This window comes from Typopeltis vanoorti, chromosome 6 (assembly GCF_054136105.1).
Source record: "Typopeltis vanoorti isolate ZY-2024b chromosome 6, IOZ_Tvanoo_1.0, whole genome shotgun sequence".
Taxonomy (NCBI): Eukaryota; Metazoa; Arthropoda; class Arachnida; order Uropygi; family Thelyphonidae; genus Typopeltis; species Typopeltis vanoorti.
In genome coordinates, this window is record NC_143554.1 from 45,760,001 (window position 1) to 45,997,500 (window position 237,500).

A 237,500-nucleotide genomic window follows, 5' to 3' on the forward strand; every position below is an offset into this window, starting at 1 on the left:
GCGCCTACAGCGCCCAACACCCCGTGTTCCAGACTGGTAGGCTGGTTCTCCTTTAATTCTGATGACTCGAATTTTGAAAACTCGAAAGGGGGTTCTTCCCCCCCCCCCTGGCGACTAGGGTAGTCCCTGAGTGTCGAGTCTTCAAAAGGGGGCCTCTCTCCCTGGCGCCACAGTGCCCAACACCTCGAGTTCAGGACTGGCAGGCTGGTTCTCCTTGAATTCTGATGACTCGAATTTTGAAGACTCGACACTGAGGGTAGCCCCTGAGTTTCAAAACGTTTCAAAAAACGTGACATAAAAAGGCTTATCATTTTATATATATATATATAGGGTAGATATAGGCTCCAGGGTTGGCTTGAGAAGCCAATAACCACTCCGCTCATCGACAGGAAACCAGAATCTCAGACTGTACTCACAGTTTGGCTGATATTTATCCCTGGAACAAGCTGAGGAACAACACAGGTTCTGCAAAGAAAATATCATTAAACAAACATCATGAAGCGAAACTGTAACCCCCCCCCCCCATGGAAGCAAAAATAAACCAATAAGGAAAGAAACATTGGCCGAAAGTGGCTATGGCCCTTAAAAACTACAAAATAAATTTTATGAAAGCTAACATGGATGAGGAAGGGGAGAGGTCTGAATACAGCCAGATACTGTAGATAGCTACTGTGCACGTGCTAAACGTTTAGACGATAAAAACGTTCGATATCATGCTTTTGCTTTAAAAAGTGCAAAAATAAAAAAAAAACTTTTGAGGTGGTACTGCACAGTAAGAATCCGTCACCGCTGAAGTAATCAAAAGCGGCCTCCAAAACTACAGACTAAACTGTATTAAAGCTAGTCTTATGCTCCGAGAAAAACGGCCAATACTTCTTGTCCTACCAGAAATCATCAAGTGGAAATGGATAGGCTATCACTAATTATAAGAGGCAACCTACAAACATATGCGAAAAGGAGTGCTGCCATCTCTCTCTTGGTACCTAATCCTAACAGAATGTATTACTGTCTGAAATTTCTACAGTCTATTTTCTTGGGACAAAATAATCCGAGATTATAGGAGAAAAATCCGCTTGCCCATGTTAGAGATGGACTGAATGAGAAAACGGTTCAAAAGGTATAGAAAACGTTCCTACGGTGGGGGAAACTAGACTTGAACGTAAATTTATCTTAGGATGGCTTAGTACAGAGGATGCAAGTATCACTTCCACTAAGCTACACAGGCCTGCATGTGATTCTTGATCAATCTCTCATTTTAGAACGTGTGATTTCCCACACATTTATTTCAACATAGTTATTTTCTCAGATTTAGTACCGATGTCTGTTATTCAAGTTTATTACTGCGGCACTAAAGTGAGTTGAGAAGTACTAAAACTGAATTTTTTACGCATTACATTGGATCTTTTATCTATGGATTTTCTAATATAACATACTATACATAATCAGTTTTACCTAATGTGATTATGTAGCCATAAACTGTTGGGAGAGTAAATAAAATTTAAGTTTGATGAGGAATAGGAATTCAAGGTCACATTTGTGAAAATGAGTGTGTGCTATTTCAAAAAAAAAAAAAAAAGAAAAGAAAAAAGTGTGAATGTGTATATATATAGGGTGTTCGGGATAAATTTGACAGTTTCGTAAGGAAAAAGAAAATCTTCTTTGTATCTATTAAATTTAATGAATTGACAAAAAAACATTACAGGCAGAGTTAATTACAATACTATCAACAAGATTTACTCAAAATAACCACCATTAGCATCGATCACAGCTTCAATTCTGCTTCGGAACCTCGAACAAGCTGATGCTACAGTCTCCCTGGGAAGGGCCGCAAAAACTGTTTTAATTTTATCCATTAACTGGGCTTTTGTATTACTGGAAGTGCGATTGGTGTCTTTTTCAACTGCGCCCCATACAAAATAATCCATGGGGTTAAGGTCTGGGGAGTTTGGAGGCCAAACATTTGGACTGGTGAAGTCGTAGAAATTTTCAGACAACCATTTTTGACTTTTCCCAGAGGTGTGGCAAGGGGCCGAATCCTGCTGCCATACATACGGCCTACCATTGGCTACCCTTGTTATCCAGGGCTTGACTACAGTTAGCAACTCCACGAACAAAGCCCGAATTCCAATGCCAGGGTTCTTCAACACCTGTTCCTGCAGATTTGCGAGGAATTCTGCTGTACGAACGCAATCAGATCGTCTGCTAGGGATCTTTCTTCTTGCTACATCCTCGTAGTCACCATTGCAAGTCTCTAGTTCATGCCTGATTGTTTTTACTGTATTCAGGGAGCATTGGGCAGCAGTCGTAATATCCTTATTTTGATGGCGGGCACGAATCATCATGATACAAGTTATTCTCTTCCATGATTCAGGTGGGTTCCAGCTATCCATCCTTTCTGACATCTTGTATATGAATGAAGAAGGGTCCAAACTTTTAAATGAAGAGAAGTGTGTGTTAATACATGTAACTTACGGAAAAATATAATTAATTATAAATATGTCAAATTTATCCCGAACACCCTGTATATATATATCGACTGGTAGAACCTCTGCCACTAATGGCTCACGCAAAAAGTTAGGTATGTTTGAGCGCGGTTAGTAGTTGGTAGTTCGATGTTGTTGGCACACTCTACCTTGATGAATCTTTGGACTCCCTGGAGGTGTCACATATTACAATAATTTTTATATATATATATTTGGTAAGCATATTTTCAACAATTCCAATACTGCATTTAAAATTACCTCTGTTTTCCAATGTAGACATATTTTGTAATTTATATTATTATTATTATCTGAGACCTCTAGGGAGTCAAGGACTCATCGAGGGAGGCTGTAAAATACCCGCCCCAGCTATCATACCTTCCCATAAATTCATTTACACTAGATGCACTCATTACCCCTAAGGGCAAATCATTCCACTCACTCACTGTTCTCTGAGAGAAAAACCTAGCTCTTACCCCTTTCTTTCTTGACTGAGAACAACCTTAACTTCCATGGATTCCCCCGTGTTCTTTCCCCGCCTTCCATACAACGAAAAATTTCATCATTTGAAATGCTATAACACCCATTCAAAAGTTTATAGACCTCTATCATATCACCACTCTTTCTCCTGTTAACCAGAGTCTGTAATCCACATACTCGCAATCTGTCCTCTTAATCTGAATCCCATATCCCAGATAATTAGCAAAAAGTGTTTTTAATAAAACTTAGACAAGATAAGAAAAAGGATCAGAACAAGAAGAGGACAGGAAAACACTGAACTTAGTAACATAATAACCACAACAAGGTAGATTAATTAAAATTTAAGAAAAAGAGGCGATATTGTACAGTGATTCAATCATACAATTTGCGTTGCTGAGGAAGACCACTTCTAGTTTCCCAGGGATGAAATTTAAAGATATTAAAGATATGACAAACGTAATCGAAAAATAGAAAAGAAAAGTAAAGTATGAAAAAGGATATGAAAGGTCTGTTGGAAGAAGCAAGAAAAAAATGTGAGAGAGTAAAAATTGTAGGTTTGCTACCCAGATACGACAGTACCCAGCTAAGAAGGAGGACAATGATAGCAAATGATTCCATACACAAGCTGTGTAGAAGAAACGAATACACGTTTTTAGATGTGTGAAGTGTGCTTGAATGCAGAAAAGACTTATATAAAAGGGATGGGCTTCACTTGAATTCATTTGGCATCAGGAGTCTGGTAAAATTACTTATTGGGATGACAACTAATGACACCTAAGTCAGGGAAAATCAATCGCAAGGGAAGAAAGGGGGGGATGTATGTGTGTGTGTGTGTGTGTGTGAATGTTTAGCTATGGTACGCAAAAGTGATAAAGATGTGAATAGATTCGAACATGGCTATGCATCTGGCAAAAGGGCGAAAATATATACTTTGGGTTCGGACCTTTTGCGTAGGTCTGGAGAGAAAACAGAAAGTTCTACAATACGGTCAAATAGATTGAATATCTAATTATAAAAATAGGTGATAGGTGACAAGTGATGACTGTGGAATTGCTCACAGACTAGTCTTAATGAAGGAACATTTGGCAGAAAACAAAAATTAAAAGAAGTCATCCCCTGAAATGAGATCAGCAAATGGTACAAAATACAATAGTAAAATCAAAATTTAATGAAAATGTTTCAGAACTGCTGTTTGCACAGTTGCAAAACGAAAATGAACCCTCTCAGTGGAATAGTCTACAAACTGCTATCATAACATCTGCTAAAAACCACATCAATAAAAAGAAAAGAAGAAAAACCCATGGATAACACAAGAAGTAATCCATGGTTACTTCTTGTAACCATTTTCTTCTCTTTTCCAATGGTGCCATGGAAAAGAGGAGAAAATGAAGACGAAAGATTAAGATATAAAACATTGGATAAAATAATCAAGCAGAAGATTGAAAGAAAACTGTATAAATAGATAGGTAGTGCACCGAGATAGAATAATAAAATAAGAACAAAACCAGAAAAGCATTCCTGAAAGTGGAAGAACTAAATTGAAAACCAAAACGTAAATAGTCTAATAACATCAAGGACAAAGATGGAAACATACTCATTGATAAGGAAAAGATAGATGGAAGATGAGTGGAGATCCACAAGAAGAAGATGATTTGGAAAAAGTGATATAAGAATAAGAGTGAGACGAGTTATGAAATATATAAAGTGCAGGCCAGAAAAGTAAGGAGTGTGCGGGCGGAAAGCAAAATCGGAATGTGAAGAGAAATTGGATGTGCAAGCTAAAGGTGATCCAAAAGAATTTTATCGTCATGCCGCAAGCAAAAGAAAGACTGAATGTGGAAAAATAACTTTACTCAATGCAGATGGCACTTTAATGTTAGAAGATATCGTTCAGTTAAGGAGGTCTCACGTTGGTAAGATATATCAACCAGGTGTATGTGACATGGTGTATAATGCTACTGTTATATTGGATGATGAGTTGTAGGTGGATGAAAATGAAGGGCTATTGCATGACCTGGATAAAAATTTGTCAATAGGGACAGATGGAATATCAGCACGTTTGCTGAAGGAATTTCAACCGAATTGACTATGCCTTTCACATATTTGTATAACTCGATTATCAGCTCGATTATTTGCGTAAACGAAAAGGGTTGACAGCCTAATGTTATTAATTGTAAAGTTATGCACTTTGTCGTGATGGGATTTCCATCAGGTATACTATATTATTTTCATATTATATTAATGGGGTTATGCTAAAAGGAACTGAGAAAATTATGGATCTTGACGTAATAGTGGAAATGAATTTGCAGTTCAATGGTCACGTCACTTAGCAAAAATTGCAAACACAACTCAGAGGATAATTTCAGTTTTGAAGGGAATCGTGACATCTAAATATAAGGATGTCGTGCCTCTTTATAAATCCTTGATAGGACAGCATCTATGTGGATTATTGCATGCAGATTTGGACTCCCAGGTTCCAAGGGGATAATGAAACTGTAGAAATGGTGTAAAGAAGAGTTACAAAGATTATATCCGAATTATGGGATTTAGATTATGAGAAAAGTTTGCAAGTATGTGGATTACAAATTCTGGTTAACAGAGGAAAGATAGGTGATACGATAACGAAAATTTTCATTATTATGGTAAGCGAGGAGAGAGCATATAGGGGCATCCATTGAAGGTAAGAGTGTGCAGTTAAGAAAGCAAGAGTTCCATTTTTCTTTCACAGAGCAGTGGGTGAGTGGAATAGTGATGGCATCTAGTGTGAGTGAATTTAATGGAAGGTATGACAGATGGTTTGGATGATTTATAGCCTCCTTCCATGAGCCCTTTGGAAGTCCTAAATAATAATAATAATAATAATAATAATATAGCATATAATTTAGGATTCATTTTAAACAAATGGCGCAGCGTACGCTACGTGATATGATTTTCAACTTACACAATTTATTGAAATATCAAGAGTACATCGTGATGTGAAGGTATTCTTGTTCACTATAAAAATCATACAAAATACATATTTCTGCAATTTCAGTTTATTCTAATGATAACTAACGTTTTTCCAATAGGTCTATCACTGTGGAAAAAAGAAACAAAAATAAGGCACTTAAAAAAACAAAAATATATATTTATAAAAGAAGATAATCCCCTAGAAAACCAATATGGATAAATGGAAGGAATTGTATTTTTTCATATGAATAAATAAATCCTGTAAATCCTTTTATTCCACAAAAGGTGGAGGATGAGGATGAGATCCATTTAGCCCTAAATTTTGAATATAAGTATGCAGCTGGTCTGTACCCTTAGACAATAATAAAACGACTCGATATTAGTGAATTTTTATTAGCACCTGAGAAGGAGAGTGCAGCAGACTACTGTTGCCATCTTGTAGTGCCTAATTTAAGTAATGCATATTACTGTCTGAAATACTTTGAATTTCACTGTCGATTTTCTTCAGTTTGTAGAATAAAAACTTTCTTGCCTGAGGAGGAGATTGACTAACTTGGGAAACAATCGATTAAAGGCATAGAATAAGTCTTTCTCGTTACCGGTATTCTTCTCCCATTACATCCAATATGCTACAGATAATATTACACGCATGCTAAGAAAATATGGAATAAAAATAGCATGTATCAGTTTAAGGCAAGATCTACATTATCTGCTTTATTAGCTACGATATCCAGTAACTGTTTTAATAGAAGGTCAAGAAAGATAATGCATCGTTGGGGAACTGCTGATGCTGAATTGGGTTAATAGTAAGAGATCTTTAATTTGCCGGGATCCTTTGATGCACTCACTTTTATATTGCCTCGAGGTATATAAAGTGGAGGGGATTACAAAATCTTAATGCGAATGTTCGTGTGGGATAAGACGAGATTTTGTCCAGGCTATTTATGTTACGAAAATATATACGAATTTGCACAATTTTTGTCTCAGCTATTTTAAGTTTGAACACTGGCAATGTCTCAGAAGTGTGGAAGGAGGCTGATATAGATTTGAGGGAGACTTGGTACAAGCCAGAATTTAGCAATTGGCATACAGGAACATGGTTTATGTGATTGCTGATTTGCGAAGGGAAGATCTTACCTTAGCAATATACTCTGTACGTTGTCTCCGTAACAGATTGAAAATCGATTTCGAGAAATAAAATAATTACACTGTATTGTTGTTTTGAATTTGCAAAGGTATTTGACAGAATTTTGATAGCATCTGATCAGTAAAGTGGAACAAAATGGAAATGGATGTGACTATGGTTGAGAGACAGACCTCATATAGACTGGTGATCAGTCAGAGCCAAAATGTTTTGTATTTGGTCCATTGCTATTTATTTTTTTTTTACTAATGATACTGTAGATGACTTTATGAAGTGATATACTGATTCTGAGTTAAGCAGGGAATGAGTAAATAAAAGTGATATAGAGATATTGCAGAATAACTCGAATAAATTAGCATTGCGGACAATTGATAATATTTACCACTTCATTGTGAGAAAGTGTAAGTTATGCATTTTGGGATAAAATACTTGCAAGCATTTTATTACATTGATGCGGTTTTTCTACTAGAAATGGATGTGCCATGGATTTAGTCATGGTAGCGGACAAGAAATTGAAGTGCAGATGATATATTGCAAAAGTGGTCAAAATAGCTCAGCAGGTCTTTTGTCAAATAATTGAGAAATAAGCAGAATATTGTATTCAATTCTCTGCATTATATTTCGATAAGTCTTTTACTGTTTAGTGACAGGAACATATCGTATTCTTCTTTCCTGTCCTAACTCTATAAATTATTGTCTAAAATAGTGTGAGTTCTATTGTCCATATTCTTGAGTTTTGTGTAAAATCGAGTTTCCTGGAGATAAACCCTTCTTCTCTGTGCCAGAGATCGACTAACTCGGGAACCAGCTGTGAGCAGGCATTGAAATATTTCATCTAGTCAATAACCAGAATCGAACTTGATAACAGTCTTTATTCTGGAAGTCTAGCTCCATGGAAGCAAATGCCATTTCCACAGGACTACATAGGTACAATTAGATGATTAATTAAATATATCTATTCTCAGAGTGCATTTTGCTTTTTGATTTACTTACCACTTACTATTTTTTACTAGTTGAAATGCTTTACTCTGATGCTTCAGATTATTGGATGCATTGTAATAGTAATTGATGATGTAGGACAATGACTAAACAAATTAACTACAAACTAATTTGGAAGGTGCTTGTGTGGCTCTTTGGAAATGGCAACTGCATGTAATGTAGATTGCCAGTCAAATGATTATGGATTCGATTCTAGTCTGATTAGAGGATATCGCTGACTAGATGAATATGTAGGCTTTTTTTTTTTTTTTTTTAATCCAGTTTCTGAGTTATAGCACTTTGGCACAGACATGTAGATATTTTCTCCAGTAAACTTTTATTTCACAATTTCTTTCAGAAAACAGCATACCAGTTAGAATTCAGACTACAATACAGTGGCAGTTATCTGCCATATTCTCTTTCTCTCTCGCTCGTGATAACTTGAACTCACTGGTAGCCTTGAGCTCAATTAACAGTTATGACTAAGGCAGAACCGGCTGCCAGCGATCTTTCAAAAAGTTAATGTTTAATGAGCTTCCCCTATTACCTTTGGGAATGAAAAGCGTTAGAGGATTTATTTATTTATATTTAATTTGGATTCGCTGTTTTTTTAGGGCTGTTGCAATAAGTACTGCATTTAGTCCATTATATTTCTCATAAAACATTGAATATATTTGCATGGTGGTGTTGTGATCGTCCAGCAAACATGTGCGTAATATTGCTGAGCATGCGTTGAAAGTCTTTCCGATTTCTAGCTGAATAGTTAGTTTTGGGTGGTGTTTAATTTCGATAAATTTATTGTTATATTCCTCCTTTTAATCAAGTAATTTAAAAGGTAAGGTATTTCAGCATGTTAATGCGTTATTAATTAAGTATCAAAATACATTTTAAGAATCAGTATGTTTCTTGTAGTACAAGACTCATTTTTATTAAGGATGCCGGTTTGCTGAAGGTGAAAGCAATGTTATTCTCGCTGTGATATATATATATATATATATATATGTATATTTTTTTAACAGTATGGTTGCATCATTCACTTTCGATTCGTTGTGCTGTGTTTCAGTTTCTTCATCTTTGTGTTATCTTGTGATCTAGGAAAGAAACATTTTAAAATCGTAGAGAAGTTTTATTTCATGAAAACAAACAAAAAAAAAAAAGCAATCTACATTAGTTGAGTTATTTTAGAGGATCTTGCAATTACCGGCTCGCAAAGTGCCCTCTCATGACCCAGTAATGGATATCTTGCAAACAGAAAAACCCAAAAACCCAATTATGTTTGAATTATAAGTTATGAATACATAATTATAGAATAATAATAGAATACATAATACAAGACTCATTTTTATTAAGGATGCCGGTTTGTTGAAGGTGAAAGCAATGTTCTCGCTGTGTATGCGTGATTTTTTTTTTTTTAAACAGTATGGTTGCATCATTCACTTTCGATTCGTTGTGCAATGTTTCAGTTTCTTCACCTTTGTGTTATCATGTGATCGAAAAAAGAAACATTTTAAAATCGTAGAGAAGTTTTATTTCATGAAAACAAAACAAAAAAAAAAAAAGAGCAATCTACATTAGTTGAGTTATTTTAGAGCATTTTGCAATTACCGGCTTGCGAAGTGCCCTCTCATGACCCAATAATGGATATCTTGCAAACGGAAAAACCTAATTATGTTTGAATTATAAGTTATGAATACATAATTACTATTTTTTAACTTTAAAAATTAGTGTATTTTTTAATTAAATTTTGCATTACCATAAAATGTTTTTTAATCCATTGTAAATTTGAACGGTGTAGTACAGAAAACAGCATACTCATTTTAGATATTTGCACCTGCACAAAACGTGCTGCAATGCTTCATACCGCTTTTCTGGGCAGGAGGAGTATGTTCTATCAAATTTTATATCTAAGATACATCTACGATCTCATTACATATTTTTCTTTTCATGATGATATTTATTGTATCCAGCCAAAAACTAATTGATCATTTCTTATTTCATCTCTTTTCTTCTATTTTGCCCTAAATCATAGTGAAAGTAGACATCTCCAATAATATAGTCGGTAAGACTTCTTATTTCTTGTATATGCTTTTCACACGAATATGTGCAGAAATTTATGTTGGGACATTGTATTATTATTTTTTGTTTTTGTCCAGCTGCCAGCTTTCTTCTCTCATGACTCAAAAATTGCTAAACTTAGTATAGCCTTTTGTGGGACCATAAGCTGAAGTTAGTCTCATCTCATTATATACTTTCCCATTTTGATGTTTGCCACTTGCTGTTGTTTTTTGTTAAGAAGATTATCGTCATGTTTAGTATTGAATACTGTAGTGACTCCTTCCTTTCCTTGATCATTATTATTGAATATAACATCCTTTGTTTCTTTGTCAAAGGATGTTTATTTGAAAAGAAACTAGCAGTATAAAAAAAAAGTTCTTAAAGCAGAACATGTGTAGTATAGATCGGATGTTCGTGGGAAATTTTAGAAAGTTAGAACATAAAAGAAAGGTTGGCCCTAAGTGAACATGTGAGGTCTTGTAGTTATACTGAGCATTCACTAATACTCTTTTTGCACTAATGAAAGCTTTTGTTGCCCAAAAACAAGTTATGCTCAGGACTTGTTTATTTCAACTGGAGTGATAGAACAGTTACAAATGGTATTTGGATTGTATCATCCATAATTAAGGAATCTATAATAAAGAATACAATTGAATTCTTTATTATATTATAGGCATATGGTGATATACATTTGTATTACTGCTGAGGTATGACTGAAAGGAAGGGTTGGGGTTGGAAATGTGAAGATAGAGAGATGTGGAGGAATTGCTGGTGAGGCAAGAGGTCTGTGAATTTTAAAACCCTGGGTTTTAAAATTCACCGTACGGCAGATGCTGCTGAATAAGAAGACAACTAGGAATATCCTACAAAGGTATGTCCAAAATTATTCTTCCAATATATATTCTTCATGTATCTGTCTTTAAAGCATCAATAATGTCCTAAAAACTGAGTAAAAATCCAATGATATTATAAAAAGGGGTGCTCCTAAACAAAAATAGCCATAAAAATTAATATTTATTTAGAGGAGTAACATGGAAATTTTTCCAGAAATAATACCTGTGCTAGCAAATTTTCAAGAGGAATCCAAAGAGGAGTACATATCAATGCTTGAGGTAGAAAAAGCCATTTAAAACATGAAATGTGGAAAGGCAGCTGGAGTAGATGATATTTGACCAGAAATATGAAGGTATAAAAGTCTTCCAGTGGCTTCACCACATAGTTCAGAAGGCCTGGGCAGATGGAAGAGTTCCAGATGATTAGAGTAGAGTAGAGCTCTCATAGTATTTGTATATAAAAAAGGGGGAAAACAATGTCAGAATTACCCTCCTTGGCAAGATTTATGCAAGTATACTTGAGAAATGGTTGAAAAGGGTTGTGGAAGACAAGCTCAGTGAAGAACAAATGGCCAAATATAGGCTATCAGGATCAGATTTTCACTTTACGAGAAATAGTTGAGAAATCATGGGAATATAACAGAAATCTGTATTTAAGTTTTGTAAAACAGGAAAAAGCATATGACAAGGTGCCAAGAGAGAAGCTAGTCAAAACACTACAGTTATATGGTGTCAGTGAGGCATTATATCAAGCAATACTTAATCTTTATTTGATTTGTAAGTCAGCAGTTAGAATTGAAGGAAGTACAGGAAGACGGACTTGGTGTATATTATCCCCCTCTGTTATTCATTATCTGTATAGATCACATTATGAAAGAAAGTGGTATTAAACCTGCTATCAAAATTGGAGATGTTAATGTCAACCCTTGCTTAAAATAAATCTGCTAGATTCCCTGACTAAATTGAATAACTGTTGTAATAGATATGGTATGAAGGTCAGCAATAACAATACAAATTAATTATTATATATGTGACACCTCCAGAGAGTCCAAAGACTCATAGAGGGAGAGTGTGCCAACAGCATCAAATGATTGACCCCTTCCAACTGAGCTCAAACTTGCTTTACTTTTTGCGTGAGCCATTAGTAGCAGAGGCTCTACTAATCGACCAACCTTTGCTGGCAAAGACAATGAAAATAGGCAGAAGCATTGAAAATGTTAATTGCATTGTGAATGGAGAACCTATAAGAACAAGTAAAACGTTTCAGCTACTTAAGCATGATATTTAGTGAAAATGTAAATTAAATATGGAAATAGATAATAGAATCAACAAAGTTGGTATGGTAGGAAGTCAACTGAATAAATTTGTATGGAATAAGAGAGAAATTAGTCAAAACACTAAATAAATTAAAATTCATTTGAACAGTACAGTGTTCAAATGAATTTTAACTTATGGATTTTAGAGCTGGGTTGGAAATAAAACACTTGACCAAAGACTAGAGACCACATATATGAGAGTCCTGAGAAAGATTATGGGCATGAAGAGATGACATTAGTGGAATATCATATTAAAAATGAGGATGTTAGGAAAGAAACTGACATTGTTAGCATCCAGGAATGTGTCAGCAGAGCCAATCTCAGGTCCGATGGTCACTTACACAGAATGGGAGAAGAAAGATTAGCAAAACAAGTGTTCTCTACCAGGTTGGCAGGAAAAAGACCCAGATGAAGACCAAGATATAGGCGGATTGATGCAGTTAAAGGTGCCTTAGAAGAAAGAAATATAAGATCTGATAATGTTGGAATTTTGACAAATAACAGATTGATTTGGAGGAAAATTATTGATAGAAAGTTAGTAATGATGTTTTCATGTAGTACTATCATAATATCCTGTACACCCTTTGAGGGTACATATTAGAAATTTGATGATGATGAGAAATGAAAACCTGCATTCCAACAATAATAATCTCTATAACAAGATCACAATAAGTTTCTGGATCTGAAGAATGAAAACAGTAGTCTTACGGAGTAAAAGTGACAATGATATTTCTGCTCAGTTGTAATGCAAACCACATAAGATTTGAATAGCTGAGAGGAGGAGGATGTTTCACAAGAGATAACTTGGATGACATTATGATCTGAATTATTATTATTTCACACACCTCCATGGAGTCCAAAGACTCATTGAGGAAGGACTCGTCTACAACCCTCAATCCACTAACTGACTGCAACTACACTAAAATGCTGTTACTTATGATTTATTAATAGATTTTATTTCTGTTGTTAGCCTAAATGTCTCATGGCAGGGCAAAGGCCTCTCCCACTCTTATCCTATCTTGGGCCACTCTTGTCAGTGTGACACTGAGCTGTTTTTCAGTGTTGTCCCTCCATCTTTTTCTCTTTCTTCCAGGTTTTCTGATTTCTCTTGTCACCCACTCTGTTGCTCTCTTTGACCAGCTATCATATCATCTTGATATCTTGCCAAGTCATCATCATCATCAAATTCCTGCCATGTACCCTCAAGGGGTGTACAGGATATGATAGTACCACATGAAAAAAATGACATCATTACTAACTTCCTATCTACAATTTTCCTCCAAATCAGTCTATTACTTGTCAAGACTCCAACATTATCATATCTTATATTTCTATCGTCTAAGGCACATTGTACCGTATCAATCCACCTATATCTTGGCCTTCCTCTGGGTCGTTTTCCTGCCAACCTGGCAGAGAACACTTGTTTTGCTAATCTTTCCTCACCCATTCTGTTTAAGTGACCATACCACCTGAGATTAGCATTGCTAACGCATTCCTGGATGCTGACAATATCAAGTTCTTTCCTAATATCCTCATTTTTAATATGATATTGCCATTGATGCCATCTGTTCATGTCCCCTAATCTTTCTCAGGATTCTCATATATGTGGTCTCTAGTCTTTGGTGAAGTGTTTTATTTCCAACCCAGCTCTCAGATCCATAAGTTAAAATTGATTTGAACACTGTCAATACAGCTAATTTAGTGTTTTGACTAATTTCTCTTATTCCACATAAATTTATTCAATTGACTTCCTACCATACCAGCTTTGTTGATTCTGTTGTCTATTTCCATATTTAATTTACCATTTTCACTAAAAAATTGTGCCTAAGTAGCTGAAATGTTTTACTTTTTCTATAGGTTCTCCATTCACAATGTAGCTTATATTCTCAATGCTTCTGCCTATTTTCATTGTCATTGTCTTGTACTAGCTGATTTCTATACCATATCTATTACAACAGTTATTCAATTTAGTCAGGGAATCTTGCAGACTTGTAGCGGATTTATTTAGAACTATAACATCATCTACATAAAGCAAAGAGCAGAGATTAATATCTCCAATTTTGATATCAGGTTTAATACCACTTTCCTTCATATTCTGATCCATATAGATAATGAATAACAGAGGGAATAATGTACATCCTTGTTTGACACCAGATTTAACATTAAACCATCTTCCTGTACTTCAATTCTGACTGTTAGCTTACAAATTAAATAAAGACTAAGTATTGCTTGATATAATGCCCCCAGTGACACCATATAACTGTAGCATTTTGAATAGCTTCTCTCTCTTGGCACTTTTTCATATGCCTTTTCTAGATCTACAAAACTTACAGATCTTTGTTATATTCCCATGATTTCTCAACTATTTGTCATAAAGTGAAAATCAGATCCTGGCAGCCTGTATTTGTTCTGCCAAGCTTTTATTTCACAATCCCTCTCAACCATTTCTCAACTATAGTTACATAAATCTTACCAGGAAGAACACTCAGTAGAGAAATACTTCTGTAATTCTCACATTCAGTTATACTTCCCTTTTTATATATGGGTGCTATGAGAGCTCTACTCCAATCACCTGGAATTCTTACCTCTGTCCAGGCCTTCTGAACTATGCAGTGTAGCCACTTTAAGACATTTATACCTCCATGCTTGAGCGTTTCCTGCCCTTTCACATTTCAGGCCTTTGGTGGCTTTTTCTACTTCAAGTATGGGTATGTATTCCTGACTGCATCCCTGTTGGGTGTTTTTTACTGTGCTATCACTGCTTCATTTAGCAATTTTTCGAAGTAATTACTCCATACTTGAAGGATATCTTTTTCTCCAGTTTTTCATGTCACCTTTGTCATCTCTAATTCCTTTTACAGCACTCTTTCTGCTATTTCTGAGCTTTTTTTGACAACCTCCAGAATATTTTGCCACCTTCTTGATATTTATTTTCTGTGTTCTTACCAAAGTCTTCCCATGACTCTTATTTAGCTTGTTTTACACAGTGTTTAGCTTTCTTATATTTGTCTCTGTATACTTTAAGAGCACAAGCTGACTTATTTTCCAGGAACTTTTGATATGCTTTCTTCTTTTCCTTCACTGCCTCTTTAATTTCCTGTGTCCACCATGGAGTTCTGATTTTTCTATCCTTGCAGACAACCTCACCACTTTTCTCTCTGGCTGAATCAATCAGAGTTTTCTTTAAGGCTTGCTAATGAATCTCCAAGGTTTGGTTCCTGTTCTCAAACTCTTTCATTTTTTCTTGAATAATGTTAGTGTATTTTAGTCTACAGTTCACATCTGAGAGCTGCTCAACTTTTATTTGCTTTAAAACTTTTTTACGTGTTCTTTTTAATTTGAAAATCAGTTTTATCATGTTGAATGCTAAATTGGGATCACTTCCAATTTCAAATCCTCTGTACACACCGGTGTCCTGCACCAGGGAGAAAACATCACTATCAACAATAGCATAGTCAATGAAACTTTTCTTATAATAGATTAATTGGGTGAAAATTTGCTGATAAGAAGTTAATTAGAAATGCATACATATAATCATGTAGTAGATCCAATACACTCTTTTCGTTTGCATATCAGGAAGTTCACGATAATGTTTTTGCTCGAGAATATTGGATTGTTAATTTTGTATGTTGAAAATAATGCGTCATAAAGCGAATACCTTTATGTGCAATGCTTGGCTCTTAAAATTTCAGAAAATGGCACTTATGAAATAAATGAAAACTACCCATGATTTCATGGGTAGCTTTCAAAAGAATAAATCTAATCAAATCAAATTTTAATGTTTTATTAAAAGCATGCCAGATATTTCCTATACAGTACTTACCCGAACATACATGGTTGGCAAATCTGCAAGAGCAGTTTCTCTTCTTGCCTGTGATGTTTCTTTTACCTGAATTTTTTGTGAACCTCACGCCCTGCAAAATATTGTAAACCTACAGTATGTTAGTTGTATGGGTGAGCAAAGATATTTAAATTTTATTTCTTTTTTTTTTTAATTTTTTATATAATCCAGAAACCGTGCTCTAGTGGAACAGTTTCAAACTTCATGTCTGTAATAGCAAGGCAGTGGTGTCTGTACTAGGTGCAGTGAATTTCATCTCTAATATAATAATATTTGTATGCCTGTGGTGGAATTCAAACATACAGGCTGTTTTTTTTTTTTTTTTTGGATGGTGAGTACAATAACCACTCAGCCAGCCAGGTTAGCATACTTTAATTTTCAGAATAAAGTCCAAGCATAAATCAAAATAAAATGCTGGCATAAGACATAAACTGAAATATCACTATTTTTTTTGGGAATGAACTGTTTTCTGTTACCATACCCCCCTCCCACCCCACTAGGAATAAACTCAGATCCTTCCAAACAATTAACAGTATCGTCAGGAATGATAATGTCAATTATTTGGAAGGATCTGAGTATGAATCATGTCTGAAATGAAGAATTTTTTATAATGGCTTTTCAGTTTAAAGCACTTCAATTGCCCTAGTTATAGCTGTTGCAGACATGTTCGAAGTTTCTGGTAATTTTTTTTTTTACCTAACAGAACATCATTGCTCTGTGTTTTTGCAGTTTAAAGCATTTTGAAAGAACAAAATGTTTTAATTAAAAAAGGCTCCTTATCTGATGTCTGACATGTGAAGATTTCTAAAGCAATTTTTCTAACCATTAAATCCTAAGAAATAATTGTTCCATTTTCATTTAAGGAAGTTAACAACATAGACTTGATAATAATTCAAAATATTTACTTTATTATTACTTCCTATATTTCGCCGAAGGGTGTTTAGGCTTACATCTTGATTCACCAGCATCGTATATTGTTAAAGGAAATGAAGAGCGTAGACTTGATTTCATTAAACAATATGAAGGTGAGTTAGCCGCTCTCATACGGAGGTAGCAGGGTTTTTCATCCCGCATACAGACAAATTGGCCCTTCAGAACACACACAATTTACAGACATAGAATACCAGTTGTGGTGGTGGAGGTGGGCAGTAGATGGCGTTGATGGAGATGATTCGTAGTAGAGGTTTGGTGTAGTGGTTGAGACAGTTGTAGGTGTCCTCCCGCGATAAGTCTTCGGACTCCTTGGAGGTGTCAGGAATAATAATAATAATAATAATAATATAAAATGCTGGAGAATCAACATATAGACCTAAACACCAGAATTTTTCCATTTATATTCATCAACAGCAAAGCAAAGAATGAAATCTTCATTAATATGCAAATATACTAAAATTATATATACAATAAGCTCCATTTGATTTATACAAATTTTAAATTATGCAGTCTGCTATTTAGCCTTTTTCATTTTATTAGTGTACCCAAAGTTATTGCTTAGAAACATTAAAGAATTTTGTTTGTTATTGGTCTCATTCTGAACTGATGTCAAACTTAATGCCCATGTTTGATTTATTGTGACTGTAATTGGATAGTTCAGTATTTCAGATGAATTTTATTAATAGAGATTTATAATTGTGCACATTTCATTGTGGATCACTATTAATAGTGAATTTTTAATAATTATTAGTGTAGTGTTATGCAGTAATGTGCTGATTACAACTTGGTCATCACTACTTAATGTAATTGATAATACTGTAATAAATTTTTATTAATGTAAAGTAAATTTAATGAACTAATAATGGCTTCCAAGCATGAAGTGATATTGTTGCTGGCAATGCAGTGAAGAAAAACATGCCTTGAAGTCATTGTTGTATGCCAAATGCATGCATAGAGGAATTCTAATTCAGTGCATGCACTCTGCTTCTTTTGTTCATATTCTTTGCTCACGCTGATGTCTTACAATATGTAAAATAAAATAATTGTACAATAAATACTTTTCTACTGTGATACACATGAATTTTCACATCATTGTTATGTCTCAACTTAAATTTATTCACATTTGCTTGATATAAATACTGATGTTTGAAATGGGAAAAGAAAATGGCTACACCTTGATATTTCTGGACTTGTCAAAGGCATTTGACAAGATGTTGGTGCTTGAATAATTGGGTGGCTGATAGTTGAGTAGTGGAATACAGTGGAGTTGAATCAAAAAAGGTGAGTAATGTGGCATGTCACAGGACTGTGTTTGAACTTTTACTTTTTAACTTATATATTGATCTCAAGAATGATTTGAAGAGGAATGTCCAGTTATTTACTAATGATACTAAACTGGAAAAGATCATAGTTAATAAATGTGATGTAGAGATCTTGCAGTGTGATTGGCAGTGGAGCAAAGCCATAAGGTTATAAATGTACACTTTAGGATGAAAAGAATTAGACAGCTGAGTATTACATTTATGGAACTGGACTGCAAGAGATTGATCAGGCTTGAGGATTTTGGGATAATTGTGTACAGAGCATAACAGTGATGGAACTGGACTGCACAAAATAGATGAAGTTTTAGATGGTCATATAGGTGAGGGTGAATGTAGAATAAAAGTTCAGACATGGAAGCCATATTACAGAAGTGGACAAAATAGTATTCATTCACTTGGATGTTGGAGAGACAAATTTATTATGCCTCTTTATAAGGCTCTTATATGACAAATCTGGACTGCAGTGCAGGTATTTGGTTGTCTAGATTTCTTGGGAATAAGGAATCACTTAGTGGAGAAGATTCACAAGCAAGTGACAGATAATGATGGGTCACTTTGATAGGCAGGAAAAGAGATATGATAGAAATGTTAGTTATTGAGGGAGTTTTATAAAACAGATGGGAAAAGAAGGTGCATGACAGGAGGACAGAATTGGTGTCACCTCTGAAAGTTGTGTATGAGTGTGATTAGCAAGGACATTAGGACTCGATTTATTTATTGCTTTGGTAGTTTGCTGGAAATAGTTCAGTAAATAAATTCAAGGAAGCTATAATGAATAATGGTTGAGGACCTTCTGCAGTTTATTTTTTGGACTCAATGAAGTTCCTCAAATAACCATAAACACATTGTGAATTATAAAAACAGAAGTTATAACAACAAGTCACATTAGACTTTTTTAAAAAGTTTTTAGGTTCCATGAAAATTTAGCTAGTTTTACAGCTTTTCTTTATAATTTTAGAAAATGGTTAGTGAAGAAATCCCCCCTGGAGACCCAGAGAAAGGAAAGAAATCATTTATTCAGCGATGTGCCCAATGTCATACAGTTGAAGCAGGAGGCAAGCATAAGACAGGACCAAATTTGCATGGCTTAATTGGACGGAAAACAGGACAGTCTCCAGGTTTTTCATATACAGATGCCAATAAAAACAAAGGTAATACATATGCTTTTTTGTATTAATATAAATATTCGGCATATATTTATTGCGCCTTTACTCGATGCCCAGTATACACACACATACCATATTTAAAAAAAAAATTCTCTTTTTTTAAGATTCCAAGAATAAAGCATAGAAGTAAGTTATTGATAACATTCATTGCATGAAATCATCATACAATGTTTAAGATAGTTTCTTTGTTTTCTGGGCACTCATACTTGAGTAACTTGATGTACTAGAACACAATGGAGTGTTCTAGAAAATTTAATTTATTATATTAAATTAAACATGTCAAGAAATTATATTCTTGTCCAAATCCTTTATCCTTTATCCAAATTGTTTACCCTTGTCCTTTATCCAAATGTAAGTAAACAAAGTTTGCTTGTGAAATTTCTTCATGACTAGGCTACTTATATATAGAAGCCAGTGGCTTTAGATTAATTGCTGTGGTATCCCACAATGCAAAGCTCACATCCTTCTGGGCATGTGTAATGATGCTATGCATTATGGGAAGGCCCACTATCCAAACTAATTTTGACCTTTATTGAGGTCTCAGTGGGAGTCAGACCAAGAGGAGATACCAAGGTTGATATAGTGCTGAACTAATGCAGAAGTCATACTGTATATATCCCATTTGCAAGTAATGAAAACATGTCACATCTTATAATCAAAATACTCTGGATTAGAAGTAGCTGTTGAAAGTTTTTTTCACTTGGTTATAAATTAAATTAAACTTATTTGTTTAATCCTTTATCCAAGTGCAAGCAAACTTTGTTTGCTTACAGATTGCAGAGTTTTTATTCTGTAAAACAGGCAAGCTGGCCAGAAGATCAGCATGTAATTAATAGATATGATATATCTTGTAGCTTTAATTGCTTCAGCTGTAATTCAGACCTTTTGTTCTCTTTCACCTTACTCTGTGAATCTCCTTGCCCCATATCAAATAAGTTCTTTTTACTATTTTTACTGAGATACTAGTTATTAGTTACGAAATGTATAAAATTTTCAACCCACTTCAGGTCTCCATATGAAGCCTTGTGTTTGTGGAGCTGTTTGTCACATTGGTGGCATCACACTGAATCTACTTTCCCACAGCCAGAGGACAATGTCCAAGGCTCATTCATGGATAATAATTCTGCATATATACTAAACAGTGGGGGACTCATGCAATAGGAGTCATGGCTGAGCATTTCAATTCTTCACTTTCCTTGGGTATCCTAATAGAATCTCGGCTATGTAACTGAAACAAATCTTAACAAAAATAAGAAAGGGAAAAAAATCTGGTTCACTTCTTTCTAAACATATACTATGTTCAATTATTTACCCAAGAGAATTCCCACAAGAAACGCTGTCACTCCTCTTCCTCCTGAAAGATTGGCAGATCCTCCTAAATCATTTTAAAAGCTAAGATCTGATGTTCCAGTCAGCTACTGGAACAAATCTGAAAATAAACCCCAACTCAACATCACCAGAGTTAAAGATTGGTACTATCAACGTAAGAAGCCTGAATTGCAAAGAAATGGAGCTAGCTGAGGAATTAGATAAGTACCAGATCGACATAATAGGGATGACTCAAACAAAAAAGACCAAAACTGGTGAGATCTTTCTGAGCAATAAATACAAAATGTTATATTCAGGCAATGACAATCAAGGAAAAGAAGGAGTAGCCATAGTATTCAACACAAAATACAAGGCTAATCTTCTTGAATAGCAGTCAGTCTCAAGTAGAGTAATGTGGGCAAATATGAGAATGGGGAATTGGACAATGAGACTTATTTGTGCCTATGGTCCCACAGAAGGTTCTACTAAGATAGAAGTGGAGGAATTTTTTGAGGGTTTAGAAAAAGCAACTGACACAATGAAAAATGAAAAGTTGGTCCTTGTTGGGGATCTAAATAGCAGAGTAGGAAATGATTGTGAGACATACAAAAATATTTTGGGAAAATTTGGAGAAAAGAGCAAAGCTAATAATAATGGCAAATACCTGTTGGATTTCTGCTCAGGACATGGACTGGTTATTACTAACACCATGTTCCAACATAAAAATGTGCACAAATTCACGTGGAGAGAAGAGGCTAGGAATAAGAAAAGTCTCATTGACTATGTTATTGTTGATAGTGATGTTTTCTCCCTGGTGCAGGACACCAGAGTGTACAGAGGATTTGAAATTGGAAGTGATCACTATTTAGTCTTGAGCAGTATAAAATTGAATTTCATATTGAAAAGAATAACATGTAAGAAAGTTTTAAAGCGAATAAAAGTTGAGCAGCTCTCAGATGTGAGCTGTAGACTAAAATACACAAAGATTATTGAAAAAAAAATGAAAGAGTTTGAGAACATGAATCAAACCTTGGAGATTCAGTGGCAAACTCTGAAGAAAACATTGATTGATTGATTCTGCCAGAGAGGCATGTGGTGAGGTTGTCTGTAAGGATAAAAAAAATCAGAACTCCCTGGTGGACACAGGAAGTTAAAGAGGCAGTGAAGGAAAAGAAGAAAGCATACCAAAAGTTCCTGTCAAATAAGTCAGCTTGTGCTCTTAGAGAATATAGAGACAAATGCAAGAATGCTAAGCACTGTGTAAAACTAGCTAAACAAAAGTCATGGGAGGACTTTGGCAAGAACATAGAAAATAAATATCAAGAAGGTGGTAAAATATTCTGGAGGTTGTTGAAGAAACTTAGAAATGGAGGAAAAAGTGCTGTAAAAGGAATTAGAGATGATAAAGGTGACATGAAAATGGGAGAAAAAGATATCCTTGAAGTATGGAGTAATTACTTTGAAAAACTGCTAAATGAAACAAGCAGTGATGACAGCACAGTGGTAAAAAACACTGACCAGGCATGCAGTCAGGAATACATATCCATACTTGAAGTAGAAAAAGCCATCAAAAGCTTAAAATGTGGAAAGGCAGCAGGAGTAGATGATATTCAACCAGAAATGCTGAAGTATGGTGGTATGAGAGTCTTACAGTGGCTGCACTGCATAGTTCAGAAAGCCTGGACAGAGGGATGAATTCCCGATGATTGGAGTAGAGCTCTCATAGTACCCATATATAAAAAGGGAAATAAAACTGCATGTGAGAATTACAGAGGTATTTCCCTACTGAGTGTTCCTGGCAAGATCTATGCAAGTATACTTGAGAAACGGTTGAGAAGAATTGTGGAAGAAAAGCTTGGTGAAGAACAAGCTGGATTCAGGCCAAATAGAGGCTGTCAGGATCAGATCTTCACTTTACAACAAATAGACGAGAAAGCATGGGAATATAACAAAGATCTGTATTTAAGTTTTGTCGATCTGGAAAAGGCATATGACAAGGTGCCAAGAGAGAAGCTATTCAATACGCTGCAGTTATATGGTGTCAATGGGACATTATATCAAGCAATACTTAGTCTTTATTTGACTTGTAAGTCAGCAGTTAGAATTGAAGGAAGTACAGGAAGATGGTTTAATGTTAAATCTGGTGTGAGACAAGGATGTACATTATCCCCTCTGTTATTCATAATCTATATGGATCACATTATGAAGGAAAGTGGTATTAAACATGATATCAAAATTGGAGATGTTAATGTCAGCTCTTTGCTTTATGCGGATGATGTTATACTTCTAAATAAATCCGCTACAAGTCTGCAAGATTCTCTGACTAAATTGAATAGCTGTTGTAATAGATATGGTATGAAGGTCAGCAATAAAAAGACAAAGACAATGAAAATAGGCAGAATCATTGAAAATGTCAACTGTGTTGTGAATGGAGAACCTGTGGAACAAGTAAAACATTTCAGCTATTTAGGCACGATTTTTACTGAAGATGGTAAATTAAATATAGAAATAGACAACAGAATCAGCAAAGCTGGTATGGTGGGAAGTCAATTGAATAAATTCGTATGGAATAAGAGAGAAATTAGTCGAAACACTAAATTAGCTGTATACAAGACAGTGTTCAAACCAGTTTTAACTTATGGATCTGAGAGCTGGGTCAGAAGTAAAACATTTAACCAAAGACTAGAGACCGCAGATATGAGGGTCCTGAGAAAGATTATAGGCATGAACAGATGGCATCAATGGCAATATCATATTAAAAACGAGGATATTAGGAAAGAACTTGACATTGTCAGCATCCAGGAATGCATTAGCAGAGCTAATCTCAGGTGGTATGGTCACTTAAACAGAATGGGCGAGGAAAGATTAGCAAAACAAGTGTTCTCTGCCAGGTTGGCAGCAAAACGACCCAGAGGAAGATATAGGTGGATTGATACGGCACAAAGTGCTTTAGACGATAGAAATATAAGATCTGATAATGTTGGAGTGTTGACAAGTAACAGACTGATTTGGTGGAAAATTGTAGATAGGAAGTTAGTAATGATGTAATTTTTTTTTCATGTAGTACTATCATATCCTGTACACCCCTTGAGGGTACATGCAGGAATTTGATTATGATGATGAGATCTGATGACATCTCGATCCAAACATCATTTGAAACTATAAGACCGGTCGGTCCTCATATGTAGGAACAGTTTGTGCAGACTCCTTATGCTTAACACACCAATATCTCCATCTGTTAAAGCTAATGCAGTATGCAACTCTAAAAAGAATGCCTAGTAAGATTATGAAATCTGATGTTTCAAAACATAAACATATAGATATGCTCAAATTGTCTATCATGCTTCTGTCATCTACAGCTGAAGCACTGAAACAGCAAATGGTATAAGAAAAATTGTCTGGGAGAGGGGGGGGAATTCTGGTCCACAAACATAACATGTAAACAATATTTTAAATTAAGGGGATATGAAATCCACATTGTTTCAAAACCGAATAAGAAACTCAAAGATTGGAATCAGAGAGTTTCATGCCGAATATAGTAAACTATAAAGTATCGGCGATCACTAGCATGAGATAATGCAAGTGACCCCAGTACGTAGTACGATACCGGACAACTCGTTGCAAAGGTGGGGAAAGTTCAGATCGCTATTCTTAGGTATTTTCCATAATGTAAAAACACATTTCCTAGGAAATGTATGCTGTTATTACATTATGGAGGGAGGTCACTACCCAGACCAGTTTCAGTCTTTTTTGAGGCTTCATCAGTGAGTAGCTAGACTGTAATACCAAAGTGTATAGCGAAAAGAACTTATATACTCTGTTATATGAGTTCCCAAAGAGGTGCAACCATTAAGTTACTTAAATATAAAGAGCTAATGAGCTTCATTTCGGTGATATTTTAAACAATATTTTAAATTAAGGGGATATAAAATCCACATTGTTTCAAAACCGAATAAGAAACTCAAAGATTGGAATTAGAGAGTTTCATGCCGAATATAGTAAACTATAAAGTATCGGCGATCACTAGCGTGAGCTAATGCAAGTGACCCTAGTATGCAACGAGTTGTCCGGTATTGTACTACGTACTAGGGTCATTTGCATTAGCTCACACTAGTGATTGCCGATACTTTATAGTTTACTATATTCTGTTTTGAAACAATGTGGATTTTATATCCCCTTAATTTAAAATATTGTTTACAATATCGCCGAAATGAAGCTTATTAGCTCTTTATATTTAAATAACATCTAAAACTTCTAGCATGTCAGTGTTGAGTGGGGAAAGGATGAAAAGAAGAAATTTAATATTTTTAAATAGTTGAAGGTTGTAATCTTTGGATGTGATGAAGGCTATTCTAGAGACCTGAGGTAGATGGAATAAAAGAGGAGGCTGAGAAATTGGTTTGATAAGTTTAGAGGTGGACTTGTATGCAGTACCCCAGATGTGAGGGCAAGGATGGGAGATTCATTTGTTTCCTGATGATGCAAAGTTGGGTAGGGTAATATTAATCAAGTTGACATAGAGAGCTTGCAGAATGAGTTGAAAAGGCAGACGGTATGGGCAAAACATGGATGTCAATTTAAGAGAAGTAAAGTTATGCATTTTGGGATACAAAGATTGCAAGCTGTATACCACATGGAGGGAACTGTACTCCAGGAAATTTATGAAACCAGGGATTTGAGAGTAGTAATAATAAACAGAGTTGAAGTTTATAGGGCACATTGTTGAAGTAGCCAGGGTAGCTCACAAGATTACTTGATTATTGAAGAACATACTAACAAGCAGAGATAAGGGAGTTATCATTCCTTTTTATAAAGCCTTAATATGACTACATCTGGATTAATGTGTTCAGGTCTGGTACTCTGGGTATCTTGTGGTTGAGGAAGTGGTGGAGAGGATCCAGAGGCAATTGAGGGTAGTTGATAGATTGAGGGTTTGTGGATTGCAAATGTTGGTATGCATAAAAGGGTGGGGGATATGAGAAACATTTAAGTTACTTAAAAGGTTTTTATAGAATTGATGCAGAGAAAATGTTTCAACACTTGGCTGGGGGAGGACAGAACAAGAAGTCTTCCCTGGAAGTTGGGTAAGGACATGAAGACTAAATTTTTCACTTGGAGAGTGATGAATGAATGGAATGGGTTGCCTGTCAGTTGTAAGTGCTTTGTCTGTTAATGGTTTCAAGGAAAGATATGATAGATATTGTATTGATAGTTTGGGCCTCCCACAACGAGAATTAGGACTCCATGGTGCGTGTGCAATAATAATATTCTAAGATTGGGCCAATTTGGAATTTATAAAGTGCTAGGAGTTGAACAGAAGAGAATTAATGTTTAGAGCAAAGTGGAATACCAGTCTTTTTGGAGTAAAAATAGGAAACTGGTTGGTGAGTTGAGCATGAAGGAAAAGTGAGGCATGGTCTTCTTTCAGGGAAATAAGGTAGGATTGTTTTGGTAGCATAAAAATACTAAATTATCTTCATTCCACTTGAGAATGACTAGATCAGTATCAAAGCATTAGCCATAGAAGATCTTGAAGCTTGAGTTATCACTTGAATGAATACCACATGATTTGTGGATGACAAAGAGGTATGGAATCTACTGTCATCAGCAAAGGTATGAATAGGACTGGATGTTAGTAAGAGAAGTTCACTGACTTCCTCACTAACATTACCCATCTTTGTGTCCACAGATTGGTAAGATGGTCAAGGTTAGTGAGCAAGGCGGCTGTAGAAAGAATGTCAGAATCCATATTGTGAACACTAATTAACCTATGTGGTCACTCTATGGGTATGGAAGAAGATAGTTGTTAATTATCTTCTCCTTTTACAAACATGATGGATAAAACCTTGCTTCATTGCTGTTAGGATAAGTGTCATATTATTATTATTATTTGACACCTCCAGGAAGTCCAAAGACTCATCGAGAGAGGTTACCTGCTCTACAAACTCTGTCTCCACAAATCAATTCACCAACTGACTGTAGCTACACCAACGACATCTAACGCCGACCACCACCACCACTACTAGTATTTCCACACACGATCACAAACATCCATGCCCACGGCAGGATTCGAACCTGCAGCCTTTTGGTTGGAGAGTGGATACTCTTAACCACTTGACTGGCCATATATGAACAGCATAGTTCAAGAATGCATTACAGGATGGGTGTTAATTCTGGAGCACAAGTACAACTGAAGAGATACCATTGTGGCAGTAATTATTATTATTAGTAGTAGTAGTATCAAGGTTATTAAATTTTTTTGTGATATTCTTCTAATGAAAGATTAAAAAAGGTACTTGGAGTGGTTTGAAATAGTAGGGGGAAATTTGCCTTGGTCATCTAAGAGGATTGTCTTAAGCCTGTCTTAGGTTTAAGGGATACTGCCATTGTTCTTTTGATTAGGATGAGAGATAGGGCAGAAATTTTTTTCATGCAAAAGAAATATGGAGGTTACGGTCTGAATTGCTAAGAGACCGTAGCTACCTAGCTGGAATTCAGATAGGTAGAATAATTTGCATTAGATCATTACCAAAGAATTTGACTTCTCTTCTACCTTGGTCTGTGAAGTTTAAGAAGAGGAGTTGGTGTGAATTGTGGATGTTGGAATCTCAGAGGAAAATTTACTGACTATTTAGGTGATTAGACTGTATGAGATCAACTTTCAGCGATAGATAATCAAAGGAAGCGGATATAGTCATTAAAATTAGAGTGGTAAAGTCAACAGAGTTAGGCAAGGAAATCTTGTTACAGTAGATCAGTTAAAGGAGATGACCAGTTCTTCTAACCTTTGGCATGGGATAACACACTGACAAAGGCACGTCCTCCGTCCCTTTCTTGTGGAAGGGGAGCATGCATGATGTAATGTGGAAAGTTCAGATGCTGTAGTTGTAGAGGATGCCATGTGAAATTCAGTAATGATTAACAAGTTCGCTATGGATGTCAATTAGTTTTGGTGCACATTGTTGATGTTGGTATTAAACCTTTGGATGTTGGATTTATTTTTTTATTTATGCTGTCAATTAATGGATTTATTGAGCTTGAGCAGGGTCATGCAATAGAAGTGAAGGACTTTTGGACAAAACTCCAATATGGCAGGGGGGATGTACCCAGATTCCAAGCGTGCATGGCCTTGACAATGTCCCTGAAAGCTGCTTTACTTGGATTCCCTGCAGGCACAGCTTCGCAGCATAAACAGCAGCAGGATTATTCACCAGCTTCTTGAATTTTTATCAGCAGATGGAACCTGCTGATAATAATTTTGCCTCCACCTGCACCACATGAGAGAAGGGAGTAGATAGACGAACTTGAGACTCTTCTCTAGAGACAAAACATGGCAGTGGCCACTTTGCTAATAGCAGGATGGTGATGTTTCACTGGGTAATGAAAGTCATCTACCAGCTAGACGTCTAGTTAGCATTTTCTCCCTAAGGAATGTATGCAAAAGACATATTGCTTTATTTATTTATTTATTTATTTTTTATGTCCATGTTAAGTTGATTAACTGAAATTATAAACTGAAACTGTAATTGTATAATTTTTAAAATTTTAATAATTTTAGATTTCATTGTAAATTGAAATAAATTGTATAAAGATGTTTGACCCATATTGCTAATGCTTTTAATGGCCAGCATCTAATGAATGAAATAAAAGACTGTTTTTACTCTTTACAATATAGGCATCGTCTGGACTAGAGAAACCTTATGGATATATCTGGAAAACCCCAAAAAGTACATTCCTGGAACCAAAATGGTCTTTGCTGGAATTAAAAAGAAACCTGAGCGTGCTGATGTGATTGCATACCTTGAACAATCTACTAAATGACAAGTGTGGTGTGTAGCTTTTTCAATAATCATCATGATGACCAGCATCCATAGCTAATTTTAATTCACTCGGTCATTAAGGTACATTTGCTAGATACTAGATATGTGATAGATGTGACAAGAAAAATATTTGTGGACATTTTAGCTGTTATTTAAAACTCATAGTTGACCAAATGCAATATATTCAAGACAGTGTAAGTTCTGAAAAAATGGTGAAATCCATTTGTCAAATAAATTAACATTCTTAAATGTGCCTTTTTACTGTAGAGAAGTGGCATGCACTACTTTATCAAATGAATAGCAACTAGAAATTGTTTGGCTTAATAGTTTGGTGAAAAACCAGTTTGCTAGTTATATTTGACAAATTTGATCGTTTGTTAGGTGTGGCAGCATGTGAGGAAATTTGTTTTAGTAACATTAAGGATTAATTTTTCTCCTTTTTCCATGCATGTGTGCACTCACACATACTGTATTTACTCGAATATAGTTCGCCCTCACATATATTTCACACCCCTGATTTTACTTTGCAAAAAAAGAAATTAAAAAGTTTTGCATATATACCTCACACACAAAAGAAAAGTTTAGAACTTTAAGACATAGACAGTGAATGTTGTTGTGGCAATTTCAGATATTTTCGAATTCAGTTGAAGAAACTCAGCATTTAAACTCAACACTTGTCGGTTTGCCTTTGTCTTTGAGCTCCTTTCACTTCTCATTAGCCATTCGTGAAGGATTGTTCATAACATATCTCAAGTGTTGTAAATTACTGGTAATTTTTACTTAAAATATTAAAAAATGTTCAAGTCACAGTGCTGGTTTTAAACTCAAAGTTATTGATTTTGCAGAAAAACATGGCAGTCGAGCAGCAGGGCATGAGTTTACAGTCATCATCATCATCAAATTCCTGGCATGTACTCTCAAGGGGGTGTACAGGATATGATAGTACTACATGAAAAATTTACATCATTACTTCCTATCTACAATTTTCCTCCAAATCAGTATTACTTGTCAAGACTCCAATATTATCATTATCAGATCTTATATTTCTATCGTCTAAGGCACATTGTGTACCGTATCAATCCACCTATATCTTGGTCTTCCTCTGGGTCATTTTCCTGCCAACCTGGCAGAGAGCACTTGTTTTGCTAATCTTTCCTCACCCATTCTGTTTAAGTGACCATACCACCTGAGATTAGCTCTGCTAACGCACTCCTGGATGCTGACAATGTCATGTTCTTTCTTAAATATCCTCGTTTTTAATATGATATTACATTCATGCCATCTGTTCATGTCTCTAATCTTTCTCAGGACTCTCATATCTGCGGTCTCTAGTCTTTGGTCAAGTGTTTTACTTCTGACCCAGTTCTCAGATCCATAAGTTAAAACTGGTTTGAACACTGCTTGTATACAACTAATTTAGTGTTCCGACTAATTTTTCTCTTATTCCATATGAATTTATTCAACTGACTTCTTACCATAACAGCTTTGTTGATTCTGTTGTCTATTTCCATATTTAATTTACCATCTTCACTAAAAATCGTGCCTAAGTAGCTAAAATGTTTTACTTGTTCCACAGGTTCCCCGTTTACAACACAGTTGACATTTTCGACAATTCTGCCTATTTTCGTTGTCTTTGTCTTTTTAATTCTGAACTTCATACCATATCTATTACAACAGTTATTCAATTTAGTGAGGGAATCTTGCAAACTTGTAGATTTATTCAGAAGTATAACATCGCCCGCATAAAGCAAAGAGCTGACATTAACATCTCCAATTCTGATATCATGTTTAATACCACTTTCCTTCAGAATGTGATCCATATAGATAATGAATAACAGAGGGGATAATGTACATCCTTCAAATCTAACTGCCGACTTACAACTCAAATACAGACTAAGTATTCCTTGATATAATGCCCCATTGACACCATATAACTGTAGCGTATTGAATAGCTTCTCTCTTGGCACCTTATCATATGCCTTTTCCAGATCGACAAAACTTAAATACAGATCTTTGTTATATTCCCATGCTTTCTCGTCTATTTGTTGTAAAGTGAAGATCTGATCCTGACAGCCTCTATTTGGCCTGAATCCAGCTTGTTCTTCACCAAGATTTTCTTCCACAATTCTTCTCAACTGTTTCTCAAGTATACTTGCATAGATCTTGCCAGGAACACTCAGTAGGGAAATACCTCTGTAATTCTCACATGCAGTTTTATTTCCCTTTTTATATATGGGTACTATGAGAGCTCTACTCCAATCATCTGGAATTCGTCCCCTCTGTCCAGGCTTTCTGAACTATGTAATGCAGCCACTGTAAGACTTTTATACCACCATAGTCCAGCATTTCTGGTCAAATATCATCTACTCCTGCTGCCTTTCATTTCAAGCCTTTGATGGCTTTTTCTACAAGTATGGATATGTATTCCTGACTGTATACCTGTTGAGTGTTTTTTACCACTGTGCTATCACTGCTTGTTTCATTTAGCAATTTTTTGAAGTAATTACTCTTACTTCAAGGATATCTTTTTCTCCCATTTTCATGTCACCTTTATCATCTCTAACTCCTTTTACAGCACTTTTTCCTCCATTTCTAAGTTTCTTCAACAACCTCCAGAATATTTTACCACCTTCTTGATATTTATTTTCTATGTTCTTGCCAAAGTCCTCCCATGAGTTTTGTTTAGCTAGTTTTACACAATGTTTCGCTTTTTTTCTTACATTTGTCTCTGTATTCTCTAAGAGCAAATGCTGATTTATTTGCCAGGAACTTTTGATATGATTTCTTCTTGAGAGATGTTCAAAACATTTATTCGCTTTAAAATTTTCTTACATGTTATTCTTTTCAATATGAAATTCGATTTTATCCTGCTCAAGACTAAATAGTGATCGCTTCCAATTTCAAATCCTCCGTACACTCTGGTGTCCTGCACCAGGGAGAAAACATCACTATCAACAATAACATAGTCAATGAGACTTTTCTTATTCCTTGCCTCTCTCCATGTGAATTTGTGCACATTTTTATGTTGGAACATGGTGTTAGTAATAACCAGTCTGTCCTGAGCAGAAATCCAACAGGTATTTGCCTTTATTATTAGCTTTGCTCTTTTCTCCAAATTTTCCCAAAATATTTTTGTATATCTGACAATCATTTCCTACTCTGCTATTCAGATCCCCAACAAGGATCAACTTTTCCTTTTTCATTGTGTCAGTTGCTTTTTCTAAAGCATCAAAAAATTCCTCCACTTCTACCTTAGTAGAACCTTCTGTGGGACCATAGGCACAAATAAGTCTCATTGTCCAGTTCCCCATTCTCATATTTGCCCACATCACTCGACTTGAGACTTCCTGCCATTCAAGATTAGCCTCGTATTTTGTGTTGAATACTATGGCTACTCCTTCCTTTCCTTGATTGTCATTGCCTGAATATAACATTTTGTATTTATTGCTCAGAAAGATCTCACCAGTTTTGGTCTTTTTTGTTTCAGTCACCCCTATTATGTCGATCTGGTACTTATCTAATTCCTCAGCTAGCTCCATTTCTTTGCCACTCAGGCCTCTTATGCTGTTATTACTGATCTTTAACTCTGATGATGTTGATTTTACAGTGACTGAGCTTAATGTGCATTATTGGCATAAACAGAAACTTGCATTACAAAGCACCAATAAATGAAGAAAAACATTCAGAGTACCTAAAAGTGGAAAGTCCTACATTGGATGATGAGTTATTTGAATATGTGTAAATGCCAATTTAGTTTTTTCCTGAAAAACTAGTTTCCAAAATTCCCCGCATATATCTTGCACCATAGTTTTTTAACTTTAATTTTGTGGAAAATGTACGAGTTATTCGAGTAAATATGGTACATCATGTGCGTGCATCTTTTAAAGAATTTATCCCTTATCTTTTCATGGGATTTTTTGGATAGATCACTCACTCCTACATTTAAATTTATTATTATTATTATTATTTCGGTCTACTCCAGGGAGTCCTTAGACTCATCGAGGGAGGCCCTTAGCATCATGTCCACACAACTATTCGACATTCTCACAGTATCTATCATACCTTGCCTTGAACTCGCTCACTGTCATAGCACCCACAACAGACTCTGGCAGCTTATTCCACTCATTTACCACTCTAAAAGTAAAGAACCCAGTCTAACCACACTCTTGCCCAGCTTCCATAGGTGTCCCCTAGTTCTACCATCACCAGTCCTGATCTCTAAAATATCCTCTGAATTAATCCTATAGAATCCTTTTAGCAATTTGAGTGTCTCAATCATATCTCCCCTTTTCTGCCTATCAACTAGTTTCTGCAACCCACAAATCTTCAGCCTGTTCTCATATGGTTCATTCCATAGACCTGCTATCATCTTAGTCAAATCACAATCTTATATATATATATGTATATATATATGTATATATATATGTATATATATAAATTTGCCACCCATCCTGCATCATCTCTGCAATCTTCTATACATATCTGGCACTTATCTCAGTGCATGGAAGCAATCTCATATCCATCCTATTCCAAAAAAGGGTGACAGAAGTCAACAATCAAACTACCAACTTCCCATCATCCGCGTCCTCTCCGAAATAATGGAGAAAGTCATCAGTAGCCAATTCCTCCACTACTTAGAGGCCCACCAATTAGTTAGTGACCACCAATACAGATTCCACCATTCAAAATCCACAGCTGACTTCATAGTTTACGTCACCAACAACTGGACATGCCATGGAAAGGTTCGGAGAAATCTGTGCTGTTGTTCTTGATATTTTCAAAGCCTTCAACTGTTTGTGGCATCATGGTCTGCTTAACAAATTACCATCCTTTGGTTTCCCTGCCACCCTCTGTAACTGGGTAGCCAACTGTCTCTCTAGTTGTTCTCTGCAAGGCATGGTAGATGACTCGCTTTCAAGCTTTACCATCAATGCTGTGGTGTATCCAAACTGTCCTATCACTGCTCTTTCTCTTGTTCATAAATGAACTACTCACAATCGCCAATCCTATCCACAGCTTTGCTGATTATAGTACTATCCACTCATCCTACTCATTCGACAAACCATGCATGACTCTGACATCCCAGGCTACAAGATTATCTACAACCAGTGCTTTAAACATTGATCTTCATACTATCTTTTAGTGGAGTGAAGACAACCTTGTCATATTCAATGCCGCCAAAACACAGTCCTTCCTTTTTTCCTCACAAAAGAGATCTCGGTTCACCTACCTTTATCCTCAGCAACATACAAATCACCAGACAAGATCAGATCTTTCTGCTTGGACTAGCTTTTACCTGCAGTCTCACCTGGCATAAACACATCACATCAGTAGCCTCCTCAGCATCCAAGAAACTAGGCATTCTCTTTCATTCAAAAAGTTATTTTACATCCAACCAACTCCTAACTATATACAAATCCGCCCATGCTTAGAATACTGCTCACATTTGGGGTAGTGCACTTAAAACTTCCCTTGAAATCCTTGATGCTGTTCAGAGGCAAGCAACATTAAACTTCCTCAGTCCTTATCTGCGCCCCATATATGGTATTGATAAGCTATAGGTCTCTTGACCTCACATGTATGGGATCAGCATATATATAAAATAAATAAATAAAAAATCCCTGAAAGTTACAATGTGTTCGTTTTTTTTTTTTTTTTTTCCACCAGGGAAAGGTTGTAAATTTATTGGTCTCCAATTTACCTTGGAGATAGCCATAGCTTGTTGGCTGGAGAGCAAATAATGCTGTCTGCTCATCCAGAAAAGGTGTTGGAATTCAAGCTCACATCCTATTAATTGAGGTATGAAAGCACTATTTTAATCAACCAACCAGTTCAGGTCTGATTACTGTTCATAGATTTGTGCATGTGTTGGGGGGGGGGGGGAGCACTGGGTAGGTCACACTATATTGAAGCAAGCATTGGGATATCCCATTTCAGAATTAAACAGACATGCAATTTTTTTGTTGTTGTTGTTAGATTATATCAGGCAAACAAATCTATCCCTAGAGATGACTTTACATCTGTACACTGCCAGTGACATCTCGATTCATCCAAAAATGCTAAAAATCCAAGAAAGTTGCTAAAAGGTGCTTGGAAGTGCATTCTGACAATGAAAATCAGCAAACATGCAAAAAAAAAAAAAAAACCTATCTAAAATATGCATTACAGAAATCAGTTGGTTTCTTAGTGAAGTATTTTTGTACATTTAGTGAAATTCCAATTTTATAATTAGAGAAATTGTATGATCACAAAGGCAACACAAAAAACAAAGATAATCAATAATTTTTTTCTTTTCCATAATAAAAAGTTGCTTTCAGAAAAGGAGGGACACTTACTCCGTTGAAAGAAAAATTTGTCCATGTGTAATTTTGTTGTGTCCCAATTTATGATTATTATTCCAATTAGAGAAATTCTGCTTATCTATATTCAACTTTTATATATGTACGAGATATCACCCCAGAATACAAATATTTAAACAATTTCTCCCCTTAGTGTTCCTAATATTTATATTATGCTGCGCCTTTTGGGAACATTTAGTTTGAGATATTAAATACAAAAACAAGGAGCAATTACTAAAATATGTCTGAATGTGAAACAATATTGCAGTCGTGACACTTTATCTCGTTTCTTAACACATTAATTTCCTGTGTGATTAGGTTCGTACGTTTTTCAAGTGGTGCATTGGGCAGCAATTTCAGACAACTGTTTTATCAATGAACAAAGGTTTATTAAACTCATTAGTATGGTACAGTTCAATTTCTAATATAATTCAATTCAATACTAAGAAAATATTTACAAAATAACATTAGCTTATCACAAGTAATTTGGCTATGATCCTATATGGGTATCACGATCATGCCGCCATAAAATTCAACACATAAAATCATATGTATAATCCTAGATCCAATTAACACCATAGTTAACCTTATATTACTCGGAATATACGCTATATGCTGTAGCACATGGACATATATGATCAATTCACTCTATTTAACTATCCAAAACTATGTAGATTAAATTATCCTTTCACTGTACTAACACATAACTTTGACATTTAAAACTTTCCTATATGTTACAATACACATGCATAATTCTCAGGACACATGAATTACTTATATATATAATATTAATATTAACAAGTATATTTTCATTATAATCAGTCATGTACTAAAGTCCTAGTATAAATTTCCTTAGTCTCTTCAACAGTTCAGTAATAGAATAATGATAACAATTACAGACGATTTTCAGTTAACACGAGATTTTTACAGTACCTTTTTCTCTTGAGTTTTCGATATTGGCCTGTACTTTTTTTTTCGATTGAACTATCCTGGTATGATCTCTCCTATAATCGGTCACTCCTAAGTTCTTTTTGGCATTAAACTGTGCTTATGTGATCTTTACTTTTCGTACTTAAAAATTAAGAACACGCTTTAGAATCATCTATACCGTGGCTGTGAAACTCACCACGTGGACACCGACTTCTTTACAATTTCCTTTTTTCGTAGTTGTCACTGGATTATGAAATGCATATATAATACCTTCTTTCCTTCAGCTAAATGGCATTCCTCGTTTCTTACCATAGGAAATACGGAATCGAAATCCTGCTCACTATTGTTTCCTTGTTGTGATGATGGAGATTAACTCCAATCCCACCACTCAGGAAAACCACGTGAAACCTATACGAAGGAGCTCGTGAAGAAACTCTCCGGGAAAAAGCCCCTCTGGGGGGGGGGGGTTTCTAACCCTTTTATACCCTGACTCTTAACGGCACCTTTTTAATTTCTTTTCTCCGCCCCTTACTTGATTCGACTTCACCGACCAATTAGGGTGGTGTTTTTCTGCCAAACATCCTTTGGTCGGCGAGCCAGTGACGATGTCTCAAATCCGGGAATTGACCCTGAGCGATAGTCTATTGTTTTTCTTTTGCTAGCCTCTAAATTAATCCCCTTTCCAAAATTTTAAGAATCTACTTAATATTTTAATCTCTAGCCTCTCACAATTTCTTATTACTAATCTTTTCTGTTTTACTTAGCTAATTGTTTTATATCACAACTGTAATTCTTTTATTATTTAGTTCTTCAAACACTTTTTGTTATATATTTTACTTGGATGCAAGAATATTTTTCTTTCTTCTAAATAATTCATCTATTAGCTTTTATACAGGGGTTTTACTTTATTTTCTCTTCATGTTACACATGATAGCTGGGAATTCTACATTCTTAAGGTATCAGGGTGTAACAATTTTTGCTCTGAAGATGCTGGGCTAGGAATCCAGTGAAATATTAGTTCAAATTGCTTTCTTCTAGAACCCATTCTTCCATTTCTGTCTACAGTGATGAAATTTTAAGGGGACCTTTAGTAGTGTAAAATAATTCCATATCTGACTGAAACTGGCTGTGTTGTGCAAACTGGGTGTTTGTTTCCGTAGAAAGAAGAAAAACGATTTTGTCTTCCTAACTTTCTGCTACTAGTTGAAGCTACAACTTTTATATAACTACTATCTAGCAACTGCACTGTTTACTTTTATCTGTAGTATCCTAAGGGAGTAAAGAAACTGACTCCTCATAGTTCCTAAGTCTGCTGTTTGTTTAAAACAATGCATTAATTTAAAATCGATTAAAGGACTTGGGCTATGTTTGCATTTTATTCCCACTATCTATTTAGCAATAACACAACATCAAGACGGCTCCACGTGCATGCAAGGTGATATTGCTCTGCACGTAGTATTGATGCTAGGAGTTGTGCAGTTGTCTTTATCATGGTAAGTAAACCTCTTGATAGGCTTACCATGTATGTGATGATTAACTCCTATGATAAGATTATTATGATTAAACGAGGAGGAGAAGTTATGGTAATACAGTCAAACTCTCCCTCAGGGCCATCACCAGATTAGAAAGCGCCCTGAGGCAAACAATTAAATATCTCCCCTGATGGATTATAAGACAAAAATATAAGAAAATCTCCAATTGCTATTTTGTTTTTATTACAAGAGAAACATTGATGCAAAATGATTACATAATAATATTAGTTAAATGTTTGCTCTACAGGGATATTGCACAATAAAGTTGTTTATAAGCTCTTCTAAATTTAAATTAAAATCTATGTCTGCCTCTATCGATATAGTTGCTAGACCAGCCAATCTTTCTTGGTAATTACTGTTTGCAAATAATTTTTAATCAGTTTAAGCTTGGAAAATTTCTTTCCTCACTTGCTATGCTAACAGGAATCGTTAGGTTAGCGACGGCGCCTACTGCAATATGGCTGAACTAGCGCCGTGAGGCAGGCTGCCTCTATGCTACACCCTGTCGACAGTACTGCTCTCACTATACTAAACTTAGGCCACCACAAGAATTGTGTGGTGTAATGTATAAATGAATATAGTGAAATTTCTTTAGAACAGCATTATTCCTTTGGAGTTTTAGTTGAGACTTTTTGGTCATTTGTTATAGTGGATATTGAATGCAATGCCAGCCTCTCCAATGAAGATGCTGCAAGTTCAAATACTATGGCAACACACACACACACACTACAAGTCTTTAGGTAGTGGACAATTTATGTCAGGCAGTGTGAAACCATCATCTATGGAGGCTTAAAAAATGTAGTGCCAAAGGCAGGACTCCCAAATTATCAAACTCTTAGCCCATGATGATAATGTACCATAAATTTAAGTCTTTCATGAGGGATTCACACACACCACTGTCTTCATCAATTTTCTGATATATACTTTTGAGGGGTGTACAGTTGACTATAATTTTTTCTGATATCATTTTTAATGATTCCACCATTGAGGTTATCTGTTCACTCTCCTAATTTCCTATGTAATTATCAAATCTGTGGTCTAGTTCAGCGGTCGCCAATCTTTTGGACATCACGGACCACTACACTCGCAACTTTGAATCCCGCGGCCCACTAACATGAATTTTTTTAAAAGTTACAAACGTATGAAATAATGATCATAAAAGTTGCATATTATTAATATGAAATGCACTTGTTTAATTAAAACAAAATTATTAGTGTGATATATGTTGCTGCTCATTTGAAATAAGTTTATTGATTCTTGGCTCCAATGATGTCACTGCAACACGAAGAGCCGTTTCTATTTCAAGCCGACAGTGGTACTTGTTTTTAATTGCTGTAACAGATGAGAATGTCTTTTCACACAAATCGGTTGTTGTAAATGGAATCAAAATTTTGATTGCTTTTTCACTCAGCACTGGGTATTCACTTTTTATGGAGAGCCAACAATGATGTCTTGATGAGGACGAGTGGAATTTAGTTCTGAGACTGTCGTTGGATGATAGATCGATTAGGCTTTCTTTTTCTTTGATGCTCAAATTGCTATCTTCGGTGTTCGCCGAAAATGGATCCATTATCCACATATTGCCACATCTGGGGTCCTCTTCCTTTGGGTAATAACAGCCAAAAGATTCTGTGAGCGACCATAAGTGCTGTTGAACAATAGTTATTAGCTGTCCATTGACATCCTCTTCTTTCATATACTCATCAAGATTCGGGAACATTTGCAGATCTTCAGCCAACTGCGTTTGCCACAGCAATATTTTCTTTTGAAATGCATCAATTTTACCTTGCAGTGTGAACACGTCCGTAAGCTGTCCTTGCAAGGACGTATTTAGCTCGTTTAACAGTGAAAAATATCTCCAGGTATGCAAACTTGGCTAGTCGGACAAGAGATCTAGTAATTTCGATTTATTTTGTTGCTAAAAAATAACTCGACTTCTTGGCACAAGTTGAACAATCGGGTTAGTATTTTGCCTCTTGACAACCATCTCACCTCAGCATGAAGGAGATGAGTATATTGAGAGCCTATTTCTTCAAGTGCCGCAAATATTCGAGAATTGAGCACATTGTGCCGAATTTCGTTTACAATTTTAATTACATCAGAGAGTGCAGTTCTAGAACATTCTTTTCGCTGCAACTTGCTCATCATGTAAAATACAATAGTAAACAAGATGTCTGGGTGTCCAACATCTTTCACTTTTGTAACAACTGAAAGATGCTCAGTCATGCATCATCTGTGCATATACCAACACATTTCCTCCATTCAATACGTGTCTCAGTAAATAACCATTAAGTGCATCGAAAATGCTTATTTGCTTTTTGCATTCTTTCACGCATCCTTTGAAAATGTTCAACTGGCATCTTAGCTGAATCTGAGTGTTTTGGCTGCAAGTGCATGGCGAATTTCGAAGGTTTCATGGCATTATTGCATAAACTCTCAGAACACACGACGCAAAGCGGTCATGGATCCAGCTCACTTCCGGGTTCTTGAATAAATCCAAACTTCAAGTAGTCCCCATCATATTTTCTTCTCTCCACCTCCAGTTGTAATGTCCTTCCTGGTGGGGGCTGTGGAGGCTCTGATTTATTGATCAACTCATGGTTACGTGAACTATTACCAAAGAAATGCAAAATACTTGGTTGCTTTTTCTCACTCATTGTGGGTTTATTTTATTCGAATCTTAAACCAAACAAGAAATGACAGTTATCAGACTACTTCGATATATAACACTGTGCACAGTTAAAATAAAAACATCACTGGTCACTTACCTAAGAAAAGTATCGTGAGGGATAAACACCAGTCAACAAAACAATCGGACGAGAATCGGTATTCATGGGGGGTTGATTGTTGTGACGGTACGCATGCGCCACCGAAGCCTGGCGCATGCGTACTAGCGTTCACAAGCTGCGCCGTCGATGGTGGCCCGACAACAAAAGCTCCTAGACGAAAATTGTCAGCGATCCTGTGTCGGTGTCCAAATCTTCGGACCACAGATTGGCATCCTCTATGCCAGCGCTTCCCAAACTGGGACGCGGCCCCCTTGGGGGCCGTGAAATAATGAAAACAAATTTAAAATGTTTTAAGACGAAGTATATTTTTTTTATTTTAAAAGAAACGTATTTAACTTTTATTATTTCTTTTTTGTTATTTTTTATATTTTAATGGAAAAATTCACACATTGGTGTTGATTCACAAACTTTGCTTCCTGCATATTTCGCCGTTAACGAATATTAGTAAATATTGCTTATTCATATATTTCATTTCAAAGCAGTGGTTAATTGTATTTACATCGAATGCTCTCCAGGGAAGTTCCAAATCTTTCTGTCCCTTTCATAACGCGTTCGTAATCAGGGACTGTTGATATCGACTTTATATACATATCAAACTCGTTTTATATTATCACTGTCATCCGAGCTAGTTTTCTGTTACTAATAAAAGTTTCGCATATACTTCACACATGAATAAAATCTTAAACAAGTTCATGTGGGGATTAGTAACTCGCTTGCAGTGGTAAACAACACGCCCTCCCTAAAAGCCACTATACTGCAGAGGCAATAAAAATAAGTACTTTTATTATGCCAGTGAATAAGGTATGAGGAGTCTGTGTAATATATTTCTCAACAAATAGTGCAATTAGAGACAACTGGGATAAAAACACTAATTAATGAATCACATGTCCCCTCATACAGAAACTATGCTGTATAGACTGAAACAAAACCATACGTTGCATGAGCAAACACAGTATCTAACTAAAAACTATTGTTATTAATTAGATGTGTGTGTGAGTTCGATTTCCCAAGGCAGCAATAAAATTCAACCGAACGTGTTAAAATTCATAAAAGTGTTAAAACTAATTAATATATATATATATATATATATATATATATAATGAATGTTATGGCAGTTTCACATATGGAATTCGGTTGAAGAGAGTTAGCAATTCAACTCAATTGTCAGCGATGCTTTTATCTTTCGGTTGCGCGATCTTTTGTTAATACCGCACCAATCATATGCACGTTTTAATAAACAGACTGCCTTTGCTGTCTGTTTCGCGTTAGGCTTAATTACCGTAAAAGGAGAAAAGTCACAAAAGAGAAAAATGTTCCTGGTCCGGGGATTCCCTTATTCAGGTAATATTCACCAATTTCATGTTATCAGTCTGTGGTGTGCCAGTATCGGTAAGCGGTGATATTATTTGATCTATTCTACGTTAAAAAATTTAACCCTGAGATGGATAAGTGGTTGATAAAAAATAAAAAAAAAATCCCGCGAACAATCAGAAGAAGCAGAAACAGACTAAAAAAAAAAAGGACAGTTTCATATTTTACCAGAACAGCCCGCATCTTCTTCAGAACCAAACGGTAAGAGGCAAAAAATGTAATATATGCATTTGATTTTTGCAATATTCGTTGTGCATGTTTTGTATTGAATATAAATATAATAAATATTATAATAATATATCTCTTACGATTTTTTTTTTCGAGGGGGGCCGTGAAATATTTTAATTTTTGCAGAGGGGGCCCTGACATCCAGAAGTTTGGGAAGCACTGCTCTATGCTATTATATTGCGAGCAGTGAAGTTGTCCTGCATGTAGTGGTGCCTATAAGGGGCTCTCTTCAGTCCTTTGTTAAATTTTTCTCAAATTTGCGAGTCCCTTGTTCTTTACTTTTTTATTTTTCAAAAAAAACAAACATAATTTTTTGAAATATATTAAGCAACAAACTCATACAGTAACTTAAGAAAGTGATTTTATTAAATAAAATATAGTTACTGTTACCACCATTTTACAAATAAGAATTCACTTTTGGTAATCACATATAAATAAATGGGACTATAAAATAATGCTCCTTGATTGGTACCGTTGATTATCACTTGAAGTATAAAAACAAAAGGGAAATATAACGTTTTTCAATATTATTGTGTTTAGATAATTATTTATTATTTATAGATTGTTTGTCGAAAACTAATAGCGCAAACAAAATTTATTTTGTTTATAAAAAATGCGGACTATTTCATATGTGCGATTATAAAAGGTTTTATTCTTATTATATTTTGATAGTTAAAAAATGGTTTTCTTATGTAAGATAAATTGACACATGATTGTGTGCAAATATTTCATGTTTAGATCATGAAATATTTGTTTAAAAATGATAGCCTTTACAGGTTGATTGTCCCCTCATACTTTTTTGATTAATGAGTACACAAGCTGTATTAATAAAAGTTTTTGTGTGAAATACGGTTATTTTTCGCTCTACGATGCGAGCCTTTTGTTAAAATTTCCATAGCTCACCATTGCCTGTATGTGAGGCATGGTGCTCTTATCCCATTCAGTGTTATGATATGCATGGGAAAAATGAATACTCAACTTTAACTGTCTTCTCAGTTAGTGACGTCTCCAATATGAACTTTTGGTCTAATTTCCAAACTTCTTGATGCCTACCCTGTGTAAGAAAGGCCACAAAAACATGAATTATTATAAATCCCAAGATGTTTGTTGAAAAGGTTGTAGTCTTTAGGCAAAAATAATAAACCTCGTATAGTCAAAATGGGCTTTGAAAGCTACTCATGTCGAGATTTGATGGGGCTAGTGATCTTAAGAAAAAATTCTCAATATAATGGAAAACAAGTTGTTTAGAGAATGTTGGGATTTTGTTGTGTAGCAGGAGTAGAGAATAATTATTTTTTGTATAATTTTTTAGGTATGTATATTTGTAAATTGGTCATTTGATCTTTTCATACGCCACTTTTTCGGCCAATTATTGTGCACACAGCACTGAACAATAGCTGACCCGTGCCAGCTTCCATGTGATTTCGTTTTAAACTTATATTTGAATGGTTCCCGAATGTTTCTGTAATTCAGTAATATTATGGTTCATGTCAGCAATTTATTGTAATTTTTGTTCGTTCTAACCGAGAAGAAGCCACAAGTATATGCGGTTATGTATAAAACAAACTAATCAGTTTGTTTTATTTGTATTAATATAGGCAAATAAATCCAATGTATTCCTTTGCCAGCCTGGCTGGCCGAGTGGTTAGCATATCCGCTCTCCATCCCAAAGGCTGTGGGTTCGAATCCCGCCCTGGGCATGGATGTTTTGGTTGTTTGTGGAAATACTAGTGGTGGTCGACGGTAGATGGCGGATTGAGTGGTGGAGACAGAGTTGTAGAGAAGGTGCCCTCCCTAGATGAGTCTTTGGACTCCCTGGAGGTGTTAAATAATAATAATTTGATTTTACTTATTGAAAATATACATAATCAGCATAGAATTGTCCAGAATGTCATTATAGGCTGCAGTTTTAAGATTCTAGTTACTGAAACTAAGGGCCCAGTCCATGATGCCTCCACCACCAAATTGCACAGTTGGCAGAACACAATGGGCAGATAGTGTTCTCTTAGCATCCAGAGAACGCATTTCCTGAGTCCATTGGTGGCAGAGCTTTTCACCACTAAATCCAATGATTGACATTGCCCTTGTTGATATTAGGCATGTGTGTGTCTCTATGCAGCCATGGAAATCAAGATTCTTCATCTCCTAACAGTTGTGGTACTGGCTTTGCTTGCAAAGGCATTTCGGAATTTCAGGAGTGAGTGTTTCAACCGATGACGTGAGTTTTAAATGCCATGTGTTGCAGCACTCAGCGGCAATTTTGTATAGCCTACTAAGTCACGATTGTGTTGTTGTTTCTCCTGGATATTTCCACTTCACAATCACATCACTTACAGTTAATTGAAGCAGATGCAGTAAGACAGAATTTCCCAAACTCATTTGTTACAAAGTGGGATCCTGTGATAATGCCATTTCGAAAGTCACTGAGTTCTTCGGTACAGTTCGTTTTACTGTTAATTTATAATGCTTTCTTTCATACCTGTATGAGTCATGGTTGTGATGTATATAATAGCCATATCGCTACTACAAAAGGGTATCTGGATATTTTTGATCCACTAGTATATTTTTATTATTAATATGCTTCACACAATTTTATATCAAATCATCCAACTCCTTCCGTATCTTCAGTTTTGCTTGTAGAAATTTTTTTCTATCGCTTGTTTAGCAAAATAATTTTGTTCCACAAGAAATTATATTCTTATTAAAACCTTTATCCAAAGGATAAAGCAAACTTTATATATATATATATATATATATATATATGTAGAGGTTGATGCAGAGTACACCTTTTATTAGTTGTATATGAATATGTTACTAATGCATTAATTCAGCGTTGGTATATTCCTGGATCTGGCTGCCACTGATGAGACTTCAATAAATGTGATGTTTTAAGGATACTTGTGACAAAGACTGAATAATATATGCACGTATACACAAGAAAGATATTTAATTAACCAAATATTTCGGTCTTTAAATAGCAGACCATCTTCAGTGGCACTACAAGAGCAGTTTTTTTAAAAAAAAATACAAGGTGGAATACTAACAATAGATCACTTAAAAATAGAACAAGCCACGTGATGTTATATCACTAAGTATTAAAGGGAATATTTTAAAGCAGAGACATGATTGAAATAAAGATATTAATAATATTAAATAACATAAAATTAATATGAATTAATGAGTTATCCTGATTATAGTCATCCCGATTCAGGTTAGGACGATGGAGCAAGGCCTCTATGCTTTCTTTGAATAAACATTCAAATTTATAACGGGATCTATGTAAGAGGCGAGTTTTTGATCAAAGGATGTGGTTAGTTTCAATCCCGTGCTGAGCCAATCCAGATTTTTCAGGTTTGTTGTGATGAACGGAGGATTGATTTTCTTGGATTCTTTTTTTCAAGAGAAAAAATTTCAAAAGAGCCCAAACTAATTGTTCTACTTCTAATTTTCTACAGAAAGAACTTTCTACTATCTAACAACACATGAAACTCAATGGCTTTTCCGAAAAGAGTACTCAACATCTTATAATCCACCACAAAACAACGAAGATTCAATACGTTGAGTTTCAATTCCTTACATCTCCGGGATTTCAGAACCTATCGCAAGAATTCTGAAGAAATATGAGTTAAAAGCTACGTATTCGCCTGTTAACAATCTTCTCATTTTCCTTCTCCTAAAGACAAACGCTCAACTATATCTCTACCTGGAGTTTATCAAATTCCCTGCAACTGATCTCTCCTATTTTGGACAAACTGGACGTTCTCTTGAAAAAAGAATCCAAGAACATCAATCCTCCGTTCATCACAACAAACCTGAAAAATCTGGATTTGCTCAGCACGGGATTGAAACTAACCACAACATCCTTTGATCAAAAACTCGCTTCTTACATAGATCCCGTTATAAATTCGAACGTTTATTGAAAGAAAGCATAGAGGCCTTACTCCATCGTCCTAACCTGAATCGGAATGACTGTATATCTATATCAAAAATCTGGGAAAGTCTAATCAGGATAACTCATTAATTCATATTAATTTTACGTTAAGGGGATAAAAATCCCTATTGTTTTTCAGCCAGTAAGCGAAACTAAGATCGAAAACTACGATCTGTAACGTTTCATGCCGACGAACTGTCAGCGTATCCAAGCGTAAGTGACCACTTGGTAGTGCCACACCACGGCAACTCGTTGCAAAGGTGGAGCAAGATCCCTCACTGTCTTGATATTTTCTCATAATGTAAAACACACAGCTCTTAAGAGATGTAGAACTGTTTTACATTATGAGGAGAGGTCACTACCCAGACCGGTTTCAACCTTTTTTGAGGTCTCATCAGTGAGTAGCTAGACCTAGAATATCAGAGTTTAAGTGAAGAAAACTTACTTTTGCTATACGATTGCCCGAAAGGTGTGTCACTATATTCTATTATAACATAGTATAACTAAGATGAAAAGCCAAACGGCTATTTTTTTCTGGCGAGGTTGATATACGTTAAGGGGATAAAAATCCCTATTGTTTTTCAGCCAGTAAGCCAAACTAAGATCGAAAACTACGATCTGTAACGTTTCATGACAGTTCGTCGGCATGAAACGTTACAGATCGTAGTTTTCGATCTTAGTTTGGCTTACTGGCTGAAAAACAATAGGGATTTTTATCCCCTTAACGTATATCAACCTCGCCAGAAAAAAATAGCCGTTTGGCTTTTCATCTCATTAATTTTGTTATTTAATATTATTAATTAATATCTTTATTTCAATCATGTCTCTGCTTAAAAATATTCCCTTTAATACTTAGCGATATAACATCACGCAGCTTGTTCTATTTTTAAATGATCTATTGTTAGTATTCTGCCTTGTATTTTTTTTTTTTTTATAACTGTTCTTGTAGTGCCACTGAAGATGGTCTGATATTTCCAGACCGAAATATTTGGTTAATTAAATATCTTTCTTGTATATTATTTCTGGGAAAACTCCCATGTTACTCCTCTTTATAAACTATTATGATTACAGCTATTTTGCCTGCTTCAGTTTAGTACCCCTGTTTAAATGTCATTGGCTATTTACTCATGGATTCTTAGGGCATTATGAGTGTAGATGTACTAAAAAGTATATGTAGCCTAAGGAATAGAAAATTGCACATACCTTTTCCTGGTTGTTGTGGCTTTTCCTCAGTCTGCGATGTCGAAAACTGCAGTGTGTGTGTGTGGGGGGGGGGGAGGTAGGCAGTATGGTAGAATAAGTTAGAAAAACCCGGGTTTTTTTCGTAACATATAGAAACATATACTTTTATATAGGGTGGGGAAAAAATGAAAGGGTTAATTTTTTTAAATTAGGGAGGGGGAAGGGGAAAGGTGGTTGACGGGGTGTGGACCGTTTCGACTATTCGTGGTCGTCATCTGAATGTCCCAATGTCTTTCCCAATGTGTTCAGATGACGACCACGAATAGTCGAAACGGTCCACACCCCGTCAACCACCTTTCCCCTTCCCCCTCCCTAATTTAAAAAAATTAACCCTTTCATTTTTTCCCCACCCTATATAAAAGTATATGTTTCTATATGTTACGAAAAAAACCCGGGTTTTTCTAACTTATTCTACCATACTGCCTACCCCCCCCCCACACACACTCTGCAGTTTTCGACATCGCAGACTGAGGAAAAGCCACAACAACCAGGAAAAGGTATGTGCAATTTTCTATTCCTTAGGCTACATATACTTTTTAGTACATCTACACTCATAATGCCCTAAGAATCCATGAGTAAATAGCCAATGACATTTAAACAGGGGTACTCCTAAACTGAAGCAGGCAAAATAGCTGTAATCATAATAATAATATCTTTCTTGTGTTTACATGTATATATTATTCAATAAATGTCAAAACTTGTCTGAGTAGCAACTCTTCCCATAATGTATAGCAATAAACATTCAAAAGGAAGCGTGCTGTGCATTATATTGTGCGTATACGAGGTTTGTCCTGGAAATTAAGCGCAACTGGAAGAACGACGGTACGTTCCCCCTTCGAAAATGCTGAAGTTCGATTCTCTCGTGACGAGAAGAATCTGTTTTTTTTTTTTTCAATTGAAGGTGAGTTAGCTTATCTCATACGGGGGTGGCAGGGTTTTTACTCCCGGAAGCTTGGGTTTTTCATTCAACATACCGAGTTGAATGAAAAACATCGGCGTTGAGTACACACTTAATTTACAGACAAGATCTAGTGATAGTGGCGTAGATGATGGTAGTGGCTGCTCGCTGTATTCGGTGGATTTAGTGGAAGAGTTGTAGATTAGGTGCCTTCCCTCGATGAATCTTTGGACTCCTTGAAGGCGTCATGTCACATAATAATAATAAAATTTCCGAACTTTTGACTTATCGCGCCAACAAGCACTATTAACTGTGTGCTTCATATGCTGCAATCTAGTGGCAACATTGGGAAATAGCCTATCCGAAACTGCAACGTAATATTTTGTTTAGCGGTATTATTTGCATTATACTACGTCTGTTTGTGCCAACACTTTGTATTGTTGTCTTGGCTGCACGAGTGATGGGCTATCCTGACAGCTCACTGCCGCACTTGCGAAGCGTCTCGGAGCCATCAGGATAGCCCATCACTCGTGCAGCCAAGCCAACAATATAAAGTGTTGGCACAAACAGACGTAGTATAATACAAATAATACCGCTAAACAAAATATTACGTTGCAGTTTCGGCTAGGCTATTTTCCAATGTTGCCACTAGATTGCAGCATATGAAGTACATAGTGCTTGTTGGCGCGATAAGTCAAAAGTTCGGAAATTTTATTATTATTATGTGACATGACGCCTTCAAGGAGTCCAAAGATTCATCGAGGGAAGGCACCTAATCTACAACTCTACCACTAAATCCACCAAATCGGCCTCGTGGCGTTTCCTGGACACCTTTAGGTGACTAAGTGGCTCATTAGGTTATTCCTCCCTTCCAGGGCTGGCACCCTTGTTTCCTGCTCACAAAAATACTATAGATGAAGATGGGTCTGGCTCTGACAATGCATCGGTTGTGGATATTCAATACCTACTAGTCAGAGACATCATTGCTCCAACGGTTCGTCGGTGTCGGCATTAAGGCACCTCGTCTGTACTGTAATCGTGCGTGTTCCACCAAGATAGACCTAGGAGTGCATCCAAACATCCTGTAGAGGCCAACGCCGCTATACGCACTGATCGTACGAAAGCGCATTGGAGTGCTGAAGAAGAGAGGATACTCGCCGCCCATGAAGTTCAACTAATGATGAAAGGAATTAAAAACATCAATGAGGCCTTGGTTGAGGTGCTTCCACATAGCTCGATGGATGTCATCAAACGCCACAGAAGAATGCTAGCTACAAGTTAATCGTCCAGTTCAGGATTGAACATCCACCCGAGAAAGGGATGGGTAATATCTACGCATCTTCTGGCCCTTCCTCTCCTATCTCTGTCCATCACTCTCCTAGCCATCACCTTTAGCTGAGGAGGCTCTGATCACTAGACTGGCATCACATCTAGATCAACCTCCTCTCCGACTACAGTCATAATTATCTCAAAGATCTTATTCAAGCTCATTTGTTGGCTCAGGATGTTACGTATGGGCTGGATCTCTATAAAGAATTCTATCAACACCAGATGCCTCGTCGACATCGGCCTAACCCTCACTCACCTATGTCGACTTCCAAGAGGAAGAGGGCTTATGCAGTAATGCAGGCCCTCTACAATAACAGATTGATGTGCGCCATGACGATCTTAGATGGTGCTTCTCCACCTATAGATGATCAGCATAATGACTGTGAAGTACTGGAGCCCAATATTTTCTGCTCCGCCTCCATATCTTCCTGAAATGGACTGACCCTTGGAACTGCATTCCATCTCTGTATCACAGCTATATAGTCCTGTTTCTTTCCAAGAACTAAAATCAGCTTTTCCTGCAGATTCATCGGCCTCCGGACCTGATGGTTTTCTAGCATCGAGATTTCACAGTGTCTCTTCCTATCCTGCAAGATTTAATAGACATTCTCCTTTACACCAGTTATTCCACCATATCTTCATGCATCTAGAACTATCTTCATACCTAAGAAGGAAACATCCAGATTTGCAGCTGATTATAGGCCTATTACTATCTCACCAGTGATTCTAAGACTTCCATAAAATGTTGGTCAGGAGACATCAGCAATGTGTCCAGCATAACTACCGGCTGAAAGCCTTTGTCCTTTCGGATATCTCTGCTGAGAACACAAAGCTATCTTCTTTCCTTCTCTTTTTTCTAATTCCCGACGCCACCTTAGGCCTCTATACATAGCGTCTCCAGAAGGCCTTTGATAGTGTCTCCCTTCCTACTATTCTTTGAGCGCTAACCATTGCGAGATGTCCAGAACCCTTATGTTATGGAGCTATATTTAGGTAGCTCCATTTCTATAAAAACAGGGCCGTGTAACCAACATACCCGCAGTGCGGGGTGTACGACAGGGTGACCCTCTATTCATCAATTGCATCATAGATGAGTTTCTTCGCTCTCTTCCTAACCATATTGGTTACTCTCTAGGTGCTTCTTTCTTTAATGCCATGGCCTTTGTTGACGACTTTATTTTATTCTCGTAGCCTCGACTAAAGTAGGTCTCCTTGACCGGGCAGTTGACTTCTTTCATGTTTGAGGCCTTACTATTAATGTAGTGAAGTTGCTCATTAGCCCTTGTCCCTTCTGGACATGACAAGAAGCTAAAGGTGGGAAGTGTTGAGTTTCCCTGTACGCTAGGCCATTATTCTTTTACCATCCTGGAAGAGTGGAGATACCTTGGGGGTTATTCTCGTTCCGAAGAGTATCCCCTTCTGCCCTGGAGTCTGTGCTTACTTCTTTGAGGAGAGCTCCTATTAAGCTCCAGCAAAGGGCTCTTTATTCTGTACTGTTATTTTCTACCCCGTTACTATCATAAGTTGATCCTTTGTAAGACATATGCCTCGGTATTGTCCCGAATGCGCAGGGCTGTCCGCTCGGTTGTTAGATCGTGGCTCCGACTTCCGCCAGACACTCCAATTGCGTACTTCCATGCGAGGGTGAAGGACGGCGGGCTTGGAGTTCCATCACTAAGGTGGCTAATTCCACGACTTCGTTTATCTAAAATATCAAAGCTTCAAACATCATCTTAGGGAGGCCTTTCTTAGCCCTATCATTCAAGAGGACTATAGACATGCCAAAAGCTGGTCTCAATATCAGGGCTCCCAGATTGATACTGGGTCAGCATAGCATAAGAGATGGGCGTTGTTACTTCATGTCCCTGTAGATGGCGCTCGCTTAAAAGAATCACATCTGGTGCCTCCCTAGCATCAATGGGTATGGGATGGCACCAGACTACTCCTGGGCTATGAATACATTGATTTAATTAGAACAAGAATAAATGCCCTGCCCACTATGGCCCGTGCAGCCAGATGGGGCAGAGATGATGTAAGCTGTAGGGCAGGCTGCCACTATAGTGAGACTTTGTCTCATATAGATATCTCAGTATTGCTTTTACACTCATGGTGTTCGAGTGCAGAGACATGATGCCATGGTCTCCATATTGAATAATCGTTTTAAGAACAAAGGTTGGGAGGCCATGGTTGAACCTCATTACAGAACCAATACTTACGTTAGAAAGCCAGATATTATAATGAGACAATATGGTGACGTCTGGGTAATTGATGCTCAGGTAGTGGGTACTGTGCGCTCACTTACCTATTGCCATAAAAAAAACAGGTTCAATACTATGAGCAGAATTCAGGCCTTGTAACGCAGATAAAAGCTCGCTGCTTTACAAGCGCCACCATCTCTCTATGCGGCGTATGGAGTGCCGCTAGTTACAAGGATTTATATCCATTAGGCTTATCCAAGAAAGACTTTCAACTGATTTCCTCGAGGGGCCCTGCAAGGCACACTGGTGGCGTGGCCTTACCACCACCGTATGACTAATATGGTAACACGAACTGGCGTCAGGTAATACCCTTGAAAATTATTTTGTACAGGACTAATGTAAAAGTAGTACTGCTCGTTCAGTACGAGGTTAAATAAATAAATTGTTTGCATGGCACCACGTCTGTTTGTGTCAACACGTGTTCGGTGCGTCTGGCAATTTTTTGATCCTAGATATGTGTTTAAAATGAGCGATTTTCATGATCAACGAATTTGTGTAAAGTTTTGCGTTAAATTGGGAAAATCTATCACGGAAATATCTGAAATGTTAAAAGTAGAATTTGGAAATGAGGCTTTAGGCCGGACTCAAACGTACGAGTGGTGGAAACTTCTCAAAGATGGCGAAACGTCGGTCGGCGATGATCCTCGTTCACGCCAACTGTCAACATTAAAATTTACAACGTTGAAAAAGTTTGTGAAGGCAACCGCTCTAACCGCCCTTTAACTGTTCATGAGGTTGCTGAAGATGAGATTCTTACGCATATGCATGCATCGCATTGCAGCCAATTTTGTGTCTCGCCTTTTGACTGATGATCAAAAACAAATTTGAGTTGTCAAGCAAAAGCTTTTCAGCAGAGCTTACGAGGATGAAAACGTTTTAAAAAAAAAACATGACGAAACATCTAAACAAAAGCTCCATTGTCACAGTGGATGTCGTTAAAAAAGGGTTATCACCACCAAAAAAGGGAGATAAGTAGTCAAACGTCAAAGTGACGATAATGATTATCAGAGGAGGATCAAGCGGGTCAGACTTTGCATCTGCCAGGGGCTGCGAACTCGACGGAAAAAAAATTGAAGCATGCTATCATTAAAATTGGTTAGAACCACATAAACGAGGCCTTATCCGACATCTGTCTGCGCTTTAGATTCAGAAAAAAAAACATGTAATGGAGCTACAGTTATTTTTAGGGCCCTCGAGCAGGCTTAATACGTCACTGATGATGATGACCATATTTTTTTTATTCTGAAGGCATTGTTCACCATGAATTTCTTCCACTAGGCAAGACAGTGAACAAGGAATATTATCTTGATATAATGCAATGTCTTCGTGAGGCTATCAGGGGAAAAAAATCCTGATGTTTGGAGAGAAAACCGATGGATGCTTCATCATGATAATACGCCCGCATATACATCATTACTAATCCGTCAGTTTTTGGTGACAACGGTCATTCTACAGCCTGCTTACTCGCCTGACCTTCTGCCAGCAGACTTTTTTAATTCCTGAAATTGACGTTGAAAGTCCGACGATTTGAGTCGATTGATTGGATAAAGAAAAATATTGCAGCAGAACTGCACAGTTTCGAAAGAAGCGTTCCACAAATGTTTCAAAGAATGTCGGAAGCGCTGGCAGCGGTGTATAAAAAAGTGGAGGAGGGCTTCTAAACTAGACAGGAAATTTTATTTAAAAAGTGCGGTTATTTCCCATGCAAACCTTACAAGTAGCCTTGGTATGAAGCTACTTTCTGTGCAAACTCTGTTTGCTTAAACTTATATAAACACACATATAATTTCTAGCCAAGTATAATTAATTTATTTTTGATTATTCTTCTTTATGAACAACTGCAGGTCAGGCAGATCAAAATTCTCCATTTCTTCCGATTCTTTCTCCATGAATGCTGTTCCAGCCCAAGTTTGTGTTTTCTAAATTTTATCATCTGGTCTCTCTGCTTTTTCTTAGTATTCTTCTTGGTCTTTATTTCGGAAATTTTCATTTCATACATTCTTGGTATTCTTTCTAAATTCATTCTAATTATATATCCAAACATCTTTGGGCAAGAGTTCACAAGCATTTCTTCAACACTATCCTAGTCTCAAAACATTTCTAATGTCCTACGGAATATAAAAAACAGCAACAGAAAAGATCCATTGAATTGAGAATATGGGTAGAATAGAAAATAAGGGAGGTTTTTGTATAATTTATTATTATTATTATTACGGGCAACTCCAAGGATTCCTTAGACTCATAGAGAGAGGTCCTAAACATCATGTCAAGAACAACTGTTGACATTCACACATAATCACATAATACAGTATCTATCATAATTTGCCTTGAACTCATTCAGAGTCATGGCACCCACAACAGACTCTGGCAGCTTATTCCACTCATTTACCACTCTCCAAGCGAAAAACTTAGCTCTCACACCCTTGCTAACCACACTACTACCAAACTTCCATGGATGGCCCCTAGTCCTCCCACTACCAGTTCTATTCTCAAAAATATCTTCTGAATTAATCTTATAGAAACCCTTCAGTGATTATAATGTCTCAGTCATATCACCCATTTTCCGCCTATCAACCAATTTCTCCAACCCACAAATATTCAACCTGTTCTCATAAGGGTCATTCCATAGACCTGCTTTCATCTTGGTCACTCGTCTCTGAATCCTCTCCACCTCCTCCCCATCAAGAAGAAACCCTGGCGCCCATATCTGGGTACAGTAGTCAAGATGGGGTCTTATCAATGCTCGATACAGAGGAACAATAACTTACTTGTATCTGCTCGTCAAAGTATTCTTCAGTAACCAAGTGATTTGATGAGCTGATTTAGCCACTTTTACAATATGCCGCCTAAACTTCAACTCCCTATCCACCAACACTTCCAAATCCCTGGCCTCGTCAATCTCCTGGAGTAACGTTCCACCAATGTGGTATACTGCTGCTAATATTTTCACCCCTAAATTCATAACCTTGCACTTTGCCACATAAAATTGACATCCATTCTCCTTAGCCCAGTCCTCCAATCTATTCAAATCATCGTGCAAAATTTCGACATCATATGCAGTCACGATTGCTCTACCCAACAAATGAAAAGTTCCTCTCAGATCCTTTCCTATATCGTTAATGAACAAATTAAAGTAGTCCAAGAACAGAACCCCGAGGCACATCACTAGTCACAGGTCGTCTTTTGGACTCTACCCTTGAATAAACTACTCTCTGATATCTCTCCATCAACCACCCTCCTATCCATCTCACCAACCCTATATCCATTTTCATATGCTGCAGTTTACTGATTAGAATTCCATGTGGTATCCTGTCAAAGTCCATTACCCTTATGGGTCTCCTGTATACCCATTATCCTTATCCAGTTCAGTTGTAACTGTGTTATAAAATGTGAGAAAACTAGTGAGGCATGATCTACACTTTACAAAACGACGCTGTCCCCCATACAGTATCCCATTTTCATCTATCCATTCTTGTATTTTTCTCTTAAATACTTTCTCCAAAACCTTGACAACGACTCCTGATATGATTGGTCGGTAATTTGCAACAGCAGTCTTGGAACCTCCTTTACACAGTGGAATTATTTTCCCCTCTTTCCACACCCTCGGGACTAACTCAGACCCGAGACCCAAATTAAATAAAATGGTCAAGAGCACTGACAGTTCTTTAGCCGCTTCACGTAAGACCCGAACTGGTATACCATTCAATCCCACTGATGTATTTACATTAAGGTTTTGTAATATACTATTCACCTCCATCCTCAATTCCCGTATAAGCTACTCACCTCAATTCCTATATATTGGTTCCTTCATTCCTGCAATATCACCACCTAGATGATATACGCTTGCAAAGTGCTCACTCAGTAATTCCACTATGTCAACTGATTGAGTTACCTCCCTACCATTGGCATTTCTTAAAATCATTCTGCCGTATATATTTTTTCTTTTACTTGCAGCATATCGAAAAAACTGTTTGGGATTCTCTTTAGCTTGCGTGGCTAATTTCCTTTCATAATCCGCTTTTGCTTTTCTTACTACACTTGTTACCCTTCTGGCCTGTGCTTTATACTGTTCATGGGCCTGCAGGTCTCCTTAAATTCCCACCACAGTTGTTTCTTTTTTTTGCAGCTCAAGCTTAATGATGTGATTCATCCATTTAATCCCTACTTGATTTATAATCCGGACTCTAGACAGTCAACATTACCGCTTTCAAATGGTCCTTTACCGCTTCCCATGCACTATCAACCTCCAGCCCTTGCAGTTTTACATGCCATGGCATTGAACCAAGTAATCTCCTAAGCTTGTCATACTTACCAGCCCCGTAATTCATATGCACCCTGTCTTAATTGAAAATTCCACACATTTAGCCACCTCCCAGGCAAGACCTTATGATCACTTTCACCGATTGGTGGCAACGTGGTCATATTGATTACAGTCAAATTCTCAGATGCAATTACTAGGTAAAGCACTCTCAAACACGTATATTCCATTACATGGTGTGTCTCAGATAGTTATCCCTTAATAACTGCATAAAATCCAATTCCTTCCTCCCATGTGTCCTCTCTTCTTTCCAATTAATGTTACCATAGTTGAAATCTCCCATAATAATTACCCTCCTTCCACTCATTGCGTCTATTTGTCTATGCATGCTATCTCCACCATATATTCCATCACCTGATCTATAGCAGCACCGAACTGTATATTTTCTCCACTAGTCTCACTCTCACACCAAATAGCCTCAAATGTGCTCTCTTCACTATCTTGCAGTTCAACTTCAATTCTCCTTGGCTGCAGTTCATCAGCTATCATAAATAACATTCCTCCCCCATTCTTTTCTCTCTGTCCCTCCTAAACACACTATTCCATTCACATTCTATCCAGCTAGCTGTATCATCTTCTGACAGCCATGTCTCACTAATGCCAATAACCTGTGGCCAGGAAGAGCCAACCCGAGGCCAAAAATTCTTCCTTCTTGTTCCTAATACTCCTGGCATTAGCATACATGGGATTAACAGTGCAGAAGACTGTTAGTCCCACCCCTATCTTGATGCCTTATATTAACTATCCCATTCTGATTTGTTGTCCTTCGTACTAGCTTAGGCACGATATACGCATTCTTACACTCAACTGCTTCACTGATATCTATATATCCACTCCCGCCCCCCTTCCCCCAATAGCTCTAGTTTCCCTGATTCTGCATACTTACTTTCACTTAATTCAGCAACACTTTTCTCAGTCTCCGCACACCAAATCCTTCTTCTTCTTATTGTGTTATCTTCTATCGAAGGTCAGCGACCATCTTGGCGAACAAACTGCGGTCTTGTGCTAATCTGAGCAGTTGTGCACTGCTCTTTCCTGTCCACACCAAATCCATTCAGATGCAAATCCATCTTGTATAAGTCCTTTCGCCCATCGCATATTTCTTTCCAACTTCGTAGCTTAGTAGATATCGACGATTCCTTTTGTTTGGAGAGACTTGAGTGTGTTTGTCTCCTAGTTTGCGAGTTGTATCAGATTTCTATATTGAAATCTAAGCACACAAAAGGATATCCTGGATATCTGTCAAATTTGCTATGAGAGTTCACTATCACTTCTCAAAATTCAATCTTAAACTTCAACAATAATTAAGTTAAATTGAATCTCCATACCTTTAAATATAAAAAAATGAAGGACAGTTTAATAATACTAAAACACCTTAAAAGAAATTCGCCATATTCTGAACTCTAAACCAGAACTTAAAATACGAACAGATAACTTACTAGACGTATTTTTCGGCTGAAAATATACTAAAAAGAACATTATATCTCTTAACTGAGTTTGGACCTCTCTTAAAAAAAAAAAAAATCCTAATCTCAGTTAGATAGATATACGGAAAGTTAATTCACCGTTTGTAATAAAGTTCTCAAATTCGAACAATGTCTAGCGTTCCTCCTTCAATGCCTTCCAGAAAAATCCCACAAGAACATTTCTTCTTTATACTTGCAGCTTTAAGACTCACAATCTTTTATCTCTATCTGTACGAAGGATTTTTCGAAAGAAAGTTCGCATAACTTTCTTCATCAACTGTTATTCCAGCTACTTTTGTAACATAACAGCTAAATACGGCTCTCTCGAACTGTTTACTGTACTCTGTTCTTTTCCCTAGCACACGTGACTTCCGGTTCCGCGTTAGTCGCGAAGTAAACGAAAACTGTCTCTATTGTTAATAGACAGAATATTAATACACATATAATAGACTATAATAGACAAAATTCGAGAAAGAAGACTGCGATGGTTTGGCCATGTGACCAGAATGCGAACAGAAAGATTACCATCTAAAGCCCTGAATACAATGATGGAAGGTAAAAGATCCAAATGACGGCCTAGAATTAGACGGATAGACAAAATAAAAGAGGACCTGAAAACTAAATCACAACGAGCGACACCAAACTGAACAGAATTGTTCGTACTCTCCAGGGACAGACAGAAGTAGAAAAAGGTCATTCGGCATCATCATCATTCACATAGATAATGGAAGAGAGAAGAAGAAGTTACTTGTTATCTTTACAGTGCTTCGCTTGAAAGTGGTAAAAACTCACATTTTCTGTCAACTAAATAAGTCTTTTCAACATATATTTTAACCATACAGAAACATTAAACATGAAACGTTGAAGTGAATACATTCATTTTTTTGAATATATTCACTTCATAAAATGTTAGCTGTATACATAAATAATATATATATTCACTACACGATTACTTATAAATAAACAATGTACAACTATATCTTGTTTCTCTCTCTCTCTCTCTCTCTCACACTCACTCCACTCCACTCACTCACTCACTCACTCACTCACTCACAAGCTTCCATATGAAATTGCAATTCATTCTATCAAGCAGTTTGTTTCCTACAACTGTCGGAAGCAAAAATTTTATCTGTACCCCATGAAAATGGATAAAATGGAGTATCGGGAGTTTATAAAAAAATCTTTGTAAAAGGTTTAACGCCAACAGAAATTCATTCGAAGTTCATAAAAGTTTATGCGCACCCTTCTTCGTTTTCGACAATTAAGAAATGGGCTGCCGAGTTTAAACGTGGCCGTACTAGCCTTGAAGATGATCTACGTGAAGGACATCCAAAAAGTGTAACAATACCAGAAATCATTGATCAAGTGCACGATGTGGTATTGGATGACCGGCAAGTCAAAGTGTGTGGAATTGCTGAGATTATAGGCATTTCAAAAGAACGTGTAGGATATATTTTGCATGAAGAATTGCAAATGAAAAAGCTTTGCGCAAGTTGGGTGCCTCGCTTGCTCACAGCAGATCAAAAACACACTCGCATGAAAATCTGTGAACAGTGCTTGCAACGTTTTAACAAGAATAAAACTGATTTTGTGCATCGATGTTTTACTATTGATGAGACTTGGATTCACCATTACACACCAGAATCCAAACAGAAGTCAAAACAGTGGACAGAAGCCGATTGTTCAGCGCCAAAGAAGACAAGGTTAGTTCCATCAGCAGGAAAGGTCATGGCATCGGAGTTTTACGATGCTAAAGGCGTTTTGTTTATTAATTATCTTGAAAAGGGTAAAACAATGACCGGGAATATTATTTCGATCTTTTAACCAGACTAGACGAAAAAATTGACGAAAAGACGAAAAGATGCAACCCAGCGAGTGCTTAAAATTCTGACAATTTTAAGAGGTTGAAGTTCTAGAGTCGCTGCACATTCCTGTAGTTCCTTGGCATTCTTAGGTGAAGCACAGTAAGTCATAAAGTTTGTCCATGAAAGTCTTAAAGCAATTCACTCCTGTCACAGTGTTCACTGTGTCACAAACAGACAATTCAAATCGATGACTAGCACAATGCCAGAAAATAACAGTAGGAAACTTCCCTTGCGTTAACCTCCTTACAACATTACGCACAACAAACAACACGTCTGCACCATCACAAGTTACAGAAAATAAATATTGCTTTAAGTAATCTTCAGATAATCCTAAACATTCAAGATGACTAATGAGAGAGATTAGAATTCCTCTAGCAGTTACATCTGATAATTCTGTCAAATCTAGGAGAAAGACTCACAGGAATTCGGGAAGAACTTCTTCTTCTGCAGCTTTTCCCACTTAAGTAGAATCGCTGTTTGTGGTGAGTCTCCTCCACAAACACTTGTCTTGTGCTGTAGCCACATCCAAGTTCTTCATCCTCAAGTCCTCCTCCACCATCACCCGTCCATATCTTCTTTGGCCGTCCGCGCTTCCTCCGTCCATGCACATCCATCGCCATGACCTTTCTTCCCACATACTCTTCCTCCCTCCTCATCACATGACCCAGCCTTCTCAACCTTTCCCCTCCCTGTATCTTTGCTCCTAAGTTCGTAACTTTCACTGTTCCCGTCATAGTCATTTCTCAGACAATCCTTTCTGGTCACACCGCACATCCACCTAAGCATTCTCATCTCCGCTACCTCCATCTTGCTATTATTATTTTTCCTCAGGGCCATAGTTTCCATAGCATACGTCATAACTGGTCTCTATACTGTCCTGTAGATTTTGCCATTTAGATTGATCTGCACCCTCTTATTGCGTAGCACTCCAGCCATCTCTCTCTCTCTTTCTCTCTCTCTCTCTCTCTCTCTCTCTCTCTCTCTCTCTCCAGTTCCTCTATCCTGCATCCCACTTCCTTCTCAACCTCACCATCCTCTTTCATTGTTGAACCAAAGTATCTAAAGTCACTGACCTTCCTGATGATATTTGCTCCCAACTCAAGATCTGTCTCCTGGCTGCCTTCCACTTTGCAACACATATATTCTGTCTTACGTCTACTCAGTTTCATACCCCCCTCTCTCTCTCTTCCAGTACTTTCCTCCAACTTTCCAGTTTAGCTGTCACTTCTCTCGATTCCGCACAAAGCACGATGCCATCTGCATGCAACATAATCCAAGGCGCGTCTTCTCTCACTTCCTCCGTCACCACCTTCATCACAATATTAAACAGGAACAGACTTAATGCTGACCCTTGATGCAAGGCAAGCCAACTGTCACTGGAAAACTTTCTCTCTCTCAGGAAGGTTCGCACTCTTGTCTTCACATTTCTTACTTCTCCTGCACCAACCTGACATATTTCTCCGGTACCTTCTCCCTCAAACACTTCCAAACTGCTTGCTTTGGCAATCTATCATATGCTTTCTCCAGATCAATAAATACCAGATGTAGCTCCCGTAGATTCTCTCGAAACTTTTCCATCATCTGTCGTCGTCGTCGACCAGGGTGGAAGCCAAATTGCTCTTTTGCAAGCTCCACCTCTTTCGTCACAGTCTTCCATCAAGAATTCTTTCTAGGATTTTCATTGTGCAGGACATCAACTTTATTCCTCTGTAATTCTTACAGTCTTGGGCATCCCCTTTACTCTTGTAGATCAGGTATATTTTCCTGTTGACAAACGTTTATGAACAGGTCCCATAGCAGGTCAATTTCCTCTTCCCCCTAGTGCCTTCCAAGCCTCCACTGGAACCCTGTCAGGGCCTACCTATTTTCCATTCTTCATCCACTTTATGGCTTCCTTCACTTCCACTCTACTAATGTTCTGCACCATCCCCTCATTAGGCTCCCCATCTTCTCTGAGTCCTTGCATTTTCTTCATTAAAAAGTCCTGCAAAGTATATTCTCCATCTGTTTCTTATATCCACCTCCCTCCTTAATACCCTTCCACCAGAGTCTTTTATTTGCCTCACATGTATGATATCCTTTGATGCCTTATTTCTACATTTTGCCAATCAATAAAGCTTTCTCTGTCCTTCCTTTCTTTCTAATTGATCATTGTGCAACAATTCTTTTGGCTTCTCGCTTTTTCTCTTTTGGCTTCTTTCTTTTTCTGTATTTCCTCTCTGTCCTCTACCACTCTGGACTTGTCCCACTTCTACTTTGCCTTCCCCTTAGCCGTCACTGCATCTTGTACATTATCATTCCACCACCAACCCTTCTTCTGTTCTAATCTTTCCGGATGTTTACCAAGCCCCTCAATTGCACAGCTTAGAATTACATTTGAATTATGTCTCCACCAGTCTTGTGCACTTTCTAGTACAATCGAAATCCTTTCCAATACCTTCTCCCTAAAACGGTTCCTCACACCCTCTTCTTTTAAGCAAAACCACTTAATTTTCTTCCTCCCATGGCTTCCAAAGGTTCGTATCTTTGACTTTATTGTAAAGTCTGCACACAGCAGCCAGTGTTGCTGTGCCATCTGATCTGTTGGGATTACCTTACAATTTGTTACTGCCTTAAGATGTTTTCTTCTAGTCAAATTGTAGTCAATCTGTGAACTACTGTTTCCACTTCTGAATGTTATCAAATGCTCTTCCCTCTTACAGAAAAAGGAGTTCACAATTGCCAGATCAAACGCCATTGCAAAGTCCAAAATCCTCTCTCCTTCCTGGTTCATCATTTCCACTCCATGGCCAACGTGCACCCTTTTACAGTCCCTATTCTGTCTCCCTATGTGTCCGTTCAAGTCTCCTCCGACAATCACCATCTCGTTTTCTTCTAGTTCCCTCATTCCTTCATCTTTCACGTTCCAGAATTCATCTTTCTCTTCTGCTGTACAGCCAACTTCTGGGGCGTATACACATAAGATGACCACTTGCTCTTCTCCAAGACCCAGTATCATTTGCATGATCCTGTCGTTCCTCCTACCCACTTCCAGTACTTCACCCTTTATTCTGCCACACACTCCACAATTTCGACAACATTTCTTCCCTCTTTATTCGCTCCAGAGTAGAACAATTTATATCTCTCTCCTAGTTCCTTCGCCTTTTCCCCCTTCCACCTTGTCTCCTGCACTCATAAAATGTCCATCTTCCTCTTACTCATCATGTCTTCCACCTCTCTTCCCTTTCCAGTCATGCTTCCAACATTCAACGGTCCCACTCGCAACATTCTCTCCACTTGCTAGGCTCACTTCTTTAACCGCATCCGTCCTGGATGCGGTAGCCCTCGTCCACTTCTCGCAGCTGTAGGGCGATGTGGCTTCACGTCGCTTAAGGGGTACGCCCTAGCCCTTGTATCACTTTCTTTTCGACTCGTCGAAAGCTCTTCCTTCCTAACTTGCCCTTCCTAACGTCAATCCTTCCTATCTTACCATTTATCCGGGCTTGTGACCGCCACCTATTGGGGCTAGGTTGCCCCACTACAGTGGCTGCAATAGGCGAAATGACATAGCAAGACAGGAAAGATTCACCTCTAGCCCTGGAATATTCTAATAGCATTGGGGTAAGGAGCAAGAAGAGAAGAAAGAAGGAGAGAGGACCAGTCTACAGATAATATAACACATGTATATTACATGAAGTAAGGCATGGTCCAGCATCAGGTACCTCGGGTTTGCCATGCCCGTTCTCACTAAAGTGAGCTGATGAGGAGAACGTTCAGGATGAACTACACGAACAATAACAATCAATGTTGTTGTGTTACTCATAGTTGTCGATTCATCAACAAGTAACGATATTGTTCTTGGAGTTCACTGTATTGTCTATTAATGTTTTTTAATAATATATGGGTACACCGGTCTGGCAATTCGTTAGTAGGGGTATATATATTTAAGTTCGGTTCACTTAAACCTTGATATTCCAGGTCTACCTACTCACTGATGAGACCTCAATAAAGGTCGAAACCGGTCTGGGTAGTGACCTCTCCTCTTAATGTAAAACAGTAATACATCTCCTAGGAGCTCCATTTTACATTATGAGAAAATATTAAGGATAGTGACGGAGCTTGCTCCACCTTTGACACAAGTTGCCATAGTGTTGTACTACCCAAGTGATGACTTACGCTTGGACTCGCCGATAGTTCTTCGGCATTAAACTCTTAGATTTCGATCTCCGAGTTTCGTATCCGGTTTTAAAATAATGAGGGATTTATTATCCCCTTAACTTAATTTACGCCGCCGGAAAAAAATAGCTTCTTGGCTCTTTATCGTATTAACGTTTTTCTCATTTCATTTTGATCATCTGATCAAACACTTCAATGGGATCTACCATATCGCACAAGAGCCATCAAACCTGTCGCAGATATTCAGTGGAGAATGTGGCATAATATATTACCCACTCCTACTATATTACGAAAATTTAACTCAAACGTCTCAGATAACTGCCTCTTCTGCTACCAATTAGGAACGGTCCCGCATATCTACTTGGAATGCCCAGTCAACACTAAATTAATCCGTTTGACTCGGGAAACGGCAGCTCTTACCTGTGGTAGTCTTCATACAGAAGAGGAATATTTCAATCTCATCCATGTGGAGTCAAATAACCATTCATTCTGTAATTACCTTTTCATCACCACGAAAGCGGTAATATACAACTTCTACCTGAGACATACAAGACCAGATAGCACAGCAACTTCACAGAGAGAGGCAACTGACCAACTCACTGCAGCCTTCCAATAAAAGGTGAGAAGTCGGATCCTACACCAGCATCACCACCATAGGCAAAACAACACCTTAGATCTTTTCCACCAAGAATGGAATCCACGGAATCAACTCCTGATTGAGCAGGCGACTGCATTATAATCCACTTTCCAGCATAGAAGTGACACCTTTACCCCCCCCCCCCCCCCAAAGAAAGGGGGAATAAGAAGGATTGTTGTGCTTAACAGTGCGAAAATTAATCAGCTGGCACTCTCATGTAAATAGATAATATTGTGCAATAGTAACTTCTATGTTCTTCCACATTTATGTTCTTATACAGTATCATGTTAAAATAACTCTTAATGGCTTTAATTTAATTAAAAAATAAAAAATAAAAATAAATGTAATTAGCCTTATAAGTGACTTCGATGTAACATACCTCAACAAGAGTATGAGCATGTAACCTCTCTGTCTGACTGCAGAGAACCAAAAACCGGTTAACACTGTATATAAGATTGTTATGTTTACAATAAAAAAAAAAAAATCTATGTAAAAAAAAAAAAAAAAATATTACCGAGAAAGCTCGAAAGCCGTTAATGTGCACATTACCTAGCTAATCTGCAGATTAATTGATTTGCTCCGTTAACGTGCGGAATCAAGAGTTTTCCGCATTTTACCTAGGTAATGTGCACATTAATTAACGGCTTCCGTATCGTTAAAGTTCAAAAGTTTGTTTTTCTCATTTCCTTTCCCTACTCCTTCCCCTCCTCTCCTCCTCTTTTAGTTTGGTTTTTTAATAAGTAAACATAATTTTATCATATGTTTTGCAAATTCATTTCCTTAATTGTAATAATATTTTAAAACATTTGATTCTTTGTATTATAGCTTTTTAATTGATTGATGATTGATTCTATCAACTAATTTGTTGATTGTTTGATTGTATTTACTTGATTCTTTAGATATCGAAAAAATAAATAAATATTATGATGTTAATTTAAGCGTACAGAAACGTTGCTGTTGTTCCAGCAAAGATCTTATTTTCACTTCAACGAGTTCCTAGTAGGTAATGTACAGATTATCTAGGTAATTTGCAGATTACCTAGGTAATTTGAGAAACGGAACAGTTTTCTGCACGTTGTCATACTTCTTAAATTCATTCCCAACCACTTCTGGAAACGCATTCCACCCATTCACAACCCTTCAAGCAAAATATCTAGTCCTAAAACCCTTGTTAACCACACTCTTACACAATCTCCAGGGATGGCCCCTCATTCTCTCCCTTCCTGCACTGGTCTTAAAAAAGTGAACAGTATCAATCCTATAAATCCCTTTTAATAATTTATATGCCTCTCTCATATCTCCTCTCCTACATCTATCAGCTAGTTTTTGGAGCCAAGCCACAGATCTTCGGTCTATTTTCGTAGGAAACACCCCACAGACCTGCAACAATCTTTGTAACTCGCCTCTGAATCCTCTCCACTATTTCTTCATTTCCAACCAAAAGACCGTCTATCGCGACCACTGGCGTAGCTAGAGCTTTTCCGTCCGGGGCGGTTCCTGAGTTTGCCGCCTCTCTCAATACGCACCAAAAATACTACAAAAAGTCAAAACAACGTATAGGGAAATAAATGAAAACACTATGTTTGGATTTATTTTAGTTGTAAGTATAGTTGTTAAAAACTAATTATTAATTAAGTAATAAAAATTACTAAGTTGACATAAATAAAAGAATCGTCGAAAAATAAAATTGTGTCTCACGTGAAAAGTGCCGCCCGGGGCGGAACTCTCCCCCCCCCCCCTTAGCTACGCCACTGATCCCGACTGAAATCTTTCAAGTAAACTTATTTTTTCTTCGTCTTGATACAATTAGCGAAGTGTCTTTCCAACATTTGTTCAGCTACGGGTATGTTAATATATTCATGTAATTCAGATTTCGGTTCCAATTAATTTCCATATTTGCATTTTTGTGCCGTAAAAGTAATGTTCGAACTCTTTTGAATATTTATTGCAGAATTCTCTTTATATTTCCCAAATTTTGTTACTAGTACCATTCCATATATTAGATTCATCTTGTTGATATGCTAAAAAAGCTTATTTTTTCCTGTTGTGCCAATAGTTTAACGTCTTCTGAATACTATGGAGTCATCCCCCCCTTTTTTTTATTTCCAACTATGCTTTCCTAAGTAATTTTTTTAACTTCTTTTCTTCATTGATATAGCATTTTAAAACTTACTTCCTGTAATAATTCTAACTAAACTTTTTTTTTTACTTTGGTCTTATTAATCTGTGTTATTTTTTATTCTCCCACCAGAATTTTAGTTTTCCAATTAGTAATGCGTGGTCAGTTCCTATCAACTGATGCTAGAACTTGGATAACAATTATTTCTTCAAGTGTGTTTCTTTTTTGTTATTATATAGCATAGTCTATTTTTGTGAAGAAAAATAGACTATACTATATAATAACTTATTCTATATAATATATATCTTCTATATAAATATATACCAGGAAAAAGCGCCCCAGACTATAATAACATCTCCATCGGCCTCTTGAACCTCCAACTGTGCAACCAGGGATAGGGCTTCATGTTGATTACATCAAATGCGAACCTGGCCATCAGCAAGGTGCAGCAAGAAATGGGACTCATCACTCCAGACGACCTTGTTCCATCTGTCGAGGATCCATTGCTGATTCCTTGGCCCCTGCGAGACGTTGTTTGCGATGCCTGGCCGTCTTCATGGGTACCCTTGTTGGTCTCTGACTGTGAAACCTCAGCAAGATACAGCACATGATGCATGTGGAGATGGGTCGTATTACTGTGCTATTGTACTGGTGGGTGAGCTGTGTGACTGTAGCACGTCATTGCTAAGATACCAGTGGCGAGACCCGACGCTCACCTTTAGGATCAACCACCCGTGGCTCTCCAATTCGAGCATTTTTTTTGGATGTCTGTTCATGGTTATGGGAAATTCATAACTAGAAACTCGTAAACGGAACTGACAACAATAACAACAATAAACTCAAAGAAATCTTAAGTTTACTTAAATAGCTATTTAAAGCGCTCAACAAATGAATAATCCGGTTATTCTGAATCTTCCTTAAAAACTAAGAACAGCAGAAACTAGGCTTTTAAGTACCCTTGGCGCATAGTGTGATAATTTCGATAACTTCTAAAATATCCTGTCACTACTGGAATTTCCCCTTGGTAGCTTCCCAGGTGCCAAAGCTCTTCCTACCTCTCTAATTAAACTAAATTTTTATTTATTTATTTATTTTAAAATACAAGAAAATGCATTTAATAGGCTAGGATTCTGAGTAAGGACATTCAGCATGATTGGAAAATATGGAACATAGAAAGATTACTGAAGTGTAGCTCTTGTTATATTATCGTTATTTATTTATGTCGAAATCCATGAACTGATATTTGCGTGCGTTTTATCTTTCTAAAATTTTTTTATTAAAGAATCTTATCCTTTGTTAAGTTGCATGAAGCGAAATAAAGTACAAATTTAAGCAAGAATAAACTGCTGCACACTCAGAAGGCTTAAGGATATTTATCTTTCTTAACATTATTAACATAAAAAGAACAAGAAACTTCTTTAAATCAACTCTAATTGAATGTTTTGACATGGTTAGTAGTTGGAAGGGGGTCAATCGTTCGATGCTGTTGGCACACTCTCCCTCGATGAGTCTTTGGACTCCCTGGAGGTGTAACATAATAATAATGTGTGTAAATTATGAGGTAGGATAAAAATCTCTTAATGAATGATACCATTTTAACTCTATTGCAAGCATTAATTAAATCAGCAAATTTGCTATCTCCTAGAGGTCGTCATTTCTAAGTAGCTTGTAATGCCATCTGTAATTAATTTTTCTTTCAAATGACCAGTGTACAATGAATGTAGATGGCGTGTGTGTGACAGCAGTAGTGTTTATTATTAAGTACTTATGTCAGCACCAACTGCATGTGTATGTATGTATATTATTAAGTACTTATGTCAGCACCAACTGCATGTGTATGTATGTATACATCTCGGTGTCGTAATGGTTATGTTTGTAACGTAAATATGTAGTAGGTAAAATTCAGTTTCAGTGATGTATAGTAAAAGGAAGGAGTATTACAGCGACTTGAAGAAACACCTTTCTTTCCATTCAGATGAATACGAGGATTATTTCCCGAAGAAAAACAAGGATTCGCGAAATTATGGCTATCTGTGGTTTATAGCGTTGTTCTGTTTAGTTGCAGCAATTTATTGGAAAATACCAAAAAGAGGTAAAATCGGCATTCTATTACTCAAATCTTAGTCGAGCATTTACTTTTTCACATTTCAATTACAAGCGAGTGAATAATTTTATTTATTAACTTATTAGTGAAGTAGATGAAGGATATATTGAAAGATAGGATAGATCCTTGTAAGACAAGTTAATGATATTTCCCAATTTTTTAGTTCATTTTGAAGCCTTGATATATATTACGAAGTCGATTTTCTTAAATTATGACTATTATTTATAGATGATTTGACATCTTTATTACACAGCAGATTTGGTGAAATGCAGGAAAATATACTTGCACTGGTTTACGAAAGTAAGTTCATTTTTTATCGGCACCAGTCATTGATATTTTAATGTAGTTTCAGAAATCTTGTAGCAAATTGTTAGTTTTTTCATAATTGTAATATAAGAAGTGTTCCATCTTCCTTTGAAAATTTATTATTGTTATTATTATTGGAGGTGTCACTTAATAATATTACATTAACTTTCTTGGAGTCAGTCATTGAGGGAAGAGAGAGGTTTATACCATGAACAATTAATATTATACAACATACATTATATAAGAATTATACAAATATTACAAAATGTCCACAGACTTATAATGGAGCTTCCTGTCTGAAACATATCTGTTATTGTTATCATTATAATCATCATAGTGTAAATTCGGTGGCGAGAGATCCGAGATTCATGCTTGAGGTTGTACAAAAGAAAATACAGAGAGGAAAGTTGTGTGTGTGTGTGTGTTGCCCAGGTATGATCAGGACAAGTTGAGCAGATGAGCAGTAATAATGAGTAGCATAATAGCCAGAATGTGTCAGAAGAGAAGATTAGAATATGTGGATGCTTGGAGAGCATTTGAGGACAGAAAGGCACTATATTTGAGAGACTGCTTGAATTTGAATGAGGAAAGACACAGGCATCTGGAGAGATTGTTGTTTTCTGAATGACTTGGTGTGTCAATGCTGTGAAACTAGAATTTCCAGGGTGGATGGTAGCAGGGGTGGCCTCTTGTGGGAATGGGTGCTTGGGGGATGGAGAACATCAGGTAATGCTAAGTTCAGTGGAGTCCGGAGAGGATAATGATAGGTATAGAAACAATGACATTTTTATTCTTTATATTAATGCTAAGAGTATCCGGAATAAAGGAGTTGAATTGGTGGTGCTGATCGCATCAGCCTGGCCAAAGATAATTGGGATCTCTGAGATCCCAATAATCTTTGGTTGATGGAAAATGATATAATAACAGGAATAAAAGTAGCAGGGTACAGCATTTTTCGGCAGGATAGGAAGGGAAAATGCAATGGTGGAGTACTGCTTATGATAAGTGATGACTTATGTCCTCTAAGAGTGGAGGCTTTGGAAGGCAGTGACATGCATTTAGTGGGATATTTAGTGGGGCTGTTGCTACAAGCCAAGGAACACAGAGGGTGGGGAGCAGGAGATGTTTAGGCAGTTGAGCTTGGCAAGTGCAAGAAGAATGATTGTTAGGAGATTTTAACTACAGCAGTACAACATGTAATAGAGGGAAGAAGAGGTTCAAGAGTTTTGGATTTAGTCATAGCATCAGAAGAGCTGATAATAACTGAGATAACATTCCTCCCCCCCCCAGTTGGAGAGAGTGACCATGTGGTTTTGACTTGGAAGATGAATAGACATGCAGGAGTATCAAATAAAAGGGAACATATGTGGAATTATAAGGCGGGTGATTATAATAGTAGTTTTAGATATCAACTTAAGGCAGTTCCATGGAGGACAGAATTGGAAGGCTGTGATATCATTAGTGATAGGGAAATTCTGAAGGAATATTTGTTAGCAGCAATAGTAAGCTGTATTCCACGAGTGAAGAAGAGGACAATTTGGTGTAAAGTGGATTACAAACAATATCAAACAGGAACTTCAGATGAAAAAAAGATTATGGAAGGGATATAAGGAGAGGGGTGTAGAGCAGACACAAATTAAGAATATAAGACTCAGGCCAGGAGAGTGACTAGTATGGTAAGGAAGGCAAAACTGGAATATGAGAAGTGATTGTCACTTAGATCCAAAGAAAATCCTAGGGAATTTTTTAGCTGTGTGGACATTAGGAGAAGAAATGATTGTGGAAGAATGACATTGTGGGATAAAAATGGGAATAGTGACTGATGCAGAGGACATAGTGGAGTTAAAAAAAACACTTTATTGGAATATTTCATTCTGGGGAAGTACTCGTAAGTTTTAATACTAGAGGAATAGGGCAGGTTCGAGGTTTAGAGGTGCAAGAGGAGAGTGTTTTCGAAATACTGAGTATTCTGGATGCCAGTAAAGCTGTGGGACTGGATGGTATTTCACCACTGGTTTTGAGAGAATGTGCTAAAGAACTGATAGCTCCATTGACTTGGCTTTTCAATGAAAGTCTGGCTACGGGAAAGGTACCCAGGGATTGGAAGGAAGGCAAGATAGTGCTATTACATAAGGGCAGTAGCAGACTGGATGTGTCTAACTCTAGGCCAGTTTGTGTTTCATCAGTAGTTGTAAAGATCTTGGAGAAATTACTGAGGGACCATATACAGCATTGGGCAGATGAGGGTAATGTTATCTGTGAGAGTCAACATTGATTTGTTAAGGGGGTGCTCTTGCTTTAGTAATATGATTGCCTTTTATAATAAAGTAACAAGAGCAGTTGATGAGGGAAAGGCACATATTGCTATTTTTTTGGATTGTGCAAAGGCATTTGACAGGGTGCCACATGATAAGCTGCTAATTAAGTTGCAACACATGTGTTTAGATGTAGGGTTACTCAACTGAATATAGGATTGGCTATTTGATAAGTATCAGAGTTGTGTATGGTGGGGCAATATCAAGGAGTTAGAAGGTTACAAGTGGGGTCCCACAGGGCTCAGTACTAGGACCTGTATTGTTTAACCTTCATATCAATGAAATTTTCAATGGATTGCAGGGGGATATTCAGTTGTTTGCAGATGATGTGAAGCTGGGAAGAGTTGTTAGTAACAGTGCAGATGTGGCAGCCCTGCAAGAGGATTTGAATAAACTAGACAGATGGGCAAATGAAAGGGGGGGGGGTCAGTTTAATGCAGCAAAATGTAAAGTCTTGAAGTTTTAGATTCATCGATGGGACAGCTGTACTGGTGGAAGTAGGGGAGACAAGAGATCTGGAGATGATGAACGATAGAAACCCGAAATTCAGGGAACATATTGGAAAGGTGGTTCCTTCGTATAAGACCCTGATCAGGCCACACTTAGACTATTGTTCTCAAATTTGGTCTCCAGGATTTCAAGGGGATAAATTAACTGATATAGGTTCAGACCATAACAAAGATGGTTTGTTTCAGGACTACAATGTTAGTTATGAGGATCAGCTGAGGGGATGTAGACCTCAGAGTTTGGTAGATAGAAGGAGAGGTGATATGATTTGTGACTTTTAAACTATTGAGAGGTAGTTACAGGGTTGACACTAGGGAGTTCTTTCGTTTGGTGATGACCTTCATAATTTTGGAGAGAACAGAGGTGAGAGCAATTGGGTGGTAGTTTGTTGGTTGACATTTATCACCTTTCTTTTGGATGGGCAGGATGTGGGCTAGTTTACATGCTGCAGGATAGATGCCAGTTGAATAGCATAGATTGAAGAGGCAATACAGGACAGGTGTTAAAGTTCTGGGGCACAAATTTTTAACACAAGAGATACCACCAGGACCAGATACCTCATTTGTGTTCAGGTTATTAAGGATTCTTCAAATTTCTTTCTGGCAGAACACTATGGGTGACATGGAAAGAGCAGTTCTGGTGGAGTGGAGAGAATTTTTGCCCATGTCATCAATGCAGGAATTGAAAGAGAAGAGTGATGTCAGTAAATTAGCATCGTCTTTAGGTGAGGTGACTACAGTACCATCAAAATGTGAGAGTGGTGGAAACCTGGGTGGGCAAAAGTAGTGCCCAATGGCTTTGGCCAAAGACCAGAAGGAGTGACTGCAATTTAGACAGGAGGCAAGTTTGCAGTATTTGGCCCTTTCAAAGTCTGATTTGGATGTGGTGATGATTCTTTTATAGCTGTTGTGAGCTGCAGAGTAAGCAACTTGAGTTTTGGTCTTGAATCATTTGTGGTATGCAGAGAGTTTTTTCTTTTACTGCATTGGCACACTTTTTTGCAAACCAAGGCTTGTGACCTAGTGACCAAACATGACTACAGCCACTTCAGGCCTCTAATAAGAAGGTAGTGGTATTTCACAGGACAGTGAAGTCTCTTGTCTTTTTGAAAATCTGATCTGATTGTCTTCTATTTCTACTGAGAAAGTGCTTTTTATTCTTTCTAGGATTATTCTCGGTAGTAATTTTGTAACATGGCTTGTTAAACTTAATTGGTCTATATTCTGAACATTCAAAAGTTCTTGGAATTTTGGGAATAGTGACAACGATGGATTTCCTTAGATCATCATGGATGTATCCTCTATCATAGATGTTATTAAAAATTACCTTTAGGTCATTAAGTGCGTTTTCATTTACTTTCTTTAACAATTCGATAGGGATCTGGTCAGGGCCTCGTGTTTTACCTGTTTTCATTTGACTTAGAGCGTATTCTATTTCTTCATATGTAATTGGTTCACCATCCATAGTTTGTATATCTGGTGTGTCTGTGCGCTCAGTCAAACAATTCTTTTCCATATTCTTTCCATCTTTTTTATGATATCTTGTGTCTCTAGTAGCATTTTTCCATTTTGATCTTTTATATAAAAGATTATGGTTGAAATTTTTCTTTTTATTTGTCAGAGCTTGGATTGACTTATGCATTTCTTTACTGTTGTGTTTCTTGTCCAATTCCTCTATTTCTTTACATTTTTCATTTAGTCACTTGTCTTTAGCCTTCCTGCATTCATTTTTTATAATTTTACTGAGTATTCTGTACTGTTGTGTACTTTTCTTTTTCGTCTTTCATTCACAAGTTCTAGTATTGATTCAGTCATCCAGGGTTTTTTCTTATTGTATTTAATTTTTAGAATAACCTCTTAGCTGTCTCATATATTGCACTTCTAAAATATGACCACCTGTTTTCAATTTCCTCTGTGTTACAAAGTATATTGTCTTCTGTTTTATATCCTGCGTGATCTAATTTTTTCTTAATTTCTGAGTTAAACACCATTATGTTTTCAGGTATATTCCAGCAAATGTTGTCAATTGGTAGAGCTACTAATGGCTCATGCAAAAAGTTAAGCAAGTTTAAGCATGGTTAGTAGTAGTTGGAAGGGGATCAACCCTGGATGAGTCTTTGGACTCCCTGGAGGTGTCACATAATAATAATAATAATATTCAGAGCTGTCAAGTCTTTCAGGATGATTGTTTTTAGAAATGTTTTTTTAGTTTAATTTTTAAACTAAAAAAATTAAAAAAATTTCATCAACAGGGTTATGGTCTGAACCTATATCAGTACCCGGGTATGCTTTTATGTTGGTTATATTATTTTTGTATCTATTATTTATTATTATGAAATCTATTTGGTTTCTGGATTTGTCCAAGTATATAGTCTGTGCTTTGGATGTTGACAGAAAGTATTCATTATGCAGATGTTGTTTTGAATGCAGAATTGTATCAATTTCTCACCTCTTTCATTTCTTTCGCTAATCCAAATTTTCTAACAACATGATTTTCTTCCTCCTCCTCCAACCTTTGCATTCAAGTCACCCATCACTATGAGTATCTCATTTGATTTTACATATTCTATAGATTTTTGTTGTTATAAAAATCTTCTATTTCTTCATCATTGTGAGTCATCATGGGGGGGGGGGACATAAACCTGGATAATTATGATGTTCAAAGGCTTTGTGGCTAATTTAATAAGTATTATTCTTTCATTTATGGGCCACAGCTCCATTACAGATTTAAAGATGTCTTTCTTAATCATGAAACCCACTCCATATTCATGCTTCTCTCCACCAGAATATACAAATGTAAAGCCATCTTTTTCTAGTTTTCCCATGTTAGGCCATCTTGTTTCACTAATTCCCATCACATCAACTTTAAGTCTTTTCATTTCCTGTATAAGGTTGTCAAAATTCCCTAGTTTATATAATCTCACATTCCAAGTTCCAATTTTGGAAAATGAGGAACATCAGATGCTGACCTTCCTTTTGGATTTAAGTTGACATCATCATGGAGTGCATTTGCAGTGCCCATTTTACTCACAGTTTCAGTGTCTCCTTCCCTGTAACTATTTACAGCTTGGACTTGCAGAGGTTCCAACTTCCAAAGCATAAGCATAGCTTGTAAGATATTTCCGTTTCTCCATGGTCAACTATAGGGTAGAGTATAGTAACGTGGTTAGGCCCCGATCTCTTCCCCATCTGCAATAGCCAGCTAACTTGGCTCACTCTGCCAGCCGTTGATCTGTATTCAGATTTTTCTGCCTGCCAGTTGTTTCACATTGCCTTTGATATATGAATTCTTCCACCAATGATGAAACAGCAGATGTCATTTCAGTCCTAACATCTTCGCTGGAGCCCCTTTAGTCAGCCATTTTTCAAGGTTCTCTGTATGCCTTCATGGCTACCGTATCAGCCTGAGGCACACAAAGTCCCCACCTTGCTTCACCATACAAAACAATCCTCTACTTTATGCTGCTTCCACCCTCCACGACGTGGACATGTGGTTGGGCTTTGGAGGGCACTGCAAACCTACATACAGAAAAATTCATACCACCATCCAACACAAAAACTAGGAGTCATCAGCACCCTCAAACACAGAGCCCTAACACTTTTCTCTAATGAACAATCTCTGAACCAAGAATTTGAAATTATTAACCAAATGTTGGTAAAAAATGGCTGCAATAAAAAAAAGCAAAAAACAGTTCACAGGATCCTCCATAAAAATGCCATTAAAAGCAAAAAAAGACAAGAATGCCATAACCATACCATACATTAGTGGCATTTCAAAAAATAGACAGAAAACTACTTAAATACAATATTAAGACAACCTTCAAACCCCTTGCAAAATTAAGAAATTTACTTAGCTCTTCCAAAGATCCTCTTCCATACTTTGCCCACTCGGGATCTAAAAAATTCAATTTACTTTGTAACCCATCTTACATAGGGGAAAACCACATTAAATATCTCCACTATGGTAAAACAGGCTTGTCAGACTGCACACTCCAAACATCTCACAGAATTGACTTGAAAGGCACCAAGTCCCTACACCACACTAAAACCTGGTTTGAAAGAAAATTGAAAGCCTGTGAAATGCTGAAACAACATCCAAATCTGAACAAGAGTAATGGATTATTCCAAGAATTTGGATTTGAAGGACCCATCTTCAACCGTATAGCATCAGAACAACTGCAAACAGAAGAAAATCTTGATACGAGAGGACTTCAGAAATTGGTTAATGTTTTTTTTTTTTACACTAGCGGTCAGGCTAGTGTATAGAAGGATTTTTATACAAAAATACCTTATATACCGATTTTACTTGTAAACAAAATTCCAGTCAATATACTTGTGATTAATTTGCGATTTTCTTATGTTTAGTAATATGAAAATAAAGTTTTGTAAAATACTAAATAATGTAACTGCCAAAAGTTATTGTAAAAGAACAAAGAAAGTTAAATGTGAAATTATTTGTGTCAAAAGAAACTTCCAGACAAAGATATTTCCAGACAGATTATCTTATTAACTTATGACCTAGGGCGATTACAATCACGAAGGTCAAATATGTATGGGGGTTTCCCGTCTTAATGCAACGATGAAAAAGGTGACTGGTGCAGAACCACGTAATACCCATGGGATTAATACGTAGCAGAACCCAAGGTCAATGGAGCCAGATAAAAAGGGGTTGCTACGATGACAAAAAATGGAGGGAACGTTTTTGCGAGGTCAGAGCGGTCAGCAAGAAGTTACAAGGTCACGGAGTCAAACGAGATCGCAAAGTCGAGGTGACGTGGAGTTACGGAGGTTACGATGATGTAAGTTACGGCTATGGAAGTGAATGGCTACATAGTCACAACTGAGCTTTGCAAATCGTCTTAAGGCGGAAGGCCACACAGCAGGAGAGGCAGATTTAGATGTGCATGGCAGAATAAGTTCGTATTCGTTTCTCTTTTGGATCCAGGTTCGGGAAAGTGGCCCCAGTTCAAGATCGGAGCCATGCATTCCAGCCAGTATAATAAGTTTAGTTTAATTCTTTATCCAAGTGTGAGCAAACAAAGTTTGCGCCTGAAAGTATCTTCAGGATTGAGCTAGGGTGGTGCAACACCAAGGCAACTCGTGTCGAAGATGGAGAAAGCTATCATCACATCTCCTTGCGGGCAACACATATCTGCAAGGAGATGTGCTTTGCATTATGGGAGATACTGAGATAGGAGTGATGATAGCCTTCTCCACCTTTGACACGAGTTGCCTTGGTGTTGCACCACCTTAGCTCAGTCCTGAAGATACTTTCAGGCGCAAACTTTGTTTGCTCACACTTGGATAAAGGATTAAACTAAACTTATTATAGTCTAACCAAGTGAAAAATAAACTCTCAACATTCCAGCCAGAAGTGCAAGACAACTAATTTGAGTTGTTTTCAGAAGGAAGTAGATACCAGATTTTCATGCCGCCAAGTTCCTGACGCTTTCTCTAATAGTAAGAGGAAATCCCACGAATCCCGGATAAGGTACCCATATGCCTTGCTAAGTTCTGAAGGTAATGGAAGAAAGTGATTTCAAGAAGCATTTCAGAGAGAACCAGACAACTGATTCAAAGTAAGATCTATCTGTTGTTTTGCTAGAGACAGAATTATGACGGTGATTTATTTAAAGTTTTTGCTTGTAACGATACATAAGGACTATAGGCATTTAGCTAATCTTGAATTGTCTTGTTCGTTTATTGTGAGAGAAAACTTAGCAGGATTTAAAGTGATATATTGGGTGATTGATGTTGTTATTAGCTAAGCCTGCATATGTTTATGTGAGATTGCTCTGAGTGTGACTAAAGGTTAACAAAGGTATTATCATATACATGTGGTCTTACAAGAATTGTTTACATAAGAGAAGTAATTGTAGTTGTATTTATGAGTAGCTATCGAAGTATAGAACCTGATTTACTTGAAGTTTTAGTATTGATTTTTTGTACATTTCTTGGATTATGAATAAATTATTTTCTTGTTTAAATAATTTTGCCTGATTCCTGTTACCAATGCACTGCTCATTAAATTCGAATCTGTGTGTCCTTGAATAGCCACGACAGTAGAAAAGAAGTTTTACGTTGCTAGATTTAGTTATAAGTAAGAGAGGAAAGTTCTGTGTTTTATTGAGTGATTTTTCTTTGGGATACTCATCTCCTATCCACGAATTTTGGTGGCGCAGCTAGAAATCAAATAAATTTTCCAAAATTCAGTTTAGAAAAACACTAGTTGTTCAGACAAAGAGATTGGCTCCAGCCTGAAGCATTGTCTTAGTTTTGAAAGTTTTGCACACGAGAACAATAACATTTGCAGCCTTGAGACAAAATTGAATTAAGTTGAGTGAGAGGATTGTGAGCTAAGAGATTGAATCAAGCAACGGATTATGAACTCGGAGTTACAACTGTTAAAGTAAAATTAAGATTAAAGATAATATAAATTAAGTAAAGTGAAAGTTTCAGGATAAGTTTTGAATAGCATAATATCGTAGTTTTTACAATGGTATAGACGACAAGATTTAATAAGATTTAAATAAAACAGTTGTAATAAGATTTTAAACAAATTTACAATATTTTAACACTAGGTAAATAATTAACCAACATTTAGATTCATCTTACCTTTTGTATAATGTAGTGTCATGTAGCTTGTATTCTGTGCATATGTATGTTTTCTTGATGATGACCTCAATACAGAGGTTGAAACATTGAATGCTACTTTCTTAATGATGATAAGTAAAGTAATTATTCTAACATGTGTATTGTCTCCATGAATTCTTCACTATGAATGCTGACCACTGTGTAACATAAAAGAATTCCTTTTGCTAATTTTACTGACAAAAGCTAGAAGAGAAGCTGAGGTATTTGCTATAAGCAATGACCTAAAGCAAAGTATGTCATGTATTCAACCAATCAGAATACATGACAACCTCTCCACTCACCCAACACTTTCTTGACAATCTTTTCTTGACTTGTTCTCCTTCAAGTACTGTTGAGGTGACCTCAATGCTCTTGGTAGTTCACATACTCTTATGTGAGTTTCACTTCTAGTGAGATGCCTTTCCCTTAGCCATTCACAGCCTCGTATCTTTTGACACTACAATGCAATGTTGGAAGATCTCTGAGACTTTTATTCCTTTCTATGATCAGACTGCTTTACATTCTCTAGATCATTCTTGTGATCATGTTTCAGTGATCCATGTTGAAATGAGCACCTTCATTCCCTATTCAGAATTCTGGCACAGTATCCAAACCATGTTTTTCCAATAAGTGTTCTTGAACAGTCAAAGGAAAAAATACAAATAACAGTATCTTATAAAGCGGCATAAGCAACTCCAGTTTCATTCACAGTCTACAACAAAACTCGCAGCACTTTCAAAACAGTCATTAATAAGGCTAAGTCCGATTCAAAAAGGGATAAATGTAGAATTTTTTTGCCTACACCAGTAGTGGTTATGCCTTCTGGTTCCTTGCAAAGGATATTGGGGTGCAATTTCTATTCGTCTATGCTTTTGCTTCTTATCCAGATGGATTTTGCAGGGTCAGCTAAAGTTGACCTGATGTATCATTCTTCTCATTTAAGTCGTTTATGCAGGACCAAAGCAAATCACATCCAACTTTACATGAAATATCCCATTGCATGCCTCCTGTGGCCTTCCACCAAAAAATATGAGAAGAATTCTGAACAACCTAGATACCAAAAAAAGCTTCTGGACCTGACAGTATCCCACCAGTTTTGCTCAAGAGATGTGCTCCTGAACTAACAACTATCCTTTATCATCTCTACACTGTTTATATTCAACTGACATCTACCTCACAGCATGGAAGTTAGCCAAAAAGGAGGGATAAGTGTCTCTCATCAGCCTATCAACCTGCTACTCTCACTTTGATGTTGTCCAAAGTAAAGGAGAAGCTAATAAAATTTCAACTTCTTCAAAACCTGCAGAACTGTCAACTGATTAGTGACCACCAAGGGTTCAAGATCTGCATCTAATCTTAACTGCATCACCCACCTTTGTGTGTGTGTGTGTTCGGAGAAACCTGTGCTGTTGCGCCCAACATTTCCAAGCCATTTGATAGGGTTTGGCATTGAAGGCTTCTTGCCATTGTAATTGGATTGCCAGTTGTATCCCAAGTTCATTCTGTGTAACTGTAGAGGGCATTAAGAAACTCTTGATTTTCCTAATTTCCTCAAGACCATGTTATTTCACCCATCATCCTCATATCTTACTCATTTTAACAGCCAAATTGTTTATTTTCTTGGGCTGACACTTATCTATCACATTTTCTGGCACATCTTCACATTTGTAGCATCCTTTTTTTTTTTTTTTTCTTCCCCCTACTGAAATGTTACTCTTCATTCTATCCAGCTACTAATCCTGTACAAATCTGATTCTGTCCAACCTTAGAATACTGCTTTCACATTTGATGAATTTAGTGAACCTAAAACTTCTTAAAAGTTCATGAAGAATTTCAGAAGAGGAAAGATTGACTAATTAATGATCTCTTATACACTGTACTAACAGTGTCTTATACACTTACTAACAGTTTCTATGTTCACTTCTACAGATTTTTCCATGGGTACTGCTCAGCAGAATTAGTGTCCATCATCATCATTATTATTATTATTACTTGATGCTTCCAAGAAGTCAGAGACCTCATCGCAAGAGGACACTCTACTTGACTAAACACACATCTCATGTGCTACTTAATTCTCCTCTACTATCTACCACCAACAACAGTCGTATATTTTGTCTGTAAATTGTGTGTTTTCATGGCTGATTTGCTTGTATCCAGAATGAAAAACCAGAGTTTCCAAGGGGGGAACCCTGCTACCTTTTTTATGAAATGGCTAACTCACCTTCAGTTGATAAAGCCCATATGAAGTTACTTCTCATCAAGATAAGCATCAAACTCATGTCTTTTCCTATCAAAAGATGCAATGTTCCATCATCATCATCAAATTCTTGATATGTACCCTCAAGGGATGTACAGGATATGATAGTAATACATGAAAAATTTACATCATTCCTAACTTCCTATCTACAAATTTCCTCCAAATCAGTCTGTTACCTGTCAAGACTCCAGCATTACCAGATCTTGTATTTCTATCTTCTGAGGCACTTTTTACTGTATCAATCCACCTATATCTTGATCTACTTCTAGGTCTGCCAACCTGGTAGAGAACACTTGTTTTCCTAATCTTTCCTTTTCCATTCTGTTTAAGTGACCCATACCACCTGAGATTAGCTCTTCTAACACATTCCTGGCTGCTAGCAATGTTAAGTTCTTTCCTAATATCCTCATTTTTAATATAATATTGCCACTGATGCCATCTGTTCATGCCTCTAATCTTTCTAGAACTCTCATATCTGTGGTCTTTGATCAAGTGTTTTATTTCTAACCCAGTTCTCAGATCCATAAGTTAAAATTGGTTTGAACACTGTCTTGTATAGCTAATTTAGTGTTCTGACTAATTTCTCTCTTATTCCATATAAATTTATTCAGTTGCAGGGGCAGCTTGTGCATAGGCACTGCGGAACTGCAGCATACCCAATTTTTCTCGATATATAAATATATTTATTAATTTATTTATATTTGCTTGTAATATTTAATTTTATCATCAACAATCCTATACAATTCTCTTATTTTGTATAAAAAATAATAAAAATCCATCTCGTATCACTTAGGAGGGTGAAGGATGCTAACAGCACTGTGTTTACCAAGTGTCATATTGCTAGTATTTGCTACACGCGCAAGCATATGCACATCATAGTGAGATGCGAGCTATTAGTGTAATGCGGCACTATCCATTGCACAGTTCCACTGTTGTTTAGTTTATGCCAGTGGTAGGGGTGTTCGTAGTGCTTATCGTGTTTACTCCATCTCTTTAAATATTTGGACATTAGAATTAGAGACACCATTCATTATATATATAATAAGTCAGTCAGTTATATATATAATATAATATAATAATATATATATAATAATATTATATATATATATAATAAGTTATATAATAAGTCAGCTTGTGCTCTTAGAGAATACAGAGACAAACGTGAGAAAGCTAAACACTGTTAAACAGAAGTCATGGGAGGACTTTGGCAAGAACTTAGAAAATAAATATCAAGAAGGTGGCAAATATTCTGGAGGTTGTAGAAGCAGCTTAGAAATGGAGGAAAGAGTGCTGTAAAAGGAGTTAGAGATGATAAAGGTGACATGAAAACGGGAGAAAAAGATATCCTTGAAGTATGGAGTAATTACTTCGAGAAATTGCTAAATGAAACAAGCAGTGGTGACAGCACAGTGGTAAAAAACACTCAACGGGGATGCAGTCAGGAATACATATCCATACTTGAAGTAGAAAAAGCCATCAAAGGCTAGAAATGTGGAAAGGCAGCGAGAGTAGATGATATTCGACCAGAAATGCTGAAGTATGGTGGTATAAAAGTCTTGCTGTTGCTGCACTGCATAGTTCAGAAGGCCTGGACAGAGGGACGAATTCCAGATGATTGGAGCAGAGCTATCATAGTACCCATATATAAAATGGGAAATAAAACTGAATGTGAGAATTACAGAGGTATTTCCCTACTGAGTATTCCTGATAAGATATATGCAAGTATACTTGAGAAATGGTTGAGAAGAATTGTGGAAGAAAAGCTTGGTGAAGAACAAGCTGGATTCAAGCCATATAGAGGCTGTCAGGATCTGACCTTCACTTTACGATAAATAATTGAGAGGTCATAGGAATATAACAAGGATCTTTATTTAAGTTTTGTAGATCTGGAAAAGGCATCTGACAAGGTGCCAAGAGAGAAGTTATTCAATACACTACAGTTATATGGTGTCAATGGGGCATTATATCAAGCAATACTTAGTCTTTATTTGAGTTGTAAGTCAGCAGTTAGAATTGAAGGAAGTACAGGAAGATGGTTTAATGTTAAATCTGGTGTGAGACAAGGATATACATTATCCTCTCTGTTATTCATTATCTATATGGATCACATTATGAAGGAAAGTGGTATTAAACATGATATCAAAATTGGAGATGTTAATGTCAGCTCTTTGCTTTATGCTGACAATGTTATACTTATTAATAAATCTGCTACAAGTCTGCAAGATTCCCTGACTAAATTGAATAACTGTTGTAATAGATATGGTATGAAGGTCAGCAATAAAAAGACAAAGACAATGAAAATAGGCAGAATCGTTGAAAATGTCAACTGCGTTGTGAACGGAGAACCTGTGGATCAAGTAAAACATTTCACCTACTTAGGCACGATGTTTAGTGAAGATGATAAATTAAATATGGACATAGACAAACAGAATCAATAAAGCTGGTATGGTGGGAAGTCAATTGAATAAATTCATATGGAATAAAAGAGAAATTAGTCTGAACACTAAATTAGCTGCATACAAGACAGTGTTCAAACCAGTTTTACCTTATGGATCTGAGAGCTGGGTTAGAAATAAAACACTTGACCAAAGACTAGAGACTGCAGATATGAGAATCCTGAGAAAGATTAGAGGCGTGAACAGATGGCATCAATGGCAATATCATATTAAAAACGAGGATATTAGGAAAGAACTTGACATTGTCAGCATCCAGAAATGCATTAGCAGAGCTAATCTCAAATATTATGGTCATTTAAACAGAATGGGCGAGGAAAGATTAGCAAAACAAGTGTTCACTGCCAGGTTGATAAGGTACAAAGTGCCTTAGACGACAGAAATATAAGATCTGATAATATTGGAGTCTTGATAAGTAACAGACTGATTTGGAGGAAAATTGTAGATAGGAAGTTAGTCATGATGTAAATTTTTCATGTAGTACTATCATATCCTATACACCCTTTGAGGGTACATGGCAGGAATTTGATGATGATTATGATGACATTTGTTATAGTTTTTATTTTAAAACATAATTGGGGTTATGATAATGGATTTTATTTTTAAGTAATTTTGAATTATACCAAATTGTATAATTTTATCGATAATAAACAATATTTTTTCATGTTTAATTTTTTCTTAAATTTTTACCAAAATTTTGATATTTTATCCAAACACGTATACACTGTACTAATAGTGTGTATGTATATTTCGAAAGTTGCAGCACCCTCACGATTTCAAGCCACAAGCCGCCACTGTTCAGTTGACTTCCTACCATATCAACTTTATTGATTCTTTTGCCTATTGCCATATTTAATTTCCCATTTTCACTAAAAAATTGATTAAATAACTGAAATGTTTTACTTGTTCTATAGGTTGCCCATTCACAATGCAGTTGATATTTTCGATGCTTCTACCTATTTTTATTGTCTTAGCCTTGTTATTACTGACCTTTTTACGAAATGTATTACAACAGTTATTCAGTTTAGTCAGGAAATCTTGCAGACTTGTACTGGATTTATTTAGAAGTATAACATCATTTGCATAAAGAACTTAGATTAACATCTCCAATTTTGATAGCAGGTTTAATACCACTTTCCTTCATCATGATCTATATAGATAATAAATAACCGAGGGGATAATGTACATCCTTATCTGATACCAGATTTAACATAAAACCAACTTCCTGTACTTACTTACTTCGATTCTAACTGCTGACTTACAACTCAAATAAAGACTAAGCATTGCTTGATATAATGCTACATTGACACCATACGACTGTAGAGTTTTGAATAGTTTTCTCTTGATACCTTGTCAGATGCCTTTTCCAAATCTATAAAACTAAATACAGATCTTTGTTATATTCTCATGATTTCTCAGCTATTTGTCGTAAAGTGAAAATCTGATTATGACAGCCTCTCAATGGCCTGAATCCAGCTTGTACTTCATGAAGCTTCCTTTCCACAATCCTTCTCAAATATTTTCAAGTATACTTACATAAATCTTACCAGGAAGAACACTGTAATTCTCACATTCAGTTTTATTTCCCTTTTTATATATATGTGGGTACTATGAGAGCTCTTCTCCAATCATCTGGAATCCGTCCTTCTGTCCAGCCTTCTGAACTATGCAGATTTGCCACTGAAGACTTTTATACCTCCATACTTGAGTCGAGTATTATTTACACCCATTGCCTTTCCACATTTCAGGCTTTTGATGGCTTTTTCTATTTCAAGTATGGATACGTATTCCTGATTGCATGTCTGTTGCATGTTTTTTAATACTGTGCTGCACTGATTGTTTCATTTAGCAATTTTTTGAAATAATTACTCCATGCATCAAGAAATATCTTTTTTCACCAGTTTTCCTGTCACCTTTATCATCTCTAATTCCTTTTGCGGCACTCTTTCCTCCATTTCTGAGCTTTTTCAACAACATCCAGAATACTTTGCCAGCTTCTTGATATTTATTTTCTATGTTTTTACCAAAATCTTCCCATAACTATTGTTTAGCTAGTTTTACACAGTGTTTAGCTTTTTTTAAATTTGTCTCTGTATTCTCCAAGAACACAAGCTGACTTACTTGCCAGGAACTTTTGATATGCTTTCTTCTTTTCCTTCACTGCCTCTAACTTCCTGTGTTAACCATGGAGTTCTGATTTTTCTATCCTTGCATACAACATCACCACATGCCTCTCTGGCTGAATCAGTCATTGTTGTCTTCAGGATTTGCCACTGAATCTCCAAGGTTCTTGTTCTCAAACTATTTCATTTTTTCTTGAATAATGTTTGTGTATTTTAGTTTACAGTTCACATCTGAGAGCTACTCAACTTTTATTATTCGCTTTAAAACTTTCTTACATGTTCTTCTTTTAAATCATCATCATTATGCACATCAAGGATTTAGGCCTAGCACGGCCTGTTTCAGCCTTAGAAGTCATCGTTGAATCGTTTAAGAGGACGTCCTGGTTTTCTTTTTCCTAATGGCTTGTAGTTTCAGGCTTGTTTTGATAATCCTACTATTTTCATTCTTTGAACGTGCTCCATCCATTTATGTTTATATATTTTAATTTTTTCTATTACTGATTCTTCGTTTAATTCTTTCATAATTTCTTCAATTCTTTTGTGATCAAGTAGAGTATATTTTGCAGTTTTTCTCATAAACTTCATTTCTGCTGTTATTAATCTCTGTCTTTTTGTTTTATTGTCCAGATTCCACTTCCATACAATAAGACTGGTAGGGCTAATGTATTGTATACTTTTAATCTGGTTTGTTTTTGATCTAGGTTTGGTTTAAATATAGAGTTAATTATACCTATTATTTTTAAATATTTTACAATTTTTACGTTTATATCTCTTTCATTTTCATATGTGATGATACATCCTAGGTAGTTAAATGAATTCACCTGTTCTAAGATCTTGTTATCTATTACTATCTTAGTTCTTGCTGGATCTTGTCCTTTAAAGGCCATAGTTTTTGATTTTTCTGTTGATATTATCATACTTTGGATATCTCATTTAGATCTAAAATAGCTTTCTGTAGTTTATCTTCAGAATTTGTAATTATTATTTGGTCATCGGCAAAAAGGAGAGTGTTTAAGTTCACAGTAGGAGAAAGTTTAATACCTTGATGGAAATTTTTATTCCATTTTATTATTATTTCATTTAGGTAAATATTAAAAAGAATTGCTGAGCGGGGACATCCCTGTCAGACCCCTTGGTTTATCTCTCTTGTATATAAGCTCATGATTTAATCTTATTTGTATTTGATTCTTTTAAATATGAATTTCAATTTTATCCTGGTCAAGACTAAATGGCAATCACTTCCAATTTCAAATCCTCTGTACACTCTAGTGTCCTGCACCAATGAGAAAACATCACTACTTACAATAGCATAGTTAATGAGACTTTTCCTATTCCTTGACTCTTGTCTCCATGTGAATTTGTGCACATCTTTATGTTGGATCATTGTGTTAGTAATAATCATTTCATGTCCTGAGCAGAAATCCAAAAGGTATTTGCCATTATTATTAGCTTTACTCTTTTCTCCAAATTTTCCCAAAATATTTTTGTATGTCTAACAATCATTTCCTACTCTGCTATTTAGATTCTCAACAAGGACCAGCTTTTAATTTTTCATTGTGCCAGGTGCTTTCTCTAAAGCCTCAAAAAATTCCTTCACATCTATCTTAGTAGAGCCTTCTGTGGGACCATAGGCATAAATAAATCTCATTGTCCAGTTCCCCATTCTGATATTTTCCCTTATCACTCTACTTGATATTGCTTGTCATTCAAGATTAGTCTCGTATTTTGTGTTCATTAATATAGCTACACCTTCTTTTCCCCTGATTGTCTTTTTCCTTAATATAACATTTTGTATTTATTGCTAGAAAAATCTCACCAGATTTTGTCTTTTTTTTTTTTCTCCAGTCATCCCTATTATGTTGATCTGGTACTTATCCAATTCAATTCCTCAGCCAGCTCCATTTCTCTGCCATTCAGGCTTCTTATGTTGATTAGTACTGATATCTGGAACTGGTGATGTTGAGTTGGGGTGTGTTTCAGTATTTGTTCCAGTAATTGACTTTTCGCAGTTGACCCTGGTTCCCTGGCAAAAACAACAGGCGACCTTGTTTAACCGGGCATTTCCCTTGCGGGCGTGAAATTCTGTCATGTAGCCTTTATTTTATATTTTAGTTTAAGCCATTGAGAATATGGTTTGTTCGGCTGAATCCTAAATTGCCAGCCCATCCTCCTTCATTCGGTATCCAAGTACATAGATACCTAACAGGGTGAATCACAAGAAGGTGAGGATTGGACATTATGTCGGAAGCACTGGTTGGTTCTCTGCATTCCTCTAAAGGCTATGTGGAGGTTTTCTCTCAGTTATACAGCTTTGATCCTTAAGTATACCCTGAACAATGGAACAACGTTCCATTGTTCTTCTAATTGTGGTACAGAAGCACTTTTACTGACTAGGATGAGATTCAAATCCCTGTAGGGAATCCCAATGGAATTTCAATCGGTTACCTTGTCATCTTGCCCTCATTTCAGCTAAACTTGCAATAACAACATGCTACCCAACATAATTTTCACAGTTGAATTGCTCATTCATCAAACCTGCTACTCCCATTCATCCTTCATTCCATCTACTTCAGTTCTGTGTAACAACCTTCTCTATGAAGTATTCTCTAAAGACAACTTCCAGCTCTTCAAAAAAAAAAAAAAATAAATAAAATAAACAAAATAAAATAAAATTAACAGTACTTTTCTCTTGACACCTGCCCACCCACCCACGCACTACATTGTTTTTTTCAGAGGCTTTGCAACCTCTTGTTCATGGGAGCGATAACAAAAATCAGTCTATATTTTCCTTTATAGCTAGAACTAGTATTTTGAAACTTTGTCAGTGACGATAAAGAACTTATCTTCAAAATGCTAAACTATACTCTACTTCTGAAATGTTATTTTTAAGAATGAAAAATTCTTAAAATTTTTCATTTCAAAATTACGAAAGCATGAGCAAACAAGTTTGTATATGCAGAATCTTTTGAATTAGGATGCTTGTAAAGAGAGGCAGTTGCAAATTCCTCTTGTATCCCATAATGCACAGTGAATTTCTTTGGATGTATATATTGCATGGCATTATGGGAAGAGTCACTACTCAGACTGTTTCCAACTGTTTACTGAGGTTTCACAAGTGGAAGCTAGGTCAGTTAAAGAAATCATAATTCCATATACCCTATTCTCATGCCTTATCCCATAAAGCATTACAGTGCACACTTCTGAAAGGAAACATGCTATGCCTTTATAAGATTTGTAAAATCAGCTATCTCAGTCATCAAGTAGCCTGGTCATCAGGATACTTCATGTGCATAATTCTGTTGTGTATGTTTGGGTAAAGGATCAAAACAAGAAAATTAACATATATATATATATGTTAAAGATACCAAGCAATTTTATAAGTGGTAAAGGTGGAGCAAGTTCCGACCACTTTCCTTAGTATTTCCCTATAATGCAAAACGCATCCCCTTGCGGAGATGTATGATGCTATGCATTAAAGGCAAGGGCCTCTACCCACTGACAAGACCTCAATAAAGGTCGAAACCGGTCTGGGTAGTGGTCCTTGCCTTTAATGCATAGTATCATACATCTCCCCAAGGGGATGTGCTTTGCATTAGGGGAAATACTAAGGAAAGTAATCGGAGCTTGCTTCTCCTTTACCACGAGATGCCTCAAACTTGAACTACGTTCAGACGCAAACTTGACTTATTTGTCTGTTTGCTTCACTTGGTATCTTTAACATAGTATACCCAAGTTAAAAACTTTCTACATATATAATATATTTTTATTTATTTATTTTTGTTAAGTACTGGTCCAGTGAAAAATCTTGTAGTAGCAAGATTTTTGCCACTGTGTGACTCAGAAAGATGGATGTTTAATATCCTTTTTGAATAACTTATGTCAAATTGAAATTTTCTAGATTATTATTTTTTTTTTTTCACTTCAGGTCAGAAGTGAAAGTAGCACAAGCAATAGTATAAAGATTTGTAAAGAGGAAAGAATTGACATTTATGTAGAAATTAAAATTCTTGATAGACTTGGGAGGTAGGAGGATTATAATCATTACTGTTGATCCTTTATGTGACAGATATACAGAAAATTAAATCAAACATTATTGGTTTTCTGAGTGGATGGCATATATACTCCCTTAACAACAGGCTGCTGGTTTGAATCTTGCTGTTGGTATGAACACTATCAAAGCTAATGCAAAATGTGTGCATCTCTTCAAACAGTTTTGTGAGGATAAAACTGCTGACCATGTAAGACTATTGCTTCACACTGAGGTGAGATGGCTGTCACAGGGGAATTGACTGAGAAAATGGATGGAACTATTTGATATTCTTATTGAGTTTTTGAATAATAAATCTGAAATGAAACTACTACAAACATTTGATGGCCAAGCATTTGTGAGTTATTTGACAGATATCTTTGTAAAGCTGAATGTTAAATAAGCAACTGCAAGGAGCAAATAAGACTCTTGTTGATGTAAAGGCTACGATATTTGGCTTTCAGATATTTGCATTTCTGAAATTATGTCAAAAGAATGTTTTGGCCAAAAAATTTGACCAATTTTATTGGCTAAATAAGTGAGGTAACTGATGCTGCTGTACTTGTTATTGCAGATCACCTGAGCAAAATGGCCTGCGATTTAAATGACAGATTTTCTGATTTAAAAGAAATTGTTTTTCCATCTTGGATAACTCAGCCAATGCTAGTGGACTTAATATCAAAGTCCACTAGCATTGGCTGAGTACTAATAACGTTAGTATCACCTCTGGGTTTAGCTCCCACCGATGCGATGAGACTTCAATAAAGGTCGAAATCAGTCTGGGTAGTGACCCTTCCCATTATGCATAGCATTATATCTGCAAGGGGATGTGCTCTACATTATGGGATATTAAGGCAAGTAATGTGAAGTTATTAACTTCCTTATACGAGTTGCCCCAGTCCTGAACATAGTTCAGGCACAAACTTGTTTGCTTACACTTGGATGACGGATTAAACCAAGTATATAATTCCTTGGTATCTTTAATTTATAGACTTAACTGTTGTGGCCGTGGAGTATCAAGAACTCTCAGAGATGCAAAAACGATGAGTCTATTAGAACTTTATATTCAACATAAAAAGAACAATGGCATGACTTTGTGACAAGACCGAAACGAAACACCCAAACTTAACTAGTTTTGCAAGAAAATTACTGTTGCCCTTCCCGTCATCGTATTTAGTTGAATGTGGCTTTAGTTCTGTAAATCTTGTTACTGGCATGGGGATTTGAGATTGAAATTGACTAAATTAGCACCTCAAATAAAAACTCAAGCTCAGTGATCACATTAACTTGGATTTTATTTTTCCGAGTTGAGTTCGATTTATATTTTATAATATACAAAGTGCAATATAAAATTTATATTCATTGAAGAAAGTCAAATTAAAAACAGTTTTACCTATGTCCATTTTTTTTTTATTTGAAGTACCTATTTATATTATACTTTTTCAAAACTTGGTTGACTATTATGCTAGGGGAGGCATCAAAATCTTTGAGGCATTGAGGTGCAGCATGATCCAAAAAAGATTGGGAACTATGGTCTAGATACTTAATCAAAGCAAAAGTTTTGATTCTGCCGTCCATAATTCAAATAAGTTCTCGTTGCTGTACTAAGAAATTAATATTGCCTCAACTTCATGGTTGACCATGAGTACTGCAGCTCTCTTTCTTTCTGATCCTTTGGAAAATATTTTATAATTAGTTGGAATGCCACATATTTTGTTGATGATGTTGTAAGGTTCTTGTATTAATACTAGTTTTTTCTATTTATGAGTTCTGTTAAGTTATTGACAGCCTTGATGGAGTGTTAAAGATTTATTTGAAGTCATACCAGGGAAGTAGTGCTGTTTCTGCAAACTTTTTATTGCTTTCCATAATCTGTTTTGAATTTTGAGCTGTCTATAGTAGTTGTATGTCAGACAGTCTTTGCTTAAAGATTGTCTGACATGCAACAAGCATGCCAAAACCAAAAACGGCTGCAAACAGCCGTTTGCAGTCATTTTTGGTTTTCACATACTTGTTATGATTTTGGCAATGTATACACTTCATCTTGACTCATTTCATGGGCACTTGCTGAACTTGCATTCCTTAGAGCAGAACGGACAGGTGGTTTTTCCCTATAGACTTGTGAATGATGGTGGAACTTATTGCACTTAAAACATCTCAGAATACTTACATAGTTAGCGCAATGACAAATAAATCCTCCACAGCATTTTAACAGCGGTTTTCAACAATTTGGTCCTCATCATTGGATTGAACTTCAATAATTAAGTTTCTCTTATTCGTTTTTTTTTTTTTTTTTTTTTGTCAATGTGATGAATTTCTGTGTCATCTTTGTATCGCCATTGAAGAGCTCTTCTTTCTGCATGCATATTGAGTCAATTGCATTGGTTGTATTGATTTCACTGGGAATATCATATATAATTAGCCTAGAAAGGTGTAATCTTACTGGATTTGCTACTAACGTGTCTTTGCATTCCTTGGAGATTTCATTATGTAGCAAGTCTGTCGGTCTTTTCTTTAGATTCAATTAAGATTCCTTCGTTGTTAATACTTTAAATTTTTGGGATTTTGATTTTTCTTGGGTCTATTTTTTTCTTTTGTGATACTGTTGGCTTCTTCGCTGTTTAGTTGAGCAATCAGTTTCACTGTTAATTTATAGCAAGGATTGTTTCAGATTTGTCTTTGTTTTTAGCATTGTTTTTAGTGACTTGTGAGTGAGTATCTTGCTTATTTGTATAAGACTGTAGTTCTTTTGATACTTTTCTTTAAATTTTCATTTTATTGAATACTTAGTTCACTCATTGCAGTTACTTGTTTTCTGAAATTACTTCTTACTTTGGCAACGTTACACAACAAATGGAGAACTTTTTCAAACTCTAATTTATCCTGTGGCATCATCTTAGTATTAATCAAAGTGCAATATTATAAATTTCATATTGAACTACTAAATTTTCTAAGGTACAAAGTTTAAGAAAATATACTTGCATTTTTTTTTTTTTTTGCTACTTATTTTTATAAGCAACGCTTCCATTGAATTTCTGTTAACTTTTTGTTCCTTGTGACTATATGTGTGTGGGTGTATATGGAAAATTTTGAAAAACAAGCCATAGACTCATTTACTCTAAACCTTCTATCTGGCTAACATATGTAGATGTTGTGTTCTCTATTTGGGCTCATGGCCCAGACACATTAGATTCCTTCATCGGTCATCTCAATAGCGTGCATCCAAGAATCCAGTTTACGATAGAAAAGGAAAATAACAATAGTTTACCCTTCTTAGATATCTTGGTAACACACCTTCTTAATGGTGGCCTTTCCTTCTCGGTATACAGAAAACCTACTCATACAGCAGATACATTCACAAAGTCTCCCACCATCACCCTTCTCAACAGTATGGCATTATTAAAACTAACCAACAGAGCCCACAATTTTTGTTCCGGTGAAACCACCCTTTTAACTGAGCTCAAACACATACACAACACCTTTCTAATGGCTACAGTGATTATAGAATTAAAAAAATAATCAATTCCATCCCTATTCCCAGACTATCTCTTCAGAAGGACTTCAGAAATGCCATCACCATACCCTACGTCTCTGGCACATCAGAAAAAATAGCCAGGTCGTTAAAAAAGTACAACCTTTACACAGCATTTAAGCCCCACCGTACTAACTTTATCCATTCCACCAAAGATCAGCACTATCCTCTCTCACTGCCTGGAATATGTAGGCTGTCTTACTTCGGACAGACAGGCAGATCAGCAACCATCCGGTTACAAGAACACCAATCATACATTTGCAATCATGATTATGGTCAATCTGTTCTTGCAGAACATGTTTTGGATACAACCCCCAGGATTTCCTGGGAAAAAACCACCATGCTCACACATAGTAAATTCAAAAAACAAAGACTGATTTTTGAATCTGCATCTGCACTCAGGAATCAATCGAATTTAAACAAATATGGTTGCATAAAACTTTCCAAAATTTGGGAAACGTTAATTATCAGAGATCCCTCTTTACATCCTAGGCCACCTACAAACACCCATAGAGGGCACACTATCTGGATAGGACTTTAGTTTCACTCACGTGCCTTACTTATCACTGTATTATATTTGTGTGTGTTGTTACAAAAAAAAAGTTATTTGTAATCCCTGAAAATGTCTGTAACTGAGACGAAATATTGGAAGCATTAAAATTAGTTTTAATCCTTTCCCAGTGCTAATAATATTCCATTAAAACTCCAAAATGAATTCTTCACAGCACTTAAGCCTCAACAGATGGATACTAATCATTCATGGTGAAGAAATAGCACGCAAAGCAGAACAATATGGTAAGTCGAAACTATGCTTATCAAATCAATTAAATCGGCTGTCCCTTTTAAAAAGATTTCGGGATTCAAGAGTTATTCCTAACGGGTTAAACTAAAATTCAAACTTCGATCAAAAAAAGCCTCCATATTTATAAACGTGCTAGTGTGGCATTATTATGAGAGCAGATTGCCTTAACTTGCGCCAGCCTATCTACGTCAAACGCCACCATTGGCTTCTTACAATCGGCGTGCTCCACTATACTCAATCCTGAACTTTTGTGCATTCTCTTTGTCATCTCAGAAGCTTCCTCACAGAAAGAATTCCAAAAAATAAAAAATAAGCACATCAAAAAGTTTAACAACCTATGTAAATCAAAACTGCTACCTCAAGTTCAACCGCTCCAGTAGCCAGCCTATCTTCAAAAAGACTCAGCGAAGATGCCATCAGCACCCTAATCCTTGGCCATAATTTTGCCGTCGCCCCTAAAGAAGTGCTGGTGCTAGATATTATGTATAACATCGAATGTGGAATCTGTCACTTAGGGCTGGAAACAGCCAATAACATCAGACTTGATGTAGACAACTTCCTCGCGTAGTCTTCCCCCTTCTAAAAGTAATTTATCTTCCAGACAACTCTCTGCCTTCAGAAAATTACCTAAATAAAAAAGTATCATTATCACCAGAGCTGATAAGGGAAATGCCACAGAATATAATTGAAAAATGGAGATTATTCTCCGAGATCATGCTACCTACATACCACTTGAACATGATCCCACAAAACTCAAGTTAAAAAAATGAAAAAACTTACTTAAAAAAATATCTTCCTGGCCTCCTGACATTACAAACCTTTCAGTTCTCGTCCCCCAAGATATATGGTTTACCAAAAATTCACAAATCTAATTTTCTCCTAAGACCTATAGTAGATGCCACTAATGCACCTTGCTACAAATTGTCAAAGCAATTAGCTAACTCTCTGATCCCCCCCCCCACACACACACTGGTCTTACCACATCTTATGTAAAAAACTACCCACTTTAAAAACTTAATTGAAAATCTTATTTTAAAAAATACAGACATATTGGTAATATCATCTCATTGCTTACCAATATTCCCCTAAATGACACCTTAACACTTAAAAAACGTTTTTTCTTCTGATATCTTAGAGCTCTTTTCCTTTGCCATCAATTCTGGTTATTTTTCTTGGAAGAACAAAATCTACAAACAGAGGGACTGCTATGTGTTCTCCTCCTCTCACCTCCTCTTGCCAATTTTTACATGGACAATTTTGAAAAACGAGCCATAGACTCATCTCCTCTAAAACCTTCTATTTGGTTAAGATATGTAGATGATGTGTTCTCTATTTGGCTTCATGGCCCCCAGACACATTAGACTCCTTCCACAGTCATCTCAATAGCCTCCATCCAAGAATCCAGTTTATGATGGCAAAGGAAGATAACAATAGTTTACCCTTCCTTAGACACCTCGGTAACACGCCTTACTAATTGTGGCCTTTCCTTCTCAGTATATAGAAAACCTACTCATACAGGCAGATACATTCACAAACTCTCCCACCACCACACCTCTCAACAACATGACATTATTAAAACTCTAACCAGTAGAGCCCACAGTTTTTGTTCCAGTGAAACAACCCTTTCAACCGAGCTCAACCACATACACGACACCTTCCTTTCTAATGGCTACAGTGATTACAGAATTAAGAAACATAATCAATTCCTTCTCAATTTCCCTACCATCTCTTCAGAACAACTTCAGAAATGCCATCACCATACCCTACTTCTGTGGCACATCGGAAAAAATAACCAGGTCCTCAAAAAGCTACAACCTCCACACAGCGTTTAAACCCCACTGTAAACTTACTAGCCTTATGCATTCCACCAAAGATCATCTCCATCCTCTCTCTCAGTGCCTGGAGTGTATAGAGTACCTTGTTCCTGTAGGCTGGCTTACTTTGTACAGACAGGCAGATCAGCAACCATCTGGTTAGAAGAAAACAAATCATACATCTGCAATCATGATTATGGTCAATCTGGTCTTGCAGAACATGTTTAGGATACAACCACAGGATTTCCTGGAAAAAACCACCATAGTAAATTCAAAAAAGAAAGACTTTTTTTTGAATCTGCATCTGCATTCAGCAATCAACTGAATTTAAACAAAAGTGTGAAACATTAATTATCAGAGATCCCTCTTTACATCCTAGGCCACCTGCAAATGCCCGTAGAGGCCGCACCACCTAGATGGGGACTTTAGTTTCACCCACATGTTTACTTATTATCATTGTATTGTATTTGTGTGTGTGTTGATACAAAAAGTTATTTGTAATCCCTGAAGATGTCTCTGTGAGACTGAGATGAAATATTGGAAACATTAAAATTAGTTTTAATCCTTTCCCAGTGCTGATAATATTCCATTTAATCCCCAACATGAATAATGTGTGTGTGTGTGTGTGTGTGTGTGTGTGTGTGTGTGTGTGTGTGTGTCTGTGGTGTGTATATATATATATATATATATAGTATGGGGGATGTATATATAACGTGTGTGGCAGGGAGTATATGTAAAATGTGTGTGAGGGGTATATATATAATGTGTTTTTGGGGATGTATGTATAATGTGTGTGTGTGGGGGGGGTATATACACCCCACACATCATTTTTTTTGCTGTAGACTGTCTTCTGTGAACTCTTTAACATCCATAATTGCATCTACTGTTCTTGATTGAGGTCGAAATGCATATTGATTGCTGCTTAATATGTTTCTTGAGTAGGCAAAGTGTATTATTCAGTTTATCATTAGTTTTTCTAGTACCTTACCAGCAACGTTTATGAGACTGATTGGCCTGTATTTTGTTTGTGTGTATATAATGTGTATCAGTGGCATCGTGTGCCCATTCCAGTTGAGTGTGCTGTCATGTGAGTTATGCAACCCGCACTACAAATTTCACATCAATTTGACTGTATGCATGGGCATCGACAAAAAATTTTCCATGGAGGAGGACAAAGCTTGGAGACAAATAATTACATCAATAAACATCTTTTAGCATTTTTTCAAAAACAGCATTGGTTCTTGGACGACAATTTTGTAATCTTTTAGCATTATTTTGATGTAATTATTTGTCGATGTAAACTATAAATACATTATTTTCATTTTACATCGATTTTAATGAACTTTAATTCTTGGAAAAAAATGCATTCGGAATTAATAGTTTTTAGCAAAATTTCATATATAAAAAAAATTTACCTAATTAATTAATCCCCAAATCCTAAATTAAATTATTTCAGTTTAAAAGCAAAAGAATAATAAAACTAACGAGTAAAATACTATTAAATTACATGCACTTACCTTTTAAAAAATGTATTTTTCTGTTTAAATTTATTTCACTATAAAATTACAATTCACACTTCACTCATGACTCACTAGACACAGAGAGGAAATGAACAATTCGCTGTTCACAACAGCAATGAAAATTTCAATCAGAAATCACAAATCAGAAAGAGATGAACCAGAAACAGGAACACTTGCTTCATTGTTGCAATAAAACGCATGTTCTATGGCTACCCCGCCATGGGCTGAAAAAGGCCAACCCATAATAAAATTTTAAGACAGAAAAAGCATCCCATGGTCGAGGGTGTAAGGTTACATATCGCAATCACTTTTCCGATTATAATTTGTGGAATTTTTTACTCGATACCAGGAGGGGACAGGGTGCCCCGTTTGCCACTCTGCAGATGCACATGACCGTATGATTGCATTTTTATCGATGTATGAAAGTTTTGAAAGTGCATAGCATATCAGCGCTCATCTTAATTGGTCCAATGCTATTAATTGCAGGATAACTTTGAATACTTTTGCGTAGAGTAGGGGAACAATCTGTTTGATTTAGGATTTATTAGCAAGCAACAATTAAGGAGAATGCTATATTTGGTTGATATATTTGAAATACTGAAAGATGAAAATATGCGAACCGTCATATATAAGACATGTGAGAATAGAAAATGAAAGAAAAGAATAAGTGTGAGTAGAAATACTTTCATTAATGGTAAATGAATTATTAATAATTGACTTTTGCGATATGTGCAAAAGTCAATAAGTTGCCGGGTAGAGCGAATATCATGATCCTATAAAGTCTAGACATGAATATGTGAATTAATGTGGCCTAATTAAAAAAAAAAAACTTACAAGGAGACAGAGTATGGCAGGAATAAATATGGTTTGATGGAGCAGCAAATCAAATCATTTTGTAAAATTTGTTGCCCATGTTATATGCATTTCTCTGGTTTGTGAATATATTTAACTCCGTTTTCCAAGACTTTTTTTGTTTACTGAGACTCGGTGTTTATAACATCCATTCATTATCGGAATTATCCACACTTTCGGGAATTCTACATTCATTAGTTTTTTTTAGTATCAGCGGTTCGTTTGGCTTATCAATCTCACATATGCTGGTATTTTTTTGTAGATCAACAACATCTTATAATACACAGAATATTCATTTTTATTCAGGAATAGATATTTTTTACTGTCTGTTTGTAAACACTAGAATAAAATGTTGTTTCCGAAGACTAGAATAAAAATGTCTCTATACTGTTAAAAAACTTTGCAACCTCAACATATGCTATACTGCACAATTAAGAGAAACATTTAGGTTTTTTTCTCCTAACATCCACTTTCCATTTTCAGTTCCAGAAAATGTGTGCAACAGCTGTGTGTAATACAGCCATTGGATACAGAAAGCGCTCAAGCTGAATGAGCTGGGTGAGCTCTCATTGTGAGCTCACCCAGCCTCGCCTGAGCAGTTTAGAAATACTAGAATGCTAAGAATTTGACCTGCTGCTCCCTCTTTACATCTTTTCAAAGGGCTCAAAGGTGTATGCATTTTGAAAGTACACCCCGAACTATTAACGCAAATGTGACTCAATGTTTACGTGTCAAAGTGCTCTCTTCATGAAGTATTAATGCTTCATTATCCTCGTGAAGAGAGCAATGAAGCATTAGTATATTGTGTTTAATTTTAGGAATCACGCAAAGTCTGCAAACAATTAGGGGAGACTTTAGCGGGAATAAATGCAAAAATATAATATCAGTGATACTGATATTTCGTGGATGAGCACCGCACACCTAGCACACCCGGAATATTCGCTCCTGGTGTGTATACTGTGTGTGTGTGTACATAGTGCACCCATTAAGTAATGAGACAACAATTATTTTATCAAAACAAAGAATTATATTTGGACATTATCAATTGCACAGATTCAAAATGATCTCCCTCCAACTCCACACAACATTTACGTCTGTCATACTGGTGTTTGAAGGCATAGTGGAAGTCCTGAATGGGAACCTCCTATAGTTTCTGAGTCACACACTGTGTTGGATGTGTTCATTGTCACTGAAGTGCTCTCCCTTTCAAGGAGAGCACTTCATCTTTGGGAAGAAGCAAAAGTCTGCAGGACTGAAATCTTTTGAATAAGGAGGATGTTTGATTACACAGATCAACTTTGAAGCCAGAAACTGCTTCTCATGCAGCGCACAGTGCATGATTGCATTGTTGTGCAACAGAAACCAATTGTGGAACAGTTGTTTCCTGACATGTGGCATACGGGCATACAGACATTGCATTACTCCTAAATAATACTGACCATTCACTGTGGTGCCCTTGGGAACATGTTTGCAGTGGATAATTCCAGCAGTGTCAAAAAAACAATGACCATTGTCTTGACATGTGGTTTTTGCAACTTGAGTTCTGTTGGGGAGAAGATGTTCCATGCTCTGGCATTTTGTTTTGGGATCAAACTAAAAATACTAACTTTCATCACCAATGAGAATTCTTTGTAACACATCGCAAAGCATGGATGAAATTTAAATATGTAACCTGGTGCTCTCTCTGTTCGTGTGTCAACATGTGCAGCTCAAACCTCAAACAAATCTTCCTCTTGTGCAAATCTCTTTCTAAGATTAATTTGGCTGTTTCCTTACTGATACCAAGCTGTGCAGTGAGTAGGCTAGTGGTTATTCGTCTTTCATGGGCAACAATTTCCCTAGCTTTCACATTTTCATTTCCATGCAGAAACTGGTCGTCCAGAGTGTGGTTCATCCTCCAAGGACTCTCTCTCCCCTCTTTCAACTTTGAAAACCAGCAGAACACCTGTGCAGGGCTCAGGCAGTCATCATTATGAAGTATTTTAGGTTTGGGTACAATTGTGTATCCATTCTTCATAATTTACAGTAAAATTTTATCACAGCTCTTTGCTCCATGATGCAACTTCTGACATGCTCTACTCACACACTCTTACTTCAACAGTTGCCACACAAAAACTGCTGTGTCACCTGACTTAAAAGTTGCACCTGCGATTACAACACACTCTAGCAGTCGAAGCTATAAACACGTTTGTTAATTTTATTCAAAAGGGCTCCTGTAAAAAATCATCTCATTACTTAATGGGCACTATAATGTGTGTGTGAGATAATTGATTGTGTGTGCGCACGCGCGCACACACACAGCACTTGTCAAATTATGGAAAATCCTATATTCCCAGCAGAAAATAATCTCACCCAAGACTCCATGTTTGTTTAATGATATATTGCAATAAGAGCAGTAACATAAATTGATTAGTGGTGCTGCACCTATGTTTTAAAATTAAAAAAGGTATTTTAGAAACTTATTTTTATTAAATCTTCAATTATTCTACTTCTTTCTGTCTCGCCAGCTGGAAGTATGTATTTGCCACAGGCAAGTAGGCAAGCATGTTTGTCTAGTCCTGCGTTTACACCCACTATGATTCATACTATGGCAAAGAATGATAATCATCCATATCTATTATTTTCCTAATGTTTGCTTTATTAGGAAAATAATAGATATGGATGATTATCATTCTTTGCCTATAGTATGAATCATAGTGGGTGTAAGCGCAGGACTAGACAAACATGCTTGCCTACTTGCCTGTGGCAAATAGATACTACCAGCTGGCGAGACAGAAATCACTTATCTTTCTTACTTTGAATTTATCGCTGCTGGAATTAACAAATATTTCTTTAATATGTCATGTAAAGGCAGTGTATTATATGATTTGTCTCTGGTAAAATGTGTATATCAGGATTTTTTACTTATATATCCTACACTCACTTAAAATCTTTTCTCCAGCCAATTTAGCTAAGGTAAGCTACTCAGGCATTTCTCTCTATAATTATTAAATATTTTAGTGTTCAGAAGAAAGAGCCTTTGTAATGTAGTTATCACCATGCCTGGTTGGAAAGACCCATCTCATACAAAGTTAGTGGAGTTTCCTTTTCTGGAAACCTGGGTTTTTCATCGTGTAAACTGGGCAGAAGAACACTCAAGTTATAGCAGACAATGCATATAAGATAACTACTCTATCTTAAGCAGTAGTCAGGTTTCTATGAAGTCAATTACTTGGCCACAACAGGCCTTTGAGCTTGACATCAATGGGGAGTTGGATGGGTGGATGGTGAGCAGAAATGCTGATCTAAAAGAACAGCTTTATTAACTTCTGATGTATTCAGAGCAGTGTTATCCACTAGAAAGATCTCACCAAATGTGAATGTTTTGATTTGATATACTTTTTTTTTAATGTAAATTACTCAAAATTTGGTCAATATTGTCATCTAGTTTTATCATAATGATTTTATACTGTATTAACAGGATGTGTAATTTTAGTGTTATGGACACCTGTATTATCTCTTCTTTGTGCTGGATTGTTTGGATTGGGAATAACAGTATTTACTTGGATGATAACGTACTGTGATAGCACTGTACCTGGTATTTATCCTCCTACACCATTATCTCCACAAAAGATAAGGTAAGTCTTCATTTTCTGTGTAATTATCTGCTTATCCAGCAAAGAAAGTAACTGATCTATTATAATAGGCCCAGACTTCTGAAATACTATTGGATGTTATTAGTACATCATTCTGAAATAGTATGTCATTATTCACATAGTCCACACTAATATGCTTGCTGACAAAGTTGAGAAGTTGAAACTTTGAAGTTTTTCAAGCCATTTGAGGCCTCCAGTAAGTGGGTCGGTAGTATCACAACTAACAAAATTCTCTCATCTTTTAAAGATATTCACAAAATGTCCATGTCCATGGTGGGATTCAAAAACCCACAACCTGTTAGTTGGGGAGCAGACATGCAAACTAGGGGTTGAAATAAATATCTGAACAAAACGAATTCGATTTGAGCCTGATATGATTATTCCAGAGCTGAATTAAACATTTTTAAAAATATATATTTATATCCTACTGAAACAATTGTTTAGGTTCTAGGATATCTCTCTTTGAGGATCTATTCCAGAGGAGCATTTTTTTTTTTTCTTGCTCCTGTAAATTGTTCAGAGCAAAAAATTTTATTTAGAAAATAATGCTTTGTCTGAAAAAATATATACACATATTATATTCATTGACTATTCAGGATTAATATAAGAATTACAATAGTGACAAAAATGGCACAAAAATAGTATTTATTTATTTTTACTATTAACAAGGAAAAAGGATATTAATAATTTAAATTTAATGAAATACAACACGAAAAAAAGTTTTATTTATAGAGAAGATATAAACGTTTTCTGTAGTTTTCATGGATTTTAAACATAACTTATGACATGCTGTACAGAACTGAATAGTTTCCTGCTATTATAAATGCTATGAAAAACCATGTACTGCCTACACAGGAAAAAGAAAAATATTCCTTGAACAAAAAAAAAAAAATTCTAAGCATTGCTATAAATTTAAATCTTTTGCCTAACATCAGTGATCATTATTTAATTTATAAATAAAAGGTTGTCCAAAATTTCTTCTGTAGTCTGTAAGAATTAGTTGTAAAGCCAACAAGACCTCTGTATACGCTTACTTGTGTTACAGGAACACCAATACAGCAATCCCTCGATTAATGCGCCTAATGTGTTCTTTAAAACAGGTGCATTAATCGAAAACGCACTAATCGAATATAATGACCTATGGGAAAAAGTATAATTCGTTCCACACTTGGTAGAGCTTCACTTGGTGCCAAGAATAGTCAATTCATGCTGAAGGGGAGAGAAAGAAATTAAGGACCTACGAATTGGTCACCAAGACGTGAAATCACATGCTTTATAGATAAAATTTCCCAGCTGTTATGCAAGCAAAATAGTTACCACTTTAAAAACTACAATTATCATAAAAGAGAAGTTAATTTTCTGACGTGTAATAATAAACAACTCATCCCAGAAGATGGATTGATTACCCTATTATCAGAATGGATTCTCCTTTTTGTGACATGCGCAGAAGTGTCAAAGGGTCTCGAATCTGTGGGTGTACTATAGTAGACGACATAAATTTTGGCGGTAAAAATTTGGAACATACTGTACATGGAAGTGGTGTAGTATACCATTAAAAATAACTTTGTAAAATGTTTTAAATCGGTAAATAAATTATTTCATTCTGGTGAGTGATTTTTTAAAATAGTTAGCCATAAAAATGTATAGATAGAAAATTTTTAAAATCTGTAACATTTATTTTTAAGATGTATATAGGCGCACTAATTGAATTTGGGTATCGAAAAAAAATGACGCACTAATCGTGTTCGCATTAATCGGGGATTACTGTAATTCTTTTCACTATCATGATAAGGTTTTGATAGTCCTGAATGTGTTTTATTCTATCCCAGGCATCCAAAACATTTGTATGTAATGGCATCCTCTTTGTTTCTCTGTAGTTTGTATTTCCTGAAAAAAAAATACAAATGAAGATGAACAGTGGTCCAAGTTCACACTGTGTATCTTCAGATGAAGTTTCACAAAACTCAACAGATAAAAATGATATTTTCAATTGGCATTGATGCAGGAGAACTTCAGTTTTTTGTAGGACCAGGAACACACCATAAAGTGGAGGCAACCAACAAAGCTTCCAGTTCAGTCATTTTTCAAATTTCCTTGGAGTTTCTATGAGCCTGTTTTTTGCTGTCAGTATCAGTGTATTATCTTTTTCAACTGTATTATCACAAAAAAGAGATAATACAGTTGAATCTTGGGTCTAATTATAAGCCAGCCAATTTTTATCTTTCCGACTAAACTTTTTGTCAAGCTGTTATCCTTTCCATGAGTATTAGTTTCAGTTCCATCCAATGTTTATTATTATTATGCGACACCTCCAGGGAGTCCAAAGACTCATCGAGGAAGAGTGTTGCCAACAGCATCGAATGATTGAACCCCTTCCAACAACCGCACTCAAACTTGCTTAATTTTTTGCGTGAGCCATTAGTAGCAGAGGCTCTACCAAACAACCAACCTTTGCTGGCAAAGGTTGGTCGATTTATATAAATCACTGGCTGTCATGTTTGATGTCTTGAGAAGACCTGTAGTATCTCTTACAGGTGTGAAACCCTCTAATGCCTAAAATTGTATAAATTATATGATTTATTCATTGGATAGAACACAATTATCGAAAAATTCTGTATTAAAAAGTCTTATCTCATATTTAATCTAACTCATGTTATACACTAGTTCCATTTCATCCGACCATCTAGTATAGCTTGTTTAGAGCCAAATCTTTTCAAATTGTTTTAGATGGTTGGAGTTCAATGCTTTCTTGTCATTACCAGCAAATTTTGATATTCTCATTGCAGGATTTTAATTTAATTACATCTCTACGACAAGGTTAACCCCTTAACATACCAATTAAAAATCAGAAAGCGGTCGTTTTTCTGCCAATTTTTTGGGCGAGGGCGATTTGCTGGATCAAATTCATCATTATTTTTCAAATAATGATGAATTTGTGCAAACGCAAACGAAATAGCCGATCCATTGGCAACTTTTCTCGGCTGAAAGGAAATAGGCACAAGATTGTTTAGCATCTATATCCAGTTGTATTTATATGTGAAACTAAAATTTAAAATCAATTTTGGTGCAATAAACAAAAGATGTGTCACAGACGTCTTTGTATGTTAAGGGGTTAAGTGTGTTCACTGCACGTTGACACCAATCAGCATTAATGTGTTAAAGCTGAGCAATCTGTAGAGATGCATTCTGATATTTTTTTTTATTTTATTTTATTTCATTATAAAAAAAATTCAGTAAAAGTTAGTAGTAATATAGAAAATGGGAAGAACTTTGTGATTTAGAAATTAGTATTATGGACCTCGGCAATGTTATGTCAAACAGGCGAATACTGAGGAAGAGAGATGACTAGTGTGATCGAGGGTTGGGATAATGAGCAGAATGTGAATGAAAAAATAACAGTAAGGGAGTATAGTAGATTTGAAACAATGAAGTTTTCAAAGATGGTGTTAATTCAGAGGATGAATATAGAATGACAGTAAGTAGCTTGCAGAGAGAAAGAGATGTGTTGAAACAAGAAGTGTTGGGAATGAGCTGAGAAGTGTGAATGACGAGATTAGGTGACTAAACAACAAATGCAAAGTGAATCAGCATAGGAGTGAAATAGTTATAGGAATGATGGAAGGGGAGGGAATAGGAAAACAAAAAGAGGGAATGAGAGAAATGCGAGACAGTGCTGGAACCAGTGATGGATAGATGACAGGACAACAAGTAAGTGGGGGGGAGGGACAAAGAAAGAAAGTGTTAGAGGGGAGAGAGAGAGTGTGTGTGTGTGAGGGTTACAGGTGAGCAAGGAAGAAACAGAATGGTAAGAGGTGTGATGCATGGAGACTTGATGATCCGTGGTGTTCAAGATAGAAGCCATAGGAGTGTTTGACTGGCAATTAAGCGAGGTGAAAGGGTGAATGAGATGATTGTGATGGGATGGGCATGAATGACTTGAGAGGCAATGTGAATCAGGTGGCAAAACATATGAGACTGTAAGGAAGAAGACTGAGAGAGGGAAGATAGTGAGTGTGTTGCCCAGGTATGATAATGCAAAGCTGCAGAGAAGGGCATCAGTAATAAATAGTATAATAGCCAGAACATGTCAAAAAAAGAGGCTTGAAATACATGGATGCTTTGAAGGCATTTGAGGACAGAAAGGAACTGTATGTGAGAGATGGCTTTCATTCGAATGAGGAAGGATGTAGGCATCTTGAGAGAATGCTGTTCTCTGAACAAGTCAGTATGTCAGTGCAGGGAAACTAGAATTATCATATATATAGAAATATATCATATATATAAAAACATAGGTATAGAAATAGTGACAATGCCTTGATTCTTTATAGCAGTGCCAGGAGTATATGGAATAAAGGAGATATATTGGTGGCACTGATAGCATCAACCTGTCCAAAGATTATTGGGATCTCTGAAACATGGTTGATGGAAGATGATATACTGATAGGAATAAAAGTAGCAGGGTATAGCATTTTTTTGACAGGATAAGAAGGAAAAATGCACCGGTGAAGTACTGCTTATGAAAAGTGATGACTTGGAGAGCGATGGCACTAATGGTTTCGAAAGCATATAGTATGAGCTACAGGTGGAAAGGACAGGATATTTAGTGGAGTGGGGTGTTGCTACAAGCCAAGGAACATAGAGGGTGAAGAGCAGGAGATGTTTAGGCAGTTTAGCTTGCTGAGTGCAAAAAGAATGATTGTTATCGGAGATTTTAACTACAGTAGTATAAATTGGAAAGAGGAAACTGCATGTAATAATACGGGAATGAAATTTCTGGAATTTTTGAGGGACAAACGTCTTGGACAACATGTAGTAGAAGGGACATAACGTTCAAGAGTTTTGGATTCGGTCATAACATCAGAAGATCTGATTAAAACTGAGATGGCATCTAGTTGGTGAGAGTGACCATGTGGTTTAACATGAAGGAGTATCAAAGAGAAAGGAATGTATGTGGAATTATAAGGTAGATGATTATAATAGGCTTAGATATTAACTTGGGGAAGTTCCATGGAGGGAGGAATTGGAAGGGCAAGATGTCATCTTGTCCTTCCAATTGCTTGGAAACTTGTGAAGGAATATTTATTAGCAGCAATAGCAAGTTGTATATCACTAGTAAAGAAGAGAACACAATTTGGTGTAAAGTGGATGACAAGCAATAGCAAATGGGAACTGTAGGAAAAGAGGTTATGGAAGAGATATAAGAAGAGGGGATGGAGAGCAGATGCATGAAGAATATAAGACTCAAGCCAGGAGAGTGACTAGTATGGTAAGGAAGAGAAAACTGGAATATGACAAGAGATTTGCGCTAAGATCCAAAGAAAATCCTAGGGAATTTTTTTTAGCTGTGTGGCCAGTAGGAGGAGAAATGATTGTGAAAGAATGACATTGTGGAATAAAAATGGGAATAGAGTGACTGATGCAAAGGATATAGTGGAGTTATTCAATGAACACTTTATTAGGATATTTTATCCTGGAGAAGTAGGTTTTAATATTAGAGAAATAGGGCAGATCAAGGTTTAGAAGTTCAAAATGTCAATGAAGCAACAGGACTGGATGGAATTTTGCCATAGGTTTTGAGAGAAGGTGCTGAAGAAATGACAGCTCTGTTGACCTGGCTTTTCAGTGAAAGTGGCCAATGGAAAGATACCCAAGGAGGGTAAGATAGTGCCATTTCTTAAGGGTGGTTGCAGACTGGAAATGTCAAACTATAGACTAGTTTGTATTTCACCAGTGTTAAGATTTTGGAGAAATTAATGAGCGATCATATATAGCATTGGGCATATGAGGGTAATGTTATCTGCAAGTCAGCATGGATTTGTTAAGGGGGGGTGCTCTTGTTTTAGTAATATGAATAATGCCTTTTATAATAACGTGACAAGAGCGGTTGATGACGGAAAGGCATATTCTGCCATTTTGATTTTACAAAGGCATTTGACAGGGTACCACATGATAAGCTGATATCTAAGTTGCAGTATTTGGGATTGACTGTCTGATAGATATTAGAGAGTTGTGTATGGGGGGGGGGCAGTATCAAGGAGGCAGAAGGTTACAAGTGGGGTCCCACAGGGCTCAGAACTGGGACCTGTGTTGTTTAACATTTATATCAGTGGCATTGTCAATGGATTGCAGGGGGATATTCAGTTGTTTGCAGATGATGTGAAGCTGGGAAGGGTTATTATTAATAGTGCAGATGTGGTAGCCCTGCAAGAGGGTTTGAATAAACTAGACAAATGGGAAAATGAATGAAGGGATCACTTTATTCATTTCTATTCATAAAGAGTGTCATGTTGTTATAACATTGCCTCTTTTTCTTTTCTGTTACAGTTGCAATTGTTTCCATAATTACTTCACCGTTCTATCTTGTGGTCAGTGACGACTAATTTTTTTCTCCAAGGATTATTGATTGAAATCCCAGCCTGTGCAATATCAGTAGCTTAATGACTTACTTAGTTTATCTTGTTTTTATGTGATGTTAGGTAATGGTTGAAAAGAGTTGTTATTGATCTTTGGCACATGGGTAAGTAGGGTTTTTCTACTTCATGAAATAGTTTTTAACATCACAACTCAGGAAAATTGACCCTAGGTTATGCAGTAACACTAATTAAGATTAAGAATACTTTTTTTTCAATATGGCAATACTCCTCAACATGAGAATGCATCAGACAACACAGTTGTTTGTCCTAACTCACCTATCACCTTTCGTCTTAAAGATGTCTCCACTCTTCATCATTGCAACACTCAACTGCTACAGTTATTAAAGTGTGGAGATCCAACCAATTTCCAAATATTGTGCCTAAAAGAGTGTTATCTATTCCTTTTGGGAAATGAAAACAATTAGAATATTTGTTTTATTCTTTTATTGTTTATTTGAACTAAATTCACTATTTTCTTACTTGATGATTGGATGCACTACACAGTTACCTGTTGACATTGTGGCATTGTCAGATTTTCCTGGTCAATGAAAATAACACTGGGTCATAACTGGGATAGTGATTTAGTTATAACTAAATAACTGGGAGGAGACTTCCACATAGTCTTATGATGGAATGCAGAGAACCAATTATTGCAGCATCTGACTTAATTGAACCTTCTGAGTTAAATTCCTGTTTTTTTCTCACTTATGATGCATCCATTAGTAGTATGTATTCATATGAATGCTGAACGAATGAGGATGGGCTAGTTGTTTAAGATTTAACAGAATAAATTGTATTCTGTATTGGCATAAACCAAAAGAGCATACCCCCCCCCCCCCCACACACACACTGTTTTTTACTCAGGGAAACAAATGAAAAGTCAACAACTGGAAATTCACTGTCAGCAGAATTTGAAGTTAGGTGCCATCAACCAAGAAGTATCAATGACAGCAAAGTTTTGAGGTATCGTATTGATATGATTGGTGTTATAGAAATGAAGAAGAGCAGAATAAATGAGATTGTGCTAAATCATAACTATAAAATGCTATATTAGGTAATAGGGATCAGTGAAAGGAAGAAGAAGACATAGTATTGAACACGAAACAACTTGAATGATAGGAAGTTCAAGTAGCGTTGTGGACAAACATCAAACTGGGGAATTGGACACAACTTAATTGTACCTTTGGTCCCATAGAAAATTCTAAAGAAGAAGTGAAGGCAGAATTGCTAAATTCTGGTTGATGAAACTTTTCGTTATAGGGGAGAGGACAAGTGGACATCCAAAGAAGTGTGTGCGTGGTTTAAAAAATAAGAAGGAAAAAAAGGTGGAGTTGGGGTAAATGTTAGATTTTTTTTCTGCAGAGTAGACATTGAGTTAGAACAGTTTTCTTCCTGAAGTGGTAAGTGTATTTAGTGCATATTTGTTTAAGAGAAGGTATGACAACTGGTGTGGGTGATGTATGGCCTCCCTCAACGAGTCATGGACTCATTGAGGAAGGCCATAATGCAAATAGTCATGAAAAGTATTTTATATCTATTATATTTTATTCATTTCATGGGGAACAAATACTTGAATTTGATTATTACTATCAGATTCAAATATTTTGGGAAAATTTGGAGAAAAGAGCAAAGATAATAATAATGGTAAGTACCTGCTGGATTTCTTTTTAGGACATGGACTGGTCATTACCAGTACCATCTTCCAACATCATAAAGATGTAAACAAAGTCATATGGAGAGAAGACATAAGAAATAAAATCTCATTGCCTATGTTATTGGCGATACTTATATGTTCATGCTAATTCAGGCAAAATGGGATTTAATAGAAGACATATCATATTGATAAGAAAAATATGAAAATTTTTTTTAGAAAGTATTAAGTCGAGCAGCTTTCAGATGCAAGCTGTGGACTTTAATATACAAATACAATAATCTCTTAATCATGATGATGTAATCTCTTAATTATCCAACAAAAGAGGGAGAACAATTTTCCAGTCAGATAACAGAAGGGTTGGAAACTGAAGGTATTACATGGTATATCAGTTCATTTGAGCATTGGATAATTAAGAGATCACTGTATTAATCTAGAAAAAAGTGAGAATAATAACTGAGATTTGTAATTGGCAGAATGTAGCTATTTGGCATGATTGCATGATTATTTTCTCGAAGAATAAAATGTGTTACTTTCTTATAGGTCGTAGGAAATTTAATAAGGCTTTAATATTTTTTGTAAACTTAGTGCTGCTCCTCTTCATTATAAAGATAAAAAGACAACAATCATCTCAATGTTTTAATACTAATAAATAAATGCTTGATTTCCTGAAATGAATGAAATATAACAGATATAAAATACTTTTCATGACCACTTGCATTAATCCACAGATTTTATTTCCATATAGTAATGTATAACGATATTATTGTATTAGCTTAAGATGAAAACAAATACAGTCTCTTTTTATGCGGTAGATACGTTCCACAGAAAACCGCACAAAAAAAGGCCTAACTTAAGTTGAAAAATTAGGGATACGTTTCATAATTTTCTAAAACAGCATAAAACCGAAGCAATGAATTAAAATAAACCTAAAATCACATGAAAAAAGTTGATGAAAATTCAGGAAAATAAGAATGTCTAAGTTTGTTTTAAAGCTTTATTCATTTAATTTTATTGAAAAGTAACATTTTTTTTTTTTTTTTTTTACATTTTGTCATCAGAATTATCATCACTATTAGACAGTATTCGGCAACGTTTGCGAACTGGTGCAAAATCACTTTCATCACCAGAAGTCTGTGCATCAGATCTGTATGGTAAAGGCAATGGTTCTTCAAAAACAGAATTAGCTTCACCGTCATTCTGTGCTTATAGTTCTTTATGGTATTTTTTCTTCTGATAATGTAATCAGTGATTAAACTTTGCGATGATGATTTCACTAATTTTTTATACAGCTCGCGATATCCAGACATACAGTTCTTCAGCTCACGTTGGAATTTAAAGGCTCATTCAGAATTTGTGTCATTAACAAGAAAATGATTTTCCAATTTATTGCACAGTTCAGGACCTTCTCGAATTATATTTGCAGTGAGGGGGACAGGTTTTTCTTCCGCTTCACTATCGTTTTCTGGATCTTCGATAACATCTAAAGTTAATCAATATCCTTTGATTGATGATGTTAATAACATCATCACTCAAAGCATTATCCACAAGCAATTCATCTACATCATTCTAGCTAAATGTATCAAAACCTTCTCCACCAATTTCATGTGCCAAAGTAATGATTTTAGCTGATAATGTAGATGTTTGCATGGTTGCACTGTTTACAACACATCCAGATCAAGCTGCTTTCCAGCAGGCATTTAAAGTTTTTGGTCTTATTTCAGCGATAGCAGATGCAACATGATTTAAGCAGTCCAAAATAGAAATTTTTTTAACGACAATTACTGTTAATGATTGATTTTCTAGTTTATCCAATATAAATTGAAAAGTGTGCTTAATGTAATATTTTTTAAAAGTAGCAATTATGCCTTGATCTAATGGCTGAATAATGCTTGTTGCATTCTTCTTCTCTTCCGTCTAAGACGGGTTGAGTCTTCTCTTGAGCAGGCTCTTCTACTCTTCTCTATTCCTTGCTGTTCTAATAAGTTCCATATATGTTTTGCATCCCGAGATGTTCTTTATTAATTTCAGCTAGGTAATTCTTGGTCTTCCAAGTCTTCTTTTTTCAGTTGGAAAAGTATTGAATAGGATGTTAGGAAGTCTATCTGCATCCATGCATACAGTGTGGCCAAACCATCTCAGTTGTTGTTTTCTATTTTTTCTATTATTGTCTTTTTATACAATAATTCTTGTCTGACTGTGCTGTTTGTTTTCTTTTCTATCCAACTTGTTCTATTTATTTTTCTTAAGCATTTCATTTCAAATGTCAGCAGTTTTTTCCCCTCTCTTTTCTTAACTGTCTACGCTTCTGCTCCATAGATGACTGTTGGTATAATTATTGCTTCATATAATTTGATTTTGGCTTGCTTAGATATCTTGTTTTCCAGATTTTCTGTAATTCTCCCATCCTATCGCTATTCTGTGTTTGATTGTTTTGAGTTCAACTATTGTTTCTGTTAGTTTTGATCCAAGTTATCTACTTGTTTGATTTGTTCTCCATTTAGAGTGGCTGAGATGGTAGTTCTGTTCCTCTCTGTTTTCATCACTTTTGTCTTTTGTATATTTATTGTCATGTCATATGTTTTACAGGTTTCGTTTAGCTTGTTTATCAACCTTTGGTTGATAAACAAGCTAAACAAGTTGAGTATATCATCCAGGTGGTGACATTGCAGAAATTGGAGAACCAACAGCTTATACTGGAATTATGATGAATGAAGTAGAGGTAAATAGTCTATTACAGAACCTCAATGTCAATACATCTGCTGTTCTGAAAGATGGAGGGTTTTAATTTCAAGCACATCTGTTCTGAAAATCGACTTCTGCTTGAGCTATCTTTTAGTTTTGATAGGTTGATGTTTTCTTCTTTTCTGATATTGTTTTTCCTGTTGAATTTTATCTTTACTTTGGCAGTTAATATTTCGTGGTCAGTGTCAAAATCAAAGCTTCTTAATGTTTGTGCATTATTTACTGATCTTTTCCATTGTTTATGATGATATAGTCTATGCAGTTCTTTATATTACCATCTTGGGATGTCCATGTATATTTATTATTAGGGCATTGATAGAACAATATGTTTGTAATCATTAGATTGTTTGCTTTACAGAAGTGGAGTAATTGTTCTCCTCTGTTGTTAAGCTCTCCATATCCAAATTTCTCCATCACATCTTTTTTGTCTGCTGTGAACTGTTCTATTTTAGCATTAAAATCTCCCATCACTATCATGAGTTCTCTATTTTTGGAATTATCTATTTCCTGATGTAGTTCTTCATAGAAATTTTCTATTTCTTCCTCTGAATGGTTACTATCTAGTGCATATATTTGGATAATTTTAACTGTTTGACCTTTTTCTTTTGCTTGAAGTTTGGCTTGTTGTATTGGGTGGGAAAAACACTACCTGCACGTTTGGATGTTCTAAATGCAGATGATTTGGGGCATTGTCAACAATTAATAAAACTTTATAAAATTGAGAGCTTTTGCTTCATATATGTTTCCACTTCTGGTACAAAGCAATTATTGAACCATTCAGTAAATACAGCAGTTGTTACCCAGGCCTTTGTATTAGCCATCCAATGTACTGGTAGCTGTTTTAGATCTTTGCCTTTTAGAGCACGTGGTCTTAGAAATCGATTTAGTAGGAGGGAGTTTCAACATTTAATCTCCTGATGCATTGCTACAAAGTAATAACATTACTCGATCTTTGTTTGCTTTAAACCCACTTGCTTTTATCTCAGACTTTGCGATGCAAGTTCAACTAGGCATTTTCTTCCAAAACAATCTTGTTTCGTCAGCGTTAAACACTTGATCTGGACAATATCTACTATCTTCAATAATTTTGGCTAACTTCTCTTGAAAATGTTTGCTGTTTTAGATCTTTGCCTTTTAGAGCATGTGGTCTTAGAAATCGATTTACTAGGAGGGGGTTTCAACATTCAGTCTCCTGATGCATTGCTACAAAGTAATAACGTTACGCGATCTTTGCTTGCTTTAAACCCACTTGCTTTTTTTCTCAGACTTTGCGATGCAAGTTCGACTAGGCATTTTCTTCCAAAACGATCCTGTTTCGTCAGCGTTAAACACTTGATCAGGATAATATCTACCATCTTCAATAATTTTGGCTAACTTCTGTTGAAAATGTTTGGCGGCTGCTTCATCTGCTGCTGCAGCCTCGCCTGTAATCTTCATGTTATGAAGTGCATTCCTTTTTAAAAACCTGGTTAACCATCCTTTGCTAGCCGAAAATTGTTTATCAGCCTGGGAAGCAGAAGTAGACTGCTCTAATTGCTTCATCTGTTCATAAAACTGAAGAGCTTTTTTTTAATTAAATAACCACTTATAGGAATTCTTCTTTGAGTTAATTCTTCAATCCAAATTACGAGCGCTCGTCCCGTGTATTCTAATAAAGCATCTCTTGAGTACGATGATAATTTGGCACTTAGTTTTGTGCCAGAAATGACAGATTTTCTTATTGCGACTTCATTCTTTTTAATTGCCCTCATAGTAGATTCTCCTAAATTAAAATGTTTACCAATCGCCGTAGATCCCTCCCCTTTTGCTAAGCGATCTAAAATTGTAATTTTCATTTTCAAAGAAATTGCCTTTCTTTGGTGTTTTTTTTCTCCATTGGGCCAAATTAAATCTTTAAAATAACAATTAGCAAAATTTAGACTTTCAATAATAAAAAGACAAACACTTACTCGATGAACAAATTGGTCAACAACACACGAAATCATGTGCTGTATAGGTAAAATTTTCCAACTGTTATACAAATAAAATAGTTACCACTTTAAAAACTACAATGATCATAAAAGAGAAGTTAATTTTCTGCCGTGTAATAATAAACAACTCATCCCACAATATGGATTGATTACCCCCAGGGTTTTTCAAAAACTGTGTTCTGCGGAAGGTGAATAAGTGTTCTGCAAGAAGTTCTCCTGGAATTTGTCATTTTAGTTTTCTAAGCATTTTTCATGAATAAATATGTTATAGTGGAAATATTCTGAGGAGAATAACATTCGTGAATATGTCAAAAAGCTCAGACCCAGAACGTCTAAATAACGTCTGTGTAGCAAATGTTAGTTACCAAGCCGTGTATCTTTAAACGTGGAAGTATTCATGAATTATCGTTAATTTTCACACATCGAAACCTTTCAACATTTGAGAAAGGGAATACCGCTGTTTATGACTGGTCATAAAAATTGCCTGCAAGAGGATTATAACAATGGGTGGCATATCCTCTGTTCTCAAAACTGAACGAAATAACATCTGTGTTGCAAATTTTAGTGTCCAATCAGCAAGGAAGTATAAAGAAAATTTTTCACTGAAATTAAAGATCAAGATAGTCTGTATCCGGTTCTCAGATCTAGTAATACTGAATACTTTCTTCACAAGTTCGTATTGTAGGGTGAAAGTGCTTGTTTCGAAACCGTAGTGCTGTGATTTTTTAAAAGTAATAGGCCTACAGATTTAAATTTTAATATGAATAAGAGACAAGGGACTTTGTTTATTTTTGGCATTAAGAAATCTCTTATTGAAGGTGTTTGTAACGCAACAGATAGGAGGGGAAAACTATCAGCAGACAGGAGAAAAAGTCTGCATTCACTCGTAAGTACTTATAATATTATAAATTTTTGTGATCAGAATGAGATATGTCAATGAAAATCAGCACAAATTAATTTAACGATGTTTGTTTAATTGATGTTTAATTAATCAATGATCGATTAATAATTAATTATTAAGTAATACATTACAAAATAACCAAGGTGTTCCATGAAAATTTCAGGATTTGTGAAGTGTTCCATCATAGGAAAAGTTTGGGAAACGCTGGATTCCCCTTTTGTTTGACATGCGCAGAAGTGTCGAAAGGTCTTGTATCTGTTGGCATACTATACATAAGTTTTGAAGTCATGCACCGCATAAATTCAAATCTGCATAAAAAGAGACTCGAGTGTATATATAATATGAATTTGATTTGCATATTAAATGTACTTTTTTCAACTTTTAATGTAGAAATTGTTAGTAGCCACAGTTCTGTTTAAAATAATATAAATCTTTTCTCTGATTATCTGCACTATTAAATGTAAATTATTCTTCCTAGATCACAGTCTGGGCACACTTTTCATACAGGATATGCGTTAGCTGTAATAAATGGAATTCTATGTTCTTTCATGGCTCTCTGGTTGTTGTGAAAAATCATGCTGAAAGAAGTTTTATTTTAGTATAGTGTTCATTTTGCTCAATATCAAAGATCAAGTAAAGTCATTTCTTATTTTATATTTATTTATAGTAGACAGTGTAATACTGATTTCTTTGTTTAGTGAATGTGATGAACATGACATTCATGTGTACATATTTTTTTTTTAAATAGATATTATATTATATTATGCATGACATTTTTATATGGATGGGCAAAAGTTATTTTTTGGATACAAAATGGCAACTTGTTATGTATAGCCCAATACATAACAAATTGCCTAAATGAAATGCAAAATAAGATGACATAGTTCTTTAAGGTTGTTTGATTCTGTATGGAAATCAGACATTAGTTAAATAAATGAAATTCCTCAATAGATTTAAGTTTTTTTTTAATGCATTCATGGCTGTTTAATGATAAACAGAAGTAATGTATTACTCTGAAATTTTAATTTACAGACTATTATAAAGCATTTATGCATTCTGTTTTTTCCAATAATATTGCAAATTATATTTAGATGTACTGCATTTTTCTTCATTTTTTATAAATGACTTATGTATTTATTAGCTCATTATTTATAAATCACATTACTTGTAATTTAAGTCAGGGTAGTAATTTCTTGCCTTTGTTAAAGTTCTTATATTTGAATTCACAAAGGTTGTTTGAAAACTGCATAGTTTTCAAACATAGTTTACGTGTGATATTTCCATTGCCCATAACTTAATTTTTTATAATCTACAAATTAAATTCAGTAGTCAGAAATGAAGGATGCACAAGAATATGGTTTTCATATTAAATCAGAGATAAAAGGCAATTCCTCTATATAGTACATATCTCTGTTATTTATAATTTATATGATTACATTATGAAAGAAACTGATAAACTTGATATCATCATTGGAGATACTAAGCTCAATTTTTCAAGCAGGTGAAGTTATTCTCTTAAGTCTGTGAAAGTACTAGTGGTGGTTGGTGGTAGATGGCGTTGGTGTGGATGATAAAGGTAGTTGATGGAGACGGAGAGTTGTAGAGCAGATACCCTCCCTCGATGAGTCTTTGGACTCCCTGGAAGTATTACATAATAATAATAATAATAATAATCTGCTGCAAGTCTCAGGAGTCCTTGGCCAAATGGTTTTTGACAGATTTGGTATGAAAATTGTCATTAAAAAGACAAACATTTTGAAAATAGGCAGGAAAACATCAACTGCATTCATTCTCAGTATTGAGCCCAAAGAATAGAATTTGTTAAAAAGTATTTAGGCACAATTTTTAATAAAAGGTCAGTATAGAAATAAATAAAAAAATATAAAGTTGGCACCGAAGTTAATAAAGATCTAAAAATTGGCTTAAAAATAAAACATTTGGCAAAGATTACAGGCCATATATATCTTAGTAAGGATATTAGAGGAATTGAACACAAGGCATCAGTAGCAGAACCACGATAAAAATGAAGACGACAATACATAAACAGTTAATCTAAAGTCTCACTTAAATAGAATGAGAGATTATGCAAACATATTTAATATTCAATCAAACATGGCAGAAAAGAGACTCAGAAGACCAAGATTTATGTAAAAATAGGTTGAGGTGTTTTTTTTTTTTTTTTTTCTTTTTCCAGATTAGAACCTGACAAACATTAGACCTATTTAGAAGAATATTGTCAGCATGATTAATAATATATATGGCATGATTAACTAGTAATATCAGATTATTACACTTTATTTCAGAGTGTCATAATAGATGGTATAATTTTTGAGGATATATGAGAAAATGATAGGGCAGGAATGGCAAACTAGTTTGTGATAGTTGCCTTTTGATACAGTGTTGAAATGCAAGAATATTAATTTGTTTAATAGCTTGTTATCCTGGTTTGTAAAAGAAATAGAAGGATTTCTCTAGAAATTTATAGATCAAAAACATGTTTCTAACATGTTATGGAAGAAACTCACATAAACTATGTAAAATTTAATATTTAATTATTTACAAGACATTTTTCTGGTTCAAGCAAGCATTATCAAAGGCATTTGATAATGCTTGCTTGAACTGTGGTTGATGGAGAGATATCAAAGAGTAGTTTATTCAGGAGTAGAGTCCAAAAGACAGCCTGTGACTAGTGGTGTGCCGCAGGGTTCTGTACTTGGACCGCTGCTGTTTAATCTGTTCATTAACGATATAGGGAAGGATCTAAGTGGAACAATTCATTTGTTCGCTGATGATGCAAAGTTGGGTAGGGCAATAGTGAATGCAGAAGATGTCAAAGTCTTGCAGGATGACTTAGATAGATTGGAGTTCTGGGCTAAGGAGAATGGATGTCAATTTAATGTGACAAAATGTAAGGTTATGCATTTTGGGGTGAAAAGATTAGTAGCAGTATACCACATTGGTGGAACTGTACTCCAAGAGAATGATGAGGCCAGGGACTTGGGAGTGTTGGTGGATAGGGAGATGAAGTTTAGGGGGCACATTGCAAAAGTAGCTAAATCAGCTCATCAACTCACTTGGTTGTTGAAAAATACCTTGACGGGCAGAGACAAGCAAGTTATTGTACCTCTGTACCGAGCCTTCATAAGACCTCATCTCGACTACTGTGCCCAGATTTGGTCACCTCGGTTCCTTCTTGATGGGGAGGAGGTGGAGAGGATCCAGAGGCGAGTGACTAAGATAACAGGTCTATGGAATGAACCATATGAGAACAGGTTGAAGATTTGTGGGTTGCAGAAACTAGTTGAAAGTAAATTGTTGGCAGAGGAGGAGAGATATGATTGAGACATTCAAATTGCTAAAGGGATTCTATAGGATTAATTCAGAGGATATTTTTGAGATCAGGACTGGTGGCAGGAGAACTAGGGGACACCTATGGAAACTGGGCAAGAGTGTGGTTAGCAGGGGTGTTAGAGCTGGGTTCTTTACTTTTAGAGTGGTAAATGAGTGGAATAAGCTGCCAGAATCTGTTGTGGGTGCTATGACGGTGAACGAGTTCAAGACAAGGTATGATAGATACTGTGAGAATGTAATCGCATAGCTGTGTGGACATGATGTTTAGGGCCTCCCTCGATGAGTCTAAGGACTCCTGGAGTCGCCCGAAATAATAATAATAATGCCTTATCAAATAATACATTTGATTATGCTAGCTTTAACTGGCAAAACATTTGCAAAATAATTAATTTAATTAATAAATTACTTATTCTCATTTCAGTTTCAGATAGCTGTTATTTCAGAAACATCAAAACACGCATCAGCATTAAAATTAACTCAAAATGGTAGATGATTCCACAAATCTTCTATAATATAGTTGACTCCCCAAGAAATTTCAGGGAGCACATTAATCTGGAAAAGAAATACTAATACAGAGTTACCTTGACTTACAAACCGCTCGAGATACGAACCCTGATGCTTTTCTTTTCAAATACTCTTTTAAACTTTTTTATGCACGTTTAGCTGAGCTCATGCTGAACCGTCTCTAGTGTAACGATTGTTGTTACTAAGTTGTGTTTATTGAAATATAATGAATGCTGCACGTATTTGCATTTTTGTGTATCTATTTCGGTATTTGTGTAAACAAATACACTTTGTGGAGATTTTTTTAGGTTTGTATTTATTACGTGTACTGTGTGTATTTCTTTTTTATAAGTGACGTGCTTTATTGTCACTTCACGTGTATTTTCTGAATAATCTACCAGATAAGCATCATTTCACTGATCAGCGTATTATTTTCAACATGGGACCAAAGCAAACTAAGAAAGAAGAGAAGAAGAAAATCACAATATAAATTAAGAAAGAGATTGTGGAAAATTATGAGAAAGGAGTCAGGCAAAGTGATCTGTGCAAGCAGTATGACTTGTCCAAACCCACCATAGCTACAGTTGTCAAGAAAGCAGATTTTTATAAGTAACTGGATGTGACCAAAGGAATATCTATCGTGTCATCTCGAAGAAATGGAAACTTTACTACTCATCTGGATTAATGACATGCAGCTGAAAGGAGATAGTGTATCTCAAAACACGATCTGTTTACAAGTTCAAACTATTTAGAAAAATCTTTCACAGAACTTGCCATTCACTAGTAGTAGCAAAGACATTGGCAAAAAGTTTAAAGCTAGCAAAGGATGGTTTGAGAAATTCAAGAATAGAATCGGTATCCATAGTGTTGTTAGACATGGAGAAGGTGCTAATGCTGACAAAGAAGCTGTTGAAAGGTTCATGAAGGAATTTCAGAAACTGATGGAGTCAGAAGGTTACAGACCAGAACAAGTTTTCAACTGTGTAACTGGGTATTTTCTTACAGAAAATGCCTAGGAGAATGTTCATCACTGAGGAAATGGCATTGCCAGGACACAAGCCAATGAAAGACAGGCCAACTTTGCTTTTTTGTGCCAATGCCAGTGGTGACCTGAAGATAAAACCATTGTTGATTTACCACTCTGAAAATTCTAGTCTTTAAAAAGCAGAAATGTAACAGGCACAAACTCAGCGTTATGTGGTGAGGTAACAGCAGAGCCTGGGTAACCAGGCAATTCTTCTGTGAGTGGATGACAGATCTTTGCTCCCACAGTGAAACGGTATCTACAAGAAAAGGGTCTGCCTGAGAAAGTTCTTCTTATAATGGACAATGCTCCAGCACATCCACTATAGCTGGAAGAAGATGTGAATGAATGGTTTAATGTCATCAAAATTAAGTTCTTGCCTCCTACTACCACACCACTCCTACAACCAATGGATCAATATGTTATTTCCAACTTCAAAAAGCTTTATACCAAAGCTCTTTTCCAAAGATGTTTCAAAGTTATCACCGACACAGAATTAACCCTCAGGGAATTCTGGAAGAATCATTTCAGTATTCATTGTTTGCATCTTATGGTCAGGCATGGGAAGATGTTTCTGTGAGAACTCTAAAATCAGCCTGGAAAAAGTTATGGCCCAACTGTGTCCAAGGAATTGCATTGGAAGGACTTAAAAGTGAAATTGTAGATACAGTTGTCTCCCTGGGCAAGACCATGCATTTGGAAGTTGATGAAGCAGACATAGAGGAGCACAATGTTGAGCTGACCACTGAAGAGCTACAGGAGTTAAGAAGAGAGCAGGAAAAAGAAAGGGATAAGGAGGAAAAGGAAATGCCTTCAGAGGACGAAGAAGATAGCAACAAAAAGGGAACAATTCCAACAAGTGATGTAAAAAAAATCTTGCAGCACTGGGACGAATTGCAAGAATTGGTTAACAAGTGGCATCCAAATCAAGGTGTTGTTTCTAGAGCCACCAATGTCTTTAATCCCGTTAGGAGGGGTGTTAAGGAAACGACAGATTCAGTCAATGTTGGATAGGTTTTTTAAACCTCCTAAGAGACAAAAAGAAGCAACTGATGACAACAAATCAATAACTCCTGAATGACAAAACCAGCCACAAGATTTTTTTTTTTTTTACATTTAATAGAAGATGATTTTCATGTAAAACCAAAGTTTTCATATATAAAAATTAATATGTAATGGTATACATATTCATTTTTATATATGAAAGGTGTGTTATAAAGTGATAATGCTGCTCAGTATTTATAACATTAAAGTGGCCTTTTTGCCATTATATATAGCCTCAGGTTTTTACATCTACCAAAACCTCCACATCATCTTGTGAAAAAACTAGGCATCTGTAAGATTCATTGCTCTTGGAGCATTTGCTATGTAGACCAAACAGAAATGTCAGGAGGGATTCACATGTCTGAACATGCAAAAGACATCAAAAAAAGAAAATAGCATAAATCAGATTTGGCATCCCATTCAACAAACACAGGCCATCGAGTGGTTAGGCAAGAAACAAAAATGTCATATATTGATCATAATTGTTTTACAAGAAAGTTCAAGGATGCCTCTGAAATACTAGAGATCCCCCCCACAATGTAACAAAAATCAAGGTTTAATGCTACACAAACTCTGGTCTGCTTTCATTAAAAATGTAACTACTGTGGACAACATGTGACAGCAGCAACTGGCCTTGTTCCAGTGCATATAGAGTAATTAATTTAATGTTTTTTTGTACTGGTTACTTGATTGTATGTACCATTTAAGTTCTGTTAACATTTGCTATGAGTAATTAATTGTTTCTAGTCTTTCTTGTTTACAACTTTTCTAGTACCCCTGACGATGTAAATTTGGCAACTTATGAAACCCTTAGGTTATGCTTATTTCATTAAGCTCATGTCTAAAACATGTGGTGTCAATGCTAGAAATGTTCTACAAAATAATTAGTCTCCAGGGTGATCTTAAGTTGTCAGAAAGCCTGGGAGTGCAAAGGGGACGTCATTGTTGAATCTTAGGACATCCTGGTTTCTTTTTCCTAATGGCTTGTTTTGGTACTCTTTCTATTTTCATTCTTTGAACTTGTTCCATCCATTTATGTTTATATTTTTTAATTTTTTCTGTTACTGATTCTTCGTTTAATTCTTTCATAATTTCTTCATTTCGTTTGTGATCAAATAGAGAATAAGTATACCTTGCAGTTTTTCTCATAAATTTCATTTCTACTGTTATTAATCTTTGTCTTTTTGTTTTATTGTCCAGATTTCACTTCAATACAATAAGACTGGTATGGCTAATGTATTGTATACTTTTAGTATGGTTTGTTTTAAATATTTTAAATTACACCTGTTATTTTTAAATATTTTGCAATTTTTACGTTTATATCTTTTTCATATGTGATCATACATCCTAGGTAGTTAAATGAATTCACCTATTCTAAGATCTTGTTATCTATTACTATCTTAGTTCTTGCTGGATCTTGTCTTTTAAAGGCCATAGTTTTTGATTTTTCTGTTGATATTATCATACCATAATCTTTGGCTATCTCATTTAGATCTAAGATAGCTTTCTGTAAGTTATCTTCAGAATTTGTAATTATTATTTGGTTGCCGGCAAAAAGAAGCGTGTTTAATTTTATGTTTTCTTTAGAATCTGCATTTGTGTTTCAAAATCTTATATGCATTGGGTCTTATTTTATATAAATAAAATAAGACCCAATGTTTGAACAAAAGCACAAATTTATTTCTAAATTAGAAACAAATTTGTTCCATGATTCTCTTTTAGCTATTCTTTTATATTCTAATTTTTTGTATTTTAATTTCTGTATTCTCTTATATTCTAATCTTTTACTACTTAACCATTTATTATAAGCTTCTTTTTTCATTTTGATTATATCTTCAGTTTTTTCCTTTAATTCAATTTTTTGGTCTTTCATTTGTTTCTGCATTTAGAATGGCTTAATATAAAAACGATACTATTTCCATATCTTCATTTTGTTTTATTTTATCTAGATATTGGTTAATTCTTTGTTCATATAGCCATTGTATAATCTAGTTTTATAAACAAATGTTTTAAATTTTCTTTGTTCTTGTTACTTGTAGCCATTTAGGTGGTAATCTTAATTTTATTTTAACGAAGAAGTGGTCACTGCTAATTTCATATCTTCTGTGAACTCTAACATCTAACAAAAACTTTGTCTTTTCATTTAAGATAAAATAATCTAATATTGATTTTCATCCTCTTGCTGCCCAAGTATATTTATGTATGTCTTTATGTTTATAGAAAGAATTCATTATTTTAGGTTATTATAAACTACAAATTCAATCAATTTTTTTACCATTCCTGTTTAGAGTATGCTCTCCATATGTTCCTATATTATTATTAATTTTCGTGTTTCAAATTCTTGCATTTAAGTCTCCTGCTAAAATTACATAATCATTTTATATATTTTTTGTAGCTGATTATAAAATTCAATATTGTCTTGTTCTCTTCCTTCTTCTGGGAATAAACCAATTATTGTTAAATAACCTCTATCTATTTTTATTCTAGCTTCTATTATTCTTTCATTCCATAATTTATAGTGTTTTAACTGTTTTGAAAGGGTGTTATAAATCCAAATCATGACTCCTGCTTGTGCTCTTTGGTCTCTGTCAACTCCACTGTATATCACATTAAAATTTTCGGTTCTCATGGTTCCTTTTAATTTTTTTGTTTCAGTGATTACTGCTATTTTAATATTTGGTCTAATTCTATTTCTTTATATGCTATTCCTCTTATATTCCAGAGTGTTACATGTATTATATTTTGTCATTTTCGTTTTACCTTTTCCATAGATTCATTCCGATTACCTTTTCCTGTCAGCTTAAAAGTACAAAGGGTAAGTGAGCTGGTAAAAGAATCTTTTAATAGGTAGTTATTGCTATTGATTTAATTATAATCACCAAGCAAACTAAGGCCTTGCAGGGCACTATCCAGGGATCCAAATGCTGCAAAACTTTGCAGACATACATTGTGCAAAAGGGGAGGGGGAATAGTTCCAAAATTCACCACCAGGGGCATTGTAAATAGCAAATACTCGGAATTTACATATCACACAACTAGGAGGGTTTAAAAAGATGGATGCAAGATTTTTTTTTTCTCCCTTCATTGTGGTTAATACTGTCCACAGTGATGGCACTAACCTTGTCCCAATGTGCTTTGCTCGTGAAGCTATACTACCTAAACAATTGCAATGCTGTTCCTGCACTCCATGAATTTCATCACCTAAAGAATGTTGATGAGGTCCACTATCTTCATGTTCTTTGCAACAAATGATTAATCATTTTGAGGAAACTGGATTTTTGGGTGTTAGACCTAGCAGAGGTCACAAACCAATCAATTCACAGCTGAATGACGTTGCTACTGCTAGTGTAGCAACTTCATTGGTTCCAGCAGTGTATATGCTGTATCAAGACACATTAATGTGCCTTACCACTGTCTGGAAAATTCTATAGAAGATTCTACATTTCTGCTCATTCAAGATAACTTGACCAGGAGCTACATCCACAGGAATTTGAAATTCAACTGACATTCCCAATACTGTTCCTTGCGCGAGTGTCCATGGATGATTTTGTGTGAGGCTCACTTTCACCTGAACAGAGATGTGAATACCCACCATTGCTAGGTATAGCCTATGGAAAACCTGCATGCAATTCAACAAATTCCTTTCCATTCAGCCAAAGTTACTGTCTGGTGCAAGTTTATAGCTCCATTTATCATTGCACCATCGCAATTCTTCATTGAGTCTTCTTCCATTCACCAGTCGGGTCCTGTGACCTGCTCGGTTATTGCAATATGATAAACAATTTTGTTGTGCAACAGCTACAGTAGCTGTGCACAGATGATTTAGTCATTTTCACACAGGATGGGACCCCTCCAAACATTGGTTGATCTGTACAGGAGGTTCTTTGCATGGAAGCCAGAATGATTAGCAATGTGTTTTCCACTGCATGGCCACCTCGTTCACCTGATCTAAATCCCCTGTGACTTCTGGCTCTGGGGATTTCTCAAAATTATCCTGATAACTTAACAGCATAAGGCAGCATGTGCACATCAGTTCCTACAAGCTGCTGAACACACTGTGCAAAGGATGGAGTTTACAGCATACTGGGGATGGCAGCCCCTCGAACAGTACAGCCAGTTAGCTTTTCTCCTCACACACACAGAAAAATTACTACATCTACATATATCAGACAGTACCTGCCCCCGGTGAGGAATTCTGGAACTTTTTTTCTCTCTTGCATGTCACTTCCACATGATGCATAATGTATTTCAGAGCTGAGGCTGATTCAAGGAACAATCTTTGGTACTTGCGGCGGTGTAATTGTTCCTTGAATTCTAGTATACGTTGCCTAATCTCAACAAATTTAGGTAGCTTACATGCTAACATCATAACCTAATGAAAATTTAGCCTGCTAGAGGGCACCTTTAGGACTCTAAGACCTACTTCAGTTGCTTAGTGTGAGTGCCTGAATGCATATATTGTTTTTGTGATCCCTGAAGATGGCAATGTAACATTGCCAAAATATAGGAAGATACTGATTAAAGTTTTTAATTAATATTCTAGTATATGTTGTCATTTCCTGAAAAATTAAAAGCTATGTATAATCAAGCTTATCTACAAGAAGTTATTTTTTTTATGTGACTCCCAAAATCACCATCATAAAAGTGACAGAAATTTGTAAACTACTATTACTCGACGCATGGTTTGAAAGTCTGACCATGTCTCACATGTTTTTGAATTTTTCATTTCTTGAAATTGTTATTGTGATATGTGAAGTAAGAGGCTATAAAACCAGTATGGACTAATTTTGTTAAGTGTATGTTCACTGTAAGTGCTAATCAGCAACACATCACTCAAACTGTAAGGACTGCATCCTTTCACATGTGAAATAAAAAAAATAAGAGGTAGTTTAAAATTTCACTTTTAAATGATTTCTAATTGAAAAGTATGCTGGCCTCATTACTGCAGCCTATCTTGTAAAGTAAATTTGACCACTTCATAGATTCAATAAAAAGGCTAGCATTTGACTTTTGGGATGCCAGTAATCTAGAAAGAGCCAAATTATTATATAATGTATTATTTATATTAAATGAAATGCATCTTACTTTTCTGTGAAAAACACACTGATATGGCAGCATATACATTATAATAGCATCATGTTGTTTCTATTACTTTATATATATCTAGAGCACATAAAAAAAAAAACTTTGTAGAGCTTTCATCTTTTCTCCCCACCGCAAAGATAAATTCTTTCACCTGTGAGTTCTGTGCGTGTGTACACAAAGTTCTTTTCATCCGTGAGCTGCCCTATTATGGACAAAATGGAAGATGCCTATGATATCTTGATGAAAATTCTACAATAATACATTTAAAAATAATAATTTTCAAACTGGAAGCTAACACATTTTGTATTTTTTTACATAATCAAGAAACCTGGGCTACAGATCAAACCTATAACTTTTTAAGCCACTTCAGGTCTCTGTTAAGTAGAGCACTGGTCTGACACCTGGTGATAAAATTCATCTCCCACCTAAAAACATTCACTAAACAAACTAGATGGCTGACCTTTATCAGTTGGCAAATTTCACCACCTTACTGAAGGCACAATAAGGAAGCCTGATCAGGCTCCCTTATTGTAAAAATCTAAGTCTACTGATAACCTCAGTTACCAATCTTAAGTAACCAACAGTGCAAGACTCTAGAAACCTTTGTCAGAATAGTAACAGGATTTAAGGAGAGCTCTTTTTTTCTCCCTTCTCCTCTTTTTGATAAAATACGTCAGTAAAAGTATTCAAATTCTTAAGCTACAATTAACAGATCTTGAAGATTGGACATTTCTTAGGTCTTCCTATATAAATGATGCCATCCTGACATTAAATACATACAATATACAATTATTTTATAACTAATAGTTATGAATGATATATGCACGTAAACACAAGAAAGGTATTTAATTAACCAAATATTTCGGTCTGGAAATAGCAGACCATCTTCAGTGGTACTACAAATATTTGGTTAATTAAATATCTTTCTTGTGTTTACGTGCATATATTATTCAGTCTTTATGTCACAAGTATCCTTAAAACATCAACTAATAGTTGTAACTGCCTCATGTTCTCACAACTTTTATTTTTATTTACTCAAGTGTGACCTGAACCTTATGTTCACCATTAATAAACAACCATGCCTAAGTTGAGATTTGAGCCCACAACTTCTTTGTTATAGAATAAATACACTATCCAACAACTGAAAACAACAGTTGTGATAATTTAATTTAGGATGAAATAACTATCACATTGTTTCCATAAATAAATATTATAAGACAATACAGTACTTTTGCTTATAACAAATTCTTAACTACAATATGTTACTGAAAAGTCCCTTGGGTACAAAGCTGTGTTAAAAAAAAAAAAATTCACTATAACAAACTATTCTTGTTGTCTGAGTTTGTAGTGAGAGTCAACTGTATTTCAAAGTTGATTTTAATAGGAACTATTAATGCTTCCTTCCATTTTGTCTTTTTTTTACTAATGCTCTGTAACCAAACAATGTCTCAATAATCTTGCATGTGTAATATTTATATTTGTACTTTCACATGGACTTGCTTAGTGTGGTCATTGCTAATTACGTGCCATCATGAAGGTCACCTACAACATTATGAGCTCTGTACCCTACCAAAGGATAAAAGTTCATGGGCAGTAACAATCATAAGGTCATCCTTAGTCTTGCTTATGAAAGAAGAGTAACTGGAAAAATCAGTAGGTAACAAAAAGAGTTGTCATTTATATATATAGAAGGTGGGCAAAAGAACAAAGCCTTGTAGGACCCCAGCATTAGTTGTATAGTTAGAAAATCAGGAGCCACCACTTGCAGTGAGTGCCCAGTAAGAAAGCTGACTGACATGTATAATACCTTCAAAACTGATCAGCACTTAATGACAGGCTCTTTTATTATTTTTAGTGGTATAAATGTTAAGAATATTAGACTAAAACCAGAGTTACAAATGACTCACATTTACTGCACTTTCAAAATAAACAGTTTATTAATTTTAGATGTCAGATTCAGTTATATACTAAAGGAGTCAGCCATTCACTACATGATCCACAAGTTGGGCATGCAATACAGTACTAAAATTCAAGTACATTATCACAGTCAACTTGTGCACTAACAATTATCTGCTTATGACAAAGCAGCTCCATTTGATTCACTGCATCTTTTCATGCATTGTTCCTAGCTTATAGTAGAAAGTATATTATTTTTTTTAAAAAAATTGAATACTATTATTCGTTGTATAAAAACTTCCCAGATTTGTAGCTCGGAATTATATGTGAATCCGAAGAAAGTTGAGTCTCTTTTTCAATGAGAAAAAATAACTGCAATGGAATGCTTGAAGGACAAATGTACGTAACGTTTGATACTTCTGACTTGTAAAAAGTAAAGTTTTCTTCACTACTGCTGTATTATACATATGTGTAATAATGTTAATGTCACTTTTAAGAAGATTTTTGTTAAAGCTGTTCTTAAATACCTATACTATATATGTCACCTTAACTCACCACTCATGTATTTTTGACAGCCTACTCTACACTATCCAATATGACCAAGATTGATTATATACAATCTCTGAAATCTATGCATAAATAATTCTACAAATTTCAAGTATAAAGAGCTTTTTAGTGTCATAAAATGGATGTCCTTGAAGAAATCTCTTTCTGAATGTCTGGAAATGAAAATCTGATGAAGTCTACCTCAATATCCACAGAATCTTTTTTATGAGAATGATATGATCTTGGCAAATCAAATTTCAGTTGGGCTAAAAATTCAATATCCACTTCCCACTCTTGTGCCTTTTTCTTAATATGCTATATGAAAAAAAGAAGAAAAATATTAGAAACATTACACCTTTTTAAATTAACTCTGGCATAATAATGTGATGCTGAAGACTGAAAAGTTATAAAAATAACATAAATTCAGAATTTTGAATAATGTATTTCAAGTGCATGTTTAAAAACAGGGACATTTCTTATTTTTTTTTATATATTTTTCTTCGCTTTCCATACATATTTTTTCCTTATCTACGGGAATGCCATGACTGCACTTGATGCAGCAGGTAGATATCATTTAAAGATGTACTTGCATAACTTGGTGAGTTTTTTAATCTCTTTCAATTACACAATTTGATATATGAGAATGTTAATTCTCATAAAAATTAAAACGAATAGAGGTCTCATTCAAGGGAGTGGATTATCACCAATATTATTCAGTGTGTGTGTATATATATGGAAAAAAATTTCAAGAGAGTGGAGGAAATAAAGAATTAACCAGCCTTTTGTATGCTGATATCAATTTATTTTTGCTGAAAATGAAGACCAATTACAGAAAAATCTACACATATTGAACAAAACAATAAAACAGTATGACAAGAAAATTTCAATAAATAAAAAGAAATCAATAATAGCATTTCAAGGTAAACAAAGTAAAAGAACAAGTGAACAAATTTAAATATCTAGGAAATTACATAAGTGACAATGGAGAAACTGACATTGCATATAAAAAAACAAAAATTCCTAGCAGTTATCGGAACTTTGAACAGATGTCTCAAACAACACAAAACTATATAAAGCAATATTCAAACAATTCTGAAATATGGCAGTGAAACATGGACTGGGGGAGAACAAGATAAAAGATGAGCGGAAGCTGCATGGAATGAAATCCTAAGACAGCTCGCAGACTATAAAAGAATAGATATTCACCATTCGAGGGGAAGATCCAGGAGGAGATGGGCAAAAGACTTTAAATCCTTGAAAATGTTACAGACAAACAATTGCCTAATATGAGAAACCAAGAAGTAGAAAAGAATGTTAATTGGGAATACTAATTAGAATTACTACCAAAAAGTTTTATATCATTCAAAAAAAATTCAATTTAATATAGCCCATGGTGATGACATCATCCTATGTGTGGCTTTGATAAGCATATCATTTCCCTTCGGCTAACAAGGAATAATATATTATTCCTTGTTAATTTACATATGTATTTTTATTAGCATAAAAGTTTCTCCCTAGTATCAAGCGTATCTTAAGTATGACTTTCAAATTAAACAAGAACAGAAACTGGTATAATCAACATGTGTGAACTGCATCTACATGATGTAGAGCATCATAGTCTAATTATAGTAAGGTTCTAGTAAAAATAACTTTAACAAGACTTAATAATAAATATACACACACACATACAGTTGAATCTTAAACAACGTGGGGGGTTAGATACCCCCCGCGTTGTTTGAAAATCCACATAACTTTTGACCCCCCCCCCAAAAAAAAACAACTATTAATAGTTAAGTTAAGCCTTACCAATAACAAACAGTCAATTAACAAAACTTTCTACATATTTTATATGTAGAATGTATGAATATCTACTCTATACTATAAAATGATAAACTGAAATTGGAAACGGATGTATGCTGTAACGTTTTTGTCAAGTTATTTGAAACTCAGGGGCTACCCTGAGTGTCGAGTCATTGGAATTCAAGGAGAACCAGCCTACCAGTCTGGAACACTGGGGTTGGGCGCTGTAGGCATCAGAGCCCCCTAGTATAATATATTCTTAAAATAAAGTAAGCTAGAGAAAATAAAATGTTATTGAAGAAAATCATAAGGAAGAGAAAATACATTTCCAGTATTGTACTGTATTTATCGATACCGTAAGTTTACATTGTCTGTTTACAGGATGAATTTCTATGTCAGTTAGTACCTACATCAATATTGTCTTATATGATACAAAACACTGTCGATGTTATATGCATTACTAACACTAGATCAAAAATGAAAAGATAATGTGAAAAAAAAAAAACATTTATTTACAGGTGTAATGATCTATGCAATGATAATAAAGCAGCAGCAATATAATTGCTTTATAGTGGTAATTGTAATCGACAGCCTAGCCTATACGCTAATGAATGAATTGTTATAAAATTATTTTATTCTAATTAAATAAATTTAAATAATTAATTAATAGCTAATTTTACGTAGTGGTGATTTAATACCGCATCTTTATATTTGTTTACATTTCTCGACTGTAAATGGCACCATGAACGGTCTATAAGTGTTTACATGACTAAGTTTTGATAAATCTTAACTTTTTATAATAGATCTGCATATATTTTATGGTAGTAAATGATAAAATAGACTAGTATTTTTTGTAATGTTTTTGCCAAGTTATTTGAAACGTTTTGAAACTCGGGCTACCCTGAGTGTCGAGTCATTAGAATTCAAGGAGAACCGGCCTACCAGTCCAGAAGATGGGGGGGGGGGGGGTTATTATTATTATTATAGTAACAACACTATTATTATTATTATAACACTTGATTTCTATCCAATATACACTTCTGCAATTAAAAGATTCATACTCACTTCCCTCGTAGATGTTTTATGTAAGCTATAAACTGCTTCTTTAGCCATCAGTAATGCTGATTTCAGAAAAACCATATCAATTCCTAGAAAACAAAACACAAGTAAATGAAGTTAAACATTAAGTTTTCAAATAGCTGTCTCTTCCTAATAATAAAAGAAAAGATATAAAAGATAAAGTACTGTATTATCAATGGAGACCTGTAAAGATATAAAGGAACAAGTAAAATACTAATACTTGATTATTTAGTGAAGAATATTGAGCAAAGATAGCAAAATTAAAGATGAAAATATTTTTGGAACAGAATAAGATAGAAGATTGAAGTGAATAGATTTATACAGGATAACAGGGAAATTAGTCAAAACACTTAAGCTAGCATTAAATTTAAGCCAATTTTAATTTATGGATCTGAGAGCTAAGAAATAAAACAGTTTATCAAATATTGGAGACCACATATGAGAGTTCTAAGAAAAATAAAGTAAAGAGATGGCATTAATGACAAAATCATGAAAAATGAAGATGCTAGGAAATAACTTGGCATTGTTAACATTCAAAAATGTATGAGGAGAGTTAATATAAGGTGGTATAGATATTAAAACAGAATGAGAGGAAATGCTAGCAAAACATTTTATTTAATACCATGATGGCAGGAAAAAGACCTAAAACTAGGCTCGGATTGATGTAGTCAGACATGCAAAACTGGAAATATAACATCTAACAATACTGGAGTCCTGAACCAAATAAGATTCATTTGGAAGAAAACTGCTGATAGGGAATTAGTAATAGCAGAAACCTAATCAAGTAGTACTGTCACAATATTCAGTACATCAATCTCCTATGGCATAGGTGGCATATCCAAGAATTTTGATGGCACACCAACGATTTACAGGTGATATCCTTTTATATGCTTATAAATTATTCAACCTTTTTTTTTTTAATTGTTACAATACGTACAAGTTAAATTTTGTTTTACACGAAAGAAACTGACCAACAAACACAAAGCCTACTGTAGGAACAAGGCTTTGCAGCTGAAAATGAAAGCTGATGTAAAGAACCACTAGCCATTGGCTGAGGGACATAATAACATGATTCAGCTGATAGAAAAGAAATGTGTTTAGTCGCTAAAACTTTTCATTATTTAAAAGCTTACTAATTAACTCAAATCTTTAATATTTTTAGCATATGAAAAGTTACAAGCTGCAACTTTGTCAAAACACGTCTTCTAAACATATGATATTAAGAGTAACATGGTGGTCATATCTGCTGGGCATCCTACAGTAGGCTGTGAACAAATACAATTTTTTTTTTGGCTCAGTCGACTCATTATAGATAGGGGTTTCTCAACTGCCTGGCCCTGGCATCAATTATACCTGGCCACGAGAGGTTCTTCTGAAATGTCATTTTTCATGAATAAATATTTTATAGTGGAAATATTCTGAGGAGAATATAATATTAGTGAATGTAACAAAAAGTTCAAAATGTTATATGCAGACCCGAAGCACCTAAATAACATCATGTAGGAAATGTCAGTGACAAAGCAGCGTATTTTTAAACATGGAGGTATTCATGAGTAATCGGAAATTTACAGACATCGAAATCTTTCAACATTCGGAAGTTCATGAGAGGTTATATGAACTCTGAAAGGAAGCTGAGCTATTTCTAATTATTAAGAAAAGTGACATGTCCCATTCTTTTCAGGATAAGAAATGGGTAGTCAGGTTGGCATATCTCAGCGATATATTTTCTTACATAAACGAGTTGAATTAAAACTTCAAGGTCCAGATACAACAAAATTTAATGCCTGGAACAAGGTTGAATCATTCAAAAAGAAACTCAAACTCTGGTTTAATATGATTACAGAAAGAAATAATGAAATGTTTCAGTTGTACTCAGATTATATTATGGAAGCAGATGATTTCTATTTCACAGAATTCAGTTTCAGATATTATTGCAGCCCACTTGAAGATGTCGTTTGAAAAGTTTTATCCCGAACATGAGGATCCCCGGAGGCAAAATATGCGAACCTTTGTTGAACACCAAGAGACAGCCCTTTCCCATGAAGAAATCCTTCCACTTTTGAATTATCATCGGACACAGGACTAGAAAGTACTTTTAATTCTATGAGTAATTCAAAATTCTGGATAAGAATGAAAAATGAATATCCGAATTTATATGAAATATCAATGAGATTTCTTCTTTGTTTTTCCACCAGATATTTGTGAAACTATTTTCTGTCATCACTGTGCTTATTAACAAAACAGACAAACCGCTCCGTTTAACTATGACTTAAATTCATCCAAGAATTAATAAGCTAATAGACAGAAAACAGCAACAAAATTCTCACTACCATAACTAAAACTTTCAAAAACTGTTGTAGTAAAAGAAACTAAGTTTAATTTTTTCAATAAATTTTAATTGTTGGTTTAAAGTGATGTGTTTTTAAATTCAAAATATTAATTAGTGTTTGAACTAGTGATTAAAATTGAGAGATTCATACATTTTTATTTATTAGATTACATACTTTGCATATATAAACTGTCACCCTTTTCCTCAGGTCATGAAGGAGGAAACTTACAATTTTAACCCCCTTGCTCTTCTTTTTTGCTTCTTTGAATAATTCCTTCACATCCTCTCTCATGCAATATTTCTTGCCTCTCAGGTCATTAGTCTAGCTAAAAAAATTAATTCTTTCACCTTACAGCAGCACAACTATTAATTTTCACACCAGGTAAACAATGTTTTGTTAGATGAAGATTTAAAAGACGCATGGAAAGCATTCAACCTGAAAATTTTTCCAATATAGAAAACTACAAGCACAAAACTTTGAAACTTCCACTGAAGATACAAATATAAATTAAAATATAGAAATTGAGACTGATGAAAATTCTAGCAAAACAAAATCTACAGTATATTTTAAAGAATGCATACCTTCACATATCTGCATTAAGTGCAAATTCCCAGTGTATGTATGTAATAAGTGGATTAGATGTATATGATGATGAGAGTGATGGGTTTTGTTCAAACAGAGTGTGTGTGTGTGTGTGTCTTTTGGGCAGTAAAAAAACTATTTTAAAATATCGAGAACAGGCCAAGACAGGTTCAAGTTTACAAGCACAAAAAAAAACTTCTAACGCTTGACACCCTGAAGCTTGTAATGGTTATGAAAATGTTATTGTACTGTAAACAGCATATTATATGTAATATTCCTTCTGTAAATTTCTCATTAGTTGTGCTTTTGAGCTTACTGTAATACAGTTTAAATGGAATACTTGTAATATGGGACTAGAAATTAAAAACAAATCCTGTTTAAAAAAAATGAAGATTTGCAATTATTAATTTCTTTAGAAATAATTAAGTACACTACAAATGAAAAGGTACAATCAAAGTCTAAAGAACTGCACCTTTGGATGCAAAATGTAGAGCTAAAGGTGGCTTTGAGAATTTGCAATTTGAGTTGCTAGCTTAATTGATATTCATATAATGCATAAATCATTAGATGCAAGCAAATGAAAATTTAAACAAATATATATATTAATACCTTTATTATTTTTTGTTCCAAATGGAGGATTCATAATTACTATGTCAATTGATTTGTTCCATCTCTCAGGAAAAGTATGTATCATGTTCATCTGGATAAAATCTATGTTATTAATTTCCAATTCTACACAGTTTCTTCTAGCTGTATTAAGGGCATCTTCATCAATGTCAATACCTAGACACATTCTATGTGGTTATAAAAAAATCAGTTATTTAAAAGGAAGATTAAATAAATAAACAAACCTTCAAGTGTGTCTGAAACAGATTAGCTAATAAAAGAACGCAATTCCATATAGTCATTGTCAACCACCAGGTACCAAACACTGCTGATTTTGTATATGACTGCATCCCCAAATTCTCTCTCTCTTTTTTCAAGTTTTAATTCCATCACAATGACAACTACCATTCTGATATCTTCTGAAGCTTTTTTTTTTTTTTCCAGTTGATATATGGCACATTCAGATATCAATGGTTTTTTTAATCAGCATCCTGATGTGAGGCCAGACATCATGAATATTGTTGAGGTCAAATGTAAGAGAGGAGCCTGATATATAATTCCTTCCTTAAATGTTACTTTCTTGATCTGTTATTCAAAATCAGGCAAGTAGCTGAATTTTCTAACTCACAAGACATTGGAAGCTGTTAAATTATTTCTTACATAGTCAAACTTTTAGTCCTTTTATATAACAGAAGCCGCAAGATGACTATATGGAATGTCATTCTTATTTTAATTAATAAACTTATAACTTTAAAAAATAACAAATGAGAAATTCATTGTTTTTTAAATATGGATAAGCTATATACAAAGTGTCTGATAGAACATTTATTTAAAAGAAAATTTTAAAAAGAATTCAAGTTGAGCAGCTTATACAGATAAACTGTAGACTCAATTATACAAACATTACTGAAGAAAAAAAATAAAACAAATTGAGAGCAAGAACCAAACCTTGGAGTCTCAGTGTAAAAGACACTGATAGGTTAGAGAGGTATGTGGTGAAGTTGTTAGCAAACACCATGGTGAACACAAGGAGTTAAAAAAGTAGTCTTGTCCAGGAAAAAAAGAAAGCATACCAAAAGTTTCTAGCAAATAAGTCGGCATTATTTGCTAGAAAAAATTCATAGGAAGACTATGGTAAGAGTAAGGAAAATAAATATCAACAAGGTAGCAAAATGTTCTGGAAGCTATTGAAGGAGATTAGAAATGGAAGAAAGAATACTATAAAAAGGAATCAAAGATGATATAGGTGACATGAAACCTGAAGACATGGATATCTTAGATGCCTGGAATAATTACTTTGAAAGACTTAAATGAACCAAGCAGTGACAAAACCATACTAAAAATATTTCAAGAGGAATGCAAAGAGGAGTATATATCAAATACTTGAAGTACAAAAAGCCATCAAAAATTTGAAATGTGGAAAGGCAGGCTGAAGTAGATGATATTCAACCAGAAAAGTATGGAGATATAAACCTAAAAATATTTCAAGAGGAATGCAAAGAGGAGTATATATCAATACTTGAAGTACAAAAAGCCATCAAAAATTTGAAATGTGGAAAGGCAGGCTGAAGTAGATGATATTCAACTAGAAAAGTTTGGAGGTATAAACCTAAAAATATTTCAAGAGGAATGCAAAGAGGAGTATATATCAATACTTGAAGTACAAAAAGCCATCAAAAATTTGAAATGTGGAAAGGCAGGCTGAAGTAGATGATATTCAACCAGAAAAGTATGGAGGTATAAAAGGTATAAAAGTATGGAGATATAAACACAAGAATCAAGTTAAACAAGATATTTAATTCTCTCACAAAATTATTCTTACATAAGAAACAAGAACTCTATTAAGATCAATACAATTAGAAAATGATTTATACATTCAATAAAGTATTAAGGTTCTACTCAGCTAAGTGCATCATTTACTGCTAGAACTTATATATAAGGCTTTCACAATTTTCATCCGTTAGGATTTCAACCTAGTTTCACTTTAAACAACATCAATATTCAGCAAAACACTTAAAAGTTAATTTTTTTTAGTCTCAGAGAAATATTCATAAATTTGAATTTATCAAACACTTAACAAGCATCACCAATATTTATCAGAGGATTAAAATAGTTCTTAAAAGACTCGGTCTTGATTTTTACATATACGTAGTGAGATAACACATTCAGACATGAACTAATTCTTCAATGAAGTTTTTCATATTAGTTTCACAAGGAAATGTTTTATATCACTCATTCAAGCTTGACAAGCCGGCTCCAGCTACACGAAATTTGACCAAGTTCTCCCGATACAAGCAACACTATCACATGTTAGTTATAGAATAGATATTCTTACCGGAATGATCGTCATAGCTTGCACATTATGGAAAATTCTTACATCACTTCTAGGCACTCGATAATCTTCCACTATAGACGACACAAAACTTGTAGTATCCTTGAGTTCAACAACTTATTTGCCAAGACTGGAAAAGATATTTTCTTGCTCGTAATAACTTGTCTTATGATAAATCTCAATCATATTATTATTATCCATTCACTCAGGTAAATTCCTTTACAAGGTGACAGGAAACTATAAATAATTATGAGTTCGAAGTAAGATTCATTAAAATTGGAACAAGCTTCCAAATCTTTGTTGTGACGTTCGATCTCAGGTTAGGTCACGTCTCACTACCTATCTACACTCACTCCATTTTCCTCGTGGTTTCTTCTTCCTCTATATCATAAATCCTCTCTCTTTTTCCCGCCCAAACCACGAAATTATCACGTGATCATTGTACAGTTCTCAATGTTAAAGCACACGCTATCGTGAAATAACTTAGTTTTCTGATAGCAGCCAATCAAATCACATTAGCAGAGTCCGTTAGAAATACTTTCACTTTCCGTAACAACAAATAAAATGCATATATTACAGTTCACTTAGGATACATTTACAAGTTATATTAATAATTTATACAAGAAAAAATAACAAAAAAATTCAATTATTATTTCAATGAACAAATAACAGTAAGAGTTTAAATTACAATTTATTTAGGAGCAAACGTAGCTCACGAAATGCAATTCATGTTAAATCATGAATGAAGTATTAATAATCATAAAATTCTTCATTCACAATTTAACTCTTAAACACATCTAATGCCTCCAGGATTCTCTAACTAAATTGAATAACATCTGTAACAAATCTGACATGAAAATCAACAATAAAAAGACTAAAACTATGAAAATAGGCAGGAGCATAAAAAACTTCAGCTGCATTCTTAACAAAGAACCTATAGAACAAGTAAAATATTTTTTCAGATAGTTCTTAGAGATGACAAATAAAATCAGGAAATGAACAACAGAATAAGTAAAGCTGGTATGGTGGGTAGCCAGCTGAATAAATTTATATGGAATAAGAGAGAAATTAGTCAAAACACCAATCTGAGATTTGGGTTAGAAATAAAGCACTTGATAAAAGACTAGAGACCGCAGATATGAGAGTTCTGAGAAAAATTAGGGGAGTGATCCGATGGCATCAATGACGGAATCATATTAAAAATGAAGATATTAGAAAGGAACTCGACATTATTAGCATTCAAGAATGTGTCGGCAGAGCTAATCTAAGGTTGTGTCTGTCTATCTATCTGTATGTTACTTGGGCATCTGCAGATGCCGTATGGTCACTCCGATCTCAGTGATGTGCCACACCAGGCCTTGTCATGTAGTCCTGTTGTTTGCTTTTCTGGAGGCCTCAACTCTCTAAGGATCAGTAGCTCCACACACACACCATCCATCCATCTCATTAATGGTCTATCCCCTTCCTCTTTTCCCAGGAACTTTACCTTCTATTACTGTTCTGAGAAGTCCCCCTTCCATCTTTCCAAAATATTTTAACTTTCTTCTGTCAATATCCTTAAGGAGTCTTAAAGTTCTACTGATCTTTTTTAATGCTCATTCATTTGTATGCCTTTCAGTATAGGATATCCACAACAGCCTTCTGTAACACCATAACACCACATTTCAAAAGCAGATATCCGTTTCTTATCTGCCTCCTTTAGGTTCCAAGTTTCACATCCATAAGTCACTGTTGGAAAAACAACTGCATCCAAAAATCCTCAACTTTGTTCCCATGGAGATATATCCATCCTTCCAGATTTTAGACAAGTCTCTGACTGTTCTTTTAGCCATTCCTAATCTCTTCTGATATCTTCTGAACAGCAATTCTTCACATTAATAATAGATCCCAGGTACTGAAACTTGCTCACTTCCTCAATTCTTTCTCCATTAAGGTACACTTGTTTCTCAAGAGCTTCCCCTGTTTGTATTTCCTTTGAAAACCATAATGTTTGTCTTGATAGGGTTGAGTTGAAATCTTCTGTTATTACTGATCTTATTAACTTTGTCAAGAATTAGTCGTAGTTCTTCCATGTCATTACAAAGGAGTACTGTATCATCAACATACCTCAGATTACTGATCAATCTACCTCCTATCCTAATTCCTGTCTTGAGCTCATCCAATGCTTCACGCATGATGTCCTCCGCATATATACTAAACAAGTGAGGAGAAAGTAAATACCCTGCCTAACTCCTTTTACAACTTGAAGCCAGTCAATCAATCCAATGTTCTTACTATGGCTTCTTGTTCCCTGTACAAGTTGGCTATCAACCTGATAGTGTGTTGAGGAAATCCCATTCTTTTCATTACTTCCCACAGTTTCACATGCTCAACACAGTCAAAAGCCTTACAGCAGTCTAAGAAACACATTACCAGTAGGAGTCTGAATTCTTTATATTTTTCTATGATCTGTCTAAGGGGCAAAGGATCTCTGGTGCCCTTACCTTTCCTAAAACCTGCTTGTTCCTCAGGCATCTCTGCATCAACTTTGGCCTCAATCCTATTTAGCATGATCTTCAATAAAATTTTGCTTGAATGAGATATTAAACTAATAGTTCTACAGTTCTTGCATGCCTTCATATCACCTTTCTTATGCAGTGGTATGAAAACTGACTTCTTCAAGTCTCTAGACCATTATCCTGTCTCCCATATCCTTGCAATCAATCTATGAAACACTCTTATCCCTCTATCCCCTGTGGCCTTAATTAACTCTACTGGGATTTCATCTGCACTTGGGACCTTATTGCTGTTAAGCTGCTTAACTGCTCTTTCAACTTCATGCCTAAGTGGAAGGGGTTCCAAATCAAAATTTTCCTGGTGAGAGGGCCACATATTTTCTTTATCCGCTCTGCTGTACAGTTCCTCACAGTATTCTTTCCATCTGTTTTTGATTTCCAACTCTTCTGTTAGTAATGTTCCATTCCTGTCTTTGATGACATTCAATCTGGGCTTAGACTTTTGCTTTAAGTCACGAACTAAATGAAATATCTTTTTATAATTGTGCCTCCTCATCTGGAACTCTCTCTCTTCACATTTATTAGTATAGAACTTTCCTTGTCCTGCTTGATGACTCTTCTGACTTCTCCATGTAATCTCTTATATTCTTCAGTCCCTGTGTCTCTGTTTTTCCAACCATCTTATTTTGATTAGTTCCCATGTTGAATCTGATACCCATGGGTCTCTCATCATCATCAAATTCCTGCCATGTACCCTCAAAGGGTGTACAGGATATGACAGTACTACATGAAAAAAATTACATCATTACTAACTTCCTATCTACAATTTTCCTCCAAATCAGTCTGTTACTTGTCAAGACTCTGACATTATCAGATCTTATATTTCTATCCTCTAAGGCACTTTGTACCGTATCAATCAACCTATATCTTGGTCTTCCTCTAGGTCGTTTTGCTGCCAATCTGGCAGAGAGCACTTGTTTTGCTAATCTTTCTTCGCCCATTCTGTTTAAGTGACCATACCACCTGAGATTAGCTCTGTTAACGCATTCCTGGATGCTGACAATGTCAAGTTCTTTCCTAATATCCTCATTTTTAATATGATATTGCCATTGATGCCATCTGTTCACGGCTATAATCTTTCTCAGCACTCTCATATCTGCGGTCTCTAGTCTTGGGTCAAGTGTTTTACTTCTGACCCAACTCTCAGATCCATAAGTTAAAACTAGTTTGAACAATGTCTTGTATACAGCTAATTTAGTGTTCTGACTAATTTCTCTCTTATTCCATATAAATTTATTCAATTGACTTCCCACCATACCAGCTTTGCTGATTCTGTTGTCTGTTTCTATATTTAATTTACCATCATCACTAAAAATCGTGCCTAAGTAGCTGAAATGTTTTACTTGTTCCACAAGTTCTCTATTCACAACACATTTGACATTTTCAATGATTCTGCCTATTTTCATTGTCTTTGTCTTTTTAATGCTACCTTCATACCATATCTATTACAACAGTTATTCAATTTAGTCAGAGAATCTTGCAGACTTGTAGCGGATTTATTTAGAAGTGTAACATCATCCGCAAAAGCAAAAGCTGACATTAAAATCTCCAAATTTGATATTATGTTTAATACCACTTTCCTTCATAATGTGATCCATATAGATAATGAATAACAGAGGGAATAATGTACATCCTTGTCTCACACCAGATTTAACATTAAACCATCTTCCTGTATTTCCTTCAATTCTAACTGCTAACTTACAACTCAAATAAAGACTAAGTATTGCTTGATATAATGCCCCATTGACACCATATAACTGCAGTGTATTGAACAGCTTCTCTCTTGGAACCTTGTCATATGCCTTTTCCAAATTGACAAAACTTAAATACAGATCTTTGTTATATTCTCATGCTTTCTCGACTATTTGTCATAAAGTGAAGATCTGATCCTGACAGCCTCTATTTGGCCTGAGTCCAGCTTATTCTTCACCAAGCTTTTCTTCCACAATTCTTCTCAACCGTTTCTCAAGTATACTTGCATAGATCTTGCCAGGAACACTCAGTAGGGAAATAACTTTGTAATCCTCACATTCAGTTTTATTTCCCTTTTTATATATGGGTACTATGAGAGCTCTACTCCAATCATTGGGAATTCTTCCATCTTTCCAGGCTTTTTGAACTATGCAGTGCAGCCACTGTAAAACTCTTATACCATCTATTCGTGCTGCCTTTCCATGGGTCTCTTGGTCTTCTTATTGGGCCGAGATACTTCTTCGCTGTATCCTGTATTATCTTCCTTACCTCGATCCTTCCCGAAGCATTTATGGTGAGTTCTCATTGGTCTCCAAAAAATCATCCAACCGAGTTGATGTTTCTTCTGTGAATCCATTAGGAATTACTCTAACATCCAATCTAGTGGGATGTGCCTGACTTGGAAGTTTTCGGAGTCTTAGTACTCTTTCGGAGACTTTGGCTCTTACTAGCTGTTGGTCTGTACCACAAGCTGCTCCAGGACAAGTATGCACATCAGAGATGCTTGTCTTTCACTTGTAGGAAGACTGTTGGAGAACCAGGATGTAATCAATCTGGTGCCTTGACCTATCAATGTTAGATATCGAAGTATAGGTCCATTGTAGATGTTTCTGGAAGCAGGTATTGGTAATGACTAATCTGTTAGCACTGGAAAATTCCAACAGTCTTTCACCACGGGTGTTACGTTTACCCAGACCAAACATGCCACACTCTGGCCTGACTCTCATACACTTTCCCACTTTTGCATTTAAGTCCCCTAAGATGTAAAGTATGTCTCTCCTTGGTAGGCAGTCCAAAACAGTTTGTAAGTTTTCACAGAATTCCTCACTTCTTCAGGCCTATGTGGGGTGCATAAACTACTATAATTGATACATTGGTAGGCTGAGCCTTAAGTCTAATAGAAAGGATTTTAATGGGGTTATGACCAAGAAGGCTTCTTGCCTGAGCTCTCATCAGTATCACAGTAATCCCATGATGTTTTGAGTCACCACCTGAATAAATAACCATCCTGTCTTTTGAAGTGATCTTCATTCCATCTGGTCTCTGTAATTCCCAGGATGTCAATTTTATACCTATCCATTATTCTTATACCTTCTGTGTTGCTCATTCACAATATCACTGACTTTTGATGGAGACTGTAATTTACTTCTCAGACAGGTCCCTCTGCCTAAGCCCTGAATGCAGCTCTGATTATTCTGCATGACAATTGATGCAGCATGACATTTTATAAGGCACAACCATATTAGCATTTTCTTGGAGTGAAGTGACTGCAAGAAGACAGTGGTAGGGTTGCAGAGGCCCTTTCCACATACACTGAGATGAAATACATGGGTGGTCTGAAAAGTTCTCGACCATAGATGGCAACACCATCAGCACAATTTTTTTTTCTTACTTGGTACATCTGTCATACGCATCCATGTGAAATTGCAAGTCATTCTATCAAGTAGTTTGTTTTATACAGCTGTCTGAAGCAAAAGTGTTGTCTGTATCCCTTGAAATGGATAAAATTGAGTATACCCCTCTACAGCTGCAATCCCCTCTTGATCCGAAGAAAAACGCTGACCAGCAAGGAAGAGTTTTAGTTTTGGGAAGAGATAGAAGTCACAGGGAGCCAAATCTGGGGAATAGGATGGATGTTCCAACAATTCATAGTGCAGATCCCTTAATTTTCCCATTGCCAAAAACAACTTTGTGGGCAGGTGCATTGTCCTGATGAAAGATGATTTTTTTCTTCTGCAAACTGGGTATTTTCTCACAAATATTTTCATATAGTCTGGTTAAAAGATCGGAATAATATTCCCCAGTTATTGTTTTACCCTTTTCAAGATAATTAATAAATAAAATGCCTTTAGCATCCCAAAACATCGATGCCGTGACCTTTCCTGCTGATGAAACCGACTTTGTCTTTGGTGCTGAGCAACCGGCTTCTGTCCACTGTTTTGACTGCTGTTTGGATTCTGGTGTGTAATGGTAAATCCAAGTCTCCTCCATAGTAATAGATCAACGCACAAAATCAGTTTTATTCTTGTTAAAACGTTCTAAGCACTGTTCAAAAATTTTCATGCAAGTGCACTTTTGATCTGCTGTGTGCAGCACCCATCTTGCACAAAGCTTTTTCATTTGCAATTTTTCATGCAAAATATATCCTACACGTTCTTTTGAAATGTCTATAGTCTTAGCAATTTCACACACTTTGATTCGCCAGTCATCCAATACCATATCGTGCACTTGATCAATGATTTCTGGTGTTGTTGTTTTTGGGCATCCTTCACATGGATCATCTTCAAGGCTGGTAGGGCCACATTTAAACTCCGCAGCCCATTTCTTAATTGTCGGAAACGAAGGAAAAGAGTGCCCATAAACTTTTATGAACTACGAATGAATTTCTTTTGGCATTAAACCTTCTTTTACAAAGAATTTTATAACCACACAATACTCAATTTTATCCATTTCAAGGGATACAGACAACACTTTTGCTTCAGAAAGCTGTATAAAACAAACTACTTGACAGAATGACTTGCAATTTCACATGGATGTTTATGACAGATGTATCAACTTAGAAAAAAAAAATCGTGCTGATTGTTACCAGCAATGGTCGAGGCCGAGAACTTTTCAGACCACCCTCGTATATCCAACCTATATATTTATAGTCAGTCATGGAATATAACAATATAATTTTATACATTTTTATTTTAGTTGGTTAGAATGTTTCAGATTTGTATTCATGATGGTGCATTTACTTCACGGATCAACACGTTGTATATAATCAAAGAATGAAGCTCTATTATATAAAAAAAATTAAAATATTTACTGTAACCATATACAAATAAACAAACAGATACAAATTCTTAGTACTTCACTATATCTCTTTCTCTAAGGAGATCTGACATTCTTCATACAACTAAAGTACGACATTAATTTCAAATTACTTAATACATACAATTAATTACATGGTTATTTTAAGAATCACTCGATATAAGCTCAATATTAATTTTTTCATGCTCTCTAAACTCACAAATCTAAGATATGTACAGTATCTAAGATATATTGCGGGCATGTATAATGCATAGCATTATACAGTCTGCAAGAAGATGTGCTTTGCATTATGGGAGATACTAAGTCAAGTGATGAGAGCCACCACGAGTTGCCTCAGTCCTGCCTTTAGGCACAAACTTTGTTTGCTTACACTTGGATAAAGGATTAAACTAAATTTATTATAGTCTAACCAAGAGAGAAAAAACTTCCAAAATCTAAGATATATACATCAAATGATTTACAAACAGATTTTCACAGATTTATTTGAAAATTCTGTAGTTTCACTTGGCCATATAAGAACGTCTTTTGTTGCACTTATTTTATTGTTCTTGTTCATTCATTCACTCTGCCTTATCCGTCAAATTCCTTAGAATACAAAGTTAAAAGGTCTCATTTAACTAATATACTTGCATATGTCTCCTTTCAGGAAGCAAATCTCCTAAATGCATCTTTTCCTCAATTTTCAGCAATAGGTAGGCATGATAAATAATCCATCCCTCAGACAATATGAATATATTTAATTGAGCAGTTCCAATGAACTTTTCAGTATATTCCATATTGTTCCTTGGAATATCACTTGCTTTTCATTAAGCACAAAATATTCTCCCTAATCTATAAAGGCTTGATACATTATATTATCCTTCAATTATTAACTTCAGAGTTCCATATCCTTGGAGAGTAATTAAAGATGCATACAGATTGTATTCTCTGTATGCAACAATACACAACTGTTTCCAGTTCCTATAACCTTCAGTTGTCTTCTTGCATCAACAACCTATCTCTAACTACAAGACTGCTATTGGATGAGTACTGTATGGTTGTTTTGATACAACAGACACTACACTAATTGTATCACGACACACACACACACACACACACACACACACACACACACACACACACACACACACACACACACACTTGGTTTCTGCTTATCCACTTTTTAAACCTAAAACTGTCAGATACGAGATGCTAACCAAAAGTTTGGGGAATTTGAATAGCACACAAACTGGTTGTAGTATGGCCTGTTCCTCTATAAGTTGGCGTGAATTAGTATGCCAACTGCCTAATAATGGTATCTAGGAGCACAATTGGTAATAACCATTGCTCCTGCAAAACTCTTAAGTCCCTCAAACTTTGTGGGAAGGTTGAGAGCAGCAACACATCTCATTAGCACATCCCAGACATGCTCAATAGAATTAAGATCAGAAGACCTAGCTGGCCAGATTTCTTCTTGAATAACTGGTCCATGAGCTTCACTCGAAGAGGATGAACTATTGTCTTGTAGGCTAAATGTCTCCCCTATCACACCAGCATACAGATAAAGATGGGGGTGAAGTACCTTATCTCTATAAGTTGCAGCATTCATATTACTGCTAGGAAGTACATACAGGTCAGTGCATCCACCCAACAAGATACCTATCCAAACCATCACATTACCTCAACTATAAGCGTCCCTTTCATGGATGTTAGAGGGATGATAACGTGTCCTTGTTTATCTCTAGATCAGAGCACTGGTATTGCTTTGTAGAGCAAATCAGGACTCGTTTGTAAACAATACTAACTCCCATTGGTCTTGGGTCCAGTTGAAGTAGAGCCTAGCCCATTTCAAATGTTCTCTCCTTTGGTGTAGGAACAGGAGAAGGCAGGCTACCAGTCAGCCTAGCACAGAGACAACATTTGTGAAGCCTTCCACAAATTGTGGGAGCAGATATTAATGTTCCTGTAGCTAATGCTAAGTCAGATCGTAGGTGATTCAGGGTAGCACTCCTGTTCTGGCAAGCAGATAATTGGAAATACCATTGCCTTCCATCTCCAAGTTGCTGTTTGTAATTGTTGTAAAGTTGCATAGTCTGCAAACCACAAAATGGCTTGCATACATCCATCTGGCCACTTCCAACTTGGCCGACCTCTAGTTCTATGATAGGTTGCCACCTGAATTAATTGGTTAAAATGATGTCTGGCAATCATATTTAAGAATTTTGCTATTACAAATATATCTTGTTCTCACTCCAGATATGAAATGGAACGCCATTCATTTCTATGTGATGACCAGCCTCAGCAGCATTGTCACATAATGTGTCTGACTTGTGTTTTTTTTTTCTTTTCCTCCTGAGTTGTCATTTTTTTTTTCTTGTTTCTCTTAATTTATGGAAACAGGTGTATTTACCAAACTGTGCAGTCTGCATGTCCTCAGTCTATTCTCATAGCTAACATTGTACAGTCCTGATATCATTTTTTTTATCTGTCTTTCTAAGTTTAATTTATCCACTTTAAATCCCAGAAGCCAAACCTGCACACAATAATCCAAACGTGGTCTGATCAGGACTTTATGCAATTGAATCATCATTCTTCTATCATGTTGTCCTTCTCATTATTGCAGAAATCCTTAGGGTTACCTTCATCACCTTTACAGTGTCTCCTAAACTTCAAACATGTCACACTAAACATAAAGGTTAAACAGTACAGGTTCCAATACTGTATTGAGCCCTGAGGGATACTACTCGCTTGTACACAACTTTCTGATATGTATCAGACAGCCAATCTCCAATCCAATTCACTAAAAGTGATATCTAAACCTATATGCAACAACAAATACCAGCTTATCATGTGGTACTCTGCCAAATGTCTTTATAAAATAAATAAATAAATTTAAAACTGGAAGTAAAAAAAAAAAAAAAAGCCTTTGGAACTGTTGTCAGTTCCTTACTGCATTCTCTTAAAACACATGGTGAAATCCCATTGAGTCCCATTGCTTTAGTGACATCCAAGTACTTAGCATTTGTAACACACTGTCCTCTTGCATTTCCAATCTAGATCCCCCCCCCTCCTCATCTCTCGAGTTATAAAACCTTTTTCAGGATGAAATACAACAAAGTAATCATTAAACAATTCTACTGTGTCTTATGTACCAGTCATTCTAACCAATTTTCATCTAACAATGTCATTCTTCCACAATCATTTCTCCTTCTACTGGCCACATAAGAAAAGAATTCCTCTGGATTCTTCCTTGGATATCAAGACTAATCTCTTCTCATATTCAAGTTTTGCCTTCCTTACCATACTAATCAAAATAGGCAGAAGAACTGAAAATATTAACTGCATTGTGAATGGAGAACCTATAGACGATAAATTAGATATGGCAATAGACAGAATGAATAAAGCTGGTATGGTAGGAAATCAACTGAATAAATTTATATGGAATAAGAGAGAAATTAGTCAAAACAATAAAGTAGCTGTATACAAGACAATGTTCAAACCAATTTTAACTTATGGACGTGAGAGATGGGTTAGAAATAAAACACTTGATGAAAGACTAGGGTCCACAGATATGAGAGTCCTGAGAAAGATTAGAGAGGTGAACAGATGGCATCAGTGGCAATGTCATATTAAAAACAAGGATATTAGGAAAGAACTTATTATTGTTAGCATCCGGGAATGTGTTATCAGAGCTATTTGTAGGTAGTATGGTCACTAAAACAGAATGGGAGAGGAAAGATTAGCAAAACAAGTGTTCTTTGCCAGGAAAAAGACCCAGAGGAAGACCAAGGTATAGGTGGATTGATACAGTAAAAAGTGCCTTAGAAGATAGCAATATAAGATCTGATAATGTTGAAGTTTTGACAGGTAACAGATTGATTTGGAGGAGAATTATAGATAAGAAGTTAGTAATGGTGTAAGATTTTCATGCGGTACTATCATATCCTGTATACCTCCTTGAAGGTACATGTCAGGAATTTGATGATGATGACCATACTAATCACTTTCCTGGTCTGAGTCTTATATTTCTCATTCAACTGCTTGCCACTCCTCTCATTGTTAGTCATCAATTTTAAACATTCCAATTCCACCCATGTGATAATCCATTCCACCCATTGTGATAATCGGTCAACTGCCCCAAGTTGACCGATTATCACAATCATCTCATCCACTCTTTTACCTTGCTTAATTGCCATAATCACGCACTCCATTGTTCTTTTAGGCAGCCACTCCTCTAATATTCCTTTTTTCACTCCACGAATCATTGAAACTGACTGATTACCATTATTCATATTGTGATGCTTCCATAGTACCATCTTCCAGATTTTGTGCTTAATCTCTTCATTCATCATTTGACTCTATCTAATTCAGCCTTTTGGCCCTTTGGAATACATTTGCATATGATGTTGTTAAATATCTCCTGGTCAATTTCCAAGCAACATTTATTTCCTTGCTACTTCCTCATGGGCTCACTTTAGTGAGTACGGGCATGGCAAACCCACGGTATCTGATGCTGGACCATGCCTTACTTAAGTAATATACATCTGTTATATTATCTGTAGGCTGGTCCTCTTCCCTTCTTGCTCCTTACTCCCAATGCTATTACAGTATTCGAGGGCTAGGGGTGAATCTTTCCTATCTCACTATGTCATTTTGCCTATTGCAGCCACCAAAGGGGGCATGCTAGCTCCAATAGTTGCCGGTCCCAACTGCCAGCTCTAGCTATGATCAGATGGGTCTAAAAGAAAGTGATACAAGGGCTAGGGCGTACCCCTTAAGCGATGTGCAGCCATATCACCCTACAGCTGCGAGAAGTGGACGAGGGCTACTGCATCGAGGGCAGGTGTGGTTAAAGAAGCAAGCTCGGCAAGTGGAGAGAATGTTGTGAGTGGGAATGTTGAATGTTGGAAGCATGAATGGAAGGGTACGAGAGGTGGCAGACATGATGAGGAAGAGGAAGTTGGACATTTTATGTGTGCAGGAGACAAGGTGGAAGGGGGAAAAGGCGAGGGAACTAGGAGACAGGTATAAATTGTTCTACTCTGGAGCAATAAAGAGGGAAGAAATGGTGTCGGAATGAAGGTGGAAGTGGGTAGGAGGAACAACAGGATCATGCAAATGAAACTGGGTCGTGGAGAAGAACAACTGATCGTCTTATGTGTATACGCCCCACAAGTTAGCTGTACAGCAGAAGAGAAAGAAGAATTCTGGAACATGCTAGATGAAGAAATGAGGGAACTGGAAGAAAACGAGATGATGATTGTCGGAGGGGACTTGAACGGACACACAGGGAGACAGAATAGGGACTGTGAAAGGGTGCATGGTGGCCTTGGAGTGGAAATGATGAACCAGGAAGGAGAGAGGATTTTGGACTTTGCAGTAGCGTTTGATCTGGCAATTATGAACTCCTTTATATGTAAGAGGGAAGAGCATTTGATAACATTCAGAAGTGGAAACAATAGTTCACAGATTGACTACATTTTGACTAGAAGAAAACATCTTAATGCAGTAACAAATTGTAAGGTAATCCCAACAGATCAGGTGGTGCAGCAACACCGGCTGCTGTGTGCAGACTTTAAAATAAAGTCAAAGATAAGAACCTTTGGAAGCCATGGGAGGAAGAAAATTAAGTGGTTTTGCATAAAAGAAGAGGGTGTGAGGAACCATTTTAGGGAGAGGGTATTAGAGAGGATTTTGGATGGACTAGAAAGTGTACAAGACTGGTGGAGACATAATTCAAATGTAATTCTAAGCTGTGCAATTGAGGTGCTTTGTGAAACATCTGGAAAGATTAGAGCAGAAGGAGGGTTGGTGGTGGAATGATAATGTACAAGATGCAGTGACGGCTAAGAGGAAGGCAAAGCAGAATTGGGACAAGTCCAGAGTGGTAGAGGACAGAGAGAAAAAGCGAGAAGCCAAAAGAGTTGTTGCACAGGCGAAGGCTATGGCATATCAAGACCTTTATGATCAATTAGGAACAAAGGAAGGACAGAGAAAGCTTTATCGATTGGCAAAATGTAGAAATAAGGCATCAAAGGACATCGTACATGTGAGGCAAATAAAAGACTCTGGAGGAAGGGTATTAAGGAGGGACGTGGATATAAGAAACAGATGGAGAATATACTTTGCAGGACTTTTGAATGAAGAAAATGCAAGGACTCAGAAAAGATGGAGAGCCTAATGGGGGGATGGTGGAGAACATTAGTAGAGTGGAAGTGAAGGAAGCCATAAAGAGGATGAAGAATGGTAAATCGGTAGGCCCTGACAGGATCCCAGTGGAGGCATGGAAGGCACTAGGGGAAGTAGGAATTGACCTGTTGTGGGACTTGTTCATAAAAATCTGTCAACAGGAAAATATACCTGAGGAATGGAGGGAAAGTACTCTTGTCCCCATCTACAAGAGTAAAGGAGAAGCTGAAGACTGTAAGAATTACAAAGGAGTAAAGTTGATGTCCCACACAATGAAGATCCTAGAGAGGGTTCTTGATGGAAGACTGAGGAAGATGGTGGAGCTTGCAAAGGAGCAATTTGGCTTCATGCCTGGTCGATTGACGACAGATGCTATCTTTGGGTTACGACAGATGATGGAAAAGTTTTGAGAGAAGCAATGGGAGCTACACCTGGTAAGTCCGTTCCTGTTTAATATTGTGATGGGGGTGGTGACGGAGGAGGTGAGAGAAGACGCACTTGGACTATGTTGTATGCAGATGACATCGTGCTGTGTGCAGAATCAAGAGAAGAAGTGGCAGCTAAACTGGAAAGTTCAAGGAAAATACTGGAAGAGAGAGGTATGAGACTGAGCAGAAGTAAGACAGAGTATGTGTTGCAATGTGGATGGCAACCAGGAGACAGATCTAGAGCTGGAAGGAGATGTCATCAGGAAGGTCAGTGATTTTAGATACTTAGGTTCAACAATGAAAGAGGATAGTGAGGCTGAGAAGGAAGTGGGATGCAGGATACAAGCAGGATGAAAGAAATGGAGAGAGTTCTTTCATCCTGCTTGTATCCTGCATCCAACTGGCTGAAATGCTATGCGATAAGTAGATGCCGATCAATCTAAAAGGCAAAATCTACAGGACAGTAGTGAGACAGCTATGATGTATGCTATGGAAATATGTATGTTATATTTCCCTGAGGAAAAATAACATCAGCAGGATGGTGGTAGCGGGGATGAGAATGCTTAGGTGGATGTGCGGTGTGACCAGAAAGGATCGTCTGAGAAATGACTATGTAAGGGGAACGGTGAAAGTTACGAACTTAGGAGGAAAGATACAGGAGGCGAGGTTGAGATGGTTTGGTCATGTGATGAGGCGGGAGGAAGAGTATGTGGGAAGAAAGGTCATGCAGATGGATGTGCAGGGGAGGAGGAAATGCAGATGGCCAAAGACGAGATGGTGGAGGAGGACTTGAGGATGAAGAACTTGGATGTGGCTACAGCCCAAGACAGGAGGTTGTGGAGGAGACTCACCACAAACAGCAACCCTACTTAAGTGGGAAAAGCTGCAGAAGAAGAAGATTTATTTCCTTGCTGCTTAATTCTACATTCCATGCTATAGCTCCAAGCCTCCTAAGCTTCTCATCATCACTGGCCTTGAGGTTCCTCATTATATCCTTTCCTCATAGAAGTCTTTAGAAAGCTGATCACTATCATGTCACTCTCACCAACTGGGGGAAATATGACACCCAATCACATATTCTAATGAAATGATTACACTTAAAACTCTTGATCCTTGCATTCTCTCCCTTACATACTATAATTAAGATAATAAGATAGTCTCTTAAAAAAGTCACTTTCCTTATACCCTAAAGCTATCGCTTCATTCCAATCTATATTATCATAACAATTACTCTTCTCTTCGTCACTAATACAAGTTGCTTATCATTTCTTCCTCACCATCCTCCACATTCCTTGGCCTATAGGAAATATCCAACTAAATATCTCTTTCTGCTAATCTCCACCTCCCACCATCACCACTAGTTTTCTCTTGCACATGTATCTTGTGTAGATATAATTCCCCCGAAATCATCAGTGACAGTTCCCCCCCCCTTTCTATCCTCATGAAAAACATCATACTCTCTCTCTCTCATTTTTATTCCAATTAGAATATCATCCGTATTCAACCATATTTCGCTTATTCCAACAATTTTTGGGCAAATAAACTCAATCGGCAAATCAATTTTACCTCCCTATTTATAAATGTCTCCGGCATTTGTAAATAAACACAGCAATTCATTTCCAGTCTATAACCAGTGATATCCATGCCACTTGTAGGCTGTGATTTCCCCAAACTTGCCCATACCCAATCGTCTTATCTATATATCTCCTCAAACTTAACTAACCTCCCCCCCCCCTACATCCCATTCTTATGCTGATCATCTCCATACCTAGTTACTGCTGCTTTCAACATCCACTGTCCTTACACCATGTCTCTCTGTCCATCTTGCATTCTTGGTTTAGCATCATCTCTCACACTATTATTCTCATTTACAACCACTTCAGTCTCACCAGTTCTTATCTCCTGATCTTTTCACTTCACTTCTTACTTCCTCTGATCTTGTGTTTGTATCACTCATTACAAACATGAGATCAGAGGAAGTAAGATAGTGTTTGTATCATTCATTACAGTTCCTTCTAGCAGCAGTCCCTCCAGTTGACCCATACCAAATCCATTTAAATGCAACCCTATGTATAAATTCATCCTTCCCTCAAATGCATCTCACATTTACAAACTCCATTTCCTTCTCCTCACACGGTTCTGCCAACATGCTATTCACCACCATTCTGCACAAAAATCTTATGTAATATGCACTCTTTTTTTAAACACATTTTAAAAAATCACATAAGGACCTTTCTATCCAATCTAATCAAAATTATTGAACAAATTAATTTGTTAATGTGTAACAGTTCTGCACCAAAATCTAGGTAATATGCACTTTTTTTAAAAAAGGACACTAAAATATTTGCAAAAATATATTTCAAAATACCACAAAAAATGAATGTAATTTCAATATTGCAATAGCCATTCATTGTTATAAAAGATTGGTTGAAAACATTGCATGGATGCTCTGTAAGCACAATATGCAAACTATTTCAAACCTATTGTTTCTCCCCCCCCCACACCACAAAATACTTATATGTATTTAGTTTTCTTCTGCCCTTTAGTTATTGTTACTTTAGTTGTTCCCCCATCAGTAAAGAATAACAAACACATATGCTAAGTGCACATAATGAGTGGATTATATATGAAAAACATCACTAAATCTATCCACAGACACTTCAGTGGTGCAAAAATATATGCAAAAAAAATTGTGCCAGCAGTGCACAAATCATGCACCAACTGCAAGTCACAAACAAGCTGCACACACCCACCCACCTGTATTTAAAAAGAAAAAATTAAACGCTTAATTTTGGTATAAATAATATATTAAAATGGGGGATATTATGGATCCATCCATATTTTATAGCCAAATATATAAAGAAACTTTTGCATTTTACCAGAGAACTTATGAGAATATAACCTTCAGGATCAGAGCTGTCTTAACCACGCTACTGGCCATGATGTTTATAGACGTCAAGATTATCATGGATGCGAAGTGCATATTAAAATTGTAATACCATTGATATTACACTGAAATATATGATGGATACGAAGCGTATGTGGATGCGTATTTGATCTATAATCGGTAAGGTGGTTAATTTGTTAGCTTACACTATTAAAAGTTGCAAACTCTGCCCAAGAGTCTATATGTTCATCGTTCATTACTGTTTAAATTAGGCTGACAGCTCTTTTGAACTGTTTGTTCTCATCAGAGACCAGGCAGGTGTTAGATCGTACTTTGGGGTGTTAATATTACTCAATTCTTAATGTGTCTTATAACTACATTTTCTGTGGTCAGGGATTGTAAGTTTTCCCTGGGTAACAAAACCCTAACAAATTTAGATTTATACTGTGCCAGTTAGAGTTATTATACCTTAGATATGTTCGGGGGCTCTCAAAATGTTGTAGTCGTGGCCCCTTCTCTTTCTTATTTGGTTATATCTTTCTTTCCCCTTTATCACGGTTCGTTGTTTAGTGAGTGGCAAAATGTCAGTCTCAAACACAAATTTAATACCAGGATTTCAAATGACAAACGTAAAGTTTTATTTTACACTAATAAAATTACATTAAACATGAGATTATCAATTCTTCTGCTATCATAATTTGTTTAAACCACATTCAAACAATATCACATGAAAATCTCACATATTAACACATTTGTCATTTTCTAAGAAAGGCATGCACTTGGGAAATTAATACAAATTTATCTAGACAAAATCTCAGGGAAAAGAGCTAAGGTAACATTTACATATTAGATTGGGCAAGAATCGCTTCACATGGCTCTTTGGACTACCAGTCCGATGTTCCTAAAGCTACTCTAACAAATGAATTAGTTTCAGTTTTCCTTTTAGCGACACTGCTTAACGTGTTTTCCTTTAGCACTCTCACTTAACTTTAAAAAGGACAAAATTGCCTTACTGTTTCTGGCTGCTCACTGTTTCACTGAATCACCACCACGTGCGAGTCACGTGTGCATCCTGGTTGGATCCTTGTTCACACTGCAGATTCTTTTCCCTCCCGTCTCATGGATTAATGCGCACTGAAATTTCGCCGTTAGCTGGGAACATCTGAGGTGTTTGTCTGGGATTTTTTTTTGGATCCTTCAAGGGGAAACATCACGGTTCAGGTTTCACTTAGACCTGAGCCTTCCCTTTCTAGTTGGAGATCATCCTCACTTCCTACCTCCTTTTCCTACCCCGTTTTCTCACCTCGTGTCCTTCACTCTCCGTCTCCCACTTTTTTTTCTCTCAGTTTCTTTCGATCATTCGCCTTTTTTCTTTCAAGGAGCTTATATTCATGGTCGCATCAAATTGCTTCAATGCAAACCCATGAGAGAGCTCCTCTCAGAGAATTAGTTAATCCTTGCTTATAAGGTTCCAATGTAGGCTTGTCAAGATCATGCCCTTTAGGCTCTTAGTCATCACGTTTTCTTTGTTTGCCATAACTTACACATACTATTCCTTTATTTCGATTTATACACATTATTTTCCTTCATTAAAATTACACATATTAAATATTTCACAATCTTTCCCTTTCAATGATTAATTGATATACACTTAATAATTAGATACACACTCAATACACAATTATATGATACACTTTACACTCAATATACTATTATATAATACACTTTACTTTACCCCTCCTTCCTTATTTCTTTCCAATACAATTTTGACCAGCAGTACAGGTATTTTCTCTGGTTTAAAGCTCCTTTCATTGTTAGATCACGAATGAGTGTCTGTCTAAAAGTGTAAAGGCAGGCCTTATTCACGATCTACCACAGGAAACTTGAAGTAAAAGCCTTAGTTCAATACCATAGCAATCAGAAAGTTGAATTAATCATCAGTGAACTCTCAGTAGGTGCAAAATTAATACTGAAATATAGAGCTGAAACACTTCAATTCAGCGTAAACTGAAATACAAAAAGAAAATTAAAAATCTGTTTTAAGCACTAATAAAAAGGAAAACATATAGGCTCCAATGCCCAAGGGTATATTGACATAAGTTCTCTGATAAATTCCAAAGTTTTTGTTTTAAGCTTCTTTCTATATTTGGCTAAAAAATATGGATGACACTATAATGTTCTCCATTTAATAACTATTAATATTTATACAAAGAACAAGCTTATTATTATAATTATTATAATTACATCACACCTCCAGGGAGTCCAAAGACTCATCGAGGGATGCTTATTTTATTGGGAGCTGTTCGTTTTGGGAAAGCAATTCATACAGGGAATTCTATATAAAATTATATCCAATTTTTAAGTATACTGAGCAATAAAGAAACACAAAGTTCAAAACTCCATAAGCCAATTTATGTTATTTTTACTTACTTATAATTTTTGTAATATTCGTTAATTTCTAATCATTACAATATTTCTTAGGAGGAGGATTTAAATAGGAAATTACAGATCACTTGCCCACATGGGCAAGTGATCAAGAAGAGAGAGGGAACCTGCTGATATGTTTTTTTTGAACTGGAGGTCGTAGTCCTTAGGGGGAAAACTGTTTCAAAACATAGAGAAGCATTGCAGATCCTTTTTTAGATGGAGAAGGGTATCAAAGCATTGTAGATCATTTTACCAAAAACCTGAGATACCATTTAGTACCAGTTAGGACTGCAAGATCCCACTCTCCACTCTGTTTTCTTTCTGGAGTGTGCCTGCATGTATGGCCTTAGTATATTTAGTGTATCTGTGCACATGAAGAAGACCAAGGCAAAATATTGGCATAATAATTTATTTGCTAAATAAATTTAGTTAGTAATTATTATCTTCAGATGTGTGTTTTCTCCTCTAAACACCAATATGTATGTAATTTCTACATGATGATTATATAGCAATTACTTTTTACAATTAAATTCATACAATAAAATACTTACCCAGAACCCAAAACAGCAGCTCCTACAGCAAGGATCCCACATCCACAGCCTAAATCAGCTATCAGATAATCTTCTATGTTACCGTAACGACTATGAATTGTGTACAACATGCGTGCTAAATTTCAAATAAAATATATATTTATTGTTTATATAACAGAATGATAAACTGACTACTCATACAGAAATGCAATAAGAATATAGAAGAATAATAAAATTAATTATAATTAAATCTTGCAGGAAGAAAAATTCTGAAATCACAATTTCATGATAACTTTAATTAACCGAGGAAGTCATATAGCCAAATTACATTTTTCAAAGTCTTCTAGTTCTGTGATTTACCACCAGAAACATGGTCCAGACTTTGGGTGTATTATGGCTGTCTTTTTTGCTTGTCCCACGACTTGGAATAATGAACAGTGTATAGTATTCAATGAAAAAGGCTTGCAGATTTAATCATTATCTAAATAACTACGTATCAATATCTACAAACAGATATATCTAAATTACCTAAATTACACATCAATATCTACAAATAGATATCTATCTAAATAATTACACTCAATATTTCAGTTTCTATGTTGAGATATCTTAATAAGTAAAGTATCTATAAAGTCTTTGTGTAGATTGAATTTTTAATAACTTTAGTCATCTACAAAATGTAGCAGAGAGAGGGAATTTATTCAAGATTTAAATAAAATTGTTAATTATTCATTTGTTATAATTTCTTTCTTTTATTTTCAATGTAATAAACTGTACACTCCACTGAATGGCTTCAATTGAAGAAAAGGTCTATTGTATTCTCTTGTAGCTGAGCTGAAAAGTCTGTATCAGTACGATCAGAAGAAAATTTAGGAACTCATTACAACAAGGAATCACTCTAGAGAAATTCAATTACAAACAGAATGAAAACATGACCAGGAATAAAAATTAGACTTCATCTGTAGAGCAAGCTTTTACAAACAGTCCATGAAAATCTGTAAGACAGGTATCACTGAAACTAGGTATTCCCAAAACAAGAGTTCACAAAATTCTCCAAACAAAACTACAATGGCAAGCATGCTACTACTACTCCTTGACATTACAGCCCATTTAGGACCTGGGCCTGTCTCAATATAACCTTCCATTCTTCGTGATTCTGTGCCTCGTTCCTACAATTCTTTACTAACATTTTCTTTAAATCGTCCTCCACATCGTCAAACAATCTCCTTTTTGGTCGTCCTATGAGTCTAGATCCACCCAGTCCAAACACGAAGACCTTTTTTATGGCTCTGTCATCCCTCATTCACTGAATATGTCCTAGCCATCTCAGTCTTCTCACCTTTATTTCAGTAATAATATCCACTTCATTCAATTTTTCAATTATTTCTTTGTTGTTCCTCACTCTCCAAAGTCCATTCTCGTTAATTGGGCCAAAGACGTTTCTTAATACCTTTTGTTCCCATATTTGTAATCAGTTTTGATCTCTGTGGATCAATGTCCATATTTCACAGCTGTACAAAAATGCGGGTTTGAGGATTACTTTATATAGCTGGATTTTACTTTTTATTGAAATCAAATCAGAATTTAATAGCAGTTGAATACTATAATAAGCTCTATTTGCTGCAAATATTCTATAAGTAATTTCAAATGACACATCATTACTGTCTGTTATTACTGAGCCCAAATATGCGAACTACTGTACTCATTCAAAAGTTTCTTCATCTACTGTGAGATTTTGGATTTTTCAAATTTTTGTTTATCTCTGGAAACAATTAAGTATTTTGTTTTAGTTTCATTTGTTTGTAGTTCCATTTTCTTTGCCTCCTCCCTCATTTGTCTATAAACCCTCTCTGAGACTTCTCTCAGTCCTTCTAATACAGTCCACATCAAAAGCTGTAGACTTCTATTTATAATAGTTCCAGCTCTGTTTATGATTACATTTTGTATTACTCTTTCAAGGCATAGGGTGAAAAGCATTGCTGATAGTTGGTCGCCTTGTCGTAATCCTTTAGTTATCCTGACAGCGTGAGTTCACTCTGTGTTTGTACTCTACACATGGTCATTTTAAGTGATCTTATCAATGTGGCTGGAATTCCCTCATAACTTTAAATAGCTTATCTCTATTAATGTTATCATAGGCTTAATTAGAAGAAACACACGTATAAACCACAGTGAAAATTATTTAATTGTAAATATTTCATCCTAAGTATCTTAGGACATCATCAGTACAGTATTTAAACAAAAATTAGGAATAACATACAGTTAGGGCTCATGATTACAATAGAATCTCATGAAAACGTGCATAACGTGCTAAAGTAGTACAAAAAAAAAAAAAAAAAACGTTAATTATTTAACACAGTTTTGTATGATAATTTCCCATACTTTAGGAATAGTAAGAAAGTCATTGCGGTTTAGGTTTGGTCTGTGTAGTAGGGCTTCAGAACTTTCTTTGTATAAATGTTCATGTTTAAATAAAGATCTATGTAAAAGTTTAGCCTTTTCCCAATGGATCCTATGGTTTGGATTTTCAATTCTGTGTTGAGAGAGGCCAGATTTCTGCGGTTTAAGAAGACGAATGTGGTCTCGATGTTCCGAGATGCGTTTCTGAACAGACTTACCTGTCTGTCCAAAGTAAGATAATTTGCATGAGCATGGAATCTCATAAACACCAGGCAACATCAAGGGTGAGAATTTGTCCTTAGGAGAAGGTAATAAGTTGTAAATTTGGTTGATAGGTTTGTAAGTAGTGGCAAAATTGTATTTCTTCATAATTTTAGAAAGACGTTCTGAGATGCCTTTAACGTAAGGTATGGGAATCCTATGCACTTCTTCCTGTCTGGTTTGATGTATGCAGAAGTGACTGATGATTTTTTGAGTTGTTTTGGGATTATATCCATTTAGGATGGCTGTATTTTTGATAACTTCTATTCCTGGTTTAAAGATTCTTCAGAAGAGCAGAATTTGTGTGCTCTGGAAACTAGTGATTTAATAATGCCAGATTTCTGAGATGGATGATGAGCAGAAGAATTGTGAATATAGCGACCTGAGAATGTAGGCTTGCAAAAGACAGAAGTGGCGATGGAACCGTCTTCTTTTCTTTTGATGTGTAAATCCAAAAAAGAGATACCCTGTGGAGATTCTTTTTCTAACGTAAAGTTGATGCGATGATGAAGAAGGTTAATTTTATCTAGAAACAGTTGTAATTCAGGTTCGGGATGATTCCATACTGCAAATACGTCATCGACATATCTTAGCCAAATTTTTGGTTTCGGTTCAAAAGTGAATATTTTTTCCTCAAGGTGTTCTAGAAACAAATTTGCTAGGTTTGGTGATAAAGGAGATCCCATTGCTGTCCCTTTCTCTTGCTTGTAAATTTGACCTTTCCAGGTGAAGTAACCTGATGCAATAACAAACTTGAACAATTCAACTATATCAGACAGAAATTTTTGAGTTAGTAATTCTATTGTTTCTTTATGGGGAATGTTAGTGAAGAGGGAGACAATGTTGAAGCTGATTAACAAGTCAGTTTTTGATAGTTGAATGTCTTTAATTTTTGTGTGAAACTCAGTAGAATTTTTGATTGAAGAGACTGAGTGGCCTATGTGAGGGCAGAGAAGGTTAGATAAGAATCTTGGTAACTTGTACGTTGGACAGCCGATACAGTCTACGACAGGTCTAAGTGGAACATTAGTTTTGTGTAGCTTAGGTAAGCCATAAATTCTAGGTCTTGCATGGTATGTCTTAAGTTTTTTGATTGTTTCTTCATCTAAGGAGGAAGTTTCATTAAGTAGCTTATTTAATTTTCTGAGTTGACGATTCGTAGGATCAAAATCCAATTTGGAGTAAGTATTACGATCTTAAAGAAGTAAATTAATTTTTCGGTCACATGAATTGGTATCATAATAAATTTAGTTTAATCCTTTATCCAAGTGTGAGCAAACAAAGTTTGCGCCTGAAAGTATCTTCAGGACTGGGTTAAGGTGGTACTACACCAGGGCAACTCGTTGCAAAGGTGGAGCAAGCTACCAACACTCCTATCCTAGTATCTCCCATAATGCAAAACACAGCTCCTTGCGGATATGTCTAATGTTATGCATTAGACATATCCGCAAGGGAAGGGCCACTACCCAGACCGGTTTCGACCTTTATTGAGGTCTCTTCAGTGGGAGCCAGGCCCAAGTCGAGATATCAGGAAGAAGCATTAGCAGGTCATCTCCACCTATAGGAATTGCCAATTGGTGTGCCACCCTTTTTTAATAAATTACTCTGGATTTAGAGAAAGATGTTGAAAGATGTTGCCCTGGTGTAGTACCACCTTAACCCAGTCCTGAAGATACTTTCAGGCGCAAACTTTGTTTGCTCACACTTGGATAAAGGATTAAACTAAATTTATTATACTCTAACCAAGTGGAAAATAAACTTTCAACATCTTTCTCTAAATCCAGAGTAATTTATTAAAAAAGGGTGGCACACCAATTGGCAATTCCTATAGGTGGAGATGACCTGCTAATGCTTCTTCCTGATATCTCGACTTGGGCCTGGCTCCCACTGAAGAGACCTCAATAAAGGTCGAAACCTGTCTGGGTAGTGGCCCTTCCCTTAATGCATAACATTAGACATATCCGCAAGGAGATGTGTTTTGCATTATGGGAGATACTAGGATAGGAGTGTTGGTAGCTTGCTCCACCTTTGCAACGAGTTGCCCTGGTGTAGTACCACCTTAACCCAGTCCTGAAGATACTTTCAGGCGCAAACTTTGTTTGCTCACACTTGGATAAAGGATTAAACTAAATTTATTATACTCTAACCAAGTGGAAAATAAACTTTCAGAATTGGTATCAAGAACCACAGTGGTATTTCCTTTATCAGCTCTAGTAATGATTAAATTTTTGTTACGTTTTAAGGAAATAATAGCTTTCAATTCCGACGGTGGGATATTTAATTCTGAAGGTTTGGCATTGTAGATCACTTTAGCTACTTCGAAACGAAGTTTGTTGGCTTCAATACTGGAGAGATGCTTAATGTTTCTTTCTATATTATGTATAAAGTCTAAATATGGGAAACACTTTGGTGAAATCGCAAATTTATGGCCTCTTGCTAGAACATTTAATTCATCTTTTGTTAGTTGACGGTTAGATAAATTGATTACCCATTTTTCCGTTGGTAATTTGTTAGTGATCTTTTTTGATCGATTTAATAGATTAAGGTATTTAATATGTAGAGCACTATTGCTTTTATCAAAAGCTTTTTTTCCCAAATTCTTTGAGACAGTTATAATTAATTGTAGCAATTCTTGATTTAACGTATTTGACAAATCTGTTTCTAGTTCTGTAATATTTAAATTATTTGTTGCTAGTTCATGCTTAGACACTCGTAACTGATTGAGTAGTAAGGAATGACTTGCTTTTTGATAGATTTTATGGGTGCCTGGAGATTTGATGGTTTCTTTCAGTTTTGCAAAGGTTGGAATAAGATTATCACGTCTGCACTTTTTTAAAAAAGATATTCTAGCTCGTAGCTTACTCTGTTTTAGTTGCAGTTTTCCTAGTAAGTTTGTCTTCTGCGCTGTCATTTCCCCGTGAAGGAATAAGACTTTTTTAAATAACGAAACCATGGTGCGTTCATAATTAGAAGAAACACACGTATAAACCACAGTGAAAATTATTTAATTGTAAATATTTCATCCTAAGTATCTTAGGACATCATCAGTACAGTATTTAAACAAAAATTAGGAATAACATACAGTTAGGGCTCATGATTACAATAGAATCTCATGAAAACGTGCATAACGTGCTAAAGTAGTACAAAAAAAAAAAAAAAAACGTTAATTATTTAACACAGTTTTGTATGATAATTTAAACCATGCTCATGCAAATTATCTTACTTTGGACAGACAGGTAGGTCTGTTCAGAAACGCATCTCGGAACATCAAGACCACATTCGTCTTCTTAAATCGCAGAAATCTGGCCTCTCTCAACACGGAATTGAAAATCCAAACCATAGGATCCATTGGGAAAAGGCTAAACTTTTACACAGATCTTTATTTAAACATGAACGTTTATACAAAGAAAGTTCTGAAGCCCTACTACACAGACCAAACCTAAACCGCAATGACGTTCTTACTATTCCTAAAGTATGGGAAATTATCATACAAAACTGTGTTAAATAATTAACGTTTTTTTTTTTTTTTTTTTTTTTTTTTTTTTGTACTACTTTAGCACGTTATGCACATTTTCATGAGATTCTATTGTAATCATGAGCCCTAACTGTATGTTATTCCTAATTTTTGTTTAAATACTGTACTGATGATGTCCTAAGATACTTAGGATGAAATATTTACAATTAAATAATTTTCACTATGGTTTATACGTGTTTCTTCTAATTATGAACGCACCACAGGTTTCGTTATTTAAAAAAATATCATAGGCTTGTTTAAAGTTCACAAACAAATGATGCAGATTAACATTAAACTCGTAGCATTTCTCCATTATAGTTTGTATTTTAAAAATCTGTTCTATTGTTGATCTACCAGTGATAGTCACATTGATAGTCGCCCAGCATTTCTTCTATAAAAGGTGCCAATCTAGCTGATTTGCAAATATTTTGTAAGTCACTGCTAACAGTGATATTCCTTTATAATTTTGGCACAGAAACTTATCATTTTTCTTATGGATAGGGAAGATAATAGCAGTATCCCATTCAGTAGGCATAGACTCAGTTTCCCATATCTCTGACAAGCACTCATGGATTTTGATTAATATTGATTGCTCATCATATTTTAATAGTTTGACTGGTATTCCGTCTTCACTGGATGCTTTATTATTTTTCATTCTTTTTAGGGCAAATTCCACTTCATGTAGCTCTGGTACTTCCTCTGTCTCAGCTTTTCTTATACTTTGCCAGGGGTTTGTTAAGCTAATCTTCTGGAACATTAGTTTCCAAGCTTGTTTTGTCCTGAAAGAGATCTTCAAAATATTCTACCCACCTTCTCAAAATATTCTCCTTTCCAACAAGCAAGTTGTTCACGGTCTCTGCAGAAAGTTGTTCTGTGCTGAAATCCACCTTTTATCTTATTATACATTTTCTTAATTTGTCCCATATTCTTCAAAATCTCAATTTCATTTAGCCTTGTCCTTTCCCGTTCATGCTTCTTTCTTCTGCACATCTTTTTGGACTGTTTTTGTTTTTCTCTTTATTCATTCACATTTACTCGAGTTTTCTGTTCAAGCATCTTTAGACAAGCTGTATTTGTCTTCAACGCATTTTTTTTCGTTCCGAATCATACCATTCATTTCGTTTATCATTGTTTCTGAATCCCAGAACTTCTTTAGCCACTTTGGCAATTTTATTCTTAATCCTTTCCCATTTTTTTATCTATAGCCATATCACTGATATATTCATCCTCTTTTTCTTCATTTATTTCTTCACTCAATCTTTCAACATATTTTTGCCTGATTTTTCCATCTTTTAATTTTCGGATGTCATATCTTGATGTTCTCCTTCTACCCACCTTATTAATTTTTATTCTTTGTTTATATTTAATTCTTAACAAGTAATGATCCGTATCACAATCTGCTCCTCTAAAACTTCTTACATCAACGATATCTTCACGTCATCTATCAACCATCACATGATCTATCTGATTTTCTGTTATTCCATCTGCTGATCTCCAGGTAAGTTTATGCAACATTTTTTATGTGGGAAACAGGTTATACATATGATCATATTTTTGCCGCTTGCAAAATCAATTAGTCTCATGCCATTTTCATTACTTTCTTTATGTGCACTATCTCTTCCAATTGTTGTTCGGAAGGTCTCTTCCTTTCCTACTTTGGCATTCATGCCTCCTAGAACCATTTTAACATCATGTTTTGATTACTGATCATATATCCTCTCCAGTGATTCATATAAGTTCACCTTATCTTCTTCTTCACAAGAGTCCTCGGATGGTGCATGTTTACACATAAGTGAAATATTGAACATCTCAAACTTTATTTTCAGTACACAAGTCGTTCATTAACTGGTTTAAAATCAAGAACCAAGTGTTTCCAATTTTTATCAACCAAAAATACAGTACCAAGGCTTTTTGATCTCCTCCACTATAAAAAAATAATATGTGTTCTGGTATCAAATATGCCACTTCCTTTCAATTGCACCTCCTATAATGCTGTTATTCTCACTCTATATATCTCTGTTAGTTCTTCACACACTCTCCTCAATGCTCCTGGTCTGTTCAGGCTCAAGACATTCCAGCTTCCAAACCAATATTCATAATCCTTTTTCTGTTATCCAGGTTGTTCCGTGAAGTCCGTCCAGTTAATTTTCCTTTTGACTTTCTTAACAAGTTGACCAACTATACCCCCCCCCTAGGGACTGGGTAATGATTTTAGTTACCTTTTACGACATGCATGGGCTACATTGGGACTATTCTTTAAACCCTGGTCACCACATGGGGAATCGCCAAGCATACATGATTCAAATCAACAATATGTTGCTGTTGTAAGAAAACTATCATGCAAGATTAGCTTTCCTCCATCAATTTAATCATGATATTGTAAATAACACATTTGTTGTAGGTCTTACTACCGAGTTATAAATAAATTATAAATGATAAATGTTATAAACTTCCTTTGTAACAAAAAGAAGCCACTTTGCATTATGAGATACTGAGGCAACTGATGTAAAGTCAACTAGTAATGTAGATATTTCACGGCCAAACTTTAGTTTACATATGTTTTGGAAATGGATTAAAACAAAATATAATTTTTGTCATTTATAATTTGCCTTCATCAGAAGGTTAACCACCATAATTACCATATTGGGGTACAGAGAAACCACAAAATGTGTGGGAACATAAATAATCTCAAGATTCTCCTAAAGCAAATGATTGGTGTGGTGCAGCAACGCATAACTGATTCATTCTTTTATGAAGGATTGTGAACGGTGAAGCTTATTTTGACATACTGTAGAATTACCTTATTCCTGAACTTTGAACAATGAGCTGCCTTGTCCCGTAGCCTGCAGTATTAAGAATTTTTAAATAAGATTTCCAGGATAGATGAATCAGAAGAGGTGGACCAACATCTTTGGCCACCTCACTCACCAGACTTGTTCCCATTAGATTTTTTTTTTCTGTGGAAATGTTAATTAAAACTAAGTTTATTCAACAAGGCCTCACTCTTAATGATCTTCATGGTAAGATAACAAATGTGATCCATAGATATAACTCAAACACAACTGCAGAACACATTTTCAAAATCATGTTATACTTTACAGCCAAAATGATGGTGAACATGTTGAAACTTAACATTCCTGCAATTAAATATGCTAAATCTTGAAATTTATTCAAGATTTAGCAGATTAAAATGCAATGCTGTTTTCGATAAGAAACTGAGGAACTTATAAGCACATTTTTGTAATAGATTTCATGGTTTGATATGAACACAGATGGATAAGAAAATAACTATTTATTAACTTAAAAGCTAATATTTCGCTGGTATTATATCCAGCATCTTCAGAGCACACAACACAAAGTTTGTTACAAATGCGCAAAACAACCACAATCTGGTGTAACAGTGGGGCTAGTAAAAGTAATTGCAGCATGCAACACAAGACTAAAGTCCTAATATGGTGCCATCTAGGTTAAAAAAAAAAAAAAAAGTTTTGAAATAGTAATCCAAATGATAGTCTTAGAAAGTTTGAAAAAATGAAATAAAATAAAAGTAATAAATATTAATTTGGTCTTAAGATGACTGTCTCCCAAATCTTTGGTAGATTTATACAGTCATACGGTTTGGAGTATGTTTTAAGGCTTCTGTTGATTCCAGGAACAACCTCTCTGACTTGTAGAAGCTTCTGTGCATTACTTTTGTTTCTTTCCAATTGATCCTGTGTGCAGGGGTATCCAAAGCATGGTCTGCCAGACCTGACTTGCCATAGCGAAAGTGTCGGATATATTTTTTGTATTCACTGAGGCGGATGTCCACAGTTCTTCCTGTCTGTCCTTAGTAGGCTTGATGGCAAGAACAGGGCACTTCAGACTCCTGGATGTGATAAAGGAGTGCATTTGTCCTTAGGTGAACGGACATTTGTCCTTAGCGTATAAGCACATTAGTGTCATTGATGTGGGGGTGCAAGTGAGGACACAGAAAGAAGTTTGGTTACATTTACAAAAATGTAATATTTAATGAGGAAGCCTGTTCCAGAAGATAGAGGGAATAAAAGAGGAAAAGAAGCAGGTTTGATGTGTTTGCAGTTGCACTGAAAAGAGATGCTGTTCTTGTTTTCAGAAAATGAAGGAATGATGATTGCCAATTCAGTAGAGCAGTGATTACCATAGAAGTACTTGCAGAACAGTGCTGAAACATTGTCTCTGAGAGTTAGCAGTTTCAAGTGATCCCTCCTTTACAGAGTCACTTGAAACTGCTAACTCTAATTAAACTGCTATGAGTTTAATTGCTCTCTAGAGGAGTGTATCAAGAATTTTTTGGGAGATTTTAGATATTTCAAGGAAATATTACTATCATGGAAATATTACAAATATTTCAAGTAACTGGTTCTCACCGGTTTAACTCACATCAAACTTGTTTTTCCCTTGGTATATAGTAGTTCATGCTCCAACACGCGCTAGGAGAAATTTGCATGTTTTCTCACAATCAATCAAATGATATCACAAAGAATCTTCTGGATATATTAAAATTACATACATTACAGTTTCTTATAATATTATTAAAGGAATAAAGCAAATAAAATAAATGACACTTTAATACAGAGCTTTTTCATATCTATAATATATGTTAAAATTACATAAATAAAATTAACTAACAAAACTCAAAAGGATTACATGAATAACATTTTATAAGCAAGAGACTAAAAAAATAAATTTAAATAAGTCCTGCTTATGATATGGTAGATGATGTTAATTATGAATGAAGTATTATTATTATAAATATCTTCATTCACAATTTAACACACCCACACAAGAGTAGTTTGGCATTATAACAGTGCCAAATGGGACAGTCTCCGAGACTACTATGCTTCATTCCCATGGTTAGACTATTGTTTCCAGCTTCCAGTCCAAACATATGCACTGAACGCATCACCAAAGTGATCCTCACTGGCATGAAAACATATATTCTCCACGCTACTCAGACCTGCAATCCCCTTAACAAAACCCTGGTTCTCCAAAAAATGGGCCAAGGCTGTACAAATGAAAAATTAGGCGTACCACAACTGGCTCAAATCAAGAACCCCATCCTCATTCATTCATTGCCTATACTGAAGCCCGAAACAAATGCAAGAAAATTATCAATACTTCCAAAACAGAATTTGAACGGGCCAAAAGCAGGAAGCTTGCAGCCTGTCCAAACGGCAGCTGTGCCTTTTGGTCTCTTGCCAAGGCAGGCCGTAACTTTTGCCCTACACTATTCCCACCTCTATCATACCCAGATGGCTCAATAGCGACATTACCCACAGAAAAAGCTAATCTCCTGGCATCACACTTTGCCTCCAATGCACATACGCATAACTGACAATGGCAAAAGCCCTCCAGTCATTCCAACTGCCCAACATACAATGCCCCCATTTAGACATCAGGTTTGTGATGTCTTTTTTGCCAAAAAGACATCACAAACCTGATGTCTAAATTAGACACAAAAAAGTCTCCTGGTCCTGATGGCATTCCCCCAATTATCCTGAAGGTCTGTGCATCGGAACTCACTCCTATCCTATGTCACCTGTACACACTCTCTTACTCCACTGGTATATATCCGAAAACCTGAAAACTGGCCTATATTCAACCCATTCATAAAAAGGGTGACAAATCACTACCATCTAACTACTGCCCTATCTCACTCACTTCAGTCCTATCTAAAGTAATGGAGAAAATCATCAACTCTCAACTCCTAATCTACCTTGAAGGTACCCGGCTATTAAGTGACCACCAGTACAGATTCCGTCAAAGCCGTTCAACAGGAGATCTACTCTCATACATCATCCATCACTGGACAAACACCATGGAGAAATTCGGTGAATCCCAAGTAGTTGCACTCGATATCTCCAATGCCTTTTGCCAGCTTCCTGTCTGGACACACAATATGTGTGATGGTAGACGGCTCCCTATCCTCTCACCATCCAACTAATGAAACAATAAATGCTGGGGTTCCTCAAGGTTCAGTTCTCTCACCGATCCTCTTCCTTCTCTATATCAATGACCTACTTCGGTTGACCTCTAACCCAATACATAGTTTTGCAGATGACAGCACATTACATTCCTCCCTTTCATTTGACAAACCCTACTCTGCACAACTCACCTCAACCCACAGAACATCAACCACCACTGCCCTTAATTCTGACCTCCAAGCCATCTGCCAATGGGGCTCAGATGACCTCGTCAACTTCAACGCTAGCAAAACCCAGTTCTGTCTTATTTCTCACAAAAAAGAACCATTTTCCCCCAGCATTGTTTTTGATAATACTCAAATTCCCAGACAAGGTGAAATTTCTCTTCTCGGAATTACCTCGACATCAAGCCTCTCCTGGCATAAACACATCACAACCATCCTCAGCTTCCAAAAAATTAGGCTTCCTCTTTCACTAAAGGCGCTAGTTCACCTCTAAACAGTTGTTAACACTATACAAGTCACAACTCTGCTCAGCTCTCGAATACTGCTCTCACATTTGGAGTGGGGCTCCAAAAAGCTTCCTCAAAATGCTTGACTCAATACAGAGGAGAGAAATTAGACTAATAAATGACCCATTCCTCACCAATCTCCCCTCGCTTTCACATAGACGCCTGGTCTCCACAATCTGTATATTCTATAAATATTTCCATGGGAAATGCTCATCTGAAACAGCATCAATAATTCCCCCACCCTGTACTAAGCCCACTAGAACACATACAGCTGCCGCCCAACATCCTTTCACAGTACACCTCGAAACCCACAGAACAAGTTTCTATTCCTCCTCATTCATCCCCGCTACTGCAGTACTGCGGAACAGTCTTCACCCAGACTTATTTCCCAAGAAATACAATATACAGGCGTTCAAATCTAACGTAAACCAGTTTCTCCTTTCGCAACCCACCACCTATATACGGTACTAACGTACTATAGGTTGACCAGCCAACCTCCTGTATATGGGTCCAACATAAAAATAAAAATATTATGAAGAGGAAACAGTTCGTAGTAGTAAGGGAATAGAATTTCTGGAATTTTTGAGGAACAAATGTCTCGGGCAGCATGTAATAGGAAGGAACACAAGGTTCAAGAGTTTTGGATTTGGTCCTGGCATCAAAGGACTTGATTTTAACTAAAATGTCATCCTTACCCCCAGTTGGAGAAAGTGACCATGTAGTCTTAACTTGGGGGACAAATAAACATGCAGAAGTATCAAGAAGAAAGGAATTTATGTGAAATTATAAAGCAGTGATGAGCTATGGAAATTTTAACAAAGGGCTCGCATCATTGAGAAAAAAAAAAAAGCCGTATTTCAAACAAAAACTTTTATTAATACAGCTTGTGTACAAATTCCAATCAAAAAGTATGAGAGGACAATCAACCTCTAAAGGCTATCATTTTTAAACATATATTTCATGATCTAAACATGAAATATTTGCACACAATCAACTGTGTTAATTTATCTTACATAAGAAATATCTTACATAAGAAAAACATTTTTTAACTATCAAAATATAATAAGAATGAAATCTTTTATAATCTTTTATGAAACATTTGATTGGCTACTGGTTTTACGATTGGCCATCAGAAGGGAGAAGGGTAAAGATAGCACATGCGCTTATTTTAATTTCAAACTTGGACACATTCATTATAGAGGAGTTGAAACAATAATTCCATATAATCTATACACTGCCGAATAGACTAATTTTTGTTATGTTGCCATATGAGTTTGTTGCTTAATACGTTTCAAAAAAAAATTTTTTTTTAAATAAAAAAGTAAACAAAAAGAACGAGGCACTCTCAAATTTGAGAAAAATTTAACAAAGGGCTTGCGTGAGCCCCTTATAGCTCACCACTGATTATAAGGCAGGTGATTATAATAATCTCAGAAATCAGCTTGGGACAGTTTCATGGGTGGAAGAACTGGAAGAGTGAGATATCACCAGTCCATGGAGACTACCCCTTTTTTTTTTGGATTTTATAAAGACATTTGACAGGTTGTCACATGATAAGCTGATGTAAGTTTTTTCACTTGGTTATACATTAAAGATGCCAAGAAGTTATATTCTTGGTCTAATCCTTTATCCAAGTGCAAGCAAAGAATGTTTGCATGTGAAGTATCTTCAAAACTGGGCTACTTATATATAGAGGATAATGACTTCAAGTCAGTTGCCTTAGTATTCCGCAGTGCAAAGCATACTATAGGAACCTAAGGCAACTGATGTGAAGTCATTAGTTTCTATATACAAGTAGCTCAGTCATGAAGATACTCCATGCAAACATTGTTTGTTTAAACCAAGAATATAACTTCTTGGCATTTTTATGTATGATAAGCTGATATTTAAGTTACTACACATGGGTTTAGATACCAGGCTAGTGAAAATGGATTGAGGATTGCCTGTCCAAAAGATCAGAGTGGAATGAACTGCCAGAACTAGTTGCGAATACCCTGACAGTAATGAGTTTAAGGAGAAGTATGATAGGTATTGTGTGTAAAGAGGTTAGCGTGGGTCTTTTGCAATGAGTCTTCTGACGCCACGGAGATACCCATATAAAATAACTTAGTGAAACCACTAAACTAGCAGCACAAAATGCAGTGTTCAAATCAATTTTAACTAATGGGAAACATGGGCTAGAAATAAAGCAGCTGACCAAAGACTATAGGTGAGAATTCTGAGAAAAATTATAGGAAATGATTGCATCAATGAAAGATTCGTATTAAAAATGAAAATATTAGAAAGGAACTTCACAACATTAACTCAAGAACGCACAGGGTGTCCCAAAATTCACACAAGATTTAAATTTAGCGCCATTTGTGCGGTAAAGTGTTGCCAACGAGAAAAAAAAGGCACCGTGACAGCTGACAGTTCAGGGTTATTAAAAATGACCACACACAGCGAAGAGAGTTCGTTGAATGGATTATGGAACAACAACAAGTGGATGCTTATTTTTTGAACAAAATCATCTTCAGCGATGAGGCTCATTTTCATCTTGATGGCTTCGTTAATCGACAAAATTGTCGCATTTGGGGTTCAGAAAATCCACAAGTGATTGGTGAGAAACAAATGCATCCACAACGTGTCACTGTTTGGTGCAGATTTTGGGCTGGAGGCATCATCAGTTCATTCTTCTAAATGCGGCTGGTAAGGCAATAACAGTTGTGCCTAAATTGGAAGATATGGATGTGAACGACATGTGGTTTCAACAAGACGGTGCCACATGCAATACAGCCCGAGAAACAATTCAATTACTGCATGAGTCATTTCCTGGTCGTTTAATTTCCCATTTTGGTGATCAGAATTGGCCTCCCAGATCATGTGACTTAATGCTGTTGGACTTTTTTCTTTGGGTTTTTTTGAAGTCTAAGGTTTTTTATGCCAACAAGCCCACGACCACCCACACCTTGAAGGAGGAAATTGAGTGCTGTATCAACGAAATTCAGCCACATTTATGCAAAACGGTCATGGAAAATTTCGACAAAAGAGTGCATATGTGCCAGCAAAGCTGTGGAGGCCATTTACCCAATATGCTATTCCATGCATAACCCTATACTGTATACTTTATGAATCAATAAGAAATTACAATTTTTAATTAAAAACCTGTGTTTTCTATCAAAATTACTTCTTGCGTGAATTCTGGGACACCCTGTATGAGCTAATCTAAACTGTATAAGTTAATCTATGATCACTTAAACAGAGTGGAAAAGGAAAGATTAACAAGACAAGTCTAGGTACTCTGATGCAGTTAATAGCACCTTAGAAGATTGAAATGAAAGATCTGATCATACTGAAAGCATAATAAACTGCAGATTAATTTAGAAAAAAAATTGTTCATAGGAAGCTGTTATTAATATAAAATCAATTTTGTAGTAATTATGTCCAAATACACCCTTGAGAGTACATAAGAAAAAATGATGATTATAAATTTTCAGAATTGGTGACTAAGTCTACTCAATTACTTGAAATTACTCCGAAGGCACATAATTTATTAAGTATGAATTATATACTTTTGGAGGCCTATCCCAAAGTAAAAATATCGAAATGTGTGAACTAACCTGCAATATGTGGACTAGTCCTATACTGCTCAAGATGACGCTTTGGTTTATCAAATGTCTCAACATCTTCAAGTATACTTTCCAGTTCTTTAAGTTTCATACTAAATACACACATACAAAAAAAAAAAAAAAAAGTTATTTATTCCAACTAATTTACCCCCAAAAAAGATATGTTACAAAAAATACTTACCTAGTGTTGGAGTGAACTTTGTTCCTGAAGGAAGTACTCCCTGGGAAAGGATGTCCCACTGCACTATGGGGAATGGCTTAGGTGGGAGATGAATTTCATGTTTGGTGTGAAACCACCACCACCCTGCTTACCCTGAGGTCTGAAGTGGCTTGAAAAAGTTTAATTTTTGGTCTCTAGAACAGGGTTTTTCAAACTATGTAAAAATAAAATAAAAGGATAAAAAATATAAAATAGATCATTTTATATTGCGATGATGGCATCAGTGGCAATATCATATTAAAAATGAGAATATTAGGAAAGAACTTGGCATTATTAGCATTCAGGAATGTGTTAGCAGAGCTAATCTCAGGTGGTATGGTCACTTAAACAAAATGGGAGAGGAAAGATTAGAAAATCAAGTGTTCTCTGCCAGGCTGACAGGAAAAAGATCCAGAGGGAGACCAAGATATCGGTGGATTGATAAGGTAAAAAAAGTGTCTTAGAAGATAGAAAAATAAGATCTGACAAAGTTGGAGTCTCGACAGGTAACAGACTGATTTGGAGGAAAACTGCGAATAGGAAGTTAGTGCTACATGAAAAATTTACATCGTTACTATCATATCCTGCATACCCCCTTAAGTACATGTCAGGAATTTGATTATGAAATTATAAACTATAAAAACTTATTATAAAAACAGAAAAAAATCCTTAGCTCACCCATGGTACAAATGCACTAAATGTTTACAAATAACTTTTTTTTTTTTTTTTTTTGATACCTGCACATCAACTGAATTCTGATAGAGCCAATATAACTGTACTTCAATTATCAGAATAGTAAGTTCTGACACGTGAAGGGTTTTACAATGGTAGATTGCTATATTAATATCAAATATTATGATTTACTGCCTAGAGCACATCAATATTTATATTAATCCATTATCAACACTCCTAAAAATACTGTGGTATTTAAAATCACACATACAGACATCACTGAATGTTAAATTTGCTAGTATATACACAGGTAACCCTCATATAACGCGGATGTTCAGTTCCATAGAAATGCCGCATTATATAAAGCACGTTATGCGAGACTCAGATCACATAAAAAAAGTAGGGTTAGGTTCCGAATTATTTTTTTTAAAGATTATATAAACAATAACATATCCAACAAAAAAATATTTTTATTTAATTCAAGTAATTCATGTAAGTTAAGAAAACATATAAACTATGAAACAAATACATAGTATAAAATTATAAAAAATTATAAATTGTACATAAACTTCACTGCACATAATACATAAATGTTTTAGGCAAAATAAAATAAAGTGTATATTTTAATCGTCGTCACTCTCTTCAAAACTAACATTTTGTAGATGTTCTTTATTTACAAGTGACCAGACATCATCATCACTTGATATCTCCTGGACATCATTTGTATAATTCTCATTGCATACTTTGGCTGGTTTAGTTATCGAGAAGTCAGTATTAAGACCTTGCTTACTACTACTACTATGCTGCATTTTTTTTTATTAAGTTCATAATATGGAGCTAAACAAATATCTAATTGTCTTGTGAATTTTCCAGAGCGGTCCATTGAGAGATCATTATCCACAAAATAACTTTCTTGCTAAGTTCAATCCTTCTGCTAATTTCTTTCAACTGAATTCTTTAATGGATTCATCGCAATCAGAATCTTTGACAGAACTTTCCCCGCCATTTGGTTCGATGTCATCTATTAATTGTACCAGTTCCTCCTCATTTAAATCTATTTCCCCATCAACTAATTTTATTTTCAACCATATCGCAAAGTGCTCTAAGTGGCCATTATGATAAAAATAAATTTTTTTACATTAAAAAAAAAAAAGCATTACATATTGTATGTAATGCTTTTTTTGAGATTAACCCACTTATGATTTTTAAGGTGCTTTCCTAGCAGAAAACGAAGACAATTTTCAACAATAAATATTTTATATGGCAAACAATTGACGTACATGTGTGCTAAAGGCTATTTCCCATAATATAAACTTGCTACTTATAACTACATGCGCGATAGGGCAGATGCAAATTTAACTAAGATAAAATTTGATTTTTAAGTCATGCGTTGAAAAATATATGAAAAGATAAAGGATTACTACAATTTGTAGGCCGTCTTATATCAAAACCGCGTTCAACGAGGGTTACTACAATTTGTAGATCGCGTTATATCGAAACCACATTATACGAGGGTTACCTGTGTGTATAGAATAGTTAACATAACTAATCTCAGAATAAAACAATAACAGAATATACAAGGAGATGCTGTATTATGTAAGCTTGACTACTTTCATTTTTAAACACTTTCAGGTGTTTAAAAAAAATAAAAAAAAACTAATGTATTTCTTATCAAGTATAAATTTACCATCATTGGCATTAACAGATACCATACTAGACCAGATTCTGGTCATGTTGAACATCTTTGTGTGTGTTGATGATTTAAAAAACAGTTAAATCATTATTTATGTTTGGATGATGCAAATTTAACATGATCTGTGTAAATTCTAAGATTGTTCTTTCTGTCACATAACAACAGTAATAATAATAATAATAATCGTATGATGATATGCGGCCATGAGTCCCCTTTAGTCCCCCCCAAATTTTATCCGGGCTCCGGAACTGGCATAGCTGACGAATCAGACCTATAGCGGGGTCAGTATTCCTGACTGTAATCCATGTGTTCACTGGACCAGTTTGCCTGCTTGCAAGATGAAAAACCCCAGATAAACTGGTGGAAAAAACCCTGCTGTTCACGCCCAAGACCGGCTAACTTGGCTATGGCTGAGGAAGATCCTTAAGCTCCTCGCGTCGTCAATGGGAATCGAACTTGGACACTCCTTCCCCAGGCATATGGTTGCGAAGCACATAGCCACTAGGCTAACCATGCAGATGCATGACAACAGTATAAGATTTCTGAAGCATTCCAGATTGTTGTTTTTTGATTGATCAGTTAAAGAAAGCACACACCTTAAAGAAATGATGCTTCCATTCTCAAATACCTTTTGTCTCTGATATGCACTTCAATATGATGTGTCAAGGTTTCCTAATCTGTCCATAGTATAGGATATTACATTCACACCACTCCACTGACAATTCATGCCTCTATTTGGGGGGGGGTGTCCCCTAATTAGTGACTTTAGGCAATTTAATGCAGCCAGATTGCCATTCTTCTTCTTCAACATCTCTCTAAGAGTGAGTATTTTATGCCTAAGGATATGTATGTTCACAGGACCAGTTTGCCTATTTTGAAGGATGAAAAACCCAAGTTTCTGGGAGAAAAAACTCTCCATAAGAATAGGCTAACTCACCTTTAATTGAAAATACCTGATAAAGGTTCCTTGCATCCTCATAGCTTCACTGAAATACCTTCTGGGTAATTCAGTGAACTGTTTAGGCTAACAGAGCAAAATAAGGATTACAATTTCATAATAGGTGCCCTCCCTTGATGAGTCCTTGGACTCCCTGGAGGTGTCAAATAATAATAATAAAGTGAATGATATTTCAATTGTCATCCTTATAAGTGACTGTGTCATGCACATGTTGTTCAAATAAGTCTTTATTTTTAGTAAGTATTTGGAATATTGCTAAACATTTTTGGTAATCTTTTCTTTTTTTTTCAACTGTGTTGTTAAGTGTAATTTGTAGAAGAAAGAAATCAAAAAATAATGAATGTTTTTTTTTTTTCAAAAAGAAACCTCAAAACAAAAGGACTTGGACACACCCAAATGGAATTAACAAGAATGAAAATAATTATATATTAATAGATATAACCATATATGGTACAAGAAAAGAGCAAAAATAGACAAATTAAAAAAAAAGAAAACTAAAACCTTAAATGGGGAAAAAAAGGGAAGAAACATGAAACAGGATGCATATGATGCAAGAAACAAATATACTTAACTTTGCAAAACAATTATTATTACACCCTCCATTGAGTCGACAGACTCATCGTGGGAAGTTCATTCAACTGACAACATGTTTATCATATAGAATCTTAAAATCCTTAACACTTTTTGCATTAATGACACATTCTGGTAATGCATTCCATTCACTGGCAAACTCCATGTAAAAAATCTACTCCTCACACCCTTCTTATTATTATTATTACCCAAGACCCCCCATGGAGTCAGAGTCATCTAGGAGGTCCTTTTATCAAACACACAGCTCATCATACCGTGTTTTAAACACACTCAAATTCTTTGCAGATACCACACTCTCAGGCAAGGCATTCCAATCATTCACAACTCTGCATGAAAAAAACCTGCTTCTCACTCCTCTACTCACACCTTCCAAGGATGACCTCTGGTTCTCCCCTGATCTCCCACTATTTTCTGTAGAACCTTTCCATCATTGATTCTATAACAACTCCTTAATAACGTGTAGGTTCTCTATCATATCTCCCCTCCTCCTCCTGTCCACCAGACTCTGCAAGTTGCATCTTCTCAATCTTTCCTCATACTCGACATTCCAGAGGTTGGAAATTGCCTTAGTCGGTCGCCTCTGGACCTTCTGAAAACCAGGTGACCAAATCTGGGCACAATAGTCCATGTGTTGCTTAATCAAAGCCTTATACAATGGAACAAGAGCATCTCTCTCTCTCTCTACTTCTACAAGTCAGTGTCCTCCACGTCATTTCCAGAAGCCTTTGTGTTGTCTTCACAATTTTGGCTATGTGTCCCCTAAATTTCAGATCCTTATCCACTATCACCCCCAGATCTCTTATTTCCTCCACCTCCGACAATACATCCTCACCAAGCATAAATTCTGCATCCCATTTTTGTTTTCCAAATTTTAAAACCTTGCATTTTGCCACATTGAACTCGCATCCCCATTCCTGTGCCCGATCACTCAATTTATTAAAGTCTTCTTGTAAGGCCACAACATCCTCTCTACTCTTCATGGTTCGTCCCAACTTTGCATCATCTGCAACCTACTTAATATCTCCATCCAAATCTTCACCAATATCATTAATATACAAGTTAAACAGCAATGGCCCTAAACAGACCCCTGAGGCACACTACTAGTAACTTGCCTTTTCCTGGATATTGCTCCCTCATACACAACTTGTTGATACCTATCGGATAGTCAGTCTCCAATCCAATGCACCAATCTAATATCCAACCAAATCCACTCCAGTTTGATTATTAACTTATCATGTGGTAATCTATCAAAAGCCTTTGCAAAATCTAAGTATATTACTGTGTATCCATCTCCTCTGTCCATGGAAGCTGCCACCTTATTGTAATAAGTAAGTAGATTGCTAAAACATGACCTTCCTTTAGCAAATCCATGCTGTCCATCAAAGATAATACCATTGTTGTCAATTCAATTCTTGATCCTAATTCTCACAAGCTTCTGAAACAACTTAACTACAACACCTGACACATAGGCCTATAGTTTGATGCTTGAGTTCTATCACCTCTTTTATGAAATGGCACAATTTTGTCCTCCTTATTAAAAAAATATGTCAAGGCCGGCATCAACTCCCTGGCACATTCCTTCAGAATACGTGGTAATATATTATCAAGTCCCACAGCCTCATTTATGTCTACTTTGCTTAACTCCCGATACACCTCTTGCTCACTTACAGTCAGTCTCTCTTCCCCATCATCAACTGCTTTCAATCTCTCCATGAAGTCACATTCACAAGATTGAAAGACCTTTATGAACTGCTCATTAATTATCTCCACCACACCTTTGGCAACAGCTGTCTTTATACCATTTTCTCCGATCAATATCACCCTTCCATAATCATTCTTTCTTTTGCTGGCTATGTATTGAAAGAACTCCTTAGAATTCTTTTTTGACTTCATTAGCTAACTCCTGTTCATACCTCTCTTTAGCTACCCTCACCAATCAAGTCACCAGCCTTGCCTGGTCTTTGTAGTCCTCATTGGAATTGGTTATTTCCATTTCTCTTATGCTGCCTCCACAATGCCCTTTTTCTCTGTCGCATGCTTATTCTCTTTATTCATCCATTTCACACCTACCTTATTTAAACTTCTCACCCTTGGAATATTTTTAGACTTTGCATCTACTAGATAGTTTATGAAAACAACCCCCAAACTGCATTGATCTCTTTCCCAGCTAGCTCCTCATTCCATGCTACACCTTATCATTCCTCACACTGCTGGTTGCCAGTAGTGTGGACCTTTGTAAGAAAAGGGTATATGTGGAACTACAAGGGGGGGGGGGTGATTATGAAGAGCTCAGGAGACAGCTTGTAGTTCCACATATACCCTTATCTTACAGAGGTCCTCACACTGCTGGCAACCACCCAGGTAATCACCTCATGGTCACTCTCACCAATTGGTGGGTGATTTGACACTTCATTTATAATTACATCCTCTGATGAGATGACCAAATCCAAGACCCTCAAATCCTCTTGTGCCCTCTGTTACAGTCTGAGGTAGTTATCCCTCAAAAACTCAAGAAACTCGTTTTCTTTACTTCCAGTTGCTATCTCATCATTCCAGTCTATATTGCCATAATTATTTTCGCCCATAATGATCACTCTTTTCTTATTTGCTTGGCTAATTTGATTATACATTTCATAGTGACTACCATCCACATTTCCTGGTCAACAACAACATCCAACCAAGTATTTCATTCCATTCACCTCTATCTTACACCATACCGCCTCAAAACCACTGGCACTATTTCCCTCCTGCATTTCTACTTTGTATGGACATAACTCTTTCTCTATCATCAATAGCACTCCCCTTCCCTTTTTACCCCTTCTATCCTCTTGAAACACATATCCTTCCATCTCTATTCCTGTCAGGATATCGTCCTCATCTAACCATGTCTCACTTATTCAACAATTTTTGGGTGAACAGACTCAATTAGTGCACCCATTTCATCTGCCTTGTTTCTTACACTTCTAGCATTTGTATATAAACAGAACAGCTCATTCCTGGATCTACAGCTAGTTCCACTGATAACACTCACTCGATGTGATCTCTCCATGCTCGACTGGGGCCATTTCCCTTTCTGCTTATTCATTTTAGAACCCTCTTCAATTCCATCTGTTTCCTGTTGATCCCAGGTCATCCTATTCCTTTCCTGTCTACACATGCTCTGACATCCTCTTGGAACATCCACCTTTCTCACGCTGTGTTTCCCTGTCCACCCTGAGCCTCCCCGTTTCTCTGTTCATCTTGCACACCCATTCTCTCATTTTCCATACTCATGCCACTTACTTCCTCATTCATAACCACCTCTTCAATCTCTCCTGTTGTACTCTGCTGCTCTTCCACATCACTTCCCACTTGATCTGATTCATTCTCTATACTCACTTCTCTACCTTCCAGCAACAGTCTCTCCAAATGACTCCCACCATAACCACTCAAATGCAGTCCATCGCTCCCATACAGTTCACTTCGTCCTTCAAACTCATTCCACACATTAACAAATTGTACTCCCCTCTCCTCACACATTTTAGCCAACATACCATTCATAATCCTTGCTCTCTGCCTCATCTTACCACAGTCATACCTAGGCAACATGCTTACTATCCTTCCTCTCTCTCTCCTACCCTTCTTCACCACACTTTTACATAGCTTCCAGGAATGACCTCTGGTTCTTCCCCTCTCACCTTCTACTCTTTTTATAATCCCCTCTGGATTAATCTGATAAAATCCTCTGACTAATTTAAACATCTCTATCATATCACCTCTCTTCCTCCTATACACCAAAACTCTGCAATCCACCTTTCTTCAACCTCTCTCCATAGCCAGCATTTAAACTCCTGATATTGTCTTGGTCAATCATCTCTGGACCCTCTCCAATGTCTCCACATCACATTGAAAACCAGGTGACCAGATCTGGGCACAATAGTCCAAGTGTGGCCTGACCAGTGCCTTATACAGTGGCACAACCACTTCCTTATCCTTGTATGTTAGAGTACTTCTTATCATTGCAGCACTAGCAATGTACGCAACTCGATATAGTACACAGCCTTATCGTTTTGCACTCCAAAATGCAATACCTTACACTTATTGATATTAAAACTACAACCCCACTCTTTCATCCAAGTAAAAAAACTATTCAAATCTTCCTGAATGGATTCAGCATCAGCAGTGCTGCTTATAGAGCAATCTCTCAATTAATGCGCCCCCCGATTAGTGTGTCATTTTTTTTTCAATACCCAAATTAGATTAGTGCGCCTATATACATCTCAAAAATAAATGTTACAGATTAAAAATTTTCGATCTACACATTATTTATGGCTAACCATTTTTAAAAAAATCACTCGGTAGGATGAAATAATTTAGTTACCGATTTGAAACATTTTACAAAGTTATTTTTTAATGGCATACCACACTATTTCCATGTACATTATGTTCCAAATTTACCGCCAACATTTATGTCGCCTGCTTTACATAGCATTTTGCTGATCATATTTCGTGCAATTGTTTTCCTTACTTTTTTATTTTAAATTATTTTCCTAACCTTTAATCATAAGTAAAAGAATTAGTGAGCAAAAAATAGAAGTGTGAAAATGATTCGAAAAGTAATCTGATTGGAAGAAAAACTTGAAATAATAAAGAAAAATGAACAAGGTGAGTCCAGAGCAAAGATAGGACAAGAACACAAAAATGGGTGAATCAACTGCTGAATACAAAGAGAAAGGTAAGGCTACTTGCTTCAAGTTCATCATGCATGCACTCGAAATCAAAGTATTATAATGATTGAATTAAAGAGACTTCTTTTTACATGGATCGAAGATTGTAACCAAAAGCTCATCCCACTAAACACTAGCCTTATTAAATCAAAAGCATTGTCTCTTTGTAACCTGGACAGAAAGGGCTATCAGTGATGGAAAAGAAGAATCCCACGTTAGTGCTGGGTGATTTGATTGTTTCAAAAAGAGAAATAGCCTACATAATTCTAATCACAGGTGAAGCTGCAATTGCAGATAAGGAGATATCCAGAAATTTTGAAGAAAACTGTGTAAGAAGGGACTATTCTGATCAACAAACCAGCCTTTTTTTGGAAGCGAATGCCTTCCAAGATTTTTCTAAACAAATCAGAGAAATATCAGTCAGGTTATTAAGTCGCAAAGTCGAATAAATTCATCATCATCATCATAAAATTCCTGCCATGTACCCTCAAGGGGTGTACAGGATATGACAGTACTACATGAAAAAATTACATCATCACTAACTTCCTATCTACAATTTTCCTCCAAATCAGTCTGTTACTTGTCAAGACTCCAACATTATCAGATCTTATATTTCTATCGTCTAAGGCACTTTGTACCGTATCAATCCACCTATACCTTGGTCTTCCTCTGGGTCGTTTTCCTGCCATCCTGGCAGAGAACACTTGTTTTGCTAATCTTTCCTCTCCCATTCTATTTAAGTGACCATACCATCTGAGATTAGCTCTGCTAACGCATTCCTGGATGCTGACAATATCAAGTTCTTTCCTAATATCCTCATTTTTAATATGATATTGTCATTGATGCCATCTGTTCACGCCTCTAATCTTTCTCAGGACTCTCATATCTGCGGTCTCTAGTCTTTGGTCAAGTGTTTTACTTCTGACCCAGCTCTCAGATCCATAAGTTAAAATTGGTTTGAACACAGTCTTGTATACAGCTAATTTAGTGTTCCGACTTATTTCTTTCTTATTCCATATGAATTTATTCAATTGACTTCCCACGATGCCAGCTTTGCTGATTCTGTTGTCTATTTCTATATTTAGTTTACCATCTTCAGTAAAAATTGTGCCTAAGTAGCTGAAATGTTTTACTTGTTCCACCGGTTCTCCATTCACAACACCGTTGACATTTTCAATGATTCTGCCTATTTTCATTGTCTTTGTCTTTTTATTGCTGACCTTCATACCATATCTATTACAACAGCTATTCAATTTAGTCAGAGAATCTTGCAGACTTGTAGTGGATTTATTTAGAAGTATAACATCATCCGCATAAAGCAAAGAGCTGACATTAACATCTCCAATTTTGATATCAGGTTTAATACCACATTCCTTCATAATGTGATCCATATAGATAATGAATAACAGAGGGGATAATGTACATCCTTGTCTCACACCAGATTTAACATTAAACCATCTTCCTGTACTTCCTTCAATTCTAACTGCTGACTCACAACTCAAATAAAGACTAAGTATTGCTTGATATAATGCCCCATTGACATCATATAACTGCAGCGTATTGAATAGCTTCTCTCTTGGCACCTTGTCATATGCCTTTTCCAAATCGACAAAACTTAAATACAGATCTTCGTTATATTCCCATGCTTTCTCCACTATTTGTCGTAAAGTGAAGATCTGATCTTGACAGCCTCTATTTGGCTTGAATCCAGCTTGTTCTTCACCAAACTTTTCTTCCACAATTCTTCTCAACCGTTTCTCAAGTATACTTGCATAGATCTTGCCAGGAACACTCAGTAGGGAAATACCTCTGTAATTCTCACATTCAGTTTTATTTCCCTTTTTATATATGGGTACTATGAGAGCTCTACTCCAATCATAGGGAATTCGTCCCTCTGTCCAGGCTTTCTGAACTATGCAGTGCAGCCACTGTAAGACTCTTATACCACCATACTTCAGCATTTCTGGTCGAATATCATCTACTCCTGCTGCCTTTCCACATTTCAAGCCTTTGATGGCTTTTTCTACTTCAAGTGTGGATATGAATTCTTGACTGCATGCCTGGTCAGTGTTTTTTTTATCACTGTGCTGTCATCACTACTTGTTTCATTCAGCAGTTTTTCAAAGTAATTACTCCATACTTCAAGGATATCTTTTTCTCCTGTTTTCATTTCACCTTTATCATCTCTAATTCCTTTTACAGCACTCTTTCCTCCATTCCTAAACTTCTTCAACAACCTCCAGAATATTTTGCCACCTTCTTGATATTTATTTTCTATATTCTTGCCAAAGTCCTCCCATGACTTTTGTTTAGCTAGTTTTACACACTGTTTAGCTTTCTTACATTTGTCTCTGTATTCTGTAAGAGTAAAAGCTGACTTATTTGCCAGGAACTTTTGATATGCTTTCTTCTTTTCCTTCACTGCCTCTTTAACTTCCTGTGTCCACCAGGGAGTTCTGATTTTTTTATCCTTGCACACAACCTCACCACATGCCTCTCTAGCTGAATCAATCAATGTTTCCTTCAGAGTTTGCCACTGAATCTCCAAGGCTTGATTCCTGTTCTCAAACTCTTTCATTTTCTTTTCAATAATATTTCTGTATTTTTGTCTACAGTTCACATCTGAGAGCTGCTCAACTTTTATTCGCTTTAAAACTTTCTTACATGTTATTCTTTTCAATATGAAATTCAATTTTATCCTGCTCAAGACTAAATAGTGATCACTTCCAATTTCAAATCCTCTGTATACTCTGGTGTCCTGCACCAGGGAGAAATCATCACTGTCAACAATAACATAGTCAATGAGACTTTTCTTATTCCTAGCCTCTTCTCTCCATGTGAATTTGTGCACATTTTTATGTTGGAACATGGTGTTAGTAATAACCAGTCCATGTCCTGAGCAGAAATCCAACAGATATTTGCCATTATTATTAGCTTTGCTCTTTTCTCCAAATTTTCCCAAAATATTTTTGTATGTCTCACAATCATTTCCTACTCTACTATTTAGATCCCCAACAAGGACCAACTTTTCCTTTTTCATTGTGTCAGTTGCTTTTTCTAAAGCCTCAAAAAATTCCTCCACTTCTACCTTAGTAGAACCTTCTGTGGGACCATAGGCACAAATAAGTCTCATTGTCCAGTTCCCCATTCTCATATTTGCCCACATTACTCTACTTGAGACTGACTGCCATTCAAGAAGATTAGCCTCGTATTTTGTGTTGAATACTATGGCTACTCCTTCTTTTCCTTGATTGTCATTGCCTGAATATAACATTTTGTATTTATTGCTCAGAAAGATCTCACCAGTTTTGGTCTTTTTTGTTTCAGTCACCCCTATTATGTCGATCTGGTACTTATCTAATTCCTCAGCTAGCTCCATTTCTTTGCCATTCAGGCTTCTTACATTGATAGTACCGATCTTTAACTCTGGTGATGTTGAGTTGGGGTTTATTTTCAGATTTGTTCCAGTAGCTGACTTTTCGCTGTTCGCCCTGGTTCCCTGGCGCAAACAACGGGGGCCTTGTTTAACCGGGCGACGCCCCAGCCGGCATGAAATTTTGTCATGTTGTACCATCATTTTTTATTTTGGTTTAACCAATAAGAATACAATTTGGTCGGCTAAATCCCAAATTGCCAGCCCATCCTCGTTCGTTCAGTATCAAAGTAGATACCCAACAGGGTGCACCACGAGAAGGTGAGGATTGGATATTAGGTCAGAAGCCCTGGTCGGTTCTCCGCATTCCTTTAAAGGCTATGTGGAGGTCTCCTCTCAGTTATACAGCTTTGACCCTTAAGCACCCCTTAAATTACTGCTAGTAATATGCGAGCCATTTGGAAGCACATTCTTCGACATTGTGCAAATGATTTTAGAGGCTTTTCAAATGAATCTAAGTTAATTAAATCTCATTCTGAGAAGTTGAGCGATTCCGACCTGCTAAATTTAGATGCACAGCAGGAAGATCCTGAAGAATATGAAGAAAATTTAATCAATGACAAGCCCAAAGAGGTTTCACAGAAACAATTTGAAAATATTTTTCGTACAATCGAAGTTTTTAAGCAATAATGCTTGGAGACTGACCCTGGTGATGAGAGAACCAGTAAAATTTGCAGAAGAGGCAATAGGCCATATCGTCAGTTGTATGAAAAAACGAATCAGAATGGCCGCCAAACTACGTTAGCTCAATTCTTTTTTTAAGAAGCAGAATAATAAATGTATATTCTGAATATGTTTTATTGTCTTTCAGCTTCATGGTTTTCCTTTAACTAGGCCCTGAGACATACCCTAATTCTTTTATAAAAAAAATTAAGGGTCAAAAAAGAAATTTGAGGAATGAATTATACTTTTTAGTTACCTTTCTTTTTTGAGACACTGCTCCATCATATACAACCTGCTAGTATTGTTCAGAGTATTGGTTAGATAGATAGAGCTGATCTATCTAACCAATATACTATCTATTCCCATCCTCTGCAGCTTGTACACCAATTTATCATGGGGTAATCTAGCAAATGCTTTTGCAAAGTCTAAGACTATCACTGTATATGATTCTCCCTTATCTAACACTCATCACCTTATCATAAAATGCAAGTAAATTATTAAAACAGGATCTACCCTTTACAAATCCATGTTGACCATCATAAAGAATGCTATGGCCATCAACCCAATTCTGTATTCCATTTCCAATTCCATTTCTTACCAATCTCTCCAACACCTTGACCACAACTGCAGTTATACAGACTGGCCTATAGTTGGAGACTTCTGTCTTAGAACCATGCTTGTGGAGTGATACTATTTTGCCTTCTTTCCACTACTTAGAAACCCAACCCAGTACATGACTTATTAAATAACCAGGTCTGGTCAAATAACCAACTGTGATGCACATTCCTTAAGAATATGTGGTGATATGTCATCCATTCCCACAGCCTTATTTACATCTAACTCAACTAACAGGTGATATACACCTGTTTCTTTCACTCCCAATTCTCCTAATACTTGCCTCTCTTCTATATATTGTACTGGATCATTTATACCAGTATGATATATGCTGATAAAGTGCTCGTTCAATAATTCCACTATATCCTTGGCAGCTGTCAGTCTGCTGCCATGACTATCCACCAATGTTAGTCTGCCATAATTATTCTTCCTTTTGCTTGCCACGTAGCAAAAAAATTCCATTGAGTTAACCTTGGCCTGAGTAGCCAATCTCCTCTCATACTGTACCTTTTCTTTCTTTACCATGCTTGTCACCTTTCTAGCCTGCACTTTATACTCTCCATGGATCTGATCACCACCAAATGTCTTGTACCTCCTCTATAACATTTTCTTTTCCAGCACAGCTTGCTTGATTTTGCTGCTCATCCATTTCACTCCCACTCTATTTACTTCCTTAACCCTCGGTATCATTACAAAAGCAGTAATACACTGCTTTTGTCAGATACTTCCTTGTGAGTTTCCATGCATTGTAGGCTGGAGCTGTGGTGAAGGTTACTAACTTATGTACTATATGGTGACAAATACATAGGAAAGGGGGAGATGCCTATATAGTGGTGTACTTGGATTTTGCAAAAGCTTTTGATAGACTGTCACACAACAAGCTGTTAAATAAACTTAAACAGATGGTATTTGATAACAGACTTCTGAGTTGGATCAGTGACTGGCTGTCAGATAGGTATCAAAAAATTGTATATGCGAGTGCAGTATCCCAAAAGAGGAAGGTAAACTAGTGGTGTACTGCAGGGGTCAGTTTTGGAACCACCGGTGTTCAATTTGTACATTAATGATATTGGAATGAGTTTAACTATTGATATGCAGCCGCTTGCAGATGATGCAAAATTGGGGATAGCAATGCAGTGTCAAGCGGATGTTATGGCCTTATAGGAGGACTTGAATAGATTGCATGAATGGGCAGGTTAGTGAAACTATCCATTCAATGTTGTAAAGTGTAAGGTTTGAGATTTGGTAAGCAATGATGGGATGCAAAGTATACACTTGGTGGAGAAACTTGAAAGGAAGTAGAGGAGATGGTGGACAAGGAAGTGAAATTCAGGGGCCACATTACACAAGTTGTGAAGACATCACATTGGATAATGGCAATGATGTGGAGGATCCTGACATGCAGAAATAAGGTTATGATGCCACCATAAGGCCTTGATTAGGCCTCATATGGATTATTGTGCACAGATTAGGTTGCTGGGTTTTCATGGTGATGAGGTATGTTGGAAAGGATCCAGAGAAGATTCATGAAGGTGGTCGGTGGTCTTTGGAATACAGAATACAAGGACAGATTGAGAGAATGTAAGTTGCAAGGCCTTGTGAATAAGAAAGGGGGAGGGGTGATTGAGACATATAAGCTAGTCAGGGGTTGTTATCAAGTTGACATGGAAGAGTTTTTTTTCATAGAATGGAAGAGGTGGGGGTAGAACAAGAGGCCATTGCTGGAAACTATACGGAAGATGTGAGCATGGTGAGGAGCAGGTTCTTTGCATGGAGAGTGGTTGGTGAGTGGAATGCATTGCTTGAGTGTGTTGTCAATGCAGACACAATGAATCAGTATAAGACATGTTGGATGAGCATTGTGTGCCTCCCAAGAAGAGTCTCTGATTTCATGGAGGTGTCAGATGTTGTTAATAATAATAATAATAATAATAATAAGGAAAAAGATAAGAGAGGATACAAGACATTTCAATAAAAAATGATAAGAACAGCAGTAGAAAATAACAAGAGCATAAAGAGAACAGGAAAACTTCTCGATAATTCATATTATGGTTATTTTCCTTACCCCAAGGAGTCACAAGACTCATTGTGGGAGGGTCAACACTAGCCAAAACAAAATCTATCATACCATTCCTTAAACTCATCCACAGTTTGCATGTCACAACCCTCTCATGCAATGCATTCCATGTTCCTACCACTCACCAAGCAAACTTACTTCTTACCCTTTTACTCACCACCTTCATTTGCAACTTCCAGGTATGGCTCCTTGTCCTTGCTACCATATGAAAAATCCCCTCAGGTTAATAGGATAATAATTCTTAAACAGCTTAAATGTCTTGATCATATCCCCCCTCAATTGCTTTATATCCACCAAGCTCTGCAGTCTGCATGCCCTTAGTTTATCCTCATAATCAACATTGTATAGCCCTTAATTGAAAGGGAGATGGTAAATCCCATTTTATTTTATAGCCGGGTACGAAACTCGGATTGAAATCCATCGAAGTCCTAGAGTTTCATGCCGAAAAAACTATCGGCGAGTCCAAGAGTAAGTAATCCCTGGTGACATTGCAGAAACGAATGAATCAGTAGATTATATGGGAATTGTGGTGAATGAAGTGGAGGTGAGTAGTCTATTCCATAACCAAATACATCTGTGGGATTGGATGGTATACCAGCTCGTGTCGTACGAGAAGCGGCTGAAGAATTGTCAGTACCCTTGACCATTTTTTTTAATTTGAGTCTTGGGTCTGGGTTAGTCCCGAGGGGATGGAAAGAGGGGAAAATAGTTCCATTGCATAAAGGTGGTTCCAAGACTGCTGTTGTAAATTACCGACCGATTAGCATATCAGGAATCATTGTCAAGGTCTTAGAGAAATTAGTCAAGGAAAGAAAACAGGATTGGATAGATGAAAATGGGATATTGTATGGGGGACAACATGGTTTTGTGAAGGGTAGATCATTCCTCAGTAACTTGCTCACGTTTTATAACACAGTGATGGCTGAACTGGATAAGGGTAATGGGTTTGCCAAGGCCTTTGACAGGATACCACATGGAACCCTAATCAGAAAACTGGAGCAGATGGGGATGGATATAGGGTTGGTGAGATGGATAGGAGGGTGGTTGATGGAGAGATACCAGAGAATGGTTTATTCAGGAGTGGAGTCTAAAAGACGGCCTGTGACTAGTGGTGTGCCACAGGGCTCTGTTCTTGGACCACTGCTTTTCAATTTGTTCATCAATGATATAGGTAAGGATCTGAGAGGAAGTGTTCACTTGTTTGCTGATGATGCAAAGTTGGGTAGAGCAATTGTAAGTGCACAGGATGTCAAAATTTTACAGAATGATTTGGATAGTTTGGAGGACTGGGCTAGGAAAAATGGATGTCAATTTAATGTGGCAAAGTGTAAGGTTATGCACTTTGGGGTGAAAAGAATAGCAGCAGTATATCACATTGGTGGAACCATACTCCGGGAGATTGATGAGGCCAGGGATTTGGGAGTGTTGGTGGATAAGGAATTGAAGTTTAGGGGGCACATTGCAAAAGTGGCTAAATCAGCTCATCAAATCACTTGGCTTCTGAAAAATACTTTAACATGCAGAGACAAACAAGTTGTTGTTCCTCTGTATTGAGCCTTGATAAGACCCCATCTGGACTACTGTGCCCATAACTGGGCACAGTAGTCCGGATGGGGCACCAGAGTGTCTTCGTGATGGGGAGGAAGTGGAGAGGATCCAGAGACGAGTGACCAAGATGATAGCAGGGGTCTGTGGAATGAACCTTATGAGAATAGGCTGAAGATTTGCGGGTTACAGAAATTGGTCGATAGGCGGAAGAGGGGTGATATGATTGAGACATTCAAATTACTGAAGGGTTTTTATAAGATTAATCCAGAAGATATTTTTGAAAATAGGACTGGTGGTGGGAGGACTAGGGGCCATGCATGGAAGCTGGGCAAGAATGTGGTTGACAAGGGTGTTAGAGCTGGGTTTTTTACTTGGAGAGTGGTGAATGAGTGGAATAAGCTGCCAGAGTCTGTTGTGGGTGCTATGACCGCGAATGAATTCAAGGCAAGGTATGATAGATACTGTGTGAATGTCGAATAGTTGTTCCTGACATGATGTTAGGGAATCCCTCGATGAGTCTGTCGACTCCTTGGAATAATAATAATAATCCCTTGGGTAGTACAACACCAGGGCAACTCCATGCAAAGGTGGAGCAAGCTCAGTCACTAACCTTAATATTCTCTCAAAATGTAAAACACAGCTCCTAAGATATGTATACTGTTTTACATTATGAGAAGAGGTCACTACCCAGACCAGTTTCAACCTTTTTTAAGGTCTCATCAGTGAGTAGGTAGATCTGGAATATCAAGGTTTTAAGTGAACTGAACTTACATACCTCTACTATCGAATTGCCAAAATGGTGTACTCGTATATTGTTATTACTATGTTTTACCGGCTACATAAGTTAATATTAATTATTAATTTAAAATTATTAACTTATGTAGCCGGTAAAACATAGTAATAACAAATTGTATAGCCCTGATATCATTCTTGCTATCAGAGAGGCTCTACCAATCGACCAACCTTTTGCCAACAAAGGTTGGTCGATTGGTAGAGCCTCTACTACTAATGGCTCACACAAAAAGTTAAGCAAGTTTCAGCGTGGTTAGTAGTTGGAGGGGATCAATTGTTCGATGCTGTTGGCACACTCTCCCTCGATGAGTCTTTGGACTCCCTAGAGGTATCACATAATAATTGTTATTCATCTCTGCACCTCTCCATACTTCATCCCCTTTAAATCCCAGTGATTAAATCTGAGTACAGAAATCCAGATGTGGTCTGATCAAAGCTTTATGCAATAGGACCAGCACACTTTTATCTCTCGTAGTCAATGTTCTCCTCATCATTGCCACAGTTCTCTGAGATGTCTTCAAATCTCAATCCACAATCACCCCTTGCTTCCTCCACTTCTTCCAGTATAACTCCACCAAGACTATGAAGCATCCCATCTGTGGATCCCAAATTTTAAAACCTTATATTTATTTCCATAGAACTGATATCCCCCATACATTTTCTCACTTTTCCAGCTTTTTCAAATCTTCTTGAAGAGCCAAAACATCAGCACTATTACTAATAACCCTCCCAAGCTATACATTATCTGCAAGCAACTGAATATCACCCTGTAGTCCTGTGACAATATCACTGACAAAGACTGAACAGTAATGGTCCCAAGACTCAACCCTGCGTAACTCCACTTTCTACTCCCTGATACTGCTCCGCCATATACTTGGGTGGTCTGAAAAGTTCTCAGCCTCAACCATAGATGGTAACACTATCAGCATGATTTTTTTTTTTTCTAAGTTGCTACAACTGTCATAAGCATTCGTGTGAAATTGCAAGTCATTCTATCATGTAGTTTGTTTTATACAGCTGTCTGAAGCAAAAGATTGCCTGTATCCCTTGAAAATGGATAAAATTGTGGTTATAAAATTCTTTGTAAAAGAAGGTTTAACGCCAAAAGAAATTCATTCGAAGTTCATAAAAGTTTATGGGCACTCTTCTTCGTTTTTGACAATTAAGAAATGAGCTGTCAAGTTTAAACATGGCCATACCAGCCTTAAATCCACGTGAAGGAAGTCCAAAAGTGTAACAACACCAGAAATCATTGATGAAGTGCATGATATGGTATTCGATGGCCGGCAAGTCAAAGTGCGTAAAATTGCTGGGACTATAGGCATTTAAAAAGAATGTGTAGGATACATTATTCATGAAGAATTGCAAATGAAAAAGGTTTGTGCAAGATGGGTGCCACGCTTGCTCACAGCAGATCAAAAACGCACTTCCATGAAAATCTCTGAAGAGTGCTTGGAGCATTTTAACAAGAAAAAAACTGATTTTGTGCATAAATTTATTACTATGGATGAGACTTGGATTCACCATTACACACCAGAATCCAAACAGTGGACAGAAGCCGGTTGTTCAGTGCCAAAGAAGACAAAGTTGGTTCCATCAGCAGGAAAGGCATGGCATCAGTGTTTTGGGATGCTAAAGGCATTTCGTTTATTAATTATCTTGAAAAGGGTAAAACAATAACCGGGGAATATTATTCCAATCTTTTAACCAGACTATATGAAAAAATTCATGAGAAAAGACCCAGTTTGCAGAAGGAAAAAATCATCTGTCATCGGGACAATGCACCTTCCCACAAAAGTGCATTGCCCTGATGGCAATGGGAAAATTAAGGGATCTGCACTATGAATTGTTGGAACATCCGCCCTATTCCCGAGATTTGGCTCCCTCTGACTTCTATCTCTTCCCAAAACTAAAACTCTTCCTCGTTGGTCAGTGTTTTTCTTCAAATCAAGAGGTGATTGCAGCTGTAGAGAGGTATTTTGCCAATCTTAATGAGAACCACTACAGGAATGGAATAATGGTGCTGGAGCATCACTGGAATAAATGTATTAATCTTAAGGGAGATTATGTTGAAAAATAAAAATAATTTTGAAATTATATATTCGTTTTTTCATTGTTACGTCGAGAACTTTTCAGACCATCCTCGTACCACTCTGATATCTATCAGAGAGCCAATCATCAATCCAATAACCTGCTATCCAAACCCATATGATGCAACTGAAAAATCAATTTATCATGTGGCACCCTGTCTTGAAAAAAAAAAAAAAAAGAATTAAATAAACAGGGTATGCCTTACCCTCATCCACTACTCTTGTTGCCCTAGTGTAGAAAGTAATAACCAGATTACTAAAACAAGAGTGCTCTTTAACAAATTCATGCTGGCCTGCATAAATAATATTACCTTCATCTGTCCAGTTCTGTATATAAGTTCTTGCCATTTCTCCAAAATCTAAAAAACAGAAGAAACACAAACAGGACTATAGTTTGAAACCTCCATTCTACCACCACTTTTATGCAATTGTACTATCTTACCCTCCTTCCATTCTCCAGGAACCTGCCCCATTGCAAGACTTTCATTAAACAGCCAAGTTAATGGCAAATTAGTCAGGTCCATAGCACATTCCCTTAAAATGCATGGTGAAATTACATATAATCACGACTGTGTTAGTGACATTTAGTATACTCAGTATTCAAAACACATCCTGTTCATTCATTTCAACAATTCATCACTCATTATCCTTCTAGGAATAAAGCCTGTAGTACCAGGATGGAACACTCTAATAAAGTGATCATTAAATAGCTCAACTATGTCATCTGCATTGGTCACCCGATTTTGAAAGTTTATTTTTCACTTGGTTAGACTATAACAAATTTAGTTTAATCCTTTATCCAAGTGTGAGCAAACAACGTTTGCGCCTGAAAGTATCTTCAGGACTGGGATAAGGTAGTAACAACACCTGGCAACTCGTTGCAAAGGTGGAGCATGCTTACATCACTCCTATCTCAGTACCTCCCATAATGCAAAACACATCTCCTTGCAGATATGTATAATTATTATTATTATTTTTATTACGGGTATCTCCATGGAGTCAGTAGACTCATTGCGGGAGACCCAAACTAGCAAAACAATATCTGTCATATCTCTTCTTGAATTCATTTACAGACGAAGCGCTCACAACTAAGTCAGGCAATGAATTCATTCACTCATTCACCACCCTCCAGGCAAAAAAACCTTGTTCTGACACCTTTGTTAACCACACTCTTCTTTAATTTCCAGAGATGACCTCTTGTTCTTCCATCACTATCACAAAGCTGAAACATTTCCCCTGCATCAATCCTATAAAAACCTTTCAGTAATTTAAATGTTTCTATCATATCCCCTCTTCTTCACCTATCAATCAATCTCTGCAATCCACAAGCTCTCAATCTATCAATGTAGGGAGCATTTTTTACATCACTCACCAACTTGGTCACTCTTCTCTGAACCCTCTCCACAACTTTCTCACTCCAAGGAATCCAGGTGACCAGACCTGAGCACAGTAATCCAAATGTGGAAGTATCAATGCTTTATAAAGGGGAATAATAACCTCTTTATCTCTGGATGTCAGTGTGTTCCTCAACAACCAAGTAATCCTATATGCAATCTTGGACACCTTAGCAATGTGTACTCTGAACTTCATCTCCCTATCTACCAACATCCCTAAGTCCCTAGCCTCATCAATCTCTTGGAGTACCTTTCCATCAATGTAGTACACAGCTGTTAATCTTTTAATCCCAAAATGCATGACTTTCCACTTTTCCACATTGAACTGACATCCATTATCTTTTGCCCATTTTACCAGCTTATTTAAATCATCTTCCCTTAATGTTATGCATTAAGGGAAGAGCCACTACCCAGACTAGTTTCGACCTTTATTGAGGTCTCTTCAGTGGGTGCCAGGCCCAAATGCAGAGATACCAGGCAGAAGCAATAGCAAGGTCATCTCTACCTATAGGAGTTGCCAAAAGGTGTGCCACCTTTTTTTTTTTATTAAATTACTCTGGATTTAGAGAAAGATGTTGAAAGTTTATTTTTCACTTGGTTAGACTATAATAAATTTAGTTTAATCCTTTATCCAAGTGTGAGCAAACAAAGTCTGCACCTGAAAGTATCTTCAGGACTGGAGTAAGGTAGTACAACACCGGGCAACTCGTTGCAAAGGTGGAGCAAGCTTACATCACTCCTATCTCAGTATCTCCCATAATGCAAAACACATCTCCTTGTGGATATGTATATAATTTTATGCATTAAGGGAAGGGCCACTACCCAGACTAGTTTCGACCTTTATTGAGGTCTCTTCAGTGGGAGCCAGGTCCAAATGTGGAGATATCAGGTAGAAATAATAGCACGGTCATCTCTGCCTATAGGAGTTGTCAAAAGGTGTGCCACCTTTTTTTATTAAAATTACTCTGGATTTAGAGAAAGATGTTGAAAGTTTATTTTTCACTTGGTTAGACTATAATAAATTTAGTTTAATCCTTTATCCAAGTGTGAGCAAACAAAGTTTGCACCAGAAAGTATCTTCAGGGGAGAATATGGGAGATATTGAGATAGGAGTGATGTAAGCTTGCTTATTTGTCGATTTTCATCTCTCTGCCCAACAAGGTAATCCATCCACTATCATTTTTCTCTTCTAATGCTATGACCAAATCCAAAACTCTTGATCCTCCACCACATGCTGCCTAAGACAAAATTACTGGCATCAAAAAAAGTCGTCCCTCAAAAAAACTACAAAATATAGTTCCCTTATTACTGCATGCTGTCTCCTCTGCATTAACAAAGCATTTAGATTTATCTTTCCTTTTGTGTAGTGTCATATAGCTTGTGTCCTGTGTATATTATGTTTTCCTGATGATCTCGATTCAGAGGTCGAAACATCAAGTATTTTCTTAATTATAAGCAATTACTCCCACATGTGTGTTTTTGTCTCCATAAATTCTTTACTTATGAAGAACAAACACATTGGATATTATGACTAAATGTTATCAAGAATTATATACAAATAAGGGAAAAGTAAGAGAGAACAACAATGGAGAAAAGGATACAGAAACTATAATGAATATATGGCCAAATATGACGAAGTAAAACATGAACTTACAAAAATGAAAGGAACCTGGCCTTGATGTAATACAAATGTAATAATAATAATAAGATTTAAAAATAGAGGAGATCTCTTGCATATAAAACTAGCTGAATTGTATACTGAGTATTTAAGAACAGGAAGAATTCCTAAAAGTTGGAATAGTGGCAAGTGTTGTTAATGAGAGTTTGGAAGTGCAAAATAAGGGAAACTAGAGATATTAAGGGGGGAAGCGATCAAGCATGTGTCTAGCCACCCCCGGGACAAATAAGTGTGAGCACAGTAATTACTGTCAACACCTGAGTGCAGTTTCTCAAGTTTTGAATCTCAATAGGGTGGTAATGATATTATGAAAGGATAACTGTGGGCACAAGGGGATGGTGAAATGCACGTACATGAATGCCAGAAGTATCAGAAATAAATGAGTAGTTTTGGCATTTAGTCAGCTCGACCTGGCCAAAAATTACTGGCATTAGTGAGACCTTGTTGATAAAGAATGATGTAGTTACAGGGATAGAATGTAAGGGATATTGTAATTTCAGAAAAAAATAGAATAAATATTGCAGGAGGGAGTATTATTAATTATAGCCAAAGAATGTCAACCAACAAAAGCAGAAGTTAAGGATGATTGTAGATGAAGGAAATGGTTCATTTTAGGCTATTTTTTAGATGCAAGATAGAGGCCAACAAAATATATTGTTATTTTTATGGCTGTTTAGTCTATTTTTAACAATTGTAGCAATGAACAAAATATATTGTTCACTACTAGTCTAGACTTGGGGATCTAAAGGAAGATATGGATGATATGTATTGGCATATTAGCACAATGAGTGCAAGCCTAGCAATTATCATTGAGGACTTTGACTATGGGGATATAGATTGGAAGAAATGACACATAAGATAGAAATGGAATTGATACAGTTACTATGAGATAATTACCTGAAACAGCACGTGAAAGAGGGGGACCAGGAGTTTGAGAGTATGGGATCTGGTAATATCATCAGAAGATCCAACTGTAACTACAGTAGCAACATCACCTTCAATCATGTAAATTGGAATCTTGTTCTGGGAGGTTGCTCAACATATGGAATTCTCAGTCAAGAAAGGGTTTATGTGGAACTACAAGGCTGGCAATTATGACAAACTTAAGTGGCAGATAGGAGCAGTGTCATATGATAAAAAGCTATGTGGTATCAAAGTCAGTAGCACATGGGAAGTGGTCAGGGATTGTTTGAGAAGAGCAGTATCAGACATCATGCCCTAAGAGTCAGGATAAAACCAGTATGGATTAAGTGGATGAGCAGCATTATAAGGCAGGAGCTGCAGAACAGGAAAGCATTGAAGAAGGAATAAAAATAAAAGTGGTCAGCATGTTCAGGAGTAATAAAAGGCACAGGAAAGAGTAACTAGTATAGTACAGAAGGCTAAATCAGATTACGAGAGAAAATTAGCTAAGCAGGCCAAAGTAAATCCAGAAGAGCAAGCAAGAGAAAAAAATTATTATAGAAAAGTGGCAGAAACAGAAGAAACAGCTGAGTTAATAAGTGATCACCTTGCAAGAGTATTTCATCCAAGTGTAGACTTCGTGGTTAATTATTATTATTAAGGGCGACTCCAGGGAGTCCTTAGACTCATCGAGGGAGGCCCTAAACATCATGTCCACACAACTATATGACATTCTCAGAAGGCTAAATCAGATTACGAGAGAAAATTAGCTAAGCAGGCCAAAGTAAATCCAGAAGAGCAAGCAAGAGAAAAAAATTATTATAGAAAAGTGGCAGAAACAGAAGAAACAGCTGAGTTAATAAGTGATCGCTTGCAAGTGTATTTCATCCAAGTGTAGACTTCGTGGTTAATTATTATTATTATTATTAAGGGCGACTTCAGGGAGTCAGACTCATCGAGGGACACCTAAACATCAGTCCACACAACTATACGACATTCTCACAGTATCTATCATACCTTGCCTTGAACTCACTCACCGTCATAGCACCCACAACAGACTCTGGAAGATTATTCCACTCATTTACCACTCTAAAAGTAAAGAACCCGGCTCTAACACCTCTGCTAACCACACTCTTGCCCAGCTTCCATAGGTGTCCCCTAGTTCTCCCACCACCAGTCCTGATCTCAAAAATATCCTCTGAATTAATCCTATAGAAACCCTCTAGCAAATTGAATGTCTCAATCGTATCTCCCCTTTTCCGCCTATCAACTAATTTCTGCAACCCACAAATCTTCAACCTGTTCTCATATGGTTCATTCCATAGACCCGCTATCATCTTAGTCACTCGCCTCTGGATCCTCTCCACCTCCTCCCCATCAAGAAGGAACCTAGGTGACCAAATCTGGGCACAGTAGTCGAGATGAGGTCTTATCAAGGCTCGGTACAGAGGTACATCTAACTTGCTTGTCTCTGCTCGTCAAGGTATTTTTCAACAACCAAGTGAGTTGATGAGCTGATTTAGCTACTTTTGCAATGTGCCCCCTAAACTTCATCTCCCTATCCACCAACACTCCCAAGTCCCTGGCCTCATCAATCTCCTGGAGTACAGTTCCACCAATGTGGTATACTGCTGCTAATCTTTTCACCCCAAAATGCATAACCTTACATTTTGTCACATTAAATTGACATCCATTCTTCTTACCCCAGAACTCCAATCTAAGTCATCCTGCAAGATTTTGACATCTTCTGCATTCACTATCGCCCTACCCAACTTGGCATCATCAGCGAACAAATGGACTGTTCCTCTTAGATCCTTTCCTATATCGTTAATGAACAGATTCAACAGCAGTGGTCCGAGAACAGAACCCTGCGGCACACCACTAGTCACAGGCCGTCTTTTGGACTCTACTCCTGAATAAACTACTCTTTGATATCTCTCCATCAGCCACCCACCTATCCATCTCACCAACCCTATATCCATTCCCATATGTTGTAGTTTACGGATTAGAATTCCATGTGGTATCCTGTCAAATGCCTTTGCCAGGTCCAGCAGTATCACTGTTAAAAAATTAAATCAAAGTTAAAAAATTAAAAATCTTACTTAAAAAAGTATCTTCCTGGCCCCCCGACATCACGAAAAAACTTAAACCTTTCCGCTCCCGTCCACCCCGAATTTAAGCCTTACCAAAAATCCACAAACAAACCCAATTCCCCACTCAGACCTATAGTAGATGCCACCAATGCACCTTGCTACAGACTGTCTAAACAGCTGGCCAACTCTCTGACCCCCCCTCATTGGAAGGTCCACTTCCTATATAAAAAACTCGACCCACTTTAAAGCCCTCATAGAAAATTTAACCTTGAATAAAGCAGACATACTGGTAAGCTTTGATATCTCCTCTTTGTTTACTAATATTCCCTTAATTTACACCTTATCTCTCTCTCTTACAAAAAGTTTTCCCTTCTGACATCTTAGATCTCTTTTCCTTTGCCATTAACTCTGGGTATTTTTCTTGGAAGAACAAAATCTACAAGCAGATAGAGGGAACCGCCATGGGTTCCCCCCTCCCCCCCCCCTTGCTAATTTCTATATGGAAGATTTTGAAAAACGAGCCATAGACTCAGCCCCACTCAAACCTTCTATCTGGCTAAGATATGTAGATGATGTGTTCTCTATTTGGCCTCATGGCCCAGACACATTAGACTCCTTCCTCAGTCATCTCAATAGCCTACATCCAAGAATCCAGTTTACTATGGAAAAGGAAAAGAACAATTGTTTACCCTTCCTAGACACCTTAGTCACACGCCTGCCTAATGATACACTTGCCTTCACTGTATACAGAAAACCCACACACACACAGGCAGATACATTCACAAACTCTCCCACCACCACCCTGCTCAACAATATGGCATTATTAAAACTCTTACCAAGAGAGCCCACAATCTTTGTTCCAGTGGAACCGCCCTCACTACTGAGCTTAACTACATACACAACACTTCCCTCTCCAATGGCTACAGCGATCACAGTATCAAAAAAATAATCAGTTCCTCTCCCATTCCCGGTCCTTCTCGTCAACAAGAATTTAAAAATGCCATCACCATACCCTACATCTGTGGCACATCCGAAAAAACAGCCAAGATTCTAAAAAAGTACAACCTACACACAGCATATAAGCCCCACAGCAAACTTGCTACCCTTATCCGTTCTACGAAAGATCAGCTCCCTACCTCTCTCTCTGCCTGGAGTTTACAAAGTACCCTGTTCCTGTAAGCTGGAGTACTTTGGACAGACAGGCAGATCAGCATCCATCCACCTAGAGGAACACAAGTCTTACATCTGTAAACACAACTATGGTCATTCAGGCTTGGCTGACCATGTCTTGGACACCACCCACAGAGTATCATGGAAGAAAACCACCATGCTCTATCACAGCAAATTCAAGAAAGAGAGACTATTCTTGGAAGCAGCAGCTCGTAGAAATCAACCAAATCTTAATAAATATGGTTGCATTAAGCTTCCGAAAATTTGGGAAACACTCATCACCAGAGATCCTACTTTATATTCCAGGCCATCTACAACCGCCTTTAGAGGGCGCTCCACCTAGGTAGGACTTTAGTGTCACCCACATGGTTGGGCTTAGTATTGTATGATATTTGTATTATGTTATATTAGTTATTTTTGTAATCCCCGTAGATGTCCTAGTGACTAGGACGAAATATAGGAAGTATTAAATTCTTTTTAATCCTTTCTGAGTGTTGTTAAAAATCATTAAACCTCCAACATTATGTCTTCACATCACTTAAGCCTCTATACACGAATTCTAATCACCCACTTGCTCATACCTTTTTTATACAGCTTCCAGGAAATGGCCTCTTGTTCTCTTCTTGACTCCAGCCAATCTATGAAAAATCTTATGCAAATTAATCTTGTAATTACCCCTTACTGACTTATATGTCTCAATCATCCCCCCCCCTCCTGCTATCCACCAGGCTCTGCAATTTGTATTCCCTCAATATGTCCTCATACTCCACATTCCAGACACCTGAAACTGACTTATCATCCTTTTGAAAATGAGGCAACCAAATTTCTGCACAGTAATCCAAGTGGTTAAATCAAAGTCTTGTAGAATGAAATTATAACATCCTTACTGCTACATGTCAGTGTTCTTCATATCTTTGCTATAATCTGCTGATTGTCCCCAAAATTTTAGGTATTTATCCACCATCACCTTCTGCCACCTCCTCTATGATATCTCACCAATAGTATACTCTACATCCCATCCCATTTGAGTCCTCTTGCAAAGCTACCATATCCATTCCACTCTTCATAGCCCTCTCTAACTTTGCATCATATGTAAGCAACTGTATATCACTATTCAAACCCTTCCCAATGTCATTTACATACAAATTAAACAACAAGGGGCCCTAAAACAGACCCTTGGGGTACTGGTGACTGTCCTCTTTTGGGATATTGGTTCTGCATGCACACACAAGCTGCTGATACCTATCAGACAGCCAATGTCTCCCAACTCCATCTGTTCCAATTTAATTACCAAATTTGTCGTGTGAGATCTATCAAAGGTTTTTGCAAAATCAAAATATACTACTGTATATGCATCCCCCTTGACCAATGCATTTGTCATCTTTTTATGGTAAGTAAGCAGATTGTTAAAACATCTCATACTGCACTTTTGCTACCTTTACCAAGAGAGTCACCTTCCTTGCTTGCTCTTTCTACTCCTCATATCACTCATCATTGTCACTCATCTTGTGCTGCCTTCACAATGCCTTTTTCTTCCAGATTGCATTTTCACCTCTTCAGTCATCCATTTTCCACCTGCCTTATTTAATCTCCTGACCTGTGGAATACTCAGTCATTGCCTCTGGCAGATAGTTCCTGAGTATTGAACAAGCAGCAGATTTCCTTCCCATCCAATTCCATTACATAGCTACAGGTCGACTTCTGAGTTTGTCATAATCACTCACCTAATAATTCCAAATATAACCCTTTCTCACAAGAGTTCTGATATGTCTGGTAATCACCATGTTCATTTTCACCAACTGGAAGAAGATTTGACACCTCATTTGCAATAATATCCTCTGATGAGATAATCAAATCCAAGATCCTCAATCCTCATGTACCCTGTGCCACAAACTGCCAAAGACAGTTATCCCCCAAAGGTCAAGACATTCATTCTCTCTAGTTTCAGACACCATCTCTTCATTAGTCTATATTATCAAAACTGAAATTGCCCATTATGATCACCCTTTTCTTATTAGCCAGAACCAATTTGATTATACACTTCACTCTCAATGCCTTCCACATTACCAGGCCTTTAGTAACACCTCACTAAACATTTTATCCCTTTCACCTCCACTTCACACCATACTGCTTTAGAAGAAATATTGCAAGAGTTGGTAAAATAGCTCAGAGGATGACTTGGATACTAAAGAACATACTGACAAGTAAAGAGGGAAGTTATTATCTCTCTTCATAAGGTATGATTTGGCTACATGTCTACTATGCACAGACTGTCATTGGGTTTCTTCGAGATCAGGAGGTGGTGAAGAGGATTCAGAGATGAGTGACTATGCTCCCTATGAGGATAGATTGAACGTCTATGGACTGTAGAGTTGGGTTGACAGGCAGAGGAAAGTGGGGACATGATAGAAAAGTATAGGCCAAAGGAATTCTATGAGATTGACACAAAAGAAATTTTTTAATACATGATGAGTATGGGAAAGGAGAACAAGGTATCATCTCTGGAAATTGTGTAAGAGTATGGTTAGTAAGGGTATGCAGATTAGGTTATTTATTGGCTTGGAAATTGGTGAATGAGTGGAATGAATTGCCAGAGGTAGTTGTGAATTATTATTATTATTCATGACACCTCCAAGGAATCCGAAGACTCATCGCAGGAGGACACCTACTATACAATATTCGGTCTCCACTACTACACCGAACCTCTACTATCAATCATCTACATCAACGGCATCTACTGCCCACAACCACCACCACAGCTAGTATTTTTGTCTGTAAATTGTGTGTTCTAAAGGGCCGATTTGTCTGTATGCTGGATGAAAAACTTGAGTTTCTGGAGAAAAAATCCTGCTACCTCCGTATGAGATCGGCTAACTCACCTTCAATTGTAAAAGTCCATATAAAGATTCCACCTGTCAATGAGAATCGAACTCTGGCCTTTTCTAATTGAAGGGTGCAACGTATTCTGAGAAATGCCAATGGTAATAAGTTTAAGGAGATGTGCAACAGGTTTTGTGTGAAATAATGGGTAGTGTGGGTCTCCTGCAACATTTGACTATGAAGATAACTATATAATATTAATAACAATATTTTGATTTTATACTCTGAGGATTGGAATTAGTGTGGTAACAGTGGAGATGATATAAAGGAGATAAATATATTCTCTAATTCTCTAATTGCTTCATTATCGATTTCCATGTGTTGGGATCATTGCTGACACATGACAAAATGTATCAGCTATAATAGATTTAGTTTAATCCTTTATCCCAGTGAGAGCAAACAAAGTTTGCGCCTGAAAATATCTTCAGGACTAAATATAGTGTTGTACTATCTTATCCAGTAAGTAGTGCAACACCAAGGCAACTCGTGGCAAAGGTGGAGCAAGCTACCAGGCACTTCTAACCCAGTATCTCCCATAATGCAAAACACATTTCCTATGTGGATATGTATACTGTTATGCATTAAAGGGATTGGCCATCTACCCAGACTAGTTTCGACCTTTATTGAGGTCTCTTCAGTGGGAGCCAGGCCCAGAGCTGGAGATACCAGGCAGAAGCAGTAGCAAGTCATCTGTGCCTATGGGAGTTGCCAAAAGGTTTATCACCTTTTTTAAAAATTACTCTGGATTTAGAGAAAGATGTTGAAAATTTATTTATCACTAGGTTAGACTATAATATTTAATAAATTTAATAAATTTAATAAATATAAATAAATTTTCAACATCTTTCTCTAAATCCAGAGTAATTTTTAAAAAAGGTGATAAACCTTTTGGCAACTCCCATAGGCACAGATGACTTGCTACTGCTTCTGCCTGGTATCTCCAGCTCTGGGCCTGGCTCCCACTGAAGAGACCTCAATAAAGGTCGAAACTAGTCTGGGTAGATGGCCAATCCCTTTAATGCATAACAGTATACATATCCACATAGGAAATGTGTTTTGCATTATGGGAGATACTGGGTTAGAAGTGCCTGGTAGCTTGCTCCACCTTTGCCACGAGTTGCCTTGGTGTTGCACTACTTACTGGATAAGATAGTACAACACTATATTTAGTCCTGAAGATATTTTCAGGTGCAAACTTTGTTTGCTCTCACTGGGATAAAGGATTAAACTAAATCTATTATAGTCTAACCTAGTGATAAATAAATTTTCAACAAATTTCCAAAATGTATCAGCACTTCAAAACATCTCTCTAATCAGCATTAGAGAGATGTTTTGAAGTGATACATTTTGTCATAACCATTTTGAAGAAAGATATTAGTAAGGATAAGAAGACAGTACTCACCTAGTTGGCCAAGTAATTATCATACCTACTCTCCAACTAACAGGTGAATAAGTAACAGGTTGGGGTTTGAATTATAACACGGACATGTAATTTTTGTGATTGTTTTTAGGTGGGAGATGAATTTCATTGTTCTAGCATGAGACTATTGTCCTACTTATTAGAGATTTTAAGTGGTTTGTAAAAGTTCTAATTTTCATATATGGTCTACAAAGCAGGGTTTTCATATTATGTAATAAACAGATAAAAATACAAAAAAAAAATAAATAAAATAAAATAAAATGATAAAAAATTATTAAAGGGTAGTGTAATGGGCTATGTGAAGTGGAGGAGAGCACATTCCCAGAATTGAGTCCTTGAAGGTGTCAAATAATAATTCCTTAGTCTGGCCATGGTACTGACCTACTATATGTTCACAACTTTTTTGTGGACTGGAAACAGATAAAAAAAAAGGAACTAGAATTCTCAGAGGGGAATTCTATGTGAAAGCAATATAACTCTTCCTACTCCTGTTGTGTAGAGTGGCCTCCTACAATGAATCTTCGAACTCCATGGAAGTGTCATTTAATAATAACAATTTTTTTTTTTCTTGCAGAGCAGGCTTGCAACCCATCCTGCTTTTTATAACTTTGCCCAAGTCCTTTCTCTCACAATAAGATGCCCCTACAAATAGGGATTGTCAATTAATTTTCTTTAGAACCAATACTGCAAAAAAATATCATGTCTTAATTTTAATGGAATGCATGACATAGTAATTGAGACACAAAACACATTAAACACTGAAATAATCTGAATGAAATTAGCACAAATATTTCACATGCTGAAATTAATACTACATCATCAGTGGAACAAACTAGCAATTCAAAGAGAAAGAGTTCAAGTCAAATGCAATTCATTAAACAATAACAGCAAGTGCTATGAACTAAAAGCATCATACCAAATATATAATAAATAGTTTTTGGTATTTACATAGATGAGAATGTCCCAAACTTCTAGGAGTGAGTGAGAGAGTGTGTGAGAGAGAGAGAGAGAGAGAGCAATCATTTTGATTTAAATTAGGTTTCAGAGCCTTCTTCGAAAAGGCATTCCAAAGGATAATGCGTTTCATCCCAATGCCGTGTTGTGCAAGACCAGACTATTTAGGTTTAAGGTGTAATACTTGTGTTTACTAATCCCTTTATTCCACAGAATGGCCTTTCTGCCCAATGTCAAATTAATTCACAAGAAATATTATGTCTTAATTTTAATGGAATGCATGACATAGTAATTGAGACACAAAACATATTAAACACTGAAATAATTTGAATGAAATTATCACAAATATTTCACATGCTGAAACTAATACTAGAGATAAACATCAGCTGGTAAACAACAGCTGATGTTTATCTTTTGTAGCTGTAAGAAATTAAATATTTTGTTGATAAGAAAACATGTGAAACTTCAAGGTTTTCTACACACATTCCAAAATGAGATATATGAAATCAGAATGCACATCCTATTTCAGTATTCTAGAGTGTAGGAATCCATTATTTATTATATGTAACAAGGATTGGAGTCATATGATTTCACTGAAGTTTTGAAAAAGAGAGGGAGAGAGAAGCCCTTGTTTTAAGGATGAAGGAGACGAACAAGAATTATGTGCTCAATTAATTAAGAATTGGACAACTTTTATTTTCTGGGAGGTATGACAAACAAAACTTTGGTGTATATATCTACCAGTAAAGGTAAGTTTCTGATATACACTAGTTGATGAAGTACTAGAGGCCATTGGATAAATAGGGTATCAAAGAAGAGTAAACTCCTAGAATTTTCTCTTTCCATAGCCAAATGAATACATGAATGTAGGCAGTTGATTCAATTATAGGAAAGTGGTTAGCTCACTTTCATGATGAGACCAAATATCTATACAGTAACATGGAAAGAAGGCAGAGGATGAATGATTAAAAGCAAAGTACCTGGATGATTTAAATAATAGTTAGCCAAGGGCAGGGACAGAATGATCCTCATGGCTATACCTTAAACTGGTTTATGGATCTTACTTTTCTAGCTAAATATACCAATTTATAATGAATTCAAATATCTTCAACATCTGGAAGAGGATGAGGAAAATATTGTTAGGCAAGGGTAAATTAGTGAAAGAGCAAGACCAGAGCTGACTTAAATATCAGAAGCCTGTAAGAAAATATCTGTGATTTTTTCTAGAAAATTTGTAGAATTCTGGATAAATAATCTAGATTGATCAATACGTATGCTTAATAAATGAGAAAGGAACTTTGCCATTCTATATGTAAGAGAGTCAATGCAGTTCACAATGGGTCTCACAGGGTAGCCTTCTTTATGTATTTTTGGAAGATTATCTAATCTATCTCATCTGAGACAGGTAGCAGTCAAGACATGAGAGTAACATATTGTCACCCCCCCCCCCCAGTGTTACTGTGCACTCAGGCACAGTAACACTGGGTAAGGGTCCATTGATATATTCTGCAATACAAATTTAAAAACTTAATTATTTAAAACTTTGTCTATTATTTTATTACATTAATTTCTTATTCTAATTTGTAAGTTCGATGTTAATTTGCATACTGTTTTTTTGTTGTTTATAAATATATATGTAACTGTTTTAATAAATATCATGTTGAAGATTATGTCTTTTTATTGTATTATGTTCTTTTTTTTTTTTTAAATGCCCTCACTTTTCAAGGTGCAAAAGGATGGCAACCATATGACAGAATATCATTATTATTATATCAAACTCCAGGGTGTTCAAAGACTCATCGAGGGAGGGCTCTCTACAACTGCTCATCTCACTACACCACCAACCTTCATCATCTAACATCAACACCATCTACTTTTTTCTGCCACCACTACTGCTTTCACAGAGAATCCTAAACATCCATGCCCATGGCAGGATTCCAACATGCAGCCTTTTGGCTGGAGAGCAGATACGCTAACCACTTGGCCAACTGGGCTGGCATCCAAATATCATTTACAAAAAAATTACTGGGTGCTATGTGCAAGCTTATACATTACCACTCATACTGGTATTTTCAAAAGGATATAACAATATATCCTATTGCACTTATTTTTAATAAAAGAATGGCAAAGAGCATCATTATCATAAAATGTCTGAATGACAGGATTCTTCTTCTTCTTCTTTAGTATTCTGCAATTGAGCAGGTTCTTCTTTTAGTAGCAGAAACTTTCCTTCCACTCTCTTCTGTTCTGAGCCTTCTCTTTCAAGGTTGTGTACCTGTCTCCATTGGGCATGTCATCTAGCACTGTTTTCTTTACTCTTCCTCTGGGTCTTTTTCCATCTATTTTTCCTTCAATGGCATCTCTGATGATTCTATTCCCTATGTCTGATCTAGTTTTCCTTGCTTCTTTTTATCCTCCTTAACAAACTTCTTTCTTCTTCTACTCTTTTTAAGAGCCCTTCATTATTTATTTTATCTGTCCATTTGATTTTTTCCATCCTTCTCCAAATCCACATCTCAAAGCTTTCCAAAATCTTAATTTCTTCTTTCTTCAATGTCCAAGTTTCAGATGCATAGAGGGCAACACTCCACCCATAACATTTTATTAGTCTTTTCTTTAGGTTTCTATCCATTTTACTGACATAATGACAGGATTATGGTCATAAAATTTAAGGCTGAACTGGTGGACATAGCAATAATGCAGGTATATATGCCAACAAGTGACCATTCAGATGAGGAAATAGAGGAAATGTATGAACAATTACAAGAACTAATTAAGGAAGAAAAAAGAAATTACTATATGATTATAATGGGAATGGAGTTGTGGGAGAAGAAGAGGATGGGAGTGTAGTAGGAAGATACGGACTAGGTATTAGGAAGATACGGACTAGGTATTAGGAATGAGAGGGGGAAAAGGTTAGTGAATTCTGTAAAGAAAATAAGCTAATAATTACGAATACTTGGTTGAAAAAATCTAAGAGAAGATATATATATATATATATATATATATAAAAGAAGACTATACACATGGAAAAAACCAGAAGATATGGAAAGGTATCAAATTGATTACATTATAGTAAAGCAAAGATACAAGAATAGTGTAAAAAATGCATGCACGTATCCTGGAGCTGATATTTACTCTGATCACAACTTACTATTCCTAGAAATAAATATGAAACTAAAAAAAAATAAAGGAAGCTATGAAAAGGAATAATGGAACTTGTTCAAAATAACAAGGAATTTGGAAATAGATTGGAGAAAGAATTAGAGAAAACAAGTTTTGTCGAAACTGAAGATCCAGAAAAGAAATGGGAACAAGTTAAAGAAAAAATAAAGAAGATTGCAGAAGAAGAAATTGGATATTTAAAAGCTAAAAGAATAAAAAAAAAACCTTTGATAACTAATGAGATGATTTTGCTAATGGATGAAAGAAGAAAATGGAAAAATAAAGACACCCCAGAAGGGAAAATACAATATAGAACCCTGAATGACAAATTGAAAAGGGAAGCAGAAAGAAGTAGAGACGACTGGCTTAAAAAACAATGTGAAGAAATGGAAAATTATGAGAGAGTGGGAAGGTATTATCTTTTGTACGAAAAAGCAAGTAGCATAAATCACAAGATAAATGGAATTCAAGCTAGAGGCATAGAAAATAAAAATGGGAAAATCATAACTGAAGAAGATAAAATCCTAATGAGATGGAAAGAATACATTGAAGATCTATATGACAAGGAAAACAGACCAAATGAGTTGCCATTAGAAGATATAAAGAAGGTAAATGAAGATGATCTAGGCCCAGAGATTTTGAAGACAGAAGTAGAAATGTCCATTAAAGAACTAAAATGTGGAAAGGCAGAAGGAATAGATGAAACTGCAGAATTCCTGAAACAACTTCAGAAGAAAGGAACTGAAAAAATAAACAAAATAATAAACATCAAAAAATATTTTATGACTTTAATATTTGCAACTATACCAAAGAAAAGTAATGCAGTGAACTGCAAGGATTTCAGAACAACAAGCTTCATTTCCCATACATCAAAAAGACTTATGAGAATCCTAACACGGAGAACTGCATCTAAGATGGAAGAATTTCTTGGAGATCAGTTTGGTTTCAGGAAGGGTAGGGGAACAAGAGATGCAATTGGACTGTTAAGAATAATAAGTGAAAGAAGTCTGGAAGTGAATAAAAAAGTTAATATCTGTTATATAGATTTTGAAAAAGCTTTTGACTTTGTAAAATGGGATAAGATGGTGGAAGTAATGGAAAAGATTGGTATAGATTGGAAAGACAAAGGCTAATTATTTTACTATATATGGGACAAACTGCCATTGTGAGAGAGCCATATATGGTACAACAGAACCAGGTATCATTGGATGAGGAGTAAGATAAGGCTGTTCTCTGTCACCAATTTTGTTTAACACGTATTCTGAAGCAATACTAAAAGAAGCACTGGAGAATTCGGAAGAAGGAATAAAGATTGGAGGTAGACAGATATTTGCAATAAGATGCACAGATGAAAAGGCATTATTATCAAATACTGAAACAGGACTACAACATCTGTTGAATAGATTACTGGAATCCTGTATCAATTATGGAATGAAAATTAAACAAAAGGTAATGAAAATAGCAAGGAAAGAGGCAAATATCGATATCAGAATAAAAGGGGGGGGGGAAATTGAATCAAGTAAAGACATTTAAATATCTAGGAAGTGTGATTAGCAGTAATGGAAGATGTAAAAGTGACATAAAAATAAGAATAGCGATGGGAAGAGATGCCTTTAATAGAAAATGGAATTTATTCAGAAGTAAAATGGACAGAAACCAAAAAAAAAAAAAAAAGACTAATAAAATGTTATGTCTGGAGTGTTGCCCTCTATGAAGCTGAAACTTGGACATTGAAGAAAGAAGAAATTAAGATTTTGGAAATCTTTGAGATGTGGATTTGGAGAAGGATGGAAAAAATCAAATGGACAGATAAAATAAATAATGAAGGGCTCATATAAAGAGTAGAAGAAGAAAGAAGCTTGTTAAGTAAGATAAAAGGAAGAAAGGGAAATTGGATCGGACGTATTCTGAGAGGAAATGGAATCATCAGGGATGCCATCAAAAGAAAAATAGACGGAAAAAGACCCAGAGGAAGAGTAAGGAAAACAATGCTAGATAACATGCTGAATGGAGACAGGTAAACAACAAGAGATGTGGGGTTTCGTGCACTGGTATTTGCTGAGACATGGTTCATGCTTCAATGAGGCAGCAGACTGAAAGAATCTCGACAGCCACGTGTATCTGTTACATTCTTTTGATAAAATGAATATAATAATATATATTATTGCATGACATTGCCAAGAAAGACATTCCATACAACTCACCACTACAATGCTTAATCCTTCATCTATACACAATGCCACCTACTGTCATGTAACAGTTTGCCTATAAATTGAGTGGAGAAAATCGAAAACCATGGAAGGAAAATACCTCTCCCCCCTCCCCCAAAAAAAAGCCTTCGGTTTAAATTAAAAATTGAGGGATGACTCACCTGCGATAGTTTATATCGCTTTGTACCCAAAATTATCGCGAAATCGATTATTTTTAAAGGGCGCATATCCACCATGTTTATTCTACCATATCCGCCCAGCACACGATGGCGCGAGCGACAACGGATGTGACATTGAATGTAATCTCAACACGGTTTAATGCTTTCCTCCCAGATATGCATGCAACAAAATTTTCGCCACCAGAAGTGATGATGAGGTGATATGTGGAGAATTTTTTTATTGTATTTTTATAGGCAGTTAGTCCCCTCCCCCACTGAATGCCGTAAGTTTTGAATTTTGAGAATAAACCCGCTTTGTCCTCTCTCTCTCTCTCTCTCTCGCTTTTTTTTTTTTTTTGCAGGAGGTTTTTCTTTTATCCCAGACCAGAGGAGTTAGAGTTGTATTGATTTTTTATACGAGCATTCTGATTAGTATTATTTTCGATTTTGATAGATATGTTAGGGATTATTTTTCATTTACTTAAGGGTTTTTGCAAGATTACTTCAGAGGAAATTTTCTGTTTTTCTCGGGTTTTTCGTCCCGTAAACTCAAGAAAATCGACCGTAGAACCCACATTATTTCAGACATTAAATATATTGTGTTAGGGTTAGGGACCACGAGATGGCGGCACATTTGAGCCGTCTCTCTTCACTGAGTACCGCTTAATTAGTGATAGCCTTGGGCCATCTATCTCTGATTGGTACCAGTGGAGATTGAACTGCCCACTCAGTCTCCAAAAGTTAGATAGGGCTAAATGGCCTCGCCTACTCCCGTATACGGGAATAAAAAGGCGTTAGCTGATAGCTGATGAAATTTTTCTGAACAGGTCTGATGATGGGAGACCAAGGGGCCATCCATGGAAACTGAGCAAGATCATAGTTAGCAAGGGTGTTAGAACTAGGTTTTTTTACTTGGAGAGTGGTGAATGAGTGGAATAAGCTGCCAGAGTTTGTATGGGTGCCATGACTCTAAATGAATTCGAAGCAAAGTATGATAGATACCGTGCGAATGTCGAATAGTTGTTCTGGATATGATGTTTAGCGCCTCCCTCGATGAGTCTAAGGACTCCTTGGAGTTGCGCATAATAATAATAATAATAATAATAATAATAATAATAATAATAATTTATTTTCATTAGTTTGTCATTGTTTATATTGTTTTGTATGTTTGATATTATTTTTATGTCGTATATACTAATATACACTTCTTTCATAATCAAAGAGAAAAATCATCGTGCAATTCTATGAAAAACAATATGATGTGATTTGTGAAAAAAACGCCCAAAAAATTGTAAATAAATATATTAATTTAGTAAAAAATAAGCACAGGAAGACAGTGATCAAAACGAAATTGTTAAAATGTCTCAATAAGGAATGTTGTTGCCTCTCAGAACAACAGGGATCACGATAATGTTTCATACTTTTTGTAGTGGTGTTCAGGAGCTAGGTAAGTAATTGTAAACATTGCTTTTCTAAGTCACTCAAGATTTTTGAGACGACGCGGAGCAGCAACAAATCTACATATAGATCCCAGACATACTCAATAGAATTAAGGTTACGACACTCGGCTAGCCACTCCATATGTACACTAGTCTCGAAGATATTGGCCCACGAGCTTCGCTGATGGAGTATTATTTTCGATTTTGCTAGATATGTTGGGAATTATTTTGGTTCTTTAGTATTTTTTATTTCTCTTAACCTGTTATCGACTTGTAAGATAAATGTCTCCCCTATGTCACACCAACCTACGGACGAAGACAGGGAACTAAAACCTCTTCTCTATAAGTTGCTACATTAATGCTTCCACTAGGAAGTACATACAGGTTATTAGCCCATTTAACGAGATGCCTCCCAAACAGACACACAACCTTCACCATCATATCCCTTTTATGGATATTTTAGGGATGATAATGTGTCCCTGATTCTATCTAGACCAGAGTACTCCTGGTATCGCTTTAGGAAGTAAATCGAGATTTGTTTGAAAATATGTTAGAAACAACACACAAGATATTATTATTATTATTATTATTATTTGACACCTCCAGAAAGTCCAAAGACTCATCGAGGGAGAGTGTGCCAACAGCATCGAACGATTGGGTCCCTTTCAACTACTAACCGCGCTTAAACTTACTTAACTGAGCCATTAGTAGCAGAGGCTCTACCAATCGACCAACCTTTCAAGCCTTTCTTCCCACTTTGCCTCTACTAACCATCTTATTGAGTGGGTTAAGAGTAATGTGCCCTATATAGAAGAGAACTACCATTCCAGAACCTTCAAGGAGGATGCTATGGTAGCCCGTTCAACAGGAAACCTAAATGAGAATCAAGGTCTAATCCTACCAGAAATTTGGAAATCTTTAATTAGATCACTAAACATCAAAGAAATGAACTTTAACGCCAATTACATTATGTCTCGTAACAAATAAATCATGCTCCCGAGACACGAGCATTGTCTCGCACAATACTAATTTTGTATGAATTAGAACTGTGTTAAAACCTAGTCTGTTACCTTCATATCGCTTACCAGTTGTATCCCTGAAGATGCCGATAGCAAAAATCGGTGAAACTAGTAGGACGAAAAATTAAAACTCACTTGAATGTGAGTTTTTAGTTCATAAAGTGTTATAGTTTACTATACAGGTAGCCATGAAAAGAAAATCACACATCAATAATTGGTGTTACGCGTTATCCAGTCTTTTCGACACTTCGTGATCTAGTGAACAAAGGCTCCGCATCCTACTCGGCCTCTTATCCTTTCTTTTAGCAATTGTAAATTCAAGTTGGTAAGTTCTTTATATTGTCGATCCAACATAAAGAACTTTTGTGGTCTTCTTCTGATTCCCTCAATGTTCCCCAACATAACTGCCTTTTTCAATGATTCAACCGCTCGTATAATAATCAAGTACATTAACTTCTATTTAGCGATCATCGCCTGCAAGGCGTATTATCTAAAATCTGAATTCTTATATCCCCTAAATCTTCTTATTGTCATTTTTGCAGCCCATGAGATTCTTTCTAGTGTCCCTCACACCCATACTTCAAATGAATCAATTCGCTTTCTGTCTTTCTACTTTTATGTTTTGGGATTGGGATGGATACTGATGATTTCCAATCTCAAGGACAGTAAATTTTCAAAAGGGCTAACTGACACACCATGAGCTGATGGTGTGTCAGTTAGCCGTTTCGGCAGCTGTTCCATTGCTGATATCACTTCACTTTTCATTACCACAGGTTCCTCAACAAATTCTCTCCTTTCAAATATTCCTTCAATATTATTATTTTTCTTGTAGAAATCTTCTACATATTCTTTCCATATTTTTACTGCTTTTTTTCCATCATACATTTACATGAATTACTTTTTACAATTCCTGATCTAGGGATAAATCTCCCTGTAACATCAGTTACTTTCTAAACAGATTTCTTGTTCTACCCAAAATACTGCTCTCTTCAATTTTCTTATTTTTCCTAGCCTGTCTTTTTCGAAATCTACACTGAGTTATCTAATCCTTTCTTTGTTTCTCTGAAATTTCATGTTTCTTCTTTCCTCCTATTTGAATACCTTCTTCTGACAAAGATTTACAATTTTTCTTGATTGTTGCTTTCTTAAGAGTATGCTTTGCTGGTTCTATGACTGTACGTTTTGTTTATACCCACAGTTTTTCTAATTCTCTTTATGTCTTCTCCAAACTTTTTAATTTGTTTCCGAGTCCTACTTTAAATACTTCATTTGTAGCACCTAAATCAAACTTGATGATGTCTTTTTGTTTCATCCTAGCCCCTAAATTCAATTTAACTTCAACTATCAATAATTCATGATCAGTCCCAAATTCTGCACCAGGTAGTGTTTTTGGTGCTTGATAACACTTCACCTTCTGCTGGCATCAATATAATCTGCATGATGTTTGTATTCTCCATTAGGCGAAGTCTATGTGTAGAGAACATTTGCTTTATTGCAAACACTTACTTCCCACAACATAAGAGAAGTGAAGAAGTCAGGATTCAAGTGATTGCAATAAAGCAACTGTTCTCAACACCAAACTTCAACATATTTTCTCCTGCTTCATACCCCAGTCCTAAACCAAATTTTCCAAGGATGTCTCCTTTTTTTCACTCACTTTTGCATTCTATCAACTAATATCAAAAGAAAGTCTGTTTTATTAGTACTGTATACTACTTGTTGTAGCTGCTCTAAAATTCTTCTACATCATCTTCCTTTGAAACTGTAGTGGGTACATACACTTGTATCAGTGTAACATTCACTAGGTATGCCTTTATTCTGATTAGAATTATTCAATCGGATACTGGGTTGCAACCCAAAATGTATTTTTCAGTATTCTCTTCTTACTATGAATGCAGCTCCATTTCTTCGAAGGTTTTCATGACCCATTCCTGTCCATTTAAGTTTACTGATTCCTAACACCTTAATTCGAATTCAAATTTCTTTCTTCACTTCAGTTTTCCTTAATTTTATGTAAATCAGTAAAGTGGAGACGTCTTCTTCTGAGATTAACGCTATTAGAAGTTAAACTTCCAAAGGCTTTGACCCAGCTTCATGATTCTTGTAACTTCATTGGAAGTTTAATCTCTGCCCTTCTCCAGTAGCCATTTCATTGTCTTACGACCAGCCTGATGTCCTACCTTCTAGCACTACATATCATAATAACTTAAGCCTCTATCCATAAGATTTTCTTAGCAAAATATATACAAAAGTGGTTTTCCATTGCCGTTTTTTGTGATCGCTTATTTAAAAAAGGGCAATAATAAATTTAGTTTAATCCTTTATCCAAGTGTAAGCAAACCAAATCTGTGCCTGAAAATATCTTCAGGGCTGAAGTAAGGTAGTGCAACACCAGGCAACTCCGAGCAAAGGTGGACCAAGCTCTCATCACTCCTTGTCTCAGTATCTCCCATAATGCAAAGCACATCTCCTTGCAGACATGTATACTACTATGCATTAAGGGAAGGGCCACTACCCAGCCTGGTTTCGACGTTTATTCAGCTCTTGTCAGTGGGAGGCAGACCCAAACGTGGATATACTAATGCAGAAGCAATAGGAGAGGTCATATTTATCTATACGAGTTGCCAACAGGTGTCCCACCTTATTATTGAATTACTCTGGATGTTGGAAGTTTCTTTTGCACTTGGTTAGACTATAATAAATTTAGTTGAATCCTTTATCCAAGTGTAAGGGTAGTGGCCCTTCCCCTTGCATAGCAATGCATAGTAGTATATACATGTCCACAAGGAGATGCGCTTTGCATTATGAGAGATACTGAGACAAGGAGTGATGAGAACTTGGTCCAACTTTGCTCGGAGTGGCACCACCTTACCTCAGTGCTGAAGATATTTTCAGGCGCAAACTTTGTTTGCTTACACTTGGATAAAGGATTAAACTAAATTTATTATAGTATAACCAAGTGCAAAATAAACTTCCAAATAAAAAGGGCAGGTTCACATGAAAGATTACTTTTTTCCTTCATAAACGTTCGAGGAGATTTTTGGAAGTTTAGTACAATCAAATTTTGAAAACGAAATGACAGATAATCACACTAGGCTGATTTGACATATAGAAATGATTGCATATACAGTTTTGTTGCCGAATTTTGAACAAAGATTTAGGTAATCGCCTCTGTAGCACAATTGGAAGAACGATAGTATATTGTACTTTTCGATTTGCAAAGATCTCAGTTCAATTCTTGTCGTGACTAGAATGTTTATATGGGGAGATCGGATTAAACGCCTTCAAATGCTGTTTCATTTGTAGGTGTGTTAGTCGATCTCATACGAGGGTAAGGATTTTTCTCCGGGACACTTGGATTTTTCATCTCGCATACAGTCAAATAGGACTTCAGAACACATCCAATTTATATAGACAAAAAATACTGTTGGTGGTGATGAGCGATAGATGACAGTTGTGTGTGGTAGAATAATTAAGTAGCTGAAGAGACGCTTTATTAAGTGTAGGAGTGGAGTAGAGTGCCCTCCTGCGATGAGTCCTTGGGCTCCTTAGAGGGGTTACATAATAATAATTTTAGAATTTCATGAAAAATGGTTACATAAATTGGAAATTTTTTCCTATACTTTGCGTTTCCACGAAAAATGTGTACCACATGTGTCGAATTTTTCAATGTCGCAAGAAATGAAACCTCTGAAAAAAATGCAAAAAGTGAAATGCTGTTTTCTTGTATATATAGGCTGATGTGAGGTCATCAACATCTACAATAGAAGTAGCACAGGCGTGATGCAAAAACTGTGGTTATACGTTCAGTATTCTTGTCGGGTGCGAATTTTATTATAATATATACATCCACTACCATGGTTGTCTTTAATTTCTCTTTACTTAACTATTGTTAATGGTCGGTTGTCTTAATTCTCGACTGCCGCCATATTTATATATTTTTACTATATCTTATTTGAACTGCCCACTCAGTCTCCAAAAGTTAGATAGGGCTAATGGCCTTGCCTACTCCCGTATACGGGAATAAAAAGGCGTCAGCTGATTTTTTTTTACTATATCTTATCTCTCTGAGAGCCTGTGTTGCTCAGTGGATGTGGCGTTTGCACACCGCCGCACGAAGGAAGTCTTGGTTTCGAGTCTAGTCAGCGACTAGAGGAAATTTTTCTAAGCCTTTTTTCGACCGGTTCCCGAGTTAGTCGATCTCTGGCACGGGCAAGCAGGTTTTTCCTCCCGGAAACTCGGGTTTTTCGTCCTGTAAACTCAAGAAAATCGACCGTAGAACCCACATTATTTCAGACATTAAATATATTGTGTTAGGGTTAGGGACCACTAGATGGAGGCACATTTGAGCCGTCTCTCTTCACTGCTTACCGCTTAATTAGTGATAGCCTTGGGCCATCTGTTTCTGATTGGGTACCAGTGGAGATTGAACTGCCCACTCAGTCTCCAAAAGTTAGATAGGGATAAATGGCCTCGCCTACTCCCGTATACGGGAATAAAAAAAGGCGTTAGCTGATTTATTTTTTTTTTATATCTTATCTCCCACGCTCTATAGTCTAACAAATTTATTTGTATAACGACTGCACAACAACTATGTGTTGAGTGCGAGAGTGTAAGATCATAAACCAAAAACGAACCAGATATTGTTCGTAATCCCGCTTGAAATTATTTTTACTTTAAATTAGTCGTGGCATAAATATAAAGCATATAAACTTCTCTTATGCAGGTTCAAATTTTTTAGGGCAGTGCATTGACAGAATCAGTTTGCAGTTTACACACCATTTAAGGAAGTATTTATAGAGCGAATTACATTTATACAGTCATTACAACTATCAGTTCTCTCTGATCTAATCCTAGTTCTAAACTATTTTACAATCCAGCATAATATCGGCCTTTCAGAACACACGCAATTTACAGACAAAAAATATAGTTATGGTGGTGGTGTTGGAGTTGGGCGGTAGATGGCGTAGATGGAGATGATACTTAGTAGAGATTCGGTGTAGTGGTTGAGATAGTTGTAGGTGTCGTTCCGCGATAAGTCTTCGGACTCCTTGGAGGTGTTAGGAATAATAATAATAACATTACTGGAATATAGGACATACCTTGGTTAAGACTAATTCACCTTTCACATACAATATCTTACAAACATACACATATACTCTTGTTCAATATCAAAATTACAATATTTTGTTCAGCAAGCAGTCTCTCACATCAAAATTTTGTACACACGTCAGTCCTCTTCTTGACATTCTTTCCGCTTACTGACTCGTTCCCGTTTTCCAGCTAAATTTCTTCCTTGTTTGAGTAGTAAACTGTGCCTGTCCCAATTGGATCTTTAACAGTGGGGCTATGTACAGCTCCATCCTTTCACGACGACTGGACACAATTCACACGTGGCGGCGATCCATGTAGACAATAAACGACAATTTTCTTTCAATTTCCGACAGCGAATTCTTGCGTAACAGTGACCTCAGGTACGGGAAGAGATTTGTAACCCCCAGATAAACGAGGCTTCTCTTTCAACTTCCGACAGCAAGTCACGGGGAGAAATTTGAAAAAAATCCTAAGAAAAAATTCTGACTGACAATTGACATTTATGTCTGCAAAGGTTGGGCGATTGGTAGAGCCTCTGCTACTAGTGGCTGGCAAAAGTTATGCAAATTTGAGCGCGTTTAGTAGTTGGAAGGTGGTCAATCGTTCGATACTGTTGGCACACTCTTCCTCGATGAGTCTTTGGACTCCTTGGAGGTGTCACATAATAATAATAATATTCAAATGTCTTTAGGGGTGAAGCAAGATGCTTTTTATATTCCCCCGCTATCTGTTGCGGTTACAGTGAGGGTAAAATTTATGAGCAGTTTGCTCAGCTTGGTTGGGCATGGAGATTATGCATCGCTAATATAGCTTTTGGTCTTCTATGTGTGAACATGTCCGTTGCCTCGTATGCTGCAACTTGCTGAACCAAATCGTTGGGGTGTATAGACCTCTTTAGGAAGAACTTAGATGCTAAAGATTGTAGGAAAGAGAAAATATAGGGAATGTTTGTATCTCTATGAAGTTGATTGTTTCCAACATACCATGGGGCGTACAGAATCATTCTGAAGCACTTGTTCTGTACTCGTTGTATTTTGATAATGTTAGTATTAGAGGTGTGGCTCCAGGCTGGTGAGGCGTAGGTGATAATAGGACGAATCATCATCTGGTATAGCTGCAATTTGGTTCTGTTATTTAGCTTGCTATTTCTATTAATTAGAGGATAGATCTGAGCGATGACTTTAGATGCCTTTGCGCAATTACACTTGATCTGTTGGTCGAAAGTTAGCATTTTGTCGAGAATTACACCCAGGTATTTTGATTCTATCTGCCAGGAAATTTTAATATTGAATAGTAACACATCTCCTGCAGGAGATGTTGGCCTTTTCGAAAAAAGAATGGCTGAGCTTTTTTGGGGGGGTTGACTTCCAATCTCCATTTGGAGAACCAACCCTCCAGCTTTAGGTGGTTTTCTTGAAGCTCTCTGGTAATGAAATAGGGGTCGGAGAGATCTGGTTAGTATTGCTGTAGTGTCCGCATACAGGGCCAAGATGGAAGACATCAGATTGTGCAGGATGTGCGACATGAATATAGAAAAAAAACAATGGAGCTAGTAGGAATCCCTGCAGCACTCCAGCAAAGATATGGCGCTAGGATCAGGTAGAACCATTGATTTTGACTTGTATTGATTTATTCTGAATATATGAAGCGATTAGATGAACCATGTTTAGTGAGATACCGGCTGAGATAAGTTTGTGTAGGAGTCCGAAATGCCAGATTTTGTCAAATGCTTTGGACATGTCTAGGAAACCACCTTCTCTGCACTGGCGCCAGTTATAGCTGATGGTGATGTATTCCATATTTCTGTGGATTTGCTGGGTAGTACTATGGTGTTGCCGAAAACCAAACTGTTTTTTATGGAGCATGTTTAGGTTATTTACTGAGGTTTGGAGTCGTGAGAGGATGACCATCTCCGCAACCATACCCAGATTGGGGATAAGACTGATAGAACGATAATTTTGCTGTAGGTGTGGGTCTTTGCCTGGCTTATGTATAGGGATTACATCAGCTAGTTTCCAGGTGGAAGGAAAATAGTGAAATCTTAAGATTGCATTTATTATAATGGTCAGGTGCACTACAGCTTTTCAAGGCAACAGCTTGATCACCCTGTTAGAGATCCTGTCTGGTCCAGAAGCTTTTTTTTTGTTTAAAATTTTAATAATATTATATATTTCACCAGGTGATGTGGGTATAATATGGTCAGTACTGGTATCAGGAAGTTTGAATAAGTTTCTGATCTTTCTGTAAATATTGTATATGTTATTGAAGTCTAGATTTCCATATGCAGGTTTACACTGGTCTTCAAATTTCTTGCCATGGCCTCCTCCTTGTCCGCATCAGTGTGTACAAGGCCCTGGTTAGAGAGTATTGGAGGAAGAGATTTGCCTTTGTTTTTTAGTAATTTCTTAGTAATTTTTATTAATATTTAATAATTCTTAATAATTTTCTTAGTAATCTTAGTAATTAGATATTTCTTAGTAATTTCCGGACAGAGTGATCAGCAGGTGAGACAGAGGCTAAGTTTTCTTCCCATAGATTGTCTCTTTGAGCCTTGAGTGCATAAGTCTGTTTAGATTTGTTTTATCTTGTGGCACACGAGTGTTACGAAATCTTTTCCTGGCTCTGTTTTATTCCCTTATCAAGTTCATAATGTGTTCAGGCAGACGACCAGGCTTGTCGACAGATTTGTAGAAGGTGGCTACCGTTATGGCGGAATTAATTAGTTGGGAGAGGCTTGTAACTGCAGATTCTATGTCTTCTTTTGTACGTATGTGAGGAACAGAGCCAATACTATCCCTGAGCACTTTTGACAATCTTTCCCACGATATATAAAAGAGAGGGGGAGACAGGTATTCTTATTTTCCCGTCTGAAGTAGAATCGGGTTGTGATAAGATGACAACTCATTTAATGATCTTAGGCTGTATTAAAAATTAATGTCCTGCAGGATAGCTGCATCCAGGATGTCCGCAGTTCAAAACGTACTAAGATGAGTTGGTTCGGTGGGACCTGCCACCACAGCATTGTGTGATCCTATGAAGTTGGAAAGGATGTAGCCATTCTTGTTGGTGGATCTGCAATTCCATGCAGGGTGCTTGGAGTTCAGATCCCCCGGCTATAATGGTGGGTTCTTTGACGCATAAGATGGCAGATAGAGTTTTTAGGGGTGAGTTGTAAGCAGAGTAGATTTTCAGTCTGCCAGCCGAGCTGGTGAACACCTCCACGCCGGTGATCTCAAGATTAGTAGTAGGAGGGTTGTCCACAGAATTGTGCTTGATGTAGTTTTTAATCTTCTGGGCAGTGCCATAGGTGTCATAAGTTTGGTAAGATGGCAGTACCACCACCTCTGTAGACCAATCTGTCATTTTTGTATAGACTGTAATCCCTTATATTAGGGTTATCTGGAGGTCTTAGATGAGATTCGCTGATTAATATAACATCTGGTTGATATCTGTTAGTGATGTCTTGAAGCTCCAGAATTTTGTTTCTTAGGCCATTTGCATTCCATCCAATGATCTGCAAAGAGGCTGGAATAAGTTTGTTTCTACTCATCAATTATCGCTGTGAGGATGACCTGTGTTTCACGGAGAAATCTTTTGGTGGAGGTTGGTGAAGGGTTTGACAAGCTGAAGTCTTGTAGCACGTTGGCTAGAGAGGCTGTAATAACAGCTGTCAGGTTTGTAGGTGATGATTTGTTTGTACGGGACATGTCAGCATAACTTCTTGTTTGCTTTTGGTTCACTCTATCTTTGAAGATCTCTGACTGTGGACGCTAAGCCTCTGGCTCGGGTATGGTGCAGGGGTGTCTTGTACTAGAGGAAGAGGACTGTTTGGCAGATTCCATCCGTCTATTTTTTGGGTGCTAAATGCATTTCTTGTAGTCAGCAGGATGGGGGCCACCGCAGTTGGCACATTTAGCCATTTTTGGCTTTGTGCAGATATTGGTTGGGTGGCTGTCCCCGCATTTTAAATATTTAAATTCCGCTTTACGTAATTTCTGGACATGACCAAACTTTTGACAACTATGGCACTGCCCAGAAGATGCCCTTTTCCGGAGTGGCTCTGGTGTGACAATGAGCGCGCAGATTGTTTTCAAGTTGTATATATTTTTATATATGTTATGATCTCTACGAGGACTAACGGCATGGGAGATTTGTTGGTTCTGTACATTCTGCTGACCTTAACAGGAGGTAGATCCTGTAAATTAAGATCAGCAGCTATATCTTCTGCATCAATATCTTCACAGACGCTACGGAGGACCACTTTTAAATTTTTCTCCGAACTAAGCGAAAAGGTATGATTTGTATACCTCTATTGTCCATTTCTCTTGTTAGTCGCCTGTAGTCTATCACCGTTGTAGGATATATCTTTATTCCTTCATTTGCACTTTTGGCCTTTACATAGCCAACGTGTAGGTTGGACATTGTTGATCTTAAAGCTGTCTATGTCTTCTTCTCTCGTAATATAATCGGAGGTATCTTTTCTCTGGGAGAAGCAGTGGAGTTCGAAACATGATCGTGTTGTTCCATTATGTTGTCCTTGAGTGATTCTTCTGTTGTACCCCGTATTTTACGTACGCGGACCTCTTGAAAATCAGAAATAGTATGGTTTGCCGATTCTGACTGATATTCCATAATATCGGCGTCAACGTCCGTGACACTTGCCGGGGAAAACTTATCATAAAGTTTCACCTTTCCTGGCTAATTTTTGTTGAGCAGCACGCCCAGTCTGATAAATTCCCGATATACTGCTGCAAATGTTGTCTCGTTTGGCTGCTGTTCCATGTCAATGTGGACCTTAAAAAAAAACCGTTTACCGTGCAGTTGTAGTCTTGCCGGCACTGCTGCAGGAGTCCGAACTGTTTTGATAAGAGTACTGATTCAAAATTGCATTATCTTCAAGACACATAATAAACGCAAACCAAAACTCCTTCATTGACAAAATTCTTTTTCGATGTATTGCCTTATACAAGTCCTGACTTCTGTCGTGCACATGCGCGGGTCTCTCGTTATTGGGTATATTTCGCTCCTGATTTGATGACGTCACTCTTCGCGGGTCATTGTAATTTTCCAACCATGAGAATTCTCAGAATTTTCTCAAGAACCTTACCATTAAACTTACTTATTTAACTAAAATAAAGAGCTGAAGGCTACATTTCGGCGATGCAAAATTATACAAATTAAGTTGATATTAAATCCAACATCATTTCAAAACCCAATACAGAAATGACAGTTCCCTGAGAGTTTTAGCTCTCTGAGGTTTCTTTCTGCCTAGTCTCTGACGAAAACCAATGAGTTTGAAACAGCTGTCAGACTAGTGAATCCTATCAAAATGTATCAATAGAAGGCAATATAAGAAGCTTTTAGCGTTCGTGGTTTTCCTATTAGGTTAGACTTCTTGTAGTATGGCGGCGATGTATTCCCGCCAGCTCTCTGGTCAATATTCGCACGAAACTTTTACAAATTACAAATCATTAAATAATTTCAAAATTCTCACAAAAAAAGTACAGAATTTTCTACAAAAACTTGTCACTTCATCAAGCACGCTTAGTTAAAGGAAGAAATATAACAGTTGAACACAACACACTCAGAGATACATGGATGATATATATGTATCTCAGAATAGGCCATGCATATTAGTACATTTAGACGTCGAAAGAGCATTCGACACAATCAGCCATTGGTATATCTTTGAAGTAGTAAAAGAAATAGGATTTGGAACAAACTCCAAGAACTGGTTGAAGGTTTTTACGAAAATTCAGAAAGCGGTGTAATAATAATAATAAAAACTTTCCAGATCAACTTTTTGTACGACAAGGTTATTACTCTCTATGGCTAGAGAACCATCGTATGGGCACTTTACTCAACAAGTTAGCCAATAAACAAATAAATCACTCCAAGGAACTAATATATGCATAGAGAAAGTAGCAAAATTGCCAGTTTACGCTTATGATATAACACGCACCAGAAAGGGAAATATCAGTGGAAGAAACAATGAGTTACTTGGATTCCTTCGACAAGTCCTTTCTTCGTAAATTATCTGATAAAATCTCACTGTATGATAACTGACGACTGGAAAAAGGAACCTAAAATACCTTCCTGATAAAGATTAAACAAAGACGCCTGGTACACTGAATAATATCGTTAAAAGATACCCGCTTGCTGCAGAAATTACGGCACAGAGAAGTTAATACATACCAAATCACAAACAGAGTATGCAAAACCTCTATATCCACTTTCGTTATACTTCAGTAATGAATACAAAAAAGAATATAGATCATACTAAACCGAGTATTAAACAATGTATTCCGACTTCCTTTAAGTCATTCTAAAAGACCTTTTTCTTCAAAGTGCACCATGCATGTTTGTCAACCATAACATAGCTAAAAAGAATACCACCACCATTGGATGGTCCTGCCTGCTGTTACTTTTGTAAAGACCCAGAAGTTGTAAAGAAGGCAGAAACACAAATTTCCAATAATGAACCAAAACATAATACTTTAGCTAAATGAGAAGTTAAATAGAGCACAAACAATCGTAATTATTATAACTATGGGTACGATTTACCCATACAGGTGTGACTACATGTGTAAAAGAAAGGGCAGTGAAAACATGCTGAGAAAGTTTCACTAATGCCTTGAGTATCCCACGAACTCAGTTCTTTTGAAAATGATAAAAGCAAACAGTGAGTGTCCTCAGAAGTTTAAAACGAACAAGGTCAGTCTCTTAGAGAAGCAAAAGGAACTTATTTTATGTGTATGTTATTGTGCGTGCGTGCATTCATATATTTTCTTAAACAGCTGGGGGTTCAAGTTATTGAAAAAAAACATTACAAGGAAGCCTGTTCCTGAGGGCAGAGGTAGATATAATAAACGAGGAAGAGGAGAATGTTCGATTTGTTTGAAATTGCAGTGAAAAGTGTTGTTGGTCAGCTGCTGCTCTTATTTTAACAGTCCAGCAGTAAGTAAAGGAATGAAATTTGCCAGAGAACTGAAACATTCCATCTGTGAGCTAAAGGTTAAAGTAAGCTGTGAGGAAGGGTCATATATGAGAAGATCTGATCTTCTTTGGGGATTAGCAAGAATTTTTAGATCCATCATCCAAAATATGTGAACAGTATTCTATGGATGGGCTGGGCTTTTTTGGTATATAAACCGCTAGGAAACAAGTCCACGGCGACCATATTATAAGGAACAAACTGGTGTTCACGTTATTAAGATGTAGGACCTCGGTTTGCTGTAGTGAGTGCAACAATCCTACAGGGCATACTTTCCACGAGTGTACGATATCGACCAATGGGAATTTTTGACTTTTCTTCTCGTAGGCATATAATGTATTCCTGAAATATTGTGGGGAGGACATCCTTGATCTCACCCGACACTGCAATTCATCTGACAGATAGTGAATAGGGTTGAAATCATGTTTCTGTGGAGGCCAGTCAAGTGTGATGACATTCATGTCCACAAACCAGGCAGTTAAATCAGGAGCCTGGAGCCTTATGACACAGTGCATTGTCTTGCTGAAAGAGACAATTCCATAGAATCATAGAAATACAGTTTCTTAGAAACTCCACAAAGTAGGAAGCATTGCATTGTCCATAATATTCAGTACCTTTCGGAATTTAAGTTCGTAGCACCACATACAGTGGTCCCAGGCCATACCAGGAAAACAAGACCATACTATCACACAGCCTCTTTCGAATTTCATAGTTACACACTCTGGTAAGAGAAGTTCATCTAATATCCACCACTCCATTTAGCTGCTCAGTAGCGGATGTAGTTTGATTCGTCGTTGTATAATACAGCTTTACAAGCTTCCATCTCCCACTGTAGACCGTTTGCGCCATTGCAGACAATGCTGCTTGTTGGTTCAGATGATGTGAGGCTTGTATATTGCTGTCCTATCATGGAAACTCATGTTGTGGGACTTGGTTTTGAACGTTTTTGTGGAGACTCGTGTTGCCATCTATGCCCTGAACTCCGTATTCAACGTGTCGGCCAATGAATGGCAGTTTTTTTACCGTTAATAGAACTATTAATATAATGCGTTTGTACCATGAGAGGTTGGAAGTAAATACTGTTAAAAAAAAAGAGAAGTTTAATTCTGTCTGGTGATGTTTGCATTACTGAGGATAAGGGAAGGTGTGCCGCGATCACTTTTCTGAGAGAAAGGCAAGACTGTTTTGGTGGCGTTGATGGCTAACACATTGTCCTTACCCTGCTGAAGGATGTATAGTGAGTTTTTTTTAAGGCATAAATTGCAGATGATCTTAATGCTTGGGATGTTTGAGAACTACATGGTTTGTCGAAGGATTTGGATGAATGGAGTGTACTATCTTCCTCAATGCTGTGGATAGGATTCTAAACGATTAAGAGTAGGTCATTTATCTATAATGGAGATAGGTGATATTCCAGATCCCTGTGGCACAGCAGCATTGGTTACAAAGCTCCAAAAGTGTGCCGTCCGCCTTAATATGTACTGAACGAGCAGAGAGAAAGCTAATTACGAAGAGTGGCAGGTAGACTAAAGTTTTGAATTTGTTTAGCAGAGATGAACGCCAGACATGGTCAAATGTTTTGGAAATGTCAAAAGCAAGGCGCAGATTTCCGTATAATAAATATAATATTCTGTCATGTAATAATACTACTTCTGATAATAGTACAGTTATAATTTTTTTTTTTTCATAGTTTTGATCAAATGAAGACTTTTTGCCACTTTCCTGATAATCAAGTCAAAAAGTGTCAGTTATCACCATCATGACGTCTCTAGAAATTTGGATATTTTACCTTTGAACTGCAGGCATTATAAAGAAGCTATTCAAACTATTTGAGGTTATAATTATTTCACAATTAATTTTGTTCAGTTTTTAATTTGTACGAAATGGTAATAAGTGGCACTGCAATCGCTTATAGACTAAAATGGCGAGTTTAACTCCGGTGCTTGAAGGGGAACAAGGTTTGTCATTAACTGATGCCTCCACGCAACTTGCGGAGTTATTTCAGAGTGGTAAGCAGAAAAGAGTTCACTGTGCAGTACTGCATACTTTGTGTTGAATAACATGCGGAAACCGTCATATTAATGAGATGTTTTTGTTATAACGCCCATTACTTTATTGCGAAAATGTGATTCATAAGTCTTGTATGCATAAGATAGTAATGCTTAGGTTTTATGTTCAACATGCTGCAAGCTGTTGTCAGACGTGAGATTGTATTCCAGTTTATTACTATGTGACACCTCCAGGGAGTCCAAAGACTCATCAAGGGCGAGTGTGCCAACAGCATTGAACGATTAGAACCCTCCCAACTACTGACCGCGCTCAAACTTAACTTTTTGCGCGAGCCATTAGTAGCAGAGGCTCTACCAATCGCTGAACATTTGCTGACAAGTATGTTAGGATAATTTTAATTAATTTGAAGAGGGAGTATGGAGTACGTCGGGAAAGCAGTGCCGTTTGCATGTTGCTTGAAATTAAAGAAATGGACATTTACTACTCGTTGAGCTAAGGAGATGGTGTAAAACATGCAGAATTAGGAAAAAATGCAGTTTGAATCCCTCCCCCCCCCGTTACAAGGATATGAATAGGCATTTAGGAATAAGTGCAACAAGAAAGTATGAAATCGCATAAAACGAGGCCAGTAATGTGAAAATAAATTACTTTCAAGATCCTTCATGATATACTTTAATATCAACTCATTTCTGATTATTATAATCAACTGGTGCCATTTTGGAAGATCTTTGTAGATTAGTTTTAAAGATCAAATACCTGTTTTCAAGACACTTCATATCTTCATTGACCATTGTGATAATATTACACCATTTGTTGAAAATTGTATATTCTTATATAAATGCAAACATTAGATTGCAGAAACACCATGCTACATTATCCACCCACTGTTACAATGTACAGTGCTGTATGCTATGCACTGTTCAAAGTTGAAACTTTTTTTTTCTAAATCAGCATCACTTCTTATAATTCTCAACTTTGAAAGAACAGCAAATTGAATATCTAGTGAAATCCCATTTAATAGCACTAACAAGGAAATTAAAGTACGTTGGCCTAATAATTGAACTCGGAGTGGTTTACTTGTCACGTTACTAGTTACTCTGTTCTGGGGTATTACTCTCATTTTACCATATACAGCATTTGCTGATATCTTTTTAAGACTGTCCATCCTTTTCCAACAATAACCTTCTCTTGCTTAGTCAACTGCTTATTCCATATGATCGCTGTCACCATCTAGTGGGGTAATGTTCATAATCTCATTCACATTTATATCCTCTGAGACTATCACCTGATATATGCATTTTTCCATTGCATGTTGCTACCATAGAAGCTCATGAAATTCAATATACTATCTCCCCTTTCCATTTCATACGCAGATGAAATCTCCTAAAAGTATCGATTTTTTATTTGCCTAGGCAGTTTTTCTAAAGGCTTCTACATTCTCAGGACTATGGCAACATGGGTTTGTTAAAAAATAAAATAAAATAAAAATGGGTGGGTGGGATATCATGTTTTAACAATTTGCTTACATAATACAAAGTGATGAAATTCACTGGATGAGGGCGATGCACATACAGTGGTTTACTTGAATTTTTCAGAAGCCTTTGTTAGAATGTTACACAAGTGAGTAGCTAAAGTGAAATGGATCTCATTGGTTAAGAGAGTAATGAGTTAGATGATTTACTTTCAGATAGGTAGTGGAGTGTATTGGGGGGGGGGATATCCTAAAAGAAGAAGGGCACTAGTTAAGTGTTGCAGGGGTTTTATGTACCATTATTGTTTAATTTATGTGTTAGTGATATTGGGATTGATTTAACTGGAGAAGTAACTGTTTTGCAGGACTGTGAGGAGCATGGCAGATGTTGTGGCCTTAAAGGAGGATCTCAGTAGACTGTATGAATGGATAAGTGAGTGGAGATGTCAGTTTAATGTTGTATATTTTGAGATCTTGAAATTTGTTTGGCAGAAATGGAGAAATTTTGAAGGAGGCGGAAAGATGAGAGATATGGTAATGATAATGAACAGACTTCAAGTGTAAAAGTGAGACTGCTTAAACTGAGAACATTGCAGTAGATTATGACAATGATGAGGAGGACCTTGACATGCAGAGGAAGAGTTTCCTTTTATAAGGCCTTGCCTGAATATGGACTGCAGTGCACAGATCTGATCTTGTTTTCGAGGACATGAGGATATCTTAGAGAGGGTCTAAAGAAGATTCACTAAATTGGTTACAGGTCTATGAAATGTGTGATATGAAGATAGAGTGAGAGAATGCAAATTACAAAGCCTCTTGAATAAAAGGAGAAGTTATATGATTGAGTCATAAGCTGATCAAGGGGGTTATTACCGACTTAATATGGAGATATTTCAATGGCATCTCTGTCTGCTAGATCTGTACAACTGAAGGAGGAAAGCCATTTAGTGTTGGTGTTACAATACTACTTTCTTTCATGATGATGAAAAACAGTAGGGAGAGAGAGAAAATATATACATCTTTTGCTTCCACTTGATTTTATATCAAATCTCTATATTCTTCACTTCTAATTGCTGATTTAGAACTTAAATATAGATTATGTATTATATAATGACCCCTTTATACAATATAATTGTAGCATTTTGAACAGCTTCTCTTAGCACCTTGTGATATGCTTTTTCTAGATCTATAAACGTTATTGGCACTGATCATATTTTGTTTTCACAATTTCTTAGTTATTTATCTTAAAGAGAAATCTGATCCTGACCTGAAACTACTTCTGTTTGATATGAATCCATCTTGATCGTCTCTAATTTTTGCTTCCACACAGTATTTCATATTCTCATTCAAGTATTTTTGCATAAATCTTACCTGGAATGCAGAGAAATTGCTGTATAATTCTCACATTTTTTTTTTTTTTTATTTAATTTCCCATTTTATAGATGGATATTATGAGAGCTCTACTTAGATCATTTGGAATTTGAGTAGACAAAGTTTGCCACTATAAAATTTCATATCTGCCATATTTGAGTATTTCTGGTCAGATATCATCTATCTCAAGTATTGATATACACTCCTGACCTGATTGCATTCCGTTTTGGTATTTTCTAACCTCACTATCATGTTTTTTACATTTAAGTCTTTCAAAGTAATTACTCCAGATATGTAACGTTTCTTTATCTTCAGTTTTTTTTGTTGCCTTTTATCAGTATAAGAATTAGATTTATTTTTCTTGATTTCTAATTTTTATTTAGTAGCCTCTAGGACATTTTTCACCTTCCTGACATCTTTTATAGTCTTCCCCTTAACTTTTTTTTAGCTACTTTTACTCTTGCAAGGCATCTGCTGACTTGCAATTTTTAATGTGCTCTTTTCTATGATTTTATCTTCTTGAGTCCACCATTAAGTTTGAATTTTTCTATCCTTTCATACAACTTCATCTGATGACTCCTTAGCATGTGATGTTTTTCTTAGAATTTGTTGCAGACTCTCCAAGATTTGGTTTTTGTTTTCAAATTCCAGCATTTTTCCTGATTAATAATTGTATATTTTATTCTATAGTTCATCTTTAAAAGCTGCTCAACTTTAACTGGTTTCAACTATTTTACAATTTTTATTTTCAACTTGATATTCATTTTGTCCTTAGCAAAACTAAATAATCCATACAAAGGTGAGGACTGGGCATTAAATCACAATCTCCTAATTTAGTTCTTCACATTCCTTAAAGCTAATTGGAGGTCTCCCAGTTATCTTTGTTTAACTCTTTAGACCCAACGAAGTCTTATAATAATGAAATTGTTCAGTATAGTGAAAAATATGTACAAATAAATTTCATTAAATTTTGCCAATGAAAATGGATGTGTTTTGCATAGAATTGGTCATCTTGAGTTTCTTGAGGATGAAGTGATGAAGAAGAATTTATGTGAAGAATGATGGAAAGAGAGTTTATTAGGTATAAAAGATGAATCCTAGTGGAAAAGAGAGGTATAATAGAAGTGTACAAATCACTAAAAGAGTTTTATAGAATTGATAGAGAGTAAATTTTTTAACACTTAGTAGGACAAAGTAGTAGAACAACAGGTCATACTTGGAAATTGAGTAAATGTGTTTGATCAGTAAAGGGGATCAGGGCTACATTTTTTTTTTTTTTTTTTTTTGCTCAGAAACTAGCAAATGAGTGGATTGAGTTGCTAGAGTCAAGTGCGAGTGCTTTGTCAGTGAACTTATTCACGGAGAGCCATGAAAATATTGTGTGGATAATGTGGGCTACCCATGATGAGATTTTGGACTCGAAGGAGATGCTCTTCCAGTAATCATAATACAAAATACAGGATTATTCGAAATGAAGGAACAGATTGTACAGAGGAAATCTGTCAGATATTCAGGCACTCTATGTATGCTGGAAATAAAGAATTCATAAACAAGTACCATCTGCTATTTCATTTTGTGTTTTATGGGCTTTGTTTTCTTTGCTGCGGTAACAGTAACTTGGATATCATACTTCGATATTACAAACCTGGTTGTTTCCTTGACTCTGCCGACTGCATTTTCATGCAAGAAGAGGCGTTGCCTCACTTTCACTGTAATTATCTCATTGCAACTCTTCCTAACCACTGGATTATTCAAAGTGGGACAGATGATCTTCTGTGCAGGCGGCCACCTAGGTCTCTAGATTTGTAACATATTGAAGTATGACATCCCGGTTACTGTGACCTTGGCAAAGAAAAAAGCCCTTAAATTTTCCTATGAGAAATGGCACAAAACATGCTCACTTTTGGTGAGTTTCTTTCATGTTCAATGTTTGCACATAGATGTTCTGTCCCCCATATTCTCACATTCGATAACACAAAACTTTTTCTCCTGTGGAGATGCCATTTTTTTTTTTTTTTTTTTAGCTCTTTAAGCAAGAGATTGAAGGATCTTCTTGTTTCAAGTGTTTATAGCACACTCTAGTAGCAAGAGATGATTCACTTAGGCAAAAAGTTGATACATTAGAAAAAATGAGTCCTGCTGTGAAGACATCATTCTCCATGTTATCCAACATTCTTATACAAAATTAACTTTTTTTTTTTTGTTTCCAAGGTGTAGTGCATGCATTAACTGCAGCTTATAGTCTTTCATATGTAATTATTTCCTGAGAACACACCATAATGTTAAGTTAAGGGGATAATAAATCCCATGTTATTTTAAAGCTGGATACGAAACTCGGAGATCGAAATCTATCGAAATCTAAGAGTTTCATGCTGAAGAACTATCGGCAAGTCCAAGCGTAAGTCAACATCTGGGTGGTACAACACTAGGGCAACTCGTGTCAAAGGTGAAGCAAGCTCCGTCACTATACTTAATATTTTCTTATAATGTAAAACGCAGATCCTAGGAGATGTGTTACTGTTTTACATTATGAGGAGAGGTCACTACCCAGACTGGTTTTGACCTTTATTGAGGTCTCATCAGTGAGTAGGTAGTAAGTTCACTTAAACCTTGGTATTCCAGTAAACCTGGAATACCAAGGTTTAAGTGAACGGAACTTGCATATACTCCTACTAACGAATTGCCAGACCGGTGTACCATTATCCCCTTAACTTAATTTACGCCGGTGGAAAAATAGCCTCTTGGCTCTTTATCGACACCATAATGTTGTTTGAAGAATTCCTAATTTCTTGCTTGTGTGGCTTGTGAATTTTCTTGGGCTGCATATGAATGTTTTTGTTGAATTCTTGCAATATTAACTTTGGAAACACATGGATGACCCAGACTTTTCCCTTCACCGGTGCATCCCTCTCGTTGAAATTTTTGTATCATGAGTAAATCTGCTTATGATGAGGAGGTTCTTTCTTAAATTGAGTGTGGATTTTACGTGAACAAAGTGTAATTACAGAATTACACTTTGCAAATTCGATAACACAAAACTTTTTCTCCTGCAGAGTTGCCATTTTTTTTAACTCTTTGAGCAAGAGATTGAAGGATCTTCTTTCAGGTGCTTATAACGCACTCTAGTAGCAAGAGCCTTCTACTAGAACGTGGGGAAAAGCAAACTCGTAGTTTTCCTATCAGGTGACGTGTAACATGGTTGGAAATAAAAATTTCACAAACAAGTACAATTTGCTGTTTTCATTTTGAATAACCCTGTATAACAAGAAACTTTTCTTTTTTTTTAATTTTTTTTTTTTTTCAAAATAGTTGAACTTAGGACAGGTTAAATGACAAATTATTGTTTCAGTAATATGTATTATGATATTCTCGATAGTGTCATGAATCTTTGTAGCTGAAGATTTGTAATGTGACCTATGTATGTCACAAAGTGGAACAATTGATGATTTGCTTGTGTTGTTTGGAACAAATTATTTAAAAGAAATATGGTTTGAGAGAAGATACGAAAGTGTTGTTGAATGAGGTAAAAAGCTAAAAAATTAAGTTTGCGAGTGTTAACATGGTATAACAGGAATGAGCTCAGGTAAAGATATGTAATTATTATTATTACGTAACACCTCCAGGGAGTCCAAAGATTCATCGAGGGGAGGACACCTACTCTACACCTCTGTCTCCACAATCCACTAACTGCAACTACCTTCATCGCCTACACGAACGCCATCTACCGCTGACCACCACCACTAGTATTTCACAGACAATCACAAACATCCATACCCATGGCGGGAGTTGAACCCGCAGCCTTTCGGCTGGAGAGCGGATACACTAACTACTCAGCCAATCAAGCCGGCAAAGTTTCTGTCAGGAGTGGGATTTGAACCAACACCCACATACATGGACCAGAATTGTGAATGATTCAATGAGTAGACCATAGGAGAAATGGTGTGTAGTTTGCTGATGTATGGGATGATTTTGATATACAAAAGGATTGGTACTCGTAGGATGGGTTATACTTCCATGGGTTGGTGTTAAGATTTTTATTTTTTTAACTGAACATTGACTTGTCTATAGTCAGACCAGACAAGAAACTAATGTCTAGATGGTTGCATGATCGTATGGATGCATGCATTACATGAAGAGCTCAACATTTTGAGTATGATGAGAGAAAAAGAAAGAAGATTGCCAGCCTGGCTAGCCGAGTGGAGAAGGGAAAAGGAGTAGCTATAGTATTCAACACTAAATACAAGGCTAATCTTCTTGAATGGCAGGCAACATCAAGTAGAGTGATGTGGGCAAATATCAGAATGGGGAACTGGACAGTGAGACTTATTTGTGCATATGGTCTCACAGAAGGTTCTACTAAGGTAGAAGTGGAGTAATTTTTTGAGGCTTTAGAGAAAGTGACTGACACAATGAAAGAGGAAAAGTTTGTCCTTGTTGGGGATCTAAATAGCAGAGTAGGAAATGATTGTTAGACATACAGAAGTGTTTTGGGAAAATTTGGAGAAAAGAGCAAAGCTAATAATAATGGTAAATATCTGTTGAATTTCTACTCAGGACATTATTATTGTTATTACCCAAGACCTCATGGAGTCAAAGACTCATCTGGGAGGTCCTTTTATCACACATACAGCTCATCATACCTTGCTTTGAATACATTCAAACACCTGCAGACACCACACTCTCAGGCAAGGCATTCCAATCATTCACAACTCTGCATGAAAAAAACCTGCTTCTCACTCCTCTACTCGCACCCTCCTTATACAGCTTCCAGGGATAATAACCTCTGGTTCTCCCCTGATCTCCCACTATTTTCTGTAGAACCTCTCCATCATTGATTCTATAACAACTCCTTAATAACTTGTAGGTTCTCTATCATATCTCCCCTCTTCCTCCTGTCCACTAGACTCTGCAAATTGCATCTCCTCAATCTTTCCTCATACCTGACATTCCAGAGGTCAGAAATTACCTTAGTCAATTGCCTTTGGACATCTCTTCATCCTTCTGAAAACCAGGTGACCAAATCTGGGCACAATAGTCCATGTGTGGCCTAATCAAAGCCTTATACAACGGAACAAGAATCTCCTTACTTCTACACGTCAGTGTCCTCTGCATCATTCCCAGAAGCCTTTGTGTTGTCTTCACAATTTTGGCTATGTGTCCGCTAAATTTCAGATCCTTATCCACTATCACCCCCAGATCTCTTATTTCTTCCACCTCCAACAATGTATCCTCACCAAGCATAAATTCAGCATCCCATCTTTGTTTTCCAAATTTCCAAATGTTGCAAAATGTAAGGAATTACATTTTGCAACATTGAACTCGCATCTCATTTCCGTGCCCAATCACTCAATTTATTAAAGTCTTCTGCAAGTTTACAACATCCTCACTACTCTTCATGGTTCATCCCAACTTTGCATCATCTGCAAACAACTGAATATCTCCATCCAAATCTTCACCTATATCATTAACATACAAGTTAAACAGTAATGGCCCTAAAACAGATCCCCGAGGCACTCCACTAGTGACTTTCCTTTTCCTCGACATCGCTCCCCCATACACAACTTGTTGATACCTATCAGACAGCCAATCTCCAATCCAATGCACCAATCTAATCTCCAACCTCATCCGCTCCAGTTTGACTATCAATTTATTATGAGGTACTTTATCAAAAGCCTTTGCAAAATCCAAGTATATCACTGTGTATCCTTCTCCTCTGTCCAAGGAAGCAGTCACTTTATTGTAATAAGTAAGTAGATTACTAAAACATGACCTCCCTTTAGCAAATCCATGCTGTCCATCAAATATGATACCATTGTTGTCAACCCAACTCTGGATCCTAGTTCTCACAAGCTTCTCCAACAACTTAACCACAACACCTGACACACAGATAGGCCTATAGTTTAATGCTTGAGTTCGATCACCTCCTTTATGAAGTGGCACAATCTTGCCCTCCTTCCACTCTTTAGGGACTTGACCGAGTGCAAGACTCATATTAAAAAAATGTCAAGACAGGTGTCAACTCCCTGGCACATTCTTTCAGAATACATGGCGATATATTATTAAGTCCCACAGCCTTATTAACATCTAGTTTACTGAACTCCCCATACACCTCTTGCTCACTTACAGTCAGTCTCTCCTCTCCATCATCTACTGCTCTCAATCTCTCCATGAAGTCGCATTCACAAGATTGAAAGACCTGTATGAACTGCTCATTAAATATCTCCACCACACATTCTGCAACAGCTGTCTTTATACCATTTTCTCTAATCAGTGTCATCCTTCCATAATCATTCTTTCTTTTGGTGGCTACCTATTAAAAGAACTCTTTAGGATTCTTTTTGGCTTCATTAGCTAACTGCTGTTCATACCTCTCTTTAGCTACAGTGTTCCAACATAAAAATGTGCATAAATTCACATGAAGAGAAGAGGCAAGGAATAAGAAAAGTCTCATTGACTGTTATTCATAGTAATGTTTTCTCCCTGGTGCAGGACACTAGTGTACAGAGAATTTGAAATTGGAAGTGATCACCATTGAGTCTTGAGCAGGATGAAATTGAATTTCATATTGAAAGGAGGAACATGAAAAAAAAAAAAAAAGAAGTTTTAAAGCGAATAAAAGTTGAGCAGCTCTCAGATGTGAACCGTGAACTAAAATCCACAAACGTTATTGAAAAACTAGCTAAACAAGTCGAGGGAAGACTTTTGCAAGAACATAGAAAATATTAAAATTTTTAAAGAGATGCAGAGACAGTAATCTTAATCCTAACTGCATCAAGCTGAAAAAGAAATTTACTTCCACTAAAGCACTTCGTTTCTATGCACACACAGAGAAAGCAATGCTTAGAGAGCAAATCCAAACAGCCTGCAAAAATCTAGCAATAACTCAAAATCAGGTTTTAAATTTACAATCTGAACTATCTAGTTATATGAATCCAGATATATTGAATGTGCTTGAAAGAATCACTGACATTCGGCTACATATTCTAGAAAATAATAAAGAAAAACTTAAGGCCAAATTTCATATTTTAGAACAATGGGGAAATTTGAATGCCAATCATATGAATTCAACCAATCAGCATATCTCTTCTCCGGTAAACAACTCCAACAGTGAACAACAAACGAGTGAGACAAGGAGCGGCTAACCACCTGCAAGCAATAGGCGTGATCAACTTATCAAGCCACACCTTAAATAACGGTCAACTTGCATTACTTGATAAAGGCCTTAACTTTGCAGTAGCAGAAATGTAT

The 237,500-nt window shown here is 36.3% G+C and overlaps 5 protein-coding genes across 7 annotated transcripts in view; 3 read left to right on the plus strand and 2 right to left on the minus strand.

Moving 5' to 3' along the window:
- Positions 1 to 8,743: 8,743 nt before the first annotated feature.
- On the plus strand, positions 8,744 to 28,874 carry LOC150105425 (cytochrome c-like). Its single transcript, XM_090394802.1, has 3 exons — positions 8,744 to 8,866; positions 19,290 to 19,482; positions 28,481 to 28,874. Exons 2-3 carry the CDS (start codon positions 19,293 to 19,295, stop codon positions 28,624 to 28,626), a joined length of 336 nt encoding a protein of 111 aa, XP_090250928.1. The 5' UTR covers positions 8,744 to 8,866; positions 19,290 to 19,292; the 3' UTR covers positions 28,627 to 28,874.
- A 9,761-nt stretch (positions 28,875 to 38,635) lies between these two features.
- On the minus strand, positions 38,636 to 39,121 carry LOC150105426 (SCAN domain-containing protein 3-like). The gene has a single exon (XM_090393956.1). It carries the CDS (start codon positions 39,119 to 39,121, stop codon positions 38,636 to 38,638), a length of 486 nt encoding a protein of 161 aa, XP_090250082.1.
- Positions 39,122 to 67,790: 28,669 nt separating this feature from the next.
- LOC150105427 (ADP-ribosylation factor-like protein 6-interacting protein 6) lies at positions 67,791 to 115,662 on the plus strand. 3 transcript variants are annotated; one of them, XM_090394803.1, is made up of 4 exons: positions 67,791 to 68,123; positions 68,364 to 68,435; positions 100,736 to 100,892; positions 115,069 to 115,662. In XM_090394803.1, exons 1-4 carry the CDS (start codon positions 67,946 to 67,948, stop codon positions 115,157 to 115,159), a joined length of 498 nt encoding a protein of 165 aa, XP_090250929.1. In that variant the 5' UTR covers positions 67,791 to 67,945; the 3' UTR covers positions 115,160 to 115,662. The 3 variants fall into 3 exon arrangements, with proteins under 3 accessions (XP_090250929.1, XP_090250931.1, XP_090250930.1); XM_090394804.1 differs by having other exon boundaries at positions 67,794 to 68,123; positions 100,751 to 100,892; XM_090394805.1 differs by lacking the exon at positions 68,364 to 68,435 and having other exon boundaries at positions 67,793 to 68,123; positions 100,751 to 100,892.
- A 10,221-nt stretch (positions 115,663 to 125,883) lies between these two features.
- Positions 125,884 to 210,971, minus strand: Mettl5 (Methyltransferase like 5). The gene is made up of 6 exons (XM_090394151.1): positions 210,858 to 210,971; positions 172,784 to 172,884; positions 156,575 to 156,689; positions 134,442 to 134,626; positions 130,906 to 130,988; positions 125,884 to 128,355 (listed from the first exon to the last, which is right to left on the minus strand). The coding sequence occupies exons 2-6, from the start codon at positions 172,881 to 172,883 to the stop codon at positions 128,173 to 128,175; spliced, it is 666 nt and encodes a 221-aa protein (XP_090250277.1). The 5' UTR covers position 172,884; positions 210,858 to 210,971; the 3' UTR covers positions 125,884 to 128,172.
- Positions 210,972 to 227,321: 16,350 nt separating this feature from the next.
- Positions 227,322 to 237,500, plus strand: part of LOC150105429 (26S proteasome non-ATPase regulatory subunit 11-like) — a 324,220-nt gene continuing 314,041 nt past the window's right edge. Inside the window, exon 1 of the mRNA XM_090393957.1 lies at positions 227,322 to 227,409. Coding sequence (XP_090250083.1) covers positions 227,322 to 227,409 — 88 coding nt within the window. The remainder of the gene's footprint in view (positions 227,410 to 237,500) is intronic.

What these genes read in the sequence shown, in the direction of transcription:
- LOC150105427 (XM_090394803.1), top strand. Translation starts at nt 67,946, where the DNA reads ATGTATAGTAAAAGGAAGGAGTATTACAGCGACTTGAAGAAACACCTT. An exon ending in ACTTGCACTGGTTTACGAAA is followed by an intron (nt 68,436 to 100,735) that starts GTAAGTTCATTT and finishes CTGTATTAACAG; the next exon opens with GATGTGTAATTTTAGTGTTA. An exon ending in TTATCTCCACAAAAGATAAG is followed by an intron (nt 100,893 to 115,068) that starts GTAAGTCTTCAT and finishes TATTCTTCCTAG; the next exon opens with ATCACAGTCTGGGCACACTT.
- LOC150105425 (XM_090394802.1), top strand. Translation starts at nt 19,293, where the DNA reads ATGGTTAGTGAAGAAATCCCCCCTGGAGACCCAGAGAAAGGAAAGAAA. An exon ending in AGATGCCAATAAAAACAAAG is followed by an intron (nt 19,483 to 28,480) that starts GTAATACATATG and finishes TTTACAATATAG; the next exon opens with GCATCGTCTGGACTAGAGAA.
- LOC150105426 (XM_090393956.1), bottom strand. Translation starts at nt 39,121, where the DNA reads ATGAAAGAAGAGGATGTCAATGGACAGCTAATAACTATTGTTCAACAG.
- Mettl5 (XM_090394151.1), bottom strand. Translation starts at nt 172,883, where the DNA reads ATGAAACTTAAAGAACTGGAAAGTATACTTGAAGATGTTGAGACATTT. An exon ending in GACTAGTCCACATATTGCAG is followed by an intron (nt 156,690 to 172,783) that starts GTTAGTTCACAC and finishes TTTGAAATTTAG; the next exon opens with CACGCATGTTGTACACAATT. An exon ending in TGGAACAAAAAATAATAAAG is followed by an intron (nt 130,989 to 134,441) that starts GTATTAATATAT and finishes TTTGTTTTCTAG; the next exon opens with GAATTGATATGGTTTTTCTG.